At 37.0% G+C, this 212,500-nt stretch overlaps 7 protein-coding genes, 1 long non-coding RNA gene and 1 pseudogene across 8 annotated transcripts in view; 4 read left to right on the forward strand and 5 right to left on the reverse strand.

Moving 5' to 3' along the window:
- The first annotated feature begins 5,377 nt into the window (after nt 1–5,377).
- On the forward strand, nt 5,378–36,935 carry LOC132559222 (bestrophin-1-like). The gene is made up of 11 exons (XM_060223841.1): nt 5,378–5,556; nt 14,025–14,191; nt 15,486–15,640; nt 18,763–18,840; nt 19,078–19,230; nt 24,490–24,570; nt 25,828–25,979; nt 30,419–30,559; nt 32,026–32,607; nt 36,338–36,595; nt 36,854–36,935. The coding sequence occupies exons 1-11, from the start codon at nt 5,378–5,380 to the stop codon at nt 36,933–36,935; spliced, it is 2,028 nt and encodes a 675-aa protein (XP_060079824.1).
- A 1,036-nt stretch (nt 36,936–37,971) lies between these two features.
- LOC132559223 (trehalase-like) lies at nt 37,972–74,069 on the reverse strand. Its single transcript, XM_060223842.1, has 13 exons — nt 73,978–74,069; nt 58,631–58,731; nt 58,077–58,221; nt 55,981–56,068; nt 54,507–54,607; nt 53,385–53,477; nt 52,898–53,137; nt 50,797–50,846; nt 50,005–50,214; nt 46,596–46,828; nt 39,292–39,486; nt 38,582–38,635; nt 37,972–38,169 (listed from the first exon to the last, which is right to left on the reverse strand). Exons 1-13 carry the CDS (start codon nt 74,067–74,069, stop codon nt 37,972–37,974), a joined length of 1,800 nt encoding a protein of 599 aa, XP_060079825.1.
- On the reverse strand, nt 67,745–68,841 carry LOC132559234 (uncharacterized). Its single transcript, XM_060223851.1, has one exon. It carries the CDS (start codon nt 68,839–68,841, stop codon nt 68,053–68,055), a length of 789 nt encoding a protein of 262 aa, XP_060079834.1. The 3' UTR covers nt 67,745–68,052.
- Nucleotides 74,070–90,648: 16,579 nt separating the features above from the next.
- Nucleotides 90,649–114,677, reverse strand: LOC132559224 (nuclear receptor coactivator 6-like). Its single transcript, XM_060223844.1, has 8 exons — nt 114,599–114,677; nt 112,222–112,315; nt 108,780–108,921; nt 100,593–100,653; nt 98,422–100,049; nt 95,722–96,285; nt 91,633–95,649; nt 90,649–91,587 (listed from the first exon to the last, which is right to left on the reverse strand). The coding sequence occupies exons 1-8, from the start codon at nt 114,675–114,677 to the stop codon at nt 90,649–90,651; spliced, it is 7,524 nt and encodes a 2,507-aa protein (XP_060079827.1).
- A 186-nt stretch (nt 114,678–114,863) lies between these two features.
- Nucleotides 114,864–121,389, forward strand: LOC132559232 (uncharacterized). The gene is made up of 3 exons (XR_009554602.1): nt 114,864–114,919; nt 120,187–120,461; nt 121,308–121,389. It is a non-coding gene; the product is annotated as an uncharacterized LOC132559232 (long non-coding RNA).
- Nucleotides 121,390–146,373: 24,984 nt separating this feature from the next.
- Nucleotides 146,374–149,621, reverse strand: LOC132559225 (G-protein coupled receptor GRL101-like; annotated as a pseudogene).
- Nucleotides 149,622–162,876: 13,255 nt separating this feature from the next.
- LOC132559226 (uncharacterized) lies at nt 162,877–175,887 on the forward strand. The gene is made up of 6 exons (XM_060223845.1): nt 162,877–162,922; nt 171,725–171,843; nt 172,232–172,514; nt 173,321–173,674; nt 174,000–174,047; nt 175,814–175,887. The coding sequence occupies exons 1-6, from the start codon at nt 162,877–162,879 to the stop codon at nt 175,885–175,887; spliced, it is 924 nt and encodes a 307-aa protein (XP_060079828.1).
- Nucleotides 175,888–182,243: 6,356 nt separating this feature from the next.
- LOC132559230 (intraflagellar transport protein 46 homolog) lies at nt 182,244–202,456 on the reverse strand. The gene is made up of 12 exons (XM_060223849.1): nt 202,430–202,456; nt 201,794–201,896; nt 195,253–195,401; nt 190,014–190,183; nt 187,533–187,607; nt 186,623–186,716; nt 185,854–185,988; nt 185,479–185,591; nt 184,855–184,921; nt 184,320–184,380; nt 183,874–183,977; nt 182,244–183,160 (listed from the first exon to the last, which is right to left on the reverse strand). Exons 1-12 carry the CDS (start codon nt 202,454–202,456, stop codon nt 183,056–183,058), a joined length of 1,203 nt encoding a protein of 400 aa, XP_060079832.1. The 3' UTR covers nt 182,244–183,055.
- Nucleotides 202,457–202,797: 341 nt separating this feature from the next.
- Nucleotides 202,798–212,500, forward strand: part of LOC132559227 (protein Aster-B-like) — a 59,368-nt gene continuing 49,665 nt past the window's right edge. Inside the window, exons 1-3 of the mRNA XM_060223846.1 lie at nt 202,798–203,045; nt 210,784–210,888; nt 211,561–212,167. Coding sequence (XP_060079829.1) covers nt 202,798–203,045; nt 210,784–210,888; nt 211,561–212,167 — 960 coding nt within the window. The remainder of the gene's footprint in view (nt 203,046–210,783; nt 210,889–211,560; nt 212,168–212,500) is intronic.

Genomic DNA, 212,500 nt, shown 5'->3' on the forward strand with positions numbered 1-212,500 from the left:
CTGGTGTGTCTTTTGTACAATCCTTTGTATTTCTTAAAAAAGGTTCTATTCACTGGTGTGTCTTTTGTACAATCCTTTTTTTTCTTAAAAAAAGGTTCTATTCACTGGTGTGTCTGTTGTACAATCCTTTTTTTTCTTAAAAAAAGGTTCTATTCACTGGTGTGTCTTTTGTACAATTCTTTGTTTTTCTTAAAAAAGGTTCTATTCACTGGTGTGTCTTTTGTACAATCCTTGTATTTCTTAAAAAAAGGTTCTATTCACTGGTGTGTCTTTTGTACAATCCTTTGTATTTCTTAAAAAAGGTTCTATTCACTGGTGTGTCTTTTTTCTTTTAAAAAAAGGTTCTATTCACTGGTGTGTCTTTTGTACAATCCTTTGTATTTATTAAAAAAAGGTTCTATTCACTGGTGTGTCTTTTGTACAATCCTTTTTTTTCTTAAAAAAAGGTTCTATTCACTGGTGTGTCTTTTGTACAATCCTTTTTTTTCTTAAAAAAAGGTTCTATTCACTGGTGTGTCTTTTGTACAATCCTTTGTATTTCTTAAAAAAGGTTCTATTCACTGGTGTGTCTTTTGTACAATCCTTTGTATTTCTTAAAAAAAGTGTTCTATTCACTGGTGTGTCTTTTGTTTTTCTTAAAAAAGGTTCTATTCACTGGTGTGTCTTTTGTACAATCCTTGTATTTCTTAAAAAAAGGTTCTATTCACTGGTGTGTCTTTTGTACAATCCTTTGTATTTCTTAAAAAAAGGTTCTATTCACTGGTGTGTCTTTTGTACAATTCTTTTTTTTTCTTAAAAAAGGTTCTATTCACTGGTGTGTGTCTTAAAAAAAGGTTCTATTCACTTTGTACAATCCTTTGTTTTTCTTAAAAAAAGGTTCTATTCACTGGTGTGTCTTTTGTTCAATCCTTTGTTTTTCTTAAAAAAGGTTCTATTCACTGGTGTGTCTTTTGTACAATCCTTTTTTTTCTTAAAAAAAGGTTCTATTCACTGGTGTGTCTTTTGTACAATCCTTTGTATTTCTTAAAAAAGGTTCTATTCACTGGTGTGTCTTTTGTACAATCCTTTGTATTTCTTAAAAAAGGTTCTATTCACTGGTGTGTCTTTTGTACAATCCTTTTATTTCTTAAAAAAGGTTCTATTCACTGGTGTGTCTTTTTTACAATCCTTTGTATTTCTTAAAAAAGGTTCTATTCACTGGTGTGTCTTTTGTACAATCCTTTGTTTTTCTTTAAAAAGGTTCTATTCACTGGTGTGTCTTTTGTACAATCCTTTGTATTTCTTAAAAAAAGGTTCTATTCACTGGTGTGTCTTTTGTACAATCCTTTGTATTTCTTTGTTGGTTTCTTTTTACAAAAAAGGTTCTATTCACTGGTGTGTCTTTTGTACAATCCTTTGTATTTCTTAAAAAAGGTTCTATTCACTGGTGTGTCTTTTGTACAATCCTTTGTATTTCTTAAAAAAAGGTTCTATTCACTGGTGTGTCTTTTGTACAATCCTTGTATTTCTTTTAAAAGGTTCTATTCACTGGTGTGTCTTTTGTACAATCCTTGTATTTCTTAAAAAAAGGTTCTATTCACTGGTGTGTCTTTTGTACAATCCTTTGTATTTCTTAAAAAAGGTTCTATTCACTGGTGTGTCTTTTGTACAATCCTTTGTATTTCTTAAAAAAGGTTCTATTCACTGGTGTGTCTTTTGTACAATCCTTTGTATTTCTTAAAAAAGGTTCTATTCACTGGTGTGTCTTTTGTACAATCCTTTGTATTTCTTAAAAAAGGTTCTATTCACTGGTGTGTCTTTTGTAAAAGGTTCTATTTGTGTCTTTTCTACAAAAAAAAGGTTCTATTCACTGGTGTGTCTTTTGTACAATCCTTTGTATTTCTTAAAAAAGGTTCTATTCACTGGTGTTTTTTGTACAATCCTTTTTTTCTTAAAAAAAGGTTCTATTCACTGGTGTGTCTTTTGTACAATTCTTTGTATTTCTTAAAAAAGGTTCTATTCACTGGTGTGTCTTTTGTACAATTCTTTGTTTTTCTTAAAAAAGGTTCTATTCACTGGTGTGTCTTTTGTACAATCCTTGTATTTCTTAAAAAAAGGTTCTATTCACTGGTGTTCTGAAAAAAAGGTTCTATTCACTGGTGTGTCTTTTGTACAATCCTTTGTATTTCTTAAAAAAGGTTCTATTCACTGGTGTGTCTTTTGTACAATCCTTTGTATTTCTTAAAAAAGGTTCTATTCACTGGTGTGTCTTTTGTACAATCCTTTGTATTTCTTAAAAAAAGGTTCTATTCACTGGTGTGTCTTTTGTACAATCCTTTGTATTTCTTAAAAAAAGGTTCTATTCACTGGTGTGTCTTTTGTACAGTCCTTTGTATTTCTTAAAAAAGGTTCTATTCACTGGTGTGTCTTTTGTACAATCCTTTGTATTTCTTAAAAAAGGTTCTATTCACTGGTGTGTCTTTTGTACAATCCTTGTATTTCTTAAAAAAAGGTTCTATTCACTGGTGTGTCTTTTGTACAATCCTTTGTATTTCTTAAAAAAGGTTCTATTCACTGGTGTGTCTTTTGTACAATTCTTTGTTTTTCTTAAATAAGGTTCTATTCACTGGTGTGTCTTTTGTACAATCCTTTGTATTTCTTAAAAAAGGTTCTATTCACTGGTGTGTCTTTTTCTTTGTATTTCTAAAAAAAAGTGTTCTATTCACTGGTGTGTCTTTTGTACAATCCTTGTATTTCTTAAAAAAAGGTTCTATTCACTGGTGTGTCTTTTGTACAATCCTTTGTATTTCTTAAAAAAAGGTTCTATTCACTGGTGTGTCTTTTGTACAATCCTTTGTATTTCTTAAAAAAAGGTTCTATTCACTGGTGTGTCTTTTGTACAATTCTTTTTTTTTCTTAAAAAAGGGTTCTATTCACTGGTGTGTGTTGTACAATTCTTTTTTTTTCTTAAATAAGGTTCTATTCACTGGTGTGTCTTTTGTACAATCCTTTGTATTTCTTAAAAAAGGTTCTATTCACTGGTGTGTCTTTTGTACAATCCTTTGTATTTCTTAAAAAAGGTTCTATTCACTGGTGTGTCTTTTGTACAATCCTTTGTATTTCTTAAAAAAAGGTTCTATTCACTGGTGTGTCTTTTGTACAATCCTTTGTATTTCTTAAAAAAGGTTCTATTCACTGGTGTGTCTTTTGTACAATCCTTTGTATTTCTTAAAAAAGGTTCTATTCACTGGTGTGTCTTTTGTACAATCCTTTGTATTTCTTAAAAAAGGTTCTATTCACTGGTGTGTCTTTTGTACAATCCTTTGTATTTCTTAAAAAAGGTTCTATTCACTGGTGTGTCTTTTGTACAATCCTTTGTATTTCTTAAAAAAGGTTCTATTCACTGGTGTGTCTTTTGTACAATTCTTTGTTTTTCTTAAAAAAGGTTCTATTCACTGGTGTGTCTTTTGTACAATCCTTTGTATTTCTTAAAAAAGGTTCTATTCACTGGTGTGTCTTTTGTACAATCCTTTGTATTTCTTAAAAAAGGTTCTATTCACTGGTGTGTCTTTTGTGCAATTCTTTGTATTTCTTTTAAAAGGTTCTATTCACTGGTGTGTCTTTTGTACAATCCTTTTTTTTCTTAAAAAAAGGTTCTATTCACTGGTGTGTCTTTTGTACAATCCTTTGTATTTCTTAAAAAAGGTTCTATTCACTGGTGTGTCTTTTGTACAATCCTTTGTATTTCTTAAAAAAGGTTCTATTCACTGGTGTGTCTTTTGTACAATCCTTTGTATTTCTTAAAAAAGGTTCTATTCACTGGTGTGTCTTTTGTACAATCCTTTGTATTTCTTAAAAAAGGTTCTATTCACTGGTGTGTCTTTTGTACAATTCACTGGTGTGTCTTTTGTACAATCCTTTGTATTTCTTAAAAAAGGTTCTATTCACTGGTGTGTCTTTTGTACAATTCTTTGTATTTCTTTTAAAAGGTTCTATTCACTGGTGTGTCTTTTGTACAATTCTTTTTTTTTTCTTAAAAAAGGTTCTATTCACTGGTGTGTCTTTTTACAATTTTATTTCTTAAAAAAAGGTTCTATTCACTGGTGTGTCTTTTGTACAATTCACTGGTGTGTTTTTTTCTTTTAAAAAAGGTTCTATTCACTGGTGTGTCTTTTGTACAATCCTTTGTATTTCTTAAAAAAAGGTTCTATTCACTGGTGTGTCTTTTGTACAATTCTTTGTTTTTCTTTGAAAAGGTTCTATTCACTGGTGTGTCTTTTGTACAATCTTTTTTTTCTGAAAAAAAGGTTCTATTCACTGGTGTGTCTTTTGTACAATCCAAGGATATTTTATTTCAAATATATACACCAGCAGGATAATAGGCAATATTTACTTAGAAAGGTAATTTTCATTTTAATGAGATACATACACTTTAGAATTTTAAAATCTTCTTGTCGACGATGAACCATGTAACACCAAGTTATTCATGCTCAAAACGTTAATATTGATCATTGAAATAATGCTATACAATGCAATGTGTTACATGATTTCAACCTATCTTGATTAGGTACAAAATCATGAAATGATTATTTTATGATCAGATAGCGTCTCCTGTTAGAATACTTTAATATTGTATTTAGATGATTTTAGGATACATATGAATTGAATATTGATGATATTGTGTATTTCCATGTGAGGGTGCTGGAATACTGAAACATATAACCATGACGTCATTGTTACGGTACTGAAGCGTCACACCCGTAAACATGACGTAATTTATTTATTTTTCAGTAATTGTTACGGTACTGAAGCGTCACACCCGTAAACATGACGTAATTTATTTATTTTTCAGTAATTGTTACGGTACTGAAGCGTCACACCCGTAAACATGACGTTATTTATTTATTTTTCAGTAATTGTTACGGTACTGAAGCGTCACACCCGTAAACATGACGTAATTTATTTATTTTTCAGTAATTGTTACGGTACTGAAGCGTCACACCCGTAAACATGACGTTATTTATTTATTTTTCAGTAATTGTTACAGTATTGAAGCGTCACACCTGTAAACATGACGTCATTTATCTATTTTTTTTCAGTAACTGTTACGTTACTGAAGCGTCGCACCTGTAAACATGACGTCATTTATCTATTTTTTTTTTCAGTAACTGTTACGTTACTGAAGCGTCGCATCTGTAAACATGACCTCATTTATTTATTAATTTTTCAGTAACTGTTACGGTACTGAAGCGTCGCACCTGTAAACATGACCTCATTTATTTATTAATTTTTCAGTAATTGTTACGGTACTGAAGCGTCGCACCTGTAAACATGACCTCATTTATTTATTAATTTTTCAGTTATCGTTACGGTTCTGAAGCGTCACACTCGTCACACCATGACGATAGCTTATCAGTATCGAGTGGCCACAGCGAGGCTCGGCACCTTTGTAAAGCTGCTGGGTATATGGAAAGGCAGTATATATAAACTAATGTATAAAGAAGTACTTATTTTTATACTTCTATACACCGCCATTAGTTGTTCATACAGACTGGCTTTAAATCAGGAGCAGAGAGTGTAAGTATATTTTTATTTCTTTATTTCACAAAACCTCCCCCTCTTTGATAAGAATCACATTACAAATTTCTCTCGATTTTCTTGGTGATTAAACTGGAACCGATCCCACTGAAACCTTTCTATATCCCTATCTACTAAAGCCTATCAGTGTCACAATTTGGGGGCGGGGGCGTACTGTAAATTCCTTAGTTTTCGTGAGATATTATTTTCATTTAATTCGTGGGTTCTCGAAGTTCACGAAATATATAAAAGTTGGCATAGATTGTACTGCTAAAGCATTTTGTGAGCAACTTTTTACCAACAAAATTAAGTGCCAACGAAAATATTTATACTTTGAAAAAATAACAACATGAGATTTGAGCCCCACGAAAATTGAAGATTGTACTGTATGCTCATAATTACTGGAAAACAAGTTATTTCGTACTTAACAAATAAATAGCGTGAATTTATGCTTAACAGTAATTAAATACGTGTAATGGGGCGCGTGGACTTTCCATATAGATCTTTACATTTCTTACATACACTTGTTTAATGTTGTACGTCCTTAGTATTAACGGTGTGTTTGTTTCATTGTTTATCTTTTCTGTATCTGAGTTTCTATTTGTGAAGGAAGGTGTTACTATCTCGTGTGGCAATCCATTGATCTTAATGGAGAAACATTATTTTGAAATATAAAACAATATTACTTTTACCAGAAAGTGTGACAACATTCACCATTCACGGCATTTTCTTACATGTACATCTAATAAACAACAATGAATTGTGATATTTTGAATCAATTTATCAACATTCCAGTTTTTGTCGTTCCATTACAACCGAACAGTGTTTCCCCACTATAAATAGATATGGTATATATTCTACAATAACTCCAGAAGTCCTATCACGCAGATTGTATTTACACTGTATATACCAGACTGTTTATAGTGTATCCGTTCTAGCCCTCAGTTTACACTGTATATACCAGACTGTTTATAATGTATCCGTTCTAACCCTCAGTTTACACTGTATATACCAGACTGTTTATAGTGTATCCGTTCTACCGTCTGTTTACACTGTATCACTGTTTATAGTGTATCCGTTCTAACCCTCAGTTTACACTGTATATACCAGACTGTTTATAGTGTATCCGTTCTAACCCTCAGTTTACACTGTATATACCAGACTGTTTATAGTGTATCCGTGATTACACTCTGTGTATTGTGTTACACTGTATATACCAGACTGTTTATAGTGTATCCGTTCTAACCCTCAGTTTACACTGTATATACCAGACTGTTTATAGTGTATCCGTTCTAACCCTCAGTTTACACTGTATATACCAGACTGTTTATAGTGTATCCGTTCTAACCCTCAGTTTACACTGTATATACCAGACTGTTTATAGTGTATCCGTTCTAACCCTCAGTTTACACTGTATATACCAGACTGTTTATAGTGTATCCGTTCTAACCCTCAGTTTACACTGTATATACCAGACTGTTTATAGTGTATCCGTTCTAACCCTCAGTTTACACTGTATATAGACTGTTTATAGTGTATCCGTTCTAACCCTATAGTGTTTATAGTGTATCCGTTCTAACCCTCAGTTTACACTGTATATACCAGACTGTTTATAGTGTATCCGTTCTAACCCTCAGTTTACACTGTATATACCAGACTGTTTATAGTGTATCCGTTCTAACCCTCAGTTTACACTGTATATACCAGACTGTTTATAGTGTATCCGTTCTAACCCTCAGTTTACACTGTATATACCAGACTGTTTATAGTGTATCCGTTCTAACCCTCAGTTTACACTGTATATACCAGACTGTTTATAGTGTATCCGTTCTAACCCCGAGTTTACACTGTATATACCAGACTGTTTATAGTGTATCCGTTCCGTTCTAACCCTCAGTTTACACTGTATATACCAGACTGTTTATAGTGTATCCGTTCTAACCCTCAGTTTACACTGTATATACCAGACTGTTTATAGTGTATCCGTTCTAACCCTCAGTTTACACTGTATATACCAGACTGTTTATAGTGTATCCGTTCTAACCCTCAGTTTACACTGTATATACCAGACTGTTTATAGTGTATCCGTTCTAACCCTCAGTTTACACTGTATATACCAGACTGTTTATAGTGTATCCGTTCTGTATATACCCTCAGTTTACACTGTATATACCAGACTGTTTATAGTGTATCCGTTCTAACCCTCAGTTTACACTGTATATACCAGACTGTTTATAGTGTATCCGTTCTAACCCTGTGTATCCGTTTACACTGTATATACCAGACTGTTTATAGTGTATGTTTATAGTTTACACTGTATATACCAGACTGTTTATAATGTATCAGTTCTAACCGAGAGTTTACACTGTATATACCAGAGTTTATTGTACTGTATATATACCAGACTGTTTATAGTGTATCCGTTCTAACCCTCAGTTTACACTGTATATACCAGACTGTTTATAGTGTATCCGTTCTAACCCTCAGTTTACACTGTATATACCAGACTGTTTATAGCGTATCCGTTCTAACCCTCAGTTTACACTGTATATACCAGACTGTTTATAGTGTATCCGTTCTAACCCTCAGTTTACACTGTATATACCAGACTGTTTATAGTGTATCCGTTCTAACCCTCAGTTTACACTGTATATACCAGACTGTTTATAGTGTATCCGTTCTAACCCTCAGTTTACACTGTATATACCAGACTGTTTATAGTGTATCCAGTTTCTGTATATACCCTCAGTTTACACTGTATATACCAGACTGTTTATATCTCCAGTTTACACTGTATATACCAGACTGTTTATAGTGTATCCGTTCTAACCCTCAGTTTACACTGTATATACCAGACTGTTTATAGTGTATCCGTTCTAACCCTCAGTTTACACTGTATATACCAGACTGTTTATAGTGTATCCGTTCTAACCCTCAGTTTACACTGTATATACCAGACTGTTTATAGCGTATCCGTTCTAACCCTCAGTTTACACTGTATATACCAGACTGTTTATAGTGTATCCGTTCTAACCCTCAGTTTACACTGTATATACCAGACTGTTTATAGTGTATCCGTTCTAACCCTCAGTTTACACTGTATATACCAGACTGTTTATAGTGTATCCGTTCTAACCCTCAGTTTACACTGTATATACCAGACTGTTTATAGTGTATCCGTTCTAACCCTCAGTTTACACTGTATATACCAGACTGTTTATAGTGTATCCGTTCTAACCCTCAGTTTACACTGTATATACCAGACTGTTTATAGTGTATCCGTTCTAACCCTCAGTTTACACTGTATATACCAGACTGTTTATAGTGTATCCGTTCTAACCCTCAGTTTACACTGTATATACCAGACTGTTTATAGTGTATCCGTCAGTTTCTGTATATAACCCTGTATATAGTTTACACTGTATATACCAGACTGTTTATAGTGTATCCGTTCTAACCCTCAGTTTACACTGTATATACCAGACTGTTTATAGTGTATCCGTTCTAACCCTCAGTTTACACTGTATATACCAGACTGTTTATAGTGTATCCGTTCTAACCCTCAGTTTACACTGTATATACCAGACTGTTTATAGTGTATCCGTTCTAACCCTCAGTTTACACTGTATATACCAGACTGTTTATAGTGTATCCGTTCTAACCCTCAGTTTACACTGTATATACCAGACTGTTTATAGTGTATCCGTTCTAACCCTCAGTTTACACTGTATATACCAGACTGTTTATAGTGTATCCGTTCTAACCCTCAGTTTACACTGTATATACCAGACTGTTTATAGTGTATCCGATCTAACCCTCAGTTTACACTGTATATACCAGACTACTGTTTATAGTGTATCCGTTCTAACCCTCAGTTTACACTGTATATACCAGACTGTTTATAGTGTATCCGTTCTAACCCTCAGTTTACACTGTATATACCAGACTGTTTATAATGTATCCGTTCTAACCCTCAGTTTACACTGTATATACCAGACTGTTTATAGTGTATCCGTTCTAACCCTCAGTTTACACTGTATATACCAGACTGTTTATAGTGTATATACCAGACTGTTTATAGTGTATCCGTTCTAACCCCGAGTTTACACTGTATATACCAGACTGTTTATAGTGTATCCGTTCTAACCCTCAGTTTACACTGTATATACCAGACTGTTTATAGTGTATCCGTTTACACTGTATATACCCTCAGTTTACACTGTATATACCAGACTGTTTATAGTGTATCCGTTCTAACCCTCAGTTTACACTGTATATACCAGACTGTTTATAGTGTATCCGTTCTAACCCTCAGTTTACACTGTATATACCAGACTGTTTATAGTGTATCCGTTCTAACTCTCAGTTTACACTGTATATACCAGACTGTTTATAGTGTATCCGTTCTAACCCTCAGTTTACACTGTATATACCAGACTGTTTATAGTGTATCCGTTCTAACCCTCAGTTTACACTGTATATACCAGACTGTTTATAGTGTAGCAGGTAAACACAAGTGGAATTACAGGTAAACACAAGTCGAATTACAGGTAAACACAAGTCGAATTACAGGTAAACACAAGTCGAATTACAGGTAAGCACAGTTGAATTACAGGTAAACACAAGTGGAATTACAGGTAAACACAAGTCGAATTACAGGTAAACACAAGTCGAATTACAGGTAAACACAAGTCGAATTACAGGTAAACACAAGTCGAATTTCAGGTAAGCACAGTTGAATTACAGGTAAACACAAGTCGAATTACAGGTAAGCACAGTTGAATTACAGGTAAACACAAGTCGAATTACAGGAAAACACATGTCGAATTACAGGTAAACACAAGTCGAATTACAGGTAAACACAAGTCGAATTACAGGTAAACACAAGTCGAATTACAGGTAAACACAAGTCGAATTACAGGTAAACACAAGTCGAATTACAGGTAAACACAAGTCGAATTACAGGTAAACACAAGTCGAATTACAGGTAAACACAAGTCGAATTACAGGTAAACACAAGTCGAATTACAGGTAAACACAAGTCGAATTACAGGTAAACACAAGTCGAATTACAGGAAAACACATGTCGAATTACAGGTAAACACAAGTCGAATTACAGGTAAACACAAGTCGAATTACAGGTAAGCACAGTTGAATTACAGGTTAACACAAGTCGAATTACAGGTAAACACCAGGTAAGCACAGTTGAATTACAGGTGAACACAAGTCGAATTACAGGTAAACACAAGTCGAATTACAGGTAATTACGGGGAAAAATCTGCTAATTGATTTTGATAAAAGAAAGAAAGATAATCCTTGCAAAGTCCTAATTGAATGACAGTTTGTCGTATTCATTGCATTTATGTTAGCTGTCTGTGGACGGTCAGTGACATTCTAGGCTTAATATCAGAAGTAGAAATCAGAAAATATATTGTTTAAAATTGAAAACAAATATACAACGTTTATACAGTAAATCCAAATCATCTATAAAAAATATTTGTTTCTTTCGATGAAACTGAAAAATAGTAATTGAGTCGGATGGTAAATGGTGTTTGTCATACCAATCTGTTAACTTGATCTCTTATCAAGTTCGGATAAAAAAAAACAGAAAAAAATACAACAGGTTGACATAATAGTCAGGCAAAAGAAAAGACTTGATTCGGAACTGGACATATGAAGTGAACATATGTGAAAAATGTCAGCTGTCAGTAAAACGATTTCAATTTTCCAGGGTTTAAAAAACCCCAAAACACTAGTTCGTGGACGGTTGATTTCGTGGTAAGATATAGCTCTTTAAGTCTACTTATATTCATTTAAACAGTTCGTCGACATATCAATTCGGAGGTTAAAAGTCTACCTGAAGTCGATCAATGTAAACCCTCGCGAAAACTAAATATTTGACAGTAGTTTCATGAGACCACCATTGCTGTAAACACTGTTTAGAGACGGCCAGTTTACGATCATGAAATGATATCTTAACGATAGTCTGTGAAAGGTATACAACGTTTTTATCTGCGTTCCAAGAATTCTGACGTGTCCTGTAATCTAGGTGACATCACCTTTTCCTCCAGGTAATCCGAAACGAAAGGTCAATTTATCACAAAATCCTCACACTCACCAGTATTGTCATGTTTACTTAATGATGTAAATAAAAAAGATAATGAAGACAAGCTTGGCATCGGTGTACTGTAACTATTATTTATAAAGGTAAATGACATTGTGGTAGCTTTCAGTAGAACATATTTGTTTCCCGTGTTTTGATATATGCGCGAGACCTGGCAAATATTGTAGTCTGCGACAAAATGGCAGGCAATTATTCTTTCACCTTCCACTAACAGAAAATGAAATTCTCAAACAAGACCAAAAGTGATTCTGATATAGAACTGCTTCTTGACCAAATTCCTGTTGCCATGGATACTTGAGAATGGTCACAACAAACTCTGTAGCAATTCAAAATGGCTGCCGCTCAGTTCGAAGCGAGCAGGAGACAGTCGTTGAATCCAGACTTAAATTATGTTGTTTTGTGTTTTTTAAATATGTCGCATAATCGTGTTTTGCCCAAGTTATGTTGTTTGATCTCAAATTTAAAATGATGTGTTATATTTTCTAACTCAATGCATTAGACTTGTACAAGTTCTAGAAACAGTACATTTGGCTTGTCAAACATTTGAAAGCAAACTGTCTTAAAAGAAATATAAACATTTAACGTTGCTTTGGACAATTTCATGGAATGATGCATTGATTTGTCCTTGCGAAGAATTCAACATGAATTCATCAAATTTGTCTCATGAGCTACGCAATTAATTAACCCATGAAATTGATCACGGCAAGGTTCAACGCTTAAATATCAACGGATAACCTATATACAGCCGGGGAAATTTTACGATCGTCAAAGTGATCTCATTGAGAAATATATTACTTTGTGCGATATGAAAGTGGACGTGTTTGATGCTGGTTACTTTGTCTGTTGGTTCCGTTGGGTAATGTGAAGCTGGACGTGTTTGATGTTCGTTAGTTTGTCTGTTGGTTCCGTTGTGTGATATGAAGCTGGACGTCTTTGATGCTCGTTACTTTGTTGGTTCCGTTGTGTGATATGAAGCTGGACGTGTTTGATGTTCGTTAGTTTGTCTGTTGGTTCCGTTGTGTGATATGAAAGTGGACGTCTTTGATGTTCGTTAGTCTGTCTGTTGGTTCCGTTGTTTGATATGAAGCTGGACGTGTTTGATGCTCGTTAGTTTGTCTGTTGGTTCCGTTGTGTGATATGAAGCTGGACGTGTTTGATGTTCGTTAGTTTGTCTGTTGGTTCCGTTGTGTGATATGAAGCTGGACGTGTTTGATGCTCGTTAGTTTGTCTGTTGGTTCCGTTGTGCGATATGAAGCTGGACGTGTTTGATGTTCGTTAGTTTGTCTGTTGGTTCCGTTGTGTGATATGAAGCTGGACGTGTTTGATGCCCGTTAGTTTGTCTGTTTGGTCCGTTGTGTGATATGAAGCTAGACGTGTTTGATGTTCGTTAGTTTGTCTGTTGGTTCCGTTGTGTGATATGAAGCTAGACGTGTTTGATGTTCGTTAGTTTGTCTGTTTGGTCCGTTGTGTGATATGAAGCTAGACGTGTTTGATGTTCGTTAGTTTGTCTGTTGGTTCCGTTGTGTGATATGAAGCTAGACGTGTTTGATGCTCGTTAGTTTGTCTGTTGGGTCCGTTGTGTGATATGAAGCTAGACGTGTTTGATGTTCGTTAGTTTGTCTGTTGGTTCCGTTGTGTGATATGAAGCTAGACGTGTTTGATGTTCGTTAGTTTGTCTGTTTGGTCCGTTGTGTGATATGAAGCTAGACGTGTTTGATGTTCGTTAGTTTGTCTGTTGGTTCCGTTGTGTGATATGAAGCTTGACGTGTTTGATGCTCGTTAGTTTGTCTGTTGGGTCCGTTGTGTGATATGAAGCTAGACGTGTTTGATGTTCGTTAGTTTGTCTGTTGGTTCCGTTGTGTGATATGAAGCTAGACGTGTTTGATGCTCGTTAGTTTGTCTGTTGGGTCCGTTGTTCTATACGTTGTTCTTATTTGAGAACGTGACATTATTAACAAACTAGGATCAAACACATCTACTTTCATATCACACAAAGTAATAGACAGTGTATTTCGCCATCACTATGACGACCGTAAAATCTCCCCATATAACTCAAGCTTACTTTGTTACTTGGATAAACCAATATTTATACGACTTAAGCAGAGTAATTTTATTGAAAATTAGTTTGGATTAAGATTTATATATTGGTGTTTTCTGTTTTTGACGTGGAAATGTCGGTTTTCTACCATAATTGTCAGAAGAATAAGTCGTAGGATAAAGGGAATATTAAATTTGTTTCCGAAGACTCGCTAACTTTAAAAAGCCGTAGATCCATTGCACAAATTTCATATCAAATGAAAGCTCGGTTAAAATATATATATATAAACAGTGGGTTTGGTTGCAGAACACTATTTATGACGTGTTGCTATCTCCATGGAGTTGATGAAAAAGCCCGGATAATGCGCAGAAGTGTTGCGCGGTATATGATGTTTGGTTTAATACTGATTACCCGGTCTGTCAGTGTGGCTGTGATGAAGCGCTTTCCCACCCTGGATCACATCGTGGAATCTGGTACGTCGAAATCATTTTATTATCAACATATAGACATATATTGCGTCAGTAGTTAGATAATGATAAATCATTATATTTTGTGCCGTTTCGAAATCGCTAAGAGTTAGTTCATACTCTCTCTATACTGTTAGTTATTTAGTACAACTTCGGTCGACTTGACTGGTGGACCCTGCATGTCACGTTTTCATTTAAACAAGGTTCAGCATATGATTATCTTTCTTTTCGAAATTCGTCTGGTATTTAAGACAAAATTATTAAATCGTGTGGTTTGAGATCCTCTCACTTTGGTTTAAGGTCAATTTGGGCCATTTTAAACATTCCAAACGTCTAGACTTTAACACTGTAGTCTGCTAGCATCACTCATGAAGCATATGAGTGTACGATTCAGTTTTTATTAGAATTTAACTCTCCGAAACTCCTAGTTGTACTGAAAAGCGCTATTCGCTAGTGGTTGTTGTACTACTGTTTAAACAAGGGCCGTCAGAGACGGGATATAACCCCCGAATAGGACAACATTTAAGCATAAAAAACAAAGGGACATAACTCCAAAATCATGCAACAGAGAGCGATGATTCTTCTGCATTGTACCTCTCCTTATTGTGATCTATCTACCTAAGAAGTTTCATGTTGATACCTCTTATAATTTTTATGTTATGCTCCGGACAAAATTATGATAGGCGGAGGAACGGACGGACGAGCAAAGCGGCGACTATATGCTTTCCGTTCGGGGAGCGTAATAACCCATCTTTAGAATTTCTCCTTTTGTTTCCTCTTCGATCTTCCTTTAATCCGCGATTAAAGAAGACAACTTGTACAGAAGAAATGAAAGTATTGCGGTCGTCATTTCCCAGCTATGATTTTTTATTGTATACAGTCCTAGTTTTCCGTCTGATTCGATATCAATAGATCACTGTTTCACGGTTGCTATCATGTCCACTTCTACATAACCAAAAATCAAGGTAGATTTGCCGGATATTTTAGTTTTGAATTTTAATGACAAGTCGTAATGATTACTTGGAGAATGGGTCTATTGTTCCCTGATGTTAATACCTACAATACCGACGGAACAGCCACGTGGTGCAGTGTCTATCATAAATCGTTTCCTAGGATAACCAAAGTCATATTTAAATTCGATATATATTTTTGGGTGTCGGTTGTACAATATATAGGAATGGTCTGTTTTAATTCAAAATGTATCGGAGGATTATATTGAATCGTTTTCCTGATGACCCCACCCCCTCCTGTAGCGACATTGTAAAGTGACATACATGTTTATATAAAGTAACAAATACAGGCTTCATATCGAAGGACGAAGCCATCATGTACGAGGAGGTTGAGTGTAAGTACAACAAGTTCTGGGTACCGATCCTGTGGGCCAACAGTATACTAGTACAGGCACGGAAGGAGAACAAGATACAGACAGAGTGGGGACTTCGCATGATTATTGAGGTATGTATCTCCTACCTACTGAACAGGGTGATCCCGTCTCACCCTAGGGTTGAGACAGGGGATTCCCATGTCAGGACAATGATATGACGTCACAGTAACAGTTCACTGACGTCACGTCAACACTTAAATCACGTCTGCTATGCGGAGCACTAAAACAACAAAAATAACATGAGTACCGAAAACAATAAGAGAAAAATAACCCTCCAATCCTTTGTTGGTAATATAGGGTGATCAAACATGCAGAAGATGATAACAATGTACTGTAGCCCATTCGACTACGCTTTGTTCAACACTTGGTCATAAATGTGCGAGAGTCTATGGCCCCCCTCGTCCCTGTTTGGTACTGGCCCGCCGTGGCGTATCCAGATGGCTTCCTTTACCAACCATGCGAAAATATTGTTTTCCTTGTCAACTGTTTTTTAATTTCCCTAGTCAATGATATAACTTTGCTGTGTGGAATTATCTGTAAGTGCAGCTTTGACGCGATCGGAAGTTGAGATCTTTTCACAATAGACCAATACTTAGATAGTACCGTCATCTTTCTTTACAAGGAGGGTGTCAAGGAATGACATAGCGACATTGACTTCTTTCTCGTGGGTGAATTTATTGCTACTGGTGGTATCTGTGACCCTTTGTTTACTATTTCCAATATGTCGACTAGGTTTGCATTCTTCGGGATCTGTGGTTGTAGACTCTTTCACCATGAATGGCTCCACTACCCTGATAGATAGTATCTCGGAACGCAACGAGTGTTGTAAGCACAAAGTCTAGTAAATCCACGATATTTTGGATATGGAGATTGGTGTTCTTTCGCCAGTACCGGTCTTGCTCTTGGCTCCAAATGATACCAAGTGCTTTATCAGTGGGAAATGAGTGCCGGATCGTTTTGGATAAGTACCGTTAACAAACTTTCTGAAAGGTCTTTCGAGTTTTCGACAAGATGTTCCGATTTTTCCACCAGAGGTGACATTACCAACATGAAGACAATTTTCCAAATCAACTTACTTCTTTGAGTTTCGAAAGACATAGGTTGATGAGGACTGGGTTCGCTGTCAGGATTTCAATAGGAATAACTCTCTTTTCTTCTGTGATATTAAGTTAGATAAATACGAAAATGGTTAGTTTGCCTGGTTGTTTGTTGTTTTAAGAATTATTTTAATTAAAAATAACATTATTTGTTCAATTTCGACTTCCTTCAATAAAGCAGGACGCCTAGTCGAATTCTGACTGGAATTTTTTCCGGCTCTCCCTGGTTTTTTTTTTCTGTGTCCATGTTTTGCTCTTGTTTCATGATGTGCGGTATTTTTGGTCCATGTTTTATGATTTGTAGTATATCTTGCCAGTGTGTGGTGTTGTGCGGTATATCTTGCCAGTGTGTGGTGGTGTGCGGTATATCTTGCCAGTGTGTGGTGTTGTGCGGTATATCTTGCCAGTGTGTGGTGGTGTGCGGTATATCTTGCCAGTGTGTGGTGTTGTGCGGTATATCTTGCCAGTGTGTGGTGGTGTGCGGTATATCTTGCCAGTGTGTGGTGGTGTGCGGTATATCTTGTCAGTGTGTGGTGTTGTGCGGTATATCTTGCCAGTGTGTGGTGGTGTGCGGTATATCTTGCCAGTGTGTGGTGGTGTGCGGTATATCTTGTCAGTGTGTGGTGTTGTGCGGTATATCTTGCCAGTGTGTGGTGTTGTGCGGTATATCTTGTCAGTGTGTGGTGTTGTGCGGTATATCTTGCCAGTGTGTGGTGTTGTGCGGTATATCTTGCCAGTGTGTGGTGGTGTGCGGTATATCTTGCCAGTGTGTGGTGTTGTGCGGTATATCTTGCCAGTGTGTGGTGGTGTGCGGTATATCTTGCCAGTGTGTGGTGGTGTGCGGTATATCTTGTCAGTGTGTGGTGTTGTGCGGTATATCTTGCCAGTTTGTGGTATTGTGCGGTATATCTTGCCAGTGTGTGGTGGTGTGCGGTATATCTTGCCAGTGTGTGGTGGTGTGCGGTATATCTTGTCAGTGTGTGGTGGTGTGCGGTATATCTTGCCAGTGTGTGGTGGTGTGCGGTATATCTTGCCAGTGTGTGGTGTTGTGCGGTATATCCTGCAAGTGTGTGGTGGTGTGCGGTATATCTTGCCAGTGTGTGGTGGTGTGCGGTATATCTTGTCAGTGTGTGGTGTTGTGCGGTATATCTTGCCAGTGTGTGGTGTTGTGCGGTATATCTTGCAAGCGTGTGGTGGTGTGCGGTATATCTTGCAAGTGTGTGGTGTTGTGCGGTATATCTTGCCAGTGTGTGGTGTTGTGCGGTATATCTTGCCAGTGTGTGGTGTTGTGCGGTATATCTTGCCAGTGTGTGGTGGTGTGCGGTATATCTTGTCAGTATGTGGTGGTGTGCGGTATATCTTGTCAGTGTGTGGTGGTGTGCGGTATATCTTGTCAGTGTGTGGTGTTGTGCGGTATATCTTGCCAGTGTGTGGTGTTGTGCGGTATATCTTGCCAGTGTGTGGTGTTGTGCGGTATATCTTGCCAGTGTGTGGTGTTGTGCGGTATATCTTGCCAGTGTGTGGTGGTGTGCGGTATATCTTGCCAGTGTGTGGTGGTGTGCGGTATATCTTGCCAGTGTGTGGTGTTGTGCGGTATATCTTGCCAGTGTGTGGTGGTGTGCGGTATATCTTGCCAGTGTGTGGTGGTGTGCGGTATATCTTGTCAGTGTGTGGTGTTGTGCGGTATATCTTGCCAGTTTGTGGTATTGTGCGGTATATCTTGCCAGTGTGTGGTGGTGTGCGGTATATCTTGCCAGTGTGTGGTGGTGTGCGGTATATCTTGCCAGTGTGTGGTGGTGTGCGGTATATCTTGCCAGTGTGTAGTGTTGTATATTTTGTAAATTTGTTTTGCTTTGGTCTCATTTAAGAAAGAGATATAATTTATTTAGATTGATCAAGAATTACATGGCGGATGACGTCGATGAAGCAGAACATGTTTCCTTTTTTGGAACACTTGGTTTATTTTCCTAATACCTATTCAACACTCTCTATGTAAATATTTCTTTCGTTCGTATTTTGCCTTAGTTTCATCGATTTTGAATTAGCATTATGTTGTCATGGCGATATTTGGTATGTTGTTTTAATTTGGTTTACAGCAATTAGCGGATTTCCGAGACAAATGTTCTCTGTGCTTTGTGTATGATTGGATCACCGTCCCGTTAGTCTACACACAGGTAAGTGTTCAAGGTGTTTCTAGACTATTTTTCAGTCTTCTAACTGAAAGTCCTTGCTATGACTGCTCAACTTGTATATAGATACCAAACACATATCAAACGAAATCCACGTACATGTTACACATAAAAAAGTACTCTAATTCCGAATGGTGTTACATCCAATTCTCATACGATAATTTCATGGTGCGTAAAACAAAAACCTTTTACGTGGCTGATTGATGACATGTTTATTTATAGGTTGTTACGTGGTCAGTCTACATGTTTTTCGCGGCCTGTCTGATTGGTCGTCAGTTTTTGGACCCGGAAAAGAAATACCCCGGACATGACTTGGACCTGTATGTTCCCGTTTTCACACTGATGCAGTTTTTCTTCTACATGGGCTGGCTAAAGGTTAGTAGGATACAAGCTGCAACAGCGTGTCATTATCTTTCTTTATTAGTTAACGGAAATACGATGTTCATTTTTCACGTGCCTCCTTTTTGATGATTAATTGCATTTTGTCAATTATCTGTCTTCATTCTTGTAAACTTCCAAACGTATTACCTTGAATGATCACACCATAAATAGCTATGTTTTTGACAGAAATTTTTAACTGTATATTTATCTGAAATAGAACATTATGTCCATTACTATCTAAATATAAATTAATAGCCATAAATATGATATGAATTACTGACCATAAATATGATATGAATTTTTGACCATAAATATGATATAAATTACTGACCATAAATATGATATGAATTGTTGACCATAAATATGATATGAATTGTTGACCATAAATATGATATGAATTACTGACCATAAATATGATATGAATTGTTGACCATAAATATGATATAAATTACTGACCATGAATATGATATGAATTACTGACCATGAATATTATATAAATTACTGACCATGAATATGATATGAATTACTGACCATGAATATGATATGAATTACTGACCATAAATATGATATGAATTGTTGACCATAAATATGATATGAATTGTTGACCATAAATATGATATGAATTATTGACCATAAATATGATATGAATTGTTGACCATTAATATGATATGAATTGTTGACCATAAATATGATATGAATTGTTGACCATTAATATGATATGAATTACTGACCATAAATATGATATAAATTGTTGACCATAAATATGATATGAATTACTGGCCATGGATATGAATTGTTGACCATAAATATGATATGAATTACTGACCATAAATATGATATGAATTACTGACCATAAATATGATTTGAATTACTGACCATAAATATGATATGAATTGTTGACCATAAATATGATATGAATTACTGACCATAAATATGATATAAATTACTGACCATAAATATGATATGAATTATTGACCATAAATATGATATGAAATGTTGACCATAAATATGATATGAATTACTGACCATAAATATGATATGAATTACTGACCATTAATATGATATGAACTAGAAATTGTTGCTAACAATTTTGCGTGCTCTTCACTTCTTTGGCGACAATCTTGGATATCGGACAGACCCCAAAAACAAAACACTAAATTCATCGGAAGGACGTTCTGCATCGATCTGATGAAGAAAATTTCAAGAAAATTCAAAATTGAATGTTAAATTTTGAAAACTTTACCCCACAGCGAGCTTTTTTATTTGACATATTTTGTATTAATATGGCGTGAAAAAGGTTAAATAATATTATTGCACAAACTCTGTACAATCAAAGGTTTTCGAGATATTGCCGTTTTTAAGTTTTTAACTTATGACGTCATGGCGGCCATATTGGATTTTTGCCGTACTTAAAAAATCGGCATGTCCAAATTCATATACGTATCTACAAATAGGTGAATAGAATGTATATCTAGCTTTTACAATTTAAAAGATTACGAACCCACAAAATACGGAAGAAGAATAAAAAGAACTAGAAATTGTTGTTAACAATTTGGCGGGCTTTTCACTTCTTTGGCGACAAGTTGACCGGAAGTTGACATTTATCCTGATAACAATATATGAGAAAGATTCCTTGTTTGTTAGTCTCTACAACATATCCAAAGATGAACTTTGAATCTTGAAACGTTAAGGAGATATAACTACATAATAACGAAGAAATACACTTTTTAAAGGTTCAAACATATTTGACCCCTGTGACCTTGAATGTCGGTCAAGGTTATTCATATTTGCAAGCCTTATAATGTAACATCTAATGATCAATACATCCCCAATATTAGTTCTCTAGACCTTGTGAAACTTGACAAGAAGATTGTTGAACACTGGTACCCTATTTTGTATATTTGAACTTTGACCCCTTTGGGAAACCGGAAGTTGACATTTTGAGGGGAGTTTTCCTTATGACAATCACTAGGAAGTTTGCACAGAAGGTTTATAATCAATTTTCATCATTGTATGCCTTCTAGAAATTGAGAAACTTTCATTTAACAATTTTTAGTTAATTGACATCTGTGACCTTGAAAGTGGGTCAAGGTCATTTATATTATCAAACTTTGTTGTCGGTTACATATCCTTCCTGTATATGAAATATCAAGCATCTAGGCCTTCCAGAACTTGAGAAGAAGTTTTTCAAAGATTGGTACCCTAAATAGCTCTTTCCAAGTTTGTGCCCTACCGAAAACCGGAAGTTGAACTTTTAAGGAAGTTTTTCTTATGACAATCAATAGGAAGTGTCCACAGAAGGTTTGTAATCAATTTTCATAATTGTGTGCCTTCTATAAAGTGAGAAACTGTCATTTAACTATTCTTAGTTATTTGACCTCTGTGACCTTGAAAGTGGGTCAAGGTCATTTATATTATCAAACTTTGTTGCCAGTTACATATGCTTCATATACGTGAAATATAAAGCCTCTAGGCCTTTCAGAACTTGAGAAGAAGTTTTTCAAAGATGATATAAATTACTGACCATGAATATGATATGAATTACTGACCATAAATATGATATGAATTACTGACCATGAATATGATATGAATTACTGACCATAAATATCATATAAATTACTGACCATGCATATGATATGAATTGTTGACCATAAATATGATATGAATTACTGACCATAAATATCATATAAATTACTGACCATGAATATGATATAAATTGTTGACCATAAATATGAAATGAATTATTGACCATAAATATGATATAAATTACTGACCATGAATATGATATGAATTTTTGACCATAAATATGATATGAATTACTGACCATGAATATGATATGAATTATTGACCATAAATATGAAATGAATTATTGACCATAAATATGATATGAATTGTTGACCATAAATATGGTATAAATTGTTGACCATAAATATGATATAAATTACTGACCATGAATGTGATATAAATTATTGACCATAAATATGATATGAATTGTTGACCATAAATATGGTATGAATTACTGACCATAAATATGATATGAATTATTGACCATAAATATGATATGAATTGTTGACCATAAATATGATATAAATTACTGACCATCAATATGATATGAATTATTGACCATAAATATGATATTAATTGTTGACCATAAATATGATATAAATTGTTGACCATAAATATGATATAAATTACTGACCATGAATGTGATATAAATTATTGACCATAAATATGATATGAATTGTTGACCATAAATATGGTATGAATTACTGACCATAAATATGATATGAATTATTGACCATAAATATGAAATGAATTATTGACCATAAATATGATATGAATTGTTGACCATAAATATGATATAAATTGTTGACCATAAATATGATATAAATTACTGACCGTATATATGATATAAATTGTTGACTGCACGACCATATCATTCTTAAAGTAAGTTGGGAAATATTGTTGTATCTAGCAAAGCATTTCAAAGATGGAAAAACTAATATATATGTCAGTGAATTAAAATCTTTAATGTTTGAAGAAATATTGTATTTTTAATGATAAAGCAATACATGAACAGAAACAACATAAGGGGACATAACCCAACTATCTTTACATGATCGCGTATTGACAGACGTATGTAGTATCAATGTGTCGGTACCTTCATGAACTACATAAACTGAAACAACATAAGGGGACATAACCCAACTATCTTTGCCGGATCGCGTATTAGTTTAAACACATTTTATTGCCAAAAAAACAAGACAAATGGATTGGGCACAAGTTATATCAACATTATCGACGCCCTCTCCAATCAATATACCTATAAATTGTAAGGCAATGACATACAAGAACAAGATCATGAGGTATGATATACATGTAATCGCGTATTGACAGACATATGTGGTACTAATGTGATATTTATTTCATCGTTCTGTTCTGACAGCGTTATACTGTAAAAGTGACGTATCGGAGAAACTATAATGTAGGAAAATGTAAAATTCTAATTTAGACTTTTAGTCCCCGAAGTTTGTTGTAATCTGCATGCCATGTTAAGTTTATTTTTTCCACGGTCGCCTCGTAGGCTTCAACATTTAGACCCTTAGCATCCCTGACGCGTCCTAGAAGGACGAAACAACTGTATGATGTAGCATCTCTGACGCGTCCTAGAAGGACGAAACAACTGTATGATGTAGCATCTCTGACGCGTCCTAGAAGGACGAAACAACTGTATGATGTAGCATCTCTGACGCGTCCTGGAAGGACGAAACAACTGTATGATGTAGCATCCCTGACGAGTCCTAGAAGGACGAAACAATTGTATGATGTAGCATCTCTGACGCGTCCTGGAAGGACGAAACAACTTTATGATGTAGCATCTCTGACGCGTCCTGGAAGGACGAAACAACTTTATGATGTAGCATCTCTGACGCGTCCTGGAAGGACGAAACAATTGTATGATGTAGCATCTCTGACGCGTCCTGGAAGGACGAAACAACTTTATGATGTAGCATCTCTGACGCGTCCTAGAAGGACGAAACAACTGTATGATGTAGCATCTCTGACGCGTCCTAGAAGGACGAAACAATTGTATGATGTAGTATCTCTGACGCGTCCTGGAAGGACGAAACAACTTTATGATGTAGCATCTCTGACGCGTCCTAGAAGGACGAAACAACTGTATGATGTAGCATCTCTGACGCGTCCTAGAAGGACGAAACAACTGTATGATGTAGCATCTCTGACGCGTCCTAGAAGGACGAAACAACTGTATGATGTAGCATCTCTGACGCGTCCTAGAAGGACGAAACAACTGTATGATGTAGCATCTCTGACGCGTCCTAGAAGGACGAAACAACTGTATGATGTAGCATCTCTGACGCGTCCTAGAAGGACGAAACAACTGTATGATGTAACATCACTGACAAGTCCTCGAAGGACGAAACAGCTGTATGATGTAACATCACTGACAAGTCCTCGAAGGACGAAACAGCTGTATGATGTAACATCACTGACAAGTCCTCGAAGGACGAAACAGCTGTATGATGCAGTTTAATTAATTGTTTGGCTCTAGTGTATCTAGCTCAAACTTTTATTATCAGCTTGTGTGTGTACAATCTAGTTTGATTGAATTTGAGTTTGGATTATGATAATATTCACATGTTTCTATTTTCTTGCATGTTTTTTTATCTCGAGTCAGTGACATAACACACCCCTGGACAATCACGATTATTACAAATTTGACAAATGTAGGTTGCAGAACAACTGATCAACCCTTTTGGAGAAGACGACGATGATTTTGACATTAATTGGTTGCTGGACAGACACACAGCGGTGAGTAAGCTTGGTTTTAATCTACGTTTGAAACAGACACACAGCGGTGAGTAAGCTTGGTTTTATTATACGTTTGAGACAGACACACAGCGGTGAGTAAGCTTGGTTTTATTATACGTTTGAGACAGACACACAGCGGTGAGTAAGCTTGGTTTATTATACGTTTGAGACAGACACACAGCGGTGAGTAAGCTTGGTTTTATTATACGTTTGAGACAGACACACAGCGGTAAGTAAGCTTGGTTTATTATACGTTTGAGACAGACACACAGCGGTAAGTAAGCTTGGTTTATTATACGTTTGAGACAGACACACAGCGGTGAGTAAGCTTGGTTTTATTATACGTTTGAGACAGACACACAGCGGTAAGTAAGCTTGGTTTATTATACGTTTGAGACAGACACACAGCGGTAAGTAAGCTTGGTTTATTGTACGTTTGAGACAGACACACAGCGGTGAGTAAGCTTGGTTTATTATACGTTTGAGACAGACACACAGCGGTGAGTAAGCTTGGTTTATTATACGTTTGAGACAGACACACAGCGGTGAGTAAGCTATCTTTGGTTTTATTATACGTTTGAGCAACTGTTCATCATACTGCACTATGTCTCACAACATTTTAATACACCTGCAGTCAAACTTCGTTATATCGAACTTGTATAGCTCGAACACCGCGTTTAATTCGAAGCATTCTGTCGGTCTCTCAACAACTCATACCAAATTTTCGAACTCACTTTTATCGAATACTCTGATAACTTTTCCCACGGTCCAGCCGACTTCGTGATAACGTAGTTCGACTGTATGTCAAACTTAGTGATTTTTTATAAGCGATGTTTCCACACTCTTGATTTGCTAAAAACTCCGCGTTATTTCAAGTCGAACGGTTGTAAAAAAATACGTTTTCTCTTATGTTGGTAAAATTAAGCAAAGACTAAATGAAAATGTTATACTGTATAACCAAACTATTGTAATGTCATAATTTAAGCTGTAAGTAAAGAACTCTCAATGTCGAAAATTAATTCATTTGAGATGGAACTTCAACATCTTCGCTCATTTTTATATACTATCATATATATATATACCATGAACATTCCTACATCACGAGAAAAACATCTAATAAGACAGTTGACGTTGAAACATTTACAGGCAGTCTGAATTTTAAGTATTAGGTTCCTAGATCTTCTTGGATTTTTAGATCATGTGTTTGTTTATCTCGAACTTTTTCCAGAAACTTAAACTAAATTTGGAATTACTCAGGTGGCGATGACCCTGGTCGACTACATGTACGGTAAACATCCTACACTTATGAAGGACATGCACTTTAATGAAGTGGTGACAGAGCTGCCTTACACTGAAGCATCCATATCGTCCAGGAAACCAGTCTTCCTTGGCTCCACCTACAACCTGACGTAGGTAATCTGTAGGCTCCATCTACAACCTGACGTAGGTAATCTATAGGGTCCACCTACAACCTGACGTAGGTAATCTGTAGGCTCCACCTACAATCTGACGTAGGTAATCTGTAGGCTCCACCTACAACCTGACGTAGGTAATCTGTAGGCTCGAGGTTTATCAAATCTTCCATTTCATTGAGCATGAAATAGGAAGATCTCAAGCCTAGGGAAAGATAGTGTAATCAGCAAGACGAGCCCGCGACCCTGAGTGTTTCCGTCTTAGAAATCTTTCTCCTAGGGTTTGCTATCCTGTCTCTGATCTTAAAGGGGTGGATACTTAATGCTGTCTTACCTTGCTGGCCGCCGTATGAAGGTGTTGTTTTACATCAATGTTTGACTTTGTAGCGTAATTGTAATGAAATTAGGATTCATCGTTTCGACCCTAAGTAAGCCAATGAGATCTCACACAGCGTGAATACACCTGGAAAGGAAGACGAAACGAACATCCTTTTTCCAAAGAGGATAATGCCTGGCTATCTATCAAATACAACAACATATGTTATGATAGTTGAGAGTTTTATGTAACAATTTTAAGAACAAGAAATACCAACATGTTAACATAATCATAAACCAAAATCACATTCCCGCACTGCTTCATTAAAGCGAACTAAGGCAAGATATGAGCATAAGAAAGATATACATCGAGACCCATGAAAAATGAAAAAGGAGAATAAAAACAGGTGTTTCGGAAGAGTAAGCGTTTTCTGCTTCATCGACAACAGCGATGGAAATCTTCATACCGTACAACTTTTCAATTTGTTATCAACCTGCGTCTGATAAAACCCTGTTTTACGAATATGTCCGTCAGTTGACGACTTCTTGCACGAAAACGTGATGAAGGGAACAGGCCCGCGAACAAAGCGTCTTTAATGTGATGAAGGGAACAGGCCCGCGAACAAAGCATCTTTAATGTGATGAAGGGAACATGCGCGCGAACAAAGCGTCTTTAATGTGATGAAGGGAACAGGCCCGCGAACAAAGCATCTTTAATGTGATGAAGGGAACAGGCCCGCGAACAAAGCGTCTTTAATGTGATGAAGGGAACAGGCCCGCGAACAAAGCGTCTTTAATGTGATGAAGGGAACAGGCCCGCGAACAAAGCGTCTTTAATGTGATGAAGGGAACAGGCCCGCGAACAAAGCATCTTTAATGTGATGAAGGGAAAAGGCCCGCGAACAAAGCGTCTTTAATGTGATGAAGGGAACATGCCCGCGAACAAAGCGTCTTTAATGTGATGAAGGGAACAGGCCCGCGAACAAAGCGTCTCTAATGTGATGAAGGGAACATGCCCGCGAACAAAGCGTCTTTAATGTGATGAAGGGAACAGGCCCGCGAACAAAGCGTCTTTAATGTGATGAAGGGAACAGGCCCGCGAACAAAGCGTCTTTAATGTGATGAAGGGAGCAAGCCCGCGAACAAAGCGTCTTTAATGTGATGAAGGGAACAAGCCCGCGAACAAAGCGTCTTTAATGTGATGAAGGGAACAAGCCCGCGAACAAAGCGTCTTTAATGTGATGAAGGGAGCAAGCCCGCGAACAAAGCGTCTTTAATGTGATGAAGGGAACATGCCCGCGAACAAAGCGTCTTTAATGTGATGAAGGGAACAGGCCCGCGAACAAAGCATCTTTAATGTGATGAAGGGAACAGGCCCGCGAACAAAGCGTCTTTAATGTGATGAAGGGAACAGGCCCGCGAACAAAGCGTCTTTAATGTGATGAAGGGAGCAAGCCCGCGAACAAAGCGTCTTTAATGTGATGAAGGGAACAGGCCCGCGAACAAAGCGTCTTTAATGTGATGAAGGGAACAGGCCCGCGAACAAAGCGTCTTTAATGTGATGAAGGGAACAGGCCCGCGAACAAAGCATCTTTAATGTGATGAAGGGAACAGGCCCGCGAACAAAGCGTCTTTAATGTGATGAAGGGAGCAAGCCCGCGAACAAAGCGTCTTTAATGTGATGAAGGGAACAGGCCCGCGAACAAAGCGTCTTTAATGTGATGAAGGGAACAGGCCCGCGAACAAAGCATCTTTAATGTGATGAAGGGAACAGGCCCGCGAACAAAGCGTCTTTAATGTGATGAAGGGAACAAGCCCGCGAACAAAGCGTCTTTAATGTGATGAAGGGAGCATGCCCGCGAACAAAGCGTCTTTAATGTGATGAAGGGAACATGCCCGCGAACAAAGCGTCTTTAATGTGATGAAGGGAACAGGCCCGCGAACAAAGCATCTTTAATGTGATGAAGGGAACAGGCCCGCGAACAAAGCGTCTTTAATGTGATGAAGGGAACAGGCCCGCGAACAAAGCGTCTTTAATGTGATGAAGGGAACAGGCCCGCGAACAAAGCGTCTTTAATGTGATGAAGGGAGCAAGCCCGCGAACAAAGCGTCTTTAATGTGATGAAGGGAACAGGCCCGCGAACAAAGCGTCTTTAATGTGATGAAGGGAACAAGCCCGCGAACAAAGCATCTTTAATGTGATGAAGGGAACAGGCCCGCGAACAAAGCGTCTTTAATGTGATGAAGGGAACAGGCCCGCGAACAAAGCATCTTTAATGTGATGAAGGGAACAAGCCCGCGAACAAAGCGTCTTTAATGTGATGAAGGGAACAGGCCCGCGAACAAAGCATCTTTAATGTGATGAAGGGAACAGGCCCGCGAACAAAGCGTCTTTAATGTGATGAAGGGAACAGGCCCGCGAACAAAGCGTCTTTAATGTGATGAAGGGAACAGGCCCGCGAACAAAGCGTCTTTAATGTGATGAAGGGAACAGGCCCGCGAACAAAGCGTCTTTAATGTGATGAAGGGAGCAAGCCCGCGAACAAAGCGTCTTTAATGTGATGAAGGGAACAGGCCCGCGAACAAAGCGTCTTTAATGTGATGAAGGGTACAGGCCCGCGAACAAAGCGTCTTTAATGTGATGAAGGGAACAGGCCCGCGAACAAAGCGTCTTTAATGTGATGAAGGGAACAGGCCCGCGAACAAAGCGTCTTTAATGTGATGAAGGGAACAGGCCCGCGAACAAAGCGTCTTTAATGTGATGAAGGGAACAGGCCCGCGAACAAAGCGTCTTTAATGTGATGAAGGGAACAGGCCCGCGAACAAAGCGTCTTTAATGTGATGAAGGGAACAGGCCCGCGAACAAAGCGTCTTTAATGTGATGAAGGGAACAGGCCCGCGAACAAAGCGTCTTTAATGTGATGAAGGGAACAGGCCCGCGAACAAAGCGTCTTTAATGTGATGAAGGGAGCAAGCCCGCGAACAAAGCGTCTTTAATGTGATGAAGGGAGCAAGCCCGCGAACAAAGCGTCTTTAATGTGATGAAGGGAACAGGCCCGCGAACAAAGCGTCTTTAATGTGATGAAGGGAACAGGCCCGCGAACAAAGCATCTTTAATGTGATGAAGGGAACAGGCCCGCGAACAAAGCGTCTTTAATGTGATGAAGGGAACATGCGCGCGAACAAAGCATCTTTAATGTGATGAAGGGAACAGGCCCGCGAACAAAGCATCTTTAATGTGATGAAGGGAACAGGCCCGCGAACAAAGCATCTTTAATGTGATGAAGGGAACAGGCCCGCGAACAAAGCGTCTTTAATGTGATGAAGGGAACAGGCCCGCGAACAAAGCATCTTTAATGTGATGAAGGGAACAGGCCCGCGAACAAAGCGTCTTTAATGTGATGAAGGGAACAGGCCCGCGAACAAAGCATCTTTAATGTGATGAAGGGAACAAGCCCGCGAACAAAGCGTCTTTAATGTGATGAAGGGAACAGGCCCGCGAACAAAGCATCTTTAATGTGATGAAGGGAACAGGCCCGCGAACAAAGCGTCTTTAATGTGATGAAGGGAACAGGCCCGCGAACAAAGCATCTTTAATGTGATGAAGGGAACAGGCCCGCGAACAAAGCGTCTTTAATGTGATGAAGGGAACAGGCCCGCGAACAAAGCGTCTTTAATGTGATGAAGGGAACAGGCCCGCGAACAAAGCATCTTTAATGTGATGAAGGGAACAGGCCCGCGAACAAAGCATCTTTAATGTGATGAAGGGAACAAGCCCGCGAACAAAGCGTCTTTAATGTGATGAATTAATCAAATACATAGCATCTATAATTAGACGAATTGACATATGACCTATAAACATATTGATATAACTAATTTCCCTGTTTATCACTAATACTCCCACAATCATTAGTTAGATGTGTACCACAGTCTATAGGTTATAAAGAACGTGAAACAAGCGCCCGACCAATATGAAGCCCGTGATTACAGTGGACTTAAGCGAACTAGAACAGTATTGTTTTATTTTGTGTTCAGAAGAATTCGAAATTTAGATTTAGATCATTCAGAATGAGATACTGAAGTTTGTGAAAATGTTTATCAAATGTGTGTTTAACTTGTAGGATACCTTCTTTACAAGAACAGAGGATCATATCACAGGAGGAAGTTCATATGACGTCACAGCCCAGGCGACGGACATCACACGGCAGCAACTTCGCTGGTTCCATGTTAAGTCTGCTCACGGGTAGATCTTCTACCCAGGTGTAAGTAAACTTCTGTGGTTCTAGGTTAAGTCTGCTCACGGGCAGATCTTCTACCCAGGTGTAAGTAAACTTCTGTGGTTCTATGTTAAGTCTGTTTACCGGCAGATCTTCTACCCAGGTGTAAGTAAACTTCTGTGGTTCTAGGTTAAGTCTGTTTACCGGCAGATCTTCTACCCAGGTGTAAGTAAACTTCTATGGTTCTAGGTTAAGTCTGCTCACGGGCAGATCTTCTACCCAGGTGTAAGTAAACTTCTGTGGTTCTAGGTTAAGTCTGTTTACCGGCAGATCTTCTACCCAGGTGTAAGTAAACTTCTATGGTTCTAGGTTAAGTCTGCTCACGGGCAGATCTTCTACCCAGGTGTAAGTAAACTTCTGTGGTTCTAGGTTAAGTCTGTTTACCGGCAGATCTTCTACCCAGGTGTAAGTAAACTTCTGTGGTTCTAGGTTAAGTCTGCTCACGGGCAGATCTTCTACCCAGGTGTAAGTGAACCTCTCTGGTTCTAGGTTAAGTCTGTTTACCGGCAGATCTTCTACCCAGGTGTAAGTAAACTTCTGTGGTTCTAGGTTAAGTCTGCTCACGGGCAGATCTTCTACCCAGGTGTAAGTAAACTTCGCTGGTTCTAGGTTAAGTCTGTTTACAGGCAGATCTTCTACCCAGGTGTAAGTAAACTTCTGTGGTTCTATGTTAAGTCTGCTCACGGGCAGATCTTCTACCCAGGTGTAAGTAAACTTCTGTGGTTCTATGTTAAGTCTGCTTACAGGCAGATCTTCTACCCAGGTGTTAAACTTGTCTGGTTCTATGTTAAGTCTGCTCACGGGCAGATCTTCTACCCAGGTGTAAGTAAACTTCTGTGGTTCTAGGTTAAGTCTGCTCACGGGCAGATCTTCTACCCAGGTGTAAGTAAACTTCTGTGGTTCTAGGTTAAGTCTGCTCACGGGCAGATCTTCTACCCAGGTGTAAGTAAACTTCTGTGGTTCTAGGTTAAGTCTGCTCACGGGAAGATCTTCTACCCAGGTGTAAGTAAACTTCTGTGGTTCTAGGTTAAGTCTGCTCACGGGCAGATCTTCTACCCAGGTGTAAGTAAACTTCTGTGGTTCTAGGTTAAGTCTGCTCACGGGCAGATCTTCTACCCAGGTGTAAGTAAACTTCTGTGGTTCTATGTTAAGTCTGTTTACCGGCAGATCTTCTACCCAGGTGTATAACTACATAGACAAATTTTATAGTGACAATGTAAGATTGATATATACGGATTAAGGAAAAGAGAGAGAATGAGAATACAGGGACATATAATAAGGAAAACAATTTTTTGTAATGTTCTTTTATATTCAAATTACTTAAAATTTTAAGATTGATTCCCTGGGTTAAATTCAATTTCGTAACCTATATTTATAAGATAAATTAAAATCTTTATTTCCTTTTAAATACAATCAGAGATAAGTGATATTTTGTAATTTTCTGATTGTAGGAGGCCCCCGCTATCCCAGGATTATATTGACTATAGACATATTCCGAACGGTCACATGGACCATTTCTATCCTCAACACCACCATGACAGGTTCGTATCTGTCGACATGGGTCTCCGCAACAACGTTCAGGGTCAAGGGGAGTTTTCCTCTTGGTCTTCGGATTCCGAACTGCGTAAAGGAAATAGACTAGAAAGTCACTTCGGAAGGGAGAGATCTCACACGGACGCGAATGAACGAGAGTTAGAGGAAAAAGACCTTAAAAAAGAACGCCACCGAAAAATAAGCTTTCCACTGAGTTTACTGAGAAGACTTCGCTCACATTCCGAAAAATCACATTCTGGAAGTTCTAAAAGTGTTCAAAGTGATCATGATCCGGACGCTACACCGGAATATGTACCGTTACGGCGAGCTACCATGATACAGGAAGCCAATAAACGCGCCAAACCAAAGGTGGACCGGAAGCGGAAACTGAGTTATCCTCTTGGAATGGTAAAAAGAAAACACAGTGATTCTTCGGACGGGGGCGTGTCACTCGATTCAGTTCCGATAGAACCAGTGACGTCACCGACTAAACCGTCACGGTATGACTATTGCTTAATCAGTAACTGTGTGAAACTGTGCGCATGTTTGCACATTGAGCTTGCGCATTATAGACATCCCTGCCAACATAATGCAAGTACTAACACCGTCAGGCTTATCTTATAACAATATAGTGGCGAGTAGAGGAATGTTTTTAGAATTCTGTCAAAATATTACCTAGCGAAATTAACACCAATCTTAGTTATTTTCAGAACTCACGGTCTTATATAAAAAAATCGGAGCATTAATCAGTTTCAGTATGTAAAGTCACTTTTTCTTCTCCGACAGGAGTTTCGAATTTCTATTTTACAAGACTATAGAAACCTAATAGTCTAGTGTTATATTTATGGACACTTGATTAGCTTACCTTGAAAGATTTCAAGTCCTCCTCTTTAACATAAATGAATTCCTTCAAATTTGTTTACAATTTGACAAGATGCAAGGTCTCTGAAAATAAGTTCCCCCCATCTCTCTCTGTCTCTCTCTCTCCGTCTCCTCTCTGCCTCTCTGTCTCCGTCTCCTCTCTGTCTCTCTCTCTCTCCGTCTCCTCTCTGTCTCCCTCTCTCTCTGTCTCTCTCTCTCTCTCTCCGTCTCCTCTCTGTCTCTTTCCTCTCTGCCTGTCTGTCTCTCTCTCTCTTCCGTCTCTTCTCTGTCTGTCTCTCTCCTCTGTCTCTCTGTGTCTCTCTCTGTGTGTATATCTCTCTGTCTCTGTCTTCTCTGCCCCTCCGTCTCTTCTCAGTCTGTATATCTATCTGTCTCTCCGTCTCTTCTCAGTCTGTCTATCTGTCTGTTTCTCCGTCTCTTCTGAGTCTATCTCTGTCTCTGTCTCTCCGTCTCTTCTCTCTGTCGATCTCACTGTTTCTCCGTCTCTTCTCAGTCTGTCTATCCCTATGTCTCTCCGTCTTTTCTCAGTCTGTCTATCTCTATGATTCTGTGTATATCTCTCTGTCTCTGTCTTCTCTGTCCCTCCGTCTCTTCTCAATCTGTATATCTATCTGTCTCTCCGTCTCTTCTCAGTCTGTCTATCTGTCTGTTTCTCCGTCTCTTCTGAGTCTATCTCTGTCTCTGTCTCTCCGTCTCCTCTCTCTGTCGATCTCACTGTTTCTCCGTCTCTTCTCAGTCTGTCTATCTCTATGTCTCTCCGTCTTTTCTCAGTCTGTCTATCTCTATGATTCTCCGTCTCTTCTCAGTCTGTCTATCTCTCTGTCTCTTCGTCTCTTCTCAGTCTGTATATCTCTGTCTCTCCGTCTCTTCTCAGTCTGTATATCTCTGTCTCTCCGTCTCTTCTCAGTCTGTCTATCTCTATGTCTCTCTGTCTCTTCTCTGTCTGTCTATCTCTGTCTCTCCGTCTCTTCTCAGTCTGTCTGTCTCTGTCTCTCCGTCTCTTCTCGGACTGTCTATCTCTGTCTCTCCGTCTCTTCTCAGTCTGTCTATCTCTATGTCTCTCCGTCTCTTCTCAGTCTATCTCTGTCTCTCCGTCTCTTCTCTCTCTGTCGATCTCTCTCCTCCCTCTGTGTCTCTCTGTAACTGTCTCTCTCTTCTCTCTCTGTGTCTGTCTTGTTTATTCATACTTACCACTCTTAGTTAACATAATATAAATCGGCTTTATTGTCGCTGACTGTCGTGATGAAATACACTTTCCTCTGTAAACATATACTGTACTATCACTGAATACCTTGCCTGTCTTGATTTGAGACAATTAACATTCGCGACTTTGTTTCAATTGGAAAATTTACGAAACCTAATCGCACGCGAAAGAGAGAAGGTTTTTCAGTACATATGCTCTTAAGATGGTAACGAACCAATAACAGATACATCTACAGATAACAATCTGTAGAGACAGGCGATAGATATTATACTAACATCATTCAGCATGTTGCATGTTTTATTTAAACTCTGATTTTTGTATATGTATATATATATGCATGTTCTCCCATCCTTCACTAGCCGCCGTACCGTGCAGTTTGACCCACTAACTTACTTTATGAATGATCCTGACCAGCCTCCTCGTGGCCCACTTCGGCCTTGTATTCGTACACGGAGGGGAGCGAGGGACCTTGAAGGGTAACTACTTACGATATCTGGAGAGAAGTAACGAATGATAGGTCAGCATGGAGAGGAGTAACGAATGTTAGATCAGCATGGAGAGGAGTAACGAATGATAGGTCAGCATGGAGAGGAGTAACGAATGTTAGGTCAGCATGGAGAGGAGTAACGAATGATAGGTCAGCATGGAGAGGAGTAACGAATGATAGGTCAGCATGGAGAGGAGTAACGAATGATAGGTCAGCATGGAGAGGAGTAACGAATGTTAGGTCAGCATGGAGATGACAGGATTGGAGGGGTAACGAATGTTAGGTCAGCATGGAGATGACAGGCCTGGAGGGGTAACGAATGTTAGGTCAGCATGGAGATGACAGGCCTGGAGGGGTTACGAATGTTAGGTCAGCATGGAGATGACAGGCCTGGAGGGGTAATAAATGTTAGGTCAGCATGGAGACGACAGGCTTGAAGGGGTAACGAATGTTAGGTCAGCATGGAGACGACAGGCCTGGAGGGGTAACGAATGTTAGGTCAGCATGGAGACGACAGGCCTGGAGGGGTAACAAATGTTAGGTCAACATTAAGACGACAGGCCTGGAGGGGTAACCAATGTTAGGTCAGCATGGAGATGACAGGCCTGGAGGGGTAATGAATGTTAGGTCAGCATGGAGACGATAGGCCTGGAGGGGTAACGAATGTTAGGTCAGCATTAAGACGACAGGCCTGGAGGGGTAACGAATGTTAGGTCAGCATGGAGACGACAGGCCTGGAGGGGTAACGAATGTTAGGTCAGCATGGAGACGACAGGCCTGGAGGGGTAACGAATGTTAGGTCAGCATGGAGACGACAGGCCTGGAGGGGTAACGAATGTTAGGTCAGCATGGAGACGACAGGCCTGGAGGGGTTACGAATGTTAGGTCAGCATGGAGACGACAGGCCTGGGGGGGTAACGAATGTTAGGTCAGCATGGAGATGACAGGCCTGGAGGGGTAACAATGATATACAGGGGGGGGGGGGGGGGAGTCTACCCGAATAAAGAAAAAAACCTCACGTGTGAAGTATTGATCAAATAATGATAGAAACACTTTGTCCGATTTTGCTTTCTTGCACTGCATGTATTTTTGTAATTTGTACAATTTATATCTACACATGTTTATGTCAATGTATTATGCTTGTACATACGTTGTACAATCTGGCCACTTGCCTTGGAAGAACAGTAATTTAAGCTTTTAGCTTGTCTAAACCTTTCGATAGTTATGTAACCCTTGTAAAATACTAGCCGCAATATACCAATTGGCTAAGGAGAACTTCTCTTTAGCTCGATTGGTTGAGCGTGACTAGTAATCCAGGGGTTCCGGGTTCGATTCCTAGTGGATGTATTGAAATAAATAAGTTATATTTATATCGATAAACTGTTTGAAATGAAACGTAGAGTACAACTCACGACATTTTTCATTATTACAACTGGTATGTGGGTATATCTCTACAACGTTTCAATTTAGTACGATATTTTAAACATTGATTCATCATAACGTTACCGCGGATCATGGTTATTCTCACGCAGTCTCACCTAAAGTATGATCGTTTTTTTTACTGGAAATAGTTTACTAGACATGAGATATTTTAAATGAAAATATATAAACAGGAAATAACTATCTCAGATATAAATGATACATTTTTCGTTCTTAGATTTACTGTAGAACACGTGACAGATGTGCTTGACGTAGATGAAACAGTCCCCGCCCATCGGAGAAACGCACAGATGATTGAGAAAGCTATGGCGGGAAAAGCTGTGTCACGTGCGCCGTTGTTGTCTGCCATTGAGGAAGGTGGTACAATAACGAGTCTGACACAGATCCTTTCTAGCGACGACGAGGAGGCCCCCGAGGAGTCGGACAGGATGGAACTGATTCCGGAAGTTCACGAGGATCAACATCCAGATGATTCGTATGTAAATTACTTTTCAATACAATATAACTACATAGGGGGAGTAATTATCGTTTTGTAATTAAATGTGATTGGTCGAAATAAGTATACAACACGGGAAGTAATTCTTTTGTAATTCAATAAGTTTGGTCGAAATAATTATACACCGGGGGAAGAAATCCACCTCTTGATATTAAAAAACCATTAAAACGATAACATTTACCAACCGTATTTTCCTTGTTCTGCACATTGTAAGTTCATGCATTGTTTATATTCCAGTAACCTCGACAAAGAGACGACGATTTCTGTTGAGCGACCAAGCGTGACCATCCCTCTGATCACTATTGACGATTACTCGTAGTATCTATAACACCATACGTTGTAATAACCCATGGAGGATTGGTCTTCTGTATAATGTCCGTATAGTCTGTTATACTATTTACTTACAAAGATGTGTTAGTTGTTAGTGCAAACGTTTACGACTGTTGAATGTTTGTACTGTCGCCTTCCTCAAACGTTATTGGACAGTAATATTGTTCCATTGAGTGTTGCAAATAATTCAAACTTTTGTGCATTAAAAACATATTCAACCATAATATCGTAATTGTGTTTTTATTTAATCCGTAAAAATTAGTTTACGTTGATTATCTCACAAAGTGTATAATTGCCGACTCTTCAGAAAGTGCACAAACTTTTCATTTTCGGACCGTATATACTATACACAAACTGATGACATCAAAACTACACACAAACTGATGACAGCAATACTACACACAAACTGATGACATCAATAGGACACACAAACTGATGACATCAATACTACACACAAACTGATGATATATCAATAGGACACACAAACTGATGACATATCAATACTACACACAAACTGATGACATCAATAGTACACACAAACTGATGATATATCAATAGTACACACAAACTGATGACATCAATAGGACACACAAAGTGATGACACCAATAGGAAACAAACTGATGACACCAATAGGACACACAAACTGATGACACCAATAGGACACACAAACTGATGACATAGCGATAGGGCACTCAAACTGATGGGAATTTTTAAATTCAAATTTGATGACAACATAGATATCCTTAATCTATCAGACCAGTATAACTATTGTAACGTCTACAAAACAGATCTAGTATCACTTAATCTATCAGACCAGTATAACTATTGTAACGTCAACAAAACAGATCTAGTATCACTTAATCTATCAGACCAGTATAACTATTGTAACGTCAACAAAACAGATCTAGTATCACTTAATCTATCAGACCAGTATAACTATTGTAACGTCAACAAAACAGATCTAGTATCACTTAATCTATCAGACCAGTATAACTATTGTAACGTCTACAAAACAGATCTAGTATCACTTAAATGTTTTCTTCAGTAGACACACGGAGAAGTATGTTATCATCCACAGGAACGCTGAATCTGTGCACTTGGACACGCCAGATGATACGTGATTTGAGGACATGCACGTGCGTGTGTCCGTACTTAGTGTTAGTCGGTCTCCATACATAGCTACCAGATCAAGAATAACTCCATTCGTCCATCCGAACCCCTCCTACAAGGATATGTGAGAAATATGACAAATCTTGCAGAACGAACAATGTTGTACCAACATAAGGACAAAGTGTTTTAGTATTTCCTCTCTAGTCAATGACACCTGTCTGACTCGAACGCAGTTATATACGACGTTTTAGTCAAAATAAGTAAACTATGGATGGTAGGGTGGCGCAGTGGTAAAACATTCGCCTTTCACCTAGGCGATCGGAGTTTGATTCTCCGAGCGGACGTGAACAGGTATGGCGATCACCTGCCCGACCAAGTAGATTTTTCTCGGATATTCCGGTTTCTTCCTAAGTAAGACAACTTGCACTTCTATGCGGCCAACAAAGGTGATAAATAAAGCTTAAAGCTTGTCTCACAATTGTTATAAAATAAAGCTTATATTTGAATATGTTTTATACAGCTACCTGTACATTATACTCCCCTCCGGCACCTCGTGATCCGGGATCTTCGGCACTGTACTGAGGTTAAATAAGAAGATAGTAAATCAATTCAATAGATAGGTATTATACACCTACAGCAACCTTATTTACATATTTCTTAATATGATTCGTCATTCTGGAGGCTCAGGATACCTTCTAATGTTTAGTCCCTCTTTTTGTTGTTTGTTTTATTTTCTGCCACTGGGGTCAACAAGGATCAATTTGATATATGGTTTCAAACCATCTAGCCGCCATCCTTCACTCGTAATCCTACAAAATCTGAAATATTTTCAATGGAAATTAAACAAAATATGCTTGGCCCTGGGGCCATGAAATTCACAATTTCGGTAAAGCACCTGAAGATGCTTCCATTCATGAGTATTTGATTCTTAATTACCATATATGGGAGTTGAGAAGAAGATTTTTGAAATCTGAATCAACAGGACCAATTTTGGGCCCGCCCCTCAGGCCCCTGGGGTTGGAGGTAGGGATGAGGACTGTTTGATTAATAATTTTGGTTCATATTAGGCCAAGGAAGGTGTCTGCAAAAAATTCATTGAAATCGGGTCATTAGGTTTTGACAAGAAGTCGACAATGTTAAATTGTTTACGGATGAACGACGCAGAGTGAAGGTGACCGCAATAGGTCACCACGAGACGTTGGTGACCCTCAAGTGACCTAAAGAACCCAATTACCTTCTCAAACATGGCTCTAGTTCTTTCCCAGCCGATATGGTTACTCCGAATCCATGTTTGGGCTGTTGTCATGGCGATATCAATGAGGGCAGGAGAGTCTGTGTTGGTCAGTCCAACTATCCACACGTGCTGAAGGGGAGGCCAGACATTAGGGAAGTCCCATTGTTGACCAGTGTGGAGGAGAGAGGTCGGTAAGAATGGTTCACATGAATGTTTTACCCGAGATAAATGGTTCACATGAATGTTTTACCCGAGATGAATGGTTCACATGAATGTTTTACCCGAGATGAATGGTTCACATGAATGTTTTACCCGAGATGAATGGTTCACATGAATGTTTTACCCGAGATAAATGGTTCACATGAATGTTTTACCCGAGATAAATGGTTCACATGAATGTTTTACCCCCGAGATGAATGGTTCACATGAATGTTTTACCCGAGAGAATGGAATGGTTCACATGAATGTTTTACCCGAGATAAATGGTTCACATGAATGTTTTACCCGAGATAAATGGTTCACATGAATGTTTTACCCGAGATAAATGGTTCACATGAATGTTTTACCCGAGATAAATGGTTCACATGAATGTTTTACCCGAGATAAATGGTTCACATGAATGTTTTACCCGAGATAAATGGTTCACATGAATGTTTTACCCGAGATAAATGGTTCACATGAATGTTTCGAGATAAATGGTTCACATGAATGTTTTACCCGAGATAAATGGTTCACATGAATGTTTTACCAGAGATAAAAATGGTTCACATGAATGTTTTACCCGAGATAAATGGTTCACATGAATGTTTTACCCGAGATAAATGGTTCACATGAATGTTTTACCCGAGATTAATGGTTCACATGAATGTTTTACCCGAGGTAAATGGTTCACATGAATGTTTTACCCGAGATAAATGGTTCACATGAATGTTTTACCCGAGATAAATGGTTCACATGAATGTTTTACCCGAGATAAATGGTTCACATGAATGTTTTACCCGAGATAAATGGTTCACATGAATGTTTTACCCGAGATAAATGGTTCACATGAATGTTTTACCCGAGATAAATGGTTCACATGAATGTTTTACCCGAGATAAATGGTTCACATGAATGTTTTACCCGAGATAAATGGTTCACAAATGTTTTCACATGAATGTTTTACCCGAGATAAATGGTTCACATGAATGTTTTACCCGAGATAAATGGTTCACATGAATGTTTTACCCGAGATAAATGGTTCACATGAATGTTTTACCCGAGATGAATGGTTCACATGAATGTTTTACCCGAGATAAATGGTTCACATGAATGTTTTACCCGAGATAAATGGTTCACATGAATGTTTTACCCGAGATAAATGGTTCACATGAATGTTTTACCCGAGATAAATGGTTCACATGAATGTTTTACCCGAGATAAATGGTTCACATGAATGTTTTACCCGAGATAAATGGTTCACATGAATGTTTTACCCGAGATAAATGGTTCACATGAATGTTTTACCCGAGATAAATGGTTCACATGTTTTACCCGAGATAAATGGTTCACATGAATGTTTTACCCGAGATAAATGGTTCACATGAATGTTTTACCCGAGATAAATGGTTCACATGAATGTTTTACCCGAGATAAATGGTTCACATGAATGTTTTACCCGAGATAAATGGTTCACATGAATGTTTTACCCGAGATAAATGGTTCACATGAATGTTTTACCCGAGATAAATGGTTCACATGAATGTTTTACCCGAGAAGAATGGTTCACATGAATGTTTTACCCGAGATAAATGGTTCACATGAATGTTTTACCCGAGATAAATGGTTCACATGAATGTTTTACGAGATAAATGGAATGTTTTACCCGAGATAAATGGTTCACATGAATGTTTTACCCGAGATAAATGGTTCACATGAATGTTTTACCCGAGATGAATGGTTCACATGAAAATGTTTTACCCGAGATAAATGGTTCACATGAATGTTTTACCCGAGATAAATGGTTCACATGAATGTTTTACCCGAGATAAATGGTTCAAATGAATGTTTTACCCGAGATAAATGGTTCACATGAATGTTTTACCCGAGATAAATGGTTCACATGAATGTTTTACCCGAGATAAATGGTTCACATGAATGTTTTACCCGAGATAAATGGTTCACATGAATGTTTTACCCGAGATAAATGGTTCACATGAATGTTTTACCCGAGATGAATGGTTCACATGAATGTTTTACCCGAGATAAATGGTTCAGATGAATGTTTTACCCGAGATAAATGGTTCACATGAATGTTTTACCCGAGATAAATGGTTCACATGTTTTACCCGAGATAAATGGTTCACATGAATGTTTTACCCGAGATAAATGGTTCACATGAATGTTTTACCCGAGATAAATGGTTCACATGAATGTTTTACCCGAGATAAATGGTTCACATGAATGTTTTACCCGAGATAAATGGTTCACATGAATGTTTTACCCGAGAAGAATGGTTCACATGAATGTTTTACCCGAGATAAATGGTTCACATGAATGTTTTACCCGAGATAAATGGTTCACATGAATGTTTTACCCGAGATAAATGGTTCACATGAATGTTTTACCCGAGATAAATGGTTCACATGAATGTTTTACCCGAGATAAATGGTTCACATGAATGTTTTACCCGAGATAAATGGTTCACATGAATGTTTTACCCGAGATAAATGGTTCACATGAATGTTTTACCCGAGATAAATGGTTCACATGAATGTTTTACCCGAGATAAATGGTTCACATGAATGTTTTACCCGAGATAAATGGTTCACATGAATGTTTTACCCGAGATAAATGGTTCACATGAATGTTTTACCCGAGATAATGGTTCACATGAATGTTTTACCCGAGATAAATGGTTCACATGAATGTTTTACCCGAGATAAATGGTTCACATGAATGTTTTACCCGAGATAAATGGTTCACATGAATGTTTTACCCGAGATAAATGGTTCACATGAATGTTTTACCCGAGATAAATGGTTCACATGAATGTTTTACCCGAGATAAATGGTTCACATGAATGTTTTACCCGAGATAAATGGTTCACATGAATGTTTTACCCGAGATGAATGGTTCACATGAATGTTTTACCCGAGATAAATGGTTCACATGAATGTTTTACCCGAGATAAATGGTTCACATGAATGTTTTACCCGAGATAAATGGTTCACATGAATGTTTTACCCGAGAAGAATGATTCACATGAATGTTTTACCCGAGAAGAATGGTTTACATGAATGTTTTACCCGAGATAAATGGTTCACATGAATGTTTTACCCGAGATAAATGGTTCACATGAATGTTTTACCCGAGATAAATGGTTCACATGAATGTTTTACCCGAGATGAATGGTTCACATGAATGTTTTACCCGAGATAAATGGTTCACATGAATGTTTTACCCGAGATAAATGGTTCACATGAATGTTTTACCCGAGATAAATGGTTCACATGAATGTTTTACCCGAGATAAATGGTTCACATGAATGTTTTACCCGAGAAGAATGGTTCACATGAATGTTTTACCCGAGATAAATGGTTCACATGAATGTTTCGAGATAAATGGTTCACATGAATGTTTTACCCGAGATAAATGGTTCACATGAATGTTTTACCCGAGATAAATGGTTCACATGAATGTTTTACCCGAGATAAATGGTTCACATGAATGTTTTACCCGAGATAAATGGTTCACATGAATGTTTTACCCGAGATAAATGGTTCACATGAATGTTTTACCCGAGATAAATGGTTCACATGAATGTTTTACCCGAGATAAATGGTTCACATGAATGTTTTACCCGAGATAAATGGTTCATATGAATGTTTTACCCGAGATAAATGGTTCACATGAATGTTTTACCCGAGATAAATGGTTCACATGAATGTTTTACCCGAGATAAATGGTTCACATGAATGTTTTACCAGAGATAAATGGTTCACATGAATGTTTTACCCGAGATAAATGGTTCACATGAATGTTTTACCCGAGATAAATGGTTCACATGAATGTTTTACCCGAGATAAATGGTTCACATGAATGTTTTACCCGAGATAAATGGTTCACATGAATGTTTTACCAGAGATAAATGGTTCACATGAATGTTTTACCCGAGATAAATGGTTCACATGAATGTTTTACCCGAGATAAATGGTTCACGTGAATGTCTTACATGAGATAAATGCTCACATGAATGTTTTACCCGAGATAAATGGTTCACATGAATGTTTTACCCGAGATAAATGGTTCACATGAATGTTTCGAGATAAATGGTTCACATGAATGTTTTACCCGAGATAAATGGTTCACATGAATGTTTTACCCGAGATAAATGGTTCACATGAATGTTTTACCTGAGATAAATGGTTCACATGAATGTTTTACCCGAGATAAATGGTTCACATGAATGTTTTACCCGAGATGAATGGTTCACATGAATGTTTTACCCGAGAAGAATGGTTCACATGAATGTTTTACCCGAGATAAATGGTTCACATGAATGTTTTACCCGAGATAAATGGTTCATATGAATGTTTTACCCGAGATAAATGGTTCACATGAATGTTTTACCCGAGATAAATGGTTCACATGAATGTTTCGAGATAAATGGTTCACATGAATGTTTTACCCGAGATAAATGGTTCACATGAATGTTTTACCCGAGATAAATGGTTCACATGAATGTTTTACCCGAGATAAATGGTTCACATGAATGTTTTACCCAAGATAAATGGTTCACATGAATGTTTTACCCGAGATAAATGGTTCACATGAATGTTTTACCCGAGATGAATGGTTCACATGAATGTTTTACCCGAGATAAATGGTTCACATGAATGTTTTACCCGAGATAAATGGTTCACATGAATGTTTTACCCGAGATAAATGGTTCACATGAATGTTTTACCCGAGATAAATGGTTCACATGAATGTTTTACCCGAGATTAATGGTTCACATGAATGTTTTACCCGAGATAAATGGTTCACATGAATGTTTTACCCGAGATAAATGGTTCACATGAATGTTTTACCCGAGATAAATGGTTCACATGAATGTTTTACCCGAGATAAATGGTTCACATGAATGTTTTACCCGAGATAAATGGTTCACATGAATGTTTTACCCGAGATAAATGGTTCACATGAATGTTTTACCCGAGATAAATGGTTCACATGAATGTTTTACCCGAGATAAATGGTTCACATGAATGTTTTACCCGAGATAAATGGTTCACATGAATGTTTTACCCGAGATGAATGGTTCACATGAATGTTTTACCCGAGATAAATGGTTCACATGAATGTTTTACCCGAGATAAATGGTTCACATGAATGTTTTACCCGAGATAAATGGTTCACATGAATGTTTTACCAGAGAAGAATGGTTCACATGAATGTTTTACCCGAGATAAATGGTTCACATGAATGTTTTACCCGAGATAAATGGTTCACATGAATGTTTTACCCGAGATAAATGGTTCACATGAATGTTTTACCCGAGATAAATGGTTCACATGAATGTTTTACCCGAGATAAATGGTTCACATGAATGTTTTACCCGAGATAAATGGTTCACATGAATGTTTTACCCGAGATGAATGGTTCACATGAATGTTTTACCCGAGATAAATGGTTCACATGAATGTTTTACCCGAGATAAATGGTTCACATGAATGTTTTACCCGAGATAAATGGTTCACATGAATGTTTTACCCGAGATAAATGGTTCACATGAATGTTTTACCCGAGATAAATGGTTCACATGAATGTTTTACCCGAGATAAATGGTTCACATGAATGTTTTACCTGAGATAAATGGTTCACATGAATGTTTTACCCGAGATAAATGGTTCACATGAATGTTTTACCCGAGATAAATGGTTCACATGAATGTTTTACCCGAGATAAATGGTTCACATGAATGTTTTACCCGAGATAAATGGTTCACATGAATGTTTCGAGATAAATGGTTCACATGAATGTTTTACCAGAGATAATGGTTCACATGAATGTTTTACCCGAGATAAATGGTTCACATGAATGTTTTACCCGAGATAAATGGTTCACATGAATGTTTTACCCGAGATAAATGGTTCACATGAATGTTTTACCCGAGATAAATGGTTCACATGAATGTTTTACCCGAGATAAATGGTTCACATGAATGTTTTACCCGAGATAAATGGTTCACATGAATGTTTTACCCGAGATGAATGGTTCACATGAATGTTTTACCCGAGATAAATGGTTCACATGAATGTTTTACCCGAGATAAATGGTTCACATGAATGTTTTACCCGAGATAAATGGTTCACATGAATGTTTCGAGATAAATGGTTCACATGAATGTTTTACCCGAGATAAATGGTTCACATGAATGTTTTACGAGATGAATGGTTCACATGAATGTTTTACCCGAGATAAATGGTTCACATGAATATTTTACCAGAGAAGAATGGTTCACATGAATGTTTTACCCGAGATGAATGGTTCACATGAATGTTTTACCCGAGATAAATGGTTCACATGAATGTTTTACCCGAGATAAATGGTTCACATGAATGTTTTACCCGAGATAAATGGTTCACATGAATGTTTTACCCGAGATAAATGGTTCACATGAATGTTTTACCCGAGATAAATGGTTCACATGAATGTTTTACCCGAGATAAATGGTTCACATGAATGTTTTACCCGAGATAATGGTTCACATGAATGTTTTACCCGAGATAAATGGTTCACATGAATGTTTTACCCGAGATAAATGGTTCACATGAATGTTTTACCCGAGATAAATGGTTCACATGAATGTTTTACCCGAGATAAATGGTTCACATGAATGTTTTACCCGAGATAAATGGTTCACATGAATGTTTTACCCGAGATAAATGGTTCACATGAATGTTTTACCCGAGATAAATGTTCACATGAATATTTTACCCGAGATAATGGTTCACATGAATGTCTTACATGAGATAAATGCTCACATGAATGTTTTACCCGAGATTTACGGTTCACATGAAGAAGATGTTTTACATACCCCCGTCAAAAGTGAATAGTATCGTGAATGAAAGGGAAAAAGAATGTTTTAATCAGTTCTTGTTTGAAGGTATTTTTTCACGAGTCTACTTCTGCTCTCTGGGAGTTACCTCCCTTCGTTGAGTGATAAGTTTTGTCTAAGGCAGTGGTGTTTTACATCGTATGTTTCAGATGATATCTCATGCGTGTGAAATCAAGAATTTTTTAATATTGTCGATACAAACCTTGATGTAAGATTCTACAGCTGATAGTTGGCGTTTGAATTTAGCATCGTCCATGTCACCACAGCCGACGAATAGAGGGAATATATTGGATGCATAAAAGTTGGCCCTAGATTCATTTTGGCTGTAAGAGAAATCGAACCACATGCCAGCCTCCTCGTTCCATAGCACAGTGTTAATAGCTGATCGGCGTTCCCTGTGCCGCCAAGTATAGTACTCTGTCTTGGCTGTTTCACCTGACAATAACATTTATTTTAGTCGGGATCTGATATATTAGTCAGGATCTGGTGTTTGAGTCAGGATCTTGTGTTTGAGTCAGGATCTGGTGTTTGAATCAGGATCTGGTGTTTGAGTCAGAATCTGGTGTTTGAGTCAGGATCTGGTGTTTGAGTCAGGATCTGGTGTTTGAGTCAGAATCTGGTGTTTGAGTCAGGATCTGGTGTTTGAGTCAGGATCTGGTGTTTGAGTCAGGATCTGATATATTAGTCAAGATCTGGTGTTTGAGTCAGGATCTTGTGTTTGAGTCAGGATCTGGTGTTTGAGTCAGGATCTGGTGTTTGAGTCAGGATCTGATATATTAGTCAGGATCTGGTGTTTGAGTCAGGATCTGGTGTTTGAATCAGGATCTGGTGTTTGAGTCAGGATCTGATGTTTGAGTCAGGATCTGGTGTTTGAGTCAGGATCTGGTGTTTGAGTCAGGATCTGGTGTTTGAGTCAGGATCTGATGTTTGAGTCAGGATCTGATGTTTGAGTCAGGATCTGATGTTTGAGTCAGGATCTGGTGTTTGAGTCAGGATCTGGTGTTTGAGTCAGGATCTGGTGTTTGGGTCAGGATATGATGTTTGAGTCAGGATCTGGTGTTTGAGTCAGGATCTGGTGTTTGAGTCAGGATCTGATGTTTGAGTCAGGATCTGATGTTTGAGTCAGGATCTGGTGTTTGGGTCAGGATATGATGTTTGAGTCAGGATCTGATGTTTGAGTCAGGATCTGGTGTTTGAGTCAGGATCTGATGTTTGAGTCAGGATCTGGTGTTTGAGTCAGGATCTAAAATCTTATTCAGGATATTCTAGTTAAGATCTTCTATCTAAACCGCGATCTTCGAGTTAAGTCAGTATCTGAAATTTTAGCCTTGACCTTCTATTTTAGTCAAGAATTTATTTTTAGCCAGGAACTTCCTTTTAGTCCGGATCTCCGATTTAGGTTTTAGTCAGGATTTTATTCTCCGATTTATTCTGAATTGCTATTACCTTTTTTTTCTATTGATGTGTGAAATCAATGAACAGCGTGAAGATAACTACACAGATTTTATACTCATGAGTAGGTAATATTACGGTAAATATGAACTAGGGTAGCTGAGAGAAGAAATACATTGATAGAATATAAGGATTAACTATATATCTGTTTACGTTATTGAGCAATAATAAAAAAATCCCGGAATGCAGCATGAATAAACCGATACGTAATACTTATGAGTTAAGTCAATAGCCAATGAAACGTGACAACACAAAGCCACGTCAATAATCAATCCAATCAACCGTGACAATACAAAGCTACGTCAATAGCCAATCAAACGTGACAATACAAAGCTACGTCAATAGCCAATCAAACGGGACAATACAAAGCCACGTCAATAGCCAATCAAACGTGACAATACAAAGCTACGTCAATAGCCAATCAAACGTGACAATACAAAGCTACGTCAATAGCCAATCCAATCAACCGTGACAATACAAAGCTACGTCAATAGCCAATCAAACGTGACAATACAAAGCCACGTCAATAATCAATCCAATCAACCGTGACAATACAAAGCTACGTCAATAGCCAATAAAACGTGACAACACAAAGCCACGTCAATAATCAATCCAATCAACCGTGACAATACAAAGCTACGTCAATAGCCAATCAAACGTGACAATACAAAGCTACGTCAATAGCCAATCAACCGTGACAACACAAAGCCACGTCAATAATCAATCCAATCAACCGTGACAATACAAAGCTACGTCAATAGCCAATCAACCGTGACAACACAAAGCCACGTCAATAATCAATCCAATCAACCGTGACAATACAAAGCTACGTCAATAGCCAATAAAACGTGACAACACAAAGCCACGTCAATAATCAATCCAATCAACCGTGACAATACAAAGCTACGTCAATAGCCAATCAACCGTGACAATACAAAGCCACGTCAATAATCAATCCAATCAACCGTGACAATACAAAGCTACGTCAATAGCCAATCAACCGTGACAACACAAAGCCACGTCAATAATCAATCCAATCAACCGTGACAATACAAAGCCACGTCAATAGCCAATCCAATCAACCGTGACAATACAAAGCTACGTCAATAGCCAATAAAACGTGACAACACAAAGCCACGTCAATAATCAATCCAATCAAACGTGACAATACAAAGCCACGTCAATAGCCAATCCAATCAACCGTGACAATACAAAGCTACGTCAATAGCCAATAAAACGTGACAACACAAAGCCACGTCAATAATCAATCCAATCAACCGTGACAATACAAAGCCACGTCAATAGCCAATCCAATCAACCGTGACAATACAAAGCCACGTCAATAATCAATCCAATCAACCGTGACAACACAAAGCCACGTCAATAATCAATCCAATCAACCGTGACAATACAAAGCTACGTCAATAGCCAATCAAACGTGACAACACAAAGCCACGTCAAAAGCCAATCAAACGTGACAATACAAAGCCACGTCAATAGCCAATCAAACGTGACAATACAAAGCCACGTCAATAGCCAATCAAACGTGACAATACAAAGCCACGTCAATAGCCAATAAAACGTGACAACACAAAGCCACGTCAATAATCAATCCAATCAACCGTGACATTACAAAGCTACGTCAATAGCCAATCAACCGTGACAACACAAAGCCACGTCAATAATCAATCCAATCAACCGTGACAATACAAAGCTACGTCAATAGCCAATAAAACGTGACAATACAAAGCCAATCAAACGTGACAACACAAAGCCACGTCAATAATCAATCCAATCAACCGTGACAATACAAAGCCACGTCAATAGCCAATCAAACGTGACAATACAAAGCCACGTCAATACTTACATGTTGTTAGATGATAAGATAAAAAGTTCCAGTGAAAAAAAATCATTTTCTTTATAGATTTGTAACATAAATCTGCTCAACATCGATTTCATACGTATACGTGTTAATGTTAGCGTTACCTAGGTACCTTTGTCACTTGCTTCCTTGGATTTTTCCAGTTTCCGTTCTACATTATACGCCATCGACATGACTTCCATTAAGAGATCTTATTTTTACAAAATATTCAGGGGAATGAAATTTGTTGCTTGATATTTTTACATTGGAATGTACCATTGCTATATTTTTGACGTACCTATCACAGTAAAAATCTCCGCCAGTAGTTTTTGATTCCAACAGAGAATAGAGTTTAGATCTACAGGAATAATGTCCTTCGTATCGGTGGCCTGAAGTCCCAAGTCCTCCACGGTAGTATCATTTCTCCGACGTGAGTACCAGCGAGAGGAAAAGTCCCAGCCGGATTCACATGCGGAGACAAGATTGGAGTACAACTCTAAACCGTCCTCTGTGTCAGAAAAATAATAATAAAAAACAACAAGAAATTACCGACATGTCAAAATAATAATAGTCAAAACTAGAATTAAGCAAAATTAGGACAAACTATGAACTATGACTCCCGAAAAAGTGCAAGGAGAATAAGACCAGTTGTTCTGGAAGAGTAAGCGCCTTCTGTTTCACCGACGTCACTCGCCATGTAACCTTTGTCAATCAAAGAAAATTATGTTAATAATTTCTTTACAATGCTGGTGCTTAGTATTTTAATAGTGGATTGGATAAAAATTGATAAAGAAACGTGCAACGCGGTCGTTACACCGTAGGAATCAACCTGAACCAAGAGAAACGAAAAGAAATTGTTTTTGTTGTAGTTGAATAACACAGACACCGAAAAACGAGAAAATATAGACATATCAACAGAATCGTAATTCAAACTCAAAATAAAGCAAAATATGAACAAAAAACACATGGCTGCTCCTGAATAAGTACTAGGAAAATAGGACCTTGTGATCCAGAAGAATCAGCGTCTTCTGCTTCATCAACTCTGAGAGCTGTCAGCTGTTGCAGGTGTAACGTTATATTATATACGTACCTTGAGACAGACCTGCCGTTACAGAAATATCTTCCGCGTATGACTCTGGCCTACAAAAGATGTGGAAATGTTTTATTATAGTTATTTAAAGATGAGGATTTACAAGAAAGGGTCCAATAAATCATGTTTTATCTAACACAATGGTTTATATTACAATGCGAGACCTCGAAATGAAACGAAACCTAAAACAGATTATAATGGACTAGAATTTGCAGAGTGTTGAGCTTAAAAAGCCTGTGTTTACTGATGCGTTAACATGTAGACTGACTAAGAATGGATCTCCTGCTAGCATCAAGCATCTCGGTATTTACATGACAAGTCGCCCAAACTTCAGAATGCTTCTGGGGTATGCTGATAGGAAGGCCAAATTCACGTCATTTACATGCAAAAACTGTGTACTTTTTTATCAGATACTCGAAGCAGATATTGAGAATTTAAGAAAATTGTTTCCCGAATTCGAAAAAAAGATGATAGTCAAAAAAAAAAAAATTTGTGTAGACCACAACTTTGACTTCCTTGGATTATATTATGTAAACAAAAATTGTCGACGTTTTAAAGTGCTCTGTATTGCTAGACTTTATTGGCTAATGAAAGGAACGATAGATGATGGTCAGGAAAGGAGATAGCTTTTGTAATGTTTTCATACGTTTGAGATTGTGTCAAAATTCACCAAAGATTTATTTTGTACGTGCATGAGGAACAACAACGCCACCTAGTGGCACACCACGGACAAAATGATTTCAACCTTATTCCCCTTTCGAATAGTTGAAATAATGTTGCTTTTTCCCTAAATGGGCCCCGCCTCCGCTATCCTTTGGATTAGGTAGTCGGACCAGAGTTAGGGTCAGTTTGAATCTGTCCATATATTTGATATTATGTAAATTTCGAAGAGTTTCAATGACGCTATAATTCGAGGAAGAAATATAAATATGAAAATATTACCATGAAAAAAAACCCATTGATAACGATCATTATTCCATGACTCTTATGAATATGCATTACATATTGTGTGGAGATTTATAACTATAGAATCTCTAGGATATCTACTACATGTTGTGTGAAGATTCATAACTATAGAATCTCTAGGATATTTACTACATGTTGTGTGAAGATTTATAACTATAGAATCTCTAGGATATCTACTACATGTTTTATGGAGATTTATAACTATAGAATCTCTAGGATATCTACTACATGTTTTATGTTTTATGGAGATTTATAACTATAGAATCTCTAGGATATTTACTACATGTGTGGCGATTTATAACTATAGAATATCTAGGATATTTACTACATGTTGTGTGAAGATTCATAACTATAGAATCTCTAGGATATTTACTACATGTTGTGTGGCGATTTATAACTATAGAATCTCTAGGATATCTACTACATGTTTTATGGAGATTTATAACTATAGAATCTCTAGGATATCTACTACATGTTTTATGGAGATTTATAACTATAGAATCTCTAGGATATTTACTTCATGTTGTGTGGCGATTTATAACTATAGAACCTCTATTATATCTACTACATGTTGTGTGGAGATTTATAACTATAGAATCTCTAGGATATTTACTACATGTTGTGTGGCGATTTATAACTATAGAATCTCTAGGATATCTACTACATGTTTTATGGAGATTTATAACTATAGAATATCTAGGATATTTACTACATGTTGTGTGAAGATTTATAACTATAGAACCTCTATTATATCTACTACATGTTGTGTGGAGATTTACAACTGTAGAATCTTTCGGATATCTACTTCATGTTGTGTGGAGATTTATAACTGTAGAATGTCTAGGATATTTACTACATGTTATGTGCAGAATTATAACTATAGAATCTCTAGAATATTTACTACATGTTGTGTGGCGATTTATAACTATAGAATCTCTAGGATATCTACTACATGTTTTATGGAGATTTATAACTATAGAATCTCTAGGATATCTACTACATGTTGTGTGGAGATTTATAACTGTAGAATCTTTCGGATATCTACTACTTGCTGTTTTAGGGTTGTGGTAAAACTGTAAATATCTAAACCGCCCAAGACAACACATTACACCAGGTTCGTGTGAAGGATTCTTACCTTGGAGCGGCCATATCTACAGCGTACCGAGCGAGAGAGTACGTCTCGTCTCCTTTACTGATATTCAGTGATCGATTGTCTACCCAGAATTGGTACTCCTTCTCCAGGGTGGCGATATTGTCGCGAAGGAAATCTATATCTCCTGTACTCTTGTAATACTCGTAGACCATGGGGATAAACAAAGGAGGCTGGGATCGTTTCCGGTAGTAAACCCGACCGCCATTAGGTATATGTCCTAATCTAAAAAAAACCAAGTTATAATATATAAACCTATCATTTCAAATATCTCAATACAACAGCAAGGCTGAATTGTATAATGTTCATCCTCGATACTCCAGGAGTGACGATTGTACGCCCTGAAGTACCGAGGGTGTTCGGCTCTTTTAGTAATATGTTAAATTTATGAAGGGCGACCAGAACGAGACTCGTAAGGTCATAACGGGACACGTGACGGGGGTGTTTCTAATGAAGTATAATCCGTACTTACGTTTCAATCAAATGCACGAAGTTGTCAAGCATACCTCTGGCTGTACTGTTCATTTGGCACACAAGTAGTCCCTTTATTACCCAGTAGGTATCCCTAAATATAGATTAACAAGTAAAAAAAAAAAAAAAAAAACAACAAAATATTCAATATGGTGGCCCCATCAATACCACTAGACTTCATTACTGAATAGATTTCATTAAACAATGTTTACCACCATGTAAGTATCCCTAAACATGAAAATATTCAATATGGTGGCCCCATCCAAAACAAAGAAAGTCACACAGAGTAGATATAGGCCTCCCGAAATCTCCCGCCTGGTAATATGTCGAATGTACAGTACATTATCCAGTCTGGTAAAGAATTACGTACCAGTAATAGGTCTCCCGAAATCTCCCGCCTGGTACTGTGATATATGTATACATTGTCCAGTCTGGTAAAGAATTACGTAATAGTAATAGGTCTCCCGAAATCTCCCGCCTGGTACTGTGATATATGTATACATTGTCCAGTCTGGTAAAGAATTACGTACCAGTAATAGGTCTCCCGAAATCTCCCGCCTGGTACTGTGATATATGTATACATTATCCAGTCTGGTAAAGAATTACGTACCAGTAATAGGTCTCCCGAAATCTCCCGCCTGGTACTGTGATATATGTATACATTATCCAGTCTGGTAAAGAATTACGTACCAGTAATAGGTCTCCCGAAATCTCCCGCCTGGTACTGTGATATATGTATACATTATCCAGTCTGGTAAAGAATTACGTACCAGTAATAGGTCTCCCGAAATCTCCCGCCTGGTACTGTGATATATGTATACATTATCCAGTCTGGTAAAGAATTACGTACCAGTAATAGGTCTCCCGAAATCTCCCGCCTGGTACTGTGATATATGTATACATTGTCCAGTCTGGTAAAGAATTACGTAATAGTAATAGGTCTCCCGAAATCTCCCGCCTGGTACTGTGATATATGTATACATTGTCCAGTCTGGTACTGTGATATATGTATACATTGTCCAGTCTGGTAAAGAATTACGTAATAGTAATAGGTCTCCCGAAATCTCCCGCCTGGTACTGTGATATATGTATACATTATCCAGTCTGGTAAAGAATTACGTACCAGTAATAGGTCTCCCGAAATCTCCCGCCTGGCACTATGAAGGGATTGGGCAGATAGAATAAAGAATATCTCTCAGGGTGCTTCAACACTTCGGGTTTAATCTGAAACCAAGTAATGCAGAAATCTTTAATCTACACTACAAGCCGAATTAGTCAGTTTGTTGTCGAATGACTGAGATCCTAGGGAACTCTCAGATTTACGGGGAACGATGTTAAGCGACCCTCTATATTTCTATTAAATGACACTTAGTAACTAAATGTTTTGTTAGAGCGAAAAGTCTGAAATATTGACATGATAATACCCGGATGTTGTACATGTCGATATCATAAGACATAGAAATTACACAACAATTGTTGTTGTATGTGGTATTTCATTCACTCGAGTTATTTTTTAATAAAAAAATACAAAAACATAAACTTCACCGTGTCAAATAAACAGCTGAAAAATACATATTCTGAGGATGAATTGAACAATCTGTTTACGACGTTAGTTGGGGTGTATATATCATACAAGCAGTAGATTGCTGCAAATTGACCAAGGTTTACATGACAGGTGTCGTCGATGAAGCAGAAGACGCTTACTCTTCCGGAACACCTGGTCTTATTCTCCTTGTACTTTTCAGGAGTTTCCGTGTAAATCGTTCTTTTAATCATGTCTTTGCCCTGATTTTATGGAATTTGAGTTTGGGTTATGATTATGATGCCATGTTGGTATTTTGTTGTTGTTTATTGATATGCAGAGCTGACAATTTTAGTAACACATCAAAACATTACAATCCATTACAAATCAAAGTAAGAAATAGATTGGTTAGTTCTTGTCGACGTTATAAAAGGATAGAAATTCATCTAAAAATAAGACCATTACAAAAACAATCGTGAACTACTTAAAGCGCGTATAAATTTCCATGAGTGCGTAAATCGCCTTTCCGGTCCTCTTTAAAACTGATCAAAGACTGGAAGGTCCTATACCACAAATGGTAAATATGATACATTTAACCAGCAGCCACCAGGTTTACAAAATCGTCCGAGATTGGAATAACATAACGCATTGTGTAAAATGTAATATGCACGTATCTGGGTAAATTCACGAATCCTACTGACATTAGTTTGAAACGAAAATTTCACATTTACCGGAAAAAGGGTACCTTTGTTTCCTACAATGATCATATTTACTACGGTAAATGTTGTGACTTTCGATAGTTCATGATTTTTAGTTCAAACAACTTTAAACAAAACGAATATGCTTTTTTCTAATGGGGTTATGGAACAGATAATTTCTCAAGTGATATTTCTTTTTCGCGATTATATTTCATTGTCGAAAATACTCATTGAAAAGGACTAATTGTAATATTGTTGTGCATGATAGGCGATAGGCAAGATTTAATGGGAAAGGACCAACCGATAGTGGTTTTGGAATCCAGAATTTTGGTAAAAACGTAATATTTGTTACTAGGAATGATTTGTCACCTACTTACCTTCCTTCCCAAGTCCTTCCATATATTACAGAGATCCCAGGCAAAGTCGTACAGGAGTGGATCGGTAATGTTGTTGAGAAAAGACGGTCTGTAAAAATGAAACGCAAATATAGTAAAAGGAATCAAATATAGTGTTGTTGTGGTGCCGTGACCAGTATTACTGTTCTGAAACCCTCTCCCAGTTGTATACTGTTTTTGTGATCGCAGTTTCGTGATTAATCACTGTCATGGAGACGAATAAAAAACTTTTGCGGATGTTCAGTACTGAAGATATAGTAGATAAGTTGCAGAAGGAACAATAAGAAATTCCAGAAGTAAAAATAAAACATATATATCTAATGATATAATGGTGGTAATGACTCCCACATTGGTCGCCTCCATCAACCAAAAGGCGACCAATGTGAGTAAATATTTTTTTTCGCGATAATCATCATTCGGAGGCAGGTTCATGTATGAGTGGCTTGTTCATTGTTCTAGTTATTATTTTATGTTTTAATGACACATTATCTTGGGAATATTTATTGTGAAATACGTTTTTCGAAAATCTATAGAAAAAAAACCTCTCCACAACTTAGACGTGAGAAGCAAGCAGTTTACATAGCAACAATCACACACTCTGAAGGATCACACGAGTACCACCACGATACTAATGGTATCAGCTGAGCGACCGAGGTATGTAATTATGACTATGACATATTCTAGTTTGATACCAAGGTAAACTATCCTGTAGTAACACTGGGGAGAAGTGTCGTACCCAGAGCGTCGTGTCCAAGGCCAAACTTGACAACACACACCGATCCATTTATCAGCTTTATATTGGTTAATAGATAGAACTTAATATCCAAATATTATTTCGAATGACCCAGTACATTTAGATTTAACACTTTATTTGATTATGTTGATAATGATGAATTGATATCAGTTGTATAATTTACTAAGATAATTAATGATCGGCTAATTCTAATGTCTCTCTGAACACTAAGACTTTTTTCTTTCTAATGTCTCTCTGGACACTAAGACTTTTTTATTTCTAATGTCTCTCTGGACACTAAGACTTTTTTATTTCTAATGTCTCTATGGACACTAAGACGTTTTTACTTTCTAATGTCACTATGGAAACTAAGGTGTTTTCTTTCTAATGTCTCTATGGACACTAAGGCGTTTTCTTTCTAATGTCTCTATGGACACCAAGATTTTTTTACTTTCTAATGTCTCTATGGAAACTAAGGCTTTTTCTTTCTAATGTCTCTATGGACACCAAGAATTTTTTACTTTCTAATGTCTCTATGGACACTAAAACCTCTCTATTTCTAATTTCTCTATGGACACCAAGACTTTTTACTTTCTAATGTCTCTCTGGACACTAAGACCTTTTTCTTTCTAATGTCTCTCTGGACACTAAGACTTTTTTATTTCTAATGTCTCTATGGACACTAAAACCTCTCTATTTCTAATTTCTCTATGGACACCAAGACTTTTTACTTTCTAATGTCTCTCTGGACACTAAGACCTTTTTCTTTCTAATGCCTCTATGGACACTAAAACCTCCCTATTTCTAATGTCTGTATCAAAACTACCTGACTTTTGACCGAGTACGGACCGTTCACTGAAGACATCTAGGTTTGCCCCATTGCAGGATAATCCAGAAACGTTTACATGATAATTTGTATTCCCTGTATTCCTCAGCATTCATTGGGTTCACAATAATGAAATGCTACTAGACGTATCCAGGTTATGACATTCCAGTGTGATAGCACTATAAAAGCGTTCGTCAGTAGTACCAACTTGTTACGATGATTCTCGATGTTACCAGGATGTAAATCATGCCGACCTCTATAATAAGCCTTTATAAAAAATAAACTTGTAGTTTATAATATCAACCTGTATTTGCTTACTATTATTTTCGAGTTTTTAGGGTATCCAAAATGATTGGCCACTGAGTTTTATTCCTAACTCGGAACAATACTGAGAAATTTCCGAATACCTCCTCAGTAGTTTTAGATGTATATTGGCAACAAACATATGCGATGAAACAGAGGGACGTACACGAAAATCCCTTCTAGACTGGTTGGGAACTTACCGCATCCAACACTTACATGCGAGGTAGGTCTGAAGGAACCCAGGGCATAAACTCGTCTCCTGGCCCGGCGAAGTACCTGTGTACAAATTCTGTCAGGTTTTCTTTTGGCACTTTGTCATCATATTCCATTTGTAATTTATCGAATTCCAACAAAATTGTCTCTAAGAAAAAAAAAACCGTGATTTTTATTAGTATTGCGTGTATACAAAAAGGATGTGAATTTGATGTTTTCATCCGGTGAAACACTAAAGTAAAATAAAGTTCAAATGATCGCTCCGAAATTTTAAAGAGTGTCATTGATGGAAAAATATATCAAACAGTACATTAACGGTTTAAGAAAAAACATACCAGTACGTCGTCAGGTGTTACAAATATGTCTATGTGTTACAAATATGTCTATGTGTTACAAATATGTCTATGTTGCAAAGACCTAACAGGAAATTTAACAAGTACTTAATACTGTTAACTTTTGTCGATCTTTTTTGATGAGAAAAAAAAATCTATTTCAATATCGGTTTTGATTATGATTAAAGCCAGAGACGTATATGTCTCTGTTTAAGCTATATTTACCTTCCGGATACTTCAGACTCATATCCACAAAAGTTTTGGAATCTTCAAATATTCGAGAAGTCTGTACAGCGTGTAGAATGGACCCGTTACAGTAGATATTGCTGGATAATAACAAAAGGTATAACTAATAGTAATGTTAGGAGCTATAACTTCCCACAACACGGCCTTCTTTTATGTTCTTTGTTTACAAAAGACACACAAGTGAATAACACCTTGTGATTTAGAGTTAGTACAGCCAAACAATGGAGTAAGCTACATCATACAGCTGGTTCGTCCATCTAGGACTCGTCAGTGATGCTGCATCATACTGCTGGTTCGTCCTTCTAGGACTTGTCAGTGATGCTGCATCATACAGCTGGTTCGTCCTTCTAGGACTTGTCAGTGATGTTACATCATACAGCTGGTTCGTCCTTCTAGGACTTGTCAGTGATGCTGCATCATACAGCTGGTTCGTCCTTCTATGACTTGTCAGTGATGCTGCATCATACTGCTGGTTCGTCCTTCTAGGACTTGTCAGTGATGCTGCATCATACAGCTGGTTCGTCCTTCTAGGACTTGTCAGTGATGTTACATCATACAGCTGGTTCGTCCTTCTAGGACTTGTCAGTGATGCTGCATCATACAGCTGGTTCGTCCTTCTATGACTTGTCAGTGATGCTGCATCATACAGCTGGTTCGTCCTTCTATGACTTGTCAGTGATGCTGCATCAAACAGCTGGTTCGTCCTTCTAGGACTTGTCAGTGATGCTGCATCATACAGCTGGTTCGTCCTTCTAGGACTTGTCAGTGATGTTACATCATACAGCTGTTTCGTCCTTCTAGGACTTGTCAGTGATGTTACATCATACAGCTGGTTCGTCCTTCTAGGACTCGTCAGTGATGCTACATCATACAGCTGTTCCGTTATCAATTATATATACTCAACAAAAAAAGAAAAGTCGAGTTGCACGGCATTTTGGTTGCAGTGTGAAGACAATTTACCAGTTGGTAAGTCGTTTAAACAAAACTGGGTCAACATCCGATCGTCCCCGAAGCGACCGACCCCGTAAAACAACCGCCAGGGATGACCGTCGTATACGATTGATACACTTGCGCAATCGATTCGTAACCGCAGTAGAGACTACAAGGACAATGTTTGGGCGTCGTGTGTCTCCCCAAACAGTCCGCAACAGGTTGAGGGCCTACCAATTGAAAGCGCGGCGTCCCTACACTGGTCCCAATTTGTTGCGACGTCACCGTAATAATCGGCGTAACTGGACCCGTGTTCACCGTCGTTGGGCCTTACGACAATGGAACAATGTTCTGTTTTCAGATGAGTCCAGGTTTTGTCTGCAATACGGTGACGGAAGGCGCTGAGTGTGGAGGCGATGAGGGGAGCGTTTTGCGAACTGCTGCGTCGCAGAACGGGACCGCTTTGGCGGCGGAAGTGTAATGGTTTGGGGTGGTATTTGTGGGGGGACTCGTACCAGGCTTGTTGTGTTAAATGGCAATTTAACCGGCATTCGATATCGGGACGAAATTTTAAGACCAGTGGTTCTTCCATTCTTAAGACGCCATGGCGTTGGCGCCATTTTTCAACAGGATAACGCACCAGCGCACACCAGTCGCGTCAGCAGAACTTTCTTGCAGCAGAATAACGTACAGGTGTTAGATTGGCCATCTAAATCACCTGATTTGTCACCGATTGAGCATGTCTGGGACGTTCTTGGGCGACGCGTGAGAGAACGTTAAAATCAGCCGTCAAACTTTCAGGAGCTGGCCCAAGCCTTGATCGCTGAATGGAACAACATCTCTCCTCGAATTATCCGCTGGTTTGCGTGTTCCATGCGACGACGCTGCAATGCTGTTTACTTCGCAAACGGTGGCCATACCCGTTACTAATGGTGTTACCTTTGAAATTGACCCCAATGTCCATTACAGTCGAATAAAATCAACTGAACGCAAAGTTTTATAATGAACCATGACTGCAGTTTTATCAGAATTGATCAATTACTTTATTCGTACATGGTAAGGATTTATGAAGGGGTTAATTAATTAATCACAGAATAAAGTAGTTTTACCTTTCTTTTTTTGTTTGGTATATATGCTAATCTGTTCACCAAATGGTTTTTGTCTGTTAATACACATAATTCTAAATCTTAAGTAAAGTATGAAATAGGTCATAATACTTTTATCTACGTACTTCTTTCTGAACAGTGTGGTGTTCAGCGTGAGTGACAAGGGAAAGCTGCCATGCTTTCAACAAAATCAAACCCCAAATCGATTTCATCAGGGAAAATCAAAAACAAATTAAAAATATATACGTAGACAATTGAAAAAAGCAAGGAAAACGAAATCATTGATTTAGAAGGAAAATGATTCACACAACGTAACCATCAGACATACAAACAAACATCCCACACATCTAACTTTATATCACACAACGTAACCTTCAGACATACTATCAAACATCCCACACATCTAACTTTATATCACACAACGTAACCATCAGACATACTAACAAACATCACACATCTAACTTTATATCACACAGCGTAACCATCAGACATAGTAACAAACATCCCACACATCTAACTTTATATAATACAACGTAACCATCAGACATACTAACAAACATCCCACACATCTAACTTTATATCACACAACGTAACCATCAGACATACTAACAAACATCCCACACATCTAACTTTATATCACACAACGTAACCATCAGACACACTAACAAACATCCCACACATCTAAATTAAAATCACACAACGTAACCATCAGACATACTAACAAACATCACACACATCTGACTTTATATCACACAACGTAACCATCAGACATACTAACAAACATCACACATCTAACTTTATATCACACAACGTAACCATCAGGCATACTAACAAACATCCCACACATCTAACTTTATATCACACAACGTAACCATCAGACACACTAACAAACATCCCACACATCTAAATTAAAATCACACAACGTAACCATCAGACATACTAACAAACATCCCACACATCTAACTTTATATCACACAGCGTAACCATCAGACATACTAACAAACATCCCACACATCTAACTTTATATCACACAACGTAACCATCAGACATACTAACATCCCACACATCTAACTTTATATCACACAACGTAACCATCAGACATACTAACAAACATCCCACATCTAACTTTATATCACGCAGCGTAACCATCAGACATACTAACAAACATCCCACACATCTAACTTTATATCACACAACGTAACCATCAGACACACTAACATCCCACACATCTAACTTTATATCACACAACGTAACCATCAGACATACTAACATCCCACACATCTAACTTTATATCACACAACGTAACCATCAGACATACTAACATCCCACACATCTAACTTTATATCACACAACGTAACCATCAGACATACTAACAAACATCACACATCTAACTTTATATCACACAACGTAACCATCAGGCATACTAACAAACATCCCACACATCTAACTTTATATCACACAACGTAACCATCAGACATACTAACAAACATCCCACACATCTAACTTTATATCACACAACGTAACAATCAGACGTACTAACATCCCACACATCTAACTTTATATCACACAGCGTAACCATCAGACATACTAACAAACATCCCACACATCTAACTTTATATCACACAGCGTAACCATCAGACATACTAACATCCCACACATCTAACTTTATATCACACAGCGTAACCATCAGACATACTAACAAACATCCCACACATCTAACTTTATATCACACAGCGTAACCATCAGACATACTAACAAACATCCCACACATCTAACTTTATATCACACAACGTAACAATCAGACGTACTAACATCCCACACATCTAACTTTATATCACACAGCGTAACCATCAGACATACTAACAAACATCCCACACATCTAACTTTATATCACACAGCGTAACCATCAGACATACTAACAAACATCCCACACATCTAACTTTATATCACACAGCGTAACCATCAGACATACTAACAAACATCCCACACATCTAACTTTATATCACACAGCGTAACCATCAGACATACTAACAAACATCCCACACATCTAACTTTATATCACACAACGTAACCGTCAGACATAGTAACAAACATCCCACACATTTTTTTTTTTATAATTTTTTATTTTTCAAAGATTTTTCAAAACATAAATGTTTCACTTGCAGCCTTTCAAAGCCACACATGCCCTCACACACCAATACACAGACACGCCATACAATTTAAGGGCCTAACATCATTTTCACTCTAAATTGTACATAACATATCATTATCATTCGCAAAGAATTACATGTATCAAACAAGCACCAATCCTCATCATCATCATCAAACATCAATCATCATAATCATCATCATCAAACATCCAGACTATTAACCAACAGAAAATATAGGTGGCTACGGAATTTGGCAGCCCATACCTTCTATGGGATGAGTACACACACACACACTCACACACCCTCTCTCACACGTATATACACACACATCCTCACAAGATCATACACACATTACATATGACAGATGGGAAAGGGTGAGGCGGAGGGGAAGGAAAGAAGGGGCAATGGATTGAAGAGGGAGAAGAGAGAAAGAAACAAGCTGGAGGGCTTTATCAGATACTGTCTATTTTAACATTTACAGTTAATATATAGGTCAAAATGAGGAAAATGAAATAATGGTTGAAATTGTGGTGATGTCAAGGTCAATGGAGAAAGTAGCTCAAGATATAATTTATAAGTCCAAAACAGGTTTCCATTTTTTCCAGTTGTTTTCAAAATTCCTTTTTATGTGACAATTTTTAGAGGAAACAATATATTTTTGTACTCGGAAGTGATCTTTTATTGTATTTATGAGACCATTTAAACTTAGAGTTTTGTGCAGACATCTTGTCTTGTATATATATTGTTTAATAATAATCAAAATTTCATTATCTACTACATTAGCCGTAGGAGAAAGAATACCAAAGAGATAAGTTTCTTTGTTCATCCAAAATGGAATAAAGAAAAGGTTGATTAACGATTCAAATCTCTCTAACAGTGTCTGCACCTCGACACACTCCCACAAACAGTGTATAATTGTCTCCCTTTCCATATTACACAAATTACACAAAGGACTAGGACTTAAATTAATTTTGAAAAGAAAAGAATTTGTGACCAATATACGATGAATAATTCTTGCTTGGAACCACTGAAGTTTTGAGTTTTTAGTGATAGTAAATGGGATTCTTAGAATATTTTTCCTCTTCTGTTCATCAAAATCAAACTCTATCCCCCATTTTTGAATTCCAGTTGGTATTGGTGGTCGTTTAATTAAACAAATATAAAAATCCTTTGAACCTTTTTTACTTTTGAAAAATATTTCATAAAAAAGTGGTATGAAAGGTTGTTGAATCTGTACAACCTGAAGTGTATTCTTCCGTAGAAATTTCTTCATAGATGTAATTAGACCAAAGTACTGCAGATAGTTGGCGTTGATTGTTGGGAAAAGATTACCAAACTCATTAAAAGAATAAAATGTCATGTCTTCATAATTCTTTACAAGGTCATTTATGGTATGTATACCTGCATTAAACCATCTTGGATAAAAAACACATTTATTCCCCACCTGAATGTCTTTATTATACCACAAAGGACTTTTTAAGACAGATGTGATATAACATTGTCTAAAAAGTTCCGAGTTAGTAAGTTTAATCATACTTTTAAATACATCTTTCCAGAATGGATTTCTACAATTTATGCAACAAGAATTAACATATTCTATCCCACAATTTAACATTTTTTTCTCATCTATAATAGAATTCAATAATATTTTCCATTTCCCTGATGAGTGAAATATTCTTCTGATCCAGCCAAGTTTGAGAGAATCTATGAAAGCTACAATATCTATCATTTTTAATCCCCCGTCTATGTAGTTCTGAATGACCACGTCTTTTTTTATCTTGTGTTGTTTGCCATTCCAGAGGAAATCAAATAAAATAGAGCTCAATTTACCAAGAAAACTGTTGGAAGGATTTGGTAGGGTAATAAATAAATAATTGAACTGGGAAATTAATAAAGATTTTATTATACTGATTCTACCTAAAGGAGTAAGCCTTCGTCTTTCCCACACATTAATAAGAGCCTTTAATTTAACAAGTTTCTTATCGTAATTCATTCCAGGAATTTCACTAAGGTTAACACAAAAATCAATTCCCAAAAAAGTAAACTTATTCTTACCCCAAATTAGATTTAACTCTGGAAGAAAAGCTTCCTCACTATATTTCTTACTTCCTATCCAAATAACCTGTGTCTTACTGGTGTTGATATTTAACCCTGATATCTTAGCAAAAGTATTCAGCTCATTAATAGATTCTTTTAGTGATTTTTCAGTTCCATCCAGAATCAGACCTGTATCATCAGCATATTGCACATTTAAAATAGACACATTATTAATTTGTATACCCTGGATATTTTCATTATTTCTAATTCTTGCAGCTAGAACTTCAACACTTAGTATAAAAATATATGGGGCAACTGGGTCGCCTTGACGACAACCACGCTGAATGTTAATTGGTCTAGAAATGTTACCCCCCTGATTAACCACTGAATAAACATTAGTATGCAGAATTTTTACCCACTTCCTAATATCCACTCCAAAGTTAAAGTAACGAAGAACATTATCAATAAAATCCCAAGAAACTGAGTCAAAAGCTTTTTCAAAGTCGACCATTAGTAACATTCCTGGAATATTCAAATCTTCTGCATAACGCATTACATCATAAATAGTACGGATGTTTTCCCCAATATAACGCCCAGATAAGAATCCCGTCTGATCTTCATGAATAAGTTTTCCTAAAACTGATTTTAACCTATATGAAATTACTCCAGATGCTATTTTATATGTAATGTTCAAGAGAGAGATTGGTCTCCAATTTTTTAAAAAATGACGGGGCTTATCTCCCTTAGGTAAGCAAGTTATAACACCTTGTCTCTGAGTAATTGAGAGAAGGCCCACTGAAAAACTATAATTAATCGAACGAATCACAAAAATACCTATGAAATTCCAAAAAGTTTTAAAAAATTCTGAAGTAAAGCCATCTGAACCCGGACTCTTATTGTTTTTCATATCTTTCAATACCTTTCCTGCCTCCTCAAATGTTATAATACCTTCTAAATTATTGGACTCAGCATCAGTTAACTTAGGGACACTGCAGTCATGGAGATGATGATCCAAATCAATTGGGGTAACTTCTTTATGTTTGTATAAGTTTTCGTAAAATAGTTTAACTTCTTTTAAAATATCATCTTGATTGGTAATTATGTCCCCATTATCTTTCTGAATTTTTGGAATAATTTTAGAAGTAAAGTTTCTGTTTTCAAGATTTAAAAAATACGAAGTTGGTTTCTCCCCTTCCTCCACCCATTTGGCCCTTGACCTAATAATACTGCCCTTTATTTTTTTTGACCGTATTGCTTCAAGTTCTCTTTTTTTAACATCTAATTCTTCCTGGTCAGTGTCTATATTAGCTTCCATAATTTCGATAGATTTCTTTAGGTTTTCTTCTTCAAGGTTCTGTTGTTTCTTTCTATGAGATGCATATGATATTGACTTGCCTCTTATTTCCATTAACAATGTCTCCAAAAACAATTGATCATTAATTAAGAATTGAATTTCTGTATTAGGTAAAAGCGAAACAGAGTTAAGATTATATACAGGTAGGCAATATTGTAATTTTATGTCATCTATACATTTTTTAACCATGTCTAAATAATCTAGTTCAAATAATAATGAGTTATTAAACTTCCAGAGACCTCTTCCTCTTTTAAATTCATTTAATTTTAACGCTATTACTGTAGCCGAATGGTCAGATCTATAACTTGGTTCTATGAAAGATTTTCTTGTACTGGATAATAAACTGTCTGAAGTGAGAAAAAAGTCTAGTCTGGCCTGCTTAATAGGATTTTTTCTTCGCCAAGTATATCTCTTAATATCTGGATGAAGTTCTCTAAAAATGTCTATAAGATTGTATGTCTCACTGATTTCTAACACCTTCTCCCTAGCAGATGCATTGTTGATGTTTCTTTATGAGTTATCATAATCAAGCTCAGGGTTAATCACGAGGTTAAAATCGCCACAGACTATTATATTTTCATTTCCAAAGCTGTCAATAGTTTCCGAAATCTGAGTATAAAAAATTGGATTATCCTGATTAGGCCCATAAATGGTTATAAGTGTCAATCTACTACCCTCAATATCAATATCAATCCCTAAAAAATTTCCATCTAAATCACGTTTTTCTCTATAAACTTTACTTTCAAAATTATTATTGAGTAAGATTGCTACACCACGAGAATTTGATGAGAAAGAACTGAAAAAACTGTGATACCCCCATTCATTTCTAATTAAATTTTCTTGTTCTGTTGAAAAATGAGTGTCTTGTAAACAGTAGATGTGGTATTTCTTGTCTCTTAAGTATGAGAAAACATCCTTCCTCTTAATTTTATCACCAAGACCCTGACAGTTCACCGAGAGTACACAGATATCATCCATAACTGAGAAATTGAATGAATGCGTAAGAGCAGCCTTCCAGCTGGGAAATAGGAAACAAGACAAAGGGAGAAGAAATGGGGATAAGGGGGGAAAGGTTGTGATAAAAGCATCTTACAAGGTCAAGAAAGGAGCTACACCACCACTCAACACTTACACACAACCTATTGGCCGTGAAAACTTCGGACAATCAGACAATTTGTGCCGCTATACCGGAAATGACAAACAGGAAGTGTTGATACTAATGCACGGAGAATGAACCGGCCCGCGGAACTGTCCGGAATAGACCGGGGGACCTCCCGAGACCACCCGGACCGGAAGTATATATAAAACAACTACACGTTCACCAATTATATTATAGCATACATGCATTTCTGTAAGTTATATATAATATCCCATATAATACCTGGCTACTCAATATAGGTTATTAGCAAGATATTATGGACTACCACGGACTTAAATACTACTACTACCTACGACATCCTCAAAATATAGCATATACATACCATTTATTTTCGGAGCTTAAAAAATCTTTCTTAAATTACGACAGTTACAAATATATTATTTATAACAAGCTATATGCTCACTTTGAATGACGTTACATGTGTATATCTCATTATCATACTTTAAAATCTAAAGTCACAAAAAATACTACGTAGTTATTCTTACCTTTTACAAATGGAATTTCAGTAATGATATATATCCTTTTCACACAGAAGAATTGATCACACAACACACATATACATGTACACCACAGAAAAAAGCACATTAGTATACAACACAAAGGTGATCGGTTGCCAGACACACTGGCATTAAGTCATTTACCGATCACTGTGCACTGTCCAACTTCTATCTCCTTGATACAAAATTAGCATCGTTCATCAAGTAACTTTCTTCCAAGGGTGTATCGTGTAAAAGTCTGCGCTTCTTGCCATTAGTCAAAATCACATATATTTTCCCGTCTGTGCTATACGAATTTTTGACACAGTTCATACGGAACGCTTCCTTCAGTCTCTGTTGATTTAAGGAAGTAAGGTCTTCATAGATAACAAACTTGGAACCTTTCAGGATCTTGCGGGCGCGGATAATTTCATGCTTCTTTCTCCGGTGCGTGAACTTTACTATCACATTCCTAGGATTTGTACCATTGTACTTTCCCAATCTATGTGCGATGTCAATGTCCCTCTCCTGAAGTGGTACTTTCAAGGTGTCACGTACAAATCCCACGATCGTTTGGACACAGTCCTCTACCGATTCCCTCACTCCCGGGTCTGGAAGTCCAACGATTCTAACAGAATTCTTCCGGCCTTGTTGTTCCAGGTCGTTATACTTTCCCGCCATCTCACTCTGTCGATCTTGACTGGTCAATAACTCGTTCTCTAGCTCAGAAATTGTCACTTTCAAGTTGTTATTTTCAGTTTCCAGGGTGTTTACCCTCTCCTCCAGAGCTTCAATACGTTCTGCGTGTTCTAGCTGAATGTCCAAACGGAGTTTCTCTAACTTTTTATCCAACACATCCTCAGTAATAAGATTCCTGAGGATCTCATATATCTCGTCTAGTCGATCGTCTGTGGATTTAGTACCAATACCACTGGTCCTGCTGCTGGGAGCTCGATCTCGCAGGGTCTTGGGAGGCATGATAAACAATATCCAGTAAACAAAAAACTAAGCTCCAGAATATATAGGCTGTAGATAGTCCATCTATAGGTGTACACATACACGGCCAGGTATACGTAAGTGGTGAGTAGTGGTCAGTGACTAGACTCAGTCCATGTTCTCAAAAGTTCCTGCTCCAAAAGTATATTTTCCGAAGAAAATATCACAGACCGATATATCAGTCAACTAGTTAAGCATATTAACTAGATGTTGACAGAAAATTAAGTTCCAATATATCGTGCAAACATACAAAAAGATAATTTTTCACCGGAGCTCCAGAACAACCGACCGACTAGGTCCTGGTGACCCTTGACCAGGCATCCCACACATCTAACTTTATATCACACAACGTAACCATCAGACATACTAACAAACATCCCACATCTAAATTTATATCACACAGCGTAACCATCAGACATACTAACAAACATCCCACACATCTAACTTTATATCACACAACGTAACCATCAGACATACTAACATCCCACACATCTAACTTTATATCACACAACGTAACCATCAGACATACTAACATCCCACACATCTAACTTTATATCACACATCGTAACCATCAGACATACTAACAAACATCGCACACATCTAACTTTATATCACACAACGTAACCATCAGACACACTAACATCCGACAAATCTAACTTTATATCACACAAAGTAACCATCAGACACACTAACAAACATCCCACACATCTAACTTTATATCACACAACGTAACCATCAGACATACTAACAAACATCCCACATCTAAATTTATATCACACAGCGTAACCATCAGACATACTAACAAACATCCCACACATCTAACTTTATATCACACAACGTAACCATCAGACATACTAACATCCCACACATCTAACTTTATATCACACAACGTAACCATCAGACATACTAACATCCCACACATCTAACTTTATATCACACATCGTAACCATCAGACATACTAACAAACATCCCACACATCTAACTTTATATCACACAACGTAACCATCAGACACACTAACATCCGACAAATCTAACTTTATATCACACAAAGTAACCATCAGACACACTAACAAACATCCCACACATCTAACTTTATATCACACAACGTAACCATCAGACACACTAACATCCGACAAATCTAACTTTATATCACACAACGTAACCATCAGACATACTAACAAACATCCCACACATCTAACTTTATATCACACAACGTAACCATCAGACATACTAACAAACATCCCACACATCTAACTTTATATCACACAACGTAACCATCAGACATACTAACATCCCCCACATCTAACTTTATATCACACAATGTAACCATCAGACATACTAACATCCCACACATCTAACTTTATATCACACAACGTAACCATCAGACATACTAACATCCCACACATCTAACTTTATATCACACAACGTAACCATCAGACATACTAACATCCCACACATCTAACTTTATATCACACAACGTAACCATCAGACATACTAACATCCCACACATCTAACTTTATATCACACAACGTAACCATCAGACATAGTAACAAACATCCCACACATCTAACTTTATATCACACAACGTAACCATCAGACATACTAACATCCCACACATCTAACTTTATATCACACAACGTAACCATCAGACATACTAACATCCCACACATCTAACTTTATATCACACAACGTAACCATCAGACATACTAACATCCCACACATCTAACTTTATATCACACAACGTAACCATCAGACATACTAACAAACATCCCACATCTAACATTATATCACACAACGTAACCATCAGACATACAAACAAAAATCACACACATCTAACTTTATATCACACAACGTAACCATCAGACATACTAACAAACATCCCACACATCTAACTTTATATCACACAGTGTAACCATCAGACCTACTAACAAACATCCCACACATCTAACTTTATATCACACAACGTAACCATCAGACATACTAACATCCCACACATCTAACTTTATATCACACAACGTAACCATCAGACATACTAACAAACATCCCACACATCTAACTTTATATCACACAACGTAACCATCAGACACACTAACATCCCACACATCTAACTTTATATCACACAACGTAACCATCAGACATACTAACATCCCACACATCTAACTTTATATCACACAACGTAACCATCAGACACACTAACATCCCCCACATCTAACTTTATATCACACAACGTAACCATCAGACATACTAACATCCCACACATCTAACTTTATATCACACAACGTAACCATCAGACATACTAACATCCCACACATCTAACTTTATATCACACAACGTAACCATCAGACATACTTACATCCCACACATCTAACTTTATATCACACAACGTAACCATCAGACATACTAACAAACATCCCACACATCTAACTTTATATCACACAACGTAACCATCAGACATAGTAACAGACATCCCACACATCTAACTTTATATCACACAACGTAACCATCAGACACACTAACATCCCACACATCTAACTTTATATCACACAACGTAACCATCAGACATACTAACATCCCACACATCTAACTTTATATCACACAACGTAACCATCAGACATACTTACATCCCACACATCTAACTTTATATCACACAGTGTAACCATCAGACCTACTAACAAACATCCCACACATCTAACTTTATATCACACAACGTAACCATCAGACATACTAACATCCCACACATCTAACTTTATATCACACAACGTAACCATCAGACATACTAACAAACATCCCACACATCTAACTTTATATCACACAACGTAACCATCAGACACACTAACATCCCACACATCTAACTTTATATCACACAACGTAACCATCAGACATACTAACATCCCACACATCTAACTTTATATCACACAACGTAACCATCAGACACACTAACATCCCCCACATCTAACTTTATATCACACAACGTAACCATCAGACATACTAACATCCCACACATCTAACTTTATATCACACAACGTAACCATCAGACATACTAACATCCCACACATCTAACTTTATATCACACAACGTAACCATCAGACATACTTACATCCCACACATCTAACTTTATATCACACAACGTAACCATCAGACATACTAACAAACATCCCACACATCTAACTTTATATCACACAACGTAACCATCAGACATAGTAACAAACATCCCACACATCTAACTTTATATCACACAACGTAACCATCAGACACACTAACATCCCACACATCTAACTTTATATCACACAACGTAACCATCAGACATACTAACATCCCACACATCTAACTTTATATCACACAACGTAACCATCAGACATACTAACATCCCACACATCTAACTTTATATCACACAACGTAACCATCAGACATACTTACATCCCACACATCTAACTTTATTTCACACAACGTAACCATCAGACATACTAACAAACATCCCAAACATCTAACTTTATATCACACAACGTAACCATCAGACATAGTAACAAACATCCCACACATCTAACTTTATATCACACAACGTAACCATCAGACATACTAACATTCCACACATCTAACTTTATATCACACAGTGTAACCATCAGACATACTAACAAACATCCCACACATCTAACTTTATATCACACAACGTAACCATCAGGCATACTAACAAACATCCCACACATCTAACTTTATATAATACAACGTAACCATCAGACATACTAACAAACATCACACATCTAACTTTATATCACACAACGTAACCATCAGACATACTAACAAACATCCCACACATCTAACTTTCTACACACAACGTAACCATCAGACATACTAACAAACATCCCACACATCTAACTTTATATCACACAACGTAACCATCAGACATACTAACATCCCGCACATCTAACTTTATATCACACAACGTAACCATCAGACATACTAACATCCCACACATCTAACTTTATATCACACAACGTAACCTTCAGACACACTAACATCCCACACATCTAACTTTATATCACACAACGTAACCATCAGACACACTAACATCCCACACATCTAACTTTATATCACACAACGTAACCATCAGACACACTAACATCCCACACATCTAACTTTATATCACACAACGTAACCATCAGACACACTAACATCCCACACATCTAACTTTATATCACACAGTGTAGCCATCAGACATACTTAATGTGTATAGGACGAAGTAAATTTTCTGATATACTCAGTATTATCTCCACAGGCGTCACATCCCTCTGAGCCTAGGGAAGGAGAAATGTTGGTCACACGACTGTCTGTTTAGAGCTAGCAGTCCGAAACACTCCTGAATACCAGTAAATTCACGAAGTACAAGCTTTCACGCGACCCTTACATCACTTATCGTTCACCGTCACGACTAGATAGTGCAGTGAAGCAGACGACAAAAGAATGTCATAAGATACTCGGTCTTTTAAAGCTGTATGTCGTGAACAGAGAAAGCATTCATAAACATACAACACCAAAATAACGACATCCCACCTATTTCTTTGCGAATGTGGTACAGACCTATTACAAGACAAAAGTATGCTCCTTTATCAAAATATAGAAATATAATTACATGTTTTTTTGTTGTTATAGTAACGAAGTTGTCATTAGTCGGAGCTATTTTTTGTTGTTATAGTAACGAAGTTGTCATTAGTCGGGGCTATTTTTTGTTGTTATAGTAACGAAGTTGTCATTAGTCGGAGCTATTTTTTGTTGTTATAGTAACGAAGTTGTCATTAGTCGGGGCTATTTTTTGTTGTTATAGTAACGAAGTTGTCATTAGTCGGGGCTATTTTTTGTTGTTATAGTAACGAAGTTGTCATTAGTCGGGGCTATTTTTTGTTGTTATAGTAACGAAGTTGTCATTAGTCGGGGCTATTTTTTGTTGTTATAGTAACGAAGTTGTCATTAGTCGGGGCTATTTTTTGTTGTTATAGTAACGAAGTTGTCATTAGTCGGGGCTATTTTTTGTTGTTATAGTAACGAAGTTGTCATTAGTCGGGACTAGGTTCCTATATCAAAACATAGAAACATCATAACATGAAATTTATTTCTGATACAGACCTGTCGCATGCCGGAAGTAATCTCCTATATCCGACTACAGGCTGTAGACATATCGTCACGATCAACACAATAGATCTTACACCAGATTCCATTTTAAGTTCCCGGAGATTGTCTGACTCATAAACTATGTTTTAGCTAAAACTATATACTGTTAATTATGATGAAATAAATGACTGCAACAGAGGAAGGGTCCCGTGTCCATCGGACTATACACACCGACACTACTAGGTAAGTATGTAAGTAAACAGAAAAGTGTAGCTTAGTCAGGATCTAGGTCGATTCTATTTCTGGACGAAACTGAACATCTTAAAATGTCTCTAGTTGTAAACAGGACGTAAACCAATAATAAACATCGATAAAAATAATATTCAATCTCATCTCTGTCTGTTCGTATATATAGTTAATAGGTAGTCTCTTCAACAGTCACCAACACAGACTGTCACTCATATAACCAACACAGACTGTCACTCATATAACCAACACAGACTGTCACTCATATAATCAACACAGACTGTCACTCATATAATCAACACAGACTGTCACTCATATAACCAACACAGACTGTCACTCATATAACCAACACAGACTGTCACTCATATAATCAACACAGACTGTCACTCATATAACCAACACAGACTGTCACTCATATAATCAACACAGACTGTCACTCATATAACCAACACAGACTGTCACTCATATAACCAACACAGACTGTCACTCATATAACCAACACAGACTGTCTCATATAACCAACACAGACTGTCACTCATATAACCAACACAGACTGTCACTCATATAACCAACACAGACTGTCACTCATATAACCAACACAGACTGTCACTCATATAACCAACACAGACTGTCACTCATATAATCAACACAGACTGTCACTCATATAACCAACACAGACTGTCACTCATATAACCAACACAGACTGTCACTCATATAACCAACACAGACTGTCACTCATATAACCAACACAGACTGTCACTCATATAACCAACACAGACTGTCACTCATATAACCAACACAGACTGTCACTCATATAACTAACACAGACTGTCACTCATATAACCAACACAGACTGTCACTCATATAACCAACACAGACTGTCTCATATAACCAACACAGACTGTCACTCATATAACCAACACAGACTGTCACTCATATAACCAACACAGACTGTCTCATATAACCAACATCTATTCTATGAATTTCTGCAGGACGTCTCTGATTTCTATTCTATGGATTTCTGCAGGACGTCGCTGATCTCTATTCTATGAATTCCTTCAGGACGTCGGTGATCTCTATTCTATGAATTCCTTCAGGACGTCGCTGATCTCTATTCTATGAATTCCTTCAGGACGTCGCTGATCTCTATTCTATGAATTCCTTCAGGACGTCTCTGATCTCTATTCTATGAATTCCTTCAGGACGTCGCTGATCTCTATTCTATGAATTCCTTCAGGACGTCGCTGATCTCTATTCTATGAATTCCTTCAGGACGTCGCTGATCTCTATTCTATGAATTCCTTCAGGACGTCGGTGATCTCTATTCTATGAATTCCTTCAGGACGTCGCTGATCTCTATTCTATGAATTCCTTCAGGACGTCGGTGATCTCTATTCTATGAATTCCTTCAGGACGTCGCTGATCTCTATTCTATGAATTCCTTCAGGACGTCGCTGATCTCTATTCTATGAATTCCTTCAGGACGTCGCTGATCTCTATTCTATGAATTCCTTCAGGACGTCGCTGATCTCTATTCTATGAATTCCTTCAGGACGTCGGTGATATCTATTCTATGAATTTCTTCAGGACGTCGCCGATCTCTATTCTATGAATTCCTTCAGGACGTCGCTGATCTCTATTCTATGAATTCCTTCAGGACGTCGCTGATCTCTATTCTATGAATTCCTTCAGGACGTCGCTGATCTCTATTCTATGAATTCCTTCAGGACGTCGCTGATCTCTATTCTATGAATTCCTTCAGGACGTCGCTGATCTCTATTCTATGAATTCCTTCAGGACGTCTGATCTCTATTCTATGAATTCCTTCAGGACGTCGCTGATCTCTATTCTATGAATTCCTTCAGGACGTCGGTGATCTCTATTCTATGAATTCCTTCAGGACGTCGGTGATCTCTATTCTATGAATTCCTTCAGGACGTCTCTGATCTCTATTCTATGAATTCCTTCAGGACGTCGCTGATCTCTATTCTATGAATTCCTTCAGGACGTCGCTGATCTCTATTCTATGAATTCCTTCAGGACGTCGCTGATCTCTATTCTATGAATTCCTTCAGGACGTCGCTGATCTCTATTCTATGAATTCCTTCAGGACGTCAGGACGTCGCTGATCTCTATTCTATGAATTCCTTCAGGACGTCGCTGATCTCTATTCTATGAATTCCTTCAGGACGTCGCTGATCTCTATTCTATGAATTCCTTCAGGACGTCGCTGATCTCTATTCTATGAATTCCTTCAGGACGTCGCTGATCTCTATTCTATGAATTCCTTCAGGACGTCGCTGATCTCTATTCTATAAATTCCTTCAGGACGTCGCTGATCTCTATTCTATGAATTCCTTCAGGACGTCGCTGATCTCTATTCTATGAATTCCTTCAGGACGTCTCTGATCTCTATTCTATGAATTCCTTCAGGACGTCGCTGATCTCTATTCTATGAATGAATTCCTTCAGGACGTCGCTGATCTCTATTCTATGAATTCCTTCAGGACGTCGCTGATCTCTATTCTATGAATTCCTTCAGGACGTCGCTGATCTCTATTCTATGAATTCCTTCAGGACGTCGCTGATCTCTATTCTATGAATTCCTTCAGGACGTCGCTGATCTCTATTCTATGAATTCCTTCAGGACGTCGCTGATCTCTATTCTATGAATTCCTTCAGGACGTCGCTGATCTCTATTCTATGAATTCCTTCAGGACGTCGCTGATCTCTATTCTATGAATTCCTTCAGGACGTCGCTGATCTCTATTCTATGAATTCCTTCAGGACGTCGCTGATCTCTATTCTATGAATTCCTTCAGGACGTCGCTGATCTCTATTCTATGAATTCCTTCAGGACGTCGCTGATCTCTATTCTATGAATTCCTTCAGGACGTCGGTGATTTCTATTCTATGAATTTCTGCAGGACGTCGCTGATCTCTATTCTATAAATTCCTTCAGGACGTCGCTGATCTCTATTCTATGAATTCCTTCAGGACGTCTCTGATCTCTATTCTATGAATTCCTTCAGGACGTCGCTGATCTCTATTCTATGAATTCCTTCAGGACGTCGCTGATCTCTATTCTATGAATTCCTTCAGGACGTCGCTGATCTCTATTCTATGAATTCCTTCAGGACGTCTGATCTCTATTCTGATCTCTGATCTCTATTCTATGAATTCCTTCAGGACGTCGCTGATCTCTATTCTATGATTCCTTCCGGACGTCTATGATCTCTATTCTATGAATTCCTTCCGGACGTCGCTGATCTCTATTCTATGAATTCCTTCAGGACGTCGCTGATCTCTATTCTATGAATTCCTTCAGGACGTCGCTGATCTCTATTCTATGAATTCCTTCAGGACGTCGCTGATCTCTATTCTATGTCGAATTCCTGATTCTATGTCTCTGATCTCTATTCTATGAATTCCTTCAAGACGTCGCTGATCTCTATTCTATGAATTCCTTCAGGACGTCGCTGATCTCTATTCTATGAATTCCTTCAGGACGTCGCTGATCTCTATTCTATGAATTCCTTCAGGACGTCGCTGATCTCTATTCTATGAATTCCTTCAGGACGTCAGGACGTCGCTGATCTCTATTCTATGAATTCCTTCTATGAATTCCTTCAGGACGTCTGATCTCTATTCTATGAATTCCTTCTCTGATCTCTATTCTATGAATTCCTTCAGGACGTCGCTGATCTCTATTCTATGAATTCCTTCAGGACGTCGCTGATCTCTATTCTATGAATTCCTTCAGGACGTCGCTGATCTCTATTCTATGAATTCCTTCAGGACGTCGCTGATCTCTATTCTATGAATTCCTTCAGGACGTCGCTGATCTCTATTCTATGAATTCCTTCAGGACGTCGCTGATCTGATCTCTATTCTATGAATTCCTCCAGGACGTCGCTGATCTCTATTCTTATGAATTCCTTCAGGACGTCGCTGATCTCTATTCTATGAATTCCTTCAGGACGGACTATGAATTCCTTCAGGACGTCGCTGATCTCTATTCTATGAATTCCTTCAGGACGTCGCTGATCTCTATTCTATGAATTCCTTCAGGACGTCGCTGATCTCTATTCTATGAATTCCTTCAGGACGTCGCTGATCTCTATTCTATGAATTCCTTCAGGACGTCGCTGATCTCTATTCTATGAATTCCTTCAGGACGTCGCTGATCTCTATTCTATGAATTCCTTCAGGACGTCCTGATCTCTATTCTATGAATTCCTTCAGGACGTCTATTCTGATCTCTATTCTATGAATTCCTTCAGGACGTCGCTGATCTCTATTCTATGATCTCTATTCTATGAATTCCTTCAGGACGTCGCTGATCTCTATTCTATGAATTCCTTCAGGACGTCGCTGATCTCTATTCTATGAATTCCTTCAGGACGTCGCTGATCTCTATTCTATGAATTCCTTCAGGACGTCGCTGATCTCTATTCTATGAATTCCTTCAGGACGTCTCTGATCTCTATTCTATGAATTCCTTCAGGACGTCGGTGATCTCTATTCTATGAATTCCTTCAGGACGTCGGTGATTTCTATTCTATGAATTCCTTCAGGACGTCTCTGATCTCTATTCTATGAATTCCTTCAGGACGTCGCTGATCTCTATTCTATGAATTCCTTCAGGACGTCGCTGATCTCTATTCTATGAATTCCTTCAGGACGTCGCTGATCTCTATTCTATGAATTCCTTCAGGACGTCGCTGATCTCTATTCTATGAATTCCTTCAGGACGTCTCTGATATTCTATTCCTTCAGGACGTCGCTGATCTCTATTCTATGAATTCCTTCAGGACGTCTCAGATCTCTATTCTATGAATTCCTTCAGGACGTCGGTGATTTCTATTCTATGAATTCCTTCAGGACGTCTCTGATCTCTATTCTATGAATTCCTTTGGGACGTCTCCGATCTCTATTCTATGAATTCCTTCAGGACGTCGCTGATCTCTATTCTATGAATTCCTTCAGGACGTCGCCGATCTCTATTCTATGAATTCCTTCAGGACGTCGCTGATCTCTATTCTATGAATTCCTTCAGGACGTCGCTGATCTCTATTCTATGAATTCCTTCAGGACGTCGCTGATCTCTATTCTATGAATTCCTTCAGGACGTCGGTGATCTCTATTCTATGAATTCCTTCAGGACGTCGGTGATCTCTATTCTATGAATTCCTTCAGGACGTCGCTGATCTCTATTCTATGAATTCCTTCAGGACGTCGCTGATCTCTATTCTATGAATTCCTTCAGGACGTCTCTGATCTCTATTCTATGAATTCTGATCTCTATTCTATGAATTCCTTCAGGACGTCGCTGATCTCTATTCTATGAATTCCTTCAGGACGTCGCTGATCTCTATTCTATGAATTCCTTCAGGACGTCTGATCTATGAATTCCTTCAGGACGTCGCTGATCTCTATTCTATGAATTCCTTCAGGACGTCGCTGATCTCTATTCTATGAATTCCTTCAGGACGTCGCTGATCTCTATTCTATGAATTCCTTCAGGACGTCGCTGATCTCTATTCTATGAATTCCTTCAGGACGTCGCTGATCTCTATTCTATGAATTCCTTCAGGACGTCTCTGATCTCTATTCTATGAATTCCTTCAGGACGTCGGTGATTTCTATTCTATGAATTCCTTCAGGACGTCGCTGATCTCTATTCTATGAATTCCTTCAGGACGTCGCTGATCTCTATTCTATGAATTCCTTCAGGACGTCGCTGATCTCTATTCTATGAATTCCTTCAGGACGTCGCTGATCTCTATTCTATGAATTCCTTCAGGACGTCTCTGATCTCTATTCTATGAATTCCTTCAGGACGTCTCAGATCTCTATTCTATGAATTCCTTCAGGACGTCGCTGATTCATATTTTATTAATTTCTTCAACATGTCTCTTGATTTTTATTCAATCGGTTTTTTCGGAATGTCACAGATTTTCATTCTACCGATTCCTTCTGACTTAACGCGTTTGATTTTTACTCAGTCAATTTCTCCACACTTTAGTTATATCGATTTCTTCTGAAGTTGATGCAAAAGATTTTTGTTCTATCAATTACTTTAAAACTTCACTGCTTTTTGTTCAATTGATTTTGTTTGAGAGCCACTGATTATTTTCATTCAAACAGAATGCCACTAATTTTTTATCCCATCAATTTCTTTTGAACGTCACAGATTTTTAATCGATCGATTTCTTCAGAACGTCAGATTTTTAATCGATCGATTTCCTCAGAACGTCAGATTTTTAATCGATCGATTTCTTCAGAACGTCAGATTTTTAATCGATCGATTTCTTCAGAACGTCAGATTTTTAATCGATCGATTTCTTCAGAACGTCAGATTTTTAATCGATCGATTTCTTCAGAACGTCAGATTTTTAATCGATCGATTTCTTCAGAACTTCAGATTTTTAATCGATCTATTTCCTCAGAACGTCATGTTTTTAATCGATCGATTTCCTCAGAACGTCAGATTTTTAATCGATCGATTTCTTCAGAACGTCAGATTTTTATTCTACTGATTTTTTCATCTGATTTTAATTCTATCAATTTTGAAGGACGTCACGGAACTTACACTACAGCACGTGGGAACCTGAGCGGAACATCCCCACTACAACTTCAGTGTTCTGTCACGTTTGATCGGTTTAGGCAACTTCTTACATAAACTCATTAACATACGAAAAACTAGCAATATGCTTACACATATATTTTTTCGGAAACAAAAACTACATCATCAGGATGATATTGTATCTAGGTATTAACTTTGTAATTATTGATGTTCCGTTTTAAAAATAAAAACATCTATATTTCGAATTCATACATATATTTTTTATCTTGTGATATACAAAATATGATTTCAATATTTTATCATGTACAAAATAAAACTAAATACAACATGGTGTCATTATTTACGATAATGTCATAATAATCTTCATTTCTAATTTGTTGTCACAATTATCAAACTAACATTTAGTTCAATAACGTTTTATCAGATTTATCTAAAATATTCTATACATCAACTAGTCTGCTAGTAACACAGACCAAACATATACACGGGTGAAATGTTACATATTTTAAATATGTACGTCAAACAATGCTTAAATATATACATATATATATATATATCAAATATTTTCATTCATTATGACAGTAATGAAAAACTTTGCTATAAAACTGAAGGACCTTACATCTTAATGCATTACAACAACAGAACATTAAAACTTTAATGAGTTACAGGGTTTCACATTGAAGGTTCAAGTTTTAAAAAAATTAAATAATCAAATTTGCATATATAGTAACGTATGCAAATGAAATTAATTACAACAAACTGTACAAACTTTTAAAAAGCCATTTCCTTGTTTTGTATACTAGTATATTCTACAGATAGCTCTATATTGTATACAATTTTTTCCTTGAATCATTATCAAGTTGTTTGTTATGATTAATTAAGTATTTTACAAACACAAATATTGTGGGGAAAACATAAAGTACAATTTATCCTCTACAAAAAGACAGTAAAATTGTTTTCAAACCATCTATGGCCCCAAGTGAAAACTGCATCATTGCGTCTATGGTTTTCACCAGGGACCTGGAACAAGACACAGCATCAAATTAAACACATTCTTGTAGAGTTATAAAACCCCCTTCAACCATTCATCAGGGATGACAAGTGATTTTTACATTGAGGTATTTGTGCAGCACAAGATTCTCTATAAATAGGAACAGAATGTTTGATCTCTGACCTTCTGTCCTAAAAAGCAAATATAAACATAAGCATTTGGAAAGGTAGCAGCCTTGACCCAAATGAACTCCAGCTATTATAGACACAATTACAAATTGTGACCTTCACCTTCGACCTTTGGACCCAAAAAGCAATTCCAAGCAAGCACAGCACTATGAGAAAGGTAAGATGAGATGGACGGAAGAGAAAAAGAAGGGAGCATGTTTCAAGATTTTCTTTGGACCTGAAAGGGATGTTGATCTGAAAGATTATATAAACAAATATCTTCAACTTCAGAAGAAAACAAATACAATTTATGACTACAAAACATCAAGTTAATCTTGAGGTTAAATTAGACATGATTATTTCAGGAACTGTTAGGTGTCAGAATAAAATTTTAAGACTTTTTATTCTTTAAAAAAACAATTGTCTTTTTCTGAAATGCTTTAACAAGATATTAAAGATATAGAAATATATATAAATTTTTACTCATTCATCACTGAGAAGTCATTTAAGGTCCACAGATTAAGATGAACTCTAAAACTGAAATTTTGACTGACTTTCCCACTTCCATAAATTTGTCTTACCAGTGTGATATGTAACTTTAGCTTGTAAACTGTTTAAACAAAGACCATATATTTATATAATCACTTTTTCATCTGAAAATCAGATAAACGAATGTGCTTAAGTAATTTTTGCACAAATTAAATCATAAATCATATCATTTGACAATTATCATATAGAAACAAAATTACTGAAGACTTCAAATACAAAAGAACAATTGTATATGTCTAATGATAAAGTATGATTAAAAACATTAAGAAAGAAAAGAATATCTATTAACAGATATTTTCTCTTTAGGAGTAAATCTTGGTTATCTAAATGTTTAAAATCAGCAAATTTGATACAAAAAATACACAAGAGAACATACAACAGAAGCATTTTACTTTTTATATACAATTATCTACTAGAGCCCTCATTCAAAATTGATAAATATTGAGCATTTAAAAATGAAAATAGCACACTAAGGTTATGTACTTGGACCAGAAAATCAAATCTATTTTTCTAGACCTCATATAGAACAGGGAACTTTGACAGAAAACTTGTAATCATGTAGATTTTTTCCAAGTCACTCATAACCACAATCAATTGTCAAAGTAACATAGTCACTCATAACCACAATTAATTGTCAAAGTAACATAGTCACTCATAACCACAATTAATTGTCAAAGTATGTAACACAGTCACTCATAACCACACTTAATTGTCAAAGTATGTAACACAGTCACTCATAACCACAATTAATTGTCAAAGTAACATAGTCACTCATAACCACAATTAATTGTCAAAGTAACATAGTCACTCATAACCACAATTAATTGTCAAAGTAACATAGTCACTCATAACCACAATTAATTGTCAAAGTATGTAACATAGTCACTCACAACCACAATTAATTGTCAAAGTATGTAACACAGTCACTCATAACTACAATTAATTGTCAAAGTAACATAGTCACTCACAACCACAATTAATTGTCAAAGTAACATAGTCACTCACAACCACAATTAATTGTCAAAGTATGTAACACAGTCACTCATAACCACAATTAACTGTCAAAGTATGTAACACAGTCACTCATAACCACACTTAATTGTCAAAGTAACATAGTCACTCACAACCACAATTAATTGTCAAAGTATGTAACACAGTCACTCATAACCACAATTAATTGTCAAAGTAACAGTCACTCATAACCACACTTAATTGTCAAAGTATGTAACATAGTCACTCATAACCACAATTAATTGTCAAAGTAACAGTCACTCATAACCACAATTAATTGTCAAAGTATGTAACATAGTCACTCATAACCACAATTAATTGTCAAAGTATAACAAGTCACTCATAACCACAATTAATTGTGTAACATAGTCACTCATAACCACAATTAATTGTCAAAGTAACAAAGTCACTCATAACCACAATTAATTGTCAAAGTAACATAGTCACTCATAACCACAATTAATTGTCAAAAGTAACACAGTCACATAACCACATTAATTGTCAAAGTAACACACTTAACCACAATTTAACCACACTTAATTGTCAAATGTAACATAGTCACTCATAACCACAATTAATTGTCAAAGTAACATAGTCACTCATAACCACAATTAAGTGTCAAAGTAACATAGTCACTCATAACCACAATTAATTGTCAAAGTATGTAACATAGTCACTCATAACCACAATTAATTGTCAAAGTAACATAGTCACTCATAACCACAATTAATTGTCAAAGTAACATAGTCACTCATAACCACAATTAATTGTCAAAGTATGTATCATAGTCACTCATAACCACAATTAATTGTCAACATAGTCACTCATAACCACAATTAATTGTCAAAGTATGTATCATAGTCACTCATAACCACAATTAATTGTCAAAGTAACATAGTCACTCATAACCACAATTAATTGTCAAAGTATGTATCATAGTCACTCATAACCACAATTAATTGTCAAAGTAACATAGTCACTCATAACCACAATTAATTGTCAAAGTATGTATCATAGTCACTCATAACCACAATTAATTGTCAAAGTATGTAACACAGTCACTCATAACCACAATTAATTGTCAAAGTATGTAACAAAACCCTCACTGATACTTCCACCCCATATCATTTATTTTAAACATATCACAGAAAGCATTTCTTACACAGTTGGGTAGACTTATTTGACAATAAGCCCAGGGGACAACATGATGCTTCTTACACAGTTGGGTAAACTAATTACCAGACAATAAGCCCAGGGGACAACAAATTACTTCTTACACAGTTGGGTAAACTAATTACCAGACAATAAGCCCAGGGGACAACATGATGCGTCTTACTCAGTTAGGTAGACCTATTACTGGACAATAAGCCCAGGTGGGGTGGGCTTGTTGCAAAGTACTATTTACTAGCATGTGTTCTGTACAATCCTAATACTTCAGGACAATGAAATAGCATTGTTTTAATATTTAACGTTTGTAATGAGGAATTGTGGAGTGATTTAATCTTAAAGCTTTATAAACTGTGTATACATGCATAATGCTTTTTATTGTTTAAAGATCACCCAAAAACCCTGGTGATGTCACGGTCTACATGACAACTGACAACCAATCTAAACATCATGCTGTTATTCTGCTCCACAGTGTAAACAATTACAGCATTTAAACACAACACGAAATATTGTTCAGTGTAATCAACAACCTGTAAAAATACTTAAAACAACAGAAAATAAAGAGAACAAGAGATACCAGAGAGACCTTGGCGCCCACCATTGTTTGATATTTATATACTTAATGAAAGTTGGATCTTTTCCCTTCTTTTCTCTTCTCTGTTTTTGCTCTTAATGATAAGACATTTGAACATTCCTTTACCTGCTAAATCCAAAATGGCCGCCTGGAAGCTATTTTTTTCCTCTGATGGGTCCCACAATCAAATGAGCACATGGAGTAACCAAACGGAACATACGTATGAAATTTGAGAGATATCTGTTCAGCACTTCTTAAGAAATAGCAATAACAATCTTTACAAGGCAAAATCCAAGATGGCCACCTGTCTGTCATTTTCTGATCAGTCCCATAACTAGACGGGTACAACAAAAGGAACCTATCTATGAAATTTGAGGAAGATTGATACTGTAGTTCTCAAGAAATAGCAATAACAAACTTGAAAAGTCAAAATCCAAGATGACCACCTTTCGGCCATTTGTTTTTCTGATCAGACCTTAAATTACATGGGCACAACTAGGGATCAAGGGGAACCTACATATGCAATTTGAGAAAGATTCATCAATACTTCTCAAGAAATAGCGATAACAAAAATTATTTACAGACAGATTGACGGACGGACAAAGGACATACAGACGACAGACCACGGACACAGAGCGATTTGAATGCTTTGAATACTCCACAATCTGATGATGGTGGGCTAAAAACTAATATCATATTAGGGGGCGCAGTTGTCAATGACTTTGGGAGGGAGGGTGACACAGGGGCTTGGAGGGAAGGCAACACAGGGGCTTGAAGACAGTCAACTGATAATGTGACGGAGATGAGGAAGGTGCCAAGCTTAAGCGAAACCCATTCTGGCCACGTTTAAAGAATTTCTAGCAACCTTAATCAGGAAAATTCTAAATTGCTTCTGATGGCCATCTTGAACATCTGATAACAAAGCTAAAAATGGACTGATCAACCACAGACAAAAAACGCTTGAAAAATTTGGTCTTAAAAAAGTCAGACAAAGATCTAAAAAATAATTTGTAAAATAGTTGGCTATGTAAAATTTAACTAGATAGTTCAGAGCTCTTTCCAGTATTAGACCTCCATGTACAATAAATATTATCTATTAATTTCCAAATTAAAGCAAATTCATGGCATGATTTTAATATTAAAAGAAATCCTTGTAAGGTAGTAGAGGTAGAACTTGTCAATTCAACTTTCTCAAAAAGTGATAAAAAAGTTACAATGACTACAATTTAGAATTATTTTTCTGTTTTCAGGTCTCCAGAAATATCACCAGCTTGTGTTAATAAATCTTTGTATTTACCCCAGAACAGGTTAGCAACTGTTGTATCATATCTGATTGGTCAGAAATTTCATCACAGGTTATAAGATTTTATATACACCTGTGAGACACCCAATGGGGTGTTCTGATTGGTCAGAAATTTCATCACAGGTTATGAGATTTTATATACACCTGTGAGACCCCTAATGGGGCGTTTGACTGTGATAAATACACATACACAGGGATTCTACCTGTTTCAGAGTTACATCACGATATATTTAGATCTATGAGAGGTGTATCAGCAAGTAGGAAAATGACAGTCGTATAACAAAATAAATATTTCCTTTTCCACGAAAGACAGTCAATCTTTCTCACCATTTTAACATTAATACAAATTTTATCTCCTTTTGTGTTCAGTTTTCTGCTGTAGACATGAAATTGTCTTTTATGATTGTGTCTGGGTATGCTATCAAACAGAAGCAAAATTTAATAGTAATATATAACTGCAGTTTTATAAATCCGTCTCACAGATTTCATTACCTCCCATAAGCAGTTAAAACTGTTGGATTGGTTGAACTAGCAGGACTGACCAGCTCTCCAAAAGTTAGCTCTCCTTATTCCCATCAACAGTACACCAAAGACTAGGACGACTGGCAACTCTCCAAAAGTTACCTCCCCTTATCCACCAAAAGTACATCACTATGTGATATAAGACAGAAATACAGTACTTATATTTCTATAATTATGCATTAGGCAGAAAACTCAGCTTTGTTGGCATCCTTACTTCTTGGCTGCCTTTTATTCTAACGGTGACCCTTCATTCCTTCAGTTAGGATATTACTAGAAAACCCTTTTTTTATGCAGCAAATATGTGAACTTGTTTGACAGGTTAAAATACCAAGTGATACCTCCCCAAAGTCGTGATAAAGATGACTTTTAATACTCATCCTTGTGCGAACGATATCATCTAATCAAACTGATACAATCAAATATCTCGTTGACTTAAATAAGATAAATATTGATGATATTCAGGGCCCGTATTCATGAAACCATTCTCAAGCATAAGCATGAATGTTACAAATGTCAAAGTTCAACCTTGACTATAGCTTTGACTTGAAGTCCTTTCAAAATTGTTTTTAAATCTTCGGCAAAACCAGCCTTATTTCTTAATCTTTAAGTTAAACAAGACATAAGGCTTGAGCACAAAATTCATGCTTGAGCATGAGAACGATTTCGTGAATATGGGGTCCACGTTTTCTTTTCATCATTTCAAATAACCTGTAAGATCTCAAAAACTAAAATAATATTTAGTTTGTGACTGGAAAAGGTTCAAGAGGCCTGTTCATTCCCTCAACATAAACACAATCAACTCTGTTATAGTTATAATGTTTGAAATCAGTGTCTGTTTTGGACAAGTATTGTGTTAAACAAATTTCAATTCTCATTCATCCACCAGCAGTGACAAACATTGCCTGAAATAGCAGTGCAGTCATGTATAATTAAATTAAAAATAGAAGTTTCAACATATCAATATACAAAAGGTTTCTTAAAATAAAAAATACAAGTTATATATACATTTTGTGTGCAAAGTAACAGTTAAAAAAAATAGTGCAATGTTGACATACTCTTTAAATACAAAAAATTGTTTGATCTCAATTTCTGAAAGAGCATCACATTAATTCCTTCAATATGAACACAACATTAACATTTCTTTGACTTTTTCATTGTAAAAGAATTGAAGGTTTTAACTTTCTCTAAGTTCTTAGTTTATTCATCAAACCTGTTTGATGACTGATAGTACAACCTTCCAACAGTCCTTTGCTGTCTGGCTTAATATCTAAAAAAATTGCTATCTGCGTTAATATTGAAGATTTTATTCTGCCACATTCACTCAAACAGCTGAGTTGAAATTTATGTTTTTTTAAATTCATGACAATAATGAAATAAAAAAATAATAATAAAGAGATAAGATAACAAAAATAGTTTCAATAAAACTGACTATAGTTACAGCATTGAACTATTCAATAAAACTGACTATAGTTACAGCATTGAACTATTCAATAAAACTGACTATGGTTACAGCATTGAACTATTCAATAAAACTGACTATAGTTACAGCATTGAACTATTCAATAAAACTGACTATAGTTACAGCATTGAACTATTCAATAAAACTGACTATGGTTACAGCATTGAACTATTCAATAAAACTGACTATAGTTACAGCATTGAACTATTCAATAAAACTGACTATGGTTACAGCATTGAACTATTCAATAAGTTTACAGTTTAACTAGATTCATTCAACTTTTGTTTATGAATTTACATAGAAGTCAGATTCTGTAAAACATCTTGGTTAAATTCAGTGAACATCTCTGATTTATCAACTTACAAGACTACTTTGATATAGTAAACATCATACATTGAGCTTAAAATACTGGTCCATCACAAAAGGGAGATAACTGACACTTATTGAATACTCCCATAAGCCTGGAACGAAAATCAAATGGAAATATTGGGAAGTGGCAATTATTTTTGGCAATTCCTATTTTGAACAAATTCAAAGTATTTTTCATAAAACGTAAATTTTTGGATATTAACTTAGGAACTACAGATGAGCTCCTTAAGTCAATGTTTGGGTGCTAAATTTAAATTAAGTTTAATACTTTTTTTTCACTTATTTACACATTTATATCAGACAGTAGATCAACATTGATACTCAAGTAAATATTCAATTCAAAGAAAAAAAAAACCTGATCTCTCTTTACATGTGGACTTGTAAAATAAAAAATGAATTGAAGTTGTGATTGGCCTACCACCTTGCAACAAAGCCTAAAAATATCCTTTAAAATGCAAAAAATCAGTGCCCTTGGACCCTTTAAATCCTTTACTATTGTATTAGATAGGCTGAGAAAGGAAAAAAGGTTATCCCTCCTCCCCCACCACAGGAGGACACTTGTCACCCTTACAGAAAGTTCCTTAGTAGTATCAAACAAAATATTTTATCTTAAACAGAATTTGAATTTCAAAGATTATTGGCAATTGTTTCACAATTAATTAACACAGAAAATTCAATTTAATTTAGATTTAATCTGAAATAATGTTTTCATTCTGAACAAAAAAAAAAGTTGCCATAACAACAGTATATCCATGATCCATTTTTCTCTACTGCATTTTATTTCAACAACAATATTTAAAGACTGTCATTTTCATGGATTATTCTTTTCCCCCCACTTTCAACGACAAAATTGTGATAGAATACATTTCCTACAACTAGAATCTTTTTGAGAAATTGCCTGAATTATGATTTTCTTTGAAAATGAAATCCTTTTTGCTTTCTAATTGTACTAACACTGAAAATTTCAACCATTGAATCACCGCAATCTTTACAATTTTCTGATAATCAGGTGTACAGTTATCATATAAAATACAATTCATGAACTACCAGCTGTATGTGTAAATCAACACCAAATTATTTTGTGATTTGTTTCCATGCCTGATGACAGGCACTTTGATATGTGATTTCAGAGCAAAAGGCGCTAATTTTCAAATTCCACTGAAATGAGTATACATGCAGTATACTGACAAAATCAAATATGTTAATATACAGAAACAGCTGACAAGACAGATGAGTCTGAAACATGACATAATGAGATAGATATAATGCAACAGAGATACAGTTCAGAAAGCAATATTTTCACATTTATAAGTTCACATGTAACTTTTACTTCTGAGTTTTCAGGCAAGATAGAAACACTGGAGAAATTGTAATTTTCAAAAGGTTCTAATTTTTGCTACACACTTCGAAGACAGAATAAAACAATCTTGAAAATAGAATGAATTGACCCAGCGAAAAATCAACAACCTTTACGCTTCAACCATTTGGTAAAACTGTCAAGACAAAAAAAAAAATCTTTACAGAAAGAGGTACAATATGATCTGGAGCGAAACAGAGATAAAACATTAATCTGACGCAATATTACAGAATTCCACCTTAATTATGCCACATTCTAAATAACAATATGCTTACAGTATCTAAACAATGTTGAAATTATTCCTAAAAAATTTTAAAGCAAAACTTTACTGACAATATTTTTTTCTTTTTAACAAAATTTGTCTTAAATATACATACACCTTTCATGGGTCATGCATAGAAAAGTTTAATGGTGGCATAGCAAATGATGGAGGGTGACCTGGACCGTGGAAAGTAGGGCCGGACGCGTTCATACCCTGGGGCACGCCTCGCGTCTCAAAACTGTGATGATGCTGGCCGAGAATACTATTTATACTCATAGCATTGTGAAGTACGGGAGGAGGGGGGTGTGTCCTGTTATGAGGATGATATATAGGACCTCCCTGGTGATGAGGATGCTGCAGGGCATTTGGATCCATACTCTGATGGGGCATTATCGAGTTCGAATGAGGAAATTTGATTGGTGAAATATTTAATGAATCATTTTGCGAAGAATTGTTCACATCCGAGAAAATATTTGTCAAACTAAAATTGGACATATGAGGGGTAACAGTTACACTACCGGAGTGTGGAGTTATTGATGGGGCATTCGACATCGCACCATGAACAGTGTTCATACCGAATCCAGGTTGAAAGTTCAAACCAAGGCCATTCTGGGGTCGCCCAGTAGGAAACAAAGGATTATATGGAGTGCTTATTTCTGCATTCTTTGGCATAGAGGCAGTAGCTGTGTGTCGAGGCCCTGCGGCAAATAGATTTGCTGCAAACAGCCCTGGCCCTTCATTCTGCATATTCCGTGCAGGTGGTGAGAGATTCTGCGGAGGAAGTCCAAAGAACGGTGTCAAACTCCTGTTAGCATCAAACATGGCGTGTTGATAAGGATTCTCCATTTCACTATACAACTGTTGCTGTTGTTTACTTTTTTTCTGTGATTGTTTTGAACGTGAAGCACTTTTCTGCTGTCGTGAATGAGACACTTGCGACTGATGTGATGGTGGAGGTTGTGAGGAAGCTTGAGGGGGCGTTGGTCTGTGGGAAGGAGGATGATGTGGAGGAGTGGGAACAGTATGAGGTGGTGGGCCACTCATGGATCTTGGCTGCTGCTGCTGTTGTTGTTGTTGTTGTTGCTGCTGCTGCTGCTGAGCCACTGAGTGTTGTGACTGTTGACTGCTATTCTGTTTGTTTGATTTGGCACTAGAACTTTGTGAATTCGCTGACTTGCGACCATCGGTTTGAATCGGTGGTGTGTGACTGAGGGGTTGATTTCCTACCACAACACCAGAACTTTCCCTCTGGTGAGGAAACATTACATTAGATTCATATCGACTTCCACCAAAACCCTGCGATGCTGGGTTAAACCCCTGTGAGTGCGGGGAGAATATAGGTTCATAGGCACGGGCACCTGGTAAACCCGACCTTTCCTCAACAGAGTTCAAGGGCGGGTGACGCAGAGGATGGGTGTTCATCGACTGTGAACCAGCATTAGAAAAATTTGGGGGAGTAAAAAACGGCTGGACATTATTCATACTAAATTGTTGTCTTTCCATATTAGCAAGTTCAGTTCCTCGAGGATCAGGATTAGACGATTTAATGTTAAATTGCCTATCCATTGCACTTAGATCGTTTGTTCTAGGATCTGGATTTGAGGATTTAATATTAAATTGTCTGTCCAACGCACTTAGATCATTTGTTCTAGGATCCTGTCCAGAGGACTTGAGATTGAATTGCCTGTCCATGGTATTCAAGTCGTTACCACGGGGATCAGCATTAGACTGTTTAACATTAAATTGGCGTTCCATTGCCCCAAGTTCACTCCCTCGATGGTCGGTGTTACTAGTCTTGGCTGGAGGTTGTCCACTCCGCACTGAACTCTGACCTAACTCCTGCATCCGTTTATGAGTATTATGAATCTGTTCCGACTGAGATTTGCTGATAGGGTTATGTGAACTTACCGTGATATTAGGAATCATTGGTGGTTGTTCTTGTGGTTCCCTTTGCTGGTTCTGAACTGAACAACTGGGGCGATTGCCACCTGACATACCGTAGAACAACTGTGACTGACTGCTCTGATTATGAGGTGGCGGTACAGTCTCATTTGATGTTCGTTTCTGTTGATGTCCCAAATGAGATGTAACGTTATTACTAAGATCGATATCAAAGTTTGGCATGGTTAGTGATGGCTGTTGTTGTTGTTGCTGCTGTTGTTGCTGCTGTTGTTCCTGTTGTTGATTTGTATTACTCAGAAGATTTGACACATTAGATGACGATGGCAAATGATGATGAGACTGAGGCGAATAAAAAGGATATGGATGAACACTTTGGTGATTGTCATGTGACGTCATTCCAGCACTAGAGGTTGTTGATGTTGATGTAACAGATGATAGTGTAAATGTGAAGGATGACGTCGTGACCGATGTGTTGGCTATCGTGGATATGATTGAAGACATATTTAGACTATCAATAATAGAAGTTGTAGATGTTGTAGGTGTTGCTAAATTTAGACCTATACTAGCAAAATTGAAAGCATCTGAGCTATTTTCATTACCTATACGACTTAAAGAGCTTGATAAAGGAGGACTTATCACGTTAACTTGATTGGCTGGTTTATCAGTTCGTAATCCTTCATCTTTGTTTGTCTGTACAAAGTTATCTGCTGAAAAGATGCCATTTCGTGCTTTTGATCCCATGGGAGATTTTTCAAACAAGGAGTGAGTTGTTTTATCACTATCCTGTCTAGAAATAGCCAGGGTGGTAGGTTTTGTTGCAGAAGAAATGGTTGGCTTGTCAGATGGTGGATTAAACAGGGACTCTGCTGAGTACGGTAAATCACCTGGTGATGAGAAATTTGTCATGGAGGAGCACGAGGTAACAGAAGAGGCACGAGAAACAAGTGGGTCACTACTAGCAACAGATATCAACACTGGATGCTGTAGCGATTGCTGCTGAGGTGATGTCATTGACACAGGGGAAGTAGATTTGGGGGTTTGAAGTTGTGGTGAGCTGACCCGCACATGATGAACAGGCTGTTGTTGCCCTGGCGATATAATGTGTGGAGACAGTGATGCGGCAGCAGAAAGACCGAGTATGCTGTTCATTGTGTTGTCTATATCTGAATTCTCCGAAGAAGCCAAGGAGTGTGTAGAAATGTGGACAGGATCCGTAAGAGCAACAGAGTCACTCAGTGAGTTTGGCGGGGACGGATCCCTTTGTGGCACACTGGGAGCCAATTGTTCGTCCATTATCACACTGTTCTGAACACATGACAAAAGACTTGTGTCATTCGTATTAGTTTCTAGACCCAAACATTCATTCTCACTTTTCTTGTTTGTTGATTGCTCGGGACTTTTCTCCAGTAAATCAATATCCATCTTTTCAATATCATTTTCCTTCTTTTTAGTTTCAAACTCGTCAAAGTCTGTATGTTTGAATCTGTTTGAAGGAGTTAAAGGGTCGTCACTGGTTTTTTCTGGCACTGTTGATTGCTTTTGAGATTCTAACACATCCTTTTCAGGTAAAGTTCTGTCTGCAGTATCTGGTGTCTGAGATTTGTTTGCTTTTTTGGACTTTGAGCGTTTTTTCGATTTCTTTTCCTTTGGTGGAGGTAACTGAGTATCAAAAAGAGGCCTCTCTGTCATCGCAGAATCGGGAAATTCTGATGATGCATCTTGGGATGCAGATGTGAAATTGACTTGATTGGGGGAGGGAAATAGGTGTCCTTCACTAGCACAACCCCGCGTTGAGAATGGTAAATGTTCTCTCAATGGAGACACACTAGAAACACTGACAGGCGCTGATGAAGCACTTTTAATTAATGAATCAATTGAGACTGGAGTGTTACTAATAGCAGAAGAACTACGTTTTGTCTGGAGTGATCGTAGCGGTGATGAAAATTCCTCCTGTCCATCCTCTTCAAAATCATACACAGACATTGATGACTTTCCACTAACATTCTCCGTGACAGCGGATGATTTATTTTTCTCTCGTGTTGATCCCTTTCTCTGTTTCTTGCTTGCTGGTTCACTATCACTAAGCAAGTTATCTCCCTTATTTTTCTTTGATTTACTTTTCTTTGGAGGAGTCACTGTTTGTGAACTGTCACTTAGGGAAGAACCGAGATTCTCCACCTGGTCTAAAACATCCGACAATTCCTTCTCAGAAAATATGATAGTATCAGGAAAAGCGATGACAGAATCTGTGGGTTCCACTGGTTCGGTTATTTTTTCTGACACTGACGAAGGCTTTTCCACAGATGCTGCCTTCTTCGTTGCTTTTTTATTTGATTTTTTTGTTACTGGTGGAGGGGTGTTGTTTTTTACCGAGTTCATTATTTCTTTCACTGTGTTTTGAATTTCATCTTCAGTTGCCTTTACTTTAGTTTTCTCGGGAGTAATACTTTTTTCCTTTTCTGGTTTCTTTGATTTTTTAGAAGACTTCTTTGGTGTTTCTGTATGGGATGGTGGAGAAAACACACCATTGTTATCAGGTGTTGACTTCTCTGCACCTAGACTTCCAAGGTCTGTGTGGATAGACGTAGTAGTAGTAATGTTTGTAAGGATGTCACCAGGGCCCCTACTAGTCAACATCATGTCTACACCCAAAACATCAGTGACTTCTTGATGTGACAAAGTTTGACTGCCTCGAAGGATATCAGTGCCATCTCCTTCCACATGTAGCTCCTTCACCTGTTGCATGCCGCCGATGTTATCTGCTGGTGCGGGTTCTTTTCTTGGTGTTCTTCCTGCCTCTGGATCCTCTTCCGTCTCCCCTGCACTAGTGTCTATCTGCAGAGGATTGTCTTCATTGGCTGGGTTATAAAATCCACCAATAGGAGGTGAGATATCAGCAGAAAAAATCGATTCTGCAGCTTTTGCTAAGATATCTGTGGTGTCAGTAGCACTTTCGTCTTGTGTTGTAGTCTCTGTAGTAGTAGTAGTGGTCGCTGCAGTGGAAACCACTTTCGATGTTTTATTTTTCTTAGACTTTGATTTTTTTGTTGGCAGCACAGGTTGTGTGGGCAATTCTGATTGGTCCTCATCTTCATTTGTAAACAACTGTCCTTCAGAGCTTCGCCCTGATTTGTTCTTGGCAGTGGGTTTAGGACAAATGGCTCTCTGTGAATTTTTCTTGCTTTTTTTACTAGGTGCAGTATTTCCTGGAGGTGTGACCTGCATGGTCTGACCTGTGACCTGCTGACCTGTAACCTGTTGACTTGTGGCTTGTTGACCTGCAACTTGTACTTGTCCAGCAACTGACTGCGGTGGGGCTTGCTGAGGATTCTGAACAGTGCCCAACACTTGCATGGTGGTCGGGTCAACTAAAACACTGGTTGGCTGACCATTGAGATTCATGGTAAGAAGTATTGGCCCATTGGCTCCGGTTCCCATCCCACCACTTGGTGGCACTGGCATTCCAACTGGTATCCCAGAATTCCCTGGTGGCCCAGAAGTTGAAGGCATGGTGGTGCTATCAGATACTGCTGGAAAAACACCAGCTGACCCTGTTGACTTCACGATAACCTGTGACCCTCTGGACTGATCAGACATATCCGAGTCACTAAACCGTAACAGGCCTTGACCTTGCTTGGGGTCAACAACTTGTTGACCACTTGCTGTTACAGATGAAGTTTTTCCTTTGTTTGTTGCCATGACGTCAACCATGTTGCCAGTCTGACCAGCTTCAGAGAGAGGCTGAGAGACTGAGGAGTTGGCCACAGCATTCGTGCCAGGAAGGTTCGAGGCAGTTGTCATTAGTAAACCCATACTGGAGGACTGGTGGGAGAATGCCACCTGAGGCTGTCCAACCTACAATACAGAAAAAACAGTAAGATCTCATTCAAATTTTACTCTTTGTTAGCAATTTCTCCTCCTGAAACTGTCTAGAATTCAAAAAAAAAAAAAATATCCACAACATGTAAAAGATTTACTATCCCTCTTGCATTGATGGTCGTCATCATTACTTGAATTTGTTCGATCTAAAAATTCTCTAAAGTTGTCAGCAATTCATCATTATCCTACAACAATAATCACTGGAACCATACCACTGACATGTTTTTTGTTCTTTTCTTTTTTACGAATGAATTTTTTGTGTCACGAATCTTCCTTTACTAAAGGAAATTTTCCGATAGAAAAGCATTACATCACTTAAGGTGTCAGGAAATTTCTTAAGCTTTTGTAATACATTCCTATTGGCAATTTTTAGCTTAAATTTTGCCAAACTGAGACCTGATTAGTTTTTGTTGTGAAATGTAACCTGGTAACAACATTAAAGACGTTTGAATTATTTCTTTTTGAAAACAGCTTCCATGGAGGGACCCACCACTGTTTGGTCTAAATTTGTTCTAAAAACTTGGATCTTTTCCCTTCTTTTTTCTGCTCCTAATTGTAAGAAATTTGAAAATTCCTCTCAAGAAATTGTGAGAATGTCAGCCATTTTGTTTTTCTGATCAGTCCCAAATTTGGAAGGGCAAAACTAGGGACCAAGGCAAACATTCATAAGAAATTTGAGAAAGGTGCATCCAGTCCTAAAGAAATAACAGTAACAAACATTCATTGTCAAAATTCAAGATGGCTGCCTGTCGGCCATTTTGTTTTTCTGATCAATTCCAAATTCGAAATGGAGAAACTCAGGACCAACATGAACCTATAAGAAATTTCAGTACAATCCATCCAGTACTTCTTAAGTAATAGTGGTTTCTTCTAGTGACAGACAGCAGGCAGATTTGATCAGCCTACTACCTTGTTTACCTGTATCAAATGTAGGACTAATAGTCAACTAAGATAAAACTTTTCTTGTAACGTGTCATAAAGACAAAATTCTTGTAACGTGTCATAAAGACAAAATTCTTGTAACGTGTCATAAAGACAAAATTCTTGTAACGTGTCATAAAGACAAAATTCTTGTTAACAAAGTAATATGAACTACACTTGTAATGTAAACTGTGTATAACATTAACTGCCATCCCATTCTAAAGCTTCTAACCACCATTGAACTAAAAGAAATTCCACTCAAAAATGTAATTTTCCTATAAACACAACCATGAAGAAGATTTAATAGATTCTTCCATATCAGGGTATTGAATTATTTTTTTGAAATTTGAGGGAATTTGACCCCTTTTGGTTTGGCTTATAAGCCCCTGAAGGCCAGTCAAGTTCTAGATATACAAAGAATCAAACTGTCATATTGCAGTAATAATACTAACCAAGTGATTATTTTCCAAAGAAAGTATTCTCAAAAATCTCATTTTTTTTATATGAAATATTACCCCCTCAACAAAGGAAAAAAGAGATCCTGTGAACATGAAATTCACAATTTTGGTAAAGCACTTTAAGACCCTTCCATCCATCAAGAGTGTTTGATTCTATCATACTTGTTTATTGAGAAAATGTTTGAAATTTCAACAATTTGACCTCTTCTGAGTCCCACCCCTCTGGCCTCTATTTGGGTTTAACTTCAAACATGGGAGGCCTCTGAAAAATTTCACTGAAATTATTTCTTTAAGTTTTCCTAAAGAAGTTGAAAATGTAAAAAGTTTATGGGCTCATGACAGACACCGGGCAATGCCAGACAAAAGAGTACTGGAATAGGTCACTATGAGATTTTGTCTCCGGTAATCCAAAATTCTATTCCCACCCTTGACAGCAATGTGGGAATGCGAGGTTATGAAATTAACATTGTCAAAACACATTGAGACTTTTCCATTCATAGAGTTTAGCCAAACTTTAAGCCTTTTTGGGGTTCGAATCATGCAATTTCAATTCTAGTTTGTCATTGCCCTTAGAACTTTTCTGCTAAATTTATCTAAAATCATTACAGGAGTTTCTAAAAGTCAGGAATATGAAAATGATAAAAGACAAAAAAATGACCATTGATGGTGAAGACCTATGGACAACAACAAATATAGAAAAATCCATTCATCATTGCTCATGTAACATATTAACCTGTATTTGTCCAGCACTGGACGCTAATGTTCCAGGGTTTGGTCCTGCAGGCATAATGGATCCATCCATTCCGTTAGCCATTACACTGCCTTGGATCCCTGGGGGCAGGGACATTCGCGGTGGGGCTGCTGATACTGTTATGTTTCCCTGGGGAGCACCTGACTGCTGAATGCTGCCCCCTTGTAGGCCCCCGCCTGCTTGTAAGCCCCCGCTCTGCCACTGAGCATTAGTCTGGATGACCCCTCCTCCGCCATTAACCCCTGTCTGGGGGTTAGCTACCACAGGGATAATCTGTCCATTTGGAAGGAGTAGAGCCTGAGGGAGCTGGTTACCAGATGGGCCTTGATTCTGATTGGTTGAATTAATCAGCAGGTTGCCACTCTGACTAACAGGCATGATGAGTCCCTGTTGCCCTTGGTTATTAAGTCCACCAGTCAACTGATGCATTGGTTGCATCACCTGTTGTCCTAATGGCATCTGTGGCTGAACCATACCAGGCGTACCCATAGCAACGGCCCCCTGGGTCTGCTGGAACGTCTGCTGACTTTGGAGATTCATATTAGCGATGAGCGTTTGATCTGTAGTTATCCCCTGGTCCTTCTGGACCATCACATTTCCAAATCCTTGGAGTCCAATATTTCCAGGTTTGTCCATTCCCACAACTTGTTTCTGAAAGTTTGGAATACCCAGTGTGTTTGGGTCTATTCCCAGAGGCACATTAGCAATACAGGGAACGCCCTGCTCATTGATGAACATAATCTGCTGTTGTGGGGCAGGAATGCCCGCATTGAAACCTCCCTGCTGTCCTTGTAGAATGCCTGGCGGGAATTGCTGTTGGCCACCAAATGGAACATTCATCATGTTATTGTTTGGTGGCATCTGTCCTATGCCACTTTGTCCGGTGGCCATGATAGGCATGTTTGAATTAATAGCTTGTGTTGTGGCAGTCATGGCCGAGCCACTCTGTGAGACAAGCGGTGACACTGCAGCCTGACTGACCGGTGCGGAGGAACCTACAGCCCCTGCTGTCTGTGGAACTGTTGCTATGGAAGCAAGTGTTTCAAGTGCAGAGTTATCGCTTGCAGTGGTCATCGACTCTGAACTCGTTTGAGTTGTTGTCGAGGTAACATTTTCATCGGATGATACACTTGTACTTGGAGTGATCCCTGCATCCTGCATGGCCAGCTGTATGAGACCAGCTCCAGCCATCTCAGCAGCATTTGAATCAGTAGTTTGACCTTGACCTTGAGATCCGACCCCCATCATGTGCTGCTGCATCATCATCTGGCTGTTTCCAAACATCATTTGATTCATCATCATATTGTTCATTGCAACATTTCCAAAATTTCCCATCATGCCTTGTGTAGACATCTCTAATGACTGTTGTTGTTGTTGTTGTTTTTTAATTTCCAGCTGGAGACTGATTGTATTACGCTTTTTTTTGTTGCCTTTTGGTTTGTTGTCAGCATTTTCAGCAATTGGGGCAGGAGAGGAGGGTTGGGGTTCAGAACCTGCCTCCTGGCCCCCTAAGCCGTTATGGGGTGTGGCTGCTCCATTAGAGGGGTCGGAGGCATCAGGTACACTCACTTTCTGTCCCCACTGGCTTGCTGTCTCAACATATGTTCCACCTGACGCAAAACAAAATTTTATAAATATCTAGAAAGTAACACTCCTTTCACCCTCTTTTATATTTACAATGATTACAAACCATTTTTATCAATTTAATCATTCATCATTAAAATAAAACTCATAGGTAACCTAGAACTGTTATCTACAGGTATGATATCTGACCTCATAACATGGTATATAAATAATACAGACAGAGAGAAGAAATGGAGAAAATGTGCCTCAATGTTAGAGGATCAAAACTATCACGCTATTTTTATCCTGCTTGTCCTCACAGTATATCTTGTTACAGTTATAAGGTTATATCCCTGTTGTCTTTAAGTCTCTATTCCTACCTCCTTGTCATAACGTTTTCAATCTGTTGTTTATAAAGATATTACCTCCCTTTTCTCCTTCTGTCTGTTGTTTATATGTATGAAGTTGTTTATCTAGTGGTTACCTCCCTTTTGTATTTAAGCCTCTATTCCTATTTCCTTTGTCGTAACTGTTTCAGCGTGTTATTCATTTAGTAATTACCTCCCTTTGTCTATATCGTCTTTCCTTACCTCCTTTTCGTAACTGATCAGCATATCGATCTCTCTCCCTTTTTATAGCTGCAATCTCAGACTTCAATTTACCAATCTCTTCCACTGAAACATTGGATCAGAAACCACCCTTACTATCAGTGTAAATGTAATATCTGGTACACACAACACTAAATATCCTTACTGTAAGTGTGAATGTAATCTCTGGTACACACAACACTAAATATCCTTACTGTAAGTGTGAATGTAATCTCTGGTACACACAACACTAAATATCCTTACTGTAAGTGTGAATGTAATCTCTGGTACACACAACACTAAATATCCTTACTGTAGGTGTGAATGTAATCTCTGGTACACACAACACTAAATATCCTTACTGTAGGTGTGAATGTTATCTCTGGTACACACAACACTAAATATCCTTACTGTAGGTGTGAATGTAATCTCTGGTACACACAACACTAAATATCCTTACTGTAGGTGTGAATGTAATCTCTGGTACACACAACACTAAATATCCTTACTGTAAGTGTGAATGTAATATCTGGTACACAACACTAAATATCCTTACTGTAGGTGTGAATGTAATCTCTGGTACACACAACACTAAATATCCTTACTGTAGGTGTGAATGTAATCTCTGGTACACACAACACTAAATATCCTTACTGTAAGTGTGAATGTAATCTCTGGTACACACAACACTAAATATCCTTACTGTAGGTGTGAATGTAATCTCTGGTACACACAACACTAAATATCCTTACTGTAAGTGTGAATGTAATCTCTGGTACACACAACACTAAATATCCTTCCTGTAAGTGTGAATGTAATATCTGGTACACAACACTAAATATCCTTACTGTAGGTGTGAATGTAATCTCTGGTACACACAACACTAAATATCCTTACTGTAGGTGTGAATGTAATCTCTGGTACACACAACACTAAATATCCTTACTGTAAGTGTGAATGTAATCTCTGGTACACACAACACTAAATATCCTTACTGTAGGTGTGAATGTAATCTCTGGTACACACAACACTAAATATCCTTACTGTAAGTGTGAATGTAATCTCTGGTACACACAACACTAAATATCCTTCCTGTAAGTGTGAATGTAATATCTGGTACACAACACTAAATATCCTTACTGTAAGTGTGAATGTAATCTCTGGTACACACAACACTAAATATCCTTACTGTAAGTGTGAATGTAATCTCTGGTACACACAACACTAAATATCCTTACTGTAGGTGTGAATGTAATCTCTGGTACACACAACACTAAATATCCTTACTGTAGGTGTGAATGTAATATCTGGTACACACAACACTAAATATCCTTACTGTAGGTGTGAATGTAATCTCTGGTACACACAACACTAAATATCCTTACTGTAGGTGTGAATGTTATCTCTGGTACACAACACTAAATATCCTTACTGTAGGTGTGAATGTAATGTCTGGTACACAACACTAAATATCCTTACTGTAGGTGTGAATGTAATCTCTGGTACACAACACTAAATATCCTTACTGTAGGTGTGAATGTAATGTCTGGTACACAACACTAAATATCCTTACTGTAGGTGTGAATGTTATCTCTGGTACACAACACTAAATATCCTTACTGTAAGTGTGAATGTAATCTCTGGTACACACAACACTAAATATCCTTACTGTAAGTGTGAATGTAATCTCTGGTACACACAACACTAAATATCCTTACTGTAGGTGTGAATGTAAATCTGTACACAACACTAAATATCCTTACTGTAGGTGTGAATGTAATCTCTGGTACACACAACACTAAATATCCTTACTGTAGGTGTGAATGTAATCTCTGGTACACACAACACTAAATATCCTTACTGTAGGTGTGAATGTTATCTCTGGTACACAACACTAAATATCCTTACTGTAGGTGTGAATGTTATCTCTGGTACACAACACTAAATATCCTTACTGTAAGTGTGAATGTAATCTCTGGTACACACAACACTAAATATCCTTACTGTAGGTGTGAATGTTATCTCTGGTACACAACACTAAATATCCTTACTGTAGGTGTGAATGTAATGTCTGGTACACAACACTAAATATCCTTACTGTAGGTGTGAATGTAATGTCTGGTACACAACACTAAATATCCTTACTGTAGGTGTGAATGTTATCTCTGGTACACAACACTAAATATCCTTACTGTAGGTGTGAATGTAATGTCTGGTACACAACACTAAATATCCTTACTGTAGGTGTGAATGTTATCTCACACAACACTAAATATCCTTACTGTAGGTGTGAATGTAATGTCTGGTACACAACACTAAATATCCTTACTGTAGGTGTGGTACACAACACTAAATATCCTTACTGTAGGTGTGAATGTAATCTCTGGTACACACAACACTAAATATCCTTACTGTAAGTGTGAATGTTATCTCTGGTACACACAACACTAAATATCCTTACTGTAAGTGTGAATGTAATCTCTGGTACACACAACACTAAATATCCTTACTGTAAGTGTGAATGTTATCTCTGGTACACAACACTAAATATCCTTACTGTAGGTGTGAATGTAATGTCTGGTACACAACACTAAATATCCTTACTGTAAGTGTGAATGTAATCTCTGGTACACACAACACTAAATATCCTTACTGTAGGTGTGTGTACACAACACTAAATATCCTTACTGTAGGTGTGTATATCTCTGTAGGTGTGGTACACACAACACTAAATATCCTTACTGTAAGTGTGAATGTAATCTCTGGTACACACAACACTAAATATCCTTACTGTAAGTGTGAATGTAATCTCTGGTACACACAACACTAAATATCCTTACTGTAAGTGTGAATGTAATCTCTGGTACACACAACACTAAATATCCTTACTGTAAGTGTGAATGTAATCTCTGGTACACACAACACTAAATATCCTTACTGTAAGTGTGAATGTAATCTCTGGTACACACAACACTAAATATCCTTACTGTAGGTGTGAATGTAATCTCTGGTACACACAACACTAAATATCCTTACTGTAAGTGTGAATGTAATCTCTGGTACACACAACACTAAATATCCTTACTGTAAGTGTGAATGTAATCTCTGGTACACACAACACTAAATATCCTTACTGTAAGTGTGAATGTAATCTCTGGTACACACAACACTAAATATCCTTACTGTAAGTGTGAATGTAATATCTGGTACACAACACTAAATATCCTTACTGTAAGTGTGAATGTAATATCTGGTACACACAACACTAAATATCCTTACTGTAAGGTACACAAGACTAAATATCCTTACTGTAAGTGTGAATGTAATGTCTGGTACACACAACACTAAATATCCTTACTGTAGGTGTGAATGTAATCTCTGGTACACAACACTAAATATCCTTACTGTAAGTGTGAATGTAATATCTGGTACACAACACTAAATATCCTTACTGTAAGTGTGAATGTAATCTCTGGTACACACAACACTAAATATCCTTACTGTAGTGTGAATGTAATCTCGGTACACAACACTAAATATCCTTACTGTAAGTGTGAATGTAATCTCTGGTACACACAACACTAAATATCCTTACTGTAAGTGTGAATGTAATCTCTGGTACACACAACACTAAATATCCTTACTGTAAGTGTGAATGTAATCTCTGGTACACACAACACTAAATATCCTTACTGTAAGTGTGAATGTAATCTCTGGTACACACAACACTAAATATCCTTACTGTAAGTGTGAATGTTATCTCTGGTACACAACACTAAATATCCTTACTGTAAGTGTGAATGTAATATCTGGTACACAACACTAAATATCCTTACTGTAAGTGTGAATGTAATCTCTGGTACACACAACACTAAATATCCTTACTGTAAGTGTGAATGTAATCTCTGGTACACAACACTAAATATCCTTACTGTAGGTGTGAATGTAATCTCTGGTACACAACACTAAATATCCTTACTGTAAGTGTGAATGTAATCTCTGGTACACACAACACTAAATATCCTTACTGTAAGTGTGAATGTAATCTCTGGTACACACAACACTAAATATCCTTACTGTAGGTGTGAATGTAATCTCTGGTACACACAACACTAAATATCCTTACTGTAGGTGTGAATGTAATCTCTGGTACACACAACACTAAATATCCTTACTGTAGGTGTGAATGTAATCTCTGGTACACACAACACTAAATATCCTTACTGTAGGTGTGAATGTAATCTCTGGTACACACAACACTAAATATCCTTACTGTAAGTGTGAATGTAATCTCTGGTACACAACACTAAATATCCTTACTGTAGGTGTGAATGTAATCTCTGGTACACAACACTAAATATCCTTACTGTAGGTGTGAATGTAATCTCTGGTACACACAACACTAAATATCCTTACTGTAAGTGTGAATGTAATATCTGGTACACACAACACTAAATATCCTTACTGTAAGTGTGAATGTAATCTCTGGTACACACAACACTAAATATCCTTACTGTAGGTGTGAATGTAATATCTGGTACACACAACACTAAATATCCTTACTGTAGGTGTGAATGTAATCTCTGGTACACACAACACTAAATATCCTTACTGTAAGTGTGAATGTAATATCTGGTACACACAACATTAAATATCCTTACTGTAAGTGTGAATGTTATCTCTGGTACACACAACATTAAATATCCTTACTGTAGGTGTGAATGTAATATCTGGTACACACAACACTAAATATCCTTACTGTAGGTGTGAATGTAATATCTGGTACACACAACACTAAATATCCTTACTGTAAGTGTGAATGTAATCTCTGGTACACACAACACTAAATATCCTTACTGTAAGTGTGAATGTAATCTCTGGTACACACAACACTAAATATCCTTACTGTAAGTGTGAATGTAATCTCTGGTACACAACACTAAATATCCTTACTGTAAGTGTGAATGTAATATGGTACACACAACACTAAATATCCTTACTGCAGTGTGTTATACTACACACAAAAAATATCCTTACTGTAATGTGAATGTAATCTTACACACAACCTCATACTATTTACCAACACAGCAATCTGCTTGTTGTAACTTTCAGCTCTTGTATGTATTAATATCTGGTACACAACACTAAATATCCTGCTACTGTAGTGTGAATGTAATCTCACACACAACACTAAATATCCAGTGTGAATGTAATATCTGGTACACAACACTAATATTCCTTACTGTAGTGTGAATGTAATATCTAACACCAACATAACATATCCTTACTGTCAGGTGAGATTGGTACACAACATTAAATATTACTGTAGTGTGAATGTAATATCTGGTACACAACACTAAATATCCTTACTGTAAGTGTGAATTAACACCAATATTACATTATTATTAGGGGGAGATAGAATTAACACCAATATTACATTATTATTGGGGGGGATATAGAATTAACACCAATATTACATTATTATTGGGGGGAGATAGAATTAACACCAATATTACATTATTATTGGGGGGAGATAGAATTAACACCAATATTACATTATTATTGGGGGGAGATAGAATTAACACCAATATTACATTATTATTGGGGGGAGATAGAATTAACACCAATATTACATTAGTATTGGGGGGAGATAGAATTAACACCAAATTACACCAATATTATTTATTATTGGGGGGAGATAGAATTAACACCAATATTACACTATTATTGGGGGGAGATAGAATTAACACCAATATTACATTATTATTGGGGGGAGATAGAATTAACACCAATATTACATTATTATTGGGGGGAGATAGAATTAACACCAATATTACATTATTATTGGGGGGAGATAGAATTAACACCAATATTACAGGATTATTGGGGGGAGATAGAATTAACACCAATATTACATTATTATTGGGGGGAGATAGAATTAACACCAATATTACATTATTATTGGGGGGAGATAGAATTAACACCAATATTACATTATTATTGGGGGGAGATAGAATTAACACCAATATTACATTATTATTGGGGGGAGATAGAATTAACACCAATATTACATTATTATTGGGGGGGGGAGATAGAATTAACACCAATATTACATTATTATTGGGGGGAGATAGAATTAACACCAATATTACATTATTATTGGGGGGAGATAGAATTAACACCAATATTACATTATTATTGGGGGGGGGGGGGAGATAGAATTAACACCAATATTACATTATTATTGGGGGGAGATAGAATTAACACCAATATTACATTATTATTGGGGGGAGATAGAATTAACACCAATATTACATTATTATTGGGGGGAGATAGAATTAACACCAATATTACATTATTATTGGGGGGAGATAGAATTAACACCAATATTACAGTATTATTGGGGGGAGATAGAATTAACACCAATATTACATTATTATTGGGGGGAGATAGAATTAACACCAATATTACATTATTATTGGGGGGAGATAGAATTAACACCAATATTACATTATTATTGGGGGGAGATAGAATTAACACCAATATTACATTATTATTGGGGGGGAGATAGAATTAACACCAATATTACATTATTATTGGGGGGAGATAGAATTAACACCAATATTACATTATTATTGGGGGGAGATAGAATTAACACCAATATTACATTATTATTGGGGGGAGATAGAATTAACACCAATATTACATTATTATTGGGGGGAGATAGAATTAACACCAATATTACATTATTATTGGGGGGAGATAGAATTAACACCAATATTACATTATTATTGGGGGGAGATAGAATTAACACCAATATTACATTATTATTGGGGGGAGATAGAATTAACACCAATATTACATTATTATTGGGGGGAGATAGAATTAACACCAATATTACATTATTATTGGGGGGAGATAGAATTAACACCAATATTACATTATTATTGGGGGGAGATAGAATTAACACCAATATTACACTATTATTGGGGGGAGATAGAATTAACACCAATATTACATTATTATTGGGGGGAGATAGAATTAACACCAATATTACATTATTATTGGGGGGGGGGGCGGGAGATAGAATTAACACCAATATTACATTATTATTGGGGGGAGATAGAATTAACACCAATATTACATTATTATTGGGGGGAGATAGAATTAACACCAATATTACATTATTATTGGGGAGATAGAATTAACACCAACATTACATTATTATTGGGGAGATAGAATTAACACCAATATTACATTATTATTGGGGGGAGATAGAATTAACACCAATATTACATTATTATTGGGGAGATAGAATTAACACCAATATTACATTATTATTGGGGGGGGAGATAGAATTAACACCAATATTACATTATTATTGGGGGGAGATAGAATTAACACCAACATTACATTATTATTGGCGGGAGATAGAATTAACACCAATATTACATTATTATTGGGGGGAGATAGAATTAACACCAATATTACATTATTATTGGGGGGAGATAGAATTAACACCAATATTACATTATTATTGGGGGGGGGGATTTGGAATTAACACCAATATTACATTATTATTGGGGGGAGATAGAATTAACACCAATATTACATTATTATTGGGGGGAGATAGAATTAACACCAATATTACATTATTATTGGGGAGATAGAATTAACACCAATATTACATTATTATTGGGGGGGAGATAGAATTAACACCAATATTACATTATTATTGGGGGGAGATAGAATTAACACCAATATTACATTATTATTGGGGGGAGATAGAATTAACACCAATATTACACTATAATTGGGGGGAGATAGAATTAACACCAATATTACATAATTAAGAACTTTAGTTCTTAGGAAATTTTGATTTGAAAAAGATATATTTATCTTTTTAATAAGTTGAAAATGATAGGCAGTTTTAAAAAAAAAATGTTGGGTTGATAACACAGTGAACTTCACAAAGTGTAATTTGTTTCTACTCAAAGAAATTGTATTCCTATGCATCCACTTGCTGTGTTGGAGAACAAAATTATATGACAATAATATCAAAGAATGTTTGTTTTATAAAAGTCATCAGACCTTTAAAAAGTTCCAAGACTACATAATTTTCAGTTTCTACTTTTATCCACAATCAATGAACATGCCCATTATAGATCTCTTCCAATGGAGCCTGCATACCCTTCCAATTTTTTCTTTCTCCGCGCTGTCAACAGGTGGGAGGAGTTCTCCGATCTTGTTAATAAAATACCGGATTTTCTCCTTCCTTTTCTTCTCCATGGAGTTGTGAACACTTCTTTTCCTCTCCCTCTGTCTCAGGGGACTGAAACACACAAGGGTTGGAAACATAAAAATGGGGGTAATATTAGTTTACGAGGAAAAACAATTCATTTAAAAAAGAAACTTCATTGATATTGTTGATGTCTGGAATTCTGAATATCTTCACACAAAACAGGAGACTCAAGTCACCTATGTTCTATAAATGATGTCGTTTTTGTGTAATACAAAATATCGGGTGAATTTTATCTCCACATTGACCAGCTTGACAACAATCAGTCTGTAACTTAGTTATATTGTCTGTTGAATGGCTTCACCAATTATGGCTTGTTTCTTAGATTTGTTTTTGTCATAAAAATACTTTGGTTGACAAACATTAACATCTATCTCATGATTCTAACTATGATAATTTATGAGCCGGTACCCTGTGTATGTCTGTCTCACAGATACTGACCGGTACCCTGTGTATGTCTGTCTCACAGATACTGACCGGTACCCTGTGTATGTCTGTCTCACAGATACTGACCGGTACCCTGTGTATGTCTGTCTCACAGATACTGACCGGTACCCTGTGTATGTCTGTCTCACAGATACTGACCGGTACCCTGTGTATGTCTGTCTCACAGATACTGACCGGTACCCTGTGTATGTCTGTCTCACAGATACTGACCGGTACCCTGTGTATGTCTGTCTCACAGATACTGACCGGTACCCTGTGTATGTCTGCCTCACAGATACTGACCGGTACCCTGTGTATGTCTGTCTCACAGATACTGACCAGTACCCTGTGTATGTCTGTCTCACAGATACTGACCGGTACCCTGTGTATGTCTGTCTCACAGATACTGACCGGTACCCTGTGTATGTCTGTCTCACAGATACTGACCAGTACCCTGTGTAAGTCTGTCTCACAGATACTGACCAGTACCCTGTGTATGTCTGTCTCACAGATACTGACCAGTACCCTGTGTATGTCTGTCTCACAGATACTGACCAGTACCCTGCGTATGTCTGTCTCACAGATACTGACCAGTACCCTGCGTATGTCTGTCTCACAGATACTGACCAGTACCCTGTGTATGTATGTCTCACAGATACTGACCGGTACCCTGTGTATATCTGTCTCTCAGATACTGACCAGTACCCTGTGTATGTCCTGCTATGTCTGTCTCACAGATACTGACCAGTACCCAGTGTATGTCTGTCTCACAGATACTGACCGGTCCCCTGTGTAAGTCTGTCTCACAGATACTGACCAGTACCCTGTGTATGTCCTGCTATGTCTGTCTCACAGATACTGACCAGTACCCTGTGTATGTCCTGCTATGTCTGTCTCACAGATACTGACCGGTACCCAGTGTATGTCCTGCTATATCTGTCTCACAGATACTGACCAGTACCCTGTGTATGTCTGTCTCACAGATACTGACCGGTAACCTGTGTATGTCTGTCTCACAGATACTGACCAGTACCCTGTGTATGTCTGTCTTACAGATACTGACCAGTACCCTGTGTATGTCTGTCTCACAGATACTGACCGGTACCCTGTGTATGTCTGTCTCACAGATACTGACCAGTACCCTGTGTATGTCTGTCTCTCAGATACTGACCAGTACCCTGTGTATGTCCTGCTATGTCTGTCTCAGATACTGACCAGTACCCTGTGTAAGTCTGTCTCACAGATACTGACCTGTACCCTGTGTATGTCTGTCTCACAGATACTGCCCAGTACCCTGTGTATGTCTGTCTCTCAGATACTGACCAGTACCCTGTGTATGTCCTGCTATGTCTGTCTCACAGATACTGACCAGTACCCTGTGTATGTCCTGCTATGTCTGTCTCACAGATACCTACCAGTACCCTGTGTATGTCTGTCTCACAGATACTGACCGGTACCCTGTGTATGTCTGTCTCACAGATACTGACCTGTACCCTGTGTATGTCTGTCTCACAGATACTGACCAGTACCCTGTGTAGGTCTGTCTCACAGATACTGACCAGTACCCAGTGTATGTCTGTCTGACAGATATTGACCGGTACCCTGTGTATGTCTGTCTCACAGATACTGACCGGCACCCTGTGTATGTCTGTCTCACAGATACTGACCGGTACCCTGTGTATATCTATCTCACAGATACTGACCAGTACCCTGTGTATGTCTGTCTCTCAGATACTGACCAGTACCCTGTGTATGTCCTGTTATGTCTGTCTCACAGATACCTACCAGTACCCTGTGTATGTCTGTCTCACAGATACTGACCGGTACCCTGTGTATGTCTGTCTCACAGATACTGACCGGTACCCTGTGTATGTCTGTCTCACAGATACTGACCTGTACCCTGTGTATGTCTGTCTCACAGATACTGACCAGTACCCTGTGTAGGTCTGTCTCACAGATACTGACCAGTACCCAGTGTATGTCTGTCTGACAGATATTGACCGGTACCCTGTGTATGTCTGTCTCACAGATACTGACCGGCACCCTGTGTATGTCTGTCTCACAGATACTGACCGGTACCCTGTGTATATCTATCTCACAGATACTGACCAGTACCCTGTGTATGTCTGTCTCTCAGATACTGACCAGTACCCTGTGTATGTCCTGTTATGTCTGTCTCACAGATACCTACCAGTACCCTGTGTATGTCTGTCTCACAGATACTGACCGGTACCCTGTGTATGTCTGTCTCACAGATACTGACCGGTACCCTGTGTATGTCTGTCTCACAGATACTGACCTGTACCCTGTGTATGTCTGTCTCATAGATACTGACCAGTACCCTGTGTATGTCTGTGTCTCAGATACTGACCAGTACCCTGTGTATGTCTGTCTCACAGATACTGACCGGCACCCTGTGTATGTCTGTCTCACAGATACTGACCGGTACCCTGTGTATGTCTATCTCACAGATACTGACCAGTACCCTGTGTATGTCTGTCTCACAGATATTGACCGGTACCCTGTGTATGTCTGTCTCACAGATACTGACCGGCACCCTGTGTATGTCTGTCTCACAGATACTGACTGGCACCCTGTGTATGTCTGTCTAACAGATACTGACCAGTACCCTGTGTATGTCTATCTCACAGATACTGACCAGTACCCTGTGTATGTCTGTCTCACAGATACTGACCAGCACCCTGTGTATGTCTGTCTCACAGATACTGACCGGCACCCTGTGTATGTCTGTCTCACAGATACTGACCAGTACCCTGTGTATGTCTGTCTCACAGATACTGACCAGCACCCTGTGTATGTCTGTCTCACAGATACTGACCAGCACCCTGTGTATGTCTGTCTCACAGATACTGACCAGTACCCTGTGTATGACCTGTAGATACTTACTTTGCCTCTTCCTCCTGATGACAGATGAACAACTGACCCTGTGTTCCTTCCTCCAAGTCTCCATTCATTGTCACAGCATTATCACCAAAGCTCTCTGCAACATCAAATAAAAAAACCTACTGAAGTTTTTCATTCCCTGGAGAGTCTTGTGTCAAGTAATATCGGTAAAGTATTCAGAAATTGTGTACAAACTTGTGTCAAGTAATATTGGTAAAGTATTGAGAAATTGTATGAAAACTAAGTGACAGAAATGGCCATCTTTAGACTTATTGCTACATTGAATGATGACTAAGAACATATTCCTTATTGTCCGAAACTTTTTTGATTATTTAAAGATCATTATTTGTCTCAAAACTGCAGAAATTTTGTGACATTCTAAGGAAAATTTGAGAAATTATATCAGAATTGATAAAATTCACATCTGTTCACATATCTTGGCTTTATAAACTAACCCACTGAATTCACTCCATTATATTTGTGTTGTTAATCCATGAGCAGGGCTTAACACTGCGTATATCAGACAGTGAATGACTTTTCGGACCAGCAGGTCTTAGCACTGCGTATATCAGACAGTGAATGACTTTTTGGACCAGCAGGTCTTAGCACTGCATATATCAGACAGTGAATGACTTTTCGGACCAGCAGGTCTTAGCACTGCGTATATCAGACAGTGAATGACTTTTTGGACCAGCAGGTCTTAGCACTGCGTATATCAGACAGTGAATGACTTTTTGGACCAGCAGGTCTTAGCACTGCGTATCTCAGATAGCGAATGACTTTTTGGACCAACAGGGCTTAGCACTGCGTATCTCAGATAGCGAATGACTTTTTGGACCAGCAGGTCTTATCACTGCATATCTCAGATGGAGAATGACTTTTTGGACCAGGACGGCTAAGCACTGCCTTTCTCAGATAGCAAATGACTTTTTAGACTCATACTGTATGTGTTATTCTGATCCTCCGTCTGAAATTTTTAAGTGATTTCATTTCGTAGCGATTTAATCAAACACAATCTAAAAGTCTATATACCCATACCTTATATACAACACAGTATCAATGACTTATGAAATGTACATATTAACAGTCATACATAACGTTCCTGAAATTATCATTAAACAGATCCCCTGACAGATTATACGACATGAACAGGTAGACCATTGAGGCAGAATGAATCTATGAAATGGCTAGTAATCACAATATTGTTTGACATAACATTGATGACAATTCTGTCATAACAGTACATATTTTCAACTTTAAAATGTCATATTAAATCCATATATTTACAGTATACCTTGCCATTATTCTACAGGGATTAATCTAGACAAATTCCACTTACGGAAAAGGGTAGTCATCCCAAAGTGGCATGTTTTCTCTAGTGTAAACGAATTCCCCATCAAGAAAATATAATGAAAATGTGGTAAAAGTTTCCCCAACACAGAATCAATGAGTACATATTACTTAACACTTAGATCACACTATGATAACAAGAAATACTGATCTAACCTCAACATTGTCATGTCTTATTTATATAATCTTGACGTGAGGCACATATTCCTACCCTGTCTCTTATTTGAATTGAATTGGAATGGAAAAGGGCTGTCCATTTCCTAAATCAGACAAAACATTCCTCTTTTTTTCACAATTGGTAGCATTACTCAAATTCTAATTTAACTCATGAGATTCTACCTCGTGAAATATATCATACAATGAACATACAGATGTGCTCATGGTGGTATGTGTACCTGGTAAAATATATCAAACTATGTACATAGATATGTACTCATGGTGTTCTGTGAAATATTGTTCACAATTACTCTATCCAACTAAAATAAACAAAGACAACTGGGACAAGATCTTGTCAAATCACTTCAATCATTCCTATGGCCCATGGTTACTAATCCCAGTCATTATTTGCTTCTTCTGCACTTTTTGTTTTCATCGCATGTTGCACACTTGTCTGTTATTTCTGTATGATATGTTGTTCATAGTTTATGTTGCTCTAAGGTCTATAATCAGGCACTTCGCTATTTTAGGATCACACCTGTCTAAGAATATATATTTCATATGAATGAAAAAAAGACATCTTTCATAAAAGAGACTTGACCTCTTCACTGGCGGATTGCAGATGTCAAATTTTCGAAATCGAATGCCGCCATTTTTCCATTGATACCATCCTAACATTCCCTGCCACCATCTTTGATGACAGGATATAAGGAAAATGTCTGCCAGCATCCACGTGTATACCATAGAACGGCATTGAATGCTTTTAAGTAAAATGTTTGTCTTTTGCAGTCTTTGAGGCTAGCATTTGTTTACAAGTGACCGAGTTACCTGTAGGTAAAACATGCCAAATTATGAGTTTGAAATGACATCTCACCCATTCTTTCAGGTATAGTATGTCCCTGCTGCAGTGGAGCATCGTTCTGGTGTAATTCTCTGTTGCTGTTCACAGACATTATCAACATTTACGAAGCTAAGACATAAAGGAGCCATTTCGACTTGGTAGCCGCCATTTTCTGTCATGACGTCACTAATATGCATACGGCCTCGTTTTCAAAACTGGGAAATACCTTAAAGGAATTCCCTTCCGGTATGGTCGAGCGACAAGATTACTCCAGAAAGCAAGCGTCATATAAAAATAGATGGTCTCATCTTGAATTATTGAGATATTGGTAGATCTTAAAGGTTCTAGGTGACGGTAAGCAATAAATCTACCAACTGATCCTGATGTATCGTCAGTGAAACGAACGATAACTAGGTGCGGCATGGCTTGACGAATATGATTCATAGTTGACCTATTTCAATTGATGCCATTTCAGTACAGTTGGGAGTGTTGAAATAAAAAGGAACACATAATACAATAAGTGATTTTAGGAGTTTGTAGTATTTTAACAAGAAAAAGACAGAAGGACAATGGTGAAAATAATATCACTTTAAAAATAAATCAAAGGGAAAATGTAACAAATACAGAAACATCGTAAAGACACAAAATCGTTTTCTAGTCATTGAAACTATCGTATAGAAGGACCTATGTATAACATGTCATCCTAAAGCTTTAAGCTACAGTTTTATGTATGTCATATTGACCCCATTAAAAGTTCAATGTCGTCAGTGATACAAGTCAGAACTGACACAATTAAGAAGCACATGCAAAAACATAATAATGATAATAAAAAAATCCAAGGTTTCGAGAAATTGTAAATGTCTTATAAACTGTATCGTAAAAGTTTAAGTATATAGAGTGACTACATTACTCACAGCGATTTAAAATTGAATCAAATGACTCGTACTTTCTTCTTTCTCGAAATCGTGACATTTCATATATCTCTCAATTTCGTTCCAATAAGAAAGAACTAGAATCTTAAATTTTCAAAAACTAGAACTTCTGAAATGTTTCCAAACAATGATAACTTACTCAAGATCATTAATGACTTGGTACAAATCTCATGCTTCCTCGTAACCATTAAGACAGTAGGATTGAGTCACATATGATATTTTCATTTCCCTGAATATTACAATGTTTCTAATGTTCTGTCAATATACACTAAATATAGATATTCCAAATTGTATGATGTACCTCTTACATCTAAATTGACAGGATCTTAGATTTTTGTTTTAACATTCCATTTTTCATTAATTCCTAAAAAAAAATTAGAAAAGTTATGCTGCAGCACCATGATCTTGTTTTATGTCTCCTTATGTAGATCAATGGTTCAGCTGGACTAGTATAGTCCCTGGCGATCTTCTCATTATCAAATCTCTTAAGCTACGAGATTTGTCATCGAGGTTCCAAATCTCCTGAAATTCTTCCATGAACTGGATTCGGGAACATATTGATTCAGTCTATAATTCTTTGAAGAATTAGCAGGCTAAAAATGCACAAGTCCATTTTTTATCCCAAATTTGGACCATATCAGTTTAGCCAAATTCCCAAACAATGGTCCATATATATGTATTATTGTGGTCGTATACGGAATACATATATATGGACCATGGGTTGGAAATACCTGCCAAGTCCCCATCTTTTGTACCTTACTAAACAAAGTCATAACAAAAGGGTCCATTTGGTCCACCATTTTAAAAAGAATTCACAACTAAAGATCTATAATGAAAACAAGGCAATTGCCCGTTTACAACTAACCAGTCTTACTTGATAAACCTTAATTATACAACAAACCAGTCTTACTTGATAAACCTTAATTATACAACTAAGCAACTTGATAAACCAGTCTTACTTGATAAACCTTAATTATTAGTCTACTTGATAAACCTTAATTATACAACTAAGCAGTCTTACTTGATAAACCTTAATTATACAACTAAGCAGTCTTACTTGATAAACCTTAATTATACAACAAACCAGTCTTACTTGATAAACCTTAATTATACAACTAAGCAGTCTTACTTGATAAACCTTAATTATACAACTAACCAGTCTTACTTGATAAACCTTAATTATACAACTAAGCAGTCTTACTTGATAAACCTTAATTATACAACAAACCAGTCTTACTTGATAAACCTTAATTATACAACTAAGCAGTCTTACTTGATAAACCTTAATTTACAATATACTTGATAAACCTTAATTATACAACTAAGCAGTCTTACTTGATAAACCTTAACCAGTCTTACTTGATAAACCTTAATTATACAACTACAACTGATAAACCTTAAATATACAACTAACCAGTCTTACTTGATAAACCTTAAATATACAACTGACCAGTCTTACTTGATAAACCTTAATTATACAACTGACCAGTCTTTCATGATGATTTAGACCTTCCAGACACGAAGTACTGTCTAACTATGCTTCAGTAGTATGATAAATCAGATTACAGGTTGATGGTGAGGGAATGCTGAATGCTCGCATGTCTGACTGGTCCTCCATTTCATTTTTTAGCTCACCTGGCCCAAAGGGTTATCAAAAAATAACCTTGACCCATATTCAAGGTCACAGAGGTCAAATGTGTTAAAACCTTTAAACGACTTCTTCCAAAATACTGAAAGGCCTAGAATCATTATATTTGGCTGGATAGTTCTTTTGATGAAGCTTAACAAAGTTTGTAAAAAGAAATGAATTTGACTCATATTCAAGGTCACTGAAGTCAAATGTGTTAAAACCTTTCAACGGCTTCTTCCAAAATACTGGAAGGCGTAGAATCATTATATTTGGCTGGATAGTTCCTTTGATGAAGCCTAACAAAGTTAAAAAAAATAACCTTGACCCACATTCAAGGTCATAGAGGTCAAATGTTTTAAAACCTTGAAGCGACTTCTTCCAAAATACCGGAAGGCCTAGAATCGTTATATATGACTGAAAGCTTCCTTTGATAAAGCCCAACAAATTTTGCAAAAAGAAATGACCTTGACTCATATTCAAGGTCACTGAGGTCAAATGTGTTAAAAACTTTAAGCGACTTCTTCCAAAATACTGGAAGGCGTAGAATCATTATATTTGGCTGGATAGTTCCTTTGATGAAGCCTAACAAAGTTAAAAAAAATAACCTTGACCCATATTCAAGGTCATAGAGGTCAAATGTATTAAAACATTTAAGTGACTTCTTCCAAAATACCAGAAGGCCTAGAATCATTATATATGGCTGGAAGATTCCTTTGATGATGCCCTACAAAGTTTGCTAAAAGAAATGACCTTGTCCCATATTCAAGGTCACAGGAGTCAAATGTGTTAAAACGTTTAAACAATTTCTTCTGAAATATCGAAAAGCCTAGAATAATTGTATTTGGCTAGTATGTTCCTTTTATGAAGTCCAAGAAAGTAAAAGAAATGACATTGACCCATAGTCAAGGTCACTGGGGTCAAATGTGTTAAACGTGGAACATATGCACAGATATAGTAATATTTGTCATAAAGATCCAAGTGAGCGATACAGGCCCTCTGGGCCGCTTGTTTTAATTTCCTATTACCATTCTTGTTAGTATCAAATCAAGGCTTCAGTCTTTCATGAGATGGTATCAATTGTGTGTGTTTGTTATGAATTCTGATTTCAAAGTAATTTTTACCAATTTTGAATACATCCTCTTCTGAAATATTTGTTTTTCGATTGACCATGGTTTACATTACCGGTGTCGTCGATGAAGCATAAGACGCTTATTCTTCTGGAACCCCTGGTCTTATTCTCCGTGCAGGAGTCTCAGAGTAGATTTTTATTCATGTTTTACCTTCGTCTCATCGTTAGTTAGTTTTAATTAAGATTGTGTTAATATTTCCGTATTTTCTAATATTCATTTTGAAAAATGTCAAGAAAATACGTACATGGCGATATAATCATAATCCAAACACAAATTCATCAAACTAGGGCAAAACATGAACAGAGGAAAGATTTACACGGATACTCTTGCAAAGTACAAGACTACCAGGTATTCCAGAAGAGTAAGCGTTGTCTGTTTTATCAATGACACCCGCCATATAAACCTTGGTCAATCGTAGTAAGTGATGTCACGTTCTCAAATGAGAACAATGTCTAAAACAACGGACCAACAGACAAACTAACGAACATCAAACACGTCCAGCCTCATATCACGCAACGGAACCAACAGACAGACTAACGAACATCAAACACGTCCAGCTTCATATCACACAACGGAACCAACAGACAAACTAACGAACATCAAACACGTCCAGCTTCATATCACATAACGGAACCAACAAACTAACGAACACCAAACACGTCAAGCTTCATATCATGCAACGGAACCAACAGACAAACTAACTAACATCAAACACGTCCAGCTTCGTATCACACAACGGAACCAACAGACAAACTAACTAACATCAAACACGTCCAGCTTCATATCACACAACGAAACCAGCAGACAGACTTACGAACATCAAACACGTCCAGCTTCATATCACACAACGGAACCAACAGACAGACTAACGAACATCAAACACGTCCAGCTTCATATCACACAACGGAACCAACAGACAGACTAGCGAACATCAAACACGTCCAGCTTCATATCACACAACGGAACCAACAGACAGACTTACGAACATCAAACACGTCCAGCTTCATATCACACAACGGAACCAACAGACAGACTAACGAGCTTCAAAAACATCCAGCTTTATACCACACAACGGAACCAACAGACAGCATAACGAGCATCAAACACGTCCAGTTTCATATCACACAACGGAACCAACAGACAAACTAACGAGCATCAAACACGTCCAGCTTCATATCACACAACGGAACCAGCAGACAAACTAACGAGCATCAAACACGTCCAGCTTCATATCACACAACGGAACCAACAGACAGACTAACTAACATCAAACACGTCCAGCTTCATATCACACAACGGAACCAACAGACAAACTAACCAGCATCAAACACGTCCAGCTTCATATCACATAACGGAACCAACAAACTAACGAACACCAAACACGTCAAGCTTCATATCATGCAACGAAACCAACAGACAAACTAACTAACATCAAACACGTCCAGCTTCATATCACACAACGGAACCAACAAACTAACGAACACCAAACACGTCAAGCTTCATATCACGCAACGGAACCAACAGACAAACTAACGAACATCAAACACGTCCAGCTTCATATCACACAACGAAACCAGCAGACAGACTTACGAACATCAAACACGTCCAGCTTCATATCACACAACGGAACCAACAGACAGACTAGCGAACATCAAACACGTCCAGCTTCATATCACACAACGGAACCAACAGACAGACTAACGAACATCAAACACGTCCAGCTTCATATCACACAACGGAACCAACAGACAGACTAACGAACATCAAACACGTCCAGCTTCATATCACACAACGGAACCAACAGACAGACTAACGAACATCAAACACGTCCAGCTTCTGATCACACACAGAAAAGAATATTTCTCACACCTTTTTCAATATTTTTTTCGTGTGTGAATTGACTTTTTTTTCAAAATTATATTTCCTCAGTTTGGTTTTATTGGTGCTGTCATTGTTCGACCCCTATAACCGGCGATTGGTTCTAGGTGACGGGTTCGGAATCAAGAAAATTCGTCTGAAGAATCAAGGTAGCAGAGGGAAAAACAGGCATTCTGTGATTCATTGCACACACCCGTGTAATAGAGAACAGATGTATGAGGCAGGGCGCGCCATTCGATGTGACCAGATCAAAAGAACGCTGTAGAAATGTCAGATTCTGTCTTGATTGTAGGTGTGATAAAATGTCAACTCAGTGATAAAATAAAGTACTTTTCCGAATGTCTGCTTTGTTGACAATGATGCACACTTTTTCTTTTTTCAAAACTTTTATTAACAAAAGACAATGACATATACAATACATACAAAACATGGACATACTTTACATATACAGTAACAATACAAAACAAATTTTAACATTGATATACCAATAATCTTGACATTAATACGATAACATATATATATAAATCACTACCTGATTGAGAAAGTAAGGCTGTCACTTTGCTGTGTAGGATGTAGTTTTGTCCCTTTAAATGTTCAGGGGAGACCATTTTGCTTGATATTTTTCAAATGAATTATTAATTTTTGAAATAAATTTTTCAGTTTCATTTTGTTGATAAATGAGAGTTTTACATTCTGTAAATGTTGGTTGAATTTCTTTGTATCGGCAGATATAAATGTAATATTTCATGGTTAGGATCAGATGATTTATAACTTTTGGGCCCTTTTCACAAATGAAGAGTATGTCATAAGCATCGAAAAAATCAATTTCAAAATTATCACTTACTGAATTTATCCATACCTTAAATTCATTCCAAATTCTTTTAACAATTACACAATTGAAAAACAAATGTATTAGTGTTTCAGTTTCATTTTTACAAAATGTACATTTATCATCACCAGTAATTTTGATTTTATATAAAAACTCCTTAGTAGTCAAAATTCTGTGTAGTAGTTTAAATTGAAAATTTTGCATTTTTGTTTCTATTGTACAGTATTTTGGTAATGTATATATTTTACTCCAACCTATCTTAGTTTCTATGTTCACATTTAAATCTCTATTCCATTTGGCTTATGATGCACACTTTAATGTCAGTCATCCTGTCATTTCTCAGTTAATGCAACGTATGAACCAAACCGGGCATTTTGGGGAGTGTCCCAGTTCTGGCAGACTTCGACAGACTACAGATAGAGAAGACGGACAAGACGAGGTTCATTTACCACTGCCTACAGGCTCAGTGGATAGTGGAACGTTGATGTGTGCGTTAGCCGCAGTTCCACCGACAGAAGTTTGAGCAATACGGGACTTCACTCTGTTCCGTTGCCGATTGGCCGTTCAGCTGAATCCTCGATTCTCCAGGGGTACGACCACTTTCGCTCTTCACACCCCTGGAACATCTCCTGGCAAAATTGAAGGCATAAGCAAAGTAATTAGATTGGTTTCAGGAGAAGAAAACTGACCAACCACAGGCTGTTCCGTTACTTTTGTAAATTACAAAGGAACGACACCCAACTTCAAAGCCAGTACAATATAGTGTAATGCGATCTCGAGATTCGTTTGATATCCATCAAAGGATCAAACTAGTCTTTTCGTCTTGTCTACAAGGTGTTGCCATGACGTATTCCAGGGATGAGGAGAAAGAGAGTGATCACAACTACTAGAGTATCAAGGATGGGTCAACTGGTTCCACGGTCATTGTGATTCCACAAGGATTATCCTTTCTGTAAAATTCTTTCTGGAAAAAATTATCATGATTCTGCTTCAATCATTACAAGCATTACTTCCATTTTCAATTTCAACAAAATTTCACTAACAAAAAAATGCAAAAGGATAAGATATCAGGCACATGCTTTGTAAATATCCTCTTTTAACCTTCTGTATGATTCAGACATTGTAATCAACAAACCTACAGACAATACAAATTGTGTCCCAAACAGATATTTTATTCAAACGTTTTTGTGTCAATGATGTAATGCATTACCTTTGACCAATCAGGAAGAATTCGTAAAACTGTACAATGGCTATTCAGTTAATTAATTTCTGTAATTTATACAACGGATCGGATAACCAACAATTAAAAGGACAACGACATTATCTATGTACACTATAACACCAGCCATTATGTTGGTATACTATTTTTGGAGGAAATCACGAAAATACTAAATAAATTGTGACAATAAATCTTGCCTACATTTATTTCCTGATGTTTGACACTTACTTAAATGATTAAGTTCTTTTATATTATCGAATGTAAGTAACTGAATATTTGAACATACTAGGCTTATTAAAATGATATGGCTTAATAAAATTAGTACGAATATCTGAATAACACTGACATTTAATAATAGAATGATGTTTGTCTTCCTTATCGTTCTCATTACAGAAAATTCACTTTCTTTCTTCCCTTGGTATGTCCCTGTATCGCCCGCGTTCAACTGATAAATCATGCACAGATAAACGGATCATCGAAAAAGTTTCTGAAAATTAAAATTAACTGATTATGTAGGTATGACTGGAGTTATACTTTCAACCAGATGTTGGTATAAAAATCCTTTTGGATGGAGAATGAATTTTCATAAGACATTGCTGTTGAAAATTGTCAAATAAACGTTATTAATAAAAAAAATAAAAATACTATAAAATTTAGTAGAACTGTTATTCACGTTTTCAAACACGTGCTCAAGGCCGACAGTTGAAAGGTCACATTTTAAATTAAGGATCCAAGGGTCATTGTTTTTCACCATATCATCATAACACGATTTGAGTACACAATAATTAGAAAATTTTAGCTTTAGCCAATGTTTGAAAATTCTGAATATATATAGAAATCTTCTTAACTCAATGTATAACAGTACTTGCTGACTTTCTTAGTCCTAGTAATGACTTAAGAAATGAGATATGGAGTATTTTACAATTTCTGGAGCTTTGTGATAAACCCTGGTTTCAGAACCATACGCTAAAATACTTTATACATAAGTCAGAAACAGCAAGACGGGATTCAATATTAAAAAGATTCTTTCTACAAACATTATTCACCGCGTATAAAGTATTTCCTTCTTGCGCTGCAAGTCTATTTTGAATTTTTATAATTTTTTATTAAAATTTAAATTTAGTCAAAAAAAGTTAAATTCATCGACTTTTTCGATTTTTTCATTATCGTTAAACCATTTCTCCTTCAAACGTATCAAACCACCATTCCTAGAGAGGATTATGTTTGTCTTACTGTCATTGATAGTTATACTCCATTTTCTACTACATCATGTTTACCCGTCTAACGAATCTATCATTTTCTACTACATCGTGTTTACCCGTCTAACGAATCTATCATTTTCTACTACATCGTGTTTACCCGTCTAACGAATCTATCATTTTCTACTACATCGTGTTTACCCGTCTAACGAATCTATCATTTTCTACTACATCGTATTTACCCGTCTAACGAATCTATCATTTTCTACTACATCGTGTTTACCCGTCTAACGAATCTATCATTTTCTACTACATCGTGTTTACCCGTCTAACGAATCTATCATTTTCTACTACATCGTGTATACCCGTCTAACGAATCTATCATTTTCTACTACATCGTGTATACCCGTCTAACGATCATCTATCATTTTCTACTATCATTTTCATACCCGTGAATCTATCATACCCGTCTAACGAATCTATCATTTTCTACTACATCGTGTTTACCCGTCTAACGAATCTATCATTTTCTACTACGAATCTATCATTTTCTACTACATCGTGTATACCCGAATCTATCATTTTCTACTACATCGTGTATACCCGTAACGAATCTATCATTTTCTACTACATCGTGTATACCCGTCTAACGAATCTATCATTTTCTACTACGAACCCGTCTAACGAATCTATCATTTTCTACTACATCGTGTATACCCGTCTAACGAATCTATCATTTTCTACTACATCGTGTATACCCGTCTAACGAATCTATCATTTTCTACTACATCGTGTTTACCCGTCTAACGAATCTATCATTTTCTACTACATCGTGTTTACCCGTCTAACGACCCGTCTAACGAATCTATCATTTTCTCTATCATTTTCTCATTTTCTACTACATCGTGTATACCCGTCTAACGAATCTATCATTTTCTACTACATCGTGTATACCCGTCTAACGAATCTATCATTTTCTACTACATCGTGTATACCCGTCTAACGAATCTATCATTTTCTACTACATCGTGTATACCCGTCTAACGAATCTATCATTTTCTACTACATCATGTATACCTGTCTAACGAATCATTTTCTACTACATCGTGTATACCCGTCTAAAGAATCTATCGTTTTCTACTACATCGTGTTTACCCGTCTAACGAATCTATCATTTTCTACTACATCGTGTTTACCCGTCTAACGAATCTATCATTTTCTACTACATCGTGTTTACCCGTCTAACGAATCTATCATTTTCTACTACATCGTGTATACCCGTCTAACGAATCTATCATTTTCTACTACATCGTGTATACCCGTCTAACGAATCTATCATTTTCTACTACATCATGTATACCTGTCTAACGAATCATTTTCTACTACATCGTGTATACCCGTCTAACGAATCTATCATTTTCTGTAAGTCATCTGGTGTTTCAGATAAAATGACCATGTCATCTGCATACATCAGTAAAAATATAAGGTCGATAGTTTGGATTCCTATAGAAGAACAACAGTCTTTTATAAAATCCATTTCTAAATCATTAGCAAGTTAAGTAATACCGCTGTATTTAACACAACATCTTACGTTGTCATACCGAGTTCTGATAATTTTCAGAAAGTTCCTCTCCCTCCCTTCCTTAATAATGCCATGCCGAAGATTTGACGACAAACCAATCAAAAGCAATCAATAAAAGAACAATAAAATCCACGACGATTTTTAAGAGTTTTATTAATCAGAGTAATGATAAAATAAGTTTTATCTATTTTGATAAATCTCTCATTGATTTGCCAGGACAGCTGCTTACCGCTTTTTTTTTATCTATTACATCCCCCTCCCCCTCCACATGTAACAAACCATCAAGACCACAGGTTTTATTACATTTTAAATTACCAATTACGTGTATTACATGGCTGCGATGGAATCCTCCAAACTGATTTGAAATATCATCATTCCAAGGATTACAATTGATGATTACCGTTAAAATATTGTAGTGACCCTTGGCTCTGGAAGATGACTTTTAAGTGTACTTATAATAACACAACAACAACAATTGCAATATAAACCAAAATCATTTATTCTTCTTAACGTGAAATTAAGCCAAATGGTTAGGATTTAGTTACGTTTACAAACTTCTACACGGACTGTTGGATTTGTGAATGTCAAAGTTGTTCAGATCTAGCTAATATCATTATGTTTGTGATTAATGTACAAGCTGTCAAGAGAATCCTTTTGCAGTGCACTCGTCACATTCCGGCTGATTCCGTACCATTCGCCTAATCTCGTCTGTTTCCGCTTGTTTGCCGAGATATGACGAATGAGATTGCTATTGTCCAAAAGTATTGAAAACTTTTGAATTAATTCACGTTACAAAGGATATTTACTGTTGAAAAAGATGGGATCACACACCACAGATAATCTCTGTTAATGTCCCATTGTCACAGGAGAGATAAATTTGTGATACATTCTAATGTTTACCATGCGTTCGCGATATCATTTGGTGTCCTAGTGAATAAGTTTTAAGATTCACAATTCCACTAAGTCCATGTCAATTTACGCCAAATCAGCTCTAATTTCGCGTGGCATCAATTTTGTAGGAGCTCTTTCAGTTTCAAAATAAAATATTTCTAAATTCAGTGACCGAAGAAGGTCATTGCGTGTTTCAACATTCCACGCTACACTGACTTTGTGAGTGTTGAATACAACAACATTTCTTAGAGAACAAGTAGGCACATTCTCCAACCTGGAGTACCACGTGATGCTCGTCAGTAACTTTCCAGTCACAGTCCCGACACGTGTATTGTCGGTGGAACAAACTGCTAAACGGACTCTCTAATGTATCCTCCACTGTTTCCATGGGGACAGCCAAACATCCGGTCAGTAGCACGATAATTGTAACGAGAATCATCACCCTTGTCATCATTGTGTCCAAATCTTAGAGAAACATGAACAAAAATTAAAAGTGTTAACATTTACGGTTTACTTAGAAGTATTTTTCCAGTAAAAACGAAGACTGTGAAAATATTTATCCAGAAAGAAACTACCACTTGTCTCCGTGTGTACTGAAACAAACAGAATCTGAATTCCTCATAAACAGTCACGTGTCAAGTCCCAATAATTTCTTGTTGAGTCGAGACGTTAATATACAAAGTACTCTATTGAGTCAAATTGACAGTCTACAGAACACTTTCCTTACTGAGTCCAGTTATCAACATCTAAAACTTTCCACTTATATAGTCCAGTTATCAACATATAAAACTTTCCACTTATATAGTCCAGTTATCAATATACAAAACTTTCCACTTATATAGTCCAGTGTTTAATATACAAAACTTTCCACTTATATAGTCCAGTGTTTAATATACAAAACTTTCCACTTATATAGTCTAGTTATCAACATCTAAAACTTTCCACTTATATAGTCCAGTGTTTAATATACAAAACTTTCCACTTATATAGTCCAGTGTTTAATATACAAAACTTTCCACTTATATAGTCCAGTTATCAACATACAAAACTTTCCACTTATATAGTCCAGTTATCAACATACAAAACTTTCCACTTATATAGTCCAGTGTTTAATATACAAAACTTTCCACTTATATAGTCCAGTCATCAACATACAAAACTTTCCACTTATATAGTCCAGTCATCAACATACAAAACTTTCCACTTATATAGTCTAGTTATCAATATACAAAACTTTCCACTTATATAGTCCAGTGTTTAATATACAAAACTTTCCACTTATATAGTCCAGTGTTTAATATACAAAACTTTCCACTTATATATAGTAATATCAAAACTTTCCACTTATATACAGTTTTAATATACAAAACTTTCCACTTATATAGTCCAGTGTTTAATATACAAAACTTTCCACTTATATAGTCCAGTGTTTAATATACAAAACTTTCCACTTATATAGTCCAGTGTTTAAGATACAAAACTTTCCACTTATAAAGTCCAGTGATAAACATACAAAACTTTCCACTTATATAGTCCAGTGTTTAATATACAAAACTTTCCACTTATATAGTCCAGTGTATCAATATACAAAACTTTCCACTTATATAGTATTAATATACAAAACTTTCCACTTATATAGTCCAGTGTTTAATATACAAAACTTTCCACTTATATAGTCCAGTGTTTAATATACAAAACTTTCCACTTATATAGTCCAGTGTTTAATATACAAAACTTTCCACTTATATAGTCCAGTTATCAATATACAAAACTTTCCACTTATATAGTCCAGTTATCAATATACAAAACTTTCCACTTATATAGTCCAGTGTTTAATATACAAAACTTTCCACTTATATAGTCCAGTGTTTAATATACAAAACTTTACTTATATAAGTGTTTAATATACAAAACTTTCCACTTATATAGTCCAGTGTTTAATATACAAAACTTTCCACTTATATAGTCCAGTGTTTAATATACAAAACTTTCCACTTATATAGTCCAGTGTTTAATATACAAAACTTTCCACTTATATAGTCCTTAGTTTTAATATACAAAACTTTCCACTTATATAGTCCAGTGTTTAATATACAAAACTTTCCACTTATATAGTCCAGTGTTTAATATACAAAACTTTCCACTTATATAGTCCAGTGTTTAATATACAAAACTTTCCACTTATATAGTCCAGTGTATAGTCAATATACAAAACTTTCCACTTATATAGTCCAGTGTTTAATATACAAAACTTTCCACTTATATAGTCCAGTGTTTAATATACAAAACTTTCCACTTATATAGTCCAGTGTTTAATATACAAAACTTTCCACTTATATAGTCCAGTGTTTAATATACAAAACTTTCCACTTATATAGTCCAGTTATCAATATACAAAACTTTCCACTTATATAGTCCAGTGTTTAATATACAAAACTTTCCACTTATATAGTCCAGTGTTTAATATACAAAACTTTCCACTTATATAGTCCAGTTTAATATACAAAATACTTATATAGTCCAGTTATCAACATACAAAACTTTCCACTTATATAGTCCAGTGTTCAATATGACTTTCCACTTATATAGTCCAGTTTTAATTGACATACAAAACTTTCCACTTATATAGTCCAGTGTTTAAAACTTTCCACTTATACAAAACTTTCCACTTATATAGTCCAGTGTTTAATATACAAAACTTTCCACTTATATAGTCCAGTCATCAACATACAAAACTTTCCACTTATATAGTCCAGTGTTTAATATACAAAACTTTCCACTTATATAGTCCAGTGTTTAATATACAAAACTTTCCACTTATATAGTCCAGTGTTTAATATACAAAACTTTCCACTTATATAGTCCAGTCATCAACATACAAAACTTTCCACTTATATAGTCCAGTTATCAACATACAAAACTTATTTCCACTTATATAGTCCAGTTTCAACATACAAAACTTTCCACTTATATAGTCCAGTTTTAACATACAAAACTTTTCACTTATTGAGTCCTGGATTTTACATACAAAACTTTCCACTTATATAGTCCAGTGTAATATACAAAACTTTCCACTTATATAGTCCAGTGTTTAATATACAAAACTTTCCACTTATATAGTCCAGTGTTTAATAATATACAAAACTTTCCACTTATATAGTCCAGTGTTTAATATACAAAACTTTCCACTTATATAGTCCAGTTATCAACATACAAAACTTTCCACTTATATAGTCCAGTTATCAACATACAAAACTTTCCACTTATATAGTCCAGTTTTAATATACAAAACTTTTCACTTATATAGTCCAGATTTTAATATACAAAAACTTTCCACTTATATGTGTTTGGTAATGACATACAAAACTTTCCACTTATATAGTCCAGTGTTTAATATACAAAACTTTCCACTTATATAGTCCAGTCATCAACATACAAAACTTTCCACTTATATAGTCCAGTCATCAACATACAAAACTTTCCACTTATATAGTCCAGTTATCAACACACAAAACTTCCAAAAGTCCAGTTTTAAACATACAAAACTTTTCACTTATTGAGCCTGGATTTTACTTTTTACAAAATACTTGACTTATTGTGTTTGGTAATTGACATACAAAACTTTCCACTTATATAGTCCAGTGTTTAATATACAAAACTTTCCACTTATATAGTCCAGTGTTTAATATACAAAACTTTCCACTTATATAGTCCAGTGATCAAGATACAAAACTTTCCACTTATATAGTCCAGTCATTAATATTCAAAACTTTCCACTTATATAGTCCAGTGTTTAATATACAAAACTTTCCACTTATATAGTCCAGTGTTTAATATACAAAACTTTCCACTTATATAGTCCAGTGTTTAATATACAAAACTTTCCACTTATATAGTCCAGTTATCAACATACAAAACTTTCCACTTATATAGTCCAGTGTTTAATATACAAAACTTTCCACTTATATAGTCCAGTGTTTAATATACAAAACTTTCCACTTATATAGTCCAGTGTTTAATATACAAAACTTTCCACTTATATAGTCCAGTTATCAACATACAAAACTTTCCACTTATATAGTCCAGTTATCAACACACAAAACATTGAACTTATTGAGTCCAGTTTTAAACATACAAAACTTTTCACTTATTGAGCCTGGATTTTACTTTTTACAAAATACTTGACTTATTGTGTTTGGTAATTGACATACAAAACTTTCTACTTATTGGGTCCAGTCATTAGTGTACAAATTCCTCTTTCGTTCACACTACCACAACACCTTGTTATTGGTGACATAAAATATACAAGAGAAAACGTTTGACGCCATATGTTGTCCATATACTCACAATGTTTGGGAGGAATGTGTCCACTGTTGATCACTAGGGTTGTCAGATGATATTACACACATTTGTTGTATATATACTGCTCTCTATGTTCCCTAGGGTATCAATCCTTACTAAGATTTGATATTTAATCAAACTGTCTGATCTAATTTGGATCTTGATTGATGGGAGAGGTTGTTAGTATCCAATAAAGATATACCCGGAAGTCATTTTATAACTTTCTCCAGAATTATTATAATTATCGATCAGGCAGCAGATGGTCCCGTCTATAGACTATTGTTGATAACACTTTACAACTTACACATAAAAATACGTTTGCTAAGTTTTGATCCAAACACTCTTAAAACAAATCCTAAAATGTTTGGTATTTCTATGAAAGATTATTCATGTAATATTAAAAAAAAACGTAAAAATGAGAAAAAAAAAAAAAAAAAAAAAAAAATCGAAAAACATATGAAGTAGAAAAAAATATAGACCAGTAGTATAAATAACAAATAAAGACATAACGACGAGATAAACACAAAGACAAAATAACAGATTGAGTCCATGTGATCAAAATGTAGGATCTGGAAATTAAAAATGTAGTTTGAATTAAATGAAGTTGAATTGCTTAATGAAACAAAACGCCTTTCCAGTGACGAAGAAGTTTTCTGGTAATACAGAAATTCATCTTGTTTCTGGGTGGAAATCTGACCAAATCATTATAACTGATTCACAAACTTTTCAATTGAAATAAAAATCCCTATCGTTACTGGGTAGACATCTGACCAAATCTTTCGATTGTTATATTTTATTCACAAATCAAAATAACTTAAGACAACAAATCGAATTAAGCGGTAGCGATTTCATTTCTTAATCTTCACGATGCTTGATAAAATTTTCCAAAAAAAAAAATGGTCGTGTTATAAGATGAAGGTGACCGTGTAGTCATTGAAACGTCACACTCTAATCTTCCACTGGTTGTGTTATAAGATGAAGGTGACCGTGTAGTCATTGAAACGCCAAACTCTAATCTTCCACTGGTTGTGTTATAAGATGAAGGTGACCGTGTAGTCATTGAAACGCCAAACTCTAATCTTCTACTGGTTGTGTTATAAGATGAAGGTGACCGTGTAGTCATTGAAACGTCACACTCTAATCTTCTACTGGTTGTGTTATAAGATGAAGGTGACCGTGTAGTCATTGAAACGTCACACTCTAATCTTCTACTGGTTGTGTTATAAGATGAAGGTGACCGTGTAGTCATTGAAACGCCAAACTCTAATCTTCTACTGGTTGTGTTATGAGATGAAGGTGACCGTGTAGTCATTGAAACGTCACACTCTAATCTTCTACTGGTTGTGTTATAAGATGAAGGTGACCGTGTAGTCATTGAAACGTCACACTCTAATCTTCTACTGGTTGTGTTATAAGATGAAGGTGACCGTGTAGTCATTGAAACGTCACACTCTAACCTTCTACTGGTTGTGTTATAAGAACTATAAGTTGACCATGTAGTTATGGAAACATCACACTCTAATCTTCTACTGAATATATATCATTTTATCCTACACATATAACTAATTAAATAACCTATTTTCCCCCGGTAATCGTTTCAATAAGAAAGTACCAATATAATCACCTTAAATCCAATAAAAAAAGAGCAAAATATGAACAGAATGAAGATTTACACGGAGACACGTTCATATCACACAACACGAACGTGTCGAGCGCTCGACTTATCAACTCCAACATTCGACTTATCATCTCAAGCGATCGGCATATTATCTCAAGCGCTCGACTTATAATCTCAAGCGGAAGACTTATCATCTCAAGCGGAAGACTTATAATCTCAAGCGCTCGACTTATCATCTCAAGCGGAAGACTTATCATTTCAAGCGCTCGACTTATCATCTCAAGCGGAAGACTTATCATCTCAAGCGCTCGACTTATCATCTCAAGCGGAAGAATTATCATCTCAAGCGGAAGACTTATCATTTCAAGCGGAAGACTTATCATCTCAAGCGGAACACTTATCATCTCAAGCGCTCGACTTATCATCTCAAGCGCTCGACGTATCATCTCAAGCGCTCGACTTATCATTTCAAGCGGAAGACTTACCATTTCAAGCGCTCGACTTATCATCTCTAGCGCTCGACTTAACATTTCAAGCGCTCGACTTATCATCTCAAGCAGAAGACTTATCATCTCAAGCGGAAGACTTATAATCTCAAGCGCTCGACTTATCATCTCAAGCGGAAGACTTATCATTTCAAGCGCTCGACTTATCATCTCAAGCGGAAGACTTATCATCTCAAGCGCTCGACTTATCATCTCAAGCGGAAGAATTATCATCTCAAGCGGAAGACTTATCATTTCAAGCGGAAGACTTATCATCTCAAGCGGAACACTTATCATCTCAAGCGCTCGACTTATCATCTCAAGCGCTCGACGTATCATCTCAAGCGCTCGACTTATCATTTCAAGCGGAAGACTTACCATTTCAAGCGCTCGACTTATCATCTCTAGCGCTCGACTTAACATTTCAAGCGCTCGACTTATCATCTCAAGCAGAAGACTTATCATCTCAAGCGGAAGACTTATCATCTCAAGCGGAAGACTTATCATCTCAAGCGGAAGACTTATCATCTCAAGCGCTCGACTTATCATCTCAAGCGCTCGACTTATCATCTCAAGCGGAAGACTTATCATCTCAAGCGGAAGACTTATCATCTCAAGCGCTCGACTTATCATCTCAAGCGGAAGACTTATCATTTCAAGCGCTCGACTTATCATCTCAAGCGGAAAACCTATCATCTCAAGCGGAAGACTTATCATCTCAAGCGCTCGACTTATCATCTCAAGCGCTCGACTTATCATTTCAAGCGCTCGACTTATCATCTCTAGCGGAAGACTTATAATCTCAAGCGGAAGACTTATAATCTCAAGAGCTCGACTTATCATCTCAAGCGGAAGACTTATCATCTCAAGTGGAAGACTTATCATCTCTAGCGGAAGACTTATCATCTCAAGCGAAAGACTTATCATTTCAAGGGCGCGACTTATCATCTCAAGCGGAAGAATTATCATCTCAAGCGGTCGACTTATCATCTCAAGCGGTCGACTTATCATCTCAAGCGGAAGACTTATCATCTCAAGCGGAAGACTTATCATCTCAAGCGCTCGACTTATCATTTCAAGCGCTCGACTTATCATCTCTAGCGGAAGACTTATCATCTCAAACGAAAGACTTATCATCTCAAGAGCTCGACTTATCATCTCAAGCGGAAGACTTATTATTTCAAGCGCTCGACTTATCATCTCAAGCGGAAGACTTATTATTTCAAGCGCTCGACTTATCATCTCTAGCGGAAGACTTATCATCTCAAGCGGAAGACTTATCATCTCAAGCGCTCGACTTATCATCTCAAGCGGAAGACTTATCATCTCAAGCGGAAGACTTATCATCTCAAGCGGAAGACTTATCATCTCTAGCGGAAGACTTATCATCTCAAGCGCTCGACTTATCATCTCAAGCGCTCGACTTATAATCTCAAGCGGAAGAATTATCATCTCAAGCGCTCGACTTATCATCTCAAGCGGAAGACTTATAATCACAAGCGGAAGACTTATCATCTCAAGCGGAAGACTTATCATCTCAAGCGGAAGACTTATCATCTCAAGCGCTCGACTTATCATCTTAAACGCTCGACTTATAATCTCAAGCGGAAGAATTATCATCTCAAGCGCTCGACTTATTATCTCAAGCGCTCGACTTATCATCTCAAGCGGAAGACTTATTATCTCAAGCGGAAGACTTATTATCTCAAGCGGAAAACTTATAATCTCAAGCGGAAGACTTATCATCTCAAGCGGAAGACTTATCATCTCAAGCGCTCGACCTATCATCTCAAGCGCTCGACTTATCATTTCAAGCGCTCGACTTATCATCTCAAGCGGAAGACTTATTATCTCAAGCGGAAGACCTATCATCTCAAGCGGCAGACTTATCATCTCAAGCGGAAGACTTATCTCGAACACTCGACTTATCATCTCAAGCGCTCGATTTATCTCGAACACTCGACTTATCATCTCAAGCGATCGACTTATTATCTGAAGCCCTCGTTATAACATTATCACTATTAGCTACTTACAGCAACGATATCGTGTACAATAAGCACGAAACTTCAGCATGAAGCTGGACGTGTTTGATGCTCGTTAGTTTGTCTGTTGGTTCCGTTGTGTGATATGAAGCTGGACGTGTTTGATGCTCGTTAGTTTGTCTGTTGGTTCCGTTGTGTAATATGAAGCTGGACGTGTTTGATGCTCGTTAGTTTGTCTGTTGGTTCCATTGTGTGATATGAAGCTGGACGTGTTTGATGCTCGTTAGTTTGTCTGTTGGTTCCGTTGTGTGATATGAAGCTGGACGTGTTTGATGCTCGTTAGTTTTTCTGTTGGTTCCGTTGTGTGATATGAAGCTGGACGTGTTTGATGCTGGTTAGTTTTTCTGTTGGTTCCGTTGTGTGATATGAAGCTGGACGTGTTTGATGCTCGTTAGTTTTTCAGTTGGTTCCGTTGTGTGATATGCAGCTGGACGTGTTTGATGCTCGTTAGTTTGTCTGTTGGTTCCGTTGTGTGATATGAAGCTGGACGTGTTTAATGCTCGTTAGTTTGTCTGTTGGCTCCGTTGTGTGATATGAAGCTGGACGTGTTTGATGCTCGTTAGTATACCTTGCGGTTCTGTAGTGTGAAATGAAGCTGGACGTGTTTGATGCTCGTTAGATTGTCTGTTAGTTCCGTTGTGTGATATGAAGCTGGACGTGTTTGCTGCTTGTTAGTATACCTGGTGGTTCTGTAGTGTGATATGAAGCTGGACGTGTTTGATGCTTGTTAGTTTGTCTGTTGGTTCCGTTGTGTGATATGAAGCTGGACGTGTTTGATGCTCGTTAGTTTGTCTGTTGGTTCCGTTGTGTGATATGAAGCTGGACGTGTTTGATGCTCGTTAGTTTGTCTGTTGGTTCCGTTGTGTGATATAAAGCTGGACGTGTTTGATGCTCGTTTGTTTATCTCTTGGTTCCGTTGTTTGATATGCAGCTGGACGTGTTTGATGCTCGTTTGTTGGTCTTGGTTCCGTTGTGTGATATGAAGCTGGGCGTGTTTGATGCTCGTAAGTTTGTCTGTTGATTCCGTTGTGTGATATGAAGCTGGACGTGTTTGATGCTCGTAAGTTTGTCCGTTGGTTCCGTTGTGTAATGTGAAGCTGGACGTGTTTGATGCTCGTTAGTTTGTCTGTTGGTTCCGTTGTGTGATATAAAGCTGGACGTGTTTGATGCTCGTTAGTTTGTCTGTTGGTTCCGTTGTGTGATATGAAGCTGGAGGTGTTTGATGCTCGTTTGTTTGTCTATTGGTTCCGTTGTGTGATATGAAGCTGGACGTGTTTGATGCTCGTTAGTTTGTCTGTTGGTTCCGTTGTGTGATATGAAGCTGGACGTGTTTGATGCTCGTTAGTTTGTCTGTTGGTTCCGTTGTGTGATATGAAGCTGGACGTGTTTGATGCTCGTTACTTTGACTGTTGGTTCCATTGTGTGATATGAAGCTGGACGTGTTTGATGCTCGTTAGTTTGTCTGTTGGTTTCGTTGTGTGTTATAAAGCTGGACGTGTTTGATGCTCGTTTGTTTGTATGTTGGTTCCGTTGTGTGATATAAAGCTGGACGTGTTTGATGCTCGTTAGTTTGTCTGTTGGTTCCGTTGTGTGATATGAAGCTGGACGTGTTTGATGTTCGTTAGTTTGTCTGTTGGTTCCGTTGTGTGATATGAAGCAGGACGTGTTTGATGCTCGTTAGTTTGTCTGTTGGTTCCGTTGTGTGATATGAAGCTGGACGTGTTTGATGCTCGTTAGATTGACTGTTAGTTCCGTTGTGTGATATGAAGCTGGACGTGTTTGATGCTCGTTAGTTTGTCTGTTGGTTCCGTTGTGTGATATGAAGCTGGACGTGTTTGATGCACGTTAGTTTGTCTATTGGTTCCGTTGTGTGATATAAAGCTGGACGTGTTTGATGCTCGTTAGTTTGTCTGTTGGTTCCGCTGTTGTATTCCTTGTTCTCATTTGAGAACATGACATTATTTTCTTGATTTGACCAAGACATACATGTCGGATGTCATCGGTAAAGCATTTAAGTCGCTTTCTCTTCCGGAACACCAGGGCCCGTAATCATGAATACGTTCTCATATTCAAGCATGAGTTTTGTGCTCAAGCCTTATGTCTTGTTTAAGTTAAAAATTAATAAATAAGGCTGATTTTGCCGAATAGTTAAAAACAATTTTGAAAGGAATTCAAGTCAAGGCTATATTCAAGGTTTATATTTGGCATTTGTATTATTTTATATGATTTAGGAAAATTATAAAAAAAAGTTTGCTTGAGCATGAGAATGGTTTCGTGAATACGGACTCTGGTTGAATTCTCCTTGTACCTTGTCAGGATTCTCCGGGAAGATAATTATTTTGACAATAGTTTGCCTTAGTTTTATATAAATGTGAATTATGATTATGTTCGAATGTTGCTATTTTCTTGTTGTGTTTATAACGTTCATTTGTTTACAGATAAAACAATTCACAATTTAAGAATCAATAATGTACGTAAAGTATACGCGATGAAATTAGATAATTTCTACTGATCATTGGATTGATCTCTATATTGACGAGCGCTATCCCAGTATCATGTTACCTTGGGCCACGGCATAGACAGATGTTGAATGAGTGATTTACTGATAGCACGAAACAGTCGCCGGTCCACTGCAGCAGTATTGCTAACACTAAGCCACAGTGTAGCTATTTCGGGTAGAGATTTCACACTTATTATTCAAAACAATCCTAATATTTATTAATCTTATTTCTTTGTCAAGTGCAGAATCCCATCTGGATTTTGATGTTTCTTCCGATTAAATTTGATTTGCTTCTTTCGCCTTGGGTGAGTCGTTCTTACTCTTTTAACACTCTTCTTTTGAAGAAATGTCAAGATTCTGTCAAATTTGGTCTGGAACATCCATGAGTGAAAGGGAAACAAGTTTGCATAAACGGAAGGTCTGACCCCTTGGAGCCAGCATGGCGGGGCCCAAATAGGGGAAATAGAGCAAATCCATTTCTTCTGTATCAATGTCATGATTCTGTTCCAAGACGGTTCGACACATCCTTTGGTGAAAGAGAATGAATAAGCTGTGCATAGGGGGTGGTTATATGATGAGAATTTCCTTAAATCCGTCTTTTGTAGGAATGGGTGGATTCCGTCCCAGTTTGTTCTAAAGCATAACTGGGTGATAAGAAACCAACATTGTATACACAGTAGGTCACTACCAGTCTTGGAATGGAAGTGTTTTGGCCCAATAGAGAAAATAGCGAAATTCTTTAAAATCCTTCTTTTGTAGGAATGCCAGAATTCTGTTCTAATTTGGTCTGAATCTTAGTTGGGTGAAAGATACTTTTGTATAACTGGCTTGGTTAAACAGGCACAGGTCTAATAGGGAAATAGATATAAGCCTGTACAATCCCTTCTCCTTTAGTTAGGATGAAGCAATTTCAGCCAACATACAAGCCCTATGGGTCTTTCTCCTGAAGTTAGTGATCACCATATTGTAATACTAATTCTCAAACAAACATTTGAAAAGTCACAAATTGTAAACAGATATAACAGATGATTTCTTTCAACTGTTTATCTATTTGAAAGTGTGTACTGTTTTCAATACCAGTGACACATTCATTATTTTCAGGAAATTGTAAAAGTTGTAATTTTCTCATGAGCTGTTAGTAATCAATTCAACATAATGAAAAAAATGTTTTGATTAAAACAATATATATCTTGTCAAATCTTTACTCTTGTACCTCTAAAAAGCTCACCCTGCTTTTGCTGTGTTGTAACATAATTATTGAACACAAAACACATTAAGAGTGTATACATCTGATCAGTAATATATTAACTGCAGGTTCATTTTTGGTGCTTTTTCATCAATTGCTACTTTGTGTAAATTTGATTTTGTTCATAAATATTGCTCAATAAATCTACTTATTCTAACAGTTAATTGATAAACATATAACTTCCTGTAATCAATGACCACCATAACTTCCTGTAATCAATGACCACCATAACTTCCTGTAATCAATGGCCACCATAACTTCCTGTAATCAATGACCACCATAACTTCCTGTAATCAATGACCACCATAACTTCCTGTAATCAATTACCACCATAACTTCCTGTAATAAATGACCACCATAACTTCCTGTACTCAATGACCACCATAACTTCCTGTAATCAATGGCTACCATAACCTCCTGTAATGAATGACCACCATAACTTCCTGTAATCAATGACCACCATAACCTCCTGTAATCAATGACCACCATAACTTCCTGTAATCAATTACCACCATAACTTCCTGTAATCAATTACCACCATAACTTCCTGTAATCAATGACCACCATAACTTCCTGTAATCAATGACCACCATAACTTCCTGTAATCAATTACCACCATAACTTCCTGTAATAAATGACCACCATAACTTCCTGTAATCAATGACCACCATAACTTCCTGTAATCAATGACCACCATAACTTCCTGTAATCAATTACCACCATAACCTCCTGTAATCAATGACCACCATAACTTCCTGTAATTAATGGCTACCATAACCTCCTGTAATCAATGACCACCATAACTTCCTGTAATCAATGACCACCATAATCTTCTGTAATCAATGACAGGGTGAGGGTGGTCGGGTACGCAATGGTAACGCACTCGCCTTTCACAAAGCCGATCGGGGTTCATTCCCAGAACGGACGTGAAAAGGTAAGGGTCACCTGCCCGACCACGTGGGTTTTGCCCGGGTACTCCGGTTTCCTCCCACAATAGACCCCTCGCGCGCTTACATCCGGGCCATCAAGAGTGATTAGTATAAGTTAACATAACTTGTAAAATAAATAAAGTTTATATTTATTTATCAACGATATCTGATCTAATCAGAGAACCTGTCTGATCTAATCATCGACCCTCTCTGACCTATCACAAACCCTGTCTGATCTAATCACAGACCCTGTCTGATCTAATCATCGACCCTCTCTGACCTATCACAAACCCTGTCTGATATAATCATCGACCCTGTCTGACCTATCACAAACCCTGTCTGATCTAATCAGAGAACCTGTCTGACCTATCACAAACCCTGTCTGATATAATCATCGACCCTCTCTGACCTATCACAAACCCTGTGTGATCTAATCATCGACCCTCTCTGACCTATCACAAACCCTGTCTGATCTAATCAGAGAACCTGTCTGACCTATCACAAACCCTGTCTGATCTAATCATCGACCCTCTCTGACCTATCACAAACCCTGTCTGATCTAATCACAGACCCTGTCTGACCTATCACAAACCCTGTCTGATCTAATCAGAGAACCTGTCTGACCTATCACAGACCCTGTGTGATCTAATCACAGACCCTGTCTGATCTAATCACAGACCCTGTCTGATCTAATCACAGACCCTCTCTGATCTAATAACAGAACCTGTCAGATCTTACCACCAGCCTAATCTAATCACAGATCCTGTCTGATCTAATCACAGACCCTGTCTGATCTAATCACAGATCCTGTCTGATCTAATCACAGATCCTGTCTGATCTAATCACAGACCCTGTCTGGTCTAATCACAGATCCTGTCTGATCTAATCACAGATCCTGCCTGATCTAATCACAGACCCTGTCTGGTCTAATCACAGACCCTGTCTGATCTAATCACAGAACCTGTCTGGTCTAATCACAGACCCTGTCTGATCTAATCACAGAACCTGTCTGATCTAATCACAGACCCTGTCTGATCTAATCACAGACCCTGTCTGATATAATCACAGACCCTGTCTGATCTAATCACAGAACCTGTCTGATCTAATCACAGACCCTGTCAGATCTAATCACAGAACCTGTCTGATCTAATCACAGACCCTGTTTGATCTAATCACAGAACCTGTCTGATCTAATCACAGACCCTGTCTGATCTAATCACAGACCCTGTCTGATCTAATCACAGAACCAGTCTGATCTAATCACAGACCCTGTCTGATCTAATCACAGACCCTGTCTGATATAATCACAGACCCTGTCTGATCTAATCACAGAACCTGTCTGATCTAATCACAGACCCTGTCAGATCTAATCACAGAACCTGTCTGATCTAATCACAGACCCTGTTTGATCTAATCACAGAACCTGTCTGATCTAATCACAGACCCTGTCTGATCTAATCACAGAACCAGTCTGATCTAATCACAGAACATGTCTGATCTAATCACAGACCCTGTCTGATCTAATCACAGACCCTGTCTGATCTAATCACAGAACCTGTCTGATATAATCACAGAACCTGTCTGATCTAATCACAGACCCTGTCTGATATAATCACAGACCCTGTCTGATATAATCACAGACCCTGTCTGATCTAATCACAGAACCTGTCTGATCTAATCACAGACCCTGTCTGATCTAATCACAGACCCTGTCTGATCTAATCACAGAACCTGTCTGGTCTAATCACAGAACCTGTCTGATATAATCAGAGAACCTGTCTGATCTAATCACAGACCCTGTCTGATCTAATCACGGACCCTGTCTGATCTAATCAAAGACCCTGTCTGGTCTAAACAGAGACACTAACTGACCTCATCAGATCCTGCACGACCTTATCAGAGTCCCTGTCTGTTATCTATATATGTCCTCTCTCAGCAAGTAATCCAAATATTGAGCAATTAAATTGTTATATATCAATGATCAATTTCATTCCTATTAGTTCATTCCTGGTAATCCACGTGACCAGGGTATAATGACAAAAAACAGCGAAGTGATAGTGATTACATGTAAAAAAACATGATTACTTCTGTACTAGTTGTATTGTAAGTAGCACAGGGAGACCGCTCACATGCTTCAGGTCAACAAGAATGATTAATATACAAGCTTAAAACTTGTTTTTGTTGTAAAATAAGTTATATTCATTCATTCAGTGTTAACTAATCACGATAAACAGGCCATATTTAACTTAAAAATAGTTTACATTGACAACCTACACAGCCAACTATTAACAATATCCAGAATTAGAAACAAATAAGTGTGATCCCCGATAAGCTATAAGGCATTAAGAAATAGGAATCTATATTGTTTAACTGTCCTGCAGCCCGTAGTTGGTATGTAGCCATATGGGGCTTTTTGACAGTTTAAATACAATGAGTAATTAAGATTAAAACATTAAAAAAGTTTAAATCTCACAAAATTAGACATTTAATGATGTTAGTTAGTTTACTGAGAGTTTTTATAATCAGGCGCCCAACATCATTTGACTATATTACTAGGACTTGTAATAGACGTGCTTCAAACGTTTCAAAGGAATTCCTGAATTCCTTGAAAATATGATTTATAAATTCACTGGTTTTCCTTTAATTTTTGTATAAGCCGGTAGCTACCCCATTGAACAACATACAGAAGGCCTGACACTTGCTATTCAAACTAATTGAGGTTAAGCATCTCTCTAAAGACTTTATCACAATAGTGTGGAACAGAACCTGATCTCAGCTCCCTCACAAACAACAAACCTGTTAGGGATTACCTCTGATACCTTAGATCTAAATTAAAATGTAGGATTCGCTACAAACTATCACAGTGCCACCATTCTATTATTTTGTGATAACTTCAATATGTAGATCTCGAGAAAAAGAGAAAAATGTGGAGAATACATCTAGTAACCATACAGATCTTACATCTAAAATATGAATTATATCTGTTTGGCGGATGGAAGTCATTTGATAATATTTGTTACTCGTTAAATTTTTCTTGATGACATGACTAGAAGGAAATCTAAGCAATCTGTGATATATATTGATAAATAATATATTTGTTCTCCACTCCAAAAATGGTGAAGAGGGAAAAATAAACAAGATCAAATATCACATTCAAAATCACTAATAAATCAGCACTGAGCAGTATTTTCATAAAAATAACAGATAACTGCTGCCAGCACAGATTTATCCATAGATAAATAAAAACATTTGTATGATAAAAACATTTGTCTGTGATTGTGTAAGAGTTGTCTCCCTGTACAGTCTGTGTAAGTAATCGCCATGTACAGTCTGTGAAGAGTAGTCTCCCTGTAATAGTCTGTGTAATAGTTGTCTCACTGTAATAGTCTGTGTAAAGGTTGTCTCCCTGTAATAGTTTGTGTAAGGGTTGTCTCCCTGTAATAGTCTGTGTAAGAGTTGTCTCCCTGTAATAGTTTGTGTAAGGGTTGTCTCCCTGTAATAGTTTGTGTAAGGGTTGTCTCCCTGTAATAGTCTGTGTAAGAGTTGTCTCCAGGTAATAGTCTGTGTAAGGGTTGTCTCCAGGTAATAGTCTGTGTAAGGGTTGTCTCCCTGTAACAGTCTGTGTAAGAATTGTCTCCAGGTAATAGTCTGTGTAAGGGTTGTCTCTCTGTAATAGTCTGTGTAAGAGTTGTCTCCCTGTAATAGTTTGTGTAAGGGTTGTCTCCCTGTTATAGTCTGTGTAAGGGTTGTCTCCAGGTAATAGTCTGTGTAAGGGTTGTCTCCCTGTAACAGTCTGTGTAAGAATTGTCTCCAGGTAATAGTCTGTGTAAGGGTTGTCTCTCTGTAATAGTCTGTGTAAGAGTTGTCTCCCTGTAATAGTTTGTGTAAGGGTTGTCTCCCTGTTATAGTCTGTGTAAAGGTTGTCTCCAGGTAATAGTCTGTGTAAGAGTTGTCTGCCTGTAATAGTCTGTGTAAGGGTTGTCTCCCTGTTATAGTCTGTGTAAAGGTTGTCTCCAGGTAATAGTCTGTGTAAGAGTTGTCTCCCTGTAATAGTCTGTGTAAGAATTGTCTCCCTGTAAAAGTCTGTGTAAGGGTTGTCTCTCTGTAATAGTCTGTGTAAGAGTTGTCTTCCTGTAATAGTCTGTGTAAGGGTTGTCTCCCTGTTATAGTCTGTGTAAAGGTTGTCTCCCTGTAATAGTCTGTGTAAAGGTTGTCTCCCTGTAATAGTCTGTCTAAGAGTAGTCTCCCTGTAATAGGATGAAAAAGGGTTGTCTCCATGTTATCGTTTCGGTATTATAATAATAATCCTAGCAGCCTTGATGGTCACCTGAGATATGTTATATTGAATATAAAGGTTAAAGGATAGTTATCAAGTGTCATAAACCATAAATTGTGACACAACATAGTAAGCCATTGTCAATACCATCAAAACTATCATCCTATACTGATAATTCTTATAAAGTTTTTTCATCGGGGAAATGACCAACATTATAGTCATAAATGCAATTTTTTATTGAAAAATTACAGTACAGTTTAAAAAACCTGAATTCCCAGAGAAGAAATGTTTGACCTATTTTGATAATCAAAGAACCTCCCATGCTTCCTTTCATACTGAGAAATTGATTCTACCATACATGGTTGTTGAGAAGATTTTAAAAATTCATGTCCATCTGACCCCTTTGGCCTGCCCATCAGCTCTTTTGGGGTCAGTCAGGATCAATATGATCAAGACATCATATCCGACATCCTTAACTCATAATTCTATCCCAGTTAGAGATATTTTCAATTAAACAAATAATGCTGAAAATCTGTTTTTCCTATATAAACTATAGGAAACTATACCCCCTTCCCACAGGGAAATGTGAGACCATGGGGCCATGAAATTCATGGTAAAACACCTTCAGATGCCTCTATTTATGAAGATTATTTGATTCTACCACATCTGGGTGTTGAGAAGATTTTTGAAATCCGAGTAAATTTGACCTCCTTTGGCTCCAACCCTTAGGCCCCTGGGGTTTTGGACTGTATAATTCACAATTGTGGTTCAACTGTGGTCAGGGAATGTTTCTGCAAACTTTCACAGAAATTGGATAAGAAGCTTTTGAGAAGATGTCGAAAATGTTCAATTGTTTATGGATGCATGACACTTGACCAACAACGCCATTTATCTTACTTTATCTGAGGTACAAACATCATTGTTTAAAATGTTCCAGGTGTTCTCCTCTGTGCCTTGCTAAACATAATGGCTAATCCTACTATGTAACAGATAGGTGTCTTAATTCAGGGTGTTATTTTCACTTTTTTGTCACAGACTATTTAATGGTGAGGTTTTAAAAAAGAACAAGAGGCCCATGGCCCTTAACGGTCATCTGACGATCGATGAATGGATGGACACACCAATGGATTCCCTGATAGTTGCCTAAGAAATCTGACGAATTCAAATTTTGAACATTCCTTAAAAGTATCAGAAACATAAAAATTTAGAATAGAAAAACATATTTATTATTCAACTAGAACTTCCGATACATGGCATAGCCATTGTTGAAAATGCTAGATTGGATAATAATCTACAGAGTCTAGAGTTTTCATATTTGATATATAAGAAGCTCAGTTATTGGCTATCAAGCTTATAAAAAATAAATGTGATATTTGGTCAGATGCATATTGAGATCAATGGACATCGATAGTAATAAGGAAACGAATAGTACAATATCAACTTTGGTTAACATTCAGAAATGCAATTTTGGATAAAAAAAACTTCTCACGAACTACAGGATATGGTATTTGATAAGTAAAACGTCCATGTATTTGTGTATGAAACTTGATAGCATGAATAATTTTCCTCCCCCCCCCTTCCAAGTCACAAATCATGAAATGGATTCTTATCAATAACAAAGAGACACAATGTGGCGTTATTTGTTCAGTTGCATACTGCGACCAATTGCTATCAACAATAGTACGAAAAACATTGTGTTTGGTCAACTTCCAGTCTTCTATTTGGGTCAATATTCAAAGGTGTTTGTTTAGGTTATCAAACCTTGAAGAACTTCTCAAGATCCACATTGTTTAAAATGTTGATATTTCACATGTTAGATTTCCAGGTCATTAGCTATCAGGTTGGCTAATATGACTGACTTTGCTCTACTTTCAAGGCCACATGGATCAAGTTTGTGAAATCTCAATGGTTTATTTTCAATAACCAAAAGGTACAAGATGATGGTATTTGGTCAGTTGTATATTGCAATTAAACACTAATGATGGTTGTGAATAAATGTCAAAGGTGAACTTCTGCTTTTCGGAAAGGGTCACATTAAGAATCGTTCAAATTGTTGGCTGATAATTTCTGGTTGACTTTGAATTATGATGATGGCATGTTGGCACTTTCTTTTTGTTTAGAATATATCAAGTGCATATTCTTTGTTTTGTTTTTTAATCCGCTTTCTTACTTTTATAGGTTACTGTTGAATACATCATTCATCTATTTTTTAATACTGTTCTAATTAATTCCCCTTATTACTGTATCGTGCATCACCGTGCCCCAATATACTGTTATTTATAAAAACGTGTTTCGGCTTAACTTGGAATGATAATGCCATTGATAACTACACTAGTGACAATGGTGGGAAAATTGAAGTTTTGTAGGAAGTATTTAGCATAGAACGAGGGAATGATTCTTGCAGATATGTTGATCAAAGACACTCTAAATCAATGTTGATTTATGCCACTAGTGGAATTGCCATAATGAAGGAAATTCATCTTGGCAATTAAAATAGCATATGTATGCTGTTGAATGTATTATTACACAACAACACTGTTTTTTTCTAATAATCAGTAGAACATCATTGAATGAAAGTTCGACTTGTTTTGCATTAACGTCTAAACGATTGACAATCTTGACGTCATAAAAACGTGTTCATTAATGTTTAGCCTCTTGAACTACTTCCAAAAGTGAAGAAAATAAAGTTTTTCCCCAAATGTTTTAAGGAAAACATGACAACAATTCGGTCCTTTAGATAGGTTTTAATCGTATAAAATTCCTGTCTAGGAAAGCTAATCATTATCTGGTTAAAACAGATAAAAGCAACTGCGAAAATCTTGTTTTGCAAACAAAAATATCCCTTTGATCTTGTTTTATAAATTTGAAAACTGACAAATCAGGCAAGACACCAATTCACAATAAACGATGACGAAAATTAACAATACTGATAATATATAACATTATGAAATCATCACATAGTATTATTAAATATTATAGTTCGTTTATCAGTTGTCAGGACCTATTTTATTATCAATAGTCTGTTTTGGAGACTTAGGTACAAACAAAAGTCTTCACGGCTATCACACACTCAGGTAGTTATCAACGTACTCTTTGACGCTTCCTCCAAATTGCTGATGCCGTGTACAAGAACGGGTTGATGGCGGCATTGACTGGCAGCACAAATACCATTACCCAGGCATAGACACCATTCGGAATCTCGTATCCAATCTTTGACATCACACCTGAAAAAATAGTATTGTTTGACACTTGTTCTGAGTAGAGATAAGAAATTCATCATCCATTAGGACAACCGATAGTATACATCGAATAAAAGTTTATTATCATTTATGATACTAATTATATGTGGTAATTCCTGATCTAAGCATGAAATCTTTTGTTTTCGTACTTACGGAACCATCCTCGTTCACGACTTCCGCGAGGTCACTCAAACTCTTATATGACCATTTGTTTACGTGTGTTATTTCTGGTTACTTTATACAGATGCACTTTTGTCGGAATGTGTGTATATAACAATATATCTTAATTCTTTTGAAAGTGACCTGATGGTCGTCGTAAAGGACGTTTCGTTTATTGCTGGAAAGGCACTCAATTGAGAACGTTATAATTCAAAGCTTTGTTCTACATTTCGTAATGCGATAAGATAAGTTATTTACCCATGACACCAATAGGAAACCAGCAGCAAAAGTCTGTCGCCACCACCAGGAAGAGGGTTCTAGCTACAGTCAGGTCTCGTTGTCGAGTCTGTGATGAAGCTACCCGACCCCCACCACTTGTTACAAGGCTTTTAAACATGCAGAGTTGGCCTATGGCGATGATAACGAAAATGAAACTGTTCAGGCAAACAAACACTGCAAAAGAATAACCCGAACCAGGTTGTTCGTCACGTGTCAGTGGTAAGGCAAGACACACTCCTGACTGAGAATAATATTCTCCCTTGAAGTAGAATTGCATAAAAACAACAGGGATGACAGCGACTGTGACAGCAAACAACCACAGGAACAATGAGATGATGCATGCTTGCTTCCCGGATATATTTCGCCGAGAAAGACGAGACATGGGAAATACTATGACAATCACTCTATCTATTGTCACCATAAGAATCAGAAACGTCGACATTTCACTAGAAATATTCGACAGAATTCCAGCTATGGTACATACAATATTGTTTCTCCAATCCTGATCATTCCACGCATATACATCTCGATAATGTATATCAAATGATCCTATAATCATGAGATAGATACCCATGAGAAAATCAGACATACTTAAATTCAATACAAAAATCGAATAACTTGTTGTAATATTATCTCTATCGATAAGAAGTCGGTAAAACATGACAGTAAAATTTCCAATTATAGAGCAAAAGCCAATAATCCAGAGAAAAACTCTAAGTAAATCTGAACCTATCAAATTTTTACACGAGGATATCACATCTCCTTCTGATTTGCAGGCTGCTTCTTCAAACCAGCAATGCATTAATTTAGATGGATCCTTTACACATTTATCGTCAGGAACCGACTTAGGTTTAACACAACACATAAAAGGAGTATCGGTCAGTAAAACAGCCAGATTGTCTAAACCTTCAAACATGTGTTGCTTAACTCCCAGTTTGTTACCAATGATATTCAAAGTATTTAAATTACTAGAGTTAGTGAATGTACCCGCAGGCAAAGTTGCAAAATTATTGTATGATATATCGAGCATTTCAACAGAAGGAGGTAACATAGGTAGAACAGATAAAATTTCCGTTAAGTATGATTATCCTTATATTAAAAAAAACAGTAAATGAATAGTCAGAAAGGGACAGTATCCGATTGTTTCCGAGGGACAGGTACATAAGGTATTGAAGCTCATTAAACACGTTATCGGGTAGAACTGTTATCTGATTGCTAGAGAAGTCCAAACGTACAAGATAAGGGATACCGCTAAACACAGAATCTGGTAGAACTGATATATGATTGTTAGATAAGTTCAAATATTTAAGAACAGGGATACCGCTAAACACAGAATCTGGTAGAACTGATATACTATTGTTAGATAAGTCCAAATATTCAAGAACAGGGATACCGCTAAACACAGAGTCTGGTAGAACTGATATATGATTGTTAGATAAGTTCAAATATTCAAGAACAGGGATACCGCTAAACACAGAATCTGGTAGAACTGATATTTGATTGTTAGATAAGTCCAAATATTCAAGAACAGGGATACCGCTAAACACAGAATCTGGTAGAACTGATATTTGATTGTTAGATAAGTCCAAATATTCAAGAACAGGGATACCGCTAAACAGAGTCTGGTAGAACTGATATATGATTGTTAGATAAGTCCAAATATTCAAGAACAGGGATACCGCTAAACACAGAATCTGGTAGAACTGATATATGATTGCTAGATAAGTTCAAATACACAAGATCAGTGAGACCATGAAATGTATCTATTGATAACTGATTTATCTTATTATAAGATAAATTTAGATGTACAATACTTGACATGTCGCTGAACACGCCTTCAGGAAGTAACATAATGCCGTTATTAGATAGATCTAATGACCTGAGGCTTTGTAAACCTTTGCTGAATGTTTTGTATACATTGTATTTATCTTTAATGACTAAATAACTAATCTTCGATAGTTGTAATCCCGGAGATAGTAAATGGTTCCACGTGGTATTGGAAGGGAAGCGTGCAGTCGCCAAGAAAGGGTCTCTGAAGTTGACTGTGAGACCAATACACATACAAATTGGTTGGCACGGATGGACACATGCAGACTCGTCATCGGAATCTGGACACTGGCTCTTATTGTCACATACTTCTTGTAGAGGAATGGTGTGTCCGTTAGGGCAGTGATATGTTCCTGCACAATTGTATAGTCCTGAAACAAGGACGATTTAATGTACTTTCATACAAAATCAATAATCGACGACGATACCGATGATCTGTTTGAAATATACAACAAAGTATCAACCCTTTACACTACAGACATATACTTAATATCAAAAAGTTTGATATTCAACCTAGTAAGCAGTACGTCTCCATTAGCAATGGTATGCGTCAATTACCGTATTTAGTGAGAAGGCAACTGATAATGTACTCATGACGGCATGTTTGTCTATTTTTAGACGTCTGATTATTTTCATGTTAATGAAATTGAAATAAATCGAAATATTTTAAAGTATAATCTATGTTTTCATCACAGTGAAATAATCATCTCTCACACCTACCACAGTTGTTGTCTTCTGTTTCCTGTCTCTGGCATCGAATGTCACATCTGTAGCTGACGTGCTGACAGAACGTACTTGGACACTTAGACCACTCAGTGAAGCCATGTCCTTTTCTTCCTAATGTAAAGATTTGAAATGAAGTTATTGTACTCGATGATTTAACAGGAATAAAACTCTGATTTCACGTAAATTAATGTCGAATGAAAGAATTAAAACGAAGAATCATCAATCTAATAAGAATCGATAATCGATCAAAAATCTGCGATGATCGATGCCTTTCATAAATAGTACGTTCATATATAGACATGTTTGTTGATAACTTCTGAGATCTATTCCCATGCTCAGGATTCTTGGTGCGAGTAGCATTCAAACGCCGAATAAATAACGTGATTCATCTTCCTCTACTCGAAGTAAATTTTAGAACGTGTCTTCTTGAGGTTTCGACGTAATTTACAATTTTCATTTTGGCGAGGTATACGCACGATCAATTTGTGGACGGAGAGGATATAGTTTTACTATCGCATTCAATTGATCAATCAAGCGTTTTATTCCATATCGAATGAATAGAAAGTAAATATTGCTGATGTTTTTTTTTTCATATTCAATAATAGCAATGTCGTTTTGTAATGTTCTTATTTTAAAAGGAGAAAACAAGTTTCTTTTTCTTTTTTAAAAAACTTTTTTTTATTTCTATCTTTACAAACATTCCTGATACTAATTTAAAAAATATATGAAAGCTTACAAGTCACTTATTTCTCTTAAATAAACACGATTAAAGGACAAAGAACATTATTTCCCAGCGAATATGACGTAATGATAGTTGTAAATCACGAGACTCCATCCCGCCCCTACACCTACGTGACTGACCTACGAGATACGCCAACCAATAACTGATTCTTCTTAACATGCATTTTGAGTGGACAATAACGAGACTGAAAGACTTGCTACCTTACTGGTGCTCTCCTGTCGATATTCGGCCACCATAATGCTAGTCATGGAGCAGAAAAAATATCATGTTCTATTCATTATTCTTCTAATATTCAATAGATTTTTCATTCATTACTAACTCAATGAGATTTATTTTTCATATATTTGTAAGTAAAATAGTAAAAGGCGTAAGGATATGAATACATGTGTAAAATATCTGTTTACACTGATCATATTTACAAATAACCTTATGCCAGAAAAAAAATTAACGAACAGAATAGTTTATAGTTATTGTTGTCAACGGTTGAATGTGAAGTGATCGGTTGGTGCATTTGGCTTAGCAGATGTACTGTTAACACGATGACGCCAAATTTGCGGAACGTGCAGACAAAGAGTTTTCTACTGCAAATAGTAAATACAAATACCATGGGTTGGGGATGCAGGTAAAGTGCTATCCAGAAATAGAAAGTTCACAATAGCGAAATTCAAATCATTAAGCATACAGTTTGGTGAAGTCTTCCATTGTATGAACATATCAAACATACATATATACCTATCTCCACTTGAAAGATTCGTATTGACAACTTCTGAGGAATCTATTGTCACATGTCAATGCCTCTCCACGATGTCCGTCGTTTTATCGATCTACTTTTGTAAACAACTACCTTTACCATTCAGAGAAAGACGTTAAGAATTTCAGGTATTACACGAATAATCAATATACTCTACAATTTAGACAGATTACCCATGCTGTGTAGCCTACATCCTGACCCACATCTATTAAACACTAGAATGGAAAGTAGGCGGAGACTCTACGTCATCAATGGTTGAAGGGAGCGATTTGATTGACTAAACACGTGTGAGGGACCGTTTCGAACAGAAATACAAAGATAATTAAAGCAAGAATCCGCATGACATTGCATAATCAACAGCCCGGTGACAAAATCAGGGTATTAGCTATATTCACCCAATAACATTCTGTTAGAACAAAAAAGACGATAAGTTAATAAAAATGTCAACGCTCAACAATATTCATTATGACACTTTACTGTGTATATGGAGTGTGTTTAATATGTCAATTTTGACAATACAGTTGACGTCATCAATTCATGAATAAAGTCAACGTCATTCCGAGTATCTACTCATATGTTGCCAAGCAGAGACAGTTGAAATCATGTCATTGTTTAGTTTTAGACTGAAGCATCTTTCTCACTCTTAAAAAAAACCTTTTTGGTGACTATGCGGTTTTGAGATCCTAATATCAAAGTGAAAATCTGGGCAATTCTCTGTTATTCCAACATATTTGTATTTAAAAAAGGATTTGTTGTAAAAATTATAGGCACGGCAATTACGTAAAAGTGATTTTATGCAGAAGCATGATTCGTTAAAGTATGTTTGCTATTGAACGTATTCGGACACCTGTATCTAAAAACAAACAAAACTTAAATAAATGAAAAAGTTGAATAGTTCTCCTCAATTTTAAAGTTACATTTTAAAACTTGTTTTTTTCAAAAAGCTATCAACAACAAAATTCGAAAATTCACCCTGGGACCGTATTGAAGAAATTTCAGTAAGATATTGCGTTATTTAATATTTCAAATTTATTCTTTTCTCCTTAAAGTGGTATTTATAGAAATTTAAAGAAAGTGTAGTTGAGTCTAGATTTCATGCGTGAGCATGAGAATATTTTCATCTGTCCTGGCCCTAACTTTGATGTAATTTGCAATTTATGCTACAATAAAATTTAATCCTTTCTCGTGTTGGCTTATTACCGTACAAAATATATATTATGTTTCTTCTTTTCCGCTGATCTCTTCAACATCTGTATCCATTGTTCAATACTAAACAATCCAGCAAAATCACGAGTAGACAAACATATTATATTTCATACATTTAAAACAGGTATCAAATTAACGACATAAAAATGGATATACTACAATACTGTTCAATATGATGGAGTTATCATGCTGTTTTTATCAATATCTTCTGCATCTTAAAGAACGTATACACATGTCCACTGATTCTAGAATGTAAAGCACGAGTATATATGTGTTAAAGTATCGTGAGCACAACTGCCAGATAAGATCGCACATTTTGTGCAGTTTAGTAAATATAGTTGACTAGTATAACGGAATAAACATTAAACGGAAAACAGGTGTAGTTATTACAAAATAACGATCACACGAATATTACAACTAATTGGTTATAAACACAACACATAAGATTTACCTAGTATTTAGTATATTATTTTGTTTACAATAATATAGAAGTAATGAAAATAAAATGACCTTTGTAGCGGTAAGAGATTCATTGCCGAGACAAAAGGAGATGTCCATTTAATGTTTACATATATAATGTATATATAATGAGTGTCCTTACACTAAAGCTGGTCCAGTTTTTCTGCATCGTGAGCAAATCGCACATCTTGTTACGTTGTGTGATACCACAACTGTATAAGTGCACTTTAGAAATAATACCTTTATAATACCAACATAAAGAAATGTCACTTTACATTATTCTGTGTGATAAGTGAACTGATTGTCTGAATCAGTAATTCTAAAACCATATATAGCTCATACCATTACCTGGTTCTTTGTAATACTAGTTTCACTTATAAATTGATGCCGTATATACTTAAATAGCCATGAGATAATTCTTTACCTTTCTTTAGGATACCATCGCTTAACCTTTGATAACCTTTGATAATATTACCTTCTGGCAGTGGCTCCTTCTGGTCTACAGAACGATTTCTTCTGATGTTTTCGATGGCGTCAGCATGTGTCGAAAGTCTTTCATCAAACATTTTATTCTTTCCATGGTTGAGGTCACGAACAAAATTCTGCCTCTCGCCTAAGTGTTTTATTGAGTATGCGCCATGGTTTAATTCACAAATGATTGCAATAAAATATGGCACCAAAAGCTTGAAAATGTTCATAGTGAAGTACTCTTACTCTTAAATGTAGTCCTGATGGAGTTAAATGAGTTAAAACAGTTTATGCTAAAACGCAAGTAAACATGTAACAGATGAATATATCAGCGTCCTGTATAGGGTACCATTGCAATGGCCACGTACTGTTAACAACGTCCCGGGCGTTTGCTTTTAAACATATCAATGATTAATATCTAAGCTTATTCGCCAGAAATGATGGATATTAATTTGGTTCATTTGACATATTAAAGCCATTGGCTTATTTTGATAAAAATATATAATCTGCCTACAAAGCTATTAGATGGTTAGAAGCGTGCGGAGTGTCCTATTGTTGGTGGAAACCGGAGTACCTGCGGAAGACCCACATGGACGAGCAGGTCATCCTATACCCTTTTTCACGTCCGCTCTGGGAGAATCGAACATGTTAATAAGGACACATATCTAAGCTTATTTCATAAGGAATGTAAAAAGATTAATTAAAAAAAAATAAATAAAGATAATAATAATGATGTGCTGTTATTTACCTTAACAAGGTAACAAAGTACTTGATAAAAAAAAAACGTCTATTAAGAATGATAAGTAAGAAAAGTGATAGGACAGATGTAAATTATAAAACCATACGTCAGTCATTACGTAAATGGGTAAACAGGTGTAAGTGCTCTTTTCATTACATTCCAGTTCAGTTGTTGTCAGGACTTATATTTCCATCATACACTTGTAATGGCGATACTTGCACAATGCGTGCACAATGGAATAATTGGACGAAATTTGTTATAACATAGAGTACATGTTTGTCCGCACGGTGTGGCGACATATCATACATCTTGTTGAAATAGAATTAGAAATGACCTGTGAACACATGTGGTGTAGAGTTTATCTATTTTCGTGGTATAGTAAAACTATGTATATTTCCTAAGTCATATATCTATAGGTTAGGCACATATAGATCTATCACGTACATACCAGTTATATACACTCGTATTTAAGAATAGTTTGTTTACACGTGACCAGTATTAGCATACTCTCATGCATATCGTATAAGCATTATCTATGTTAGCACTACATGAGCGTCTCTTTTTGTTTCGGAAATTAATTATCCAAAATCCCTTACGTCAAATAGGAAATTTCATTTTCATTACTCTCATTTTTCTTTTATTCATAAACATTGTTACACTGGCAACCTAGACAATACGGACATGTCACGCAAATACTGGTATACTGGTAGTTGTTGTTGCTGGAGTCAAAAACTCGCTACCCTCTGAGGTGTTAAACTACACAAAGTCTAATTAACACAGGGTCCAATGGTATCTCGAAAAATGTTGAAATCACCGATTGATATCTATTATGTCTATGCTCGCTATATTAAGCCACATTTTTACGAGTTTTTCGTTTGATTTTCAATTCGAAATACTAGTCAACCGTTTGAATAAAACCGTAGGCACTACATTAGGATCTCCAAGTATTACTGCCCTTAGTTTACTCTGTCAGTACATCTTATATATCATGTTACTTTTGTTGGAATTGTCCTCTTGTCCATCCTCGTCTGCCCGAAAACATTGTTTATTATCTATGTTGACAAGATATGGTTTCCTTGCCTCTGTGTTCAATGTCGTACTAATAACAAATGTATTCATTAAAGGTCTTTAAAGAAACTTTACAACTTGATGGCGTTTCAGGTTAAAACAATCAGCTCTTAGATAGATGAGGATGTTGCCGGCCACAACTGTTATAATATAAATTGACATGCTGTTAAGGGTTTCCATAAGACGTTGTATAATGGTATTCCATGTTATTTTATTACCTTGTATAAGTGAATATCTTAGTAAATGTTAAACAGTTCTAGAAACAAAGTGGTTAATTAAAGAAAATAAAGTCTAGTTGATTAATTACTTAAAGCGTTTATATATCCAATACCTTCTTATACATTGTACATTGTGAATCAAATTGATATCAATGAAATAACACGAGAGATACAAACAATTCTGTCATCAACTAATGGCTGCATTTTCCATCTCTAACAAACAATATGCTGTTATACCACATCAGAAAAAACCGGATTTTTCATATTTGTTTTGAACAGCATCATGTTATATATAAATTCCCTGCCACGAATTAAATCAATGCTACAGTATAGAAATATAGTTCTTAATTGTTTGTACTATGGATTATTACAATTATATATATGTAACATTGATGAAACTGATAAGTAAGATTTTTCCATCCACAATTTTGAAAAACACAGTGTAATATGACCCCTCGTTAAGACCTCACATCTATCAATTGTAGATTTTCCGAAATGATATGTACTAATATACAATAAAAAATCCCAAACGCTTCGTTCGCTTTTTATTACCAATTCACAAAACAATATTTATTGTTATTCTAATCAACTACAGACTAATCATCTAAGGCATTTATTTTCAACTACAGACTAATCATCTAAGGCATTTATTTTCAACTACAGACTAATCATCTAAGGGATTTATTTTCAACTACAGACGCAAGACAAATGTGAAAAATACCAAATGTAAGCAGAAGTTTGAAATTCCTGACAAACTGATTTTAGTTAACTCATGTAAGAAATCAGGTTCGTTGATGAGATTGAAACTGATGATATTGTCGATGTCAATTGTTCTTATACATTTGTAGATATAAATTAAGTAAATTCGAGACAAACTTGCACTGTTTCCTAATCTCTATTCATATTCGATATTGTTGCTCATGGCAAGGTTCCAATCAGAAAAAAAAATCGAACAGATTAATTTTCGATTCGTTAGCGTTTCTGGTCATAACCATCTGGTTGTGAATTTAATAACTTAATGTTACAATTTATATTGTATATTTTATGAACATATAGGAGACAGGAATCAGGATACTGCCAAATAGACATTTTGTTATAATATACCACGTTGTTAGACAAATTTGTATTACGTTCAGTAAATGTCAAAATATCTGGTTTGTTAAAATGGATAGAAAGGGGATTCCCCAGTGATTAATCATATCCAGGAGTCCGAAACCTTTTATGTGTTGTGATTCGATATCAAACGATAGAAGAGGGCTTGTAAAATGTTGTTTGAAATCTAAGTTAAATGATATATTAACATACATGTATTTTATATTGGAGTTGTAATTTCCCGTGCTAACGTTGATGAGTGAAGATCTCTCAAAGAAAAGATTTCTCAGTGAAGATCTCTCAAAGTAAAAATTTCTCAGAGTGAACATCTCTCAAAGTAAAGATTTCTCAGAGTTAAGATCTCTCAAAGTTAAGATTTCTCAGAGTGAAGATCTCACAAAGTAAAAATTTCTCAGAGTGAATATCCCTCAAAGTAAAGATTTCGCAGAGTGAAGATCTCTCAAAGTTAAGATTTCTCAGAGTGAAGATCTTTCAAAGTAAAGATTTCTCAGAGTGAAGATCTCACAAAGTAAAGGTTTCTCAGAGTGCAGATCTCACAAAGTAAAGGTTTCACAGAGTGCATATCTCACAAAGTAAAGGTTTCACAGAGTGAAGATCTCTCAAGGTTAAGATTTCTCAGTGTGAAGATCTCTCAAAGTAACGGTTTCTCAGAGTGAAGATCTCTCAAAGTTAAGATTTCTGAGAGTGAAGATCTCACAAAGTAAAAATTTCTCAGAGTGAAGATCTCTCAAAGTAAAGATTTCTCAGAGTGAAGATCTCTCAAAGTAAAGATTTCTCAGAGTGCAGATCTCACAAAGTAAAGGTTTCACAGAGTGCAGATCTCACAAAGTAAAAGTTTCTCAGAGTGAATATCCCTCAAAGTAAAGATTTCGCAGAGTGAAGATCTCTCAAAGTAAAGATTTCTCAGAGTGAAGATCTTTCAAAGTAAAGATTTCTCAGAGTGAAGATCTCACAAAGTAAAGGTTTCTCAGAGTGCAGATCTCACAAAGTAAAGGTTTCACAGAGTGCAGATCTCACAAAGTAAAAGTTTCTCAGAGTGCATATCTCACAAAGTAAAGGTTTCACAGAGTGCAGATCTCACAAAATAGATTTCTCAAAGTAAAGATTTCTCAGAGTGAAGATCTCTCAAGGTTAAGATTTCTCAGAGTGAAGATCTCTCAAAGAAAAGATTTCTCAGTGAAGATCTCTCAAAGTAAAGATTTCTCAGAGTGAAGATTTCTCAAAGTAAAGGTTTCTCAGAGTGAAGATCTCTCAAAGTTAAGATCCCTCAGAGTGAAGATCTCTCATAGTGAAGATTTCTCAGAGTGAAGACCTCACAAAGTAAAGATTTCTGAGAGGGAAGATCTCACAAAGTAAAGATTTCTCAGAGTGAAGATCTCACAAAGTAAAGATTTCTGAGAGGGAAGATCTCTCAAAGAAAAGATTTCTCAGAGTGAAGATCTCACAAAGTAAAGATTTCTGAGAGGGAAGATCTCTCAAAGTAAAGATTTCTCAGAGTGAAGATCTCACAAAGTAAAGATTTCTCAGAGTGAAGATCTCTCAAAGTAAAGATTTCTCAGAGTGAAGACCTCTCAAAGTAAAGATTTCTCAGAACAAATATGTGTAAAATTTCAGTATCTATCACGAGTGCACAGCAACGGTGAACGATAAAAGAAATAGTAAACACACTATAAACTATTATATTTACACATATATTTTCATACACAAAATAGCCAAATTACTGGCATATGTAGAATAGATATGAGGAAGCTGACTAGACTTTTCGTGGACAATACTCACTCATTTAAACATCGCAGTACGCGACAAAATATAGTCGTTATTAAATAATTTAAAATATGTAAACGCAAAAATAATGTAAATTTATTTCTATAAAAAATGTTATTTATGCATGTGACTAAGCGACAAACTTTACTGTAAAACGTTTAGAGAGTTTAATCTGTGACAGGAAACATCAAGAGGATACCAACATGGCAACATAATCATAATTCAAACTCGAATTCCATAAAACTAGGGCAACTTATGAACAAAAGAAAGATTTACACGGAGACTCGAGAAAAAGTACAATGAAAATAAGACCAGACGTTTCGGAAAAATACATCACCCCTGTTAACCTTGGTCAATCAAAGTAAGTAATGTCATGTTCTCAAATGAGAACAAGGTACACACCAACGGAGCCAACAAGCAAACTAACGAGCATCAAATATATCCAGAAAAAAAAAGAAATAAAAAATTTAGTAATGAGATCACTATGGCGACCATGAAACTTCTCCATAATTTTCATCAACCAGCATCTTTTGAACCGATTTTTATCTGGTAAACGATTTAGAAGTAATTAAAAGGAATTGAAACAGAACCCTGTAATTTGAAATTGAAAAGGACTGAAGGACTGATTGTTGGAGCAGAATGTTCTCCGCGACGTCGTTATACACGACAGTGATCGTCTGCTCGAAACAGGGTTTACTGGGACTCATCATTAAACAAGACCCATCTCCACTGCTTCAATTGGAATATTCCTGGGGCTTGTGTCGCTTCCCAAACCGCACGGCGCTGGCGACGAGCAGCGGTGAGTGGGAGACTTAAAAACTTAATGTTACAATGTATATTTTATGAACATATAGGGGACATAGGAATCAGAATACTGTCTAATAGATATTTTGTTATAATATACCACGTTGTTAGACAAATTCGTGTTACGTTCAGTAAATGTCAAAATATCTGGTTTGTTAAAATGGTAGAAAGGGGCGTGTGTCGCTTCCCAAACCACGCGACGCTGGCGACGAGCAGCGGTAAGTGGCAGACTTAAAAACGGGTGAAGTTCCCGCAGACCAACTTCCCACAATCGAGTACCTGTTGTGTGAAGGGCAGATTCAGTTGGCAGTAAGGTGCCGATTGCACAAATGCGCGAGACGAATACCATGTCCTGATGTTGTGACGTCACACGCTAATACCCAGACCAAGGTCTGTCAGCAATCCGTGTTATTTTATATCAATCCCTATATAACACGTACATGTAAAATAATAACCTCTCTTGCAGTTACTTTCAAATTAATTAATCGCTTCTGAGGTTTGTTCTGTCTCTGTGTGGGTACATGTTGTGTAATGATATATCAATGGTATACGCCCCTGTGGAGCCCGAACTTATATGTATATATAAACATGTCTGTGTTTGTGTAGCAGAGGTCATTATTTATTTAAATGACTCCGCTAGGAATCGAACCCGAGACCCCTGGCTTACAAGTCTGCCGCTCAACTGATCGAGCTAAATAGAAGTTTTCTCTAGCCGAGTGGTATATTGCGGCTAGTATTTTACCAGGGCTACATCACCTCCAGGAGATAACTCGTCACCGAGTTTCCGGAATTTTACAGAGATACTTGTGACTGAAATGTCGCTAATTATTCACGAGTTCCTACATAGGCGCCAATGCAACAGAGGTCATTATTTATTACAATGCCTCCGCTAGGATTCGAACCCGGGACGTCTGACATATGAGTCTGATGCCCAACCGATCGCACTATAAAGGAGTTCACTCTAACCGAGCTATTGTCGCTATTATTAACATATACCAAGGTCACGTACTCCACCTCAAGAAAATAACTCGTCCTCGAGTTTCCAGGGGGTTACATCGCTACTTCATCCTTCATACTCCAGGGGTTATGTTCACTTCCGCTCTCTGTGCCCCTGGGACCATCCTCGATACTCCAGGGGTTATGATCACTTCTGTTCTCTGTACCCCTGGGACCATCCTCGATACTCAAGGGGTTATGTTCACTTCCTCTCTCTGTGCCGCTGGGACCATCCTCGATACTCCAGGGGTTATGTTCACTTCCGCTCTCTGTACCCCTGGGACCATCCTCGATACTCCAGGGGTTATGTTCACTTCCGCTCTCTGTGCCCCTGGGACCATCCTCGATACTCCAGGGGTTATGTTCACTTCCGTTCTCTGTACTCCTGGGACATGTCATGGCAAAATCGAAATCACAAGAGAAGTAATTTGCATGGTTCCAGGAGAAAGAACCTTACCAATCACAGGCTGATACGACACCCAACTCCAACGCCATTACAACATACCGTTGTGCGACCCGAGATTCGTTTGATGTAGATAAAAGAATCAAAGTCTTTTCGTCTTGTCCTCAAAGTGTCGAACATGGAACCTTCAATTCTGCCACGAGATGTTCAAGGGATGGAGAGAGCAAAATTGACTGTAACCCCGAGCGTATTGAGGATGGCGGTACTTGTGAAAGTAACCATGATATTATTCCCGAGTCCCTACGTGGACACCAATGTAACAGAGGTCATTAGTTATTCAATGCCTCCACTAGGAATCGAACCCAGAACCTATGACTTATGCGTCTGACACTCAACCGATCGAGCTGAAAAGAATGTTGCGACTAGTATTTTACCAGGGCTATTTATTTATTTATTTCGTGTATAACTCTGTCAATATATACTCGGTTACTGTGCTTTGGATGCCTCTTGTGATTATGAAGAAGTTTTATGTTGCTATGGAAACGGTATCACTTTTTAAAGTATATATACATTTTTGGGGCATATCTAAATTCTCTGTTCTGTTGATGAAATAGTGATACAAAGCTATTATCACACCTTTTGTCACAGTTAGAAATACTATATCTTATATCGGTTTATATCATATATTTTCTTTAGGAAAATAATCTTCCTTGTTAGCCTTAATGGAAGCGTAGGGAGTTCAATATCTTTATTAGAAATACTATAACATCGGTTTATATCATATATTTTTATTACGAAAATAATCTTCATTGTTAGCCTGAATGAAAGCACAAAGCTTTATACCTTTTGGTTAGAAATACTATAACATCGGTTTATATCATATATTTTCTTTAGGAAAATAATCTTCATTGTTGGCCTGAATGAAAGCGTAGGGAGTTCAATATCTTTATTAGAAATACTATAACATCGGTTTATATCATATACTTTTATTACGAAAATAATCTTCATTGTTAGCCTGAATGAAAGCACAAAGCTTTATACCTTTTGGTTAGAAATACTATAACATCGGTTTATATCATATATTTTCTTTAGGAAAATAATCTTCATTGTTAGCCTGAATGAAAGCGTAGGGAGTTCAATATCTTTATTAGAAATACTATAACATCGGTTTATATCATATACTTTTATTACGAAAATAATCTTCATTGTTAGCCTGAATGAAAGCACAAAGCTTTATACCTTTTGGTTAGAAATACTATAACATCGGTTTATATCATATATTTTCTTTAGGAAAATAATCTTCATTGTTAGCCTGAATGAAAGCGTAGGGAGTTCAATATCTTTATTAGAAATACTATAACATCGGTTTATATCATATATTTTTATTAGGTAAATAATCTTCATTGTTAGCCTGAATGAAAGCCCAAAGCTTTATACCGTTTGATTAGAAATATTTTGATATTAGGTAGGTTATATCGATTGATGTCATATTTTTTCTTATCTTATATTCAGTGTACTACCTACCCTGCTAGCTAGAACGTGAAGGGGCCGGATAATGACTTACCATGGGAGACAAACGGGATTCTCTGAGAAACTAATTTTGCAGGTAACACTATACATTTTCACCTCCAAAGATTGTACAAAAGGAAAATCAAACAAAATGGCCTTGTTGTAAAACAAGACCGTTATCCACTATGTCACCTAAAATACATTAGGAATGGAAAGTTATCAACCGTGCCATTGAAGTTTCATTGATCTAGAACTCCTCTGTTTTAGAGTTGGCTTGACTTAGCAAAAAGGCTAATTTATAGAGTTGTTTTCTAAGTAATATGATAAACTGACCCCTGAATGGCCAATGATTTGGATTATGACCGCTGGGTACGATGGACATATGTAGATTTAGTGAGAGAACGCGGTTAGCGGAAATACCGATTGTAAGTAGCCACGCCCATTTCGCTCCACACCCCTTATTAAACAAGCGTTATTAACACTGAGATTCAAATTAATTTATAGGGGACCATAAGTGTGTTCATGATCAGGGGGGAAATCGAGTGAAGATTGTTAATCTCACTGAGGCCTTTCAAAGGGGATTTTTTGCTATCAATTTTGCGAAATTACCTCCATTAAAAAAAAAAAAAAAAAACACACACACACACAGAACACAGCACATCCACGCGCACACAACTTAGATCCAAACGACATATGAACTTTGATTTTTATATAACAAAGAAAACGCAGATGTTTTATCCAGGTTTTAGGTAAAAATATATTAGCGTCTTCCATCGAATGATCTTTGAGGCTTTTCGTTAGTGTAATAAGATGAAACTTCTACACCACACAAGCCCAATTACTGGTAAAATATTCGACCTTAAAATGAAATGGAAACCATCAAACTTAACTTGCTGTTGGTAGAGGACATGTCGTTTGAATTTCTGTAAATGAATAATGATATACCAGAGACCCCGTTTGGAGCCCCCGTGTCGCGATGCGTTGATCCTTACCCCTAATGTCTCTATAACAGAGAGGTGTACATATCGATTGTAAATGGTCAAAGGACAATCACTTGTGTCTCCACCTGACCAACGGTTACATCTTCTTTTTGTGAAGTCGACACTAACACAGGATGCTGGTTTTCGTCCTTTTCGTTTTCTTTCAAGTTCAAATTGGAGGTAACAATTTTATCTATCATTTCCACCGTTAGAGTTATGTCTATTTATATATATTTTTGTTTTAATTCCATTTCATTTTACGATATATCTTTCTAACACCGATCTACTCTGTGCTATTCTACAATTTATCTTTATCAAACTTTACTTTATCTGACATTTATCTACCTTTTACTATTTATCTTAGCTTTATCCTATTTTACTATTTATCTTTTAACACCGATTTACGTTTTGATTATATCCTAAATCCGTAATCCTAAATCCGTTCTGTCGTTCTTCAGTTATATTTTCCCACTATGTAACCATTTTTTTTTGTTCTGTAATAGTTCCGGAACTTTTCACTAAATCGTATTTGTCCTTACTTTGTTGACCTTGTTCTTTTTTGGGGAACGTTGCACAAAGTTACTTGTACTGCCCAAGATTTTAACATATCTGGTGTCATTGATGGTGCTGATCACGCTTAATCTTTTGGAACACCTGATCTCATTTTCCTTGTATTTTTGTCTTTGTGCAAATTTTTCCCATCCCACCACCACCATCCCCCTCAACCCCATCCCCTCCCCCCTCACGCCTCCCCTCAACCCCTCCCCCTCACCCCTCCAATGGAATTTTAAGTTTCCATTTAGATTACGTGGTTTTCGTATTTGAGGTCAAGTCTGTGCTATCACAAACTAATTTTGATACAAGGCTGCTGGTATGTGTTTTCTTTGTTGACAGAAGAGTGAAAAGAATGTTGAGAAAAGGGACTATTTATTAATCTAACTCATCATTTTTTCTTGATCAAAATCATTAGAGGGCAGCTCTATACATCCTGTTAAAAACTTTAACTGTTAAACTGTTTGAGAAGTAGACAGAAGGACATTGATGTTTGTTAGGTAAAATATATAGGAAATAACAAATTATCGACACGCTTTACACAAAATTCTGCAAAATCGACCGTGCCAGTCATTCTTTACATGTATGTAAAGTTTTATTTTGTGAGGAATATTTTTTTTTACATTGATATAAAATTACAAACGTTGAGATAATTAGTTTAAAATCTTATATTAATTATCAATTAATATTTGATTATCGTTTCAAGTTAAACTGATAAAATGACTAGATCTACGCTAATCTCTTAGCCGATACTAGAACGTATTTTTCTTTGTGGTTGCTGAATCAGCAGTAACCAGCTTCCTTAATGCTTTGTGTAAAAAATGGATAAAAACAGTAAGTAATTTTCCTTACTTTACCCTGCCATTGAAAACTCTCCCTTTCTGTTCTAACATTAGTAACCAGCAGTTTCCCGGAGTCTTTGTTACAATAGTAGGCAAGTGTTTCCTGTGGTCTCTTTGACATAGGTAACCCATAGTTTTGCGGAGTCACTGTATCATTGGTAACCCATAGTCTCCCTGAGTCACTGTATCACTGGTAACCCATAGTTTTGCGGAGTCACTGTATCACTGGTAACCCATAGTCTCCCTGAGTCACTGTATCATAGGTAACCCATATTTTCCATGAGTCTGTGTATCATTGGTAACCCATAGTTTCCCTGAGTCTGTGTATCATTGGTAACCCATAGTCTCCCTGAGTCACTGTATCATAGGTAACCCATATTTTCCATGAGACTGTATATCACTGGTAACCCATAGTTTCCCTGAGTCTCTGTATCATTGGTAACCCATGGTTTTCATGAGTCTGTGTATCATTGGTAACCCATAGTCTCCCTGAGTCTGTGTATCATTGGTAACCCATAGTCTCCCTGAGTCACTGTTTCACTGGTAACCCATATTTTCCTCGCGCGTCTCTGTATCATTGGTAACCCATAGTTTCCCTGAGTCTGTGTATCACTGGTAACCCATATTTTCCATGTGCGTCTCTGTATCATTGGTAACCCATAGTTTCCATGATTCTGTGTATCATTGGTAACCCACAGTTTCCCTGAGTCTGTGTATCATTGGTAACCCATAGTTTCCCTGAGTCTGTGTATCATTGGTAACCCACAGTTTCCCCGAGTGTGTGTATCATTGGTAACCCATAGTTTCCCTGAGTCTGTGTATCATTGGTAACCCATAGTTTCCCTGAGTCTGTGTATCATTGGTAACCCATAGTTTCCCTGAGTCTGTGTATCATTGGTAACTCATAGTTTCCCTGAGTCTGTGTATCATTGGTAACCCATAGTTTCCCTGAGTCTGTGTATCATTGGTAACCCATAGTTTCCCTGAGTCTGTGTATCATTGGTAACCCATATTTTCCATGAGACTGTGTATCACTGGTAACCCATATTTTCCCTGAGTCTGTGTATCATTGGTAACCCATAGTTTCCCTTAGTCTGTGTATCATTGGTAACCCATAGTTTCCCTTAGTCTGTGTATTATTGGTAACCCATAGTTTCCCTGAGTCTCTGTATCATTAGTAACCCATAGTTTCCCTGAGTCTGTGTATCATTGGTAACTCATAGTTTCCCTGAGTCTGTGTATCATTGGCAACCATTGGTAACCATGTAACCCAAAATCTCTGTGTCAACAGATGATTTGTAACCAACATTTTCCCGGAGTCGTTGTACCTTTAGTAATGTATAGTTATTTTGTGTTGTTATGGTAACCCAGGCCCTCCACTCAGAAACAAACATACCCCTACACCGCTCTCTCAGACATACGGTAATGGCAGACAGTAAGGAACCTTATGTATCTGGCTATTCTATATTGAATGATTATGAATCATTTAAACACAAACTAGCTCTTATTTATTTATTGACTACGAAACTAACGCCACGTCCGTAATCTTTTAGCAGGTGAAAGTAGGCGAATGGGGAAAGGAATGTGGATGTAACAACACCCCCCTCCCCATCCCAACCTTACTGATACCACGCGACAATAATGACTAATGCTTTAACTTGTGTGAAGTCCAGGTCGTGAACTTTTCTAAACCTTTAGGACTTCCTCCCCTGTCTGAGTGTAAATTAATTCTCTGTCTGATTCACACAGCATGATAGATCAGAGTGTGTGGGAGGCTTGTTTTAGTCGATAAAGTTAAGACACCTGTATGACATCACTGAAATAGTAACGCATGGATGGTTATCATCGAAAAGTTGTCGTTCAGGCACGTTTACGAATACCTTCAATTGCTAATTGTCAATTTTTATTCCTTTTTAAGAGAATGGTTGTATCATTATCCCACTGATCTAGGACGTAATAAATCATACATCTACATCTACACTCCAGCAACTTTACTGCCCCCCCTGTAACCCCAGATACTGTCTCCCGGGTAACCTCATTTACTGTCTCCCGAGTAACCTCAGTTACTGTCTCCCGGGTTACCTCCGATGCTGTCTCCCGGGTAACCTCCGATACTGTCTCCCAGGTAACCTCAGTTACTGTCTCCCGTGTAACCTCAGATACTCTCTCCCTAGTAAACCGATTATCTGGTAAGCTCAGATACTGTTTCCCAGATAACACGAAATAAATTCTCCCGGGAAACCTCAGACACCGTCTCCTGGTTAACATAAGTTACAGTCTCATTAGTAAACTTCGATAAAGTTTATCGGGTAACAAATACCATTTCCCGGATAATCCCCAATACGTCTCACTTGGACCTTGAGATCAAACCTGTCTTTCATCAAGGATACCTACGCCTTAATTATGATGAAAATTCCGTGTCATACCCTAGGGGAGACATGAGTTTGCCCTGGACAATAGTTGTATGATTTCATAGCAATAAATTACTGACATCACGATTCAAACTCAATAACATCGTATCAACAATGCCAAGGATTTAATTATTAGCTGAGGTTAGAAAGGTCATCAACACTGTTGAGCTGGTGGTTAATTATATGATGACTTTATTGGGAGACACGCGGCAGTCCTAATGTTTGTCTACTTAAAAATCTTTACCTAAAGGTTGATGTCATAGAATTTCACAGTACTCTAGTCTTTTATACTTGTCCGTGTAAACAGATATCTATATGAAATGTGAGTGTCACACTATATATGTAAAAAGGTCCTATTTCCTGCAGTCTGTCCTGTCGTAAACACTCACGGTATGGTTTCGTCATCACTTTATGACGTCACAAACACTGGCACACTTTACACAGACACCGCAATAGACAGTGGAAATTTCGACAGATATGTAGAAAAACAACAACAAAGAAACACCAACGTATGGAAAGAATCATGACCTAAAATTCTGTTTTTTCAGTCAAGGTGTTGCAGGATGAATAGAATAATAGTCAGTGTCTTAAAATGTAAAATGCATTCTGGCATTAGTCAGAAAGTCATGAGTGCGGAAAGCTCGCCATTTTTAAAATTTCGTCATTGGCAAAATACAGCTTCGTCTATGGTGTGTTCTGAGTCAGCTAGGTTACTCATTGATATTTCTTACTGTGGTCAGTTATTGTTGTTAAACCATTCATTACAATTCATTGTTTCACTAAGTTCGTTCCGGATTAATTAAGCGGAAGTTCGTTCCGGATTAATGAAGCGCAAGTTCTTTCCGGATTAATGAAGCGCAAGTTCGTTCCGGATTAATTAAGCGCAAGTTCGTTCCGGATTAATGAAGTGCAAGTTCTTTCCGGATTAATGAAGCGCAAGTTCTTTCCGGATTAATGAAGCGCAAGTTCGTTCCGGATTAATTAAGCGCAAATTCGTTCCGTATTAATTATGCCACAAGATTTATTCTAAGTTACTGTATTGTAATACTACATGTATCTGTTTGGTCTGCTCTAGTTATTGAAACATATTTTAGTTTAAATAATATTAGTATTTAAGTTCCAACAATTTAACACAATCATGTAACGGGAGAACAGGCTGATTCCTTTCCCAAAGATTCTTATATTTGTGTACTGATTGTTAGATTGCCATAAATTTACAAACTGTTTTATCGAATTGAAACAATACAACAGGAAAACTAGACCAAAAATTGCTCTCTAATCAAAAAACTAAAAATTTTTTTTATAAAAATGTCAAATATCAGATAACAGTTAATAAATGTGAATATTAACTTGGAATCATTTCAAAGACATATTTTCTGTCTACAGGAAAATTGGTTGGATCTTTCTTAAGAATATCTTTTAGATTTTTCACTATTTGAGACAGCGATACCTACAATGGATTTCACGGGAAGTGACGTCATCAGGTTGTCTTGTGAGATAAGGTACGGAATCGGTCATCTAGTTACGAATGCATTCTAACACTGGGCACCAAGTAGCTCGCATAATATAGACCTCACTTTGATGGCACAATAAAATACTGGACATCGTAAACTTGTTGACCGACTGAAGTTTATAGCTGTTTGTGTACCAATAACTATTTATATCCCGATCGAAGTTGAGGAGCAATTTTATGCGTAATGTAAATTAAGAAACGTTAAAAGAAGCGGAACAAGCTTGTACGTGTTATTTACTTCAGGATTAACTTCACGACAAAAGAATCGCGCCCAGACCTGTTTTCTGCTCAGGTTAATTAGTGTTTTGTTTTGTTTTATTTGCTTCTTCGTGATGTTCCGGCGCGCTGTCTTGTTATTATATCTTGCATACTGTTTTTCGTTTTTTTTAATGTTTGTGTTTTATTTCAAAATAGGAAACAAACAGTGTTTTTAATTTTTCTTTTTGGGGGCGATTGGAGATTTTCTAGATTTCGCAAATAGTTTTTAAAGTGACTTGACATTTTGTACACATTTTCCATCAAATAAAGTTTTTAAAATATGTTTTGTGCTTTCGGTTTTTAAAGTGACTTGATTTTTCGGTACACATCTTTCATAAAATAAAGTTTTAAAATATGATTTGTGCTTTGGGCTCATTTGGCCCGATCAAATTTTGGATAATCTTGTTTTGTAGTTTTTCTTCGATGTCAACAAGTGTGGATCAGTTTCTCAGAACGAGGTGCTAGAACGGCAAAATCTGGTCACATTATTGTAACTTTAATACAGAATCTATGGTGTGCAGTTTAAGTCTGGACACAGAATAATTTTGTTGCTATTTCTCCTAGGAGGAACAGGGAATGGGATTGGTGCATGGTGGAGAGAAATCCTGGAATATAGTAACTTTCTGATCAACCTCTTACTTTGTGATTACATTTATTAAACTGTGTTATCTTCTACAGACTTTCGGATAATGTTCTCATAAATTTCATGATTCACGTGTTGCGATGACAGAGATAACAAATTTTACCGCCGACTTTAAAAATAACAAGGCCATTAGTCACGGAATCAAATAGAGGACATTTTGTCTTGTGAAAATACGAAGAAATGTTGAAATATTTTGCGTTGTCACTTGGCACTGTAAATTTTTAAAGTAAACATGGCGACGATAAGATCGGGACATATTTTGATAATAATGTTTGTAGACATGGAGAGTTTTATGGGTGTTTTGTTGTGATAGAAGAGACACGATCTGTAAAATTGGAAATTTATATACCTGGGCGTCGCCATTGTTCTCTTTATTGTGATGAATGGTTCCAACCAAGGTATTTGTTACCAAGCATTTACATAGTTCATCTTAATATCAACATGTATAATTAGTTTAGATGGTGACTATTTGCATTAATAAAATTTCATTATATTAAAACAGTATCCGGGTGTCTCATTGGTAACGCGATCGGGCTTACGCACAAACGATACTTTTAAAATGGTACCTAAAAAACCCAAACAAATACAGTTAATCTAGATAAGTAATGGTTTTAATGTTGAACTTACACAAATTTAAAGCAAACGGTACTTGGTTAGTCTGAGTAACAACATCCACTCTGTTCTAAGGAGAGACTTCAGTCTCGTGTAGTACAGTCACTCTGTTCTAAGGAGAGACTTCAGTCTCGTGTAGTACAGTCACTCTGTAGTAAGGAGAGACTTCAGTCTCGTGTAGTAGAGTCACTCTGTTCTAAGGAGAGACTTCAGTCTCGTGTAGTACAGTCACTCTGTTCTAAGGAGAGACTTCAGTCTCGTGTAGTACAGTCACTCTGTTCTAAGGAGAGACTTCAGTCTCGTGTAGTAGAGTCACTCTGTTCTAAGGAGAGACTTCAGTCTCGTGTAGTCCAGTCACTCTGTTCTAAGGAGAGACTTCAGTCTCGTGTAGTACAGTCACTCTGTTCTAAGGAGAGACTTCAGTCTCGTGTAGTACAGTCACTCTGTTCTAAGGAGAGACTTCAGTCTACAGTCACTCTGTAAGGAGAGTAGTCTCGTGTAGTCAGTCTCTGTTAAGGAGAGAAGTCTCGTGTAGTAAGGAGAGACTTCAGTCTCGTGTAGTACAGTCACTCTGTTCTAAGGAGAGACTTCAGTCTCGTGTAGTACAGTCACTCTGTTCTAAGGAGAGACTTTAGTCTCGTGTAGTAGAGTCACTCTGTTCAAAGGAGAGACTTCAGTCTCGTGTAGTACAGTCACTCTGTTCTAAGGAGAGACTTCAGTCTCGTGTAGTACAGTCACTCTGTTCTAAGGAGAGACTTTAGTCTCGTGTAGTACAGTCACTCTGTTCAAAGGAGAGACTTTAGTCTCGTGTAGTACAGTCACTCTGTTCTAAGGAGAGACTTTAGTCTCTAAGGAGAGTGTCGTGTACAGTCACTCTGTTCTAAGGAGAGACTTCAGTCTCGTGTAGTACTGTTCTAAGGAGAGTCACTCTGTTCAAAGGAGAGACTTTAGTCTCGTGTAGTACAGTCACTCTGTTCTAAGGAGAGACTTCAGTCTCGTGTAGTACAGTCACTCTGTTCTAAGGAGAGACTTCTCTGTTCTAAGGAGAGACTTCAGTCTCGTGTAGTACAGTCACTCTGTTCTAAGGAGAGACTTCAGTCTCGTGTAGTAGAGTCACTCTGTTCTAAGGAGAGACTTCAGTCTCGTGTAGTAGAGTCACTCTGTTCTCTGTTCTGTAGTAGAGTCACTCTGTTCTAAGGAGAGACTTCAGTCTCGTGTAGTACAGTCACTCTGTTCTAAGGAGAGACTTCAGTCTCGTGTAGTAGAGTCACTCTGTTCTAAGGAGAGACTTTAATCTCGTGTAGTACAGTCACTCTGTTCTAAGGAGAGACTTTAATCTCGTGTAGTAGAGTCACTCTGTTCTAAGGAGAGACTTTAGTCTCGTGTAGTACAGTCACTCTGTTCTAAGGAGAGACTTTAATCTCGTGTAGTACAGTCACTCTGTTCTAAGGAGAGAGAGTCACTCTGTTCTAAGGAGAGACTTAGTCTCAGTCACTCTGTTCTAAGGAGAGACATCTCGTGTAGTCAGTCACTCTGTTCTAAGGAGAGAGTCAAAGGAGAGACTAATCTCGTGTAGTACAGTCACTCTGTTCAAAGGAGAGACTTTAGTCTCGTGTAGTACAGTCACTCTGTTCTAAGGAGAGACTTCAGTCTCGTGTAGTACAGTCACTCTGTTCTAAGGAGAGACTTTAATCTCGTGTAGTACAGTCACTCTGTTCTAAGGAGAGACTTTAGTCTCGTGTAGTACAGTCACTCTGTACTAAGGAGAGACTTCAGTCTCGTGTAGTAGAGTCACTATGTTCTAAGGAGAGACTTCAGTCTCGTGTAGTAGAGTCACTCTGTTCTAAGGAGAGACTTCAGTCTCGTGTAGTAGAGTCACTCTGTTCTAAGGAGAGACTTTAATCTCGTGTAGTAGAGTCACTCTGTTCTAAGGAGAGACTTTAATCTCGTGTAGTACAGTCACTCTGTTCAAAGGAGAGACTTTAGTCTCGTGTAGTACAGTCACTCTGTAGTAAGGAGAGACTTTAGTCTCGTGTAGAACAGTCACTCTGTTCTCAGGAGAGACTTTAGTCATGTAGTATAGTCACTCTGTTTTTTTGTTTAATTTCTTTCCTTCGAATTGGAAGTAATTTTTGTATTTGATTTTTCTAGTATTTGGACAGGCAGCTACACTTACGGCGCCCGATACTCTGGAAATTGGGAAGTCAGACCTATCCATGAGATGTGAAATCTCGGATGTGACGGGGATATCCGATATCACAAGTATTCAGGTATGACGTGATCATAGAAGTCTCTGATTGGTGAAAAGATAGTTTATGTATTTTTCATAATGCTCCCATGATCCATCTTTGTTGCAAAAAGCCTTGTCGATATATATATTATACTTCCTTTGATTTTTGGTATACGGTAAACTGTGGATGAATTGTATATTCATTGTAAGGTATGTAACATTTCATATATAACTGACATTGTATCTCCATGTTTTTAATGTTTGAAAGTTACGGTTATGTGTAGGTGTCGACTACTTCAGTCAGTGGAACCTGATGTGTTTAGTCACTCATGGCATTCCGGGTAAATACCATAGACTTATTTTTGTACTGTTTTACAGAGATGATCACGGCATTCTGGGTAAATAATTTCGACTTATTATTTGTGCAGTTTTACAGAGATGCCAGGGCAACATTGGGTTCTGAGGAGTCCAAGATCGTGTCTGTTGATTATAACCGGACCATTAGCGGAAGTGTCGTTCAATGGCAGGACTCGACATTAGAATCACGCGGATCTGCTTTTGGATATCTGGACACTGTCCAGTCTACTGTGCTCGAGCTCAACCTCACCAACACTGAGTGTAACGACAGCTCTACCTACAGGTGTACCGCCTATGTGATGACGCCAGGAGGTGTGGCCGTTTTAAATGACGAAAAAATGATTGATGCCATAGGTAACATTTTTGTTGCAGACGTTGTTCTTTCAAACGTTCCTTATAATTGATATTTGATATATTGAAAGTTATCAGACAAGATGTGGTTTAAACTTCCATCGACACCGCGAAGTATATTTGTCTTCACCGTTGTAGTTCCACTCTAGCTTAAACTCCTGGCCCCACTTGTATAAAGCATCTCAACTTGAGATTTCCTCAACTCGAAATTTCCTCAGTTGATATCTCCTCGAAAACGGCTTCTATAAAATTTTCTCAAGGAACAGGAGGAAGGCATCGGCTAGGATTTCCTGAAATTCCTTGAGGAATTTTCATACAAGATATTTTCAAGGAGATATTAGCTGAGGAAAATCTCGACTTGAGGAAATTTCAAGTTGAGATATTTTATACAAGTGGGGCCTGGTCTTGATCTGTAAGACGTTTTGTATCATGTAGGTTTAAGGATCAGTTGTTAAGCATCAGTTTCTACCAGAGTAGTCGTTCCTTAACGGTCACAATACATGTTGGGGTACCGCATTCTGGGAGAGATTGGGTAAGCATCGATCTTTGTGGGAAACCATAAGTGACAGTATTCCCCCCAACATAGAACTCTCTCTTGTATTGTTGTTAAAATAATCTAGATATGATAACTGATTTTAACTTTTGGATTTTTTGAGAGAGTTTATTACTGGTTGTAAAGCTTATGTTTAATACACAAATATTTCGTGACCAGAATTGACCTGTCGATTGGTAGAGGAAGGCCTACATTTACGATACTTACATAATATTACAGGAATTCATGTTATGTATGTTTTTTCACTCACGTTTAGCTTCACCTAGTCAGATGAACCCGATAATGGCAACAGCGGTATCGGGAACGATAAATGAAAACGGACTGGTAACCAATGAAACAACTCTAAATATCACGTGCAGTGGTTCTGTAGGCAGTCCTGCAGGCAACATCCGGTGGTGCTGGAAACAAGAAGATGGAACGTACCAGGAAGTGACGTCAGCCGTTACAGAATTTCCAGCCATGGCTTCCGGAAACTGTGAATTTAAGAGGACATCCACACTCGTGTACAACGTGACAGACGCCGATACCATGACAATGTTTGTGTGTGAAGTTAACGGGACATATGCATGTGGTGGCGCCCCCTACAAAAGTGAATTCTCCATAACAACAGGTAATTAATCAAGCACAAAAGTTTACTTATATTCCGCGGAGGTATTGTGAGAAAGTTAATCAACATCAATCAAACATCGTTATTATGGAATCAATTTTACAAATACACGTATACGGATGTTGCGGTCAGCCATTCATATAGGAAAACGGTATAAGTGGTGGGTAAGGTTAAAGAATAGACACAGTGTCATTCTAATAATAGTTCGGACTACAAGCGCAGTAAAACAAACCTTTCTTCCGTATTTTATATAACAGAGACAATTTGTTTGTGGTTATGTGTTTACAGGCTGGTATTTCACTATGTATTTCTCTATACTGTGTTTCAGAACCAAAGTCCTCAGGTGTCACACCAGCAAGTGGGGCTGGTCGTTTCCGTAAGTATCAAGTTCATTTCTGTCTCTCAAGGTTGGCCATGCTAAGGTTTGTGTTTCGAATGCTAGACACGTTCAAATATTTGACCTTGAACCAAAAAGAATCTCTGTTGTGTAAAAAAAATCCAAGGAATTTTGTCAACTAATTAAACTACTTGATTTCTTACTCCATTCTTCACTTCCTTTGTTTTGTTTCCGGTATTCCATATATATATGTGTGTTCACATATTGTACTGATGGGCAAAAAGTTGATAATGAAATGAAAATGAGAAATAAAAATGAAAACCTTGTATTATTATCAAATTTATTGTTAAACAACGAATGACATCCCTGTTGCTAACGTGCTTGAATCCACTGTGTACAGTCCATGAGTGTACAATATGTAATTGTTTAACGGAAACTTGAAAATATCTCATGGATGGACTGGTACTAAGCTTGTTTGTCAAAACTGTAAATTTCATAACTTCCAGATTATCAAATTCATTCCCTAATCGAGGTGCCTTTCCCTTAGAATCCTATTTGATGATAGGTAACATAAGAATTAAACAAAAACAAGAAAATACCAACATGCCATCATAATCCAAAGGCAAATTCTGTAAATATAGAGCGAATTATGAACAAAAGAAAAACTTCCACGGAAATCCCTTAACAAGTATAAGGAGATTAAGTCGATGTGTTCCGGAAGAGTAAGCGTCTTCTGCTTCACGGACGACACCCGCCATATAAACCTTGGTCAATCCAAGTAAGTAATGTCATGTTCTCAAATGAGAACAAAGTATACAACAACAGAGCCAATGAGCATCAAACACGTCCAGCTTCATATCGCACAACGAAATGGAATATTTCTCAATGATATTACTACGCCGACGGTAAACCGTCCCCATAATTTTGATCAACCTGCATTATTGGAAACCTTGTGTTACGAGTTCTCCGCCAGTTGATGACTTCTTGCACGAAAAACGTGACGATAGGTACAGGCACTTGATCATAGAATCGACTGCAACATGTAAACACCATATGTTGGGGACGAAGGAATGTTGATATCCAAAATGGAAAATTCACAATAGGGAGATTGAAATAATGACACTTATTATACAACTTGATGGAAAGCTGTCTATGTTGGTTTAGTTGTAGAAAAAGATCGAGACAAGCGGCTTATGTAGAAGAGTCTATCGTCTCCTTAGTTTCTAATGTTTGCGGATATATACGATAAACGTGGTCAATTAATTTCTATAATTTCCTTTCAATTTAAAGACATGACATCATCAATTTAAGTGAAAGTGAAATTAAACGACTTTGAAAAGTCTTTGAGACTGTTTTGATAATCTCTTCGATGAATTCAGCCTCGTATGAAAACAAAAACAGGTCAGCCAACAGAGGGGCACATTGTTCAATAGTCTGGTATTGTAACTCAGAAGTTCGATCTTTTTTGTATCAGTAAGTATTATTTTGTGAAAAGGAGAACCCGTGCGGAGATATACCATGCTTTCTTGAATGCCCTAAACTTTGATTTTTCATCGATGTGTTTTAATGTGATTGATATTGAATCTGTTTTTTTTTTCTCCATTTTTTACGAATCTGATTCATTTCAGGTCTTTGTTGGGCAGCGATTTTGCTACTGGTTTTAAGCGTTTCTGGGATGTACTAATACTTGTAAGTATTACCTCCATGTGTTGATTGCGAAAGTCTAGTCTCTTCCAAATAATTCATTTTTAAAATGGAGACCGTCCTTGTTTATACAGTACTAAGATATCATTTCCTTTTTCCAGAACTTATGTTGATACCTGAAGAAGATGACGTATACTTTAATAAGCCTGATCAAAAGTTGGAACAAACTTCATGACGGTCGTGTACTTCTACGTCTCCAAGGAATCGCTGTGATGGAGAATTATCTCTCTTGACTTTTAAGGGTGGTTGAATGCCCTTGTAAACAGTTGTTGGACTTGAGTAAAAATAATACTTATTATAGCCTTGCTCAAGTCCGATCGTTCTTACTGATAAATTGACTAGATCAATCATCCACTCAGGAAACTCTGGCTTTCCATTATAATGAAACGACATATGTCAAACAGTATTCATCTTGCTACAGTATGATACAGTCAAAGACAGACAAACAGACAGACGGACACACAGACAGACAAACAGACAGACAGACAGACAGACAGACAGACGGACAGACAGATTCTCCCATGTGTACTTTTCAGTATGTTTGATTTGGTTCATTATATATCGTTCCAATTCTTGAAAAAGACGATTTTTATAGAAAAAAAATATTGTATCAGGTTGAACTTGATAACTTTGCCGTTGAGATATAAAACCTGTAGTCCTGACACCCATATTAAATGTAAAATCGCCCGGTGATGGTGAACAATCACGCTTTTAACAATTTTTTATTACAAAAATATGAATAAAGACAATAATGAACATTTGAGTATAATATTTCACCGAACCAATGTTTATGTTTACTTTTATTTCATGTAATATTGATTCTCATCTTCATTTTGTCATTTTTGTTTAACTACCGACCACATAAGGATCGCACATAAATTTGTAGTCAATGACGTCATGCAGTGATGGCGTCAATAGAAAAATATCCGATTTCGTACTAAACGATTACAGCTTCACGTCAGCGGACGGTTATTTGAAAAAGGGAAAAACAGAGACAAAGTTACGTCGTATTTCTATCAATTTGATGTACAAAATGTAATTGTATATTTATTAATAAAGTATCTCCAGATTTATAATTCGTACGATTGGAATTATTACATAACCTTATTTTTATGGCTACATATTTCACATCTACAAATACAGTTTTCATTTCCGACAGTTCTTTTTATGGCAGTTTCGAGGGTTAGTCGAAAGTCGTGGTGCTGTAGAGGATTTCGGTGTGTGGTACACACACATACAACCCTCTAGCTTCCAACTACTAACCAACAAGTGACGTGTACACACCAGAAAATCAGTTCCAACCAAGGGAGGTAACTCTCACAGTTTTCACTACAGTGATGAAGAATAAAACCGACACGAAGACGCTATAGGTTCTCCATCTCTACTCGCTTAACACCGAGCAAATTTAGACCAAAATGGTATCGAGGATCAACATTTCATAATCTGTGTCAGGTGGCTGAAAAGTTCCACAATTTTTTTTATTTTGTTTCAAAATGTGTTTAAATTTTCGACAGAAGCTGATGTAGTAGTATTGCCACGGAAACAAGCACTATGAAGATCGATTAATTTGAGAGTTTCCTCCATGGGAAGATGGCCATTAGTATCGTAGTGTTCCTCTGTTAAATATGACAAGTAGTGAGGTTGTCCTCAGGTTAACCCTGGAACACCCTCCATACTCCAGGGAATACTCACTACTTCTCTCTTCACCCCTGAACCACCTTCCATACTCTAGGGAATACTCACTACTTCTCTCTTCACCCCTGAACCACCCTCCATACTCCAGGGAATACTCACTACTTCTCTTCACTCCTGAACCACCCTCCATACTCTAGGGAATACTCACTACTTCTCTCTTCACCCCTGAACCACCCTCCATACTCTAGGGAATACTCACTACTTCTCTTCACTCCTGAACCACCCTCCATACTCTAGGGAATACTCACTACTTCTCTTCACTCCTGAACCACCCTCCATACTCCATACTCTATGGAATACTCAGGGAATACTCACTACTTCTCTCTTCACCCCTGAACCACCCTCCATACTCTATGGAATACTCACTACTTCTCTCTTCACCCCTGAACCACCCTCCATACTCCAGGGAATACTCACTACTTCTCTTCACCCCTGAACCACCCTCCATACTCTAGGGAATACTCACTACTTCTCTCTTCACCCCTGAACCACCCTCCATACTCTAGGGAATACTCACTACTTCTCTCTTCACCCCTGAACCACCCTCCATACTCCAGGGAATACTCACTACTTCTCTCTACACCCCTGAACCACCCTCCATACTCTAGGGAATACTCACTACTTCTCTCTACACCCCTGAACCACCCTCCATACTCTAGGGAATACTCACTACTTCTCTCTTCACCCCTGAACCACCCTCCATACTCTAGGGAATACTCACTACTTCTCTCTTCACCCCTGAACCACCCTCCATACTCTAGGGAATACTCACTACTTCTCTCTTCACCCCTGAACCACCCTCCATACTCTAGGGAATACTCACTACTTCTCTCTCACCCCTGAACCACCCTCCATCTCTTCACCCCTGAACCACCCTCCATACTCCAGGGAATACTTCTTCTCTCTTCACCCCTGAACCACCCTCCATACTCTAGGGAATACTCACTACTTTCTCTTCACCCCTGAACCACCCTCCATACTCCAGGGAATACTCACTACTTCTCTCTTCACCCCTGAACCACCCTCCATACTCCAGGGAATACTCACTACTTCTCTACACCTCAGAACCACCCTCCATACTCCAGGGAATACTCACTCTTCTCTCTTCACCCCTGAACCACCCTCCATACTCTAGGGAATACTCACTACTTCTCTCTTCACCCCTGAACCACCCTCCATACTCTAGGGAATACTCACTACTTCTCTCTTCACCCCTGAACCACCCTCCATACTCTATGGAATACTCACTACTTCTCTCTTCACCCCTGAACCACCCTCCATACTCCAGGGAATACTCACTACTTCTCTCTTCACCCCTGAACCACCCTCCATACTCCAGGGAATACTCACTACTTCTCTCTACACCCCTGAACCACCCTCCATACTCTAGGGAATATTCTCTCTTCACCCCTGAACCACCCTCCATACTCTAGGGAATACTCACTACTTCTCTCTTCACCCCTGAACCACCCTCCATACTCTAGGGAATACTCACTACTTCTCTTCACCCCTGAACCACCCTCCATACTCTATGGAATACTCACTACTTCTCTTCACCCCTGAACCACCCTCCATACTCCAGGGAATACTCACTACTTCTCTCTTCACCCCTGAACCACCCTCCATACTCTAGGGAATACTCACTACTTCTCTTCACCCCTGAACCACCCTCCATACTCTAGGGAATACTCACTACTTCTCTCTTCAACCACCCTCCATACTCTGATACACACTTCTCTCTTCACCCCTGAACCACCCTCCATACTCTAGGGAATACTCACTACTTCTCTCTTCACCCCTGAACCACCCTCCATACTCTAGGGAATACTCACTACTTCTCTCTTCACCCCTGAACCACCCTCCATACTCTAGGGAATACTCACTACTTCTCTCTTCACCCCTGAACCACTTCTCTCTTCACCCCCACCCTCCATACTCCAGGGAATACTCACTACTTCTCTCTTCACCCCTGAACCACCCTCCATACTCTAGGGAATACTCACTACTTCTCTCTTCACCCCTGAACCACCCTCCATACTCCAGGGAATACTCACTACTTCTCTCTTCACCCCTGAACCACCCTCCATACTCCAGGGAATACTCACTACTTCTCTCTTCACCCCTGAACCACCCTCCATACTCTAGGGAATACTCACTACTTCTCTCTTCACCCCTGAACCACCCTCCATACTCCAGGGAATACTCACTACTTCTCTTCACCCCTGAACCACCCTCCATACTCCAGGGAATACTCACTACTTCTCTCTTCACCCCTGAACCACCCTCCATACTCCAGGGAATACTCACTACTTCTCTTCACCCCTGAACCACCCTCCATACTCCAGGGAATACTCACTACTTCTCTCTTCACCCCTGAACCACCCTCCATACTCTAGGGAATACTCACTACATCTCTCTTCACCCCTGAACCACCCTCCATACTCTAGGGAATACTCACTTCTCTCTACTTCTCTCTTCACTTCTCCCCTGAACCACCCTCCATACTCCAGGGAATACTCACTACTTCTCTCTTCACCCCTGAACCACCCTCCATACTCCAGGGAATACTCACTACTTCTCTCTTCACCCCTGAACCACCCTCCATACTCTAGGGGAATACTCACTACTTCTCTCTTCACCCCTGAACCACCCTCCATACTCTAGGGAATACTCACTACTTCTCTCTTCACCCCTGAACCACACTCCATACTCTAGGGAATACTCACTACTTCTCTCTTCACCCCTGAACCACCCTCCATACTCCAGGGAATACTCACTACTTCTCTCTTCACCCCTGAACCACCCTCCATACTCTAGGGAATACTCACTACTTCTCTCTTCACCCCTGAACCACCCTCCATACTCTAGGGAATACTCACTACTTCTCTCTTCACCCCTGAACCACCCTCCATACTCTAGGGAATACTCTACTTCTCTTCACCCTGAACCACCCTCCATACTCTAGGGAATCTACTTCTCTCTTCACCCCTGAACCACCCTCCATACTCTAGGGAATACTCACTACTTCTCTCTTCACCCCTGAACCACCCTCCATACTCCAGGGAATACTCACTACTTCTCTCTTCACCCCTGAACCACCCTCCATACTCTAGGGAATGAACCACCCTCCATACTCACTACTCTCTCTTCACCCCTGAACCACCCTCCATACTCTAGGGAATACTCACTACTTCTCTCTTCACCCCTGAACCACCCTCCATACTCCAGGGAATACTCACTACTTCTCTCTTCACCCCTGAACCACCCTCCATACTCTAGGGAATACTCACTACTTCTCTTCACCCCTGAACCACCCTCCATACTCTAGGGAATACTCACTACTTCTCTTCACCCCTGAACCACCCTCCATACTCTAGGGAATACTCACTACTTCTCTCTTCACCCCTGAACCACCCTCCATACTCCAGGGAATACTCACTACTTCTCTCTTCACCCCTGAACCACCCTCCATACTCCAGGGAATACTCACTACTTCTCTCTTCACCCCTGAACCACCCTCCATACTCCAGGGAATACTCACTAATTCTCTTCACCCCTGAACCACCCTCCATACTCTAGGGAATACTCACTACTTCTCTCTTCACCCCTGAACCACCCTCCATACTCTAGGGAATACTCACTACTTCTCTCTTCACCCCTGAACCACACTCCATACTCCAGGGAATACTCACTACTTCTCTTCACCCCTGAACCACCCTCCATTCTCCAAATGTTTCACTCATCACCCCTCTGTTCCCCAAAGATCATCCTCAATACTTCACCTCAATTCTCTGCACCCCTAGAACATTCATGTTATTCCAGGTGTTACACTCAATATCCTCTCTGCACCCCTAGAACATTCATGTTATTCCAGGTGTTACACTCAATATCTGCTCCGCACCCCTAGAACATTCATGTTATTCCAGGTGTTACACTCAATATCCTCTCTGCACCCCTAGAACATTCATGTTATTCCAGGTGTTACACTCAATATCTGCTCCGCACCCCTAGAACATTCATGTTATTCCAGGTGTTACACTCAATATCCTCTCTGCACCCCTAGAACATTCATGTCATTCCAGGTGTTACACTCAATATCCTCTCTGCACCCCTAGAACATTCATGTCATTCCAGGTGTTACACTCAATATCCTCTCTGCACCCCTAGAACATTCATGTCATTCCAGGTGTTACACTCAATATCCTCTCTGCACCCCTAGAACATTCATGTCATTCCAGGTGTTACACTCAATATCCTCTCTGCACCCCTAGAACATTCATGTCATTCCAGGTGTTACACTCAATATCCTCTCTGCACCCCTAGAACATTCATGTCATTCCAGGTGTTACACTCAATATCCGCTCTGCACCCCTAGAACATTCATGTCATTCCAGGTGTTACACTCAATATCCGCTCTGCACCCCTAGAACATTCATGGCAAAATTTAATTTTCTAAATGCCAAACCTTGTGGACAAGACAAAAAGACTAGTTTGATCTTCTGATGTACATCAAACAAATCTCTAGCTCCCATAACTGTAATTGTATGGACTTTGAAGTTGGGTGATGCTCCTTTGTAATCTCCAAAGGAGTGTACGAGTTTGTGATTGGTCAGTCTTTTTCTCCTGGAATCTGCTCTAAACAAATCAAATTACTTTGCTAGTGTCTTGTGCAGAGAGCAAAAATGATCATAAACCCTAGGGTATTGAGGATGGTTCCAGGGGTACAGAGAGCAAAATGAACGTAATCCCTTGAGTTTAAGGACGGATAAAATGAAAGAGAGAGCGTTCCTGTAAAACAGAGAGGTGTGTACAGTACAGAAAAACAGACAAGACATCAGCTTTTGTACAAAGTTTTATCTAAATGAATTCTCAGATCTTTTAAATTTTTTTTCAATAAATACAAAATATTTTCAAATTATATAACATTTTGTGGTTTTCAGTGAAAACAACAATGACAACTTATCTATGAAAAAAGAATTCCACCAAATTTACATGGTTTAACCTTTGGTAACTCAATCATAGATACATTTGGTGGAGAATGAAAATCAGAGAAATCACTCTGTTAGAGATCTAGAGTTCTTCTGTATAAATAACAGGCATAATAATTCCCCTATAAAAATAAGTGGACGGAGTTTGCAATATTTCATATCAAAATATTATTTTCTCTCCAAAGAAAAGCTAAAATGAAATCTTTTAGAATGGGAAAGGTAATATTACTCTATACTAGTCAGTATGTAAATCCCTCTCAGTGAGACTTTGATGTCTAGTTCTCAGATTTCTTCTAATTCCTTAGATAGAACAAATGTTCACTTTCCAGTCTATCTATAAATAGTCAATAAAGAACATTACCAATCATGCTCCCAAACAATGCTCTTTCTAAAAGAGATGTTTGTTATTCGTATGTTTCCATATATCCCTTAGAACGTATTGGAGAGTCTGTAGAACTTTAATAAAAATCAACGCCTAGTTTGATTGCCTTTCAGTTAAAATAGCAATTTCTTACTTCCTGAATTTTAAAACATATTACAAAAGTTTGATCTGCGATGTTTTTTTCTACAAATGCACTTCTACATTAATTTCTGTTTCTTCTCATTCTTTCTTATTTTTGACAATGTTATTGATGATGATGATGATGATGATGAACAGAATCAGAAAGTCAGTCTGTTATCTTCTGATCCCGCTCCGCCTCCAAAACTATTAGATTCCTTTAAATTGTTGTCTAGTTTGTTTTCCTCTGCAAGTGTTCGGAAATGCTGAAAAATAACAACAAATTTTGTATATGTTTTATAAACAAAAGACTTGCGTATACTCTCGATAGGTGTTTTAATTAAAATATGTGACCATTCTAGGCATTAAAACAATGAATTCAATGAGCACTTCAGGACAAACATTTTTTTTTTTTTTTTTAAATGGAAAAGAATTTTACTTTTGAAAAAAAAACCACCTATAAGAGAATTACAAAATTTGCTTGGACGATTCCTTAAATATGATGCAGGCAAGTGAAAAGTCAACACTCAATTTAATCGAGAAAAAGTGGTCTCTATCACGAATAAAACACGCTTAAAATATGATGTTTATATCTTTAAGTACAACACAGTGGCCATCACTCTGAAAGTGACAGAAATCAATCTAAACATGAATTCGGGTATTTCTGGTTCTTAACGATATGCTGCAATACAGCATCAAGAAAATCCACATATGATGTCATGACTCCAATGAGAAATGTTGTTTTACAAGCCTTTTTTGGTGAAGTGGTAGTAACAATGATGAGAGAAGAGGATTTACTTCACAGAATATTCTCTAAACCAATATTTTATTTCAGTAATGATTTTATTGTTAAATTAGCTGATTTAAATTTCCACCTATTTTTTCCTTTCAGAGATTTATTTGATATTTTATTGCAGCACTTAATAATCATTACAAATCTTTATATCATATTATTATAACAAAACTTTTATTTATTTACCTGTGAATTTTTGAACTCGGAGAACAGTGTAAAGATGACGTGAAGTGCTAGAACCCTTTCATTCCTATGAGGAGACCCTTTATATATAGGCACATCCAATATAGCTGTAATGTAAGATTTATTTTATCAGTCACATGACAAAAAAAAACCACAAAACAAAAAAAAAGGTGCTAGTGTAATTAATGGGAGATAAAGGCTACAATTGTTTGTACTTCTTGTAGATAAATGAATTAGTAAGCCCGGTTTACAATTAACTTAGAAAATGTCTGAAGAAACTCACGAGTTTATCATCAATGTCATAGACATGCACTTTAAACACAAATTCTCACAAACAGTGACAAATGAATTAGAACAGGAATAATGACCAACATTTACATACTGAAATTATCGTGCATTATTGATAGTCCTAAAGTGTTTACATTTCTTGTAAGACATCTACCACTTACAACACACTAAGTCAACATATTCTGCGAGATCACAGTCCAGTTCTGCAGTAGGTAGACCAACCTAAGAAGTACACAAATCAAAGTAGAACAAGTTGTGTACACGAGAAAATTCATCAATCATATACATGCAACATACACCTGAATGATTTCTATGAAAAAGTTCTAAATAGAACAAGATTGAATTTGATAAAAAGCCACTCAGTTATATAGATTTATTCAGACAATATGCAGATATTTCCTTGACAATCAGTTTGTATGGTATATATATCTATATATCACATTAATGTTTCAGGTCATATCTCAATATTTTTCTTTAAAACAATATTTTTGTACTTGATCTTTCCAATGTTATGTATTTCACACTTGATTTGTTTAACTGCGTTTCCTACATTTGAAGGATGACTCTTCATATCAACGACATTACAGAGTTTCCATTTCTTCCTATCACTAGGCATTGTCTCACTGATGAATATCATTATCCTGACGTCTGGTTACTTAAGTTTGAAAACCATTGAAGACCAGAAACATTACCTACCTCTTTAAGTAATTCTTCAAATTCTGGTGGCCATTCCTGCATAAGTGTGTCTATATCAGGCATATTTCTGTAAAAGAGAATCGTTACATATATGAAATAGTATTTCCTATGCTTACATAGGACCATTTCTACCCCTCAAACAAGAGGCCTGTTGGGCTTGTATCGCTTACTTGGATAAATAAGCTGAGATTGATTCATTTAAACTAATGGAAAAGTATCTGCTTCACTTATGAGGCCCACCCCTCTAACCCAAGGGGGCTAGATGCACAGGGATGCTTCAGACCAAATATGGGCAAATCCAAATATTCCTACAGGAACATATACAACATTGAGCCTTCCCCCAAGGAAGTTGTTTATGACTGGTAGCGATTTATATGAAAAGTTGAAAGCCAATGGGGCAATGTGGACTAAAAAAAAAACTCAAATCAGGACCACAAATCATTTTTTTTTCTTTTTGTCCTACTGGGCAATTTTTGTTTTTTGTTGTATTCTAATAAGCAATGAGTGGCTTTTACGATGCAGTATCAATACATAATGTAGTGCAACCACCTATGCTTGGTTATTACATGAAGGTTTATGATAAGGAGGACGACATCACTCTCTACCAATCACTAGCATCCTTACTTAGAGTAATGTACGTTGGGAGGGGGCTGTATACGCCGGAGTTCACGAATACTTTCTATCCAGCTGTCGATATGTTTAGGATTCTTCTCGGCCGACTCCAAACTCTTAACAACCTGTTTAAAAATATATTTAAGTGTCAGTCTTCAGAGTTTAAGTAAACACTGAATTCATTTCTACAGGATTTAAAACAAAACTTTTTTTGAAACAACACAATTTATATTGTATGGTCACTTTATTAATAGCATATTCTGGTATTTGATCAGATTCTTGTGCACCAACATTTCTAAACAATAAATCATCCACTCTGAATTTTGGAATTCACAGTAGGAAAACTTTTGTTACAATATCCAACACCATTTTTAGTAGAATACGTACAACTTTTTTGTCTGTTGTCTGTTTGGAGATAGCACGGAGTTGGAGATCCAGAACTGTTGGGTCGGACTGCTTGGCACATGGTTCGTCCAACACATTTAAACCCAGGGTGTCTGGCTTGCTGTCTGGTCGAATAATCTAAAATACAAAAATTGTCATCAGAAACTTTATCAATTATAGAAATTCCATTGAAATGGATAATTGAATATGGATAACTGAAAATACTTGAAAATAATGAAGTTTCTGACTGCATTCCATTGAAAAGAGTGTCAGGTCATTTTGTGTTTGGATCTTGTAGCAGATGGTGACTACATATCATACTATCCTTAAAGTCAGTTATGATAGATTCAGACTTGACAAGGAGGTCCACACTTTCATAGTCAAAATTTCAGAACTTCAAACTTAAATTTCAATTTCTGTGTCAAGTCCTGCATTATCTCCTTTAATTACACTATGTTGTGAAAAGTTTCAAAATGAAATTTTATGAATGAATTTTTTCACTATCTAAAGTTTTGCTCCTTTCAAAGTTTCACTGTTTTACAGTAAGTTCACAGTTCTTTGACACAAGTATTTCTATGTATAAGTCAAATGGAAATCCCATTAGTAAAATTAAAGAAAAACTTTGTTTTTCAAAATAATTCAAATGGAAGCTCTGGACAATTTTTTTTCTTCCTGTGAAATTTCTTAAAGCGTAAGAAACCTTAAGATGTTACTTAAAAGAAATCTCTGAAATAATGAATGTTAAAGGCATACCTTGGACCTAAAATCTTACCTTGATAAAAGCATCGATATCACCAACAGCTGGAATAAAGTCTGGGATGAATGGCTTCAGTTTATGTTCCAGCTCAATTGACTGTGGCGTATACCTATAACATATTATACAATTATTGATCTTGTTTTCCAGTTGTTTGAAATATCACTTTCTCAGGTTAATAATCTCTTGTATTGACCAAAAGAAAACAGGTAAATAACTATTTTATTGTCTGACAAAATCTGTGTGAGTAAATGATCAAAAATTGCATCATAGGATACTGGATTGTTACATTTACCTGTGAGAGGTAAGACAGGGATTTGAACCATTAAATTCACCTGTGAGGGCTAAGACAGGGATTTGGATTGTTACATTTACCTGTGAGAGGTAAGACAGGGATTTGAACCATTACATTCACCTGTGAGAGGTAAGACAAGGATTTGAACCATTACATTCACCTGTGAGGGCAAAGACAGGGATTTGAACCATTAAATTCACCTGTGAGGGCTAAGACAGGGATTTGGATTGTTACATTTACCTGTGAGAGGTAAGACAGGGATTTGAACCATTACATTCACCTGTGAGAGGTAAGACAAGGATTTGAACCATTAAATTCACCTGTGAGGGCTAAGACAGGGATTTGGATTGTTACATTTACCTGTGAGAGGTAAGACAGGGATTTGGACTGTTACATTTATTTGTGAGAGGTAAGACAGGGATTTGAACCATTACATTCACATGTGAAAGTAAAGACATATTTGGATTGTTACATTCACCTGTGAGAGGTAAGACAGGGATTTGGGCCATTACATTTACCTGTGAGAGGTAAGACAGGGATTAGGACCATTACATTCACTTGTGAGAGGTAAGACAGGGATTTGGATTGTTACATTCACTTGTCAGTAGCTGACCACAGTGCTGCAACACTAACCTTGTAATATACTGGAACAATTCCTTTATTTCAGGAGTAACAGGCAGGTTCTCATAGTCGGCAGGATCATACGCCCTGTAACATAGAATCAACACTACAGTCTCTGTAACACAGAATCAACACTACAGTCTCTGTAACATAGAATCAACACTACAATCAACACTACAGTCTCTGTAACATAGAATCAACACTACAGTCTCTGTAACATAGAATCAACACTACAGTCTCTGTAACATAGAATCAACACTACAATCAACACTACAGTCTCTGTAACATAGAATCAACACTACAGTCTCTGTAACATAGAATCAACACTACAGTCTCTGTAACATAGAATCAACACTACAGTCTCTGTAACATAGAATCAACACTACAGTCTCTGTAACATAGAATCAACACTACAGTCTCTGTAACATAGAATCAACACTGTAACAATCAACACTACAGTCTCTGTAACATAGAATCAACACTACAGTCTCTGTAACATAGAATCAACACTACAGTCTCTGTAACATAGAATCAACACTACAATCAACACTACAGTCTCTGTAACATAGAATCAACACTACAGTCTCTGTAACATAGAATCAACACTACAGTCTATGTAACATAGAATCAACACTACAGTCTCTGTAACATAGAATCAACACTACAGTCTCTGTAACATAGAATCAACACTACAGTCTCTGTAACATAGAATCAACACTACAGTCTCTGTAACATAGAATCAACACTACAGTCTCTGTAACGTAGAATCAACACTACAGTCTCTGTAACATAGAATCAACACTACAGTCTCTGTAACATAGAATCAACACTACAGTCTCTGTAACGTAGAATCAACACTACAGTCTCTGTAACATAGAATCAACACTACAATCAACACTACAGTCTCTGTAACATAGAATCAACACTACAATCTCTGTAACATAGAATCAACACTACAGTCTCTGTAACATAGAATCAACACTACAGTCTCTGTAACATAGAATCAACACTACAGTCTCTGTAACATAGAATCAACACTACAGTCTCAACACTACAGTCTCTGTAACATAGAATCAACACTACAGTCTCTGTAACATAGAATCAACACTACAGTCTCTGTAACATAGAATCAACACTACAGTCTCTGTAACGTAGAATCAACACTACAGTCTCTGTAACCTAGAATCAACACTACAGTCTCTGTAACGTAGAATCAACACTACAGTCTCTGTAACATAGAATCAACACTACAGTCTCTGTAACATAGAATCAACACTACAATCAACACTACAGTCTCTGTAACATAGAATCAACACTACAATCAACACTACAGTCTCTGTAACATAGAATCAACACTACAGTCTCTGTAACATAGAATCAACACTACAGTCTCTGTAACGTAGAATCAACACTACAGTCTCTGTAACGTAGAATCAACACTACAGTCTCTGTAACGTAGAATCAACACTACAGTCTCTGTAACGTAGAATCAACACTACAGTCTCTGTAACATAGAATCAACACTACAATCAACACTACAGTCTCTGTAACATAGAATCAACACTACAGTCTCTGTAACATAGAATCAACACTACAGTCTCTGTAACATAGAATCAACACTACAGTCTCTGTAACGTCTCTGTAGAATCAACACTACAGTCTCTGTAAGTCTCCATAGAATCAACACTACAGTCTCTGTAACATAGAATCAACACTACAATCAACACTACAGTCTCTGTAACATAGAATCAACACTACAATCAACACTACAGTCTCTGTAACATAGAATCAACACTACAGTCTCTGTAACATAGAATCAACACTACAGTCTCTGTAACATAGAATCAACACTACAGTCTCTGTAACATAGAATCAACACTACAATCAACACTACAGTCTCTGTAACATAGAATCAACACTACAGTCTCTGTAACATAGAATCAACACTACAGTCTCTGTAACATAGAATCAACACTACAGTCTCTGTAACATAGAATCAACACTACAATCAACACTACAGTCTCTGTAACATAGAATCAACACTACAGTCTCTGTAACATAGAATCAACACTACAATCAACACTACAGTCTCTGTAACCTAGAATCAACACTACAGTCTCATCAATCTGATAACTATGTCCATATGCTCTGTAACATCTTGTAAAAGGTGATTGCAATAGGTCACTAGGAGACTATTTCTCAGTTGACCTTGAAACCTTTTACCTCTTCAAGCAAACTTCCCAATACTAATCATTCTCAATTCTGAATACAGATATGATTTTCTGTCTAAACTGATTAAAACATACTGGAATGTTTACATCCAATGCATAATCTATTAGAAAAATTCCACTGTATTATTGTTTTCGAAAATAAAAATCTGCTGAATTTGCATTACGAATACATTTAAGTGTGACATGTTATACAAGCAATGATCAAACTTAAAACCTCACATTCTAAATAAATAAAACAACAAGTATGATATCATCTCTTTACCCTTCCAATGGAGCATGGTCCTCATCTTCATCATCATCATCATCGTCATCATCATCTTCATCTGATGAGTCAGTTTCCTCATCTTCAGAATTGAACTGTTGTTGTTGCTGCTGTTGCGTTCCTCCTTGATCCTGTTGTCCACCACCAGGTGGAGCACGTCCCGGTGGACCCTGTCACCATACAAGTAGTAGATTTATACAGACCCAATATAAAAAGTAACGAACGAAGAAAACTACAGATTTTTGAGATTTTTTGTTCTCAAAGGATCCGTCAGATTTAAATGACAAAAAGAGGTTTTCATAGACATTTCTTGATCTTTGTAGAATACAAAATAAATTTCAAATAATGTGACTTTAGGTTCTTGTCTAATCCCTTTGTATAAGAATCTATATAAAACTGACTGATCAATGGCTTTTACCTGATCACCTCAGTAGTGTCCCCATATATACCTATATCTAGTGTTGTACCTGATCACCTCAGTAGTGTCCTCATATATACCTATATCTAGTGTTGTACCTGATCACCTCAGTAGTGTCCTCATATATACCTATATCTAGTGTTGTACCTCATCACCTCAGTAGTGTCCTCATTTATACCTATATCTAGTGTTGTACGGGATCACCTCAGTAGTGTCCTCATTTATACCTATATCTAGTGTTGTACCGGATCACCTCAGTAGTGTTCCATTTATACCTATATCTAGTGTTGTACCTCATCACCTCAGTAGTGTCCCTATATATACCTATATCTAGTGTTGTACCTGATCACCTCAGTAGTGTCCTCATATATACCTATATCTAGTGTTGTACCTGATCACCTCAGTAGTGTCCCCATATATACCTATATCTAGTGTTGTACCTGATCACCTCAGTAGTGTCCCCATATATACCTATATCAAGTGTTGTACCTGATCACCTCAGTGGTGTCCCCATATATACCTATATCTAGTGTTGTACCTGATCACCTCAGTGGTGTCCCCATATATACCTATATCTAGTGTTGTACCTGATCACCTCAGTGGTGTCCCCATATATACCTATATCTAGTGTTGTACCTGATCACCTCAGTGGTGTCCCCATATATACCTATATCTAGTGTTGTACCTGATCACCTCAGTGGTGTCCCCATATATACCTATATCTAGTGTTGTACCTGATCACCTCAGTGGTGTCCCCATATATACCTATATCTAGTGTTGTACCTGATCACCTCAGTGGTGTCCCCATATATACCTATATCTAGTGTTGTACCTGATCACCTCAGTGGTGTCCCCATATATACCTATATCTAGTGTTGTACCTGATCACCTCAGTGGTGTCCCCATATATACCTATATCTAGTGTTGTACCTGATCACCTCAGTGGTGTCCCCATATATACCTATATCTAGTGTTGTACCTGATCACCTCAGTGGTGTCCCCATATATACCTATATCTAGTGTTGTACCTGATCACCTCAGTGGTGTCCCCATATATACCTATATCTAGTGACCTTGAATTAAAATACCTCAGCTGTTAATTTTATTTCACAAAGATTTCATTGAAAAAAATCAATGGGTATTAGGCAACAGGTTAAAGCCTGTATAAGTCGTCTGCCTGGAGAAGATGTATAAATACACATAATACATAGTCCATACTGATCACAAATTCACTGCAACATGTGTTCTTATAAAAGGGGAGTTACCTCCCCTCTATCTATGAATGAGAAACTAATACAAACACAAAACATCAGCTGTTGTGGGAACATCAAGTCCTCAATACTTAAAAATTATTCCTACCACTAACCTCCCTGTCAGTTTGGTTTAAAACATTATGTACAAAAGTGGTATTCCTACCACTAACCTCCCTGTCAGCTTGGTTTAGAACATTATGTACAAAAGTGGTATTCCTACCACTAACCTCCCTGTCAGTTTGGTTTAAAACATTATGTACAAAAGTGGTATTCCTACCACTAACCTCCCTGTCAGTTTGGTTTAAAACATTATGTACAAAACTGGTATTCCTAAGACAGACCTCCCTGTCAGTTTGGTTTAAAACATTATGTACAAAAGTGGTATTCCTACCACTAACCTCCCTGTCAGTTTGGTTTAAAACATTATGTACAAAAGTGGTATTCCTACCACTAACCTCCCTGTCAGTTTGGTTTAAAACATTATGTACAAAAGTGGTATTCCTACCACTAACCTCCCTGTCAGTTTGGTTTAAAACATTATGTACAAAAGTGGTATTCCTACCACTAACCTCCCTGTCAGTTTGGTTTAAAACATTATGTACAAAAGTGGTATTCCTACCACTAACCTCCCTGTCAGTTTGGTTTAAAACATTATGTACAAAAGTGGTATTCCTACCACTAACCTCCCTGTCAGTTTGGTTTAAAACATTATGTACAAAAGTGGTATTCCTACCACTAACCTCCCTGTCAGTTTGGTTTAAAACATTATGTACAAAAGTGGTATTCCTACCACTAACCTCCCTGTCAGTTTGGTTTAAAACATTATGTACAAAAGTGGTATTCCTACCACTAACCTCCCTGTCAGTTTGGTTTAAAACATTATGTACAAAAGTGGTATTCCTACCACTAACCTCCCTGTCAGTTTGGTTTAAAACATTATGTACAAAAGTGGTATTCCTACCACTAACCTCCCTGTCAGTTTGGTTTAAAACATTATGTACAAAAGTGGTATTCCTACTACTAACCTCCCTGTCAGTTTGGTTTAAAACATTATGTACAAAAGTGGTATTCCTACCACTAACCTCCCTGTCAGTTTGGTTTAAAACATTATGTACAAAAGTGGTATTCCTACCACTAACCTCCCTGTCAGTTTGGTTTAAAACATTATGTACAAAAGTGGTATTCCTACCACTAACCTCCCTGTCAGTTTGGTTTAAAACATTATGTACAAAAGTGGTATTCCTACCACTAACCTCCCTGTCAGTTTGGTTTAAAACATTATGTACAAAAGTGGTATTCCTACCACTAACCTCCCTGTCAGTTTGGTTTAAAACATTATGTACAAAAGTGGTATTCCTACCACTAACCTCCCTGTCAGTTTGGTTTAAAACATTATGTACAAAAGTGGTATTACTACCACTAACCTCCCTGTCAGTTTGGTTTAAAACATTATGTACAAAAGTGGTATTCCTAAGACAGACCTCCTTGTCAGTTTGGTTTAAAACATTATGTACAAAAGTGGTATTCCTACCACTAACCTCCCTGTCAGTTTGGTTTAAAACATTATGTACAAAAGTGGTATTCCTACCACTAACCTCCCTGTCAGTTTGGTTTAAAACATTATGTACAAAAGTGGTATTCCTACCACTAACCTCCCTGTCAGTTTGGTTTAAAACATTATGTACAAAAGTGGTATTCCTACCACTAACCTCCCTGTCAGTTTGGTTTAAAACATTATGTACAAAAGTGGTATTCCTACCACTAACCTCCCTGTCAGTTTGGTTTAAAACATTATGTACAAAAGTGGTATTCCTACCACTAACCTCCCTGTCAGTTTGGTTTAAAACATTATGTACAAAAGTGGTATTCCTACCACTAACCTCCCTGTCAGTTTGGTTTAAAACATTATGTACAAAAGTGGTATTCCTACCACTAACCTCCCTGTCAGTTTGGTTTAAAACATTATGTACAAAAGTGGTATTCCTACCACTAACCTCCCTGTCAGTTTGGTTTAAAACATTATGTACAAAAGTGGTATTCCTACCACTAACCTCCCTGTCAGTTTGGTTTAAAACATTATGTACAAAAGTGGTATTCCTACCACTAACCTCCCTGTCAGTTTGGTTTAAAACATTATGTACAAAAGTGGTATTCCTACCACTAACCTCCCTGTCAGTTTGGTTTAAAACATTATGTACAAAAGTGGTATTCCTACCACTAACCTCCCTGTCAGTTTGGTTTAAAACATTATGTACAAAAGTGGTATTCCTACCACTAACCTCCCTGTCAGTTTGGTTTAAAACATTATGTACAAAAGTGGTATTCCTACCACTAACCTCCCTGTCAGTTTGGTTTAAAACATTATGCACAAAAGTGGTATTCCTACCACTAACCTCCCTGTCAGTTTGGTTTAAAACATTATGTACAAAAGTGGTATTCCTACCACTAACCTCCCTGTCAGTTTGGTTTAAAACATTATGTACAAAAGTGGTATTCCTACCACTAACCTCCCTGTCAGTTTGGTTTAAAACATTATGTACAAAAGTGGTATTCCTACCACTAACCTCCCTGTCAGTTTGGTTTAAAACATTATGTACAAAAGTGGTATTCCTACCACTAACCTCCCTGTCAGTTTGGTTTAAAACATTATGTACAAAAGTGGTATTCCTACCACTAACCTCCCTGTCAGTTTGGTTTAAAACATTATGCACAAAAGTGGTATTCCTACCACTAACCTCCCTGTCAGTTTGGTTTAAAACATTATGTACAAAAGTGGTATTCCTACCACTAACCTCCCTGTCAGTTTGGTTTAAAACATTATGTACAAAAGTGGTATTCCTACCACTAACCTCCCTGTCAGTTTGGTTTAAAACATTATGTACAAAAGTGGTATTCCTACCACTAACCTCCCTGTCAGCTTGGTTTAGAACATTATGTACAAAAGTGGTATTCCTACCACTAACCTCCCTGTCAGTTTGGTTTAAAACATTATGTACAAAAGTGGTATTCCTACCACTAACCTCCCTGTCAGCTTGGTTTAGAACATTATGTACAAAAGTGGTATTCCTACCACTAACCTCCCTGTCAGTTTGGTTTAGAACATTATGTACAAAAGTGGTATTCCTACCACTAACCTCCCTGTCAGTTTGGTTTAAAACATTATGTACAAAAGTGGTATTCCTACCACTAACCTCCCTGTCAGTTTGGTTTAAAACATTATGTACAAAAGTGGTATTCCTACCACTAACCTCCCTGTCAGTTTGGTTTAAAACATTATGTACAAAAGTGGTATTCCTAAGACAGACCTCCCTGTCAGTTTGGTTTAAAACATTATGTACAAAAGTGGTATTCCTAAGACTGACCTCAGTACTATCAGCTAGCCATAGGTTTTAAACCATGTGACCTGAATGGAGGATCATGAAACAATCTTAATTTTTTGCTAAGCCAATCATAAATGGCATCTCATTCTGTGACATTACCTCTGATTGGCTACATCAGTTTTAGCTTTAAAATAATTTCATGATCCTCAGGCCTGGATGAAAAAATAAATTAAGTATGTATGGATTACCCTTTGTCCTAATTGTCCCATCTGGTCCATTTGTCCCCCCATCGGTCCCATATCCTCTGGAAATTCATCATCATCCTCTTCCTCCTCTTCTTCCTCTGAATTGTTTCCTGATAAATTAGACTCCATTGATCCAACACTTTTCCCTCGTTCTGTTAAATATCAATAAAAATAATTAACTTACCTTAGGGTTTCTACGCCAAAGAATATCAACCTTGTTCAGTATTAAAATGCATAGAATTGAAGAAACATTAAAAAATATCACAGCATAAAACACATACTTGCCTACCGTTCTTTTTAAAGATGGAGACTTCTGATTTTGGAAAATTGGTCTTATATTCAAAGATTGAATGATTTCATTTGAATGAACAACCAAAAAACTATTATTTACATGCGATATTTCCTTACTGGAGGGTGTATGCACCTATCTTATTTATGCTGGTATTTTTGAGCATCCCCTCCCCCCCCCCTACCCTTGAAAAACAAAAAATTCAAGAGGTATGTAGAATTATGTCAAATTAAAGATATTTGATATTTTTGTATCAGAACAATGAGAAATATCATTATTTTAAGATCTTCATGAATAAAACTGCGCCTAATCAAGCTTTCAGTCACCTATCAAAGCTTACCTGGGATCTGAAGAAATCATGTATGCTTTTAATAGACTAGAAAGGAGTTTTTTAAACGTTGAAATTTTGACTATTTTACCTGAGGTTTGATGGTCGTGAAATGATAACTAATTATGATATTGATTATATTTTCACGATATCCACTTTTCTTGTTTGATTTCATCCATGAAAACAGAAACCCTCCAACATAACAACAATGCAAAATCCTGACTATCAAAGATAGAATTTGGTGAAATGCTAAATCTGTGATGTTTCCAGTGTGAAAACAGATTCTGGATAAAAATAACCATGCTACAAAAGTATTTCTAGAATTACCATTGAGAACACAAGACTCTACAACACCGAAGCCATTCATTATAGTTATAATAACCACAACTAAACAAAATCTAGTAGTGTACATATTCACTGCTTCACTCACGACAGATTTCTCTTCAATAATTCATTGACTTTTGTCCTAATTGGATGGAAATATTCTTATTGTAAGATCTGAGCTATATTGTACTGTACATGCAATTTTTTATTTGAACTTGATAGAAGGTCTATATTTAACAGTGCAATAGATATCTAGTAACACAAAGTATGCAAGTTTGTTCTTTCATAATGCACAGTTATCGCACGGGTGAGCATGTATTATTACGCCATTTGTTTGTGAGAGTAGGTAACATCATGAGAAAACAACATCATTTTCCTGTGCAAACTACCAGTATTAATGCATTCCAATACCTTTACACAAGAGAAGATAACACTGCATTTCAAAAAGACAGAATATTAAGAATAAAATTTATTTTAAACTTTTAAATGTTGTGCAGGACACAGACATGCTGGTTTACCTTTAGCATGGACAGGTTGTGCTTTAGTTCCAAGGAAAGCAATATGTGACCAAGAATAATAGCATTAGAAAAATTATTTGATTAACAGCTTTTTTTTCCATAAAATTACTGAATACACATATTAAAAACAGAAGTGACTAAATACTATATAACTTGACATTAAATCTTCGGAAACATCATTTCATTCTATTGTAGATTTCATTGAAATTAAAAATCTAAAAGTTATTATATACCATAAAGTAAAGGATAACCTCAAGTTCATCTCTGTTTGAAAGACTTTAATTTAAAGAAATTGAACTTAACTTTTTTATCAAGTTATAATTGCAAAAAGTGTATATAAATGTGTCCTTTATGATATACAAGATCAAGTGTGTACAGCACCTTATCATCTAATACAGTAGAACCCTGTTTATTCATGTTCAATTTGTCAGAGAAAAATATGATAATAAGCAGAATGTGATATTAACGGGTATGACATTAAGTGGTTTCTACTTCATATTAATTTGAATTAAAATGTAAGTTAATCACGAAAAATTGCATGTAATTTCTAAAGCAATGTTATATAAGTACACATACTTAAACTGCCAAAGTTATCCTCTATACATTAGCTGCAATTTCTGGAGAAAAGCAAAATTCTCAAAATCCTTTTCACAGCTTCATCACTGTTTACAATATCATGTGTCCAAAAGATATACAGGATTAAGTTTATTTAGGAGTAAAATTTGATCAGCTACTTGATTAGGATGGAGCTGTTTTTGTCACTGGAATTGAACAGCACAAATATCTAATATTTCACATACGAGAACTCTTAATGTAAACATCAGGGTTTTTGTAAAAAAATAATGGGTCATTTTTGCTTGTTATCAATGTTAATATCAAAATGTCTTATTTTGAGAATTTTGTTTTTGTTTCCTTTTAGATCTATATGCATAGTAATTAAGGATGGTATCAAAATGTTTTATTTTTAGAACTTTGAATAATCTTTACAAGCTCTCTAAACAAAGCAAGTAGCACTGACATTATGTTTTGAGTGCTTTCCATTTTAGTGTAGATGTTCTTCCACCAGTCTCTATAACTACCACCAGTCCAGTCTCTATGACTACCACCAGTCCAGTCTCTATGACTACCACCAGTCCTGTCTCTATGACTTCCACCAGTCCTGTCTCTATGACTACCACCAGTCCTGTCTCTATGACTACCACCAGTCCTGTTGCTATGACTACCACCAGTCCTGTCTCTATGACTACCACCAGTCCTGTCTCTATGACTACCACCAGTCCAGTCTCTATGACTACCACCAGTCCTGTACTACCACCAGTCCTGTCTCTATGACTACCACCAGTCCTGTCTCTATGACTACCACCAGTCCTGTCTCTATGACTACCACCAGTCCAGTCTCTATGACTACCACCAGTCCTGTACTACCACCAGTCCTGTCTCTACGACTACCACCAGTCCTGTCTCTATGACTACCACCAGTCCTGTCTCTATGACTACCACCAGTCCTGTACTACCACCAGTCCTGTCTCTATGACTACCACCAGTCCAGTCTCTATGACTACCACCAGTCCTGTCTCTATGACTACCACCAGTCCTGTCTCTATGACTACCACCAGTCCAGTCTCTATGACTACCACCAGTCCTGTACTACCACCAGTCCTGTCTCTATGACTACCACCAGTCCAGTCTCTATGGCTACCACCAGTCCTGTACTACCACCAGTCCAGTCTCTATGACTACCACCAGTCCTGTACTACCACCAGTCCAGTCTCTATGACTACCACCAGTCCTGTCTCTATGACTACCACCAGTCCTGTACTACCACCAGTCCAGTCTCTATGACTACCACCAGTCCTGTACTACCACCAGTCCAGTCTCTATGACTACCACCAGTCCTGTCTCTATGACTACCACCAGTCCTGTACTACCACCAGTCCTGTCTCTATGACTACCACCAGTCCTGTCTCTATGACTACCACCAGTCCTGTCTCTATGACTACCACCAGTCCTGTCTCTATGACTACCACCAGTCCAGTCTCTATGACTACCACCAGTCCTGTACTACCACCAGTCCAGTCTCTATGACTACCACCAGTCCTGTACTACCACCAGTCCTGTCTCTATGACTACCACCAGTCCTGTACTACCACCAGTCCTGTCTCTATGACTACCACCAGTCCTGTCTCTATGACTACCACCAGTCCTGTCTCTATGACTACCACCAGTCCTGTACTACCACCAGTCCTGTCTCTATGACTACCACCAGTCCTGTCTCTATGACTACCACCAGTCCTGTCTCTATGACTACCACCAGTCCTGTACTACCACCAGTCCTGTCTCTATGACTACCACCAGTCCTATCTGACATTAAAGTTCACTGATTAACCAACACCTCTAAATCTACCAAGCAGTAGTCTACTATAAACTTCCTATAATCAGACAGGTTGACATTTTCTCTTAGTTGGACAAAAACAGGTTCAAAATGATGTAGTGAGTATCTTTTTTTGTAAAACCTAAGGGACATTTAATTAACATAGTTTTCATCAATGTAATTTCCTAACTATCATTATGAACTTTTAGTTATAGTATCTTACACACAAGTTGATATCTATTAAAATCTAAATACACAATAAAAAATTGAATAGATGCCACACAGCCATATCCTAATACCCGACATAGATTTACAAGTTGGAATCTCCTTAAATATCCATCAATCAAATGTTTCTCACAGCAGTTGATCAGATGATACAATGTAATATAATGTAAACACTTAAATGACAGAGAATAGTGATCATGTGATAACATTGGAATTTTGTCTGGAGTTATCTTCAAAGTAGAGTTTTATGTTATGAATATAAACATGCTTACACCAAATAAAATCAAAACATACTTGTGATCTAGCACTACTGAATTCTATCTACAGATATACAACTAAATCAGGTAGGATTTTCATTTAACATACTGAGATACTAAGTATTCATCCTTATCTACTGATTATATATTACTAGAACCATCTTGTTTGAGAAGCTGTGATCCAGATCTCCAATACCATGTACCAAGTTTATAACCCCACTATATCTATAGATTTTTACACTATGCATTACTTGAACCATCTTTGGTTTTTAGAAGTTGACATCCAGGTCTTTAGTATATTAGTATCATCGCTGTATGTACCAACTTTAAAACCTTGTGAGTCGGTGTGTGGCTTACATGTGAATGAAAAAAAAATTGGCAGAATGAAAAGGAAAAATGGAAGCATACCAGTTCACCAGTATGAGACGGTACAGAGTTTCTTAACAAGTACCTGCCCAATGTGTGAATGTGACAGAAACAGATTGTCTAGAACTGTCATTTGCAATCATTTACAGGATGATTTAAAGATTGAAATAAAAATAACATTTTCGTGGATTTAATTAATCACACCTTTTAATATAAACCAAAATTATATCTTCTGGACTTTCGCAGTTACTTAGAAGTTGTAGTGGAAGTTTACAATAGCCTTTTGCATCCTAGGATTGACAGACCATTGGGTTATAGGTTACATTCTAATATAACTGCCATGCTTGTTTACGATATGAATGACTTTGTGTTACTTACAAGAAGCAATAATATGGGACTAGGAAAATTTGGTCAGCATGCAAAGACTTTCCTTATCTATACAGACACTGATGGAGAGATTGTTTAGTAAGCCATATGTAAAGTCAGGCCCTATACCTGCACATAGACAATCCGTAAAGGCACCCAAGCCAAACAAATTCAAATATGCTATTTTTTTTACGTTTTTGAAATACATCAATAAAATAAAGGATTATTTGTGTATAACTCATTTGCAAACATATATTTAATGTTTCACTGATGATCTTGATAAATTGGCCTCCATTTTCTGTTAACTTAATGGTTTCCACTTTATAAAAAAAAGGTTGCAGCTTATATGTGGATCAATTTTTTTTTAAATAGGTAAAATTCGGCTTTGCATTTCATATACTGGTGCTGCTTATAACCCGTTATGGTTTACAACACCAACAGTTTTGATGTCTGAGTCCCAATGGTATAAGATATAGATGGGTCTAAAAACTTGAGTGAGTCCAACAGGAAAAGCACAAGTCCAGGGCCCAAAAATCACTGTAAAGTGACGGATGAACTAAACTTGGGTATTGATTTCCAAAGACTTGTTTAGAAATGATCAATCAAAAACAAATCTATTCCAAATTTTTCAAATCATTGTTGTTTTATATCATTAGGGTGCTGAGAGACCTTTTTAATATAGTATGGACTTTCTAACCCACAGGAGTTTTTGTCAAATATGTGTGTATATGTCATAATTGCCCGTATATTAATGGCAAGACATTATTAGCATTACACATCTAAACGTGCAACCTGTCTGTTAATAAATTGTATCATCTGTAGGTGTTATCTCCAGCGCCATCTACCACCCTTTCACATCTAATAAGGAACGTAACTGTTGCTTGACTAAAGAAAGTGACTATGACTTCTAAGTTTGTACTGTGACCTGCCTACCTGGTCCTCGAGGGCGTGCTAGTGCCAGTTTGCCGGCTCCTGATGCATTAAAATAAAAAGTTCAAAAGTTTGATGTGAATTCCTACACAGTAATTACCTAAATTTTTGTCAGTTTAAAACATATGTAGTATATATGCATTAAAAGAATTTCAGGTCCATAAAAAGATACCAGTAAACAATCCATATACAGACAGTACCTCTACCATGTCTGTTTGGAATGAAGTGATCATATGAATACATGCAGAGATATAAAAATTGACACTGTTGGATTCAAATGAAACTTCCTATCTCTGTGTATACAAACCTGCTAAATAACATGTTTGGTTTATTTTAGCAATAATAATATCAGTACATTAATCTTTTTTAGATTTTATAATCAGTACGAATAAAATGAATGAAAATGGAGTAAAACTAGTAAATATTTTCTTTAGGGCCAAAGATATGAGAACAGATACAGTTATCGTTGGTAAGGCATTGTTGACATATTCTACAAAACACTTCCTAAAACTGTAGTGTATATACATATATATATATTTATAAAACACAAGCTTTACATATGCTACATACCTGCGGGGTTGACTCTTGGTGTTGGGGAATATGTACTAGCTACTTCCTCACCGTCTGGGATTTCTAAAGCTTCGTCGTACGGCTGGTTTTGAACTACTCTGGCCTGTAAAAAAATTATATCACACCATAACGGAACACATAGTCACCAATGGGTAATATGAAGGTTTCTAGGGAGTATGTAATCCTGGTAAATAAAATGTAGCTTGAAAGCCAGTATTTGAAGACATTTTCTACAGACGTTTTACGACGCTTGTTATCTCTCGTCGCCTTTTAGATAGAACTGGTCAAAAAGCTGTTCAAGCATTCACATGTGATAACTATACAATAGAATTGATTAACAGTTTTTTCCTTGAGTGCATTTTGCCGACTTGACGATGAAGGGTTATAACCAGATTCTAGGGGCTGGCGACACTGCAATAGTAGAATGCACGTTACCCAGTTGTACTAAAATACTGATCTCCACATCTTGAAACGAACAGGTGTCAGTAGTTTGTTGACATTAGTAACGACAGATAAGGAGTTGATATAATTTGCCAATTATACTCTTAATGTATTCCACTTACAATTGACAACATCATATCATAAAATAGAAACTGAATGATGACTACAAATCAATTTAAAATAAAAAAAGCTTACGTTTTCTCGTTCCTCGTCCGAATCCATCGGGCCATGGAATGCGATTGCGAACTGTATTGTGGGTAAAATTGTAAGCAGAGCTGTCATGTTATTTTCGCTACATAAATTATGAAAAAAATCCTCCACGATTATTTTCTAATCATCGATTTTAAAAAAATGTGAAAAAATGCTTAATTTGAAAAAAATATCAAGAAAACAAAATATTATTTCTTGAGTTCGAAACTAAAACTTCGTCCAGAAGCAGCGGCGACAATGAAAGATGAATGGTAAATCGATGGACACCTCACCAGTATTAGGCCTAAGTGTCGGTCGTGTGCAGACGTTTTACTTCAACCGATGTCTACGAAATCGAAACATCTACGGATAGCATGCTCAAGCCACTTGAAAATATTGACGGTAGAGACGATTCACTCAATACGCATGAAGGAAACGGCGATTCTATAAGCGGAAATAATCAACATAGCTTCAGTTGTGACAGCAACGTCAATCGGGAGACGAAACAAAATTTTGTCAATGGATCAAACAACAACAACAACGATGAAGATGTAGCATCAACATTATCCGTGACCGGTGCAATCAATACTCTTCTTCGTCGGTCACCTCAACCTTCTTTAAAGTAAGGACCGATACCTATGCTTTGTTTTCAGTAGTCAGCTGATTTGTGTTGTTGTAAAGTGTTGTAAACACTTGACAGATGCACGGTAGCTTGTTCATGTGTTTGGATGTGATTTTTATAGCATCTGGCTCGACTGCACATTCTGCTGTTCTTTACTTGCTATCAAGTGACCTAAACTCTTGTTGTATATGATTATAAGCTGTCAAATTAATGATCTAATTCAATTAACTTTATAGATTTGTATTTCTAAAAGAAAATAATATATATATTCAAATGAAATGATACACTTCTTAATTTTTGAAAACCACATTCAGCTATGTACGGTATCAAACATACAAAAAACAGTTAAGTAGTAACAGAAGTGTTAATTACATATAAAGACACTAGCTGTAGTCAGATTATGAAAATATTTGACATGCTAAAGTTTTTCAATAATGGTAAAGATGATTTATTTGATATCCTTGAAGGAAATTGGTTATTGAATCTTTATTGTAGAAATCTATATTAACAATCAGCATCTTATTTAGTTGGCTTACAGTTGAAAGTGTAGGAACCAAGAAATCTTTGTGAAATTACAGCATTTTAAAGTAAGACTGTAGTGACAGGAAATGGGTTAGGGTTTAAAAGTCCATATTCTGGCACAAATAATTACTGATGATTTTAGTCAGCTGGGTGGTCATGAATTGTCAAGATTTAGATTTCATTTGGTTTTGTTTTTTTTAACATTATTGTTAGCAATGATGTTATCACCATGTGTCTGGTCATACCTAAACAGACTAATAAGATGTGGGGCTAAGATCCTGTAGTATCCTAACCTCTGCTAACACCTCGGATTATCTTATTGCATCTTATATATCCCTAGACTAAGATACCCCAATCTTGCTTAGTTACAGGTAATAGATTTTTTTTCTTGCATCTAATACTCTAAAAATTATTCAATATTTCATCAGAGTTTGACATATCCCGTGGGAGCCTCAAACTATCCTCACAGTCTCTTCACTTTTAAACAACATTGGATAGTGATGCAAAAACCATGTAGGCCACAAATAAAATACTTCAATACCTGTCGCATTTTCTATTTTATTTTAAATATGATTCAGTAAATAGAATATCATTAAAATTTTTAACAACGACATAACCTACATTTTTGTTGAAATGCACGGGTGTAGGTGCCACCAACACATGAATGAATACACCAATGTGTAAACATTTCCACGAAAACGCATGTGAGGTTACTAGACAGATCGGGTGGGATAGGAAAATCTCAGAGGAGATATCCCTGTCTGAAGTGTGAGAAAAATACTTCCTATATTACAAAACTCAAGAAACCGAAGAAAATTCATATTTATGTTCAAGACTTGCCAGTCATGATCATTGATATATGATTGTGTAAAAACAGATATAATGAATCAATTCCTACCATGATTATATAGTACAGCAACATTTCCCACAATGCTTGCTGTATAGGGGTGTTTGACTGGTTTAGGCATCTGGCTATCTTTATCACTCAAGGTGCTGTCACCTCTGGGTCATGGGTTTTAAACCTACTCCGGGTGTTGTCCACCTGTGGGTCAAGGGTTTGAGACCTACTCAAGGTGCTCTCACCTGTGGGTCATGGGTTTTAGACCTACTCGAGGTAGTGTCCACCTGTAGGTCACAGGTTTTGAGACCTACTCGAGGTAGTGTCCACCTGTGGGTCACAGGTTTGAGACCTACTCAAGGTGCTCTCACCTGTGGGTCACAGGTTTGAGACCTACTCAAGGTGCTGTCCACCTGTGGGTCACAGGTTTTAGACCTACTTGAGGTACTGTCCACAGGTTGGTAGTTTTTTTGTTGGAACATTTGCTTTTGGTCACCACCCAAGCTGTTATGTTCTTAACTGACTGTGGCTGTTAATGGAGTATAAAAACTTAACTTACTATATATCGTCCATGTGTAAATTGTTCATCTCAACATTCTTGAGTTTTGTTGTTTTTTACTGAAAAAGTTCAATAAAACACTGTTACTTTATACCTGTTAATGGCATAATTATAATTATTGATGTAAAAAATATAGTTTTCATCATTTAAAGAAAACTTTAATGTAAATCCATAGTGACATATATGTCTGCTGTGCATAAAGTTTTCTACATGGATACATGTGGTCCTGGTAACAACATCTAGCAGAAAAAAGACAGTTAAGCTTTATAGAGCTGTCTTGTTGACAATATTTGATAAAACAATTTACCTGTTAATTTCTTGATTTGTTGCTCAGGTAACATCAGAAGTTGATATAATGATTATGTAACATATTATAAAGTTTATAACAATAGAATATATCTGAACAATCATGGGTTCCACTGCTCATCATGTTACAATTTAACGATGTGTAACCTCGAGGTCAGATGATGTTGTCTGCAGGATGTTTACCGAGCTATCGGGTACCACAGTGTACCCTGGGATAGATTGTACTATAGGTATACGGTACATATTTATTTACCTTATTTGTCTTTCAGCAATAAGTCACAATGATAAACTTTCATTGTATATAAACCAACTTTAAACTCAATTTAAACATTTTGAATATTTGAAATGTTTTTACTTTTAAATGGTACAACTAAAATTTCCTGGACTTGTGGTTGTGTTATGTACAGTTACATGTATCACATCTGTAAATCTGTAACACAGGAGCTCTGATCAGGTGTTACATTTACATATTTTACATCTCTGATCTTCTCCTAAAAAAGGATTAAAACTAAGATGTCCAACACCATCTGTCCTTCTGTCCAACACCATCTGTCCTTCTGTCCAACTATCTGTCTGTCTGTTCTCTGCAGGAGATTCATTTGTGAAGAAACTTATTATTAGAATTAACGGCTGGTAGAGATGTTCATTCAGGTTCAAACCTACAGGTAATGTAATGATCACATGACGGTCATCCGATCTTATACAATCTATGTATATTTACATTTCACAACCTGCTTGTGTATCATATTAGAGCTATCTATATATATAGGTATGTCTAGCTACTTAATGTATCTGTTTATACATGTAGGGATCACACATATATATGTGTGTTAATTTATACCTATGTTATTGTGAATAAGATGATAGCTATAGATTAAGTGAGCAGTGTAAGTTAACAAGTACCTGTCACTAATTTTTTATCTGTTCCATTTATATAAAAATGTATAATTTAGGTTTGTGTCTGGGAAATGGATTTCTATATACATATATGTGAGGTGAACACTATGCTTTATGTACCTGTATTTTACAATTATCCACAAACCTAAAGATCTTATGTACGTGCAGACATATCTTTGGTTGATGTCTGTACAATGTTTGCTGATGGTACTTCTGTGATTTCCAGGCTTAGGTAAGTACTGATGACTTCTTGTTATAGCTATATATAGGTCATCCAACCTTAAAGGTCAAGGTGACTGAAGTTGCTATGGTGTTCCATCTGTTATTCTACATCATCCATCAACCTCTTTGACTTTTCAGCATTTATTTTAAAATTAGTAGATTTTAAAAACATAAAACTGTGGTTTAAGCATGACTGTTCATCATTGTGAAATTTAGACGTCAGGGTATCAAAATGAGCAATGGAAGGAGACCAAAGAAGGAAAGTAATCAGAATAGAAATAAAGATATATACTTCTAACATTGATATCAGGGATGTTCCAGATTTTGGTCGAGAGGTGAAGGAGTTTCAGAGTAGGGTCAGGTTATGAGAAACAGACAAAAGTCTTTAGACTATGTAACTCCACAGAGAATTGACATAAGCTAGATATTACTTCATCCCTTGTATGTTAACTCATTAGTAGAAGTTGGTCATAGCATCAAGCTTGGACTGCCTATTTTAGTCACAGAGATGAAAACCCTTAACCAGTAACTAACCAAGTGTATTTCAGTCACAGAGATGAAAACCCTTAACCAGTAACTAACCAAGTGTATTTCAGTCACAGAGATGAAAATCCTTAACCAGTAACTAACCAAGTGTATTTCAGTCACAGAGATGAAAACCCTTAACCAGTAACTAACCAAGTGTATTTCAGTCACAGAGATGAAAACCCTTAACCAGTAACTAACCAAGTGTATTTCAGTCACAGAGATGAAAATCCTGTAACTAAACAACTGAATCAACAACCAAGCCAATTGTATACCTGAATAAAAACTGTTTAAACAACAAGTTCAATTCCAGGTGCTGTGTGTCACTATGGTAACATTAAAAACTAAAACCTTAATCTCATTGACCAATCCTTACCAATATATAATAAGCTTAGGAGACAGGAAACTCAGTGTATACATACAACAGATAGGGAAACTGTGTATATAATACAAGCTTAATCATTTGTCATTACAATGCTTGATGTTTGAGGACATAGCAGATGCAGGATTAACAAAGAGAATTTTCTTCATTCTTTTACATGTCTGAGGTGGTATCATTTTTCTGATTTGTTTAAATATTTGTTTTATTGATGTTTCCTCCATGTTGCCCATGTCAGCAAATTTCATCAAGAAGTTGGTCAGGTAAATAAACCATTTATTAGAATCCTACTTTGTACTTGATAAACCATAATTAGAATCATCTGTCACATGATATAACAGACACAGTATAAACTCTGTGTCACATGATATTACAGACACAGTATAAACCCTGTGTCACATGATATTACAGACACGGTATAAACCCTGTCACATGATATAACAGACACGGTATAAACCCTGTGTCACATGATATTACAGACACAGTATGAACCTTGTGTCACATGATATTACAGACACAGTATAAACCCTGTGTCACATGATATTACAGACACAGTATAAACCCTGTGTCACATGATATTACAGACACAGTATAAACCTTGTGTCACATGATATTACAGACACAGTATAAACCTTGTGTCATGATATTACAGACACAGAATAAACCTTGTGTCACATGATATTACATAGTATAAACCCTGTGTCACATGATATTACAGACACAGTATAAACCTTGTGTCACATGATATTACAGACACAGTATAAACCTTGTGTCACATGATATTACAGACACAGTATAAACCTTGTGTCACATGATATAACAGACACAGTATAAACCCTGTCACATGATATAACAGACACAGTATAAACCTTGTGTCACATGATATAACAGACACAATATAAACCTTGTGTCACATGATATTACAGACACAGTATAAACCTTGTGTCACATGATATTACAGACACAATATAAACCCTGTGTCACATGATATAACAGACACAGTATAAACCCTGTCACATGATATAACAGACACAGTATAAACATTGTGTCACATGATATAACAGACACAATATAAACCCTGTGTCACATAATATTACAGACACAGTATAAACCTTGTGTCACATGATATTACAGACTCAGTGTAAACCCTGTGTCACATAATATTACAGACACAGTATAAACCCTGTGTCACATGATATTACAGACACAGTATAAACCCTGTGTCACATGATATTACAGACACACTGTAAACCTTGTGTCACATGATATTACAGACACAGTATAAACCCTGTGTCACATGATATTACATAGTATAAACCCTGTGTCACATGATATTATAGACACAGTATAAACCCTGTGTCACATGATATTACAGACACACTGTAAACCCTGTGTCACATGATATTACAGACACAGTATAAACCCTGTGTCACATGATATAACAGAGACACTGTAAACCCTGTGTCACATGATATTACAGACATAGTATAAACCCTGTGTCACATGATATTACACACTGTAAACCCTGTGTCACGTGATGTTACAGACACACTGTAAACCCTGTGTCACATGATATTACACACTGTAAACCCTGTGTCACATGATGTTACAGACACAATGCTAACCTTGTGTGACATAATTTTCACAGAAATCTTATACAAGTTTCTGTCTCTTCTTTAAAAACGTTCTTGAAATCTATCCTACTTCATGTGTTTGTATTTTTAAGAATTCGTGAAAAAGATAAATAGTTTTATAAAATGTATTAAAAAATAAATCATTAATGAATATGTTATGTGTCTTGAAAGAAATGATATTCACTTTGTATTTGTTTTCAGTAGATGAGCAGATATCCATGATTTAAATATTTTGATAATTATTTCAGTTGTGATATGTCATTTGCTATTGCTTTTTGGAGCCTGAGGAAAAATAGATTTTTGAGCATAATTTGTTAAATTTCCATTGGAAATATTTCAACCTTGGTTAGATTTATGAGTGAAGGATGTTGGCTTGATGGTATGCCCATATTGATCCTAACTGATCCCCCAGGGGCTGATCGGCGGGGCCAAATGTGGTCAAATTGACTCAAACATCTCAACTCCCAGATAAGGTAGAATCAAAAACTCTTCATGAATGGAAGCATCTTCTGGTGCTTTACCAAAATTGTGAATTTCACGGCCCTAGGCCTCATATTTGTATGTAGGGATAGGGGTAAAGTATAGAAATATCTCAGATTTGGTTAGATTTTTGAGTGAAGGATGACGGCTTGATGGTATGCCCAAATTGATCCTGGTTGACCCAAAAAGAGCTCAGGTTAAGGGTCAAACATGTTCAAATTGACTTAAATTTGGAATATCTTCTCCTCAATATTCAGGTATGGTAGAATGCATAGTATAAATGGAAGCATGAAGGGTGCTTTAATTACCAAAATGAGTCTCATATTTCTTCCTGCGGAGAAAGTTTGTCTTAAACTTTTCTGTAATTTTCTTTGAAAAATTGCATTTTTAAGCATAAGGTTGGTTGTTTAGATATAACTTTTTTAGAATTATTAGTAAAGGATGACAGTTTTGATAGTATGCATGTATTGACATGTAACAGCATGTTTGTTCAAGAAGTAAAACAGGTGTTTTTTCCCCTCATCTTATATCCACATATATTTACAAAATATGTGTCTAACTATTTTTAACGAAATGTAAGTCTGACAGTGTCTGGCTATTGAATTAACATTTAAGTGTTCTGATTTGATTTTGTAGAAAAAGATAATTAAGATAAATCAATATGGCTTCAATCATTCTTTGATTAATCAATCAAAACAACTATGAATAGTTATTGTAAACAAGAGGACAACACTACAAAATACAGTGGTTCCCTGATAATCTGGACGCTGGATTACTCATAACTTACATGAATGTGGCTGGGAACAAAGGTTTCACATTGTCAGGGGTTCACTGTACATGTCATATTGTAAGTAACACATGTTTGTATCACCCATGAATACAAAATGGTGATCAACTGTACGGAAAAGTCAGAACCTTTGACTTTTTTGATCAAATGTACAGGAAAATTCAGAACCTTTGACTTTGTTCATCAGATGTACAGGAAAATTCAGAACCTTTGACTTTGTTCATCAGATGTACAGGAAAATTCAGAATCTTTGACTTTGTTCATCAGATGTACGGAAAAAGTCAGAATCGTTGACTTTGTTGTACACAAGGCACAACACTCAAAGGACGTTAACATTATATACAAAATGTGCACACAGAGTTGATGTAAGGATTAAGTGCCAATATTTATACAATGATGTTGAACAGGCTAAATTTAGTCATGACAAAATTCAACATTTCATTTTGGCCAAAAAATAGCAAATTTTTAAGACAATAATACCCCTATTTATGCTGTGTTTGACATGCACTTATAAAGTGATTATCAGTTTTATTTCAGAAGACATAATATTGATGCTTTAAACTAACCTCAATACATAAATGTGTTTCAGACGGAAGGCTGGCGAGATCTCTCCAGTCAACGTTGCCTCAAGTCAGGAGTCCTCAACGAGCTCAGAACCTTTCATCAATATTGAAATGAACTGTGATTCTCCGGGGTAAGTTTAAACAGGGTTGACACTTACTTTGTGACCTTTCTGTGGTGTGTCTTGTTTAATTTTTCGCAAACATTGTCTCTGGCTGACTTAGTTGTTTGTAAGACCCTGTAATCTGACCTAGAACGTTACCTTGTAAAAACACCAACTTGGCTGCTATGCTGTTGTTTTTATATTCTGTATCATTTTTCAATAAAATTAAACAAGAAGTGGTTTAAGATTGTATTTACTTATATTGAAATTTGAAACCGAAAAATGATGTAAAGAATAGACAATATTACCGATGTTATTATTATGTTTATAAACTTTTGACAGAGACTTCAATGTAAGGTACATTTATCGGAATATAAATAAACAGGGGAACAGTACAGACCTTTTGGGCCTCTTTGTTCATTTAATTCTAATCTGATACATCTGAGTCTTCAGGGTAAATGGGAAGATATACATAGTATCTTGTATTAAATAAAAATAAATTTTAGCTCTCAAAATGTATCATTTGGACTTAAAATTAGATTAGGTCTGAATTTTTAGACGGCTGAAATTACAAAAATAGATGTTGCCTTTAGAGCCTTTTATGGCTTGTTTCATTGGTTAATGATAAAACAGATTTTACTTCATTAAATGACCCTATGTAGCCTAGTTTTATTTTCTTACTTCTTAAAGAATATTTTACAGGAGGAATTGCAGTCCGGTTTACAGACGAACCAGTTCTCCTGTCGTTAAAGATGTTGAACACAGATCCACACCCAGCTGTCTATCCGACATGCATCTTGAAAATAACATCGCAACAGACCACAATAAAACATCAAATTCTCTTGACCACAATATACCCTCAGACTCCAGGAGTTTTGAGTCCAGGAAATCTCAAATTGAGACTCCATCGGAAACATCTTTGTTTGGCAACAGTTTATCATCTTCCAAGATGACTCCAAAGGTCACAGTATCATCGGCAAGTTCAAAGGTCACAAGTTCACCAAGCATGTGCAATGATAAGTTGTCAGTTGCGAAATCCGATATTGAAAGGTCCTCATCTTTAAAAGGCTTAGAGAGGGCTTCTGACTCAGGAAGTCGGAGCAGTGCCGAATTTACACGTGCTCATTCGCGTGAAAGGTCATTTGAGAAGTCATTAGACAACATAATGGACAAGTGTTCAGAAAAATCATTGGATCTGAATCTGAGTGTGGAATGTAAAAACGGAACTCTCAGTGATAAAACTTCTGTGGATGAATCTAATGTCAGTAAAAAAAGTGACAAGAAAAAGAAAACCGCACCGTGGTACACGGTAAGCTTAGTGTTCATGTTTTTATTGATGCTTTAAATTTTTTCATTTTATTATAATTGTTTTGTTGTGAATGAAAGTGACAAACTGACATGGCTCGTGTTAACTCCCGTTGAAGATGACATCTCGTCCCTCTTCATCTCCTCTTTCTCCATCTCCTCACTCTCCATCTCCTCCCTCTCCATCTCCTCTTTCTCCATCTCCTCACTATCCATCTCCTCCCTCTCCATCTCCTCTTTCTCCATCTCCTCCCTCTCCATCTCCTCCCTCTGCATCTCCACCCTCTCCATCTCCTCTTTCTCCATCTCCACCCTCTCCATTTCATCTTTCTCCATC

Source organism: Ylistrum balloti, unplaced genomic scaffold, assembly GCF_031769215.1.
Source record: "Ylistrum balloti isolate Yb309-2 unplaced genomic scaffold, AGI_CSIRO_Ybal_v1 Utg370878, whole genome shotgun sequence".
NCBI lineage: Eukaryota > Metazoa > Mollusca > Bivalvia > Pectinida > Pectinidae > Ylistrum > Ylistrum balloti.

Excerpts from the sequence above, each read along its gene's own strand:
- LOC132559224 (XM_060223844.1), bottom strand. The coding sequence starts at position 114,677 with ATGTCTGTGAACAGCAACAGAGAATTACACCAGAACGATGCTCCACTG. Across the intron at positions 100,050-100,592 it reads TGATCAGTTACGAAAAGGAG|GTGGAACATATGTTGAGACA; the intron begins GTAAGGAAAGAC and ends GTTTTGCGTCAG. Across the intron at positions 96,286-98,421 it reads CCAGTGCTGGACAAATACAG|GTTGGACAGCCTCAGGTGGC; the intron begins GTTAATATGTTA and ends TCTGTATTGTAG.
- LOC132559223 (XM_060223842.1), bottom strand. The coding sequence starts at position 74,069 with ATGGAATCTGGTGTAAGATCTATTGTGTTGATCGTGACGATATGTCTA. Across the intron at positions 58,732-73,977 it reads TTACTTCCGGCATGCGACAG|CAATATCTACTGTAACGGGT; the intron begins GTCTGTATCAGA and ends GTTATTATCCAG. Across the intron at positions 56,069-58,076 it reads CCTTCAGACCTACCTCGCAT|ACCGTCTTTTCTCAACAACA; the intron begins GTAAGTGTTGGA and ends TCATTTTTACAG.
- LOC132559226 (XM_060223845.1), top strand. The coding sequence starts at position 162,877 with ATGCTGGTTTTCGTCCTTTTCGTTTTCTTTCAAGTTCAAATTGGAG. Across the intron at positions 162,923-171,724 it reads CTTTCAAGTTCAAATTGGAG|TATTTGGACAGGCAGCTACA; the intron begins GTAACAATTTTA and ends TGATTTTTCTAG. Across the intron at positions 172,515-173,320 it reads AAAAATGATTGATGCCATAG|CTTCACCTAGTCAGATGAAC; the intron begins GTAACATTTTTG and ends ACTCACGTTTAG.
- LOC132559234 (XM_060223851.1), bottom strand. The coding sequence starts at position 68,841 with ATGCCTCCCAAGACCCTGCGAGATCGAGCTCCCAGCAGCAGGACCAGT.
- LOC132559230 (XM_060223849.1), bottom strand. The coding sequence starts at position 202,456 with ATGGATTCGGACGAGGAACGAGAAAAC. Across the intron at positions 187,608-190,013 it reads GACCATGCTCCATTGGAAGG|GGCGTATGATCCTGCCGACT; the intron begins GTAAAGAGATGA and ends TCTATGTTACAG. Across the intron at positions 184,922-185,478 it reads CCCAACGTACATTACTCTAA|AAATATGCCTGATATAGACA; the intron begins GTAAGGATGCTA and ends TCTCTTTTACAG.
- LOC132559222 (XM_060223841.1), top strand. The coding sequence starts at position 5,378 with ATGACGATAGCTTATCAGTATCGAGTGGCCACAGCGAGGCTCGGCACC. Across the intron at positions 30,560-32,025 it reads GGTAGATCTTCTACCCAGGT|GAGGCCCCCGCTATCCCAGG; the intron begins GTAAGTAAACTT and ends TTCTGATTGTAG. Across the intron at positions 32,608-36,337 it reads TCACCGACTAAACCGTCACG|ATTTACTGTAGAACACGTGA; the intron begins GTATGACTATTG and ends TTTCGTTCTTAG.